Source organism: Haliotis rufescens, unplaced genomic scaffold (genome assembly GCF_023055435.1).
Source record: "Haliotis rufescens isolate VD_foot unplaced genomic scaffold, xgHalRufe1.0.p SCAF_2, whole genome shotgun sequence".
Taxonomy (NCBI): domain Eukaryota; kingdom Metazoa; phylum Mollusca; class Gastropoda; order Lepetellida; family Haliotidae; genus Haliotis; species Haliotis rufescens.
Window position 1 is genome coordinate 9,857,087 of NW_025963890.1, and position 264,458 is coordinate 10,121,544.

General features: G+C 41.9%; 6 protein-coding genes and 1 long non-coding RNA gene across 34 annotated transcripts; 3 read left to right on the forward strand and 4 right to left on the reverse strand.

The window, feature by feature from the left end:
- The first annotated feature begins 12,091 nt into the window (after positions 1-12,091).
- Positions 12,092-49,279, forward strand: LOC124136163. 11 transcript variants are annotated; one of them, XM_046502002.2, is made up of 10 exons: positions 12,092-12,195; positions 31,527-31,699; positions 38,428-38,562; positions 40,681-40,910; positions 41,371-43,304; positions 44,387-44,437; positions 46,383-46,550; positions 46,987-47,267; positions 48,096-48,281; positions 48,806-49,279. In XM_046502002.2, exons 2-10 carry the CDS (start codon positions 31,598-31,600, stop codon positions 48,887-48,889), a joined length of 3,171 nt encoding a protein of 1,056 aa, XP_046357958.2. In that variant the 5' UTR covers positions 12,092-12,195; positions 31,527-31,597; the 3' UTR covers positions 48,890-49,279. The 11 variants fall into 11 exon arrangements, with proteins under 11 accessions (XP_046357958.2, XP_046357954.2, XP_046357952.2 ...); XM_046501998.2 differs by lacking the exon at positions 12,092-12,195 and adding an exon at positions 12,202-12,407; XM_046501996.2 differs by lacking the exon at positions 12,092-12,195 and adding an exon at positions 12,202-12,365.
- Positions 49,280-78,847: 29,568 nt separating this feature from the next.
- LOC124136162 (PHD finger protein 24-like) lies at positions 78,848-91,441 on the reverse strand. 2 transcript variants are annotated; one of them, XM_046501994.2, is made up of 7 exons: positions 90,510-91,439; positions 88,534-88,716; positions 87,197-87,275; positions 86,827-87,026; positions 85,129-85,253; positions 81,506-81,571; positions 78,848-80,477 (listed from the first exon to the last, which is right to left on the reverse strand). In XM_046501994.2, exons 1-7 carry the CDS (start codon positions 90,876-90,878, stop codon positions 80,201-80,203), a joined length of 1,299 nt encoding a protein of 432 aa, XP_046357950.2. In that variant the 5' UTR covers positions 90,879-91,439; the 3' UTR covers positions 78,848-80,200. The 2 variants fall into 2 exon arrangements, with proteins under 2 accessions (XP_046357950.2, XP_046357951.2); XM_046501995.2 differs by lacking the exon at positions 81,506-81,571 and having other exon boundaries at positions 90,510-91,441.
- A 7,035-nt stretch (positions 91,442-98,476) lies between these two features.
- LOC125381869 (keratin-associated protein 10-1-like) lies at positions 98,477-99,692 on the forward strand. Its single transcript, XM_048399200.1, has 3 exons — positions 98,477-98,597; positions 99,248-99,587; positions 99,653-99,692. Exons 1-3 carry the CDS (start codon positions 98,477-98,479, stop codon positions 99,690-99,692), a joined length of 501 nt encoding a protein of 166 aa, XP_048255157.1.
- A 1,123-nt stretch (positions 99,693-100,815) lies between these two features.
- LOC124136234 (ubiquitin-like-conjugating enzyme ATG10) lies at positions 100,816-117,670 on the reverse strand. The gene is made up of 7 exons (XM_048399201.1): positions 117,595-117,670; positions 116,558-116,700; positions 113,936-114,082; positions 111,050-111,200; positions 104,449-104,546; positions 103,935-104,026; positions 100,816-101,245 (listed from the first exon to the last, which is right to left on the reverse strand). The coding sequence occupies exons 1-7, from the start codon at positions 117,668-117,670 to the stop codon at positions 101,167-101,169; spliced, it is 786 nt and encodes a 261-aa protein (XP_048255158.1). The 3' UTR covers positions 100,816-101,166.
- LOC124136158 (single-stranded DNA-binding protein 3-like) lies at positions 117,586-230,569 on the forward strand. Of its 10 annotated transcripts, none has more exons than XM_046501986.2 (18): positions 117,586-117,724; positions 118,181-118,253; positions 118,421-118,488; positions 138,951-139,035; positions 149,910-149,951; positions 172,243-172,323; positions 173,389-173,454; positions 184,900-184,977; positions 189,125-189,182; positions 212,156-212,226; positions 212,904-213,001; positions 213,823-213,886; positions 215,322-215,357; positions 217,379-217,430; positions 218,971-219,071; positions 219,585-219,651; positions 220,119-220,252; positions 228,114-230,569. In XM_046501986.2, exons 1-18 carry the CDS (start codon positions 117,669-117,671, stop codon positions 228,153-228,155), a joined length of 1,272 nt encoding a protein of 423 aa, XP_046357942.1. In that variant the 5' UTR covers positions 117,586-117,668; the 3' UTR covers positions 228,156-230,569. The 10 variants fall into 10 exon arrangements, with proteins under 10 accessions (XP_046357942.1, XP_046357944.1, XP_046357937.1 ...); XM_046501988.2 differs by having other exon boundaries at positions 220,134-220,252; XM_046501981.2 differs by lacking the exon at positions 228,114-230,569 and adding an exon at positions 220,915-226,563.
- LOC124136160 lies at positions 170,569-200,193 on the reverse strand. 8 transcript variants are annotated; one of them, XR_007222151.1, is made up of 5 exons: positions 199,115-200,193; positions 196,430-197,429; positions 195,202-195,972; positions 178,872-179,758; positions 170,569-173,742 (listed from the first exon to the last, which is right to left on the reverse strand). It is a non-coding gene; the product is annotated as an uncharacterized LOC124136160 (long non-coding RNA). The 8 variants fall into 8 exon arrangements; XR_007222154.1 differs by lacking the exon at positions 199,115-200,193 and having other exon boundaries at positions 196,453-196,498; positions 197,297-199,108; XR_007222152.1 differs by lacking the exon at positions 199,115-200,193 and having other exon boundaries at positions 196,430-196,498; positions 197,297-199,108.
- A 23,285-nt stretch (positions 230,570-253,854) lies between the features above and the next one.
- LOC124136157 (thioredoxin-2-like) lies at positions 253,855-260,795 on the reverse strand. Its single transcript, XM_046501979.2, has 5 exons — positions 260,629-260,795; positions 258,745-258,849; positions 255,984-256,046; positions 255,094-255,159; positions 253,855-254,194 (listed from the first exon to the last, which is right to left on the reverse strand). Exons 1-5 carry the CDS (start codon positions 260,659-260,661, stop codon positions 254,132-254,134), a joined length of 330 nt encoding a protein of 109 aa, XP_046357935.1. The 5' UTR covers positions 260,662-260,795; the 3' UTR covers positions 253,855-254,131.
- Between the last annotated feature and the right edge of the window lie 3,663 nt (positions 260,796-264,458).

Below are 264,458 nucleotides of genomic sequence, written 5' to 3' on the forward strand. Positions count from 1 at the left end.
CCTAAAGCATTATTTTTGTGAAGCTATGGGGTTTTAACCCTTTACCTAAGGATGCGGAAATATTGCCATTTTAACACGTTTCTCGTATATCAGATAAATGTCAGTTTAGTGTTTATCTGCAGCCCCGTGAATTGTTGCAAAGGAATTACATTCTTGTGATTATTTAAATGTTCCATGGTTACGGAATAATTATTCCAGAGGTAGGTATGTTGCTTTTTTTATCTGGTCGTGTCTGTGAGGATATGAACAGTTTCCTAGGTGACGTGGCAGAACCCTGAGAAGGTCAAGAGACAAAATACCACATGCCGCAAGATTCGCGTTCAAAGCAGGTTGATATATATATATATATTGGGAAAGGGGGAAACTAGAGCCCAGATGTATGCTCCTGCACCATTAAGATATTCTGGCTGCATGGTCGTCGACTCCGAGACGTACACCATGTCTCTGAAAATATATATATTTAATAAACACAAATAATTCCATTTATATTGAAAAGGACCTCAGTGAGATGGGAGATTAAACCTAAGGAAATCTAGACTTGCTTTATTTAGGGCTTTTGCATTACAGAAAGGGCTGGGCGGAAGGAGAAATAATATTGTTCAGGGACTGTGTGACAGACTAGTCGACTCCGACATCGTATCATAGACTCAACTGTACACACTCACGCACACGGGGATGAATATTTTAGTAGTTCATTATGTGCATAGACGGGTACTGACCGTGCCAGTATAGAATGGCTGGGGATGTCAGTATAGGGGGGTCTGGGGCGTCAGTATAGGGGTCGTGGGCGTCAGTACAGGTGCTCTGGGGCGTCAGTACAGGTGGTCTTGTGGTGTCAGTACAGGTGGTCTGGGGTGTCAGTATAGGGGGTCGGGGGTGTCAGTATAGGGGACATGGGGCGTCAGTATAGGGGACATGGGGCGTCAGTATATAGGGACATGGGGCGTCAGTATAGGGGACATGGGGTGTCAGTATAGGGGACATGGGGCGTCAGTATATAGGGACATGGGGCGTCAGTATAGGGGATCTGGGGGTGTCAGTAAAGGGGGTCTGGGGGCGTCAGTATAGGGGGTCTGGGGCGTCAGTATAGGGGATCTGGGGGTGTCAGTATAGGGGGCCTGGGGTGTCAGTATAGGGGGCCTGGGGCGTCAGTATAGGGGGTCTGGGGCGTCAGTATAGGGGATCTGGGGGTGTCAGTATAGGGGGCCTGGGGCGTCAGTATAGGGGCATGGGGCGTCAGTATAGGGGACCTGGGGGTTTCAGTACAGGTGGTCTGGGTGTGTTAACATAGAGAGCTTTGGGGATCTGTATGGAGGGTGTGCATAAAGAGGGTGATGGACGGTATGTCTCCCAGTTCTTTCCCCCAAAGAGATTAAGGTGTCCTGACCGGTGCATGGCAACCAAGCTCTTCAACCACAGAAAATATGGTGTCATCAATTAGGATCTCTCCCCAAAGAACAAAACAAGGTTTCATCAATTAGAGTGTATGACATAACACCACCCACCCCCTCGCGTCGAGGTAAAAAATGGTACATCATTTAAAGTGTCCTTGACAGTATGATGAAACCCAAGTCCGAAGCTTCCGTACGACATTAGTGTGTTTCCTCAATGGACACACCTCACACACTGGCCCCTTGGGGCGGTCGGGTAGCCCAGTGGTTAAAGCGTTCGCTCGTCACGCTGAAGACCCGGGTTCGATTCCCGACATAGGTACAATGTGTGAAGCCCATTTCTGGTGTCCCCCGCCGTAATATTTCTGGAATATTGCTAAAAGCGGCGTAAAACCATACTCACTCACTCACTCACTGCCCCCTGGCTGCAGCGAGCGCCACGAGACGTCCGAGTATCACCATGTGGCGGAAGGTTAGGACAACAGATGAGATACACAAGCTAATGGCTGGAATCCCGCGATCCCACACACTCGCTGCAACACCTCCAACCGCTCCTACTATGCTGGGGAGAAGAACGTGTACCGCATGCCAAGAGAAACAATGGCGATCTGTCTTCAATTCGGGCTAATCAGTCACTGAAACATCTGGAGGGATTAGCCAGTTGTTCCGTATACTTTGTTGCTAGGTACTTGCATCGTGGAGAAATACCCCTAAGGTTCAATGGGTGCAATGTTCCGTTGCTGATTCGTTGATAAATTTGTAGGTAGAATGCTATTGAAGATTCAGATGTCATATACCATCACATTGAAATAGCATAATATCAGACATATATAATGCATCATATATACCATATTATGTCGTACAAATAAACATTCAGAAATTCTGTAACTGTATTCGCGTCCGTCTATATACCCCGTTTACATCCACAACATTTACTCGCGTAAGTAATTTTGCACATGTGTAACTGTACATACGTGTGTATATGAATATTTACTATGCGTACTCGTGAAATTTAACTTTAGTGTGTAAATAGGGTATTTAATGGTGTAAGGCACGCATATTCATCAGTCTGTTCACGACTTTCAACATGAAAAGGTTGTTATCGAATCATGAGAAGAGAGTTAACTTACAGAAATCTTCGCATGCAGCAACATGTGTTTGATTTAATCTGTACGCAAATTTTTGACTCCCAGAAACCCAAAGACAACACCGTCCGCCCAGCTCTGGATGTCAGCATAAAAGTTGGTATTGCTGTAGACTGAATTGTGTCATTTTTAGAACACAGAACTGTTGACAATTTGTTTGTGCAAACCAACCGATATATTAATCAGATCATCCTCTGTCGTTGGCATAAACGTTCACATTACAACATATACATAAAAGGCAAAATTACATTTACATTTGCACCTGCTACAGACATGATGTAAATTTGCTCCTGGTGTAAATATACACACATGTGTAAGTGCGTTCACATGACAAGTATATTCACGTATGTATATTTCCACACGTCTGCAAATATACACACATATGTATAGAGGTGCGTGTGAACGGGGTTCGACAGTATGAATATCATAGAGTATTCGATAGATTTCACCAAAGTGGTAAACGTCTGAGACCTGCATCACTTCGGGCTTTCCTCTGACCTTAAGCTCACACGCCGTGATATAACTGGAATACTGTTCAAAGCGGCGTTAAACACACCTGACTCACTCACTAACGCATATAAGTAAGCTTGTTTATATTGTTTGAAATGTTTTCTGTTTCAAAGGCCCTCCTCCCCATCTGTTAAACTGAAATGTAGACATTTACGATGTTAGCCATTACATGCTTTCAAATCACGTTTGACCGCCTCCGTGGTCTAGTGGTAGCGCGTCCGCCCGGAGACCGGAAGGTCTGGGGTTCGATCCCCGGCCGCGTCATATCAAAAGACGTTAAAAGATGGTACTTGTTGTTACCCTGTCTGGCGCTCGGCATTAAGGGGCTAAAACAAGGACTGGTCGGCTCGGAGTCAGTATACTGTGTCTGAGAAGGATATTCATGTTAAACTGCGGCATGGTATCTCAGTGAGCTAGTACTATAAATCGGCATCAGTCCGGACTAGTACAAGCAGCCACACAAACACACACACGTACATGCACGTCGCTATATAAGTGCAATAATCTTGGACGCGACGTTAAAAACCCCATTTCACCTCACCTCACCTCACGTCTGACCTTCACGCTAACAAATTACACATCTCTTGACAATCGGCACCTTAACAAGGATTAATCCATAACGGAAGAATTAAAAGAATAATACCAGTCAAGTAAATTCAGTTGAGGAATTAAGACAAGAAGCTATACAAGAGACTAGTGATGAAGTAAGGTCTAATCCTTGTATCACAAAGAGTTGGGATACCGTTATTTCTTTGAGCAATTCCGTATTACACGAACCAAAGAATTCTAGGCAGGACACGTGGCATCAATAGCCGGTATATAAATATCTACTGTATCTACAGCCACTTCCTATGCGGGCACTAGTTGCCAACACTGTGTATAAATACACGAACTGTCTAAACCACACTCTGGTCGTGAGTGGGCGCCAAGGTGGGATACAAATACATGTAGTACATGTAGTATTAGGTTAGCGGCTGGGGTACGTCTGTAGGCACGACGGGGATGATGGTGGCACTGAGGTCAAGTCATCAAGCAGTGCCACGTACCAATGTCGCTGTATGTTACACACAAGACATGCTTCCCCATAGACTTCTGTAGTAACGTTGTGTGAATAGTTATGCATTCAACAATCATTTCATGTCCACGTGAGCATAGCTTTTATTGCAATAAAATATGGCTTGCTTCGTAAATCCCATTACTCTCTCTCCCAGTCCAGAGAGTCCCACTCGTCTAAGGCGCCGCGATTCGCTGTGCAGAGTTGCGCCCCTTGGGCACGCCAGAAACCTATGATTGTGGGTTCGAATCCCGGTTCGCCCCGATTATGTTTCTAGGTTTGTCAGCACCATACCCGTGCTCTTGGGTTTCACCGAAGTGGTAAACGTCTGAGACCTGCATCACTTCGGGCTTTACTCCCACATTAAGCTGACGTGCCGCGATATAACTTGAATACTGTTAAAAGCGGCGTCAAACCCAACTCACACACACGCTCTCTCTCTCTCTCTCTCTCTCTCTCTCTCTCTCTCTCTCTCTCTCGCTCTCTGTCTCTCTGTGTGAAATGAATAAACAATGCAGATACGGTTGAAACAGATGCAGCTTTTAAATAAAAAACTTGTGTTTTTCAATGCACTGATGTAAATCACAATTATTAGTCCGACAAGAATAAACGCAAATGTAGAGATAGATCAACATCGCTAGCGACGTATTCCAAAAACATATCAGATCAATAATGTGTTGTGGATGTGTCCAATGTTCACTGTGTTCCATGTCCTCGTAGTTTGTTTGTTGTGCGATGTCACCTTGACCACCAATCCAGTGGATCGTAACGGTATACCGTCTGACCTTGACCTTTAATGTCATAATGTATATACATGTATATACTCATATGTATTCATTTGTTGGTTTTGTTTGTTTTTGTTTGTTTGTTTGTTTGTTTGTTTGTTGTTGTTGGGTTTTTTGGGGGGTACACTGTCATCATATTTCATAATGAATCACATAAGCATAACACAAAGAATATTTATATAACCGTGTGTCTGATGGATGAACATCAATGATGACTAAGAAGGAGAATATGGCGTTCGCAGGTGTGTTGGTTATGTATTTGAAATACTGTTTAGAAATGTGGGTGAACATTTCCTCCCTCATAATGTGGTCTGGCAGGTGTCTACTTTGGCTGTAGTTGATGAGTGTATGGGCGAGCCCCGGGTTAGAATTGGTCTCCAGCAACCCGTGCTTGTCGTAAGATCGTAAGAGGCGACCAACGGGATCGGGTGGTCAGGCTCGCAGACTTGGTTGTCACCGTAGATCAACGCTCATGATGTCAATCACTGGATTGTCTGGTCCGGACTCGGTTAATTACAGACAGCCGTCATAAAGCTGTAATATTGCTGATGCGGGTGCTAAAACAAATAAACGCGATGAGGCAATTTAAAAAACATTATTTGCAGGGAACTCATACTGAAGGGTCACCTGTCTTCAAAATGCAAAAATATTTTCGACCTGTCATGTAAGTTTGCATAGAGTTTTTCCCGCCTTTGCTATTTGAGTCGGTAATATGAGTTATGTGGGAAAGCGGGCAGAATGAGAAACCAGTCTATTCGGCCTGCAAAGATGCCATATTAATCACATGTGCTACGAGTATGGATTTTGGCGTTGTGCAGACAGGCGAGAGAGAGAGAATTTCTGTATGTAAAACAGACACACAGTTGGTGTCTTATATGAAGAGAAATGTGTCTGATAGTAAGAAATTCACATTGACTTTATCAAAATTTCATGCGCAATTGACACCTCTAAATTTATTATTTATGAAAAAAAGTGAAAAGCTGTCAAGAAACAAAATGTCTATATTGATCCGACATGACCTCACCGGCTACCGTTTTATATAAAACTAACATCAGATGATCAAGGTTTATTTTTATGTTTCAAATTTTTTTTCTCAGGATAATTATTCAAGAAGTGGCGATCAGAACCTTTCTAAGTACTGAATCAGGACACTGTATGTTATAATGTTAAACCCCGGATATATCCAGGAATAGATTATATTGACAAAAATGTCATGACTGAAAAAGTGAACTGTCAGTGATAGATTTGTGCAAGTTTTGAAATGATAGGACTTACGGTGGCTAACAAGCAGTCTCAGTGATCATTACGTCTTGCTTATTGATTATGGCAATACACGAATTAACGAGCTGCTTATTCTATTATAAATAGCTCCTTCAATCTATCGCTAGGTGATGGTCTACGCACAGGCTGCACATGACTCAGGCATTTTCTCTGCAAACCTTATGAAGCGTTTAGTTTTCCTGGAGCCTATGTGACAGTCGGAAACTGTTCAGAAAAAAAACATTTCGCTTGCTTTCATAACTCACATACAATGTATCTTGTTATGGGTTGATTCCAAAACTGAAACGCGAAGGTTAACCCAGATATGGGTACGTACATAACTGAATTATGAAACCATACAAAGATTAACAAATTATATTGAAACACGCTGGAGTCAGTGCACTAACGAATATCCAGAACTTGTCACAATTGACTGTCTTGAGTGTGGCACGTGGTACGTTCTTGAATTCAGGGAACAGTGTTGGAAACAGGCAGAAAAGTCGGTGCGTCACAAGGGGTATGACCAAGGCATGACACGTGCGTCACAGGGGGTATGACCAGGGTATGACAAGTGCGTCACCATGTGTATAACCAGGGTATGACACGTGCGTCACTGGGTGTATGACTAGGGTATTACACGTGCGTCACTGGGTGTATGAGACTGTCGTGAAGTAGATGGATTATTTCTTAATTCGGCGTTAAATGGCATTTACTGTGTCTCGGGGAATTAGCTGAATACGTTCTTCCCAATATTACCAACATTGGTAGCAAGTTCCGGGTTCCGATATTCATGTTACAATATAAATCAGCCGCCGTGTGTTTGTGTGTGTGCGTGCGTGCGTGCGTGCGTGCGTGCGTGCGTGCGTGCGTGCGTGCGTGCGTGTGTGTGTGTGTGTGTGTGCGTGCGTGCGTGCGTGTGTGTGTGTGTGTGCTGGTCGAGATTCTGATGGAAGTAAGTTCCTCAAGGACACCGCCAGAGATTAGAGCAATACATAATTCAGTACACTCAGAAGGATCGCTTTCACAAGAACATTTGTTGATGAATATTTCAAACATATCATAGTGTTGCCATGGAAACGCTACAAGGCATATAACAGAACTACCTTGGTAGTAAGTCGTCAGAAATGACAATACATAAGCAGGGTTTCACTTGACGCAACGAGCTGCGTTCCTTTTGTAGAATAATCATGTTCTTTAAACTTCTAAATGCGTATATCAAAGGCTTTATTGTGAATTGACGCAAACTATTTACATTACGACTCTTAGGGGACGATATATCTTACATGTCCGTTTGGATCATTACAATAAGACAAATTGTAACTTGCATGTCACATATAACCGACCTTCCCATTCTGGTAAGAAATACTTTTGGGGGCCAGTGTCTTCGATCTAACACTGAAATCTCCATCAGTAAGAGGCGAAAGGACACTGAACATGTGCAAACAATATGAAATAACTAAAATTTTACATTGGAATTTTTCGTGACATTTTAACGAGCTGTGTCGATGGTATGTCTGCACGTTAGACATTATAAACACACAAATAGACAACATCATGTGTGTCAGTGTGTCACTGACGTAACACCCTGGCGATGCACAGCATCCATACGTGTAAATTACATGTGTCTCTTGTCTCGAGACCGATTCCGTGCAGTGATATTCCAGATTTCCCAGACATCTGATTATGAGTGAGTGAGTATGGTTTTACGCCGCTTTTGACAACATTGCAGCAGTATCACTGCGGGGGATACCAGAAAGGGGCTTCACACGTTGTAGCTATGTGGGGAATCGAACCCGAGTCTTCGGCGTGACAAGCGAACGCTTTAACCACTATGCTACCCCACTGCCTCCAATTCGGATTATGAAAATGGAAACAATTATTGGTCTGTTATTATATATATGTAACGACAGAAACACGATACGTGGCCTTGAGATTGTGAGATTTCAGATTTCGCCTGAATATCCTGTTACGTATATTTTTAAACGGCGGACAACCGCGGACCCTGTTAATCCAGAACCCACAACCCCCACAATGTTACTTCTAGAGTGCGCTATTTAGTAATGTTCCTAAACTCAGATATGTTGTTTCTTCCATTCATAAAGCTTCCATGTGTAGTAATGGGTACAGCAAAACCTCTTCTATCCAGACATTTCGTTTCTTCTGCAACTGGTCGGTTTCACGAGTTCCGGAATAACAAGGCGCAACTATGGTTTTAGATTCATTCCTGACCTGGAAGACAGTGTTCCAGATTACTCTGAATGTTCAATTACGTATTTCAACAAACGATATCATAATGCTGTCATCGATTTCAAGATTTCAACATCCAAGTAGCTCTCTAAACGCACAGCCATTTTGAGTAGATAATGCAGAAAGTCATGCGTGTGGTCGTGGCGCACATTGTGAGATGGCACATAACTGCTTCCTTGATTTGCTCAGGTTGGTTTGTTTGTTTGTTGTTTAACGCTGCATACAGCAATATTCCAGCTATATGATGGCGGTCTGTAAATAATTGAGTCTGGACTAGTGGTTGATGTCATGAGCATCGATCCACACAATTAGGACACGACCATCAACCAAGTCAGCGACCGTGACCAACCGATCCCGTTAGTCGCCTCTTACGACAATCATGGTCGCCTTTTACGGAAAGCATTAGTTGCTGAAGACCTATTCTACCGCGGATATTCCCGGGGCGATGACTACAGCTGATATAGATAACATAGGCTCATTCTGAATATTGACGGCAGCCTATGTCTTGATTATGAAGGAGCGGGGTGGTCAGGTCGTCTATGGCGCCCTATATTCGCAGTGCAGAGTTGTGTCCCTTGAGCACGCCTGAAACCTATGATCATTTGTTCGAATCCCGGTTCACGCTGATTATGCTTCTAGGTTTGTCAGCACCATACCCGTACTCGCGGATTTCACTGAAATAGTAGACCCGCATCACTTCGGGCTTTCCTCCCACATTAAGCTGACACGTCGTGATATAACTGGAATACTGTAGAAAGCGGTGTTAAACCGAACCCACTCAATCTAGATGCTTTATAAAACCATATGGTGATATTTATAGCAGTCCAAAAATAGGTATTGTCAAACGATATGGGTTTAAGTAGTGAGTTTGATGGATAGTTGTTGCTGATGTGTAGTGCCAGCAACATTTTAAATTATGACGTAGTATATCCTGTCAGGAAATGAAGGAACTGACTGCAAGCGTCAATTAAAGTTGCTAATATTATCATGTGTTGGTTTGTAAATATCGGCAAAGTATGCCTTGTAGATCATATGACATTGATATGATCCTTTGATACCAAGTTTGTCATACAGTAATAAGTTTCAATCAAGATAACGATAGGGCGTGTCGCTGCTGCCAAGAAGTCTTTGTAGTGGGATTATTAGTTTGATTTTACTCTGGTGACTGCTTACTTATGTTTGATTAACACTTCGTAGCCACAGTGCGCACACAAAAGGGCTTCAAGGACCCGAGCTGTCTGTCCTGAGAAGGCATGGGGTTAACGTCGCGTTCAATATTTTTGTTCTTACAAAGCGACGTCCATGCACGTATGCGTGTGTATAGTCCGGACTTAACTGGTTTTATAGTGCCACCCCACTGAAATATCACATGCCGCAGGCTGACAGCGATCCCCCAGACACAGTGTACTGAGTCCGACCCGGTCGGTCCTTGTTTTAGCCCCTTAGTGCCAGACAGGGTAATACGTACTATATTTTGACGTCTTTTGGTATGACGCGGATCTAACCACCGAACGTACTCTGTCCAGGAAGACACTTTTCCCACTGTACCATGGAGGCGGTTCTGTCATGACAGGCGGTGTGTTAAATTTATGTTAATACAGTTGGGAGAGTGAGTGAGTGAATGTTGGTTTACGCAACAGTATTGCAGTAAAGGGGCCACCGGCCCATTATACAATACATATTTCATTGATTTTTTCAATTCAATTGAGCGCCATACAATATTATACATTGGTCAATCAAAGTGACAATTAATTAATATTGAGTTGTTTACATCTTTTTTTCATTGACAGGAAAATATATTTCGCTAAGACATTTACAGTGTAGGCATTTTGTGATGACAGTAGTTGTTGGAATTTAAAAAGAGTTGGGTTTTGTACATAGTATTTCGGTAATAGACTTCTTATATCATTATAGAATGGGCATATCATACAAAAATGGTATTCAGTTTCGACACAAGGTACGATACACAATGGACAGAATCTTTCATTCGCACTTATACCAAGTCTACGTCCGTATTCAATCATAAGTTTATGGTTTGAACATCTAAATTTAATCAGAGCATTTCTATAAGGATGTACAATGACAAGTGATAGGTATTCTTCAAATTTAAAGACAGTCTTAACAGACTGGTACATTTTCAATTTAGAATATTTTGACAAACCCTCAAACCACATTTGGTAATCAATCTCTTTACAACGCTCTTCAAACTCTAACAAAAAGGAAGTGATACAATTAACATTTTGGTTTTTCCAAACAAATCCAAAACCGTACTTAAATAAAAGCATTTTAACATTATATGCCCAACAACTCTTGTCTAATTCAGCTAACCTATATTGAAAAGAATAAGCCTGCTGTAGAATCACATTATCTTGTTGATAAATTAATCTCAGCCAATACTTAATTATTTTGATGTACATCTTAGCTTTTAATGAACAATATCCAACTTCACCTCTAGCAACAACATTTGTACATTGATGTTTGTTTCGTAATAGCGCCATGCTGCTCTTTACCTCTTTACAGTAATCTTAGTTGTTTACATCGGAATTTTCATAGCAAGAAATACAAACTTTGCTGAAGTGTTTACTATACATGTAATAGGATTTGTTGATGTTACTAGCTGCACAAACTTAACATAAATCGTGTTTACATTGTAATATTTTGGCAATATATCTCAAATTATTACACAATCTACAAATCATACAGAAGTGAAAGACTGTTTCTATACCTGGAATGACACAAAGTGGACAAAATCTTTTATCTTTGGCAATCCCAAGTCTTCTGCCTTCTTCTATCATTAACCTCTGATTAGAACATCTAAACTTCGTGAATGCTATTCTATAAATACGAATTATTACAATTGATAAATATTCTTCAAAGATAAAGTAACTTTTTAATAACCGATACATAACAAGCTTGGAGTAAAGTGCTATTTCTGCAAACCATATTTGATTATCTATTGCAATGCATCTTTCTTTAAAAGCAGCCATAAACGAATTAATTCATCCAACATCCTGGTTTTCCCAACATACCCAAATCCATATTCATACAGTCAACACTTCACATTGTTGGCCCAACATTGTCTGCCTAGTTCTGCTGACCGATACTGAAAACAGTATTCTTGAGATAAAATACTATTTTCTTGCTGGTTTAATAATCTGATCCAATATTTAATTATCTTCGGATATTGTTTTGTTTTAAAGTCTAAGTTCTAAGTTCACCCCGAGGTACAATATTAGGTGAATTTCTACTAAGACAAAATTTGTTAATTTTTTTATCATAAACACGAACTGCATCGGGTGATGGATGAAAACCGTTTGTATATAATGCATACATCACCCATGTTCAACAATCCAGGGGTCCGGATTCACAAAGCGATCTGAAGCCTACGATACCAGTCGGCCAGTATTAACAAAGTAGACACAATTTATGGATAACAACTTCTTTAATTACTTTAAATTGTGTCGTCCTTGTCATCCTTCAACTTCTAAGTCAGGCCTATCACACAATTGGGCCAGTATTAAGTATAGAAGTTAGGACCGACTAGCGCTTTGACCGTATTTGGGAACGGGGTCGTGATCTGTTGAAATCAAAACCAAATTACCGTTCAATTCATAATCGAACATTATGCCGAACTCCGCACCCACATGTGTACCGCTAGCGCCCCCTCTCCTACTGTTGTGATATGGTGTGTGGAACGTAGGCATTCAACTCGCTCTTGTGTAGAAACCGTTTCAAGTCCGGACCTGAAACCCACCCGACTTGCGCACACCCGTAATAGCCATTGTTCTACTGAGCAACAACAGGTAATGCCGGACTTGTTAACGCTGGCTGTCACGTGACCTGCTCCCTCTCATTCCGAGTGAAATACTCAGTGTGACTGTGACCAGGTCTGTAACTATTCACCTAGTGTCACTACCACTGTTTTTCATGGAAAACCACTAAAGTCAAGTCTTGACTACCGAAACGCTAGAAGGTACGTGACCTCTCTGCCCCATGCTGTCATACAGGTGCACTGGTATGTTTATCGAGAGATCATTGTTTGCTTATACAGTTGTACAAATTTCACCTGTCCGGTTTTATGTGAAAATACACATGTCAAAAGCCGAACTATTTAACATGTCATATAAAATACATACGAACCTTTACCTGAGATTGAAATACCTGGATTGATTACTAAAGTAAATGTTAAACATGACATATGGTTATTGAGTGTGGTGTTAATGGCTTTCTTGTATACATTATACATTTTACCACAACAGTGTTGTGTTGACTGGATCTATATATATATATATATATATACTGTTGGTCGGTTGTCGTTGAACCTTGGTGTTATTGAACACAGGGTTTCATTGACCAGGGTTTGGTAGTGTTCATATTCAACTGTTATAGCCCCCCTGTTGGACAAGTGTACCCGACATATCAAATAGAGTACCCGATACCCACTGTCGGGTATTTGTTGTGACAGACGTGTAGCAACTATATCGATTGTATGGATTACATATTGGAGAGTTATCTGTAAAAGTTTAGTACCGAGTGTCAGTGAGGGAACAAAATGGTTCGGGGGTCAAACCTACCCCGGGGGGTACCGCACGCCATTATGTAAGTATTATTCGAACCCATACGCGAGGGGGGAGCGCGAATGCCCCGGATGCACATGGTTAGATGGGGTGGGGTGTAAACATGTTTTTTATTTGTGATTGCGGTTCTGAAGTAAATGTTTGAGATGGGTTTTTAATTATTTTGTTCTGTGTATTTGGATTATTTTTTTCGATTGTTTGTTGGGTGGATTTGGATGAGGAATGGGGGTGTCACCCCTTAGCATGTCATCTCTATTTTCATCATTTGTATATACTCATCGTCTAATATCTTATGATACATCACAGTAATAAAGGTTCATTTGTGCTATATTAAGGGAAATGTAATTGGAATGTTACAATAGTAATGTTGTCATATATTAGGTTAGAGTTTAGGTCTCTTGTTGAATTATATTCATGTTTAACCATAGTGATTGTTAACTTTTGATATTATGTTGCAATATGGATAGACCGCCGACTTTGTGTGCTGGCGATTAGGCGCCCCACACTGGCAGTTCGAATCCCGGAAGGGACTCACCCCAAAAATGTACGATAATCTGTACTTTACTCAGAAAGTGTTATCCCAAATATAACATTTGTTACATTTGACCACTTTCTAAATGGCATTGTGTTCATATGGATATCAGTTTACAATATGTGATATATTATAATCTTAAAGGTTATCCTTTATTATCAGAATATAGATATCCGTATTACATTAAATATTTCAATGACAACGGTCACACACGTGGTTCTATAAGAATAAGGGTATATCTGTACTTTATAGAATGAATTACAATAATATAGTGATTATTTTATGTTAAAATATTGATTCCATCTTTAATCTATCATACCACCAGACTATTTTATCATTTAATGTTTAATATAAGATCAATATTCATTAATACCAAGACATGTAAGAGTCAAGAATCAATTTTGTGATTGTATCACGAGAGATATGGAAAATGTCCTCGGACCATTAACTCATACCCGGCTAACTAACTGATAATTCTCTGACACATTAATCGGTTAATGCGATGAGTTTATTAGTGCATGACACAATAGGGCTAATTGCGACCATCTGGACGCCGGGGGACCACACAGCACTAAGAGTGCGAGTGTATATATTTTGATGACTGTATTATTGTGAGTTCGGGTATTGTTGCAGTAATTGTCTACCAACATGCGATCCGGTCTCGTTAGCCTTCAGTGACCTTCAGGAGCGAACAATCACTCTCACTGTGTCTGCGTTACGGCACGACATACGTTGAGATTTTCAATACTGTGCGATATAATCAGAATTAAAGAGCATGTGGTATCCAACAGCAACTATCGGACCCAACAACACCTCGGACATGTTGCGTTCCTATAGAAAATTAACACCTGACTCACCTGTTTAATGTCGTGAAAGGTTGGTTGGTTTGTTTGTTGTTTAACGCCGCACTCAGCAATATTTATTCCAGCTATATGACGGCGGTCTGTAAATAATCGAGTCTGGACCAGACAATTCAGTGATTAATGTCAGGAGCATCGATCCACGCAATTGGGATCGATGACATGCATCAACCAAGTCAGCGAGCCTGACCACCCGATCCCGTTAGTCGCCTTTTACGACAAGCATAGTCACCTTTTACGGCAAGCATGGGTTGCTGAAGACCTATTCTACCCCGGAATCTTCACGGGTCTGTCGTGAAAGGGTATACATACTATTACGAAATCCACCGGTGGTGATATTATGCTCAGAATTATGAAATTTGAACGTTGTGAATGGTGTTGATTAATAGTAGTCAGAACCTTCTGTTCAGTTGGCGTGTGTGAGTGCATGTTGTTATACGTCACAGTACATCCCTCATACATTGCCGGGGAAAACATGGATACTCATGTTGATGGTGACTAAAAATGAAACAAACAAGAAATGGTCATTCGACGAGGATGTAGATACGGGTATCATAGATGTGTTTTGGACCTCAGTTTGCAGTGTTTCAGCGACTGTTTTCAGCCTCGTTAATGTTTTGGTTAAATCCAGTTTTCAAGTGCATACTTTCTTGTGCCCGGCAGTTTACACCATGGCGACGTGTAAGTGAGTGAGTGAGTATGGTTTTACGCCGCTTTAAGCAATATTCCAGCATTATCACGACGGGGGACACCAGAAATGGGCTTTACACATTGTACCAATGTCGAGAATCGAACCCGGGTCTTCGGCGTGACGAGCGAACGCTTTAACCACTCGGCTACCCCACCGCCCCGCGAGGTGTAAGTTATTGAGTCTGGGTCAGTCAAACCAGTAATGGGCAGCAACACGTGTAGACATGCAAGGGCAAACATTCAGCCAAGTCATAAATAATTTGTTTGTTTATTTGTTGTTTAACGCCGCACTCACCAATATTCCTGCTATATGACGACGGTCTGTAAATAATCGAGTCTGGACAAGGCAATCTAGTGATTAATATCATGAGCATCGATCCACGCAATTGGGATACAATGACATGCATCAACCAAGTCAGCGAGCGTGACCACCCGATCCGATTAGTCGCCTCTTACGACAAACATAGTCGCCTTTTAGGATTATGAACGAATGGAATTTAACACACCAAAAGGGATACTTCTTATGTATACGATTAGTAGGAGTGATATTTGGTTAGTTTGTCATCAGAAGCGAATTCATCATTTCGTGTCGTTTTATTCAGTAACATGTTCATACAGTAAATATTGATAATTAACAATGAACGCTTCTGCTTGACGCATGGTATATTTTGTCAGTACAGGAAACATGTATCTGACGTGAAGACCAAGTGGATATTTTCCTGGTTTGTGTGACGTGTGCCTCTAATACTTTCTGCCTCAGGATGTATTTCGCAAGGCATTTCTGATTAATAGGCATGGCAATTACAAGAGTTGTTTTTTAACTTCGTCGGGAAATATTCGTTTAAGTTTAAGGGATGTAGTTTGTAGTTTACATATATCCGTCATTAAAGTCTCTACCAAATATACAGTCAAGTCTCGTTAATCCGGCATAATCATATGCAACCGACAATGTCGGATTAATGGGACTTGACTGAAAATTTATCTGATCACGAGTTGACGATTCCGATGAACAAAAAAATATGTTGTCTGTTTTGTTGCGACAACGAGGAAGTACATGCCGTTAAGCACGTACAGTGTATGGAGTTTGTAAAGTGACGCTTAATCAGTATGAACCGTTACAATAGTTCAGTTACATTTGACTCAGGCGCTCCCTTAATAACGCGATGTAAAGAGTTCTAGCGTGCCATTTGATCATACATAAAATACAATTCAGGGAAGGAGTTTCTGATATTTACTATGACTGTATGGTCATGTTTATACCGCTTTCATCATGGGCGCTAACGTCTTTGGAGACTAATTATCAATCAACCAGGTCAGCTATTAACGCCGTCGCTGGTGACATTGCCGTCGATATAATACAAGATCTGGTCTGTATGTTAATGTCTAAATTCAAGCATAACATATATGTAAAGAATTCAAGCTCTATTTGTATTATAAGCAGATGCCAGTCAGCGCCTACTTGAGAGGAGATACGAAATAAAGACTCCGGCCTATATTTATTTCCTCGGTTAAACTGCTCTAAATCAATCAGAGATCAATAGAGTGATCGCCCCTTGCTTGTGAGCGAGGCCCATTAGGCAACTTCCTTGTACCGGCACCGTCAATTTCCACGGTGACGTGCACCACACGTCAGATCAACATTAGGCAATGTGAAAACCTAAATAGGACTTTGTGTTGTCGGTCTCGACTGTAGAATATGTGGTGAATACTCTATATACAAGCCATCTCAATGAGTTTCTTGTAAAGACGTCACGACGCCAGATATATATATACTTCCAGTATATACAAAGACACCATGGGAATGACATTCACACATACAGGGGCAATGTATAAGTGTGTAATGTTTTACGCCGCTTTTAGCAATATTCCAGCGACATCACAACGGGGAACACCAGAAATGGGCTTCACACATTGTACCCATGTTGGAATCGAACCTGGGTTTTTGGCGTGACGAGCGAGCGCTTGAACAATTAGGCTACGGCAATGTATATACATGTATGGACTCTGATTAATGCCACTAATTGACATGTCGATTAATCTTTTTGAAGATATCAGTATTGTTCGATAGAACATGTATATTGTGTAGAGAGTTTGCCACAGAGTCTTGAACCCGTGAAGATCCGGGTAAGACTTGTTCTTCAGCAACCCATGCTTGTCGTAGGAGGCGTCCATGTTTGCCGTATAAGGGGAATAACGTGATCGGGTGGTCAGGCTCGCTGACTTGTCTGATGCATGTCATGGTATCCCAATTGCATGGATCAATGCTCATGATGTCAATCACTGGATTGTCTGGTCCAGACTCGATTATTTAGAGCGCTGTCATATACATGTAGTTTGAATAGTGCGGCGTTAAACACACGCAAAAACAACCCAAAATTCACAAAGACTTGACAAAAATAACCTTACTAGGGCCTGATGGGAAGGGTTTACGAAGTTACACCACTGAAGTACTGCATACTTGTTATGGAAGTGTACCGTGATAGGAGCATGACAGGGTCGACGCCACTTACAGGTGACCAGCTGCCGCAAGACTGAATTTGTGTTTGGGATTTATATAGCTGGCCACACTGGTACTTGTGTAAGAGTGTTATACAACACTGACGTAGCGTGATGTGTGTTAAAACGTCAGCGGAGGCTTAGAGAAATAACAAACTAGGTTTGATTACTTTATCGGTTATTGTAGGTACTGAAGGAGAGGCAGCTTTTGTGGAACATTTGAGAACATTGTATAGATACAACGGTCCTCTTTGTACCAAGTGGTCGAATTAATCACCATTCTGTTCCACACAAATACCCTATTAGACTTTGTCCCGTTACTAACCATCCCTTCATGGCCCCATTGACCTCTTCACCCGCGTCTTACCCAACTCAGAAGGGCGTGCCTTCCCACCCAAACCTCCCTGACCAACATGGATTCACCCAATTCCCAATGCCTTCACTGTCAGTAACTCGTTCCACATGGCCAATGAACCCTACCACCTGCCCACTCCATCGAACTGAACCGAACTGATGCCTTCACTGTCAGTAACTCGTTCCACATGGCCAATGAACCCTACCACCTACCCACTCCATCGAACTGACCCACACTGACGTCTTCACCCGTTAATAACTCACCCCACATGGCCAATCCACAAAATCGAACTGGCGCCAACCCGTCAGTAACTCGTCCCACCGATCCACCCCACCCCATCGAACTGAATCGAAGTGACCCTCACTGATGACTTTACCCGTTAGTAACTCACCCACAGGACCGATGCACCCCACCCCATCGAACTGAACCAAACTGACCCACACTGACGCTTTTTCACCTGCTTGTAACTCGATCCAACCCATCCCGACTTATTTCTACCCTATCCGCGAACCCCCGGACCAGGAAGTTAAGGTTACCTCTTACCGTTATCAACACCACCTTTACCCCGCAGTCAATATTCTACCTGTACATTACCTAATCAATGAATGCCATTGATCCTGAACCACTGTGATACACTGCGATCTGGTCCGAATTCCTCTGCGGCAGGGCAAGCGTATTACTGAGCGTGTTTGGGATATCCGTGACAGTGGATTATTGACATTTTTATATATGTGAGGAGTTTCCATATTTACACCTGACTTAACGCACAACGAGTAACAAGTTTGTGTTTAGCTCACTGTCGTGATGAATTCGATACTGTGATAGAATGTTGTGTTTCTAGGTTCTTTTTTAAACGTATTTTGTATTTTGAATTTACAGTTACACCATGATGTGTATAACCATACCGTAGTGAGTGAGTGAGTTGGGTTTAACGCCGCTTTGAACAGTATTACAGTTATATCGCGGCGTGTCAGCTTAATGTGGGAGGAAAGCCCGAAGTGATGCAGGTCTGAGACGTTTACCACTTCGGTGAAACCCACGAGCACGGGTATGGTGCTGACAAACCTAGAAGCATAATCGGGGCGAACAGGGATTCGAACCCACAATCATAGGTTTCTTGCAAGGAGCAGCCCTGAATCGTCCTCACAAATTATAAAGAAGATGTTATCCATAAATCAATTCAATCAGTTCACAAAGCCTATCAAGAAGAAAATATAAACATAGGGGCAAAAGAAACTATATCCGTCAGTCGATGTTGATTTTATCATATGTTTGATTTTCAATTGAAAATATCCTAAGATGACCCTTACTGCAGCACTCAAAGAATACCCTCTACAGGGTTTATTTTATATAATATATTTTAATTTGAAAGAGAATTCGAAGAATACACAACTGCTGATGGGTGTCTAAGACATCTTATCTTTTAACATTAATAAATGTGTGTGTATGTGTGTGTGTGTGTGTGTGTGTGTGTGTGTGTGTGTGTGTGTGTGTGTGTGTGTGTGTGTCTGTGTCTGTGTGTCTGTGTGTGTCTGTGTGTGTGTGGAGGGGGGGGGGGGGGGCATTTTTATATGATGTGGTTGTAAATTAATTTTTAGCTTAGTCTTCATTGAAACAATTTGTTTTATACAAAATTACCCAGCCAAAGATTACTTTCTTCAAACTGTTGCAGGAATGAGTGATGGTTATATGGTTATACAGGCATAATCAAATTTAACAACAATTCTTTAAAATTTCAATTACATAAAAAAAACAACCTCGGTATACGTTCGTTTGCCCCACAGTTTAGATAAAATGTGTGTAACTTTTTCTGACGAGTTCGTGCAGATAACAGATAACAATGATAACGAGACCGAACCCACGTCCCAATGATTTAATCCTGCAACAAATGATATTAGTCACAATATATTTCGGTCTCACCACGTGACCAACTATCTGTCCCATTACCGCTATGCCTGTCTGTACCCACCCCTGCGTTAAGTGGAAGCTTTAGACCTTAGCGGGATCGTCTCTAAACAACAGTGAGTAAATGACTTTAGCTAGACCTGACGTTCTTTTTGGTTTTCGGAATTTTGGGTGAAAAGCCCTTTGTGCCGTTGTACAACTTTATCGTTACGACTGTCGGTAAGTCTATGTTAAGGTATGGGAGTTACGATCACCTGGCGCAACAGCAAGGCCGTAGTTAACTTTTTTTTGACAGGGGGGGGGGGGGGGGGGGGGGGGGGCAAATAAGATTATTTATTTCTTATTCAAGTTAACTTTCACAAGGCACTGAACAGCATCCCGGGGACATAAAGTACAAATAAAATAGATATTTCAGGAACTTTACTCGTATTTTGTTCTGGATCTAGATTTGTAGCCATGTGAGTGTTGACCCTATGTTACAGGGCCTGGGGCGGTCTGGTAGCCTAGTGGTTAAAGCGTTGGCTCGTCACGCCGAAGACCCGGGTTCGATTCCCGACATGGGTACAATGTGTGAAGCCCATTTCTGGTGTCCCCCGCCGTGATATTGCTGGAATATTGCTAAAAGCGGCGTAAAACTATACTCACTCACTCACTGTTACAGGGCCTCGTTCCACAAAGCGATCTTAGCGCCACAACTGTCGTAAGTCAGTGTTAAAGAATGGGAGTTACGATCGACTTAGTGCTAAGATCGCTTTGTGGAACTGGGCCCTGATGTTTTGCAGTTTAACGTATTGTATTACACTATTAAAGAAAGAGTCTTTAGCCTTTACTGGAATATGTGCCAGGGAAACTCCCCGCTGCCTTGTGCGTTTCACTTGCCTTTAGGGGTTTCCTATTTTGCCGGAACTAACGGTACTTCTATCGCCCTTCTTTATGCTTACACAATCTTTAATCTCACCATCACGATTTCTCTCATCATAACTCATGCTTTAAAAACCCACTGTCGTATTTGCACAATGTCTTCACAACACTATCTACCAGCTGTGATTCGTGGACTCGTGACGCCATTCTGATCGGACGTATATAGTTCATTGTCGCTTTGTATCGGAGGTTTGCAAAGTGTTAGTGCCACACGTATTTGGTGGTGTGCTGTTTGTCCAGTCAGTGTATGACCAGTCACTGCATGTCCGGTACGGTTGACTGGTTGCCAGTCAGGCGATCTGCCATCGTCAGCGAAGCAGGAAGTGTTTGTTAACAACGGGTAAACAGTCCTACTCTGACGTTTGAGTGAGTGAGTATTGTTTTACGCCGTTTTAGCAATATCCGAGCAATATCACGGGGGGACCCCGGAAATGAGCTTCACATATTGTACCCATGTGGGGAATCGAACATGGATCTTCGGCGTGAAAGAACGCTTTAACCACTAGGCTACCCCACCGCCCCCGTTTGTTGAGTCTTCACTCTCGTGATAACTGTCGTCCGGAAAGAGGGTTTTCCAGATTAATGGTGTCCGGATATAGGAGGTTTAATATACTCACCGACAAAAGAAACGCGAATACCATATATGTTGGTTAATATATGATGGATTACTTATATTCAAGAGATATCAAATTGGTTTGATGCACAAACGAACATACCGGTGTGTTGTGTGAACCGACGCTCATGAACGCATCACATGTGACGTCATAGATTCATGACACGTGATGCACCATTTGTGTCGTGCAGGATTAGCGTGTAAAGTTTGGAAATCACGTGCAGCATATCGTGATAAGAATAAAGACAATCTGCGGTAACACTTGACTGATTGTTAGTTTTGTCATTAATTGGTACACATTGAAAACATCTCTTAACGTACATACTTCTCTATGGTTTCTTTTGGTGGCGAGTATATATGGATTTAACAGAATGTGTTTTTTGTGATAGTCACACAGGAAGTCACATTACTGATCACACAGGGCGAGATACATGTTGACATCAAACTAACTGATTATATCTTTCCTCCAAGTTAGCGACAGACAAAACATGTTTTGCTAGACCTCACAGATTGGGTCGTAACCCCAATATAGATGTGTATACTTGAGAATATACCCGTTACGAGGGCCTGTTATACCGTATGTTGTAATGACTATACAGTCTTGTTTACCTTTACTAAGTGCTATTTAACCCGTGAAGATCCGCGAAGTCTTCAGCAACCCATGCTTGCCGTATGAGGTAACTTCTGCTTGTCGTAAGAGGCGACTAACGGGATCGGGTTGTCAGGCTCGCTGACTTGGTTGATGCATGTCATCGTATCCTAATTGCGTGGATCAGTGATCATGATGTCAATCACTGATTTGCCTGGTCCAGACTCGATTATTTACAGACCGCTGTCATATAGCTGGACTATTGGTGAGTGCGGCGTTAAGAAACAAGCAAACTAACAAAGTGTTATTTACAATGTTGTTTATTGAATTATTATGTTAAGACAATATATCTTGAAATCAGACTTTTTTTATTTCATTGTAGCTGTATACGTTGCGAGTCATAAAGGTTCGTTCCACAAAGCGAACTTTGCGTTACGATTGTCGTAAATCTCATACTTTAACGTAATTACGGTAGTCATAGTTCTAAAGTAGGATTGTGGAACGTGTACCTGTAGCAGTATGTGCCCATTAAGTATTCTGTCGGTAGCGTCCCGTCAAATCGTGGAAGAGCGTCTTGGAGGAGACGTTAAAAGATGGCACTTGTTGTTACCCTGCCTGGCACTCGGCATTAACAGGATAAAACAAGGACTGGTTGGCTCAGAGTCAGTATGCTACATGAATGAGTAGGGTGTACATGTTAAACTATGGCAGGTATCTCAATGGGCTATAACCAACATACGTCCGGACTAGTACAAGCAGCCACATTCACACACGTCCTTGTTTAAACCCGATCTAACCTCACCTCACCTCACCTCACCTCACCCAAGTGAAATCACCCGAATAACAAACGTCCCGATTAAGGAATCATCGACATTGCTCACGTCACGTTGTATTCATGCGAGAGTTCATAGTAGTTATCATCCGGAATGTAGGGTTTTCGGATTAACGGGGCCTGGAATCGCGAGATTTTACGATATTTGGAATTTACAGGAAACATATTTATTTCTTGAATTAAGAATACATATATGTTACACAAAATTCCCCTCAGTTGGCACGCGTTTAAAAATACATCGCTCAACCAACATATGTTATTTTCATTTTGATGTCAATTCAATGCTATTTCAATCAGCAATTAGTGCGTATGTATTCCTCTCAGCTGTACATCTGGTGAGTGTCATAGCGCTGGTGCAGTTCCGATATCACGAACAGCATACAGCAGCACAGATACATCCAGTGTGTTCTCGCTGCCCTTCAGATTACACCAGCGGTGTAACGGAGGTTGTGTTTGTTCGGGCCGGGTGCCAATTAAGATTAGACCCAGATATTTGCGTCATGGGTGTTAATTCGAAAAACACTATCGGAATAGTTCCATTGCTGACGCGAGTTACCCGCTCTAAACTGCATTTCTTTAACTCTGCTTATCAATAAGGTCGAGAAGTGAAAACAGTCGGGAGATATCTCTCTTGTAAGAATCGATAGATAAGAAGGTATTTGACAGCGCTTTTCATGGCATGTCAAATGGTCCTTCCTCGTTGTTTAATTACCCAGAAGGGTTCGCTGATTTCGTTAAAGAAATTTATGTGGTATGATATCTAAATTGAATTATTACCGTAAGAATATTCATCACGGCTTAGCCTGTGTTTGAACTATGTCAATAAAGCTGATTTATCACCTTTAGCGTTATAAGAAACGTAGTATAAAAAATAGGCCTGACCTATTTCTGCAACTTACGCAATTTATCATCTTAGGATTTCTAATCATGAAATATATTGAATGCAGAGTAATAAATTCGCTTTCGCTTAAGGCTAGTGACTTCTAAGACCTGTTGCTGAAAGTTTGTAAACATGTGCTTGGTGCTTTGAATCTGTGTATACCTGTGGGTTGGAGTATTAACATGCTCGTAAAACTTATATCGGCTTGTACACAACATATGTGTAGGGAGTGGGGTAGTGTAGGGGTTAGTGCGCTCGCTCGAATCGCTCGAGACCAGGTTCGATTCCCAACACAGGTGAATGTGTGAAACCTTTAATGCTGCAGACTAATTCAGAAAATCACAGATCCATTCATTGATTCACACTAACACACGTCTCATCACGCCTTTGAACATGCCCGCTCATTCACTCACACATCCACTCATTCACTCACACATCCACTCATTCACGCTCTCACCCGTCGAACAGTTCCCCAGTCTCTCATTCATACATTCACATAACATCTCATTCACATACTCACATATTCTCTCATTTACACACTCACATATTCTCTCATTCACACACTCACATATTCTCTCATTCACACACTCACATATTCTCTCATTCACACACTCACATATTCTCTCATTCACTCACTCACATATTCTCTCATTCACACACTCACATTCTCTCATTCACACTCACATATTCTCATTCACATACTCACATATTCTCTCATTCACACACTCACATATTCTCTCATTCACATACTCACATATTCTCTCATTCACACACTCACATATTCTCTCCACGCTCACATATTCTCTCATTCACACACTCACATATTCTCTCCTTCACGCTCACATATTCTCTCATTCACACACTCACATATTCTCTCCACGCTCACATATTCTCTCATTCACACACTCACATATTCTCTCCTTCACGCTCACATATTCTCTCATTCACACACTCACATATTTTCTCATTCACCCACTCACATATTATCTCATTCACACACTCACATATTCTCTCATTCACACACTCACATATTCTCTCATTCACACTCACATATTCTCATTCACATACTCACATATTCTCTCATTCACATACTCACATATTCTCTCATTCACATACTCACATATTCTCTCATTCACATACTCACATATTCTCTCATTCACATATTCTCACATTCACACGCTCACATATTTTCTCATTCACACACTCACATATTCTCTCATTCACACACTCACATATTCTCTCATTCACCCACTCACATATTCTCTCATTCACACACTCACATATTCTCTCATTCACATACTCACATATTCTCTCATTCACACACTCACATATTCTCTCATTCACACACTCACATATTCTCTCATTCACACACTCACATATTCTCTCATTCACACACTCACATATTCTCTCATTCATACACTCACATATTCTCTCACTCACACACTCACATATTCTCTCATTCATACACTCACATATTCTCTCATTCACACACTCGCTCTCACTCCTACAACCGCATGCAATAATATACACTCACTCACTCACTCTCCCACCCACCCACTTCATTCACTAAAGTCACTCACTTTCTCACACAGCCACTCACTCACTCCCACACGTACTCACTCACTCACCTACTCGCTCACTCACTCTTTGCCGCAACCTAGTGTCCCTGAATGGTTCTATGTGAAGTCTGTTTGACTACAAACCATCACGGCACTGAAGTGATAATACTACATATGTTTACCTTTATAATGCCTCAAAGTGAAATTAACCAATGAGAGCAGAACTACTAACCCCATATGAGCCCGTATACTGTCAGTCAGAATCTAAGATGGTTGTAGCCATTTTGGATTTTCCAACACCCACACAAGCGATATTTCACATGAAATTCTGGTACAGAAAAATTCATTCGACACTGATTTGGGTTGTGTTTTTGTCATTAATTGTGACAAAACGGAGGTCACTGATTTACATATAGCAACGTCAAAGAACATAAACTTGGATTACGTCATACAAAAGAAACGTAACGCCAATGACGTCAAGTAGCAATCGAATAGATAGCAGCCCGTCGTAAGGGAAATTCGGGCTGCTATCACGTTGCAGTGACCCGCAGATTTCTGATAACATGGGGGCATTTTTATGATAAATCTATCCATTTTAGGTATATTACTTGTTTAACTGTCACATTTAACGCATTATGTATTCCATTGTAAACGTTTGTGTTTACATTAAGCTTGTTATCGGAAACATATGTACTGGTCCTGTCATTTATACCGGTTGTAAGTGTCACGATTTCATTCACGCATGACATGTGCGACAAAGATACTAGATAGTGTAAACTTTTCGGCATGATAAATACGTTATGGTGTCTTTGGTTGCCGTATACAGTGTCATATTAGATCTAGAATAGCAGAAAAATACTGGGCTTGGCTGTCGGCAAACCATGAAGATTTATCAATCGTTCATCATGACGACCGCATCCGTGGTCTAGTGGTAGAGCATCCGCCCGGAGAGCGGAAAGTCCGGGGTTCGATCCCCGACCGCGTCATACCAAAAGACGTTAAAAAATGGTAGTTGTTGTTACCCTGTCTGGCGCTCGGCATTAAGGGGCTAAAACAAGGACTGGTCGGCTCAGAGTCAGTATACTGTGTCTGAGTGGGGTATTCATGTTAAACTGCGGCATGGTATCTCAGTGAGCTAGCACTATAAATCGGCCACACAAACACACACACATACATGCACGTCGCTATATAAGTGCAATAATTTTGGACGCGACGTTAAACCCCATTTCACCTCACCTCACCGTTCATCATGACAAATAGTTTTTTAAACGCTGTACGAAGTACCGCATTTAATTCATTGAGTCCAACGAAAGTTGTGCGCTTACTTGGCGATTCACGTCGCCATTGTCCGGATCGATATTGAAAGTATCAATCATTTTGTGGAAAGAAGCGCTGACCCTGCCGAGCTAGCAGAGGGATGCGCGAGCGCTGTTGACGGGGCGAGCGTCACTGATCGATGATGGTATTGCAGCAGACGACACCTTCTGCAGACGACAGAAACTAACTGACAATGTGAAAAAAGGAAATATTTAAGAGGATTAAGTAGCAGACGACATTTATACATTTTGGGGATCTGTATGAAGCTATGCCCTGATGAAATGATCGTGGCGGTGTAGGCTATACTGGAGACATTGTTATCATACTGGACCTGGAGTCTAACAAGGTTAGTGGTAGTCACAGTCACTCGTAGCGCATCCTCCATGTAATCATGTCATTCATATGTAATATGGCATGGCCGTCATTTTGTTGATGTGATCACGGAAGGAATCTCAAGCAGCTGGGTGAAATGCAGTGCCGATCTTCATGTAGTTAGCTGTAGATCACTGTGACTTGGTTTTGTAAATAGCTTCAGGAAAATTATACCTCTAGTTCCGGTGAACGGGTTTTATGAAGCGATATCTCATTCTAACTGGTATTTGGGAATGCGTAGACGGACAGCTGGATGAACAGTTGTTACCGTGGTGCTCTCGGTGCTGGGTGTAACTAACTCGGTCTGTTGTGATACTCTCCGTGTTGGTTGTAACTCACTCGGTCTGTTGCGATGCTAACTAGGTTAGTTGTGATGCTCAACTAACTAGGTCTGTTTCGATGCTCTTGGTGTTGATTGTAACCAGCTAGGTCTGTTGTGGTGCTAACTAGGTTAGTTGTGATGCTCAACTAACTAGGTCTGTTTCGATGCTGTTAGTGTTGATTGTAACTAACTAGGTCTGTTTCGATGCTCTTGGTGTTGATTGTAACTAACTAGGTTAATTGTGATGCTAACCAGGTTTACTGTAATGCTAACTAACCAGGTTCACTGTAATGCCCACTAACCAGGTTTACTGTAATGCTGACTAACAAGGTTTACTGTAATGCTGACTAACCAGGTTTACTGTAATGCTAACTCACCAGGTTTACTGTAATGCTAACTCACCAGGTTTACTGTAATGCTAACTAACCAGGTTTACTGTAATGCTAACTCACCAGGTTTACTGTAATGCTAACTCACCAGGTTTACTGTAATGCTAACTAACCAGGTTTACTGTAATGCTAACTCACCAGGTTTACTGTCATGCTAACTCACCAGGTTTACTGTAATGCTAACTAACCAGGGTTACTGTAATGCTAACTAACCAGGTTTACTGTAATGCTGACTAACCAGGTTTACTGTAATGCTCACCAGGTTTACTGTAATGCTAACTCACCAGGTTTACTGTAATGCTTTCTAACCAGGTTTACTGTAATGTTAACCAGGTTTACTGTCATGCTAACTCACCAGGTTTACTGTAATGCTCACTAACTAGGTTTACTGAAATGCTAACTCACCAGGTTTACTGTAATGCTCACCAGGTTTACTGTAATGCTAACTCACCAGGTTTACTGTAATGCTAACTCACCAGGTTTACTGTAATGATAACCAGGTTTACTGTAATGCTAACTAACCAGGGTTGCTCTAATGCTAACTAACCAGGTTTACTGTAATGCTAACTCACCAGGTTTACTGTAATGCTAACTCACCAGGTTTACTGTCATGCTCTCTAACCAGGTTTACTGTAATGCTCTCTAACCAGGTTTACTGTCATGCTCTCTAACCAGGTTTACTGTAATGCTAACTAACCAGGTTTACTGTCATGCTAACTCACCAGGTTTACTGTAATGCTCACTAACTAGGTTTACTGTAATGCTAACTAACCAGGTTTACTGTAATGCTAACTCACCAGGTTTACTGTAATGCTCACTAACTAGGTTTACTGTAATGCTAACTAACCAGGTTTACTGTAATGCTAACTCACCAGGTTTACTGTAATGCTAACTAACCAGGTTTACTGTAATGCTCTCTAACCAGGTTTACTGTAATGCTCTCTAACCAGGTTTACTGTAATGCTAACTAACCAGGTTTACTGTAATGCTAACTAACCAGGTTTACTGTAATGCTCTCTAACCAGGGTTACTGTCATGCTCTCTAACTAGGTTTACTGTAATGCTAACTAACCAGGTTTACTGTCATGCTCTCTAACCAGGTTTACTGTAATGCTAACTAACCAGGTTTACTGTAATGTTAACCAGGTTTACTGTAATGCTAACTAACCAGGTTTACTGTAATGCTAACTCACCAGGTTTACTGTCATGCTCTCTAACCAGGTTTACTGTAATGCTAACTCACCAGGTTTACTGTTATGTTAACTAACCAGGTTTACTGTAATTCTAACTAACCAGGTTTTCTGTTATGTTAACTAACTAGGTTTACTGTTTATTTTTGTAAGTGTTATAGAACTAGGTTTACTGTAATACTTAATGACTATTTGTACTGTAACTCTTGAGATGATTAGTCTCAGCGTATCATGGGTTATGTTAATGTTCCTAGAGGCATATTTCATCTGACTGTGTTGTTGATTGTGGGGCAGTAAAGGTAACAGCATGAGGACTGTGAGTCCTGGCTGATACGAGCATACCATCGTACCCCGACAGTGTGAGTCGTTTCTTGCGTTGGTTTACCTTGCCTAGACTGGAATAGTTACAGAGCACCATATTGGAACTGAATTATTGCTGACTGCGGCTTTAAACAACATTCACTCTTTCTCTTATTGTATATGGTACGTACGTACGTCAGTGTACGCGTTAAAACACATGCTGTCAAGCGAATTAAGATGGACACTTGAGACATTTATGTGTTAGATAGTTCTTCAGACGCATACTACCTGAATACACGTTGTCCATACATGTAAATAACCCGTTAGAGTGGACGCCAACAGTCCGGCAACCTCTACTTCAAGGCGATTGCAGGCTATGTATGTACATATACAAAGGGACGTTACTCCGTGCAATACTCCGGAAACCTGTTAATCTGGACGAGTTATCCGCGAACGGTCTCGAATGAAGAGGTTCTTCTGCATACACAGGAAAGACTTTTGCATTTTACGACCTATTGTAAGTCATGTCAATGTCCATGATGGTCTGACTGAAATTCAAATACAACTATGCATTGAACGTGTCTCATTGGTGAGTTAGTTTAACGCGGCTTTGAACAGTATTTCATTAATATCACGGCCTGTCAGTTTGATGTGTGTTCCTAGGTGATACAGGTCTTCAGACGTTTGCCGCGGGTATGGTGCTGACAAACTTAGAAAGATGATCAGAGCGAACTGGGATTCGAACCCGCAAACATAGGCTCCTGGCAAGGACTTCGGCGCTGTGGACGACTGGGTCACTCTGCGTTCCCTCCTCCCTTCCTCTCCCCCCATAACACTTGTTCCAATGTATACGTGTAGGCAACGAGTGTAAGTGTGTTTATTGTTCTAGGTAGGGTACGTGGCAAGTTTAATGTATTGCTGTTTAGCAAATGCAAACAGTTGCACTCGGAGATTCAATTGCTACCATAGCAACGGAATGACTTCTGGTAAACCGGTGAGTAAGTCTGCATTGAAATAACGTCCCGTCTGTACATTGATAAGGTAATAAAGATTAAATCGACAGCCTCATGTTTTATGTTGACTATCTCTAGAACGTGAATGGCAGTATATAAACCAATACTAATGATATACAGGTGCGTGCATTGAACACAACACAGCTTTGCAATGACAGTTAAATAGGAAGACATGCAGTTATAATGGAAGTAAATGGTGGATGGTTCAAATGTTTGTCTGACTAAGGGTGCAACCGCCGTGTGATATGCAACGTGACCAATCTTACAGTCGTGTGTAATCCACACCCTAAGGCTATGAGAACTCACAACAGTACTGGGTGTGCGGTACCCCTCCTGCTAAGTGTGTGTCATGGCTGATTCGTGATTACCGTGTCGGTGTAGAGAGTTCCATCAACAGAGCAGGTGGGTAACAGCTCAGTACGAAGGAAAACGAGTTGAGCCGGGAATCACGGTACATTGCTTGATCAGAACACATATCATTTGGTATTACAATGATAATATGGTAGTTGTTTTAACGAGTTAAAAGTTCTGTCAACCCCGGGTAGAACTTGTCGCAAAGCCACTCAAAATCGCTGTAAAAAGTTACCTCCCTTGATCCACCGATCGTCTGAATTTGTCATGCACTGCTAAATAACGTCCCACTTACTGGTGACTATGATCCAACTATACTGTGTATTGAATTCTCAATTCCATACGTTCTATATCCTGTTCCGTTCCACTGTCTGCAGAGTTCGATCTGTGCCTCGCATCTTACACTGTCGAACTGACCCCAGTTGCCGCCATGCATGTTACGGTTCTGACTGACAGATGGTACGGATTGCCAAGTCATTTCACGCGTGCCAGAGTCCTATTTTCATGGGTTCGAATCTCGGGTTGATTCTACGACCTCCTTCACTCTGGGCCTTCCTCTCTCCCTAAGCTGACACGTTGCGAGACAAGACAGTACTCAGTTGTTTGCACTCTCACTTTTACATTGCAAGACCACGACTCGTAAAAACGCATGCAAATCTTGCTGAAACATTATTTTGCTGTTTGTTTTGTTTGTTTGTTTGTTTGTTTGCTTGTTTAACGCCGCAATGGGCACTAATATTCCAGCTATATGACGGCGGCCTGTAAATCATCGAGTCCGGACCAGAAAACCCAGTGATTGATATTGTGAACAAACGATCCACGCCGTCGGGGTACGATGACACGCCATCGACACGTCACCGAGCCTGACCACCCCATCGATTTGGTCGCTTCTTACGATCAGCATGGGTTGCTGGGGACCAATTGTAACCCGAAATAACCACGCGCCAAACATTTGCGCACTTTCATGCGGTGTTAAACGTAACTCACACCCTCATTCTGATACCACTCACTCTTTCCTTTGACTTACCAGAATAACATGTCAATGTGACGCCATCTGACTCTGTGTTGCAGATAACTGAGCATGCTCCTTCCCACCACGTAACGCACAGCCTGAGTGACATCACCAACTATTAGCTAGCACAATGGGAAGTGGCGCGTCCAAAGAGCCAAGTCGGCCGACAACGGTGGCGTCACAAGACGCCTCCGCCTCGTCCAGGCCGTCCACGTCATCCATGGGGGTCCAGGTCAGCACTACCATTACACCCACGTGACATTGCACCTCATTACAAGGTCGTATTGAAATTACAAGCTCACAAAAACCGAAACAGCATCGACAGATTCTATCATTTCAGCCCCCCGTCGTAGCCCACTAGGTGTACATCTGACATTGTCGGATCAGCCTTAGCCACAGGAAGAATTAAAGTTAATTTGAACTTAAAATGAGCAGGTATTTAGTAAGACACTCTCTCGATAGAAAGGCACGGTGTCAGGAATGAAATTCAGAAATATCAGTAGCTTAATGCGCCCTTAATAGAGTGATAATATCTCCAACACGTACACCACTAGAGCCATAATAATAGAAATGTGAACAAACAGAATTCAAATATGAATTTTTCTTGGATATAAGCTACATCCTAGCCTGCCCCAAAAGTATTGAGGAACCTTCAAGTTTCCAAATTTCAGGAGCTGAAAAGGACATCTGTCATGGCTGCTATGAGGGTATTGAGAGTGGCCATAGACATTTGACACGTAGCTATAACATAGGGCATTTTTGCTGTCGAACTATAGCTATATTGAAGCGCTGGCATTGGTACATGACATTATATATGAGCTTTATGTAGGCTGTCGTCATATAGCAGTAATGGACACGCGCATTATTCAATTTTTGTAAAAGTTTGGGAGAAGTTTGTGATCACAGATAAACGCAAAAATAAGTTGAAATCAATGTATCCTTAAAGCAATTTGTTTTTGTGTTATTTTGTTGATTTATACATAGCATTAACCATAAACAACCCCCACCAAGAAATTACTCCGCGTATGACAGGACTCATCTAGCGTTGATTCCTCATTCAAGCACTGTTTCGTTACCTGCGGGAATATATAGCTCCTGGGCTTTTTGATCGTTTAGGTGAAGTGTTCCTGTCTTAAACAGTTCTTTACCTGATAATTTCCTAAACCCATAAACGCGACCTTCCCACGCTCTCTCGTTACAGCGCTGACAACGCCCGCAAAGCGCTGATGACTGTTTACAACAACAGTTACAGCAACCGTCACATTGTTTATTATTGATCCTAAGATACAATTCTGTTTCCATGAATATATCCCCTTGTTTAAGACCATTCGGCTTGGGTGAAATGGTTTAGTTGTAAATTATTAAAACGACGGCCTCTTAACTTAAATAATTGCACAGGGAGCACATTATACATGCCCAGTTTAGTGCACACCTCAGCATTGGATGTCCGAAATCCAGCTCGGTAAGTTGTGTTTCTCAAAGTTTCAAACTTTGATTATAAAAAAAATCTAATGATAGATTTCGGGTAATAAATGGAGTCTCCGATAAGAATTGATGGTGTCACTTATCGCATTATTAATTTGATATCGTACCAGAAGCACAAATGTTTACCCAAGTGTATAAGTCACTCTTAGTGTGTCATGAATCGCAGTTACGCATGAAATTGATAGCTGTTTGATGTGGAGAGATTTGCAATTTACACAGCGTAATCCACAGGTTTCCACATGAGACATGGCAAATACACTGAGGCTTACTTCATAAATGAGGCATTTAGAAGATACAGATCACGTATTCCCCGATAAGCATCTTGGTCACGTACAATCATTACGGACAAAACACTGTTTATTAGAGATTGCATTAAACTTGCATTTGTTTTGAACGCGTTTAAATGTTGTTGTTTTATTTAAACATGGGGTTATTTCTCGAAAAATGATAACGGCTAGGAGACGGATAGTTATGTTAGTAACTAGACCAGATAATTCAAACAAGACAGAATCATTGATATTTGTATCTATTTGTATTTGTATTTATTAACTTGTTCAATTCCGCAGTCTCAAGGATGGCTTGAGAATAAACCTGTAGTGCCACAAAAAAAAGACCACAAAAGATAAATAAATAAATAAATAAATAAATAAATAAATAAATAAATAAATAAATAAATGTTCGACTGCTCCTTTCAAAAGAAAAACAAATTGAAAGTAAGACATGTCTGTTTAGGCAGGGACGGTAGGGTAGCCTAGAGGTTAATGCGTTCGCTTGTCATACTGAAGGCCCAGGTTCGATTCCATTACATTGTGTGACTATTACTAAAAGCGGCGTAAAACCCAACTCACTTATCCATCTTAAAGTAATTGTGCACTTAATACAATGTCGTCACCACGTAGTAGTAATCAGTTTCACCCATCACTTTATTATTCAGTCAAATCACAGGGGAAACGTCTGTACAAGTCCTGTGAGGCGCTGCAATTAGCTGTGCAGAGTTGCGTCCCTTAGGTGTGACACACACATATGATCGTGGGTTCGAATCAAATCAAAGATTATGTTTCTAGGTTTGACATCACCAAACCCGTGCTTGTGGGTTTCACAAAAGTGGTAAACGTCTAAGACCTGCATCACTTCGGGCTTTTCTCCCACATCAAGCTGACATGCCGTGATGTAACCGAAATACTGTTCAAAGCGGCGTTAAACAAAATTCACTCCGGTTAAAACTATCGTATCTCATCCCCCCACACGATAGGTTAATCATTCTGGAGTGAGTGAGTGAAAGTTTTCATCATATCGGCAACCATCATCACTCACTCACTCAATAATCGTTGTCTATTAGGTAAATTACTACTCATGTATTTCCGTCTTCTGTTGTCTTTTCGAATTGTGGAAGTGATATGGTCTCACAAGAAACAGACATAATTATCTTCCGCCACGAAGTGGGGCGGGGGATATAGGAACGGAGTTCGTCCGTCCTTCCGTCCGCTGCTTAAAGGGGACAAATTTTCTCCAAAATTGTTTAAGTCAGAGAAATTTGACATACCGACGTTACTGGTCATGATCTCAAATGAGTTCGAAAATTGGTGTGGTAAATTCATTTTTTTAAAGAGTTATAGCTTTTTAAACGTGGTGCATCGTGTTTACAATGGGGTCCATTTTTCTCAGAAACTACTGAAGTTGCATGACTGAAAGTTTGCTTGTTATCCAAGAGATGCTTGTCAAGACTGAGTTCGAAAATTGGCCCCATAAGTTATTTTTTACAGAGTTACTATGTTTACTTAGTGCATAGTGTGTGCAATGGGGACAGGTCTTCTACTGAAGATAGATTATGTAAGAGCTACTTATCAAGACTGAGTAAATTCTTTTCAAAAGAAGGGGCCTTTTGTGAGTATTAATTTCACATTTAATCATTTTATTTTTCTGATGACATAAAGCGACCCATGTGCCTCTCTCTTCCCAAGGCTTTATGGGGCTATTTATTGTTAAAATAGACTACCATTTGAACAAACAAAATTCTAATGATCCCCATGGTGGGGGATAGTGATACCGTTGTTTCCCTGTTTCCCTCACCATCCTGCTTTAGATCTATCGAGACATGATTGATGTGCCGCCCAAATTACAAATCATGAAACGAATATGGAACAAATTCACTGTAATGACCTCAATAATGAGGTATCGATTTTGATAATGTCACATCACAGACGCGGAACCGTGTTTAAACACGCATCTCACGCACGATAGCTTTTTTATGAATATAAATGAAAATTGTCATCGATTAATTTCGAACAATGCTCACATATTGTCTGAAGAATACGTATGTGAGTATTCTTAAGTAATAGGAGTGTGTGCTGCGTGCCGAAAAATAATGTCAAATTATCTTGACGTCGTACGAATACTTTCCTAAATAAATATCTAGTTTTACTTCAAAATTAAACAGTCCAAAACGCCGACGGTTCCAAATTACATTCCTGGTATCAAATACTCAATAATCACCGGAAATATGAAAACACACTATGTATAGCTTCTAAATCATAGAAGCATTGTGGCATGGTACAATGACATCTCCATCACACGTTGAAGAGGACTTTTGTCACAGTGAACAAATTGCAGTAAATATATGACGTAATCGTTTTGCTTATATTCTTCATTTGTACTTAAGGTCTTTTGTTCGTGGGATTTTTGCATTATCCCCTTGATGATCCAGTTCCAATTTCAAGTGTGGGACTAGAAGTTGTAATAAGACTGATTGTAAAACCAATGTGAGCGTTATCTGCAACCTGATTGGTTGAAAACATCATTAAATGGGATTCAAAGCCGAAATGGATACAACGTTAATTATATATTAAGTTTCATCAATATTTATCCGAACAAGTTCGATTTTGTTGTTTCTTCCAACATTTTGCTACGCCGTCGATCCAAATGAAATCTCCGGGCATCGAATACTCGCAAATCTGAAATGCAATAAACCCAATTTCACCACCTAACTGGGCCTTGTCTTTGTGTAACTACGGTAATGATAGGCAGTTAGCAACCACAGCGGATTTAAATGACTTGCTGCGACTAGTAATCGACCCATGCTTAGTCCCCTAATAACACTGGCGGTTGGTGTTAATTATTGTAATACACGTTTATCAAATAGAAATCGTTTTTCAAAGCGAAATGAGTGAAAGCCACTGTCATAATGACATTGCCAATAAACCTGTTTAAAGCCGTGTCCTGTTTCCCTAGTCAATGCCTGCTTGTGTAACTTGTTAATCTCTGCATGTTATGACTACACGTCAAACTAAGCGACTACACGTTTCTGTCCTTCAACATTATCCGACGTAGACTTAAATAGTGTTGTGAACACCAGAATCAACATGCCCCCAACGTGTCTACACAACAAATAAATATTAATCTGGGCGTTGGAAATTGACTGATGCGTGACACACCTGTGATGCGCGGCATGATGTTGATTACTGCATGTATAATATAACATATCTATTGTTTAATTTTAGTACCGCACTGTATCAAAAAGCAGTCAGATAACAACCTGGCTAAGAATTGTTCTCTGACAATCCGATTGAACAGTTTACAACCATGCACTGTTTTCACCCGGAATCGCAATAGTCCTTACAACATTAAAATACCATTAAGTTCTCTGTCACGATCCACTTAACTCTTATACAGGAGATATGAATGTTGATAGTCTCGCATCAGTCAGCCTGGGTACCGCTCCCCCAGCGTGTAGGAAAATGAATGTCCTTCAAATTCGGTACGCTTGAATGAAGAGTTGCCGATAATGAATGTTGGTAAGAATGAAGGCATTGAAGCGTGTGACAATTGATTTGTGAACGGACAAAGCCTACAAAACTGTGCCCCAAACTAATTCCGTGCGTTCTTGTTTTGACGCGTTTACGATAAGGCACACTAATCAATCGAAATTATCGATTATGGCCATTCTACCAAACAGTTCGGTTTATGGAGTCCTATCGCATAGATTTCAGACGAGGCAACATGATTAGTACGTTATTTTGTTAATTAGCTAATATTCGTTGATCGCATCAGTTGTAATCATTATATTTTCAAAGGTAGTCCTTTGATAGAGAGTCTTTAGACATTAATGTTGTGCGTGGTAATGGCACACGTATGCAACGAAATTGTTAGTCATTCAAGCAGGAAAACTTATCCTATTATTTTCTCTCGTTCGAAGCATGAGGTACGATGGGCGTTCAATACGTTTGGCAACTTCAATATAAAACCAAGTCACAGAATATCTTTTCAACTTTTATTTTTCAATATAATCTTCATTCACCTCAATACACTTATCCATTTGTCCTTCAAGCTTTTAATACCACTTGTATTGAAATCCGCAGATTGGCCCTCTAACCACGCCTCTGTGGCAGCCTTTATGTCCTCGTCACCCTGGAAGCCTCTTCCACGTAGGGCAGATTTCATTTGCCGGAACAGGAATTAGTCTCTGGGGGCTAAGTCTGGGCTGTAGGGTGGGTGATTTAACTGTTCGAACCACATTCACATATGGCGGCCTGTGCAATTCTCGACTTGTGAACCGGAGCATGTAAGGAACTTTATTACAGCGCGTTGTTCATGTTTGAGAGAATCCATGTAAACACAAATGCCCAAGTTGCAAAACTTATTGAACGCCCCTCGTATGTTTCCATCTTTTTCGACAGTAAGTACACAGTTCTAGTTTGTAGCGAAGTTAGAACGTGATGGTACTGTTACCGGTAGTACGCCCATTATTCTTCTGTTACCGGTAGATAGCCCTTGACTCTTCTGTTACCGGTAGTAAGCCCATGATTCCTCTGTTACCGGTAGTAAACCCTTGATTCTTCTGTTACCGGTAGTAAGCCCTTGACTCTATTGTTGCCGGTAGTAAGCCAATGATTCTTCTGTTACCGGTAGTGAGCACATGATTTTAGTGTTATGGCTAGTAAGCACATGTTACCGGTAGTAAACCCTTGATTCTTCTGTTACCGGTAGTAAGCACATGATCCTACTGTTGCCGGCAGTAAGCCCATGATTCTTCTGTTACCGGGCGTAAGCACATGGTTTTAGTGTTATGGTTAGTAAACACATGTTACCGGCAGTAAACCAATGATTCTTCTGTTACCGGTAGTAAGCCCATGATTCTACTGTTACCGGTGGTAAACCCTCGATTCTTCTGTTACCGGTAGTAAGCACATGATCCTACTGTTACCGGTAGTAAGCCCATGATTCTTCTGTTACCGGGTGTAAGCACATGATTTTAGTGTTATGGCTAGTAAGCACATGTTACCGGTAGTGACCACATGGTGTTAATGTTAAGCTCATTTTTCACTGGTGTAGTTTCGTTGAACTGTAGGGTCGATTTATAAATCTTGAAACTAGGCTTCTCGAGATCCTCTTTGGAATATGGCAACTCTCTGACATACAAATATGCACATGTATATCAATGAAGCTGCAGACATATATAATGCTGTATTGTTTTCACAGCCCAGCATGAATGGTCGGACCAACAGCACCATGTCGCGTAGCCAGACTCCACCCTCGGCCCGCCCACCAACAAAGTCAAAGGCCGAGGTCTTCAACGAGAAAGATTACAAACATGTCTTAGATCATGTCAACAAAGTAAGTACATATGCTGTTCCTTCTCACCTGCATGTCCTATATCATTCCACCTAGTCCCTATGGCCAGGCCAGTTCTTGTGCGATATACAATTAAACCTATTAGTCCGGAAACTGCTATCTGGACAATTACTAGTTGGAAGTCGAAAACTGTACAAAGAACATACACCTACAGGGTTGATTCGTTTATCCGGGAATTTGTTTCGACCGTAATAACGAGGTCAACAAATTAAGAGGATGCGGCGATTATTCAACTGTGAACTCATAGCTGGTCCTAGACTTAGTACTGAGCTCAAAATACCAATGCTAAATCTACGGTTAATTCTGGTTTGGAAACTAGCTACTAGGAGTACTATTGAACAAAGAAGGCTGGTATTCGCAATAAGCTGTATCATACGTCCTCCAAGACACTTCCAATCAAGTCCAAGATTGATATCTGATGCAATTCCTTGTTTTGTCTTGTAGCATATGTTCCTGTGTTTGTTCAGGTGAATACTTGACCTGCCTTTGCATGTGTTTGTGACGGATGCCACCGGTGGGGCAGGATATCTGACTGCTTTTTGATACAGTGCGGTACTAAAATTAAACAATAGATATGTTATATTATACATGCAGTAATCAACATCATGCCGCGCATACACCTAACACCATCACTATTGTGATAGTGATTCACAAACACATGCTTATAGTCGGATTCGTACAACGGGCTCTGCTTTAAACAGAGATCTCTTATGATTATGGAAAGGGCTTTATCAGTGTTTATTTACCGGGTATAACTCTTAGGTTAATTGGCAATCGGCTGTCAGTAGTACCCAAAGTGCGTTCTTCAAGTTCATGGCCTTTTCCATGAAACAACTTTAGCGGAAGAACTATTCCAAGTGTATGTTGTAGTATGGGAGTTACAGTTTTCGTACTGTGGAACAACGTTCTTGCCCCCTTGACGTTCACTGTTTGGTCAACTTGACTCTTGAAATACATCAATTCAAGACAAATAGTTCACATTCATCACTAATTACGTTTGTACCATCAGGATAATTCTGTTTATTACTTGCTCGTGAAGAGATCACCCGTTTGATAAACATACAGCTGAATTACACATTGTGTAATACCAAAACGCGTGCCGTTTTCACATTTATTACGGAATTACAGATATCTTCAATTGTTTTAAAGCTATCTTGAATTGAATTGAAGATATCTTGAATGGAATTGAAGATATCTTGAATGGAATTGAAGATATCTTAAATGCAGATAATTGTAGATATCTGCAATACAATGTAAGATATCTTCAATTGTTTTAAAGATATCTTGAAATGAATTGAAGATATCTTGAATGGAATTGAAGATATCTTGAAAAGAATTGCTGATATCTTAAACTCGATTATTGATATCAAAATATGATTTAAAGATATCCAAATGTCATGTTTTGTTATGATGTCATTAATTCAATTCTTGAAACTAAATACAGATATCAATAATTAATTATTGATATCTTCAATTGTTGCCATTATTAAAGATGTTACATTAATAAAGTTACTTAAATTAGATAACTGATATCAATAATTGATATAAAGATATCATCAAAAGTAATAATGATATCTTTAATTGGATGTTTGATATCAGTAACGGTCAGAATTAATGATATCTTGAAGTGAATTAAAGATATCTCTAATTGAATTAAAGATATCTCTAATTGAATTAAAGATATATTTAATTGAATTAAAGATATTTCTGTAATGCAATTGTGGATATGTATAACTTATTTCAAGATATCTTGAATTGAATTTAAGATATCTTGAATTTATTTCTAATATATTTATGTACTGTGGGATGGTAATTGTTTAATGATATCTTAAATACATTTAGAGACATCACAAACTAATTTGTTGATATCACCGTAACATTTTAAGATATCAGTAATTGTATTATGGATATCAGAAATGAATTTAAGATATCTTTAATTATTTTTTGATATCTTAAAAACATTATTGATATCTTTAAATAAAATACCGATATCTTTAAAACAATTGAAGATATCTGTAATTCCGTAATAAATGTGAAAACGGCTTGCCATACAATAACACCAATACTGTTAAATCTGTAACCACCCCATGTTGTTTCCAGGCACCCCAGAGGCTGCTGACCGGTACGTTCCGGGAACTGGTCCAGTACCTGACCGGTCCGGATTGGCCGGAAATAGGCAAGGTCCGAGCCATCTTCCTCTGGTTGACCTCCATAGATGTCTACAACCTCAAGATGGAAGAAGACCCGCCGAAACAGTCACCAATGGAATATTTCTCTAAGATCCAGAAGAACCAGGGCAACCACGCACATCTATTTTCTGGATTGTGTCAGTAAGTACTGTCTTTGTCTGTCTGTACAATTATAGACATCAACTGCCACTATTCTTTCATTGCTGTTGGGTAACTGTTATACGTTATTATCAGGTTTTAAATGTGTAATAACCTATGTTTGTCTAAAACGATAATGATTCACAATGTACAATCTGTGCATCATGGTACCCCGACGGCGGGTCTTGCCAACCTAGGCTTGATTCCGTCACGAATCCCGGGTTCGTCAGAGAGAATTCTTTAACCACTTAGCTACCTTACTTCATTTAATGCCGAGAAGCTTAAAGTGATATTAACATATGTTAAGGAAGGCTGCCGAACGGTGTGAATCCACTTAATATGCATCTTCCCGAGGCAAGAGAGTTAACTGACTTTAAAAGTCCAGTTTGGACTTTTATAGTCTGTTAACTCTCTTGCCACGGGTGATGCTTCTTAGGTAACTAATAGTAGTTTTTTCACCTAGAATGGCCAACATCCCGTGCATGATCATCAGTGGTATGAACAAAAGCGCCGCCTATGAAATCGGGAAAAAAGTAGACCGGAAAAGTATGGGAGCCCAGTGGAACGCTGTCTTCATTGACGACTCATGGCGATTTGTGGACGCCTTCTGGGCTTCGGCATGCGTCGTCGGCCGGAAGTCAGGGGAATGGGCACTAGTAGACTCCGACGGCAAGGTTGATGACGAGGAGGAGGATGCAGCGGAAACTGAAGGGACCACGGAACATCGGATCAACGAGTTCTACTTCCTGCCCGATCCAGACAAACTGATCTGGACGCACTACCCGGATGAGAAGCAATGGCAGCTGTTGGCTAAGCCTGTCTCTGTGAAGGAGTTTGAGGACCATTTCTATGTCCGGGAGCGGTTCCATATCCTGGACATGAAGACGTCGTCGACCAGTCAGATGAAGTGTACAATCTCAACGAAAGATGGCGAAATCAATATCCCTTTCCAACTCCCGCAAGAGCAGAGTGAACACTTCCGGTTTAAATATATGTTGTACAAGTCTCGAACTCAGATGGAAACGGAGAGCAAAATAGACGCTTTCCTTGACAGATTCGTGTTCTTTGAACACGGTAAAGACTTAGTAGATTTTTCTTTAAGATTTCCAGTGAAGGGGAGGTTTAAAATGGACGTTTACGGATTGGACGTCCGAGAAAGTGACATATTTGACCTTGTGTGTACGTACTTGATACAGTGTCCCACAGAAAAGAAGAACTGTCTCCCCCTCCCTGACTGCCCGCCGTTAGGATGGGGTCCCGTGGGGATCACAAAGAAAGCGGGTCTGTCCCCGAGCACCCACGACAGGGCTCTGATCGAGACGAAAGACGGAAAGGTGACGGTGAGGTTTAAGACAGACCAGAAGATTAAGGTACAGCTGTCTCAGAACCTGAAACATGCTGCCATCGATGACGCCACCCTCAGCAAGTATGCCTTGACCCACCAAGAGGACGGTGAGGCTGTAGTTAGTCTCAGGCTGCCCCAGAAGGGAGAATACGCCCTCAAGCTGTACGCCCAGGGTGAAGGAAAACCAGGAGAGGCTCCTAATGTTTGTAACTATCTTATCAGATGTACGGGGGTTGACGGAGGTGGACAACCATTCCCTAACTTTGCAGAAGGATTTCTAGGGAAATCGCCTATGGCTGATAAACTTGGCGTAAAGGCCTTATCCCACACTGGTGCTCAAATTGACGCTAAAGATGGGAAGGTTTCAGTTAAGTTTAATGCTAGGAATGATGTGGAGATGATATGTGAAGTGCATTCTAATGATCCAAAGGCACTGAAGAAGACAGCAGTAGCTACGAGGAATGAGAACGGGGAATGGACTTTTGATGTAGATATGCCCAAGGCCGGGGAGTATTCTCTGAACGTGTTTGCCAGACAGAAAGGCAACCCCAACCGGATATACAACGTCCACAGCTACTTGGTAGAATCAACAGGGAAACCTGGCTACAATGACGAAAAAATAGATGACGAGATTGACGGTGCCGACCTCGTCATCCCAACTGAGACAGTCGAGACGTCCGAAGACGTTGTTGTGATCCCGGTCCCCCCGGGCTGTAAGAGGGCAGTTGCGGCCGTGCACAGGCGTAATGCCAATGACCCCCCGAGCAGTGACCAGATTGAGTTCATTTCCCAGGACGATATGAACCTCGTGAAGGTCGAGTTGAAGGAATACGGCGAGTACATGCTCAACCTCTACGACATCGACGAGAACGGCGTGGTCAAGAACGTGGCCCGGTACCAGGTGAACCGGAAGCGACCTGGTGACCTCTACAACACCAACCTGAAGATGATCATGGAGACGATGAATGAGGAAGGCGGAAATACCTCCAATGGCCGAGCTCCGTCTCTCTCGCCTGAGGACACTGAGGAGGACAAGCAGAAGAGGACTGAAGGTAGGTGTCGTATCAGTTTAACCATTTTAATGTAAAAGTGTAAAACACGAACAATTTGAGGCAAATGCGGAAATAACACAAATAGATGGCGCTCCGACAGCACCACAGAGTGAAACAAGAACCAGTCTATTACTAGCAATTCAATAATTATATTAAATATTTTTCATTTGTCTCAAGACTAGATGGTCTGAATTAACGATGCATTTGTATTTGGAGATTTTATGCATTGGACAAATACTTAGATTATCACAGTGTTAATGGGAGGCACGGATGGCGCAGTCGTCTTGGGCTTTGCTGTGCAGAGTTGCGTCCCTTAGGCGTGCCAAACATTTATGATCGGGGTCGAGGTTCAGATTCACCCTGATTATGATTGTCCGCACTAATCCTGTCCCCGTGGATTTCACCAAAGTGGTACATGTATACGGCATGCATTACTTCGGGCCTTTCTCCCTTATCGAGCTGACACGCCATTATATAACTGCAATACTGTTCAAAACGGCGTTAAACAAAACTCACTCATATCGTACCACACCTCCATACAAAAGGTTAATCCACCTGCAGCAATGAGCCAATGACATTTAAATCGTATCGGCAACCGGCGTCCTTGATTAAACATACACAGGATAACGAAGGATGCCTGGCCGTTCATAGGAACAATCCACACCGTATGTATATGTGAGTGGGTGGGTAAGCTGGGTTTAACGCCGCTTTTAACAGTATTCCAGTTATATCACGGTGTGCCAGCTTAATGTGGGAGGAAAGCCCGAAGTCATGCAGGTCTCAGACGTTTACCAAATCGGTGAAACCCTCGGGCACGGGTATGGTGCTGACAAACCTAGAAACATAATCGGGGCGAACCTGGATTCGAACCAACAAGCATAGGGTTCCTTGCGTGCCCAAGGGACGCAACTCTGCACAGCGAATCGCTGCGCCTTAGACGACTGGGCCATCCGTGACCCCTATCTATATGTAACCATGTAATGCTTGTTAGTCTTTCATATGGTGAGACAGAAGGATTAAGCAGGCAATGTCATACTTTGCCCTTTTTTAATTAATTGTATTCCATACGATTTTTATACAAGGTGGCAAACGACCAGGTGTTCAAAAGGGGACAGCTCGCAAACCGAATCAAGGTAGCGCATGGCTGGATATTAACACGACCATGCATGGAAACTGTTGTAGACAGTAGTCACAGTGTCGCTTACATGTTACAGTAGAGGTGCCCATCACACCTTACCGTTTCAGCCCATTTCACATAGATGAAGACTGCTTGTCGCCTAACATTTTTATGTATCGTAACATTACCTTTAACACTTTACCAGGGCTTGCCGCCTTTCACCCATAGAACATAGAATAGCTTTGACTTGTTACAGACTGCTGAAGTATGTAACTCACACCTTTTACTATCTTTTATTAGGTAGAGTATTTTTAAACTTTTGTGTTTTGCTCTTCCCTTAAACGGGTCATTTTACAATTTTACCGGCTGTTATCAACGTGTATGATTTAGAAGCACAGAGCTAGTTTTTTTCTCATTACAGGGTCTCAAACAAGCATATTTAACACCTCTGTTTATCAAGATTTGATGTGGCCGATTTGTATTGGCTGTCTGTGATTGATTTCGAAAGCACGTGTCGATTGTACAAACGTTTTGTTTTGTTTGTTTGTGTGTTTGTTGTTGTTTAACGCCGCACTCAACAATATTCAAGCATGGCGGTCTGTACAAAAACGGGTCTGGACCACAGAATCCAGTGATTGACATTATGAGCATCGATACCTTTCTTGCATGTTACCATGGTGACGTAGTAAAGCGTGTCTCACCTCGTCCAAAGGTGTTCGAATCGTTTCCAAACATGAAAATCGTTTGTTTTCGGTGATGGAATCTGAAAGGTAAAGTGACGCAACACTGCGCAGCGGCTGCAGGGCCTTTAGACCACTGAGTCTCCCGTGTTCCCCTTGCCTAAAGAAAAGACAACACCCGTCAACAACAAAAGAATTACTCGGGCCTCTGTGTCCTCGAGCAATCTCCACAGAGGGAATGTTACTGGTAGTGCGAATCGATAGTAGCTATATTGCATGTGTGAGTGAGTTTTTACGCCCCTTTAAGCAATATTCCAGCATTATCGCGGCAGGGGGATACCAGACATGGGCTTCACACATTGTACTCAAGTGGGAAATCGAACCCGGGTCCTCGGCGTGACGAGCGAACGCTTTAACCACTAGGCTACCCGACCACCCCTACAATGCATGAATAACTTTAGTCCCAGCTCGTAGATGGTCAGCTCCTAACCAATAGCTGCATACTCTAAGCCATTTGTAGAAACTAACCGAGAAGATGACAGGGTAGATCTATGCATGTTTAACAGTAAAATGGTATTCAGATAAAGGTATTGAGAACTCTCATTCGTCTTACGAAGATATGGAGTATATGTAGTTAGATGATATTTATCAACTCCAGGAATACATGTGACACAGAAAATAAGGTGTATATTTTCTCGTACTAAAAAAAATAAATGCATGAATTATGAATGAAGAATTCAACGAAACTGATATTGGTGAAGCCACATTTTTTTAAGGTGAGCAATCGTTGTAAATATTTGAGAAGTGGTCGTGATCTGTAGTTCATTGGTAATGAATGTAGTTAGCCTGTGTACTCCCACCTAATGCCCCACCTCATGCCCCACCTCATGCCCAACCTCATGCCCCACCGCATGCCCCACCTCATGCCCCACCTCATGCCCCAACTAATGCCCCACCTCATGCCCCAACTAATGCCCCAACTAATGCCCCACCTCATGCCCCACCTCATGCCTAACCGCATGCCCCACCTCATGCCTCACCGCATGCCCCACCTCATGCCCCACCGCATGCCCCACCTCATGCCCCACCTCATGCCCCAACTAATGCCCCACCTCATGCCCCACCTCATGCCCCACCCCATGCCCCAACTAATGCCCCACCTCATGCCCCACCTAATGCCCCACCGCATGTCCGACCTAATGCCCCACCTAATACCCTACCTCATGCCCCACTTAATGCCCCACCGCATGCCCCACCTCATGCCATCTCTTTCTGTGACAGAGGAGAAGAAGCGACACGCCATGAAACAGCTGCAGCGGGCGATGGACCTGAAGGACGAGAGACAGCTGGAGGCAGCCATAGCAACCTACATGGACTGCAATCCCGCTCAGGGAGATGAGCTTCTGGCGAAGGCCAGGAGACTCCTGGAGGTCCTCAAGATCAGGGGAGGTCAGTATGTTAGACAGCGGCAACAAACTGGTGATAGGAGCGTTGTCCAGGTCTGAAGGTGAAATGAAAGTCTGCTTTGTATGATGAAATATCAAAGTGGTTTAAGACATGTGGGTTTACATTTTATTGCGCCCTTGAACAGGTCCAATCTGGAAATTGGCGCCATATAAATGTTTTTTTATTTCATTAAACAGAGGTACGACAGAAAAGATTTTACTGGCATTCTAATAGCATTGAACGTTTCTTCAATAAATTAGTATGTATTTATACAACTTACACTTCACGTACCCAGTAAGTGAATTATTTGAAAAACAGCTTAAAGTCTGATTTTTAAAACCATTAAAAGCATTGTTGATGTATTTAAAAAAGAATCAATGTAAAAAGGTACATCCACTTTCAACCCCTGATTCACACCTGGATTGATTTCCCTCAACAGAACTAATGGACGCATCCCAGAAACGCGACCTACCATCGTTAGATCGCGCCATCAAACGAGCCAAGGAGATGAACTCAGACCACATGCTTGACCTCCAGATCGCGATGGCGTCAAGGCTGCAGGAGCATCTCCAGAAGATTGAGAAGCTGCGTCACGCCGTGCTCAACATGCAGCAGACGACGGTGTCCGAGCTCCGCAACTACTCCAACCCACCAGATGGCGTCCATCAGACTCTCATGGCGACATTCCTGCTCCTCGGCCACAGCATGAAGAACCTTAAGGTGGGCAGTCATACCTGAGAGGGAGTGAGTAGGTTGAGATTTAATGCAGTTTGAAAAGTATTTCAGTCACAACAAGGTGTGGCGTGTGTCATCAGCTGTGTACTTGGCTGTAAATGTGGAATGGTACCATGTGGTATACCTATGTTACACGTGCAGGTGTGGCGTATGCCATCACTTATCTCGATGCCTATGTTACACGTGCAGGTGTGGCGTATGCTATCATTTGTCTACATGCCTATGTTACACGTGCAGGTGTGGCGTATGCCATCATTTGCCTACATACCTATGTTACACGTGCAGGTGTGGCATATGCCATCATTTGTCTACATGCCTATGTTACACGTGCAGGTGTGGCGTATGCCATCATTTTTCTACATACCAATGTTACACGTGCAGGTGTGGCGTATGCTATCATTTGTCTACATGCCTATGTTACACGTGCAGGTGTGGCATATGCCATCATTTGTCTACATGCCTATGTTACACGTGCAGGTGTGGCGTATGCCATCATTTGTCTACATACCTATGTTACACGTGCAGGTGTGGCATATGCCATCATTTGTCTACATGCCTATGTTACACGTGCAGGTGTGGCGTATGCCATCATTTGTCTACATACCAATGTTACACGTGCAGATGTGACATATGCCATCACTTGTCTACATACCTATGTTACACGTGCAGGTGTGACATATGCCATCACTTGTCTACATACCTATGTTACACGTGCAGGTGTGACATATGCCATCATTTGTCTACATGTCTATGTTACACGTGCAGGTGTGGCGTATGCCATCATTTGTCTACATGTCTATGTTACACGTGCAGGTGTGGCGTAACGTCCAGGCCTTGATGGGGAAGACTGGGAAGGAGTCGATGATGAGGAAAGTATCCAACTTCAAGCCAAAGGACATCCCCCTGTCTGTATCCCGCTCAGCTAAGAAGGTGCTTGATCCTATCTCCAAGGAACACATCAGGGACGTCAGCGCTGGAGCCGCAACCTTCTATGTCTGGGTAAGAAGGGATGAGGAGACAGGACCTTGGGATGCGGGATGCATGTGCGGGCCTCTATGTGTTTGTATGATGGTTTCGTGTGTGTGCGTGCGTGCGTGTGTGTGTCTGTGTGCGTGCGTGCGTGTGTGTGTGTGTGTGTGTGCGTGCGTGCGTGCGTGCGTGTGTATGTAACGGTGTGTTTGTGTATTTGCAGTATTGTGTATGTGTGTGATGATAATGTGTTTATGTGCGTGTGTGCGTGATGGTGTTGTGACTGTGTGCTTGTGTATGTTCGTGCATGTGTTTATGTGTGTGAGGGGGTTGTCTGTTTGTTAATCCAGGTCAACCTTGAACTATATGATGGACGTAGGGATCCTTAATCCTTTAATGATTAATTGATGCCAAAATACTCATCGAACTCCACAAAGTAACCTTTACATAATAGCGAAAGCACTTCTGTGTTAGTGAACGGTAGTCAGGACAGTCGTAGTGTCTGTTTTCTTTTATTTGTAATTCTTAATAATATTATTCAATTGTGCTTGCAGTCGAGGGGTATGATTGAAGAAGTAGAGTCGTATGGAGGCGCTGAAGCTAACGCCGCCCAGAACAAGCTTCAGTACAAGGAATAGGAAGAAAAGGAATGACCAGATGATGAGCCTAAACAGTGAGAGAGGTCATCATATCCCAGCCCTAGAGGTTGATGCGTTTTTTGACGATGTTGAAATTGACAAATTACCATAGACCATATATTCGTGAAGACATTAATATACCAAATATGTTGTATTTTGTTACAAAATCTTCATTGGTAACTTCAAACCAGTTTCGAAGCTGCACAATGATGTTTTGTCGTGGTTATCTGTAGTTTTGATACGCAATCAAGTCAAAATAACAGTTTATAAAACGAAATTATAAGATCGCGTTTCGTATTTTTGTACACGAGGTCATGGGGCCTTCCTGACAAAATTCAACCAAGTTTTTATACCGATCAGCATAACTGCGCGTGCCAACCATCCTTGTACGCGGATATCACCCCCCCCCCCCCCCCCCCCCCCCCCAACACACACACACACACACCCCACACACCCCACCCTCCAGCCCCCAGACATGACCCCTTCGACATTCCCAGTCCCATACCATTGTTGAAGTATATAGTCAGTGTCCTGAAAACGTGTATGTCATAGATAGTGAGTTGGCCTTGTTTTGACACCAGTTACATCATCCATCATTCTGCTCCAAATCTCAATAATAAAGTGCCTGTGTCTCGATCAAGATCATCCTAACACGAAAAGTCGTTTTTTGTATATCAAAGTGTCTATAGCGTCAACTTCATACGCATCCCCTATATACCACCATGCATATTTATCACAAACATACTGGTATCTGAATAAACGGCTGGGATTAGAAAATATAAGTCCGCCAATAGTACTTGTATGGCTACCATTAACATCCTGTCCACAAATCTATGGCATGGTTGTAATTGACTTCTGTTTAACGAAGTCTTATTCTAATTTAATTACTTTCTTCTCTCGTTACTTCTGTCACAAGAGCTGAACCTTCAACCCATGCACTGTCGTGTCCTCGTGAGGCTTTCTGGTATCAGTTATTGTCCGATGCAGCCGTGAATCTCACTTTGGCCAATTCCGGGTGATTAGCGCTTGTATATTATAGCTGTCTACAGGATCGCCTGTATTCTAGGGAAGAATCATACGTACAGAGGACTTGGCGCACGAATGACATTGGCGCCCATTTCATTCACTGATTAGTCTTATAGACGGTTACCCAGTTGGGGTCGACTCTTGGTTGTGCAGAAAATATCCGTCTCTTTTGGTTCGTTTCCCAGATGCTCCTATAATTTTGGCGGATTTTCATCCAACAGTTTTCCGTCATATAACGGTCATTGCGTTCCAAACGGCGCTAAACCAACTCACACGTTGTCTTAGCGGAGACGGTGTATGTTCACACTCGCTTCCTCATGCCTTCTCTCGACATTGAGGGGGCACGGGTGGCCCAGTCGTCTACGGCGCCGCTATTCGCTGTGCAGAGTTGCGTCCCTTGGCTAGCCAGAAACCTATGATTGTGGGTTCGAATCCCGGTTCGCCCCGAATATGTTTCTAGGTTTGTCAGCACCATACCCGTGCTCGTGGGTTTCACCGAAGTGGTAAACGTCTGAGATCTGCATCACTTCGGGCTTTCCTCCAACATCAAGCTGACACACCGTGTTATAACTGGAATACTGTTAAAAGCGGTATTAAACCCTACTCACTCACTCACTCACTCTCTCGACATTGCCCCTCCTTAGGTATGGGTTTACCACCACGTGACCCCCCATCAGTACCCTAGTGGAGCAAGGTGGTAGACGATTCTGTCATCCTTATTGTAATTGCATACCGCCTGACCAACGTTTGTCCCTTGTAACGCCGCCGTCCATATTATGTTGCGTGTTTCTCATCTCCATCTAGCTTCGGCGGGAGGGCTGAAGAAAATATGAAAAAATAGAAATTGAACAAAACAACGTTAGGCTGAGAACGAAACTGTCAAGTTGTCTGTTTGTAAAAGGTTCATTATCTGGTTGTGGCTGTGCTAAAATCGAAGTGCAGAGGTTGCTGTATCGGGGTGAGAGCTTTAAAGACGGAAAAGGCACATGACTTAAAAGGGTGGGAAAAGGTAGACAAACATTCAGTCCCTGAAATAAAGTTATCTTTTTAAAATATATTCTTGTACAACATATACATATATATGATACAAAATAAAATCCAAATTGAGCCCAGGGCGGGCTGTAGACGAGAAACGTGCAAAAATACCGACGGCCTAATCTGGGTACATCCTATTCAGGTATGTTAGCTGTGTACTTATACTGTTGTCAGGTAATAGTTGTGACAGGTAGATTACGTGATTCCGTCCTTTTTGTTGACCATTGTGTTTATAACTAAATATTGTTGTTTATATTTTGATGTCTGTGATTGTTCTTCATGTGGTTGTGTATCATAAGCTTTGAGAACATGTATGTGTGTAACGTCAGGGATACCTGTATGACGAATGTTGTACAGAGGAAATACCGCCTCACGCTAACGCTTGACTGGTCCCCTGTCCTGCCCTGTTTCTTCGCCTCAGCGAGCGCAACAGAGGACGGGGACCAGTCTAATGCAAACGCCTTCGCAGCGCCGCCAAGTAGCGCTCGTGCCTCGTTATTGAGAGGTACGAGTGGGGAGTGCGCCACTGTGGAGATGCTTACGTCTCAGGTTGACAGAGTTGTGTGACTTGGCCGTAGAGAGTATAGCAAACTCTTCCTTTACCAGAGTAGATCTATATTGTCGGACCAAACGTGTTGTTTCTGTTGTCCCAGAATTAAGAGATGCGATGCCGGTATTGTACCTGTGTAATAAGTACTGGTATGTGAATAGTAATCTGAATTTATTGTACATCGGATACAGGTTAGATATTCTTCATAATTCTTCGAAATTCTAGTTCCAGTATTAGACAAACGTTTCCCATGTACAGTAGTTGTGGTTTTGGTTATACTTCTGAAATTATACAATCTCATTAAAATCAGATTTTAGTTTTCGCTACCGCTAAACAAAGATCTGAGGACATCCCATTACGGGTCACGTCAGAACGACCTTTCGCGAACTTTGACCGATCAATGAAATGACTGTCAAGAAATCGACATTGGCCAATCAGAAGGCAACTTTCTCGAGCTTTACGACACTAGTTTCAAACTGGCGACTACGCTTCGAAAAATATTTTGACGTATTCTCGATTAAACATTTTAAAACTGATAAGAAGAACATTCTAGAATGGCTTATAGATGGCATAGATTGTAAGGATATAATCATAAAACCTGTAACTGTCGTTCGGAATACCCCGTGTTAAATATATCGTGGTTGAATGATTAGAAAACACATTCCGACTGTCACTTTCATGATCTAGTAAGCGACGCTGTGATTGGTTTGATGAAAGATCGTTCTGACGTGACCCCTAATGGGATGTCCTCAGATCTTTGTTTAGCGATAGCGAGAACTTAGATCTGATTTTAATGAGACTGGAAATTATACGTCCAGCAGTACATTCAGCATTAAAAGTACATGAATGATTCGTTTTGTTGATATTTACAAACTTCATTGCAGCATGTTAAATGTACATGTATATTTGCGAGACAATCTCATCATGCAGTTTTATTGTCACAATATCCTCAAAACATCGACTGAAAAGGTATTGCAGAATCACAATGTAAGTCTACGTGGTTATCTCCCTTAACACCTCGAACTCCATATACTGATGGTGATGTCGTGAGTTTATGAGTCTTCGACGAAGCCTAGGCCTGTCTGGCCTGTGAAATATACCTCTGTACTCTTCAGTGTACATCTATTTTTATAAAACTGCTTATCGTACGCGTCAAGCTGAATGTAGGATTGAATTATCTACAACGTGGTTACCACACCTATTTTTGAAACACCTATATTTACCATGAGCTGTTGCATTCGTCCCCACTCGCCCCTTTCCGTTGTCCCGGAATGTCACGAGTGGTCACGAATGACCCCTTATGACGTTTGTTCAGCCCGAATGTACAGTAATGAGAAAGGAATTAACCAGTTTGATGTAATGGCGTACCCTATCGTTCTTGCCATCGCTGGTGGTTGTGAAAATACAATGTATTTTAAATCATATCATATCATTGCGAATCATTTGAAGACAATATTTGTAAATGAAGGACTCTTTGAGAACTATATTGAAATATTGGTTTTGACGATTTAGACGTGTTCAAATGTCCCAACAATAGCATTACATATGCCTGTTTGTTTCAGTGTACATGCTTTCCATTGTTGATTTGTATAAAATATATTTATCAGAACATGTTGATTCTGTTTGGAATAAAGATCAAAGAATACCCTAACATATCATTACAGTTATTTTTTCGACAGAGCTATCTTTGATTATTGTTTAACGCAATAGTCCAGCTATGTGATGGCGGCTTGTCAATTATTCACTCTGGACCATTCTATCCAGTGCCTGATATTGTGATTAACGATCCACGCCTTCAGGGTCCGATAACACGTCCTAGACCAGTTTGGTCGCATGGTTTGCTGGGGAAAACGCTCTAACTCTAAGTGCCCATGGGGGTCGACAGATAGACATGTACGTTACACGTGAGTGTTGAACAGTAATTGAGTATTGTTTTACGCCGCTTTTAGCAATATTCCAGCAACATCACAGCGGGGAACACCAGAAAGGGCGTCAAACATTGTACCCATGTGGGGAATCGAACCCGGGTCTTCGTCGTGACGATCGAATGCTTTAACCACTAGGCTACCTCACCGCCCCGAGTGTTGAACAGTATTTCAATTATTGATAAATGTTGGAGGAAAGCCCAAAGTGAGTGGGGCCGTAGATGTGTAACACTTTGGTGACACCCATGAGCATGGATGGCGTGCTGACAGGCCAACAGTAATAATCAGGGGCCCGTTCCACAAAGCGATCTTAGTGTTACGACTGTCGTATGCCTGTGTTAAAGTATGGGAGTTACGAGCATCTTAGCGCTAAGATCGCTTAGTGGAACGGGGCCCAGGGCTAATTTGGGATTCCAACACTAGCACGTCGGATCCTGGCCCCGTTGTACAAAGCGATCTTAGCACTACGACGATCGTAACTCCCATACTTTAAAACAGACTTACGACAATCGTAGTGGCAAAATCTCTCCGTGGAACGAGGCCGGACCCCGACGCTGACACTAAGGACACAAATCTGAAAACAATACTTAGGCCTGAGGATTTTACAAAATGGACACTGGGTATGCTGGGTGTCCTGTCCTGGGCCCACATGCACAAAGCGATCTTAGAGCTACGACTATCTTATGTCCATAGTAGAATATGGGAGTTACGATTGTTGTAGCGCTAAGATCGCTTTGTGCAAGTGGACCCAGAACTGAGCTGCGGATCACCCAAAACCTGTTTGCTTCCTCCTTCTCAGAGAACGGCGGTCGGGTAGCCTAGTGGTTAAAGCGTTCGCTCGTCACGCCGAAGACCCGGGTTCGATTCCCGACATGGGTACAATGTGTGAAGCCCATTTCTGGTGGCCCCCGCCACGATATTGTTGGAATATTGCTAAAAGCGGCGAAAAACCATACTCACTCACTCACTCACTCACTCACTCAGAGAACCCAAAAATATCTAACTGTCGACCAAGTGTTTGTCTCTTTGTAGTGGCATATAGTTCCGTGGTCGACTCTTAACCTTGGCAATTTCACTCTGCGTTGTAGGTATTAGACAAAGCCACGTAGGAGATAAACCTACAGTAAACTACGGTTATAACGAACACGCTTATAACGAACTAACGGATATAACGAACTAACTTTTTAGTCCCGACTATTTGCTGTAGTTATGCTGTATATATGTTTATAACGAATTACGGTTATAACGAACTAAAATTTGTAGTCCCTTTGAGTTCGTTATAACCGTAGTTTACTGTACTCTATTTTGGAATTTGAGGTAGTCTTACTGCATATTAGATACCTCTTATTTTAATTTAGAACAGAGAGCATTGTTATATGCATCGTAATGTAGACTACACGGCCGGCACAAAAATAAGGGAACTAATGATTTGAATGTAGCTATTGTTGAGGTGTACATTTACAATACCGCGGCGTTGCATTAGAAAGCAACATCAAATCACAATGAAGTTTACAGCCTGCAAGAGCAGAAGGTGATGCACGTGACCACAGAGGCCGAAGTGTGCGTGCCTATAGGGAAACTCCTAATCACTTATGCAAATGAGCGTAGAACACGCTTAAAGGGCAATTAAAGTGAAAGTGACTGCGGTGTATTTTCGAATGTCAATAGACTATGCGAGTGAGTGAGTTTAGCTTTACACCGCTTTTAGCAATATTCCAGCAATATCCCACGGCGGTGGACACCAGAAATGGGCTTCACACATTGTACCCATGTTGGGAATCGAACCCGGGTCCGGCGTGTAAGCGAACGCTTTAGCCACGAGGCTACCCACCACCCCTTTATTGCATGAGTAACTTTAGTCCCAGCTCGTAGATGGTCAGCTCCTAACCAATAGCTGCATACTTTAAGCCATTTGTAGAAACTAACCGAGAAGATGACAGTGTAGATCTATGCATGTTTCCCTGTGCGAACACACACACACACACACACACAGACACACACACACACACACACACACACACACACACACACACACACACACACACACACACACACACACACACACACACACACACACACACACACACACAGACACACACACACACACACACACACACAAACACACACACACACACACACACACACACACACACACAGTTGATATTCGTCTGCATATATATTAAGTCATTTCCGAGGGAGAAAATCATAATAATAATATAAGTAGTTTATATATGAATGTCCAAGTGAAAGTGCTGAAATCACACGCTCCGTAATCGTCTTCCAAAACAAAACTATTTGGGGTCGTGGAATAAAGGCACCACCGCAGGAGTGCCTATCAAAGGTCTTCATTGGCGGATGTGTTTTTTTTATATATATATATATGTATTCACACACAAGGTTCTGTATAATAATGCTTTTTTGAGGTGTCTAATGGAATTAAATACCTGATTTCACCCAATTATTTGACCAATCAGAATCAAACATTCGTCAGCTCCATGGTAGAATCTCGATTAAACCTCAAGATCACCCTTTAATCTTTCAATGTTTAGAAAATAATCCGTTGAGAAAAGGATCCGTGTTTCTACGGTTTAAGTTTCAGCCAACAAGTATTATACGTCTGCCTCACTACCCTAGGTAATCAAGAGAAAAAGTAACAACGAATCATTTGAGAAAGAAGCCGCTTTCGACAGTCTTCCAGTACCCTTCAGTCACCCTGGTGGTCGGTTTGTAATGTTGGAGTGAGTTAAGTGTGACGTTACTTTCACCAGTACTGTAGTCATCTCTGCAGCCTCGCCGAACAGAGGCTTATTGCACATTGCCCGTCGTGGGGGTAACAAAGGCTTCAGTGTGACAGGCACATGAATCAGGCATAGGCTACCCCACAACCCGCTGGCTAAAGTCAGTAAAGAAGCAAAATAATAATTACAACAATAAACAGATTATTTGTGTATTTACTTTTATTAGAAAACTACTTTCGTGTAAAATGAAGACATGATACTTCATGATGTGATGACACATATTCAGAAATTGGACATAAATCATTTTCATTAAGCTCATGAATAGATCACTATTTTGTATCAAACCAATTTCTATTAAAACACAATGGATGAAAAATAACATTAATAGTGATAGAAATACAGAATGTAAACTGCCGGGCAAAAGAAAGTATGCACTTGAAAATTGGATTGGACAAAAATAATTAGCAAAGTTACAAGGTTGCAAACAGTCGCCGTAACACTGCAAACATGTTTGGGCGTAAATTATAATTCATTTCGAAATTTATTATTCAGTTAACTTCGTGTTAACATTATCTAAGATAATGAAAGATATTTAAGCATGTTTACACGGAGTCGAAACCCAGCAAAAAGGTTATCTAACTAATATGTTCATCGGACAACACACTGACAATCCGCATTCACAGTTGCCATGGTTACATAACACAAAATAAACAAACGTAATACATCATCACCTGTTTTGGTATAAAGACAATATGGCACTAATATGTCCAAACTAATGAATAGTCAATAATGGCAGATGAATGACAGGTGTATATTGCAACTCTCTACCGACAATGGCACTTAATGAGATTCATAATACAAGAATAATTTGATAAATATGCAATAAAACATGACATCCTTGGACTAATCGAACATCTTTATATCAGGATAAGCGCATTCGAGTTATACAACAGTTATAAATCAGTTGGTCATATTCAACGAACAGCGTCCTTCCCCCATCCTAAACCCGTTTACCAGTTCACTCGTCACGCTAAGCTGTTGGATGTGCTTCTCGAAGTCCGGTGATGCGACGGGCGATGAAGGCAAGAGCGAGGTGAAGGTGCTGCTTTCATTCGGTCGTTGACTGTGTCACACATTTGCTACATGTGGTCGACAACTCACTCATTGACTATCTCACACAGTTGTTTAATGCGGCCTACAACTCTCTTGTCATATGTCTCACACACTTGTTAAAGGCGGTGTACAACTCACTCGATGAGCGTCTCACACACTTGTTAAAGGCGGCCTACGACTCTCTTGTCATATGTCTCACACACTTGTTAAAGGCGGCCTACGACTCTCTTGTCATATGTCTCACACACTTGTTAAAGGCGGCCTACGACTCTCTTGTCATATGTCTCACATACTTGTTAAAGGCGGCCTACGACTCTCTTGTCATATGTCTCACACACTTGTTAAAGGCGGCCTACGACTCTCTTGTCATATGTCTCACACACTTGTTAAAGGCGGCCTACGACTCTCTTGTCATATGTCTCACACACTTGTTAAAGGCGGCCTACGACTCTCTTGTCATATGTCTCACACACTTGTTAAAGGCGGCCTACGACTCTCTTGTCATATGTCTCACACACTTGTAAAAGGCGGCCTACGGCTCTCTTGTCATATGTCTCACATACTTGTTAAAGGCGGCCTACGACTCTCTTGTCATATGTCTCACACACTTGTTAAAGGCGGCCTACGACTCTCTTGTCATATGTCTCACATACTTGTTAAAGGCGGCCTACGACTCTCTTGTCATATGTCTCACACACTTGTAAAAGGCGGCCTACGGCTCTCTTGTTATATGTCTCACACACTTGTTAAAGGCGGCCTACGACTCTCTTGTCATATGTCTCACACACTTGTTAAAGGCGGCCTACGGCTCTCTTGTCATATGCCTCACACACTTGTTAAAGGCGGCGTACAACTCAATCGATGAGCGGCTCACACTCTTGTGGGGTTGACTTGCGATGTCTGAGATACCTACACGCCTTTAGTCTGCTCCACTCCACGTCCGACACCATGTTGGACTGTCGGTCATCCAGGTCCCGGTACAGAATGCCGTGACTGAGGTCGCGGATCACCTTCCCCATCGCGACCCCAGCGGACGACCTCATCTTCCCAGCCTGGGCCCAGTTATAACCGGAGGGGACTTGACTTTGGAAGGCCATTGCCGTGTCACCAATACTTTTAGATCTATGAGTATGCATACCGTTTTGATTAAGAATCATATTCGAATGTTTAGAAATCGTTGGCAACGATACACTCCGGTGCCTGGCTGGCATGTCCACATAAAGCCTGTCCATGTTGTTGTCAGTGTCAGTGAAATCATCGAGGACCTTCCCTGACATGGCTTCAGAGTCCTCAATGAAATCCACAGAAACCTCATCGGCCCGACCCTTCAGCTCTGTCACAAAGGTGTCGGATGTTCTTCTGCTGGTGGCACTCCCAGTCCTGGGCGCCTTCACTGAAGGAAGACTCAACTCCTTGGACGGTCCTAACTCCGTCGTGTCTGAGACGACGATGTTGAAACGACCGTCTCTCAAGCGCCTGGCTTCCGAAGATGAGGAATGGTCGACTTCCCGCTCCGGTCTGTCTCGGGAATTCTTAATATGACTTGTTTCCCGCGCGCTAATGTCGTCTGCGTGGACTCTAGAGGAGTTATACCCGGCACTCTTTGTCACCCAGTTGTCAGTCAGTCTGTGGTTCTCCAAACGTCTCAGCAGCTGATCCATATCAACGCTACGCGATGAACTGCTCCGTCGTTTCTTCCTCTTTTTCATTTTCATTTCTGGAGCAAGGTGCGCTTTCGCGAACACCTTCTTTTCGTACTCTAATTCCCGAAGCCTGTACTTGAGATCACTCTCGACATGGGAAATCTCATTCTTCAATGAATTGTTTGATATATTGTTCAGTACCATCACCTGGCGATATATGGCCAACCTCCCGGCTTCTGTCGACCTGGACATTCTACAGCACTGAACGATGGGGCTACAACGTACAAGATCCTATATGATACTGTTCAAATAAAACACGAGTTGGTGCCTTCATAAACTACACGGGAATACACAGATGAAGCATGCAAATGATCAAATGTTCAATATAGGATGTCACAACTCTGATTATGCCTGGTTTCAGTGAAGACGGGTTAATTGCACTCACCAACAGCCGAGGGCAACAGACGGGAACTAACTGCCCTTACACTTACGACGTCTTATGTACTTGTTACCCATGCGGATGTCTGGCGATTGGGATTGGCGGTTACAATGGATGCATTCACAGCTTGAACTGCTCATAATTGAGTCATTTACAGATTTGGTAAGCCAGTGACAATAGCACCAATTAGTAAGACTTGTGATAGACTTTATGCTTTTATAATATCCTGAATAAAAGGGCATGCAAGTCAACGGAGTTTGTAAAGGTAGCGATTCTATCTGATGGTTCAGTGCGTGATAGCTATCTCAGTCAGGTAGACCCAACCAAAAGGTGGGGCTTGTATCATTTTACCCTGAAAAGCATTGTGATTGTCCGTTCTGACGTCAGTGACTAGAGCTAGAGCTGGTTCTGTATACTGTGGTGTAACCTGAACAGCTGATTGTGACTGGTTGGAGAGTTAACAATGAATCTCGTAGGCGGGGAAATAATATTTGTGTGCAATTTATACCATGCAATAAATACTATAAACTACATGTATGGTTGTAGGAGAGAGAGAGAGGGGGGGGGGGGGGGTAGAGGAGAGACAGACAGGGACAACAGAGAGACAGACAGACAAAAAGACACAAAGAAAGTGGAGGGATAGACACATAGAGAGAGAGCGAGAGAGGACAGAGGGGAGACAGATGGTAGAAGAAACAGTCAGAGACAAACATAAAAAGAAAGAGAGACAGACACAGAGAGAAGAGAGACAGACACAGAGAAAGGCAGAGAGACAGTCAGAGCGAGAGAGAGGGGTACAGGCAGACGAGGGAGACAGTCTAACAGATCTCACTTCTAAATTATGTCTATGTATTATTTAGATTATGGTATATGACAACAAACGATAAAAACAATTTCTTCAGCAAAACCAATGGCATGTAGTCAGCAGGCAACACGTAATTGCTTTGGTGCACATATATATATATATATATATATATATATATATATATATCTATCATATATCACATATATATATATATATATGATGGCTATAGCGGCATGATCTCATGTCAGGTCAAGTCAGAGCCAAATATCACAAAAGCATACAAATACGTTTAGAAGCTGACGACTAACAACTTGCAATTCATTAGTGGTAAATATGTGTTATTGATGCATATTGTACATATGGCTGCTACGGAACATCGCAGGACAACAGGTCTGTGGGCTACAAATTTGATAATAATGAAACAGTTACTGAATAATAAGAATATATCCAGTCAAAAATAGTCGTCAGCTTCTAAACGTATTTGTATGATTTTGTGATATTTGGCTCTGACTTGACCTGATATCATATATATATATATATGCACCAAAGCAATTACGTGTTGCCTGCTAACTACATGCCATTGGTTTTGCTGAAGAAACTGTTTTTATCGTTTGTTATCATATACCATAATCTAAATAATACATAGACATAATTTAGAAGTGAGATCTGTTTTGTTATATTTCAATTGTTTTAATATGTTATGCTGCCTTGGACCTGAGAATTGTCCGCAGTCCCCAGCTGTGAGGCCGAGGGCCACATGACCCCTTATCCATAATTGTATGTGGCAGAGGAATGTAATGTTTAGAACATAAAGTGGGAAGCCGATTTGGGTGCTGAAAGGCTGTAACTGGCGGTTTAACTGAATTAAACGTGTCCCTGACCAAAATTTAATTCGTTCCATTTATCCATACAAATATACCGACAATAAGATTTTCACACTAAGTGATAAATATTGCATGGCGATTACAAGAACCTACACAACACTAGCAGGGTTGTATCATACCATGAATATATTTAACAGTATAAGCAGTAGAATGCACGTTGTGTAACTATTTAGTCAGGATTTAGGATGTGTTATAAATGAAATGAAGTGGTCAGTGCACTAACTAAACATAATTGCAATTAATACCCCTGACATATGACGATTTAGATTACAGCACCAGTATTAGGTAACTAACACGTTCTTCGGTAGGCCTGAGTCCCAATTTATATGGAGTCACGTGGTCGACGCTCCACCCTCCCACGTATAAAGACTCCATGGGTCACGGCAACCTCCCCTCTCAATTGTTGCCGTTTATAGTTTGTGTTATCTAGGGAAATAAAGTTTGATTGCATTTGGTTTGGACAGTAATGGCAAGGAACGTGTTAAAAGTACGGTGGCCCATAAGTACGGTGGCCCTATAGGGACACAGAGTCTGTTTTTCAATATTTGGATATTTCACGTACTGTTATCGTAACCTTTTGCATATTTTGTTTTTGACAGTTTCGTTTTTGTTTTTGACATTTTCATTTTAGTTTTTCATCTTTTCGTTTTTGTTTTTGACATTTTGATTTTAGTTTTTGAAATTTTCGCTTCACTTTTCAGCGATTCAATATCTAATTTATACATGATTTATCACATATTTGTATGACAAATCATGTTATTTTGCAAAAGGTTACGATAACAGTAAGTGAAATATCAAAATATTGAAAAACAGACTCCATGTCCCTTATGGGCCACCGTATAAAAGGGATAATGTTAAACATTTTAGAAATAAAGTGTAATTCGTCTGATAAGGCGTTTCTGAGGGCACGCTGCAGTCAGCAGCATCAAGATGCCGTCGCGTGACTGACAGCATGAGCAACAATCCAAGCAATCGGGGAACATAGTCACTCATGTCGCCGAGCCTGACCATCAAATGATCTTTAGTCGTTTGTTACGACAAGCCTGACACCCCTATTTATCCAAGGTATCCCTCAAAATATGATTAGACTTCAAAAACTTCTTGTATGAAATTATGGAATACTAGAAGGGTCATTGTCGCGTTGTCGCATTGTCGCGCTTTGGTTAATTTTGACACTTCTTGCTTGTTTTTGGAAGGGCGACAATGCGACAATGTCCCTTCTAGTATTCCATATGAAATAACTTGTGAAGGGTTTTGCCAAATCTTCACTAGTTGACTTATTAGGCACGACTTTCGGTCCCGACCATGTCGGTGGTCCCACCGGTCAAACCACCACAGGAGTCCTAGGGTCCTTGTTTTCGCATATGAACCGCGTCAAAGTATACTCAACAACAAAAGTTCCTGTGACACCAATATTTAAGTGTATTTTTCAAACAAGTAAAGTTTAGTTTTCAATATTGTATATATATATTGTAATATGTATGGATTCAAGTCACAAAAACGCAACTGCTACACAAAAGCATGCATTCCATGCAAAAGTTGACGTCCACAGAAACACCATTTGGTGTTTATGGCAACGTTGGCAACAGTAGTTAGAGACCATCCTCGGAGTGGCAGGCCACGCGTAACCAATAATCGACAAGACAACTGGATTCGAATAACACACCTACGAAATCTATTCCAGCCAGCAACAGTGACTGCAAGAAGCATCCCTGGCCTTCGACGAATATCTTCACGAACCGTACGTCGTCGCCTCAGATGTGCAGGGATTGTCGCCATAAGACCCGCCAGACGTCCCATTTTGACAGGAACCCACCGTCAAGCACGTCTACAGTGGTGCAGACAGCATCTACGCTGGACGGCCATGCAGTGGGGACAAGTTCTATTCACTGACGAGTCTCGTTTTCACCTCAGCCACAGCGATGGATGGATTCGCGTGTACCGACGTCGAGGTGAACGTTACGTCAATCATTGTGTCATGGAAGAAGATTGGTTCGGGGGCGGCAGCGTTATGGTATGGGGTGGGATTACAGCAAGACAGAGGACCCGTTTGATAGTGGTAGAGGGAAATCTCAATGGACAGCGCTACCGCGACGAGATCATAGGCCCTGTTGCTCTACCGTTTTGCGTCGTCATGGCCCAGGCATTACCTTTCAACATGAGTTGCTAGACTTGTTCAGGATTCTCTTCAACAAAACATCGTGGGTGTCATCCCCTGGCCGGCTCGCTCCCCTGATCTCTCACCAATTGAGCACATGTGGGATGAGATGGATCGGCGCCTTCGACGTCAACCACGTGTTCCACAGACACTCCAGGAACTTCGAAATATGCTCCAGCAGATATTGACAGATATCCCACAGGACTTTGTGCGACGCCTGGTCCATTCCATGAGACGAAGATGTGTTGCTTGCATCGCAACCAGAGGTTGACACACACGCTATTGATTTGTAAATTAACATTTTGGCATGTTCATGGTTTTTTTTTATGAAATCACACATTTTCTGAAGTCAGTATGGCAAATTAAACCATTTGACCACTTACAGGAGACTTTTATCTGTTGCAAACCGAAATTGTTTCAGATTTGGTAAAAAACACAACTTTGCATTAAATCTTATTCAATGTCACAGGAACTTTTGTTGTTCAGTATATTATTTGTAAATTAACACATTACAATATGCACAGAAGTCATAGATACTGATGTTAGACACTGTGGTTCAGTGGTCATCAACTTCTGGTAGGATAATCCTTGTGGAGGTCAGTAATCTTCATTCTACAAGCCCCTCTTTTATTTTAGCTAAGAGCTGAGCAGCTCAAGCATATAATTCTAGCCACAGGCCACTTGCAGACCGGTTATTGACTCTTTGGCCGGGTGAATACAGGACTGAGGCCTTTGTTAGTTTTGTTACTACTTCAGGTTATTAATGAGGGAGCGAGTGACCCGGGTTTCGCGCTGAAATCCGCAATTTTCCCACAAAGTCAAATCAGGTATGACGCTACAACTCGCTGTGCAGAGTTGCATCCCTTGATTGTGGCGATCATATTGTTTGTTGTTTTGTTGTTGTTGTTGCTGGTGTTGTTTAACGTCGCATAATATTCAAGATATATGACGGCGGTCGGTAAATAATCGAGTCTGGACCAGACAATCCAGTGATTGACATCATGAGCATCGATCCACGCAATTTGGATACGATGACATGCATCAACCAACTCAGCGAGCCTGACCACCCGATCCCGTTAGTCGCCTCTTACGACAAGCATAGTCGCCTGTTACAACAAGCATCGGTTTCTGGAGACCTATTCTACCCCGGATCTTCACGGTTCTGTGGCGATCATAGGTTCGAATCCCAGATTCGATGACCTATGGTCTGCTTAGATGGTTTGTTTCTCCGTGATCGTGGGTTTCAACAAAGTGGTAAACGATTCGACATGCGTAACTTTGTGATCTTCACCAACATTGAGCTGAAATACTGGCATTAACCCAACTCACTCACTATTGCAAACTAGTGATTAATAACGTGAGCATCGATCCTTCCGCCCGGGCAGGATGGCACATTTAAACAATCTGGTTACAGTGTGGTGGTCTTTCACTGGTACTGAGGCCATCATGCCTCCCGATCCTCAAGTCGTCTCCACGTATATGTTAGTACAAGGCAAGTTGTATTTCCTTCCAATGTGTAAATGTGATGACTGATGAGTATCATAGATATCTCTCTGTCTATCCAACCCTCGTCTTTATGATGATTGGCTGCGTGACTTCTAATACCTGTTGATTGGCTGATAAGTTTGTGTGCCGCACTCGGCAATATGCCAGCCACATGACGGCGGTCTGGAAATAATTGATTCTGGACAAGACATTCAGTGATTGAGCATCGATCTACGCAATTAGGATACGCTGACGTGATGATGATGATGATGATGATGATGATGATGATACAGTTGTGTCTTGGCACAATAATTGGTCAGCTGGGAGCATTATCGCCCAAACGCTAGTTGATATACATACTTGTAATACTATTTCTCATTACTCGGTACAGAATCTAGTTTAGCTCATTGCCCAGTCGCCTTCCTGTCAAAATAAAGTCGGCACGCCACAATTGACCAGGTTCTCAACCCGAGTTAGACCTTGTTTTTACTTAAATATAATTCTATATAACGTATGCCGGAGTCATATCAGTGTACACAGCTTGTACATAGAATGCATGAACATACCTACTCATGAGCTAAAAGCTAAATATTTTATTGATTTGTCAGTCTTTGCATAAGAAATAGTCGAAAAATAAATTTCAACAAAATTTTTATGGCATCCGGCGTACAGTACTGCGGCATCAGGATTGTCACTTAACAGTGCTCGGCATCCGGCGTACAGTACTGCGGTATCAGGATTGTCACTTAACCGCGCTCGGCATCCGGCGTACAGTACTGCGGCATCAGGATTGTCACTTAACCTTGCTCGGCATCCGGCGTACAGTACTGCGGCATCAGGATTGTCACTTGACAGTACTCGGCATCCGGCGTACAGTACTGCGGTATCAGGATTGTCACTTAACCGCGCTCGGCATCCGGCGTACAGTACTGCGGCATCAGGATTGTCACTTGACAGTACTCGGCATCCGGCGTACAGTACTGCGGCACAAGGATTATCACTGAACCTCGCTCGGCATCCGGCGTACCAAAATGGTGTTGGCACCCTCTCATAATCTACTGTTATATTCCAATACCCGGTGAGGACCCCAGGAGTTGACTTACGAGCCGACTCAATGGAAGGTACAACGTATGATCTTATAATGAATAAATATGCGCGAATGAAAGCACATAAATCATAACGTCTTTGATATCTTGCGGTGACCTGAAACGTAATTATATTTATTATACAATGGGTAGGTTTCTCGGCAGGATAAAGCCAACGGATAAAAACGATATCCGTTGGGGTCATATGCGGATAGAGATGCAAATATCAAAGGTCAAGTAGGGACTACTTTCAGTGTTTATAAACAAACATGGCGTCGCCCTTGTCATTCGGCGATCGAGTCAGAATTAACCATCGGGAATCTGGATAAACTACAGGGATAATTTCTATCATTATCAAAAGAACAGTCTAATATACTGAAAATCAGTGTCTAACTGTGACGTAGCTAAGGCATTTTATAAGTTTTGGCAACTTTGGAGATATAAATTTCGAAAACTTTTTGCGAGGGCACTAGGCCTAGCCAAGCGGGATCAGTAGCCATAGCTGTGCTTGTAGACCTCTGCGGCTTGAAACCTTCTCCACAAATTAAAGGCCAAGGCTCGCTAAATACAATGTTTATTCCTAATGCAGGATATTTACCATCCCCCAACACACTCGCGTGATAACCTCTATATATACAAAAAAAACGATTCATTATTATTTATTATTTCATTCATTGCGAGACAGGTCTGTGGGGTAGCCTACGTCGCTCGTCACGCCGAACATCCGTTGTCCATTCTCCTCATAGGTACAGTGTGTGAACCCAACTCACTCACTCACCCATTGCGAGACAGATTGCGGATTGTAGCTTAATTTGCCGAGGGCTCCCGAGTTAGATGTTGCCTGTGCTCATGATGTCATGCAGCTAGGATAATCTGGATTATTTCAAGGCTGCTCGGGAAAGTCGGATCATACCCCGTGTCTGATGCTCGGCAATAAGGGACTAAAATAAGGAATATCGGCTAGGAGTCAGTGTACTGTGTCTGAGTAGACTATTCATGTTAACCTGTGGCATGGTATCTCAGTGGGTTAGCACTATCATATCGGCATTAGCCCGGACTAGTACAAGCATCCACACACACACACACACACACACGCACGCACGCACGCACGCAAGCACGCACGCACACAAACACACACGTGCATGCACATCGCTATATCAGTTCAATGATCTTAGATGCTTAAACCCTATTTCACCTCACCCGGATCATAACTTTCAGTTACAGTCTCAGAATATATAAGGGGCGGTCGGGTAGCCTAGTGACTCGGGTTCGATTCACGACATGGGTACAATGTGTGAAGCCCATTACTGGTGTCCCCCGCCGTGATATTGCTGGAATATTGCTAAAAGCGGCGTAAAACCTCACTCACTAACTCACTCACTCAGAATATAATCCTCCCTTGTAAACACTGTATGTTCATAATCTGACCAGAGTACGTCTTGTTGCCATGCATATGGTTTGTTCTGAAAACATTATTCAATATTTAATATAATGCTACACAGCGAGCCACTCAAGGTTATGAGAAGCCGATTAGCTATATCACTAATCCTAATCCATGAATAGGGAGGAGACTCTGGTGTCTCGGCCTGTCGTTGTCGCGCACCTGTTTTGTGCACTCGTATACCTGGATCTCCGGGCTGAGCTGCATAAGGTAAAGCGCCTCTGAGATGTGTCGTAGTGTTCCTAGCCCCGACACTGTATGCTGATGGACAGAACTCTACAAGACACGACACTCAGGAGTCACCCAGAGATCACTACCATCTGATTCATATGACTTGCAAATATTGAGCTGAACCTTCACGTGAACACAGACCTATTTTGTTGTATTTGAGAATCCATGGAAAGCCTGTTGAACATTGTACTCTTGATAGTCTGGAGAATAGCGTCATGTGAAAGATAGCGACTCGCCGCTCTTCTCATTTCGACAACTAAACTTACAAAAGAACATTTTGCGTACGGAAAATTGATATGTCTGTTTCAACTTTTGATCCATCCGCTCTTAAGAAGAAGAGTCGGGATGAAATGAAGCTGAACTTCCACAATACATGTTTGGAAAAAAGTCGGAAATATCGCATGTCGGAACTGACCAACTCGCAGAAGGAATTCAAACGGAAGTACTCGTGGTGCATCCCGGGAGAAAATAACTCCAGCAGACACTCTCTCTCTAATACAACTTCCCGAGGAGGGAAGTCTCGGAACACCAGTAACAGGCCTGGCGATGGAGTCAGTGACACGAGGAGTAAAAGCCGCTCTTTTTATTCACCCGTATCAGCAACAAGTTCATCAACACCAGATTCCGACGACTGTGGGCGGCCGCCGTGCACGTCTACAGAATCGACAGAATCACAGCAGGTAGTGTCGTTGTCTACAAAGACGGGTGTCGCGATAAGAGATTTCCCTGTCTTACTCGACAAAAGGACGTCCCTCCGTGATGTGGAGACTGAAGACCGGGTGAACTATCTTCAGGATTTGTGGAACAAAGTATTCCTGGCTGATTGTGACAACTTCTCTAATAGCAGACACATTGAGAGGAAGAAGAATTTGGCATCAAGGGATGTATACACAAGTTTAGTAATGAATCAATTTAAGGATCGAAGGACGGACACACGGTCGACTAAACTCCCTCTAATTGCACAGGGACTACGCGAACAGCAATCAAGACACTCTGTTACGGATATAAACATATCTAAACCCAAAGTTACGCCACAAAATCTCGCTGATTCTGACAAGGGCGAGGGGGAGGATATCTGTCCAAAAGCATCAGTAAATGAAGATGAGAGGGATGACACTGAGGAGACAATAGGACTGGGTGACTTGTTGAAAGATGAAGCTCAAGATGGCAACGAACCACAAGAGTTGCCCAAGAAAGAGCGAAAGGACACTAGGCAACAGACCACCACGTTAAACAGCGAAGTTAGAAGGAAATCTATGAACATTCAAATATTAAAGCCACCGTTTCAGAACTTCGTTGGACGAACACGCAGCCATTCAATGGATTCAACTTTCGCTGGGGTGATGTGGAGGAGCAGCATCTTCAACGTCTTGATGAATGGACAAGGAAAGAAGCGTTTCCCGAACTGTGTAATGGTTGCTGTGAACAAGGGGCGGGTCAACACCCACCAGGGCCAGAAGTGGAGGCGGGAAATGAGGAAATGTCGATATCTCCGAATCCCCGATTGTTCCCTTAGTCCTGTCAATTCAGACTCGGAACCAGAATCATGACTCCTCGTTTCGTTCAGTTGTTGTTATTGTGTATCATATGGCTTGCAATCCTTACAGCCACATAGACACGTACGTGAGTTGGCCATGAATGTTTTTCCCTCGTTGTGTTTGGAGTTGGTTGTATAGCCAGACGTTGTGTCATCATCTCCGCATGTGTGATCTGATATTGCTAGCTTAATGTAAGTAATCTCTGAAACACATTGGTCGTACATTTTTATAGCTACTATACCGTATACATAGGATGAATTACTCTCATTCTAACATTCATTCACCATATGATGCCATTTTATAGTAAGGGTACGGGGAGCAGTCATCTGAGGCGTCTCAATTCACTCTGCTGAGTTGCGTCCCTTGGGCACATCGAATCCTGGTTCGCCCCATTCATGTTTCGACGTTGGTCATCACCCTTCCCCTGTACGTGGGTTTCACTTAGGGCTTTCCTCCCACATCAAGCTGACATGCTGTGATGTAACTGGTATATTGTTGAAAGCGACGTTAAACCCAATTCACTCACTCACTATGAGGATAATCTAACTGTAAGCAGATTGGTCAATTGAAACCAAATGTTGTCACAGTGCCTCATCGTTGAGAAAAATTCAATATGACGTCATCATGTTCATGACGTTACAAATTGGTTACATTACGTCATCTGAACAATAGGGCACATTGAATAAAGTGTCTCTCGTTGGTAATTGTGATAATATAACATGTATTTAATCGGATATGTGATGAAGATGTATCACCTGCAATGCAATGTTCCCTTTAAACATGATAATCCTCTCAACGAAAGAAGAACGCACCACCGTATCTCATGGAAACAATCGCAATACAAAGGACAGCAACTGTAATTAACACTCCTTTAACCAGTATTTCAGTTTAATCGCGGCGTCTCAGCTTAAAGTGGGATGAAAGCCAAAAGAGAAACAAGTGGTACCCGTTGGCCAGTTCAGTGAAACCCATGCACGGGGATAACAGTCGGGGCTGTTCTGAGGTTCGAGCCTACCGTCTATGGATCCTTGGACGGCTAAGGGACACAACTCTGCATAGAGTATTCATATAGTTTACTTTTTCCGATCCCAACGTCAAATTGTATTTTCCTTGTTTAAATGGTCGATTCATAAGTGATGGTCCAGACGGGTTCGAATCCCAGATTGGCCCTAATTAATACCTTTGGTTTGATAGTCCCGCTCTCGTGTGTATCATGAAAGCCGTAAACGTCCGACACCTGTTTCGCTAAAGGCTTCCCTCCAACATCAACTGACACGCCATGACAAACTGTTTAAAGTGCCGTTCAACCCCAACCAAGTCACTAACTCATGGTTCAGACAGTTTTGTTTAGATTGACGGGTTTATTTTCTAAAAACAAAATTAGGATCTGTAGGATATATTTTGTGTGGCCTTTTTTGTTTAAGTTATTTTTTTCTAATAAAGATCATCGGGTTATGTTGGTGTTTTTTCTCATCATAACGTTACTCATATCGTCCTGATAATACAGGACCGCCTCCGTGGTCTAGAGGTAGAGCGTCCGCCCGTAGAGCGGACGATCCGGGGTTCGATCCCCTGTCGCGTCATACCAAAAGACGTTAAAAGCTGGTACTTGTTGTTACCCTGTCTGGCGCTCGGCATTAAGGGGCTAAAACAAGGACTGGTCGGCTCGGAGTCAGTATACTGTGTCTGAGTGGGGTATTCATGTTAAACTGCGGCATGGTATCTAAGTGAGCTAGCACTATAAATCGGCATCATTCTGGACTAGTACAAGCAGCCACACACACACATACGTACATGCACGTCGCTATATAAGTGCAATAATCTTGGACGCGACGTTAAACCCAATTTTACCTCACCTCACCTGATAATACAAATAACATCGGATGTCCCACAGCTATTATACCCTGAACACGTTAAACTGTTACTCACAATCCTGCACTTGGTTTAGCCTTAGCACGTCAACATTATGTGACAAGAACGTGCTTGAGTGTGTCTTAAGGATCTGTCGAGATTGCAATCCGAATATGGTTTTCGGCTAAGAACCACTTTATGAAAATAGAAATCAATTCCTTAATATCATAAAAAGTGTCACACTGAGCACTGTCACACTGTCGTTAATAACAAAATGTAATTGCAAAGAGGTGAAGTTAAACACACAATATGATGACGTCACGATTGATGGCGCGCATCTATGAATGAATAGCTGTGAATTTAACGATAACTTAGGCATACTTTCAGAATGTGTTAAAACATGCTGAGGCCACAGAAATGAAAGGACTGGTTCCTGGGTTAAGGCATTTAGATAAACACTCTCCAGGGACAGTTGAACATATTTCTTTACAGAGAACCTCTGTTTCCGGCATTAACTGCAAACTGACCTCCCGTACACATCCAAAGTTTAGTGAATGCATATTGCGTCATATCACGCCGCAGTATGTTCCCGTGATGGGATTCGAGCCTTCGGATCCGAGCTTCGTTTGTTTGTCTGTTTGTTGTTTAACGCCGCACTCAGCAATATTCCATCCACATGACTGTTGTCTGTTAATAATGGATAATAAAATATGGACCAGACAATCCAGTGATTGACATCATGAGCATAGATCCACGCAATTGGGATAAGATTTCATGCATCAACCAAGTCAGCGAGCCTGACCACCCGATCCCGTTAGTCGCCTCTCACGACAAGCATAGTCGCCTTTTATGGGTTGCTGAAGACCTATTCTACCTCGGATCTTCACGGGTCTCCAAATACAGTAAACTACGGTTATAACGAACACGCTTATAACGAACTGGCGGATATAACGAACTACTTTTTTGGTCCCGATAATGAGCTGTATTATGCTGTATATATGCTTATAACGAACTACGGTTATAACGAACTAAAATTAGTAGTCCCTTTGAGTTCGTTATAACCGTACTTTACTGTATAGATATAGGTCATGAAAAAGATGTTTCTTTTCATGCCAGGCCGCCAGGAATATTGTCTCCAGTACAACATGGATCTCCAAGGTGCATAAGGAACTTCCCACCCGTGTCTTAATATATACTGTTATAGTGCGCCATTTGCCCCAGTCAATTTTCCTTTGAAGAAATTGTAATATTTGATAAAATATCATTTGTTAAACATATTTGGCTTATTTTCGATTTTCTATTATTCAAATTGTTACGCAGATTAGTTTAACTTCAACAGTGCCTATCTTATGGAATTCTGGAAGGGCCATTATCTCGTGTTTGGGGCATATTTACCTCGTTTCCAAAGGTCGAGATCGCGAGAATGGCCCTTACAGTATTCCATACTCGGTGCGACTTTGATTTCAACGGTGCTGAGGTTAACAATCGGTTCCGCTGTTATTATAATTAACATAATTACATTTGATATTTTTTTCAAATATTATTATTAAGGAATACTATATCAATATTATAATTTCTTTTAAGGAATACTAGAGCAAATGGCGCACTATAACAATACTCAGGAAAATATCATTTTTCATGTAAAATTTCCTTGAATAATAGTCTTATCATCCTTTGTAAATTCCTTCACTTTAAAATCGAGGGCTCGTTCAGAGTTACTTTGAAATGGAGCTATAGTGGCGAATGGTTCCAGGATTTTTATAATTTTAGTAGAATGCATGATGTCCCTATATTTGAGTTCCAATACACTACAATTTCATATTACATTGTACATTTAGAGGAAAACTGCACAATTCAGTGCACGAGCACTGAACTATAAAATATGGTAGTGCCAGTTGGTGATGTTTGTTCCTTGGATAAGATTTTACCGGCGTTTCTTTCATTGGTCAGCTTAACAAGGGCCCGTGCACGTAACGCTCTCAGCGCTAAGAGGGAAGTAACTCCTTCACATTAACACGCTGACTCCAGTTAGTATCTGACAACTCACGGGGTGTTCAATTCCCCACATAGGGATAATACGGAACTCTTGCTCTGTATCCCCCGACGAGATATTTTTTCAATAGTGGCGAAAAACCTTACTCACTCACTTGACAGGAAAATTACTGTTTGAAGAGTTACCCGCCCTTGCCGTGAATTTGTCTTATTGTTAAGAAAATGACATCCTGAAACCAGAACATATATAAGCATATTTAAAATATTAATTATCCCACTGATACATATATAGCCTGCAACCTCGGGGTATCGCGGTACTTGTCATGTACGCTGAGCGGAACAAAATGCACTCACTAACCGTTATGATTATTCGTGTTCTCTACATCAGATATCATTCATTATATCAAACAATGCATATTTTACTGATAAAAGTTCATTATTTACATTAGTAGCTCCGAGTTTGACAAGGGAGAGAACTCCATCGTATCGCGGTACAGAGAAAAGTTGTGTATGGAGGTCCGAATTGGACAAAAAGAGGACATAATTCTACCAACCACTTAGTATGATCATGCCAGATATCAGTGATTTGTCCAGACAAGTGCAAAGACAGCACAAGTAAAATTCGAAATGTGTTATCAGCAATAGGTATTCAATGCATATTTACCGAAAAGTAAGAGAAAAATATTTTTATAAGTCAACATCAAAATATCAGAAATGATATTTTAAGATTGTTTAAAACAATTTGGATGACAATAATTTGTCACAAAATGGAAAAACGTTAAAAGTCAACAATAAATATATAAAAATCACTCCTAGTATACCCTAAGTATGTATTTATCTTTTGGTTACTAGTGAAGAACGTATTTCTAAGTTTGGAATTATGGCCCTTATGATCTTCCAATAGATTCTGGGCACAGAGCGGGAAAAAATGTACGGACTATGTAACTTCCGTTACCTCATTAGTGGCCATGAATATGCAGATGATCTAGTTCAGGTCGATAGAGAAAGTTAACTTGGGGAACTGCGGGTTATATCGTTGGCCATTGATATATGGGGGTAAGGCAATATTACAACAGATGCCAGAAATATGTATCAACGCATTAATAACTCCTTACTTACAGCAGACGGAACATTACTGATTAGCATCAATAGACAGCTGCTAAGAGGCGTGTCCCGCGTGAACTACCGGAAATCACAAATGCCGCGATACGATGAATGCCGCGGTACCATGGGGTCCGAGTATACTGGTCAAAAGAAGCTAAAGAACACCCGATTTTTTCATATTACTACAGTTGACAGAGTTACTATATAGTATTATGAAAGAAGTAAAAGAACGCACGATGACAAATTAAGTAGAGTAATGTGGATTGGTTGGTTTGTTGTTTAACGCCGCACTCAGCAATATTCCAGCTATATGACGGCGGTCTGTAAATAATCGAGACCAGACAATCCAGTGGTTGATATCCTGAGCATCGATCCACGCAATTGGGATCGATGACATGTATCAACCAAGTCAGCGAGCCTGACCACCCGATCTATGATTTGTCTGTGGTTAATTGATTGAATGTAAAGGTATTGCCAAAACTATTGTTATATGTTTTCTGTGTTAAATTATAAATATTATATATCCGTGACTTTAATATGTGTTATGCTTATATTTCACTTGACAAGTGTTTTGCGTTGTACCTCCATTTTTTTGTTGTCTCAGTATGGACAGGTTTATCTCACACCACAGGTGAAACAGGTAAGTCATGTTCACTCGTGCATTACTTTCTGAGCATCAGACCGTATCATTTCATGACTTTACTGTAGGCACAATGGGACTGCAGGCGCATTAGGAAGACACAGTCTGACAAATGGGGAGTCACCATCGCATCGGGAGGCCAGGCTCGTGGACTTGGTTGATGGCACTGGACAGTGCTGGGCCAAGCTCCACGAGAAGAAGTGGTGGTCAAGAAGATCGAACTCGGTGAAACGACCCAAACTGGTGCTGCTGAACTTCTGACTGTTCCACCAAACCACAAAAGAGTGGCTAGAGAAATGGAAACGGCCGAGCTCGACCTAAGGACCAACTTCAACAAGCAGAGTAAACTGCCATTGAGTGCCTGGATGCTGTAGGCCACCTACTTCGCCTTGGGTAGACCCGTGGTTCATGTACAACTTATGTATAGGTGAAATGGGGTTTAACGTCGCGTCCAAGATTATTGCACTTATATAGCGACGTGCATGCCTGAGTGCGTGCGTGCGTGCGTGCGTGCGTGTGATCGGACTGATGCCGATTTATAGTGCTAGCACACTGAGATACCATGCCGCAGTTTAACATGAATACCCCACTCAGACACAGTATACTGACTCCGAGCCGACCAGTCCTTGTTTAGCCCTTAATTCCGAGCGCCACAGGGTAACAACAAGTAACATCTTTTAACGTCTTTTGGTATGACGCGGCCGGGGACAACTTATGTATAGAATCCTTCATGTCCATAACACCCCCAAAATAGATACCTTTAATCTTCAACCCTGTATTTGTTGGATTATTCCATTATCATCCTGGGGTTACAGTCAGTTAGGTTGCTGTTCACTTAACCACAAATTCTTTTGTTTTAGGCTGCCTCACTAATGGGGTGTTACCATGTTAACCGCTGGTGTGTCTGATCCAGACTCCAGGTTATGTGCAGATCTGGGCCCACTTGCACAAAGCCATCTTAGCGCCAAGACTATCGTAAGCCTATGTTAAAGTAGGGGAGTTACGATCATCTTAGCGCTAAGATCGCTTTGTGTAAGTGGGCCCTGGTGTAAGTAGAGACGTATGTACACGCACATAATTTCTGGCTTATAACAGACAGGTCTGCATTAAGCCGATTTACATTTTCCAAAATCTTAATCCCACTACACATACCTGCACTTAGATGCTTGTGCGCCATACTCCAAATCTGTTGATAAGGAATGCTCTTCAGAAACAAAGATATCTGCAAAATGTCAACCCGATAAATATCAAGACCAGCGCTGTCATTTTCATATTCCCAAATCTGTACACAGTGTCATTTGTTTCGTCAGTAGGGGGACGAGGGGGTTTTGGTGGGTATGTGTCGGAGGGTGGAGTGATATAACACAGGTGCGTGTCATGTGTCAGCACGCAGGGGTAGAGACAAGTTCATATACTCCCCACCTTATCTGGGGGGGGGGGGGGGGGAGATCAATATCGTCATATGCAAGACTCCATAGGACGAAATATGATACCATCGGCCGTATTGTAGACTTAGTGCTTGAGTGACCTTGTTTTAAGTAAGTGTGCAGTCGTTGTGTGGGACACTTTAGCAGAGCAAGCCTTAGTCACTTCCCCACTCCTCGTTGATTAACGTGGTTACCCAGTGGTGGGTGATTGCGTCGGTATTTGTTCTGGGTACGTGAACAATTAATCAGGGATTATACCCCAATTCAGTAACGCATGAGACTTTCCAAGAGACCAATCCTAACTACAGCCGGCTAATGTAACCAGATCGCTATAACGCAGTATGACTGCGAATCAATCAACTCTGAAGTACGGGAACTATGGGGACCCAAAATGGCGGACCCAAAGCAGACGATATCAAATGAGCTATCTCTGGATTTAAGCCTACTTCATGATCAAGATAATGATGGATTGTGTGAGATCAGGGCGGAGCTGCGTGAGTCTACGTGCTCCTCCAGTGACCAGGATGACATGGAAGAGGTGTTGATAACCGAAACTGTACCCACAACGGCGTTAGAGTCAACCAAACTGGATTTAAGCGCCCTTTCTGGTGGGTCGAGCTCAAATAGCAGCGGACCTAGTTTGAGTCGGGATCGTCAGCCTTCCTCTCTCCCCGCCGTCAATCCCCGACCCCTAATGGCCAGCGAGGCATGGGGCAGCTCCGAGAGTGACACTAGCGACAAGAGGAGCGGGAGGATGGCTGCTCTGAGACAGAGTAAAGACGCCCTAAACTCTGGGAAACTGGACAGCGAGGAAGGTAGGTTAGCTCGGTGTAGACTCACAGATGCGTCAACAGATAAACTACCCTCTATGCCTATGAGCAGTATCTGCACCAAGCCCTTTCAAAGTCGTCCAAAGCTTCCGGAGAGAAGGTTAGCTTTCGGTTCTTCCTTTGTAAGAGATTCTAATTTTCACAGTACAAGGCTGTATGGGAAGCCGATAGGGAGACCAAAGGTAATTCCTTCTTTTCTCCGAGCTCACACAAGGGAGAGGCGACTGCAGGCATTGACTGTCCAGAAAGACAAAAAGGAGTCTACTACGGATGCCGCGGAAAATGCCCCCCAAGTTGAAAAACCAAAAGACTTTGCAACGTTACACTTGTTAGCTCGACGATCTCAGGGGCATCTAAGATACAAATATATGGCGATGTTGAATGAGTGGATTGCTGAACACGGCGTTCCTACTACATGATGTAGATGTGGATTACAACGGAACCTTAATAGTCAGGACCCCTACAGACCGGACACTTCGCATTCTGGACGATCATTGCCGGGAAACTATGTGAATACAAATGGCCATTGCTCCGAAACCAACATTTGTAAATCTGGACGATTCAAACGGTTCCGTCCTGATTAACGGGGTTATACTGTTCACAGAGACACAAGACACTGTGACACGTTGAGCAAGTGCTGTGGGATGTTCAAGGGATGTGTTGATCGGGGAGCACTGTGAGGGATATCAAAGCCTTCGTGGACTATCGTATCTCATGTGTGATCACGAATCAAAGATAAATGTGTTTAAAATTGAACCTATGGATTTCAATGGCCATATTTGTGTATTTATTCCAATATAGTAAACATACATTAATGTCACAGACATACTATACAGCTTTGGTGTTGTGCAACCACATAGTGTACAGGACCCGTGAAGATCCGGGTGGAGAGTTACCCATGCGTGCATGAACTGGCGACTATGCTTGTCGTAAGTGGCGACTAACGGGATCGGGTGGTCAGGCTCGCTGACTTGGTTGATGCATGTCATCATATCCCAATTGCGTAGATCGGTGCTCATGGTATCAATCACTGGATTGTCTGGTCCAGATTCGATTATTTACAGACCGCCGTCATATAGCCGGAATATTGCTGAGTGCGGCGTTAGACAACAAACAAACATAGTGTACAAAATGCCATGATATCTGATCCTCCAAACCACACGTATCGCTAAGTTGTGATAAAGCAGTATAAAAAATAAATGACACTTAAATTGTCTGATACCATATATAGTTTATTGTCTCAGTAAACACAGCCAGTTGTAAAAAACAATATTTATGTCAGCATATCGATCAATCTCGTACGTCCGCGAGCATATTGGAGGCAGGTTAATGACGAGCAGCAAAACGTATAATCTACGAATGACTGGCATCTGGTTAGTCCACAACAAATTATTTTTGCAATTGGATTGTTTTGTTCAAATTGAGAAACGATGTTAGTAATTTCAGTTTGAACTTCTTCAGAATACTGGGATACATGTATGTCAACGACCGAAAATAAGAAGTCTCGATTATCTGCTGAAACATATTCCATTGGGCGTAAAAGTCAAAATAGCGGTGAAAATTATATGAATGGATCAGTGAAAATCAGTGATGACACCAGGTGTTCGCGAAAAGGGTAAGCATGTCCTGCCCTACCGGTATCACCCGCCATTCACACAATTTACTCACGATACAAACGCAAGTCTATATTTCTTCATGTAATACGTGCCCCAATGTATAAATATGTAAGCTATACAGCCACCATCAGGGCTCATGTTATATTTTCTTGTTGAAAGCTAAGGCACTAATAATGGTCATTCAGTCACATAAGTACACAGTACTTAAATACTATATATAAGATAGTTACGCGATAGGTCGCAAAAAATAAGGGGGGGGGGGGGGGGGGGGGGGGGGCAAATAATTACTGGTACTAAGTATTACTTGTCCCCAACTTGTTTTTTACATGGTTCAAATAAAACTGTTTTCTAAAAAAAAAAAAATTCCCACCCCCCATCCCCCACGGCTAGCTACGGCACTGACGTACGAGCAAGACCGTAACCGAAAATGAAACTTTTACTATATGTCTGTTTAGGATTTTTTTTGTACATCTCCTCATGAAAATCAGCTTGTGTCAAGGACTTGCTCATTTTCAAATATTGGTAAATGCTTCCTGAAAACTCCCAAATCAATCTTTTTATTCAATTCATCCTTACCTGTACACTTTGTCCTTAAATAGTGAGTGAGTGAGTATGGTTTTACGCCGCTTTTAGTAACATCACGGCGGGGGACACCAGAAATGGGCTTCACACATTGTACCATTGTCGGGAATCGAACCCGGGTCTTCGGCGTGACGAGAGGTTAACGCTTTAACCACTAGGCTTCCCGACCACCCCTTGTCTTGAAATAAGTCCCACACATGAAACTGTTGGAACTAACAAAGTCTCATTTATATCAACATACGACATAACTCTCATAACAATATCTGCTCACATGTTTGCTCGATTCTACAACTGTGCTTTACCTTTAGGCTCCAAATGCCCCTTTTATCACACTCATCAATATTTTACACAGTTAAACCTTGAATAAAGGTCTTATAGGATCCGACCATTTGATATTCTGAGGGTCTGTGATATAAATTAAAAAACATTGCCCCCCCCCCCCCCCCCAAAAGGCGTTCACTTCTAAATACATATTCCAAATTTTTTTTACTCTTCTCTTCATGCGCTGAAATATATTATGATTCAAACAAAAGTATAAAAATCAATGCAAAAATACTGCGAGAACATTTTCATCATAATGACCCATAATGACCCCCAAAAACCAGTGGTGAGGCTGACTCGGTCATGCAGTCTGTGGGGATTTGGGGCTGAATATAAACTATGTGCCGCATGTCCGTATCAATGTGGTAGTCTGTATGTTGACACGGACATTATTACATCTGCAGCATCAACAAGTTAGACAAATGTACTCAATTGGTAATGTGTAAGGTAAATTGTCTACTACAAATAGTTTATTATCATAACTAGGAAATAATTTATTTATGTATCATAAATATTCTTAAACAAAGTGGGCGGTGTGGTAGCTTAGTGATGTTGCTGGAGTAGAGCTAAAAGTGGCAATACCATACCCCATCACTGAAAGTGATTCAGAAACTTAAGGAGGTTTCAACATTGTTATCATCTCCCTATGACAACATGAATAATGTCTCTGTACAGTGGTAATACAGACCACATGGCCCATGGTCTCATAGCTTTACGGTAGCGTTTTGGTGGTAACATTTACGGGTCGGCTTGTTTTGTCCACGTTGCTGTCTCGTTGCTTAAAGCAGCTTACAGGGATGTGTGTGCAATCCTCACACACTAAAGTCGTTCCAGTAGCCCCAAAACATGGGCCTATGCCAAAGACATTGGCCTCTTCTGAGCTCGAGCGTCCCCTAGAAGTCGTCCATAGGCGCTGTTGATCACGTACAGCGATCTTGACGTCACCTTGCGATTCGTTGGTTTGGTTGTTATGGTAACAGAAGAGGTGGACTTGGCTACCGTTTCCTGGGAGATCATCTCTTCGTGTGCGCACTTCTTAGCTTCTGCTACTGCCTGTCTGAAGATGTTTAGTCTCCCCGCAATTAGGAATATTGACACATCCTTGAGGAATCGTTCCCAGTTGACGGAGCTGTAACGAAGAAAGTTCAATTTACATTTACAGAATTGTACTGAATCTTAACGCTGGCAGAATATGTCACATTTCGCTGACAGAATACGCCACATAAATTCGGACATAATAAGTCACTGTTATGAAATTTGAAATTATGTTCCTGATAACTTATATGAGTGAGTTGTTTTTTTACGCTTCTTTTATAACTATTTCAGTAATATCAGGGGTTGTCACATTGTTGATGGGTCAAGGCTCAAAATGATGCACAGTCAGAACGTTTTAAGGGAGGAGGATTTATTCGAATCCTGGATCAGCGGATACTTGAAAAATAAGGGACGCCACTCTGATAGCCAAAAGCGGCGCCTCAAAGTGATCACTATAAGTGATTACTGTGTAGTGCCTCGTCAGCAATTATGTTGCTCACTGAGACGTATCTCATATGAGTATGTATAAATGTATTCGATAAGTCATGTACAAAAAATGTACATCGTGATGGCTTCATATTCCGTTTTTAAGACTCTTCGTCCTGCTATAATACAACTACCCACCACTGCACATACCTATGTCAAAATCAAGTTCATTTAGTCCCAGAAAAATAAAGTTATCAAATAAATTTCTACAAAACAAAAAGTAAAATCCAAATGGAGCCGAGAAAAATGCTTAATTTTAGGTCTAGAGCTGAGGCAATCTAGACTAGCTAAATCATTCTAGACTTGAGCTGGGTTTATTATTTAATTTATTCACCAGAGCTATATGACCCCACGTGTACGAGGTTATTGTATATAGCTGAATACATCAATTTTGAGTTCGTCTGACTCTGTATTGCGAGACATAATTAGAGTCAAAAACAGGTAGTGCTGCAAAATAACCGATGGCTAGATAGTATGGTATCAGCTTGTTTAGTATAATTGTAGCAACGTTTCGGTACAGTTGTAGTAACGAATCTGATTATCCATGCTATCTTGTCATCAGCGACATCCAACTTCTAAATGCCCGTCACAGATCTCATGGCATAATGGCATCTTCAATCTGTCTCACAAACTCACCCTGTGAGGTCGTCGTCGGCAAATATTATCTTGTCTTGTCTGTAGGTCACGTGGAATATCTGATCACTGGAAAGGAAAGTATTTCGTTTACATGCAGCTGAAACTATATATACGTTAGAGATAACTTATGTTATATCATTGTTGGTACCCCACCCGCAGACTAGCAAATGGACAAGTGTTTGCCTGTTGTTCAACGCCTCATACTACGATGCACAAGGTGACATACGGGAATTATAGATATCTATAGGGTTTGTTTGTTGTTTAACGCCGCACTCAGCAATATTGCAGCTATTTGACGGCGGTCTGTAGATAATCGAGTCTGGACCAGGCAATCCAGTGATTGACATCAAGAGCATCGATCACGATCACATGTATCAACCAAGTCAGCGAGCCTGACCACCCATTCCGTTAGTCGCCTCATACTACAAGCATGCGTTGATGAAGACCAATTCTAACCCGGATCATCACGCGGTCGGTCAATTATAAGACTGTGTTGACAATAAGTGGAATCATTTTTCGTTTTAATTTAAGCTGCTACTGAATAGCAATTTATGTTTTCCCGTAACTTTCGAGAATTACCCTTAGTTTCACCTGCGGTCCAACACAGTTGGAAACATGAAGAAACTCGGTAGAAGGTAAACACATGTATGACGTGCTATGAGACGCATGAAGCAAACACAAACACAATTGCATGTATCCAAGTGATGGTGTAGCAGGAATAAACTTTTGAAACGAATGACTTTAATTCTTAATGTTCTCTCACGAACAGACTGGAATATAAGGATGGGCGTTAATCAGTAACATACATCCGTTCATCCGAAAAGTCCGGATGAACGAGATTTCATCTTATTCAATAGTTACGTCACACAGAAATGAATGCTCAAATAATCCATGACCTATTTAACCCTGACCGATGTAACTAGCGATCAAACCTGTTCTGGGTTTTTTTCACAATACGTTCATAAAATGCGCTCGTATCAAGTGAATAGCTACACACCAATGTAATAGCAAAGTAGCTTCATTGGTTGCTAACGTAACAAGTTGGAACCTAGCATGGGGACTTGTTGGAAATGTGTTTCAAAGTAGACACAACTCCTGTATTTTACTGTAAAGGTGACGTTTCGGTATAGACCCTTATACCTTTGTCAAGCAAGGAAATATATTTCATTTTTTAAAGTGAAATGTTTTGTATATATGGAGTCTGTGTCAGTAATATATCAAACGATTGTTAAAGACATCTTGGATTCCAACATTGACATGAGACTTTAAATGCTATATATAACACAGCTACGCGATAAGTCGCAAAGAACAATGATGAAGGAAGCGTGGTTTATTTCACGATAAAACCTTGTTCTATGATCGCAACTTGCGCTCGTCACTTGATGACGTCGTGTATTGGAAGACGTTATTTTCCTCATAGATTTAGCTGGACAACTCAGTGGCCGAACGATCTCATCCCAAAATGGAAGAGATATGACAATAGGTATTGGGAGAAAAGGTACAGTATATATATTAAGTAATATGTCAAACGATTGTAGACATCTTGGATTCCAGCATTGACACACAGGAGTCCGTATCTAAAAATAGACGCCCTCATGCATATTCATGACCATCTCCACACGCGAGCCCGAAGGCTCCTGTGATTGACACGAGACATTTAGTGGTAAACAGTTTCCTTACAACACGCCTTGAAAGAAATTTTACGTACGCTTCAGTGACTATTGACATTATTAGAGATGGTTGACGTTACTGTAGTGTTGTACAAATGGTTTTCAATTACATTTATTGGTGTTTTTTTCTGTGTACCGCAGCCTTTTAGTCCAGACATCACCTTTCGCAATGTAAATATATTACACAGCCCTGTTCAATAAAGGTCGTGCAGATGATATATTGTGCGACATAGTCTGTCTTACAGACCCTGATACAAATATATATCAAATACAGCCCATGCAAGTCTATAATGTTTGGCAAGTCTAGATCACTGCAGTATCAGAAAGAAGAGAGTCACTGGGCTCCTTTTTATTATATTTTTATTAAGATTACTGAACAACTGTTGTTGTTTTTTGTACGATATGTTCATTTCAGAGACTAGATGTTATTCTATGTGCGACACTGCGATATGAGTTTCACGCTCTCACTGGAAGCTAACCTTACTTCTGCTCACAGTGGGCGTTTTGGCACCCTGTTGACGCCTCGCATCAAGATGGTCCTGTTATATCTTTGTTTGCCTTTCTTCAAGGCAGCATACGGGACTCACAATAAATATTCGAATAAGTGCTGTGCTTGTATATTTCGGAAGGTACTCTGATCTTAACCCAGACAGCGTTGTTTGGAATCAAGTTTTATTTTTTTAATATTGTTTCAAATGCCTCTCTTGATGCCTGTCTACGTTGCGTTTGTTTAACCGGCGTATATTCTAAGAGTTTTCGGTAGGTTATGATAAGGGCAGGGATAGCTTGAGAATTATAACGTAAAAACTTTGTCAACACAGCAGTAAAGTGTCAAAAGTTCCTTTTGCTATTCAAGATTCCTTTTCAATACTTGTTTAGGCGGTTCCAATGAGATAAAAAGTCTTGAGTTTGCAAGTCTGCAAGTCTGCAAGTAGGATTTATGTCAATTTGAAAGTTAGGTTCAATTCCGTGATGTAATTCATAAGCTGCACTTATAATTAATAACATTAGTTATGAAACATTCTATACACCTCAGACAAGAGCCGAGGTGATGCCCTTTGCTATATAGTAAACACGAACTATTGTTTGCGTTTTCAAAGAAACATATGTTCAAATGAGAGTAGGGTTCATTTCCGTAGTTCAACTAAAGTTTGATAAATATTACAGTGCTGAACGAGTGTCTTTTACTATTCATGATGGTTTTAATTTTTAGATTTTTCATTTCCATTTTTTTTTCAAATTTCCCATTTTGGACATCAAATGAAGGTAAAGTCAATTTTCGGAACGTAACTCATAAAAGGTTCAATAATTAACATAAAACTTTGCATACACCAGGTAACTGCTCAGTTGGTGCCTTTGGCCATACAGGATTATATAATAGATGAAGTTGTGGGGTTTACCTGGCAGATATTTCAACAGAACAAGCGGAGCTAAAATTGGAAATACTTTGTTTGTTTGTTTGTTTGTTTGTTGTGTGCCGCCCTCAGCACTATTCCAGCTATATGCAGAAATAGCAGTGTTCCTTACTATATTACACACATACCGTGGCATTTAACAGCATTCACACATTCATACAACCGCATTATCCTCCTCTTAGTAAGAGGTCACTGGTGGCCCACTTCTAAGGCGTCGCAATTCGCTGAGCAGAGTTGCGTCCCTTGGACACGCTAGAAACCTATGATTGTGGGTTCAAATCCCGGTTCGCCACGATTATTTTTCTAGGTTTGTCAGCACCATACCCGTCCTCGTGGCTTTCACTAAAGTGGTATTCCATCACTTCGGGATTTCCTCCCACATCAAGCTGACTCACCCTGATAGAACTGTAATACTGTTCAAAGCGGCCTTCAACCCAACTCACTCACTCACACTTTTGTTAGTAGACCCTACTGCAAACTAGGTTCATGAAAAGTCAGCGTTTGCGTGACAACATAAGTGAACGACCATATTACTTACAACTGTGACGTCAGACGCAGTAAATCGTCGCGAGATACGTCCCCCCGTCCAGTCTTGTCGCGTGGTTTGACCATCTGTCTGGCACACTCAATCTCGGGGTCGCTCAGGTAGCGGACCAGGGAGTTCTGGAAAACGTGAAAATACAACATATGTCTCATCATTGGGTGCACAGACCAGCGTCCTGCTCGAGAGACAGTACAAACGAACGCAACAAACGCGAAAATGATAACGAGTCACAGGTAGGGTGAATCCTACAGGTGAATTTAGAATCGTAAATTAAGAACCGATAGTACAATCATTCAAATGCGGCCATAGTTAAATTTCGGTATTGATCGGCAGTAAGAACTATAGCTCGTGGTTTAGCGCAGAGGTCAGTGTGTCCTGCCTAAAACAATGTACAAATTGCGTCCATATTGAAAATTCGACATGCAAGAAGAACGTGTGTCCCTGAATGAATGGATTTTGTTTTCATCACACTTTCAAAACATTTGTATTTCCTTCCTTCATCTAATGGCAGTAAAACCCATGTTTGATGGTGGCTAAAAATGAAACAAACAAGAAATGGTTATTAAGTGGGGATGTATTTGATACGGGTATTATAGTTGTGTTTTGGACCTTAAGTTTGCTGCGTTTCGGCGACTGTTTTCATCCTAGTAACGTTCTGATAAAGTTTGTAATTAGTTGCTCAAATCCAGTTTTCAAGGGTATACTTTCTGCACGGCTGTTAATTATAGTATAAAAGGTTAAAAAAAATAGTCCCAGTCTTTTAGTTTGATTCGCGACATAATTGTATCAGGAGCATCGAAGGGGTGCCCTCGGTGTGACGAGCGAATTCCTTAACGGCTCAACTACCCTACCACCCCCTTGTGAGTACCATGCATAATAAACAATATTAACGAACGTAAAATATATTGTTTATGAGGACAAAAATGACATATTAATTGTGCCTATTTAAACATGTACATTGATATTTACAGCATGTGTAAGCTATGGGTTACTAATACTATAGCCAAACGGTCTGCAAAGTAAACCGGTAGACGCGCTGACCAAGTACAGAGAGGGGTTTATTCTACGCCGAACACGACAAGTGCCATTTCCTGTTTGTCTCGGAAACGAGGCGGAAAACATACTAGTCTTGAAGATCCTATTAGCAGTAGATCTGTTATTATTCTGGGGTCGTGGAGGTCAACCAGCAACTATTGTTGCAGTCGAGGCAATTAAATCATGGACAAGTTTTTCGACGATTGCTCAGATAAAAGGAAAATAACCCTTTGATTCATAAACATTTAATTGTAATTTCGTTCGTTCATAAATCTGATTCACGATTAGGTCATACGCTGGTTGACGCTCGTGAATTTTGCACACTTAGCATTTTATTATGTGTGTCAATAATACGCGTTTGCTTGTTTTGTTTGTTTGTTTGTTGTTTAACGCCGCACTCAGCAATAATCCAGCTATATGACGGCGGCAATAAATAATACACGTTGTGTTACTGTTGATTTATGAATTTGAATAGAAACAGAATTATTAATTGGAAACACGCGACTCCTCGTATAATACCAATATGTCAGTACAAGGATGTAATATGTTTATGAAGTTTGACTATCACGGCTATGAATTTGTACGAACATTACATATAATTATTTCAATATTTGCGTACACGGACATATGCCAAAATAATGACAATGAATTGCGTACTTTATTTCTTCTTTCAAGCACTTTGAGAGATTCGTGATTAAGGAAGTTGCTCCAGGAGACACGGCCAGTTAACCCTTTGCTTAGTTGACTGACAACGAGCAGCTCATCCCTCAGCTCATCTGACGTCATTTCCGTTCCCAGCTGCCCTTTGTAGTGCTGCTTCCGGTAGGAGAAATATTGATCTCTGGTGAGATCTTCACCTGAATAGTGAGAAAAAGGCGGAGTTTCTGGTCATGACATTCTGTTAATTTATGGCTAATGTAAAATATTGAGCACAGTTCATCAAATATCGTTCAAGCACAAAGGGAGGGTTCTCTACTATGGGGAAAGACATGTCAGCTTTAAGTTTATACTTGAGAACAACACGCACCTGCTGTGACGTTACACTTGCGGAACATGTCGAGAAGTCCTATCATCTCTTCTTCCGTCAGCAGGTTGCTTACAGTGTCCTGTCGATAAACACGTAAAGATGGACTATACAGCGCGGGAACGTGTTATAATGAGGTGGACAATACACAGTGGGAACTTGTTATAGGGGGTGGATTGTACACAATACATGGAACGTGTTATAATGAGGTGGACAATACACAGTGGGAACTTGTTATCGTGGGGTAGATTGTACACAATGCATGGAACTTTGTATAATGAGGTGAACTGTACAAAGTGGGAACTTGTTATAGGGGGTGGATTGTTCATTGTGGGAACTTGTTATAGTGAGTATGGTTTTACGCCACTTTTAGCAATATCCCAGCAATATCACGGCGGGGGACACCAGAAATGGGCTTCACACATTGTACCCATGTGGGGAATCGAACCCGGGCCTTCGGCGTGACGAGCGAACGCTTTAACCACTAGGCTACCCCACAGCCCCGAACTTGTTACATAGTGAGTTGTATTGTTCATGGTGGGAACTTACTATAGTGAGGTGGACTGTACACAGATGGAACTTGTTATAGTGAGGTGAACTGTACACAGTGGCAACTTGTTATAGTTAGGTGGACTGTACATAGTGGGAATATGGTATAATGGTGTTGACTACTCAGTGGGAACTTGTTATAGTGAGGTGGACTGTACACAGTGGGAACTTGTTATAGTGAGGTGGACTGTACACAGTGGGAACTTGGTATAGTGAGGTGGACTGTACTCAGTGGGAACTTGGTATGGTGAGGTGGACTGTACACAGTGGGAACTTGGTATAGTGAGGTGAACTGTACACAGTGGGAACTTGGTATAGTGAGGTGGACTGTACACAGTGGGAACTTGGTATAGTGAGGTTGACTGTACACAGTGGGAACTTGGTATAGTGAGGTGGACTGTACACAGTGGGAACTTGTTATAGTGAGGTGGACTGTACACAGTGGGAACTTGGTATAGTGAGGTGGACTGTACACAGTGGGAACTTGGTATAGTGAGGTGGACTGTACACAGTGGGAACTTGGTATAGTGAGGTGGACTGTACACAGTGGGAACTTGGTATGGTGAGGTGAACTGTACACAGTGGGAACTTGGTATAGTGAGGTGAACTGTACACAGTTGAAACAGTGAGGTCAACCGAGACAAGTATTTGGGAAATATGTTTTTATTTTTCACCGAGCATTTTTGCTGGACACACTGTTTGATCATTAAACTTATTTAACCAACCGTTTTGATAAAGGATGGACGCCATGTCTAATAGTGTAAGATTTGAAATTCTGGGTTCAAACTTACACAAAGATGACAACTCCAACCGGATGCGGATTGGCTGGCATGCAGGTACCTCACAGCCTCGTTCTGGCATTGGCCGATTTTTGACAAACAACTCTCATGGTACACACGATAGCACACGGCGCATGAGTATACCTCACTTCCGGTATATACACTGCAAATGTGGCAAAGACTGTCGGGCGTCAACTGTGAAAGTTAAGAAAATAACAAATCTGTTTACAATTCACGTTTTGTATAATGTGTGAGAAGTGGACGAATAAAAGGACAAAATAAGATCGTTTATATCAATGTTTCTCGTTTTACCTAAGATCGTGAATGTGTGAATTTGATCTGTTTCAATTTCGTTTTACACAATTTAATGGGCGGATGCCCCCTATTTCATACTCTAACACAAACAAACCAGAGCCGACCACTAACACAGTCCCAATGAGGTGTAGGGACTTTGTAATTGCCTCATGGATTCTCTCATTCGTTATATTAACTGTGTATCGTTATGCAACATCTACCCTTGAAGATCGGGTTAGAGTTGATTTTCAGCAACCCAAGATCGTCGTCTAAATGGAAAAGTTGGCCAGACTCGCTGACTTGGTAGATACATGTTATCGTATCCCAATTACGAAGATCAATGTTCATGATGTCAAACACTGGAGTGCAAGATCCTTACTCGATTATTTACACGCCGCCATCATGAAGAAGGAATTGTGCGACGTTAAACAACACACGTACAAACAACCACATACAATGCAACCTCGGAGAGTGAGTGAGTGAGTTAGATTCTACGTCGCGTTTAACAGTAGTTCAGATATACAAATATCACTGGTAAGAGGGTCGATATTCTGGGGTGGGGGGTTGGGGTGGTGGCTGGGATATTGTTATAAGATTAGATAGTTTTAGATATACAGCTGCAAATCCAGATTTTTTAAAATTGAACCTATGAGCTTGAATATGTGTTTTTTTTTAAGAAAAACACCTTGAAACTGTAATTTTTGTGGCAGACATTTTCTGGGTTCTTTAAACTGTCTGAATTATACCAGAAAACTCAATAAGTTTCTGCGACAATTATTTTTTGTTCAGACTATCAAACGTCAAGACTTGATATTCACAGGCCGTCGTAACAAAGTTAGATGCGTCTTTAAAGAACAAAATATTAACAGTTTCTAACAGGAAGGAAGCAGTGTGGCAAGTAGCCCAGACAATTACATGCACCATGGTTCCTGCAGGCAGCGGATGTAACAAAGAAACCTTACTATCAAGATATTCAAACTTTATGGTATTGTGCTTTCCTCGAGACCTTTTTAGTGATTTTAGCGCGTCACGTGTGATAATGTTGCTATTCCGTAAGGTATACAATAAGGAGTGTGTCAGAGAAATTGTTTTTGTTTTTATTTTTTGCACCACAGTCAACAATATTTAAGCTATAACACGGAATCTGTAAATAATAAAGTCTGGGACACCAGTGGTTGACGGCATGAAAATCATTGGTTACTTGGGGTCTATTCTGCCCCGGATGCCCACAGAGAAGATGTACACTGAGTGTCGTCTTACGCCGCTTTTAGCAATATTCCAGCAAAGTAGCGGCGGGGGTACAAGAAATTGGCTTCACACAATGTACCCATGTGGGGAATCGAACCCGGGTCTTCGGCATGACGAGCCAACACTCTAACCACTAAGCTAATCTTTTGGACGTATAAGAAACCAATCATTACACCTTATAGAATAGGTCTTCAGCAACCCACGCTTGCCGTAAAAGGCGACTATGCTTGTCGTAAAAGGTGACTAATGGGATCGGGTGGTCAGACTCACTGACTTGGTTGATGCATGTCATCGATCCCAACTGCGTGGATCGATGTTCATGATGTTAATCACTGGATTGTCTGGACCAGACTCGATTATTTACAGACCGCCGTCATATAGGTGGAATATTGCGTTAAACAACAAACAAACAAACCCTTTAGAAATCTATAATTCCCGTGTCTCACCTTGTGCGTCGTAGTGTACGGAATGTAAATGGGTTTGATCTCATCCGTTTCCACCCTCTCTTTCCGCACTATCTTACAGAAGTCACTGAAGCGTAGAGAGGTAGAGAGGGAGCTGTTGAGGTTGCTCTTCACTGCCGGTTCCGACTTGCTTCTCTGGAATACTCGCGTCCTGTCCGTCACCTTGACGCTGCTGCTCTGCGAGTCCCAGGGGATGATGTCGTTGCTGCTGTTGTTGACGCAGCTTTTCTTGCTTTTCCCGCCCTTTTTGGAGCTCCCCTTCCCCTTTCCAGACCCGTGAGCTGATTCAGACAATGTGACTGTCTTTATCTTACTTTTGTTGGATTTCCTACGGGAAGACGCGGAACCCATGGCGCAGATTGACCACAAATCAACCTTGTCAACTGCCGACTGTTCAAAGTTAAATATGGAAAGTGTTGTACGTAAATAAACCAGTTGTGCTTTCCGGTTTCGAGTAGATGTTGGAGTAGTGTTACAGGTGGTGCTTAAACTTGATCTTCTCCCTAGAGCAGCGTTGTTGAAAATACGTACAGGTCGATGTGAAGAAGCACGTATGAATGTAGATCAACTGAATGAAGCCGATCGTTCACAGCAAATAAGTGGTCAAGTCCAAATCCCAACAACTCTCAGGAGCACACAGTAGTGTGACCATGGGAAAACAAGCCATTAACACAATCACAGTCATTTCACCTCTTTGGTGAACTTTAACACACATAGCCAGTCTGTAGAAGAGGTCGGCGCGGGGCAGTCTCCATCCCAACAAGTACCCAGCAACTCGGGTTTTGGTACTGCTAGTCGCACTACACCAACGTTGGACGTGACTGGGGCGGCGAGCTCCCCGAGATACGCTCTACAAGGCCTGTGACTGTGTGGGTTTGACGGTCGCCTTGTATCCCGTGTAAGCATCTGTCCCGGTTTCCTTCCTCTGTGGACGTCATCAGCCTCGTGCTGTAAACAATAGTCACGAGACACGTGGCATGACAATCAAGTGGATTATCTAAGTGATGGGCACTTATTAGTTATTACTAATTATATACAATTTCAAGTGATGTGGCACTTATTACAGAATTATATAATGGCACTCATTCCTCAATAAGTGTGATGTACAGAAACTGTGCAGTTTCGTTTGTTTTATTTTCCAATGAAAGAACATGAAAATACTTTTTGCGGTCAATGCAGCATTCCTTACATCTGTGATTATTGAGGCTCATATTCAGAATGAGTGTGTTCTTTTCATGAACATCATTAACCATCTACTAGAGGGAGCGGATCCCAATCACATTCCATACTATAATTCTATTTGTATGTACGAGATACACTATTTACTCAGTGAAAAATGTTTCCGTTTGATATAGTTATAGCGTAACTACACAGATCTGAAGACCGATGTCAAGACAACATATCTTCCTGTTTGTTATACTTCGTCCACTTCCCCGTTATGTACAGGCTTTCCTTGTGCTAGGGAGGTGGCCGATCTAATCGGTAACTATAACTGCAATACCCGTGTCCTGATTATGTTGAAGTGCATTGGTAACAGCCTGTGTTCTGAGACCAGGGCTACTGGATTCTGGGAGCGGTGGGGTAGCCTCGTGCATGGTTAAAGCGTTTGCTCGTCACGCCGAAGGCTTGGGTTCAATTCCCCACATGGGTATACAATGTGTGAAGCACATTTATTGTGCACCGCTACACCGGTGAAGACTCAGTGTAGAATCGGTCTTCAGCAACCCATGCTTGTCGTAAGAGGCGACTAACGGGGTCTGGCTCGGTGACTTTGTTGCATCTTCCCAAGGCAAGGGAGTTAACTGACTATACAAGTTCAGTTTCCACCCTTGCCGAACTAGGCTGGTATTATGGAGTTACATTTTGGCTGGACTAACGAGTCTTCGCATAGTTCAATCAAAAGCGTGCAACCAGATCGAAATCCGGTTCGTGAACTGTGATGCGGATTTCCGTCGATTGCAGGATTTGCAAAGCATGTGCACTGTTAACTCGTTGTCAACAGATATTTTCCAAATCTTTTCATGTTTTTAATGAAGGTGCTCACGCATTGCGCAATGTAAGACCCGTTTCATCACAACATAGATCTTGATTAGAGATCAGATCGTCTTGACTGGGCGCCACTGTTTTGTTTGAAGCAAATGCAAGTGATACGAGAGATGGAATCTGATGGTCTAAAGGAGAGGCTTAGAAGGGACATAACTCGTAATAGCCACTGGTGGCGCTACGATAGAGCTCAGGAATTCCAGCCTAGTTTGGCAAGGGTGGAAACTGGACTTTTAAAGTCAGTTAACTCTCTTGCCTCGTGAAGATGACTTGGTTGATGCATGTCATCGTATCCCAATTGCGTAGATTGATTCTCACAATGTCAATAACTAGATGGTTTGACCAAGAATCGGAAATTGGTTTCACACATTGTACCCATTCGGGGTATCGAACCCACGCTTTCAACGTGACGAGCGACCGCTTTAACCACTGGGCTACCCCACCGCCCCTAGAAGCTTGAAAGGATTCGAGTCTGATGGTATTTACGGAGGAATGTAATATTAAGCGTGACAACGCACTCAGAACGTGCATATGTATGATTTACTGCTTTGCATATACGGAATAGGTTTTTGAAAATTTGTTTTATGTCCTGGTAATTAAATACTATATGTAACTCCCACTCGAATAAGGAAGCATGTTATTATAGACTCGAATGACACAACACTTTTTGTCGGAACTATTTTCAGTCTGCCTCAATAACTCCATGATTTACAGAGTAAGCTCGTTATTAAAATTCATTAAAGTGAGTGAGTATGGATATACCATGTGTCTCAAGACATTTCGTGACTCTCCCCCCGAAATGTGAGATGATATTTCACGAGTCACATGGAATATCCCATTTATTATTTACTAAACTGAGGGCCAAAAGAAACGTTACCAACATTAACTGATTTGCCACTTTGAAACGAAGATGCCAACCTGTTCAAAAACAGTAATGAACACATCTCACGAATACAGCCTTCATGTTCTCTGTCGTTCTTTGCACGTGCTTTGCGGATTTTGGGAGATATTGGTGTTTTTCAGCAATTTTTTAAAACATTCTTTCCTTATTTATATTGCAATTTCCGTGTATAAATTACGCACGGATCTGTTCCCTATCATTGGTTGCGAGCATTAACACCAACGAACATGCCAAGACTGACCGCTGTCCAGAGGGAGAGAGCCATAGGAATGCTGCAGATAGGAGCGACACAGAGAGCGGTTGCCATTAACATGAACTGCTCCAAGATGACCATTACCAGACTGGTCGCACGTCTCCGACAGACTGGCAGAGCCGCAGACAGACCACGGAGTGGCAGAAAAAGGTCACGACCCCGCAGGATGACCGCTTTTTACGGGTACTTCATCCGAGGAACAGATTTCTTACTGTGACGTCATCAACTGCCAACAGCTTAGGACATCCGGTCAGCAGACAAACAGTGACCAGACGACTACGACATTATGGTCTCCGGGCTTATCGCCCTTTACGTGCCAGATTGACGTGGTGCAGCCAAACTCAGCGATGGAAACACAGGGAATGGCGGCGAGTGCTGTTTAGTGACGAGAGCTGGTTCCAACTCTTCAAACCTGATGGGCGGACGCGAGTTTTTCGACGACGTGGTGAACGTACGGCTCCTTGTTGTGTCCAGAAGGTGGAACCTTACGGGGGCGGAATTGTGATGGTCTGGGGCGGCATTTGCGGGGACGAGAAGACGGAACTTGTTGTCATCGAAGGCAGTCTGACAGCACAACGGTACATTGACAATATCTTACGGCCAGTGGTTCTTCCTTTCATCCAGCGTCAACAACGGACGGTGTTCCAACAAGATAACGCCACACCCCATAAAGCCCGTATTACTAGAGACTTCCTCAACGCCAACAACGTGACTGTCCTGCCGTGGCCAGCTCGATCACCAGATCTGTCACCCATAGAGCATCTCTGGGACCAGCTGGGGCGTCGTCTTCGGAAACGTCAACATCCTCCCTTCACGAGACAAGCGTTCATCGTTGCCCTCCGTGAGGAATTGAATCGGATACCTGCAGTCGATGTGAGGACGCTTGTCTACTCAGTTCGACGCCGCATTCGAAGATGCATTGCCGCTCATGGAAGTTATATCCCGATTGAACGGTCTGGGCCGCCGTCACCTTAAAGTTGTAACCAATGTTGTTGATCGAATACTGGACGAATGACCCCTTGTCAAGAAATGCCCCTGTTGGAGGTCCAGGACTTTGTTGTTAAATCAGTAAATTCGCATTTGGCTGTTCTGAATGATGAATTTCTACAATACAATTGTTATAGCTGCTTCAAATTGTGTTGGTCATATTTTATCCTAGAAATATCGTTGGTAACATTTCTTTTGGCCGTCAGTTTAGTACTGTAGGTGTAGGTGGCTATCTAACACGCAGGGACATTTCACCACCCCTTATAACTGCTACTTAAAAAAGAAGTTCCGTGTTTGCCAAATCTTAATAAATATAAACAAAAGTAACAAAATATACTCACACGCAAAAGAAACGCAAGTGTTTTTAAGCAAATAGGTAACAAACACGGAACCATCAATTGATACGAGTTTTAGCATGTATTGAAGCCTGATGGTGTTATCAATATTTTTGGTTGCATTTTGGAAGCCCCGAGTAATAACGCAACGTAAAATTACGAATCGCCGAAACGCACCATTGCAATGAAGATGTGGTTATCATGCACCCATTTCTCGCGAAATCAAAAATGCGCGAACTGTCACGAACTGTAGTGGGTATAAAACTGTGGCCGATTCGTTGACCTACCACTCCTTGGTCAACAATGCCACGCCTAACTCAATTTCAGAGAAACCAGCTATCGGACGTTTGGAAGCTGGAGAATCTGTCCAAGATGTTGCCCGTCATTTCAACGTTAAGATAACCACAATTTACCGTCTCCTGCATCGATACAATGCTACACAGACCACAGATGACCTTCCTCGGAGCGGTCGTCCTAGGGTCACCACACCTCGACAAGATCGGCAGATTACCCGTCAACACCAGTGACATCCGTTCCTAACTGCAAGTGAAAGTGCTCGACAGACCATAGGAACACATAATCGATACATTAGCCGGGACACTGTGATCCGACGTCTCCGTTCCAACAACCTCAGATGTCGCCGACCAGCACGTCGTCCTGTTCTCCAACCACGGCATCGACAAGCACAACTTCAGTGGGCACAGGGTCATCACAATTGGCGTCATCGTGAGTGGAGGCGTGTCATCTTCTCTGATGAAAGTCGCTTTTGTGTCCCCCATGCAGACGGAAGAGTCAGAATTTGGCGGCATCGAGGTGATCGTTTCGCTGACAGAAACGTTGTGATCCATGGGGTGGACCTAGCCTCGTGATATGGGCAGGGATTGGACCTAATGCGAGACTTGGACCCATGTGCTTTCTGAATGTTGGTCAAGGTCGGGGACACGGCGTCACTGCTCAGTCACTGCAAGTGATCAGACCCCACGTTATTCCATTTTTTGCACAACATCAACAACACATTTTCCAGCAGGACAACGCTCGTCCCCATGTTGCCAGAGCTACCATGGCCTTTCTGCAACAACACAACATCCGTGTTGTACCGTAGCCAGCCCTCAGCCCTAATCTGAACCCAATCGAACACTTGTGGGATGAGGTTCAAAGGCGTCTGCACAATGTGCGCCCAGTCCCTACAACTGCCGATGAACTACGCACAGCTGCTCTGGATGTGAGCAGGAGGATCCCTAGGGCCTTCACAAATCGTCTGATCCACTCAATGTACAGGAGATGTGTGGCAGTGATCAATGCTAATGGTGGTCACACCAGGTGTTGACTGACATTATGGGTATTGACCCGAAACTGTGTAAGCCCTTAACATTTGAAAAAAACAATTATGTCATCTGCCTGTCAATTTTTTGTCAATCTTGCCCTATTAGTATCTCTTGTCTTTACTGTTGAAAATAAATAACATGTATACTGCATACTCGACTGCGTGTGAGTATATATTTGAGGTAAAAAAATTGGATAACATTTTCTATAAAACAAAAAATATTCTTGAAATCTACGAGACCGTTCTTGGAATACACGATGGTCAAGCAACAAAAAAATGGCGCATTAAAAATGCGGAACGAAAAGTTTCAACTGACGTGTTAAATGAGAAATTTACAGTTTATAACGAAACATTTTCAAGAGAATAAAAAAACGATCAGAAGCGATATTAATTCCACAAATGACCATCTGTCATTATTTCTCTGTGTCAATGTGGAACTAAGGTAAAAAGAAAGTCAACAGTTTGTGTTTGTGTAACACTTACGTTAAAGGGGAGATAATTTTCAGGGAGGTAACTCTTGTATGACAATTTTCCGTGAAAGTGTTATTTTTACTGCAGTGAAACAGCAAGTGTTGTGTTCACTGCAATGAAAATATCCCTTTTTACACTGAAGTATATTATAAATAACACATTCGTCTTATTTTGTCAAATAACATGTTTAGATCTTGGATAAGAAAATACCAATATTCTCAGCAGTTAAATATTGGAATACATTAGCATATTTAACCTACATTCATTGACCTTCACATTTATGCTTGTCTGACCTACTTAGAAGTGAGATACCATATTGATAAAGATGAGTGAGTGAGTCAGTTAACTTTACCGCCGCTATACCATGGTGTCAGCTTGATGCAAGAGGACAGGCGGAAGTGGAGCGGGCCTCAGAGGTTTACCACTTGGGTAAAACCTATGAGTCAGGAATATCGCTGATAAACCTTGACATGAGAATACACCAGTTCTGATTGAAAGTTCTCTTCTAAGATGGTCACTTTTCCAAAGAGCCAAGCATGTATATTCTGTAATTTGTGAGGTGTCACTCAGATAATATCCAGATAAAAGTGTAAAAGGTTGCATTTTCAACTTCCAAGAGTAGTTCAGTTGCACCTGAAATGAACCATTTCATACCACTTTGACTGTTTATCCGTCATGTATTGCACGTGAATGGGCTACACAGCCATGTTTTGTGTAGCTTTTTTCATCATCTTCAATATTGCACTTGTCATTGTTTTAATGTGTCAATCTTTCCAGTTTCATAGGCATAAACATGTTCTTCAACTCTTAATCACATTGTCAACATACTCAGATCTATTGACCCTTGTTGGCATATGTTCATGTAAATAATTATTTTATGGTCTCTGCTCAGAGTTGTTAACGTTTTATCGAGGAGTGTGGATTTATTTGATATCAAGACACTCCGGTAAGATTTTATTAATCATCCAACATCATTCTTCCAACCTTTTCATCTTGTAAATTGTAACAAGCAGTGTTCTGTGTGTAAAAAGAACAGCTAAGCTGCTTCAGTGGTAAATATTAGTGATGTCAATTGATTGTGACATCATGTTACCAGACGATGTCACAATGGTCTGTGATGAAAACTCATTGCAGCTATATCTCCTAGGAGATACTGCTGGATCTCACCCAATATCTCCAGTGGAAGCCAGTTTTGGATGATAAATTCTCATCACACTTTGAAACAATACACAACTATTGTGGATTCCTCGTCTAAATATACTGAACAAGAAACGTTCCTTTGACATTGAATAATATTTAATGCAAAGTAATGTTTTTTACCAAATCTGAAACAATTTCAGTTTGCAACAGATAAAAGACTCCTGTAAGTGTTCAAATGGTTTAATTTGCCAAACTAACTTGCGTGAATTTCATAACAAAAACATGAACATCTTCCCTTGTGGTGATCAGCTTGTGACATAGGACAAGTCAGCTGTCTTCCTTCATGGTGTTCAGCTTTTGACATATGACAAGCCAGCTGTCTTCCTTCATGGTGTTCAACTTGTGACATAGGACAAGCCAGCTGTCTTCCCATATGGTGTTCAGCTTTTGACATAGGACAAGCCAGCTGTCTTTCCTTATGGTGTTCAACTTGTGATGCAGGACAAGCCAGCTGTCTTCCTTCATGGTGTTCAACTTGTGATGCAGGACAAGCCAGCTGTCTTCCTTCATGGTGTTCAACTTGTGACATATGACAAGCCAGCTGTCTTCCCTTATGGTGTTCAACTTGTGATGTAGGACAAGTCAGCTGTCTTCCTTCATGGTGTTCAACTTGTGACATAGGACAAGTCAGCTGTCTTCCTTCATGGTGTTCAACTTGTGATGTAGGACAAGCCAGCTGTCTTCCTTCATGCTGTTCAACTTGTGATGTAGGACAAGTCAGCTGTCTTCCTTCATGGTGTTCAACTTGTGACATAGGACAAGTCAGCTGTCTTCCTTCATGGTGTTCAACTTGTGATGTAGGACAAGCCAGCTGTCTTCCTTCATGGTGTTCAACTTGTGATGTAGGACAAGCCAGCTGTCTTTCCTTATGGTGTTCAACTTGTGATGCAGGACAAGCCAGCTGTCTTCCTTCATGGTGTTCAACTTGTGACATAGGACAAGCCAGCTGTCTTCCTTCATGGTGTTCAGCTTTTGACATAGGACAAGCCAGCTGTCTTTCCTTATGGTGTTCAACTTGTGATGCAGGACAAGCCAGCTGTCTTCCTTCATGGTGTTCAACTTGTGATGCAGGACAAGCCAGCTGTCTACCTTCATGGTGTTCAACTTGTGACATATGACAAGCCAGCTGTCTTCCCTTATGGTGTTCAACTTGTGATGTAGGACAAGCCAGCTGTCTTCCTTCATGGTGTTCAACTTGTGATGTAGGACAAGCCAGCTGTCTTCCTTCATGTTGTTCAACTTGTGATGTAGGACAAGCAAGCTGTCTTCCCTTATGGTGTTCAACTTGTGATGCAGGACAAGCCAGCTGTCTTCCTTCATGTTGTTCAACTTGTGATGTAGGACAAGCCAGCTGTCTTCCCTTATGGTGTTCAACTTGTGATGTAGGACAAGTCAGCTGTCTTCCTTCATGTTGTTCAACTTGTGATGTAGGACAAGCAAGCTGTCTTCCCTTATGGTGTTCAACTTGTGATGCAGGACAAGCCAGCTGTCTTCCTTCATGTTGTTCAACTTGTGATGTAGGACAAGCCAGCTGTCTTCCCTTATGGTGTTCAACTTGTGATGCAGGACAAGCCAGCTGTCTTCCTTCATGTTGTTCAACTTGTGATGCAGGACAAGCCAGCTGTCTTCCTTCATGTTGTTCAACTTGTGATGTAGGACAAGCCAGGTGTCTTCCTTCATGGTGTTCAACTTGTGATGTAGGACAAGCAAGCTGTCTTCCCTTATGGTGTTCAACTTGTGATGCAGGACAAGCCAGCTGTCTTCCTTCATGTTGTTCAACTTGTGATGCAGGACAAGCCAGCTGTCTTCCTTCATGTTGTTCAACTTGTGATGTAGGACAAGCCAGGTGTCTTCCTTCATGGTGTTCAACTTGTGATGTAGGACAAGCAAGCTGTCTTCCCTTATGGTGTTCAACTTGTGATGCAGGACAAGCCAGCTGTCTTCCTTCATGTTGTTCAACTTGTGATGCAGGACAAGCCAGCTGTCTTCCTTCATGTTGTTCAACTTGTGATGTAGGACAAGCCAGGTGTCTTCCTTCATGGTGTTCAACTTGTGATGTAGGACAAGCCAGCTGTCTTCCTTCATGGTGTTCAACTTGTGATCTAGGACAAGCCAGCTGTCTTCCTTCATGGTGTTCAACTTGTGATCTAGGACAAGCCAGCTGTCTTCCTTCATGGTGTTCAACTTGTGATGCAGGACAAGCCAGCTGTCTTCCTTCATGGTGTTCAACTTGTGATGTAGGACAAGCAAGCTGTCTTCCTTCATGGTGTTCAACTTGTGATCTAGGACAAGCCAGCTGTCTTCCTTCATGGTGTTCAACTTGTGATCTAGGACAAGCCAGCTGTCTTCCTTCATGGTGTTCAACTTGTGATGCAGGACAAGCCAGCTGTCTTCCTTCATGGTGTTCAACTTGTGATGCAGGACAAGTCAGCTGTCTTCCTTCATGGTGTTCAACTTGTGATCTAGGACAAGCCAGCTGTCTTCCTTCATGGTGTTCAACTTGTGATGTAGGACAAGCCAGCTGTCTTCCTTCATGGTGTTCAACTTGTGATGTAGGACAAGCCAGCTGTCTTCTTTCATGGTGTTCAACTTGTGATCTAGGACAAGCCAGCTGTCTTCCTTCATGGTGTTCAACTTGTGATGCAGGACAAGTCAGCTGTCTTCCTTCATGGTGTTCAACTTGTGATGTAGGACAAGCAAGCTGTCTTCCTTCATGGTGTTCAACTTGTGACATAGGACAAGTCAGCTGTCTTCCTTCATGGTGTTCAGCTTGTGATGTAGGACAAGCCAGCTGTCTTCCTTCATGGTGTTCAACTTGTGATGTAGGACAAGTCAGCTGTCTTCCTTCATGGTGTTCAACTTGTGACATAGGACAAGCCAGCTGTCTTCCTTCATGGTGTTCAACTTGTGACATAGGACAAGTCAGCTGTCTTCCTTCATGGTGTTCAACTTGTGATGTAGGACAAGCCAGGTGTCTTCCTTCATGGTGTTCAACTTGTGATGTAGGACAAGTCAGCTGTCTTCCTTCATGGTGTTCAACTTGTGATGTAGGACAAGCAAGCTGTCTTCCCTTATGGTGTTCAACTTGTGATGTAGGACAAGCCAGCTGTCTTCCTTCATGGTGTTCAACTTGTGACATAGGACAAGGGAATCTTCAGTCCTACTACTGGCCCAACAGCACTTAACCAGCTAAGGAGGTAATTCCTACAAATGAAAATAACAATCAAAAGTATTTTTCAATAGGGATTTTTGTTTTTGAAATAAATAAGTTGGTACTGAATAGGGATGTCACGATTCACCATCATATCATTGCATCAGTATGTTCTCAGATGATACATAAATCACCTGTATCAGTTCAAAGTTTAATCCTGCAACAATTCATATTTTAATTCTGTATCTGTTTACACATGGAACATTTAAAACAGCAATGGAATGAATATGTGGACAAAATGGATCCTACGTACAATTTAATAAACAATTTTATCCTTACTACTTTTTGTGATTTCAACATTGTACAATTAAAGTAGTTCCAAGACTTAAATTCTGTTCTTGTCTTTTTCTCGTAATCGCAAGATATTCAGAAGTTTCAAACCTCTTTTATAGTGTTTATACCCTCTGAGATATATGTATTAACACAAAATTGCAGCAAACTAAGTATCACAATATTTATCGCATCGTACTCAAAGTCTCGCGATATGTATCATATTGGTGGATAGTCGTATTGTGACATCCCTAGTACTAAATAATGTTGTGATTTATTGATAATTCCCACATTATAGCTAGATTCTTTAAATGTACTTCTGCTTGAGTTCTACACAATACATTGTTGACTGATGTATCCCCTTGTGTACCTCGAACAGCTGTCTGGGGCTGATTGGTGCCCTCGCTTATCTTGAACAGCTGTCCAGGGCTGGCTGATCCCCCAACTTACCTTGAACAGTTGTCCGGGCTGGCTGATACCCTAGTTTACTTTGAACAGGTGTATGGGTCTGGCTGATCCCCTATCTTTCCTTGAACAGCTGTCTGGGGCTGGCTGATCCCCTAGCTTACCTTGAACAGCTGTCCGGGGCTGGCTAATCCCCTAGCTTTCCTTGAACAGCTGTCCGGGGCTGGCTGATACCCTAGCTTACCTTGAACAGCTGTCCGGGGCTGGCTGTTACCCTAGCTTACCTTGAACAGCTGTCCGGGGCTGGCTGATACCCTAGCTTTCCTTGAACAGCTGTCTGGGGCTGGCTGATACCCTAACTTACCTTGAACAGCTGTCCGGGGCTGGCTGATACCCTAGTTTACTTTGAACAGCTGTCCAGGGCTGGCTGATCCCCTAGCTTTCCTTGAACAGCTGTCAAGACTGGCTGATGCCCTGGCTTTCCTTGAACAGCTGTCCAGGGCTGGCTGATACCATAGTTTACTTTGAACAGGTGTATGGGTCTGGCTGATCCCCTATCTTTCCTTGAACAGCTGTCTGGGGCTGGCTGATACCCTAGCTTACCTTGAACAGCTGTCCGGGGCTGGCTGATCCCCTAGCTTTCCTTGAACAGCTGTCTGAGGCTGGCTGATACCCTAGCTTACCTTGAACAGCTGTCTGGGGCTGGCTGATACCCTAACTTACCTTGAACAGCTGTCTGGGGCTGGCTGATACCCTAACTTACCTTGAACAGCTGTCCGGGGCTGGCTGATACCCTAGTTTACTTTGAACAGCTGTCCAGGGCTGGCTGATCCCCTAGCTTTCCTTGAACAGCTGTCCAGGGCTGGCTGATGCCCTAGCTTACCTTGAACAGCTGTCAAGACTGGCTGATGCCCTGGCTTTCCTTGAACAGCTGTTCAGAGTTGGCTGATGCCCTAGCTTTCCTTGAACAGCTGTACGGGTCTGGCAGGTCCCCATGTTTACTTTGAACAGCTGTCTAGGTCTGGCTGATCTCCTAGCTTACCTAGAACAGCAGACCAGGGCTGGCTGATCCCCCTAGTTTACCTTGAACAGCTGTCTAGGTCTGGCTGATCTCCTAGCTTACCTGAAAGAGCAGACTAGGGCTGGCTGATCCCCCAAGCTTACATGGAACAGCAATCCAGGGCTGGCTGATCCCCAAGCTTACCTTAACCGGTGTCCAGGGCTGGCTGATTCCCTAGCTTACCTTGAACAGCTGTATGGGTCTGGCAGGTCCCCTTGTTTACTTGGAACAAATGTCTAGGTCTGGCTGATCTCCTAGCTTACCTTGAACAGCTGTAAAGGGCTGGCTGATTCCCTAGTTAACTTTGAACAGCAGAGCAGGGCTGGCTGATCCCCCTAGCTTTCATTGAACAGCTGTCAAGGGCTGGCTGATGCCCTAGCTTGCCTTGAACAGCTGTATGGGTCTGGCAGATCCCCTAGTTCCTTTGAACAGCTGTCTAGGTCTGGCTGATCTCCTAGTTTACCTAGAACAGCAGACCGGAGCTGGCTGATCCCCCTAGCTTACCTGGAACAGCTGTCCGGGGCTGGCTGATCCCGTAGCTTATCCATAACAGCTGTCCAGGTCTGGCTGATTTCCTAGCTTCCCTAGAACAGCAGACCAGGGCTGGCTGATCTCCCTTGCTTACCTGGAACAGCTGTCCGGGACTGGCTGATCTCCTAGCTTCCCTAGAACAGCAGACCAGGGCTGGCTGATCTCCCTTGCTTATCTTGAACAGCTGTCTGGGGCTGGCTGATCCCGTAGCTTATCCATAACAGCTGTCCAGGTCTGGCTGATCTCCTAGCTTCCCTAGAACAGCAGACCAGGGCTGGCTGATCTCCCTTGCTTACCTGGAACAGCTGTCCGGGACTGGCTGATCCCGTATCTTATCTTGAACAGCTGTCCAGGTCTGGCTGATCTCCTAGTTTACCTTGAACAGCAGACTGGGGTAGGCTGATTACCTAACTTACCTTGAACAGCTGTGTGGATCCAGTTTACTCATGAGGTCGGCAGTATGACACGGATGGAGCTGGAAGAAGGGTCGGCCCAAGATTGGGTGTTCCTGCAGATACATCAGGCATATCATCAACACCTATTTCTAGCAAAGGATTTTTAGAACTGAAACAACTTGATTTATAACAAGTACTTGTAAAATCACAAATCTGATAATCACATAAAGCAAAATGTCAGAAGGTCAAGGCTTTGTTGAATACTATTGTTGTCAAAACCTGGTTTGGTTGTGTTTTGAATTCTGCAGCATAATTATGTTTTTCAAGCATTTTCTGTGACAATACATTTAGTTTGATAAAATCCCCGGACCCCATCAAATCTTTGCTCTCATTCTAGTTTTTTGTCTGAAAGCTTCTTGTTTATCATGCTCTATATTTACATGTATGAAGGTTATCAACTGCTGAGCATCTAATACTTCCAAATATGTTAATTTCAACATCACAAATATCTTCATTCTTAAGGACTATCATCTACCTGCTGTGTTAAGATTGTCCACCGTTCATGATGAAATCTGTCCTGGTAGTGTTGGGGGACGTTGTTCCACACAGCGTCCAGTGACAAGAGTCTCCCGTCTGAAAATCAACATAAATACTGCTCACATCATAAATGTTTGTTTAACGCTTGGGGGATCAGCCAGCCCTGGTCTGCTGTTTTAGGTAAGCTAGGAGATCAGCCAGACCTAGACATTTGTTCCAAGTAAACAAGGGGACCTGCCAGACCCGTACAGCTATTCAAGGTAAGCATGGGGATAAGCCAGCCCTGGATAGCTGTTCCATGTAAGCTTGGGGGATCAGCCAGCCCTAGTCTGCTCTTTCAGGTAAGCTAGGAGATCAGCCAGACCTAGACAGCTGTTCAAAGGAAACTTGGGGATCAGCCAGCCCCGGACAGCTGTTCAAGATAAGCAAGGGAGATCAGCCAGCCCTGGTCTGCTGTTCTAGCGAAGCTAGGAGATCAGCCAGACCTAGACAGCTGTTCAAGGTAAACTAGGGGGATCAGCCAGCCCTGGTCTGCTGTTCTAGGTAAGCTAGGAGATCAGCCAGACCTAGATAGCTGTTCAAAGTAAACAAGGGGACCTGGCAGACCCGTACAGCTGTTCAAGGAAAGCCAAACTCTACGGACTGCTCACTCAGTTTCTAGCTTCCTCTGCCCGAATGTCTCACATAAGAGTAGCATTGAATACTACTGTTCAGGGTTTACCGTTTGGAAAGTCATGACCAGTTTCGATGATCAGGTTTTGTCTTTATTTACATTTTATATGAAGGAGGGACAATTGTTTAAAATTTTCACAACTTCCATTCCACAATTGCACAGTATGTTCAATCTTGGAGAGATTCCTTGTTTGTTTGTTTGTGGTTAAGGCTACACCAATAATCCAACTTTTCTGAACCAGCCAATCTTGTTATTGACATCAAGTTCCGGGGTAGAATATGTCTTCAGCAACCCATGCTTGCCGTAAAAGGTGACTATGCTTGTAAGAGGTGACTAACGGGATCGGGTGGTCAGGTTCGCTCACTTGGTTGATGCATGTCATTGTATCCCAATTGAGTGGATCGATGCTCATGATGTAAATCACTAGATTGTCTGGTCCAGACCTGATTATTTACGAACTGCCGTCATATAGCTGGAATATTGCTGAGTGCAGTGTTAAACAACAAACAAACACAACATGTTTTCCATGTCAAAGAGAATTTGGTAAAAACTGTACCAAACTGGAAATATGATGACATACCTTCGCCTTAATTTCCTGAATTCAGTAATGCTCAACCAACACATGCACATTAAGGCAAGGTGGGTCAGCTTGTTTGTTTGTTCTTTAACGCTGCAGTCTGAAATATTCCAACTATATGATGGCGGTCTGTAAATAATCGAATCTGGACAAAATAATCCAATGGTTGACGTCATGAGCATAGGACTGTTGTGATTCACTCGTGTATTCGGTGAATCGAAGCGTATCCATTCATGAATTGAATTCATTATTCATGGCCACTAGAATCGAATATTTATGAATATGTGCATTTACATACCCTGTACCTAAAAATATCCTTAAGAACATATTATACGTATAGATTTCTTCAAAGACAAGACTCTTACAACATTAAATTTGACAGTAATGTGGTCACTGGTCATTGTCGCATTTGTCAGATACTGGTAAATGGATAAGTGCAGTATATACATGTAAATGTATGACATATTAATAATTAACAAACCATGTCCAATAATTAATGTTGTTATTCTTTCACTGAATATAACAAACAATACATCAACTGCTGACTTGTTATTGTATTTGTGACCCTATATTCGTGATACAAATCGTATTCGCCTCATAGTGTATTCATTGCAGCCCTAATGAGCATTGATCTATGCAATTGGGATATGATGACATGCATCAACCAAGTCAGTGAACCTGACTGACCCCCTGATCCTGTTAGTCGTCCTCTTATGGCAAGCATGGATTGCTGAAGACCAATTCTAACCTGCATCTTCATGGGTGGGTGAGTCAGCATATATTTTTGGCATATACAGTCAAGTCTCGTTTATCCGACACAAATGATGGAAACCGATTAAATCAGTGCTATTTAGACCCTTTAATCCGAAGTCTCGCACTCTGACGCACCTAATTTGCAACGAATTGCTGAAATCACTCATTAATCAGTCTCGTTAATCCGACACAGTGATCGGCGTACTTCGTGGTCATCTGTCCGCGAGTACACAGCCCGTTTTTTGATGCGAGACGAGTTGGCGTTAGCTGCATATTTCAATGGCTGCTGAGATAAACTTGCTTAACAATAAACAATTACTGCTTTAAATAAACAAAACAGGATTAACCATTGCCTAGATTACCTCAATCTCATTAAAATCGTGTACAAGTTCTCGATACCGCTGAGGACATCCTATTATAGGTCACATCAGAAAGACCTTTCACGAACTTTGACCAACCAATGAAATTACTAACAGGAAGTCGACATTAGCCACCAAAAAAGCAGCTTTCTTAAGCGACTTCCATTCCAGACTATGCTTTAGAAGGTAGTTTTGAAGCAGTCATACAGTCCGTAACAGTAGTTTAAACTTATGTTAAAATATGAATATTTCCAATTTCTGTTTTTTATTACAACATGTTTGAATCAGTATCTATCATGTAGTTGTCCAATTTTTTATCACTAACAGTGATACTACCTAATATTGTTAGTCACACATACTCGTTAATCCGACAAAATCATATGCCACGAACAATGTCGGATTAAAGGGACTTACAAAATTCTCAAAAATCATTTGAATTTGAATATTACTAATAATTTATTTATATCATATACTCAACCTCTTTTTTGATTAATCAATTAATGTACTTATCAAAATGATGAGAGCTCACAACTAGATTTACACACTTACAAAAACATGTAAAGACAAACAATTTTAATTACAAAATGGATATTTAAGTTCATTTATTTACAATAATCAAATATTTTCAACTATTGTAGTCTGATCAATGAGCAGGGCCACTGAAAATTGGTGACCTCACTCCAGTGGGGTTAGTTATCTAAGGGAAGTAACTCTGTCTGTCCTAATTAGAGACAGGCACTTGCTGGAGTGAGACCTGGCTTATTGGGTTTGATACCGGTCATGTTGACAATGGGAGTTTGTTCATTTGTTTAACCCTGCACTCGGCAATATAACAGCTATAATGACTGCGGTCTGTGTATATTTGAGCCTAGATCTGACAATCCAGTAGTTGACATCACGAGCATCGTTCCATGCATTTTGGATGCAATGACGTGTTTGTTTGTTGTTTAATGCCACACTCAGCAATATTCCAGCTCTATCACGGTGGTCTGTAAATAATCAAGTCTGGACCAGACAATCCAGTGATTGACATCATGAGCATCGATCCACTCAAGTGGGATACACTGACATGCATCAACCAAGTCAGCGAGCCTTACCACCCGATCCCGTTAGTCGCCTCTTACGACAAGTATAGCAAAGACGTGTAATCAATCAAGTCGCCAACAAGCCTGACCACATGATCCATTTAGCAGCCTCTTCTGACAAGCATATATAGGTGATTGGGGACCTATATTCTTACCCCAAATCCCCACAATGACAACTCTGCATCAATCGTACACAATTTCATCACGCACAATAATCGATGGTTCAATTACAGGTCAGTAATTACAGACACAATTATGAACATGCTAAACATTCTAAACGCAACGTGGAAAGAAGAATTTAAAATGTTAGTATTATTTGATAATGGCAGCTGCTTGTGTTACTTATGGCAAATTATTTTTTCCGCAAATAATTATTGGTTAAAAAACTGGACAGACAATACTAATAAATCATGTAAGTAGGAGTTTTGAAAAACAACAACTTTCAATCCATCATTTTTATCCAATTACTGCAAACTTTAGAGCATTTACACAAAAAATGGTTCTGAAAGTTGGTAAGGCCAGCCATTGAAAATAATTATGCTTCGGATTCTTTTTAGAGTGAGTGAGTGAGTGAGTGAGTGAGTGAGTGAGTGAGTGATCGGGTGAGTGAGTGATCGAGTGAGTGAGTGAGTGAGTGTGGTTTTACGCCACTTTTAGCAATATTCCAGCAATATCCTGACAGGGGACAATAATCCTTACGTGCTTACACTATATATATTAAAGTCTCCATCAAATACAGTAAAAGAACATAGAAATAGACACATGTGTTAACAGGTTGTTTCCAGAAGTCTGTGTACACTGTACCATAACATTCAAACTACATCATGCCATTAGCATTAGGGCTGAGATCGAGTGAGTGAGTGAGTTGGGTTTAACAGCACTTTGAACAGTATTTAGTCATATCATGACGTGCCAGCTTGGTGTGAAAAGAAACTTATGCACAGTATGGTGCTAACAAACCAAGCAACATAATCAGTTTGAATCCCCGATTCCAACCCACAATCACACTTTTTTGACAAGGGACGCAACTCTGCATAACAAACTGCGGTGCCCTATTCCCACTGCTGCAAGTATGCACTATTTATCCCGAAACTTTGTTCCTGATATGATACATAACACAAGACACTATTTCAGGGTAATACTTGACATGAGACTTGTAAAAATAAATTTGCTGTTTCTCAGACCTGCCCCTAAAATTGATTTAAGCTGACATGTACCAAGAGCACAAGAAATCAAGATTTCTTATCACTGTTTTTGTAAACATACTAAAACAAATTATTAAGGCGTTTAAGTAATCAAATTTGTAAAAAGAATTAGTATTGTTTTTAGTTCCAATTTAAATCTTTTCATTATTGCATTGATTATGCAGGGTGTGATGGACTAACCAAGCAATATTTTTTCATTTGTTTTAATACACTGAAAAATAATCATGCCATAACCTAAAAAAGGACTACTGTTTCCGGATTGGCTGTTATTAGTATGGATGAGCTTGTGTGGCATTATTGCACTGAACTCTGTCACCGATTTCGTATTGCTGACAACAACTTTTTGCAAGTTTTTTACAAAATAAATCTGTGAAGTTAATATTTTTGGAATATATATTTTGAATTGACTTTAATATCTTTTTGGCTTCATGGAGCTGTAAACATAAAGACTGGCATGCACCTATCAGAGCTCCAGATAAGCTTTTGGTGTTGTGGGTATTTTACCCATGCATTTTTAAATCATTGGGTATCAGTAATTCTATCTGGGTATTTAAATTTCTGTTACTCACTAGTTTTTACACATGTGGGTATTTAAGTTAAATATTTAAAAACACTATTCATCTAGTCCCTGCAAACTGGTGTCGTGTGGGTTCGAGAGCTTTATAGGACTCAAAAATACCACGATACTTCCACACGAAAGTGTGATGGCAAATGATCATGATGTAACTGTCATTGTGGAGTTTGGCAAGGTTGACAGAATGCCCGTTTATAATTTCAAAATAAGATGCTGATTTGCTAATCGGATACGAAGGGTTACTTCACAATATTTTGATGATACACACAAGTTGTTTTTTTGTAGCGTATCTGTAATGTTCGTTGCGTATTTGATATGCTTGGATTTTATTTTACTGCGTATTTCTACATTTTTGATGCCTATTTTACGCAGATACGCAGCTTATCTGGAGCTCTGCTATGCAGATTTACACTGTATGTACACTGCTTTTTACATTATACATCCATAAACACACAAAAATATTCAAGTCAATTCTTAAAAAAATCACAAATTACAACACTCCCCCTACCCTCACTACATACATGTAAACATTAATATTAGGTTGCACTTTTCAATAATAGGTTGCACTGGTGCATGTTTTCTGTTTCTAAATCGAGTCCTGCCCTATAATGAGTATTGCATGACATCGTCAGGAGTCTAACATCCATGGATGAAGTGCCACTGGCACAGTTATAATCGTAATGGAACCGTGACAATAAGTTCCAGCTGCCTGAAGGCAACACATGTAAATCACATTTGTCTTAGAATATGACTTGTGTCGATGTTTATCATATTTTAAAACCAGTCATAAATGCACTTTTGCACAAGATGACTGGACAAACAGAGGGTAAAGAATCAACAAATGATCACTTAATGTAAGTCAATAAACACTATGATTCATAAAATAAACCAGGTGATTCAGGAAATAAAACAGAAATGGACGAGTCTTAAAACCCCTGACTTTCCAAGGCTGCATTGTCAACCTCAATGGAAAGGAGAGAGGCAAGCTCTTGATATCTAGCTCATGGTGTAATGTCTCTGAATTTGTAGATTGTTCAAAACTATTCTTCTTGTTGGCATGTTTAAAACCAAAGAGCACACTAAACATGTGCCCTTGGTTTGTTGTTTTACGCCGCACTCAGCAATATTCCAGCTATATGACGGTCTATATCCCAACGGTCTGTAAATAATCGAGCCTGGACCAGACAGTCCAGTGATTGATCTCACGAGCATCGATCCACGCAACTGGGATCGATGATATGCTTCAAACAAGTCAGCGAACCTGACCACCCAATCCTGTTAGTCGCCTTTTGCGACAAGCATGGATTGCTGAAGACCTATTCTACCCTGGGTCTTTACGGGCCTGCAGTCTGACAAAATGAAGTAATGCATACCTTGTGTATATGCATTGAAGTACAGGACTGGCACCCCATAGCTGGCACTGTAGACGATGTGGTACTCAAACTGGCAGACAGAAGATGATGATGATGATGATGATGATGATGGTGATGGAGGCCCTGTTGTCAGGCACGCGACATCACTCCCCTGCAAAGGGAAACAGGGTCACTGGTTACACATCCTGCATTTGTAAAAGTGTTTGTTTGTTTGTTGTTCAGCGCCTCACAAATATTCCAGCTATATATCTGCAGTCTGTAAATAATCGAGTCTGGATCACACAATCCAGTGATTGAAATCATGAGCATCGATCTATGCAATAGGGATACGATGACATGCATCAAGAAAGTCAGTGAGCCTGACCACCCAATTCCAATCCTGATAATTACCTCTTACAACGAGGATGAGTTGTAATGGGGGTTATAATAGTGTGTGAGTTACTGCTTTGAACAGTTTGTCAGTTAAAACAACACTTGTCAGCTTAAAGTGGATGGAAACCCCTCCAAAAAACAGGTACTTGCTTTTTATCGCTTTGGTGAAGCAAGGACCAAGGATTCAAACCCATGACCACTGAATACTGACACCAAAATCAGACCTTAGTTCTCCCTACCGCTAAACAAAGATCTGAAGACATCCCATTCGGGGTCATGTCAGAACGACCAATCAGTGCGTCGCTTACCAGATTATGAAAGTGACAGTCAGAATGTGATTTCTAATCATGCAATCTCGAAAACTTTAACATGGGGTATTCCGAACGATAGTTACGGGTTTGACGACTGAATCCTTACAATCTAGACCATCTATTAGCCATTCCAGAATGTTTTTTGTTCCGGTTTCAAATTTGTAAATTGAGAATTTGTCAAAATATGTTTCGAAGCGTAGTCCCCAATTTGAAATTTGTGCCGTAAAGCTCAAGAAAGCTGCGTTCTGATTGGTCATTCCATTGGTCAGTCAAAGTTCGCGCAAGGTCGGTCTGACGTGACCCGTAATGGGATGTCCTCAGATCTTTGTTTAGCAGTAGCGAGAACTAAGATCTGATTTTAATGAGATTGCAAAGGGACAAAACTCTGCACAACAAATTTAGGCATCAACCAACTGGCCATCCAATTAGTATTAGTGTACATACTGGGACATGCAATTCAATACATTTTACAAATACAGAATACACACATTAGCCAAATAGTGATACATATCAACTGGACTAAATTACAGTGTTGCAAACTCTGGCTTGTTGTAACATGTTATAACCAGAAACTGTGACGCTGATCACTTGGATATAGATGTCATAACTTACTGTAAGGCCTGATGGACTACTATATAAGGCCAGCTTAAAAAATATTCTTGTTTCTCTTGACTTTTTTCAATACTAGGTGAGTTGGGGGTATTATTTTCCCTATTGCCTCAGTAGGTTACAAAGCAATATTTGTAAATTTGATGTGACCTCGTTTGGCCATGCCCACTGCCCTTCAAAATATGAAGAGACACAGCAAGATTTCCCTCTGAATCAGATGCACAATGAATGGCATGGCATGTGCAAAAAGTAGGAATCTGTAGCAAAATCGAAATTTGAGTTCGAAAAAAGTTGTTTTTCAAAAGTGCTCAAATATTAATAACGTTTTAAGGGTGGGGGCAATTTTAGGTGTGAATGAGTTGTATGAAACAAGTGGGTTGTATGAAACAAGAAATTAATTTTATCAAGCCTTTGTACAACTCATGGGCCTGACATACTCCCTGCTTCACTGAATTTCTTAAACATGGCTGATAGCAGCTGTTATCTCAACTTGATCTGGTATCAGCCAACAAACAAGCAAATACTTGTACCTTCAAGTACATGGCACTGTCTAGGTAGCGGACAACCAACCCCCCAACATTTAAGCTAGTGCAGTGAGTAACTTGAAAATGACTTGCAAAAAGCTAACTGGCTAAGATAACACTGTTTCAATACCTGTGGTGAATTCATTGTTTTACATCAAAGACAGTACGATATCAACTATACCATGGCTGCCTGATACTGATCAAGTCTGGACAGGACAAACTGGTGGTTGATAGCATGAGCAACGATTCCAGTCTTCAGGATATGACAAGAACTGCTGGCATGCACTTGAAAACTGGATTTGACCAAACATTACAAACATTATCAGAATGTTACTAGGCTGAAAACAGTTGCGGACACTGCAAACTTAAGGTCCAAAACACAACTGTGATACCCATATCAAATACAGCACCATAGAATAACCATATCATCTTTGTTTCATTTTTTGTCAGCATCAATCATGGGCATATACTTTCTTTTGCCTGGCATTCTACATTAGCTAGATTTCACATTTCACCATCAAAATCTGAAAAATAACTTTGGGACCTATTGTAACTCAGTAGTGTGTGTAGAACGTTTGCGTATGTTTTTGGTGTTTTGTTTGTTGTCTAATGCTGCACTCAGCAACATTGCAAAAATATGACGTCGGTCTGTAAATAATCAAGTCTGGACCAGACAATCCAGTGATTGACATCGTGAGCATTGATCTACGCAACAGAAATACGATGACATGCATCAAACAAGTCAGTTAGTCTGACAAGCCCATCCTGATGCCTCACACGACAAACATGTTGCTGAAGGCCAATTCTAACCTTGATCTTCATGAGGGCATTCGGTGTTGTGTTTGTTGATGTGGTCTTGGTATAGAGTGTGTGTGTGTGTGTGTGTGTGTGTGTGTGTGTGTGTGTGTGTGTGTGTGTGTGTGTGTGTGTGTGTGTGTGTGTGTGTGTGAGTGTGTGTGTGTGTGTGTGTGTGTGTGTGTGTGTGCATGCTAGGATGGTCACAAGGTGTGTGGGGTGGTGGTGGTGAAGGATTGGGTTGTGCCTGGAGCAAGAATGAATATCGTCTATACCTCTATATCAATCTCTTCCTCCTCTTCAGCAATAATCTGATTGGCTGTCTGACCTCCAGATTGCTTCTGATTGGTGGATGACTTAATGTTATCTGTCACAACTTCAATGTTGCATCGCTTGGTAAGATACACTTCACTTCTGTTATGCTGCAATAGACATCACTATTTAAAATGGGTTACCTGGGTATTTACATAAAACATCCTGTAAGTGTACTTGATAGAGTTTGCATGTGTGTGTGTGTGTGTGTGTGTGTGTGTGTGTGTGTGTGAGTGAGTTGGATTTAACTCCTCTTTTAACTGTATTCCAGTTATATCACGGCGTGTCAGCTTAATGTGTGAAGAAAGCCCGAAGTGATGCAGGTTTTAGACATTTACCACTTTGGTGAAACACACGAGCATGGGTATGGTGCTGACAAACCTAGAAACATAATCGGGGCCAACCGGGAATTGAACCCACAATCATAGATTTATGGTGTGCCCAAGGGACGCAACTCTGCACACCGAATCACGGCGCCTGAGACGACTGGGCCACTTGTGCCCCCAATGGGAGTGAATGAATCTTGATGATGCCGAATATTCAAGCTACATCAAGGCAGTCTGTAAATAATGAAGTCTGAACCAGGCAAATCAGAGGCTGACTGCATGAACAATGATTTGTTTGTTGTTTGTCTGGTGTTCAATGTCTAATACAACACTCAACAATATTCCAGCAATATGATAGCAGTCTGTAGATAATCAAATATGGACCAGTCAATCCCGTGATTAACATCATCAGCATCGATCTATGCATTTGGAAACAATAACATGCATCAACCAAGACTGTCAATCCGATCATGTTTGTCGCCTCTTACGACCAGCATGGGTTGATAAAGACCACACCTAACCCAGATCTTCACAGTAGCTGTCACTGTGACACGCTGTAACCATCCAATCCTCATATTGTAGGCTCTAACAACAAGCTTTGTTTGTTTGTTGTTTAAAACAGCACTCAGCAATATTTCAGCCTGTAAATAATCAAGTCTTGACAGGCAATCCAGTGATTGAACCTATGAGCAACAATCCATGAAGCCTCTTTATAAATCAACTGAGTTGCGGAGTTGGAACACCCGAACGACTAGTCGCATCTTAGGACCTCTTCTTACCGGGGTTTATTATTTGTGACAAAGCAGGTACTGCGGAGCCATCCCGCCCACGAAGATGCATAGTGGTGTGTAGATGTTTGTTTGTTGTTTAACGCCGCACTCAGCAATATTCCAGATATGACAGCGGTCTGTAAATAATCAAGTCTGGACAAGGCAATCCAGTGATAGACATCATGATCATTGATCCACGCAATTAGGATACGATGACATGCATCAACCAAGTCAGCGAGCCTGGCCACCCGATCCTGTTAGCAGCTGGTTAGTCGCCTCTTACGACAAGCATAACTGCGGTACGTTGATGTAGCAGTGTAACTATTGTTGATGTACCTACATGTATGCTGTCCAGCAGTGCAACACATCTTTCTAGGCCTGAAGTAGCCTGTTTCAAACCAAAGTCTACAGTTTATATCAACAGCCTGTTTCAACCAATATTTTATGATGCTCCTTGACAGAATCTCTCGATATGTCAATTTTCATATCTTATGCTTAAATGTCAACAAATCGGTTTAATGCAGTTTACATAACCTTTTGGCTGGTGTCTTACGAGAAGGAGAAAGATCTAGCAACAGATTCCTTAAAAGTTGAGGATTTCAGCCAGATCCAGTAAGATCGATTTGTGTTTAAAGACAACACATAGGAGTCTTGTTAATAAAATTTAAACTTTTGTGACGAATTATTAATATCAATTTTAATACATTTTTTGGACAATTTACAATTTTGGCTAATATTAAATTTCATAAAATTAATTACCCCAGAAAATTAGAAGCATTTGTTTATTGGTTGGTTGGTTTGTTGTTTAACGCCGCGCTCAGCAATATTACAGCTATATGACGGCATTTGTTTATTGACAATGGGGGGAAATCTGGTGCGGTGGTTCGTGACTAATAAAGAGAATTTCGGGAGGTTGACCTAAATAAATGACAAGGAGAGTCAAACCTAAAACTGGAAATGACCGGTCTCATAAACAAGTTCACATACATACAGACGCACCATAATTATTTTTCAACAAATAACCTATATTTTATAAAATACTCGGGTCTTGTACCTTTTTCTTCATACCATCATCTATATCTAATTTGACACAGCTGACACGGTTTGGGAGTTGATTATGCTGTGATTAAACACGCCGATGGAAGGTTGCACAAACAAACTTGTCGACTTTGGTCTCGCTTTAGAAAAACGGGATTTCCTACCATCAAGGGAGGTAACCACGGGAGGCTTATTCCGCTATAGCGCGTGGGGATCGGGCATTCAGCCAAGTTTCTAATTTTAGGCTCACGCCGAATACAGCGAAACGCGATGGGTGCCGAGTCGCGCGTGGTTCTTTCTAGCGAAAGCAGTTATGGGTGGCGAGCACAAGCGAACACACTGCGCAAATAACTTACAGGCGATGACTTCAAATCCCAAGTATCGTTATTTTTGACCGACAGTGTAAAAAATATATTTGCTTGATTAGCGAATTCAGTCCCAGAAATCGAACCTGCCGCCATTTCTGTTCTGCTTGAGCCGCCCACGTAGGAGGTGTACGGTAGCGCTGATACACAATGGCCAAAGTGTGACCTATTTTTACTGTAAGGGGGAAGAAATTCGGTGAATCACCCTCGCTTTGTCGCTCCGATCCTTCTTAATTTTATCAAATTATTTTGAACTGTACCATAACATTTAAATCCGTCAACTTCGAAGGTATTTTGCTTGTTTGCTGTGCGAATTCATGTATATTTACAAAGACAATATCCTGTTACCCCTTTATCAATAAACTCGTCCGACCCAAGACGGTTTCGAGGAGCCCCAGAAACTATTGAGCAAAATCTCGGGGAATATAGGTCAACGCTACGTCGCATTATTATTTAAATCGTTCCATTGACTATAGCAGCTAGGGGAACAGTGCCTGCACTGAGAAACAAAGCCCAACACCCGTTGTTCAGTAAACAACTAACTCTATCCCGGGTGCGTTATCTATATTGGTAAATGATTCTGGTTTGAGAACAGTGAAGTTTCAATTATTTGTTCATCTTTTAAAAAATACGTACTGATGTATGATGTGGATGTATGTTCTAAGTAATATAAGGAGAAAAAACTGTTACTTTTACTTTGTATTTTGAACATTTTTCAAAACATCGTCAGTATTAGGTGCTAAAGAACAAACAATTTTAACCGAGAAGGCCTCTTCTTAAATATCTAGATTTTATTTTCCCATTTCTAAAGACAGCGCGTGGCGCTTATTCGACCTACATCTGTATGTAACATTAAGTACAGACGGCGATTATTATTTATCTGCACAAATATTAAATTTTTATTCATGCTCACACTTTTACTTTGGCAAACTCATTCTTTTGCTCATAAACAAAGCCAACTACGCCAAAAATTTACACTGATCTGATCAAACTAGATAATTGGCAAAGAGCCAGCAGGGCTTTGTCGCCGTACCACATGATGGTAGAGCCAGACGGTTTTGAGGCACTCCAAAGCATGCTATAATTAACTATCCAATAGAGACTTGCCATTTGACAGGTCTACTTGATGTTGGCAAGGCAACGGGGTCAGTGTCGTCCTTGATGGCTTGACAGGTGCGTGACAGTTCAGCTCTCAGCATGTACGCGAAAGGGAAAGGGTCTACTGTTCCCTCGGATGCTCAAGCGAGGGAAAAGTGAGTATTCTCAAACATACAGCATCAACATGACACTTGCATATTTTTCGATACGATAGTCCCGAGTTGTTCACTCACGATTATGCCTCGTCTTTGTCTATGAACGCGCTGTTTCACCTGCCAGTGAGGGATGCCCCATTCAAACAGTGTTGGTTATAATGCTAGGCTGTTCCGCTTAGTAAACACACCCGATCGTGGCAGTGATTCAGTGTGATTTGACTGAACAGGCTGATCGCTGGACATCGATCTTTGATATGAATGAAAATAAATGTTATTGTTTGTGTGAATAAAATAAATGAAATTATTATTTGGCATACGATCGCCAGTAAAGGACTGTAAACATGTTACACGAACATGAGCACGTTGTGGGTAATGTCAACTGCAATGGCCGCCGGCTATTCGATGGCCCAATCAGTTTGTGTACACTTGTTACATTGTTTTCTCTTCTACTTCCAGGTTAGCTTTGTACGTCTACGAATATTTATTACACGTAGGGGCCCAGAAGTCAGCGCAGACATTTTTATCAGAAGTAAGTATTTTAGGTGAATCGCGTTTTCTTCGCGGAACTTCCGTTGTGATGTTCTCCGACTTCCTCGCTATACCGCATGTAAATATGGCCCATTTGGGCACTATCAACGAATGACTGTGTCTGTCTAGAACCCGATTTGTATATCAGCCCTCCTCTTTCCTCTTTTGATACAGATACGATGGGAGAAAAACATTACACTGGGCGAGCCGCCGGGGTTTCTACATTCTTGGTGGTGGTAAGTACCTCGCTGGCTACACGTGGGGTCCGGCATCACATTGTACACGTGGGGTCACGGGTGAGTGAACACGCCCACACGGGGGTATTGGTCAGATTGGCATGCCATAAACTATTGGTACATTCATTTGGTGTGTATGCCCTGTTGTTTTTAGGTACGACGTCACATGTGCAAATTGTATAGGGATTAGGTTAGGGTAGTAGACATTGCATTGGGGATTAAGACACTTCATTAAAAACACATCACCATACCAGATCAGTAAGGCTGTTCCCCTAGGCATGTCCTGTTATATCTTATGCCATTGTTGCTAGTTTGCAGTATAAATTATTTGATACTTACATACCTCTATAAAAGTAATTGTTTGGGCGACTTCAGTGATAGTTGTATTAAGTAATTAATTGGTTTACCAATTTTTATTTGTCTCAACATGCAACTAAAGACATGTGTCTTTAAGAAAATGTTATTTAGAATAAATCTTCGGTGTACGTGAAGACTTACTTCAAACAGTATCCTGGACCCCGTTACACAAAGTGATCTTAGCACTACTACTGTCGTAAGCCTATGTTAAAGTATTGGAGTTAAGATCTCCTTAGTGCTAAGATAGATTTGTGCAACGGGGCCCAGGTGGGGAGATAAAAAAAAAAGATTAGTGATCAGTTATGAATAAACCCGTCAGACATTCATGTATGTATGAATGATGATGATGAATGTTATCATTAATGTAAACAGGTGTTTTAGACAAAATGACTATTGCATAATTGGCTGGTATTATTTAAAGTAATATGTTACGGATATTACAGAGTTGTGATCCTTTAGTTGACAGAGTGGATGATATGAGAATACTGTATATTACTGCCAAATGACTTACCCCCATGTAGAACAGTGTTCACTGACTGGTGTAAATAAATGTTGTTGTGAAGTAATGCCTTTGTTTTCAGCCAGAAGCAACAGTGGGCTGTATAAAGTTAACACCTTGGATTTTCAGACTGGTGTATATTTTATATATACACCACTCAGTGTTTTGTCTTGTGGATTGTGCAATTCTGCCCTGTCATTGGCTGGTGCAAACAAATGTGGAACTGTTATGTGTTATGTGATACAGTAGGTCAACACCTGGTGCACAACACCCTATACAAGTGCTGCTTATACTTGCCAGATCCCTGTTCTGTGACAAACCACACTGCATACATCAGTTTGGATACGTTTACACATGGTCCAGTGGACATGAACATCGCCATACACTAATGCCCACAATAGACAGGTCGTCTGCATCTATCCAAGGCAGGTTGGACTCAGTTAGGCCCTGCCTGTCACTTAGTTATGTGCCTTCACTCCACATTTTCCACATTTGTTGTGGAACAATACCTTTGTTGTGATCGCTTTAAAATCCTGAACTGATCTCTGCAACCCTTTACTACAGTCATGTGCTACCTGAAGCCAAACTACCCAGACCACCTACATACCCTTGGCCACCCAGATCCACCATGTCAAACCTATGGTTATTCTCACCCACCCTGACATACCCTTGGCTGTCCATTCCCACCCAAACTACACAGTGGCCACCCCGATCCACCCTACCAACCCCTGGCCACCCAGATCCACCCTACCAACCCTTGGCCACCCAGATCCACCATGTCGAACCTTTGGTTATTCCTTCAACCCCTGACATAGCCTTGGCTGTCCATACCCACCCAAACTACACAGTGGCCACCCAGATCCACCCTACCAACCCTTGGCCACCCAGATCCACCCTACCAACCCTTGGCCACCCAGATCCACCCTACCAATCCTTGGCCACCCAGATCCCCAATGTCGAACCTTTGGTTATTCCTACACCCCCTGACATACCCTTGGCTCTCCATACACACCCAAACTACACAGTGGCCACCCAGATCCACCCTACCAACCCTTGGCCACCCAGATCCACCATGTCGAACCTTTGGTTATTCCTACACACCCTGACATACCATGGCTGTCCATACACACCCAAACTACACAGTGGCCACCCAGATCCACCCTACAAACTCTTGGCCACCCAGATCCACCATGTCGAACCTTTGGTTATTCCTTCAACCCCTGACATACCATGCCTGTCCATACCCACCCAAACTACACAGTGGCCACCCAGATCCACCCTACCAACCCTTGGCCACATAGATCCACCATGTCGAACCTTTGTTTATTCCTACACCCCCTGACATACCCTTGGCTGACCATACCCACCCAAACCATGCCGAATCCTTGGCCATCCTGCCTTTGTGTGAGGTATGGATGTCACCATACCAAGACCTGGCCTACCCGATCCACCCTAACTAGGACCCGCCTACCTGGACCCACCCTCCCAGATCAGGTCCCCCTAAACACCCCCTAAACACATGTCGACCTGCATTACCTGAGCCCCCCACAAATTCCACCCAAGCTCCCACTTCATGATCTCGTCATCATTCAAGCAAATGCTTAGAATTTTTTTTTGCCATGTCAGCAGTCTGCCTGCGTAGTGTTGATATGTCGGAACGCATCTAAGGGCTACAAGCCCCCCCTGCCATTTTCCTTACAGCTGGGGCTTGGAGGCCAGTGCTAATTTCTGTCCCTGCATGGGGTGCCCTGGATTGATTAGTGTGCAAGGGGGGTCATCCTTCTCACAAGCACTTGGGTGGGTTTTCTCCAGCCATCTATCTCTCCTGCCTCCCCCCTCACCACTCTTCCTATTCAACCTCATGAAGGCTCTCCTCTGTGCCCTCATCAGCCATTGATCTGAACTCTCCCTCTCGACCCTTCCGCCAATCCTCTTGCTCAAATAAACCAAAAAAGTAACATAAACAAACACTGCCACACTTGCACCACCCCATCCATCCATTTCACTGACCTACGTACAAACAGTTGCACAAGAACAAACAGGACCGTGTTGCAGCCCTTGCACCTCTCCCACAATCAGTATGGAGACTCAAACACAGAATCCCGTTTGGAATTTAATGAATATGTTCCCCCTGCATTGTTGTGTATGTGGATGTTGTTACCCCAGCCTAGTGTTGCATGATTGTCCTGTCCCCTAAACGTTCAGTCACTGATCCTGTCATGGTCGTTCCACCACCTGGGCAGCCCCTCTGATGGACAATGGGATGTCCCAATATTTCCATCATTCGATAGGTATTGTAACAAAAGGGTTTATTTTAGATGCTTTTGGAGACGTTTGAAGGAATTAGACAAAAAATGAATAGGCAGTAATGTCCTGAATTAAACATTTGGAAATCTGCTGGCACCAGAGAGCACCTGTGACAGGTTTTGTGTAAGAGAAGCATACCTTTGATATTTTGTCTCTGCAAGAGGTGATGCATGGATTGTCAGAGAATGGCTAGGACAGCGTCTATGTGAGCCAACTGCTGGCGTGAACTCTCAACTTGTTGTACATGTGAAATTATCAGACAAGGAAGCAGACAAAGAACGTGAATCCAGGATGTAGTTGATGAAACAGTTGCCTGGCTGTGTGGAGTTTGTTCATCACGTCGATATTCTGGAACTGACTGAATATTACCTCCATGGGTTTCTTGACAGGGCTTGATGCCTTGTTCAATTTGGACTTCGTGTGAAAATATAAGAAATGTTTACTGGTGGTCCAGGAGTGTGAAAATATAAGAAATGTTTACTGGTTGTCTGGGACTGTCTAGATCTTCTTGTTCCTAGTTGATACTACTTGTGCAGAGGGGCGGTTGGGTAGCCCAGTGGTGAAAGCGTTCGCTCGTCACGCCGAAGCCCTGGGTTCGATTCCCGACATGGGTACAATGGTGAAGCCCATGTCTGGTGTCCCCTGCCGTGATATTGCTGGAATATTGCTAAAAGCGGCGTAAAACCACACACACTCACTTGTGCAGGCCTTCATGATCTGTCCACGTTGTCATGTGGTGTGTGTGGAATCTGATGAGGGCTACAGTAATCTTTTTGGATGAAAATTCAGACCTTGAAAAAAGGATTGAATTGATACGGCCACATTCATGAATTGCTTAATTCCTGCCTATTGAATAGTAGTGGTCATGTTTTGAAATGGGGTTGAAATTGTATATTATATAATGAATATTATGTAAAAATTCACAGGACTAACCACATGAGATAGCTAACAAGGTTTATGGTTTATCTGTCAGATAATGTACTGGCGTTGGTTTGAAGTTTCAGACTTTACATCACAAGGGATTTTTTTACTTAATGATCAAATATATTCTCACTGTTTCCCTTTGACAGTGTATCTTGATACAAACCACATCAAAAACAAAATCTCAATATATTTCACATGACTTGGGTGTATCAATATGTATGGCATTACTTGGGTGTATCAGTGTTGATCACATGACTTGGGTGTATCAATATGTATGGCATTACTTGGATGTATCAATGTTGATCACATGACTTGGGTGTATCAATATGTATGGCATTACTTGGGTGTATCAATATGTATGGCATTACTTGGATGTATCAATGTTTATCACATGACTTGGGTGTATCAATATGTATCGTGATTTAGGTGTATCATCTGCATGGTAAGGAAGACTGCATACAACGATGACAATTTGCTGAGTATTTGTGACCCTTGATTAAGAACTTTATGTCAATTATCAGTCGGACGTTCCTTTAGCCTCTACATTGCAATGAATTACAGGATATTAATGTCTAGATCCTGTTCAGATTATTCTTCCAAGAGTATCATGTGAAGTGTTACTATCCGTGCTTGTAGGAAGTCTAACAGTGATGCATTTTTGTGTGCTCTATCTTATGGACTTATCTGAACAAATCCCAACAAATCCTTTTTCAATCCTGTAGTGATGGTTTCTGCAAAGTATGAACACGATAAAATTACATCCTTTTTTTTTGAAACGGAAGGAGTTTGTTATTATGAGGCAGTGGGTTGGTTAGCCAAGTAGTGATGGCATTGGCTAATAATGAAGGGTTTGTTATTATGAGGCAGTGGGTTGGTTAGCCAAGTAGTGATGGCATTGGCTAATAATGAAGGGTTTGTTATTATGAGGCAGTGGGTTGGTTAGCCAAGTAGTGATGGCATTGGCTAATAATGAAGGGTTTGTTTCCACATGGCAATGTGTGTGAAGCCCATCTGGTGAAATTCCTTGCTGTGGCTGAAGACTCAAGTTTATTTCGATGTGGTAAAGTACATTTAACATACAAGCAAGGTAAAACTATACTCACTTATTTTCCCTTGGGGGAACAGGGGTAGGAATAAGTCCTCAACAACCTCACTTACTGTACAAGGTGTCTAAATAGATCAGGTAGTCAGGCTTGGTGATTTAGTTGACTGCAAGTCATCGTAACCCTTCAGGCTGGCCGTTGCTCATGGTATTATTCCCTGGTTGTCTAGTTCAGACTACTGGCCACAGCTGCATGCTGGTATATTGCTGAGTTCAGCACAAAGAATAAACACGTTAATTTTGAAGTGATGTAATACTGCGACCATATCCTTTTTATTCACTGATTTTGTCCTTTACGTATAGTATGTAGCTCTTTGCATCATGAAGTTAACACCAGCAGGAATACCATATTTTTTCATGAATAAAACTTGTCATAAAATTAAAATGCTGTTTGAATTTTATCCATTATGAACTCTGGAATAATTTAAGTATCGTCTTTGTGGACTGTAGGCTGAGATATTATACATCTTCCTTTTTGTGGAAGAGAAGGGATGAAGACCATGACATTTGAGAGGAAACAAATCAATTACCTCAGGAGGAAAATGACAATTACAATCGATGATTGATCAACGTGAGATCTCTGACAACCAATATGAATACTGTGAGCTATTACCAGTCCCAAACATATTGACAATTTTGAAGTACTTAACTAAATGTCTGAAGCAGATCCATCTTGTATCTCAAGCTTAGATTGACATATGTTTATATAATTAATTATTCTAAAATTTGAAACAAGCTGTTAATTAATAATGCAAGGAAGCTTTTCATTGCTATGATCATATTGGGCCTACTAACCTGTCTCAATATTTACACACACCAACTCAAATTTTTAAGTGGAAACTAAATTGAAAATAAAACCTGTTGGTCAAAAGTGGTGTGACTACAAAAGATGTACTGTATTCGACGTAATAAGCGCCTAGGGCGCTCTCAAAATTAGAAAATAGGGGGCTCTTATTAGAATATTATTTTGGTGAAAATTTCGTGGTTTATGCTGACAGCCTGAAATGTTTATGTACGATAGATACATTTTTCCAGAATTTAATTGCCCATAATTAAGGGTGCATATAACACACAAGTGCGTATTATACGCAAATAAATGAGTCTTGTGTACATTGATCAATCCTAAGGGGTACTAATTTGGGATTGTTCACTAGACAATATATTAGCAAATATCGCTGTGGCGCTTATTACGGCGAATACAGTATTTGAACCCCTTGCAAACAGATACAGTTGGAAATTTTTTCTGCATTAGTAATTGTCCAGTAGGTAACAAAGAAGCAATAGGTTCTTTTTGATGACAGGTGCTTCCATGCTTTTTTGTATCGACTCATTAGTTTTCACCCAGTAAATTGCTGAGTTTACCTGAACAAGCCTGTGTTAGGTTATCAAAAGGCTAAGTGATACAGGGACAGGGAAACTACTCTTTGTACCATGGCCAGGCTACTCTGAAACCCTCCCTGCGACAGTACCGTATACAGACACAGATTAGACCATCCATTGTGAGGCTCTTCAATTATACATACTTAAATGAATCATGAAAGACTTTTTCTTGATAATAGAATTAATAAGGTGAAACAGAAAGGTTCTCAAGCACCCTGTTGAAATTTAGTCATTGTTAACTGATTTAGAGTTGGCTTTGTGAAGCTTGTTCATTTAACTGTTGCAAGTCAGGGGCCAGCAATCCTAGTCTTGTGGATCCAGTCTATTTGTTCCCAATCAATTATTGGTAGGTGGTTCTTCATGATTTGCAAGGACAATGCATGATCAAGTTTATGAGGCATTATTAAGAAGACCTCTGAAGATCCGGGTAGAATAGGTCTTCAGCAACCCATGTTTACCGCCAAAGGCGACTGCTTGTCATAAAAGGCGACTAACGGGATCGGGTGGTCAGACTCGCTGACTTGGTTGATGCATGCCATTGATCCCAATTGCCTGGATCGATGCTCATGATGTCAATCACTGGATTGTCTGGTCCAGACTCTTTTATGTACAGACCGCTGTCATATAGCTGTAATATTGCTGAGTGCGGCGTTACACAACAAACATTAAGACATATTTCATGGGTAATTCATCTGTATATGTGTAATATTATGTAGTGTATTGTAGTATAGGGCTTGTTTTATATAACAGCTTTATGAAAAGTTTATTGTATATGACAAGAAAAACTTTATTGCGTTTAGCAGTGGAGGATGTTTATGGGAGGCGTGCAAGTAGAAGGTACATAAAAGAAGATCTAAGTATTGACAGAAATGGTATAGTTTGCACAATGAACTGAAGTGTTGTTATTATTAGTTGCTCAAAGAATTGTATTGGCTAAATGGTGTACAGTTATGCTTTGGCCGCAAAACATCATGGTCATTGATGAAACATTGATGTTGCGTGTGTATCAGAGCCAATGACATGGCATTGTCAGCTGTCATAGATCTGGTCCCCATCAATAAGTCATACCATGCAACATTGGCGCTATGACTCTGAGCTGCTTTCAATAAAGCTAGCCATGTGCAGTAAGTGGTTAACACAGTAGAAAATACTGGGAGGAGTGTTCATGACATGAAATTTGATTTTGTTTCGAGTAGAACCGTGTTTATATGAGTCTCTAGTTAGTCTGTTTTGTGTTGGTAATTGAAAATGTTGAAGGTTGGAACTCATGAAAATTAACCATTTTGGAGTCGTTCTTTATGAAAAATATATCTATGGTTGTAAAATTGCGAAAATAGTGATATGTGGTTGTTTATTATGTGTGAGACAAGTTATCATGATATTTTTTTTTTTTTTTTCTCAAAATGATTCAAAATGGTTTCACCTGAATGTTATCTATTATAATGAATGACGCTTTACAAAATAAACGGACCTAATAGTTTAATAGGATATGTATGCATTAGGTGGTCAGTTTGATCAGATTTGATGCACTGATGAGCATGTCTCTAACTGAATTACCAGTAGCAGTCCTGAGAGTCATCTTGGCAAGACTTGTCTCGTCCTCTCCGTTTACCTAGACTGGTGATAGTTGTTGTGCTATGATCATTTCACGGAAAGGGGGCCAGAGCGGTATTAGCCTGGAGGGAACCTTGTTAATTCCAAGTTGAATTTCAAATTGTTCATGACCGCTAGAGGTAGAAAGTTGTCATTTGTGTACTCACAGGAGGTATTAGATAGAGGTTCATGAAATGGGGAGTTTTAGTCTATAGACAAAGTGGAAGTAAACAAAATTGGTGTCAAACTTAAGAAATTGCATATTTGTGTTGCATTTTGCGGAAATAATAGTTTGTGTTATGTTTTCCTAAAGCAGTGCATTAGTTAATGGGCTTTAAGAAGGCTTTAGCAACCATATTCTCAATAGAACTCTGTTAAACAGTTGAATACAAATTAGAACATAAGTAGCCTTTCAACTTGAGTAAGCTGGAGGTTGTAATGTCGGCTGTAACAGTTCATCTTCAGAATGAGACAATATCCCCCATGAAACATTTGCAACCAGGTGGTACATCACCATATTGACCAGCTACTCCAAGTCACGCAGTACAACTAGGTTCTACATTGTTGCTTCATCATGCATGATCCTAGATGATGTGTAGCAATCAATCTCAGACAGCAACATTTGTGAACACTGGAGACAGTCGTGTATCTTGTATAACAATGTGTTACGCTGTATGCATAGCCTGAGTTTGCCCATTGTACCTCAGCAAACAAAGACTGGTCCTGACCACAAAAGTCAGCCTGTCCTTGTTGGTTGTGGCCGGACGGATAGAGGGGGAGGGGTGTCGGGGTGGGAGTTGTGTCCAGCTGAGTCCAGCTGCTGTCCTCCTCCCACCTGCTGCCTGCCCCTTGTACAGGGGACAGCTCACCTGGCTCCAGATCAGTGTGCTGTGGTGGTCCCTCCCTGAGTCGTCCGTGTTCACTGACCTGCGACAGGCTTTGTTCCCAGCCATGTTGTGGCTAGAGCAGATGGTTGGGATGGTTGGGTCCACATGTTCAGTGAGACCATGCTTGTGCTCCAGCACCAGCCAGTCAACTTCCATTACTTAAATCACATGTTTACTGAAATATTGTTCACTTTACACATTCCCTCATCAGCAAGCAGTTGTCATGGATACACCTCACGGTTGTTTTAGTGTGGAATAAATCCTTCAGCATTTCTCAGACTGAAATATTTGTTGGAAAGTTATATTTGTATGTGATTATTCGCAACAATATGTTCAATAAAGATATCCCCTGATTTGGTTGGTTACTCCTAACAATGTTTTCATAATTACTTAAGGTTAGTGAAAAATCTGAGACAATTTGGAAAATAAAGATTGTAATTGCTTCAGCTGTTAATTTTTTTTTAGATATTTGGGAAAGTTATTTTGTCATTGTTTTCAATTCTTGAAGCTAGGATGTTGTAACATTAAAAAAGGCTTTGTACACAGCAGGAGGATATGATAGGAGGTTTATCAGAGGCCACAACATGCACAGACTTGCACAGATCCTATCGCTCTATCCGTTTTATATTTCTAATGAATATATGATATGGCGTAAACATGGTTGTGGTGGTACAAGGGTTATGACGATCCATCACATTCAATGCATTGTGATAGTTGTTTCCAGTGAATGATGCTAAATGCTGCCTTTTGTACCCATATGACAAATGTAAGTTTTTGAATTTGGTATGTAGGAATGTAGTGGTCGATTGGTAAAAAATTGAATGAAACTGCACAAATGGGCATTAAGTTTTATTAAGTCTGGTGTCGATTATCATTCATCATTGTCATTAAGATTTAAGATCCTGTACTAGTCTTTGTAATTCTCAATAAGAATTATGGTAATGTATATGTGAGATATCACTGTTGCACAATGATATTCTAGAAGATTAAGTCACATACATCTGTGTAGCTGCGAGATAAAGGTTTGGATATAGATCATATCGCATGGTTCATCGCACCAGCATCAACTATTGGGCTTTTAGGAAATCCAACAGTCGTTTGCTTATGAAAATAGGATGTTTGACATTTTTACATAATTTCTGGCTACTCCTTTCATGCTGTGAAATATATGCAAGAGAGCTATTCACAACCCTATTCACAAAACCAATTCACATTCAATTGTTTGAAAAAGGCAACGTTACGACGTATCTCTTGCAGTCATAACCAATAATTGGTCTTTCCCTGAAACTTTATTTCAGTACAGTTATGGGAATTTTGGAAATTATAAGAGAGTTAGAGAAACAATTGGCCATTCCATGGAATAAGTTATGATATGTGTTCTCCTGAAGCAAAAGTTGGTATTATGAGACTATATGGAATAAATTGTTTAGTTGCTCATTTTTTTCAGTGGGCATGACAAATCAGAATTAGCACAAGCAAACAATGTTAAGAGTAACCGTTAAGTAAGAGATATTACGGAAGAGTTATATTCCTACCAATCTATTTATACTACTCATACAGAACACCCGATTCTTTCATATTGCTAATATTAGTTAATCTGCCATACCTTGACAGATTGACTATAGTAATAGGAAAGAATCAGGAGTTCTTTAACTTCTTTTGAGCAGTATATCATGCATGGCGGAACATGTTATTATTATTGCCGTTCAAGTTGCTATGTCTACAACCCAAAATGGTTATATGTCCGAGACGTGTAGAAATATAGAAGATATTGGTACACGGCAACAGCCAGAGAGATAGTACTTCTGGCAACTCGGAAGGGCTCAATTATTCATGTTAACCATGGCTAGGAGGAGCCTCGTAACACAGATCAGGTTACAGTATCTCAAATTAGAAGTGGTCTTGGAGGATGGCATTTAAAATATATATAAACATGGAATAATTTGGCCATCACAGAAGTCTTGTTTTCAAGCCATGGAGCATGAACAAGCTGTGTCGGTTTATACCATCTGGATTGACATCTGTGCAATTACACGAATACATTCCATCGCAGGGATCCCATGGTTATGGTCCACTGTATTTAATAAAGTATATGTCATATCGATCAAGAGGTGATGGGGTGCTCATTAGCCACTTACCTTTTGTATCGCACCACGAGAGTCTAATGAAGCAAAGAGGTGTAAAAACCACATCATTTTCTTATATAAGTAACTCCATGCTTGTAGGATAAGCCCATTTCTGGTGTCCCTTGTTGTAATGTTGCTGGAATATTGCCGACAGTGGTGTAAAACCTCACTCACTCACTCGATCACTTACTCGATCACTCTGATGATTGAAATGTAGCAGCGATTTTAACATAAGATTTAACAAACTCACTCAGGATAGACACTATATCACACACCCCCACATAGGAGAACATCAGGTGTTGTTCTGGCTAGTAAGGCAGGACTTCTAAACAATTGTCGGTGATTGAAAAGATAAATTAAGAAGCTTGATAAGTCAGTTCATTTCATGCTTTCCGTGTGCAAATGCATAAAGGTCAGTTACCTCAAATCGGGGCAAAAAATGTGAAATGACCCCAAATCAGATGTTTTTTTTATATCATTTTTTTCAAATTGTTTTTAATTTGCATGTTCCTGCAGGTAAAAACAGGTTCTTATATAACCATCCATATGTACTCTTTATTTGACTGGATAAACCTGAATATCAGACCCTTAAAGCTTATTATGTAATTCCCCGTTTCTTTGTCCAAACAGTACCGTCATAGCTGGAATATTGCTGAGTTAAACAACAACCAGACCAATTTTTTGTTTTTTTGATGCATCTAGACAGTGTTCATAGATATGACCAAGATCCTTCTCTGACCGTGATGCCATGATTCATGTAACAGAATCCGACCTTTGGTGGTGCACAGTATTTCACAATCTGCCAATGAGAGTGATGAGGTTGAGTTACAAGTATGTATAAGGAAGATGCTGGGTGCCTGGAAGAGTGGCAATTCTGTGGTAATTATCGGCTACATCTTCACCAGCAGCTCAAATGTCACGCAAGGAGAAATAGGTCATTTTGAAAAGTTTAATGAGATGCTGTGGTGGTCGTATACACTGTGCATGCTATCAAATGTCATAGCAAGATATGGCCAAGGCACACGATATACCATTTTCTTGAAAATATGGATGTCTGACCATTACCACAATTTACATAAGTCCAAGAAGGTTAAATTGTTATCAGAATTTATAGAATTTAATTTTTCTTTTCAGTAAGTATGAGGCGTTTCTTTTTTCTCTATTTATCAGGTTTTCTGTTTGCGTACTGTAGCCAGTTAAGACCAAGACAAACCTGGCCTGTTTGTGTTATGAAATTTGTGAAATCTCAAATGCAAGATGCAAAGCTGGTTTTATTTGGTTGAACCTTGAACTGACTTCAGTAGTACCTGATACTTGACTCCATGTTATTTGTCAGACTGAAAGGATGGTGTACATTAAGATTGTTGTGTCAGCATTATTTACTTTAAAATCTCGGAGTGCAACCGAGCAATGCAGCTATTGGTTGCAATATTCGCTTCCATCAGGGGCGGTTGGTTAGCCAAATGGTTAAAGTGTTCGCTTGTCGTGCCCAATGCCCGGGTGAAAGCCCATTCTAATGTTCCCCTGCTGAAATATTGCTAAAGAGGCGTAAAACCATACTCACTTTGATAAGGATGGTTCTGGGTTTGATATTGATCTGAATATTATATATGTTAATTGGAGCTTTGCATCGATCATTTATCAATTGTAATTGGTTTGGTTGTCGTCATGACATAATTACGTTACACAACTTTGTGGTACTGACTGAGGTTTGGCATTTGTTCATTTAGGCAACTTCATGCTGATTGGAAGAGGCAAGCCCAGTTTACTGAGATGATGTACCGATCAAATAAAGTAGTATAAACATACACTTTCTGATGAAACCTGCTTGATTATGACTGTTGGATTTATCCATTTTATATAGCAACGGACCAATTGTTTGAATCGCTGAAGAATTACTCGACATAACGTATAGTATATACAGGTCACCCTTACTGTCGGTGTCTGATATTACTACCTGCCACTGGCTTGTAACTTTTCTGTCGGGCTGCTTGAAATTTTCCTCCATTCCGACAGTCTGGATGACAATATTAAGACGACTTATGTGTTCAATTTTGTCATAACTTCTTGTTGATTCTCAAGTAGTAGTTTGAATTATTTCAACTGAATCAAGATGCGATTTGTCTCTTATTTTTCGTGATTTTCAATATTTATGATGTCTGAATGCAGGCAAGTCACTTTTTAAGATGGACAGGCAACATTTATGGGTCACCTGCTTGACTGTCTTGTTGGGTTCAAAATTATTTCAAACACTGTTTACTTCCATATGTATTAAAGTGGAGAAGAATAAGCTTCATTATTATATTGATTCCTTGATTGAAAAAGTTTTTGCCAAACATCTTTGGTGCAGAAAGAACTAATTGGAAACATGAAAAACAGCCTAAAAATGTGTTGTTTTAAAATGTTGTTTTATATAACAGTTATATTCTTACTCTGGGAAAAGAGATGCTGAACATATTAGTCATTGGTTGATTGGTAACATGTTATAGGTCCTGAAACACCAAGACCTGAATTGACTTGGTTTAGAGGATAATGTTAGATTCAAATCAATGTCCTAGAAAAGTGTTCCTTTTGTTGGTCTGTTGCTTGGTGTAGTTTGATCTTTTGGTCCTAAGTTTATGATTTTAATTTCAAGCAAAAACTGAAGTTATGCCAAATATCTGTTTCTATTTTTTCATAAATTAATTTAGGACAATGTAAATGGTCATAACTCAGATAAGGACTAATTCAGAATTGTTTTACTTTTAGTTTTGATTAAATGTTTGGAGACCAGATCAGTTTACTTGTTTTTTTGAAAGGATCAAACTGTAATATATTTTGCAGAATTATCGAACAAGCTATAAGATAATAATTGATTTAGTTTTTTAAATGTGTGTGGTTGAATGAATAATATACAGAGGTCATGAGATTGAGACCCATGGTTGTAGTAATCTGGAGCCAGTATCTAAGAAGTGAACATTGTATCTTCAGAACTTAAGCGACCCGTGAAGATTCCGGGGTAGAATAGGTCTTTAGCAACCCATGCTTGCCGTAAATGGTGACTATGCTTGTCGTGAAAGGCGACTTACGGGATCGGGTGGTCAGGCTCACTGACTTGGTTGATGCATGTCATCGATACCAATTGCGTGGATCGATGCTCATGATATTAATCACTGGATTGTCTGGTCCAGACTTGATTATTTACAGACCGCCGTCATATAGCTGTAATATTGCTGAGTGAGGCGTTAAACAACAAACCAACCAACCAAATCAGTACTTAAGCATGTACAAACATCAGTAGTAGGTAATATCACTTTGTGGAACCGTCCCCAGGCCTGGTGACAATGCACTTGTCGTGAACACATGTTGAGACTGTCACACTGCCCTGAGTGAATGATGGTGATTGCCATCAAGAAGCACTTCCTGGTGCAAAACATGGGATCTGTGTGCTACGTGAGACATCATGGTGATCAGAATCACCAGTTTATCGTGTAGCCAGTTTATATCTGGTATTTGTTGTAAAGATTTATCAGATCAACTCAGAGTTGTCATGATAAAAGGATATTGATTCCAATTATGATTCGTGAGGCAAGAGGTGATAACACTATCCATGGTTAATCCTGTGTTGGTGGGTAAACTTGTCAAGCATCCTACCTTGCTTTTAGGAATTGATTTGTGATTCTAAGGATTGATATTTCCGGATATTTCTTGATTTTTGCCTTTTTGTTTAAGGATATTCTTCTTTATCAATGCTAAGTGTTGAAGATTCTTTGCTACATTTCCGAATACAATCTGACAGTAGCCTATGATTTTAGATCTTAAGTATTCTTGCACGGCAGATCCTTGGTGTGTATGTTAGAGTGATCAGAATATATTATAGAGTAGAACGAAAGTGTGTAACGGACACAACAATACTCTGCGTTAGCTTCCATCTGTGTTCCGCCATCATGGTTTGAAAACGATGTTTCTTTTTTAAGGGTATGTTCTTGGCACCAGATTATTATTTGCAACATATATGCTATTACACAAGAACGTTTTTCCAACATGCTGTAGGGCAAGGCTCTTTTTGAATAAAGAGGTTTACAGATTTTTCCAACCCCCCAAAATGGAAAAAATCATAAAAGCGCTAAATTGTTCAATGCTGAAACTTGCAGGGGAGGGAGCCACAATGTGTTTGGCCGGTCATGTAGTTGTCATGTCCGGTCGTGTAGGGAGGGAAGGAGCCACACTTGGTTGTCTGGCTGGTCACATAGGGGAGGGCGCCACACTTGGTTGTCTGGCGTGTCATGTAGGGAAGGGAGGGAGCCACACTTGGTTGTCTGGCGTGTCATGTAGGGAAGGGAGGGAGCCACACTTGGTTGTCTGGCGTGTCATGTAGGGAAGAGAGGGAGCCACACTTGGTTGTCTGGCCGGTCATGTTGGGAAGGGAGGGAGCCACACTTGGTTGTCTGGCCAGTCATGTAGGGAAGGGAGGGAGCCACACTTGGTTGTCTGGCCAGTCATGTAGGGAAGAGAGGGAGCCACACTTGGTTGTCTGGCCGGTCATGTTGGGAAGGGAGGAAGGGAGGGAGCCACACTTGGTTGTCTGGCCATTCATGTAGGGAAGGGATGGAGCCACACTTGGTTGTCTGGCCAGTCATGTAGGGAAGGGAGAAAGGGAGGGAGCCACACTTGGTTGTCTGGCCAGTCATGTAGGGAAGGGACGGAGCCACACTTGGTTGTCTGGCCGGTCATGTAGGGAAGGGAGGGAGCTACACTTGGTTGTCTGGCCAGTCATGTAGGGAAGGGAGAGAGCCACACTTGGTTGGCTGTCCAGTCATGTAGGGAAGGGAGAAAGGGAGGGAGCCACACTTGGTTGTCTGGCCAGTCATGTAGGGAAGGGAGGGAGCCACACTTGGTTGTCTGGCCGGTCATGTAGGGAAGGGAGAGAGCCACACTTGGTTGGCTGTCCAGTCATGTAGGGAAGGGAGGGAGCTACACTTGGTTGTCTGGCCAGTCATGTAGGGAAGGGAGGGAGCCACACAAGGTTGTCTGTCCGGTCATTTAAGGGAGGGAAGGAGCTACACTTGGTTGGCTGTCCAGTCATGTAGGGAAGGGAGGGAGCCACACAAGGTTGTCTGTCCGGTCATTTAAGGGAGGGAAGGAGCTACACTTGGTTGGCTGTCCAGTCATGTAGGGAAGGGAGGGAGCTACACTTGGTTGTCTGGCCAGTCATGTAGGGAAGGGAGGGAGCCACACAAGGTTGTCTGTCCGGTCATTTAAGGGAGGGAAGGAGCCACACTTGGTTGTCTGGCCAGTCATGTAGGGAAGGGAGGGAGCCACACTTGGTTGTCTGGCCAGTCATGTAGGGAAGGGACGGAGCCACACTTGGTTGTCTGGCGTGTCATGTAGGGAAGGGAGGGAGCCACACTTGGTTGTCTGGCCGGTCATGTAGGGAAGGGAGGGCGCCACACTTGGTTGTCTGGCCAGTCATGTTGGGAAGGGAGGGAGCCACACTTGGTTGTCTGGCATGTCATGTAGGGAAGGGAGGGAGCCACACTTGGTTGTCTGGCATGTCATGTAGGGAAGGGAGGGCACCACACTTGGTTGTCTGGCGTGTCATGTAGGGAAGGGAGGGAGCCACACTTGGTTGTCTGGCCAGTCATGTTGGGAAGGGAGGGAGCCACACTTGGTTGTCTGGCATGTCATGTAGGGAAGGGAGGGCACCACACTTGGTTGTCTGGCGTGTCATGTAGGGAAGGGAGGGAGCCACACTTGGTTGGCTGTCCAGTCATGTAGGGAAGGGAGGGAGCCACACTTGGTTGTCTGGCGTGTCATGTAGGGAAGGGAGGGAGCCACACAAGGTTGGCTGTCCAGTCATGTAGGGAAGGGAGGGAGGGAGCCACACTTGGGTGTCTGGCCGATCGTGTAGGGAAGGGAGAGAGCCACACTTGGTTGTCTGGCGTGTCATGTAGGGAAGGGAGGGAGCCACACAAGGTTGTCTGTCCAGTCATGTAGGGAAGGGAGGGAGCCACACTTGGTTGTCTGGCGTGTCATGTAGGGAAGGGAGGGAGCCACACTTGGTTGTCTGGCGTGTCATGTAGGGAAGGGAGGGAGCCACACTTGGTTGTCTGGCCAGTCATGTAGGGAAGGGAGGGAGCCACACTTGGTTGTCTGGCCAGTCATGTAGGGAAGGGAGGGAGCCACACTTGGTTGTCTGGCGTGTCATGTAGGGAAGGGAGGGAGCCACACTTGGTTGTCTGGTGTGTCATGTAGGGAAGGGAGAGAGCCACACTTGGTTGTCTGTCCAGTCGTGTAGGGAAGGGAGGGAGCCACACTTGGTTGTCTGGCCAGTCATGTAGGGAAGGGAGGGAGCCACACTTGGTTGTCTGGCGTGTCATGTAGGGAAGGGAGGGAGCCACACTTGGTTGTCTGGCGTGTCATGTAGGGAAGGGAGGGAGCCACACAAGGTTGTCTGTCCAGTCATGTAGGGAAGGGAGGGAGCCACACTTGGTTGTCTGGCCAGTCATGTAGGGAAGGGAGGGAGCCACACTTGGTTGTCTGGCGTGTCATGTAGGGAAGGGAGGGAGCCACACTTGGTTGTCTGGCCAGTCATGTAGGGAAGGGAGGGAGCCACACTTGGTTGTCTGGCCAGTCATGTAGGGAAGGGAGGGAGCCACACTTGGTTGTCTGGCGTGTCATGTAGGGAAGGGAGGGAGCCACACTTGGTTGTCTGGCCAGTCATGTAGGGAAGGGAGGGAGCCACACTTGGTTGTCTGGCCAGTCATGTAGGGAAGGGAGGGAGCCACACTTGGTTGTCTGGCCGGTCATGTAGGGAAGGGAGGGAGCCACACTTGGTTGGCTGTCCAGTCATGTAGGGAAGGGAGAGAGCCACACTTGGTTGGCTGTCCAGTCATGTAGGGAAGGGAGAGAGCCACACTTGGTTGTCTGGCCAGTCATGTAGGGAAGGGAGGGAGGGAGCCACACTTGGTTGTCTGGCCAGTCATGTAGGGAAGGGAGAGAGCCACACTTGGTTGGCTGTCCAGTCATGTAGGGAAGGGAGGGAGGGAGCCACACTTGGTTGTCTGGCCGGTCATGTAATAAGGGAGGGAGCCACACTTGGTTGTCTGGCCGGTCGTGTAGGGAAGGGAGGGAGGGAGCCACACTTGGTTGTCTGGCCGGTCATGTAATAAGGGAGGGAGCCACACTTGGTTGGCTGTCCAGTCATGTAGGGAAGGGAGAGAGCCACACTTGGTTGTCTGGCCAGTCATGTAGGGAAGGGAGGGAGGGAGCCACACTTGGTTGTCTGGCCGGTCATGTAATAAGGGAGGGAGCCACACTTGGTTGTCTGGCCGGTCGTGTAGGGGAGTAGCTGTGTCGGGAGCCAAGTAGAGCAGTGGAATCCACATGAAGCTTGCCAGATCAATATGATGACAATTGGTAATCCAGATTGTTCTCAAGCAGCAACCAGACCTGGGTCCTCAACTGAAACTTTTGACTTCTCTCAAATTGTTTATGGTAAAAAATATTTCACCACACGATGTACAATATTGCATTTTCTCATTATGTTGAGGTTTAATTTGCTTCCATCACCCAGAAGTGATGTGGGGCTGGAGGTTTGCACGAACAGATTTCAGTGTCCATAGCTCATTCTTATGGCTAAAATGGAGGGTTGCACAATCTGCAATGCCTGCTTCAGCAAAGCAGTTCATCATTGTTGGCAACCTTCTTTAGGTTGTGGGCTTCCTTTCTCTCCGCTATTTTCTTTTTCTTCGTCTTTCCATGCCAACAGGAAACATGGTTGATCAGCCACAAAAATGTTGACAATAGTACACTTTTTAAGTATTTGGAAAAGGATGTCCTGTTGGCTTAGGTAAGAAAATCAAGAGATGTTGAACCGATCAGATCCTTTGGTCAGTTGAACCCTGACATCATTTCATGAAACATTTTGTGTATTAGCCATCTCAATAGGCATGTTTTATATACTGCTGTGATATTACTGGTAAACTAAGGTTATCACGAACTCGAAGGGACCACTATTTTTAGTTGGTCACAACCGTAGTTCGTTGTAAGCATATATACAGCATTTATACAACAAATGGTCGGGACTAAAAATAAGTTTGTTATATCGGTCAGTTTGTTATAAGCGTGTTCGTTTTAAACGTAGTTGACTGTATTTGAATATTGACTGGCTAACTTTGACACTCATCAGACAAACATATCTTTGGGTTTCCATAAAGGGGATATTTCTTTAACCATCCGCAAAATTCTCTGAGATCATGCGATAGTGAAGAAACTTTGTTCTGTTGTTGAAAATAAAACATTTTCATCAACAGTTACCAGGCAATAATATACTACTTGTACTCTGCTGCTTTCTGGAAACAGTAATATACACAAGAAAATACAGTAAGCTGTTCTCAAACATCTCGACTGAAAATTTTGCACATACAATATATACTCCATATTGGTACAGAGCACCAGATAACCTGCATATTTGGATAAATCACTGTTACCCATTTAATTTTGAGTTCCTTGATTACAAATATGCATGTAAAAATTATAAAAACCCAATGGCATAACAACACTCAAAGTATCCTTTTCAGTGTTATTTACAGATCCTTATATACAGATCGAATGCAGGCATCACATGAACAAACTCTACTGCAGTGAATATGTATAAAAATGGTGCTTTTTCTCACTCAATGTTAGACATGTAAACTGTTGTGAGTTTATGTGACGCGTTTCACGCTTAAATAGCGCAGGAATGGATATAAAAAAGAATTCACCTAACCTGAAACAGCATGTTTTGAAGAATAATTTAAAACGAATGTCATCTTATTGGTGTAAAAGTACCCAATAGACTGGATCCAAGACAGTAAAAAAGAAAATCTACCAATACCCAATGTGAATGATAACTTGGGATTTAAATGCTCAATACCTTACAAGATTGTCTGGAGCCTTGTTGGTATATGCTTAGTGTTGTATATATTGAATATGGCCAGGCTTATATGTTTGAATATTGCCTGGTGTTGTATATGTTGAATATTGTTTGGTGTTGTATATGTTGAATGTTGCCTGATGTTGTATATGTTGAATATTGTCTGGTGTTGTATATGTTGAATGTTGCCTGGTGTTGTGTGTGTTGAATATTGTCTGGTGTTGTTAGAGTGTAATATTGCTTGCATGCTGTGCTTTGTCTTGAGCCAGGTGACAGATTGTGCTAGATTGAAATATGTTGATTGTTTGCTTTACTGAGCTGCCATTGGTGAGATGTTTGATTGACATATTTGAGTTCTCATGTACTCACTGCCATGTTGTTTATGTTTCAGTGTGTTTTGGGATCTATATTGTGCCGCGCCAGAGAGGAGAGAAACATGTGATCATTCTAGTGAAGCTAAAGCATTTCATGATTATGTGAGTATTGCCCCTTTTTGGGGGGTTGATATGATATCTGCAGCAAGCTTATGCTATCAAATTAACCACGTATGTGGCCTCCCTAGTTGTCGAACAAACCATGACCTAAGCTGTTGGTAGACCGTGGCCTCCTTCGACATTGACAGATGTGGCCTCCTTAGCTGCTGGGCAGACCTTGGCTTCCCTAGCTGTTGGGCAGACCATGGCCTCACTAGCTGCTGGGCAGACCATAGCCTCACTAGCTGTTGGGCAGACCATAGCCTCACTTGCTGCTGGGCAGACCATGGCCTCACTAGCTGTTGGGCAGACCATAGCCTCACTAGCTGCTGGGCAGACCATAGCCTCACTAGCTGTTGGGCAGACCATGGCTTCCTTAGCTGCTGGGCAGACCATGGCCTCACTAGCTGTTGGGCAGACCATGGCTTCCCTAGCTGTTGGGCAGACCATGGCCTCACTAGCTGCTGGGCAGACCTTGGCCTCCCTAGCTGCTGGGCAGACCTTGGCCTCACTAGCTGTTGGGCAGACCATAGCCTCCCTAGCTGTTGGGCAGACCTTGGCTTCCCTAGCTGTTGGGCAGACCTTGGCTTCCCTAGCTGTTGGGCAGACCATGGCCTCCTAGCTGTTGGGCAGACCTTGGCTTCCCTAGCTGTTGGGCAGACCATGGCCTCCCTAGCTGTTGGGCAGACCTTGGCCTCCCTAGCTGTTGGGCAGACCATGGCCTCCCTAGCTGTTGGGCAGACCTTGGCCTCACTAGCTGTTGGGCAGACCTTGGCTTCCCTAGCTGTTGGGCAGACCTTGGCTTCCCTAGCTGTTGGGCAGACCTTGGCCTCACTAGCTGTTGGGCAGACCATGGCCTCACTAGCTGCTGGGCAGACCATGGCCTCCCTAGCTGTTGGGCAGACCATGGCCTCACTAGCTGTTGGGCAGACCATGGCCTCACTAGCTGTTGGGCAGACCATGGCCTCACTAGCTGTTGGGCTAACCATGGCCTCACTAGCTGTTGGGCAGACCATGGCCTCACTAGCTGTTGGGCAGACCATGGCCTCACTAGCTGTTGGGAGGACCATGGCCTCACTAGCTGCTGGGCAGACCTTGGCCTCACTAGCTGTTGGGCAGACCTTGGCTTCCCTAGCTGTTTGGCAGACCATGGCCTCACTAGCTGCTGGGCAGACCTTGGCCTCACTAGCTGTTGGGCAGACCTTGGCTTCCCTAGCTGTTTGGCAGACCATGGCCTCACTAGCTGTTGGGCAGACCTTGGCTTCCCTAGCTGTTTGGCAGACCATGGCCTCACTAGCTGTTGGGCAGACCTTGGCTTCCCTAGCTGTTGGGCAGACCAAGGCCTCACTAGCTGTTGGGCAGACCATGGCCTCACTAGCTGCTGGACAGACCATGGCCTCACTAGCTGTTGGGCAGACCTTGGCTTCCCTAGCTGTTGGGCAGACCTTGGCTTCCCTAGCTGTTGGGCAGACCTTGGCCTCACTAGCTGTTGGGCAGACCATGGCCTCACTAGCTGCTGGGCAGACCATGGCCTCCCTAGCTGTTGGGCAGACCATGGCCTCACTAGCTGTTGGGCAGACCATGGCCTCACTAGCTGTTGGGCAGACCATGACCTCACTAGCTGTTGGGAGGACCATGGCCTCCCTAGCTGCTGGGCAGACCTTGGCCTCACTAGCTGTTGGGCAGACCTTGGCTTTCCTAGCTGTTGGGCAGACCATGGCCTCACTAGCTGCTGGGCAGACCTTGGCTTCCCTAGCTGTTTGGCAGACCATGGCCTCACTAGCTGTTGGGCAGACCTTGGCTTCCCTAGCTGTTGGGCAGACCATGGCCTCACTAGCTGCTGGGCAGACCTTGGCCTCACTAGCTGTTGGGCAGACCTTGGCTTCCCTAGCTGTTTGGCAGACCATGGCCTCACTAGCTGTTGGGCAGACCTTGGCTTCCCTAGCTGTTTGGCAGACCATGGCCTCACTAGCTGTTGGGCAGACCTTGGCTTCCCTAGCTGTTGGGCAGACCAAGGCCTCACTAGCTGTTGGGCAGACCATGGCCTCACTAGCTGCTGGGCAGACCTTGGCCTCACTAGCTGTTGGGCAGACCTTGGCTTCCCTAGCTGTTGGGCAGACCTTGGCTTCCCTAGCTGTTGGGCAGACCATGGCCTCACTAGCTGCTGGGCAGACCATGGCCTCCCTAGCTGTTGGGCAGACCATGGCCTCACTAGCTGTTGGGCAGACCATAGCCTCACTAGCTGTTGGGCAGACCATGACCTCACTAGCTGTTGGGAAGACCATGACCTCACTAGCTGTTGGGAGGACCATGGCCTCACTAGCTGCTGGGCAGACCTTGGCCTCACTAGCTGTTGGGCAGACCTTGGCTTCCCTAGCTGTTTGGCAGACCATGGCCTCACTAGCTGTTGGGCAGACCTTGGCTTCCCTAGCTGTTGGGCAGACCATGGCCTCACTAGCTGTTGGGCAGACCTTGGCTTCCCTAGCTGTTGGGCAGACCATGGCCTCACTAGCTGTTGGGCAGACCATGGCCTCACTAGCTGCTGGGCAGACCTTGGCCTCACTAGCTGTTGGGCAGACCTTGGCTTCCCTAGCTGCTGGGCAGACCTTGGCTTCCCTAGCTGTTGGGCAGACCATAGCCTCCCTAGCTGCTGGGCAGACCATGGCCTCACTAGCTGCTGGGCAGACCATGGCCTCACTAACTGTGTTGGGCAGACCATGGCTTCCCTAGCTGCTGGGCAGACCTTGGCCTCCCTAGCTGCTGGGCAGACCTTGGCTTCCCTAGCTGTTGGGCAGACCATAGCCTCCCTAGCTGCTGGGCAGACCATGGCCTCACTAGCTGTTGGGCAGACCATGTCCTCACTAGCTGTTGGGCAGACCTTGGCTTCCCTAGCTGTTGGGCAGACCATAGCCTCCCTAGCTGCTGGGCAGACCATGGCTTCCCTAGCTGCTGGGCAGACCATGGCTTCCCTAGCTGCTGGGCAGACCATGGCCTCACTAGCTGTTGGGCAGACCTTGGCTTCACTAGCCGTTGGGCAGACCATGGCCTCCCTAGCTGCTGGGCAGACCATGGCTTCCCTAGCTGTTGGGCAGACCATGGCCTCACTAGCTGCTGGGCAGACCTTGGCTTCTCTAGCTGTTAGGAAGACCATGGCCTCCCTAGCTGTTGGGCAGACCATGGCCTCCCTAGCTGTTGGGCAGACCATAGCCACTCCAGCTGCTGGGCAGACCGTGGCAGGCTGACAGTGGCCTCTTTCATATGAAGGGACCATGGCTTCCCTGGATGTAGACAGACTAGGGCCTTCCAAGCTGTTGCACAGGCCATGGCCTCCCTCGACATGGGAAAAATTGTGGCCTCCCTAGACATGGGACAGACTGTGGCCTCCCTAGACATGAGAAAAACTGTCGCCCCCCTTGACACGGGACAGGGTGTGGCCTCCCGGGACACAGACAGACTGTGGCCTCCCTAGACATGGGAAAAACTGTCGCCCCCCTTGACACGGGACAGGGTGTGGCCTCCCTAGACATGGGACAGACTGTGGCCTCCCTAGACATGGGACAGACTGTGGCCTCCCTAGACATGGGACAGACTGTGGCCACCCTAGACATGGGACAGACTGTGGCCTCCCTAGACATGGGACAGACTGTGGCCTCCTTAGACTTGGGACAGACTGTGGCCACCCTAGACATGGGACAGACTGTGGCCTCCCTAGACATGGGACAGACTGTGGCCTCCCTAGACACGGGACAGACTGTGGCCTCCCTAGACACGGGACAGACTGTGACCTCCCTAGACTGGGATGTCTGTGGCCTCCCTAGACACAGCACATACTGTGACCTCCCTAGACTGGGATGTCTGTGGCCTCCCTAGACTTTGGACAGACTGTGGCCTCCCTTGCTGTCAGACAGACTGTAGACATGTGACAGGTCAGGTTACAGGCTTGAACTAATTTCTGCAAGTAAGATTTATTATGTCTAGTATATAATAAAACATTCATTATCATGACTCGGGTAGGAATATACTTTCGAAGTTGACTAGTCCACACACATAAATACAACATTCTACTTGCGCTGTGTGACAAGTTTCTGGCACACTGCACGAATTCATATTGATGAATACCTTAGAAATTATTGTTAGAAATTTTGAATGAAGCTTAGGAAGGTCAAATTTTGTTTTTGTTTTCTGAAAATACAAGAACAGTGATATTACCGATGTTACTGAACTTGGTTGTCCTTCACCTGTAGCAGGTAGCAGCCATCTGGTTTGATTGCTGCTGTTGATAATCACTACAGCAGTGGTTTAAAAATGCTGAACATCTATGTCAGACGCAGGTGAAACAGCTGGGGTGGCTCAAGTATGAGAGAATGTCTGGCGATGTGCTCCTGTCACACAGATCATTCAGAAATATTCTAGACATTATTGCCCTGGCTTATCTACTGTGTACTTAAAAGTATGAATCTCTTAAATATCAGGAGTTGGAAATGCTTATTCATTGTAAAGTGGTGTAAGGCCATATTGTTGTCTCAATCCCATTGGAAATACCATAGTTGTTGGTTATTGGCACCAGGTAAACAATTTGATAGAAATAAGTATTAACATTTTATTGAATATTTTAACATGAGTTGATTAAGTTTCTAATCTAATGGCTTGTGAACATGCTACGCAAAGCTCCTAGTATTTAGAGGAACAAGCACAATCTCGATGGAGACAAGCAGATGGCTTAGACACCTACCTATCCTTCAAGGGACAACTGCAGTTATCTGGAAAGGACACCTGCCTATTCTGGGAGGGGCTCATGCAGATATCATACTGGACACCTGCAGATTTTTCAGGGACATGTGTAGGTCCCCATTGAGATTCTTGCAGATTGTTGAAGGACACTTGCTGATCATTCTTGCAAAGGACACTTGCAAATGCTGCTTCACATACCAGCTGACATCACTACTTTAATCATCTGATCACGCTGCAAAGGCGGACTGCATGTCTTGATATGTAGTGCACCTGCAGATTCTGCTTGGAAGGGCACCTGCAGTTCCTGTCGTAAGAGCACCTGCAGATCATGTGAGGAAGGGCACCTGCAGATCATGTGAGGAAGGGCACCTGCAGTTCCTGTCATAAGAGCACCTGAAGATTCTGCTAGGAAGGGCACCTGCATATCTTGTCATGAGCACCTGCAGATCATGTGAGGAAGGGCACCTGCAGTTCCTGTCATGAAAAGCACATGCAGATCCTGTCATAAAGGACACCTGTGATCCTCTTGCAGGGGGCACCTGCAGAGAGAGTGGAACTGGTTATTGTATACATTACCCGCTGATTGTGTAGCACCAGCATGTAGGATGTCTCTGGTATTGATTATTTAAGGCCTATGACAGGGAAAAAAATCACCTACCTACCAGTGATATCTCACACTTGCGTGCTCGAGTCTTGTTCAGGAAGTAGGAGATGAAATACATTCTGTGAGATACTTAAGGAAGATGTTGGTACCTATTTATTTTGGTCAGAGGACAGACCTCAGAAAATTGATGCACAGCATAATGGTCCATGCATTAATTTATTTAAAAGAATGTATTTGCTTCTGTAAATAAGGTTCACGGGTCATGTCTAATAGGTGATGACTATCAAATTGTCTTTCTTATAATGTTTCAGTATCTAATTACAGCATTGTAATTAGTGTAAGTAAATTACATTTTCAGCTATTATGTTATTTAAGAGTTTTTTACCATAGAGTTTCAATTTTTAATTCAGTATCTCCCATATGTCACCCCCTAGGTCTAAATCAGATCAATAGAAAATATTTTTGTAAACCAAAGCTCACTGACAAACAGAACTTGACAATCTTGTGAACTGAACTTGATACCAACTGGTTCAGGTGATCACTGAACCAACTTGACCAGAGTAGATCTAGACTTACGTGTGTCCTTGGACAGACAGTCAGTCACGCAAGTCTGTCACAAGATCGATATTGTCATCCTTAATGATGGTGATAACATTAATCAGATAGATGAGTCCACGTCACAAACGTCAAACGATGGTGCCACCTACACCAAGTGGTGGTTCATAAGGTGAGGTCAGCAAATGCAAGATTGCATGTTTGAAGAGCTCAGTATTTATCAGGGTCTTGAGATGTGATCAGTAATGTAATTATGATGAGGTATGATTGCTTGCTTGGGACAGACTGATAATTCCTACTGACCACCATGACTAGGTATGATTGCTTGCTTGGGACAGACTGATTATTCCTTTTGACCACCATGACTAGGGAGGATTGCTTGCTTGGGACAGACAGATAATTCCTACTGACCACCATGACGAGGGATGATTGCTTGCTTGGGACAGACAGATAATTCCTTTTGACCACCATGACTAGGGATGATTGCTTGCTTGGGACAGACAGATAATACCAACTGACCCCCATGACTAGGGAGGACAGACTCGCTCCCACAGGCTGTGCATTTGTATGTCATATGGAACAAGACACCAAACCATGATTTGGGGTCCTTCAGACCATAACTAGGGATGATTTTGACTTGGGACAGATTGATAGTGTCTGGTTAGGGTAGACTTCCATGCCCAAGTCTTGACAGACCATGGCTAGTGCAGAGTTAACCTTGGTGGGTCAGACCGCATGAATCCAATGGACCATGACCAGGAATGAATTGAGCTTGGGGCAGACTCAACTCCCAACAGACCATGACCAGGGAGGACTTTTGGAACAAGACCAATGGACCACAGACCGTGGCTGTTGGTCACACAGAGAAGTGGATCTACAGGACTTAAGGCAGTAGTTGTAGGGCCAGGAAATACGGTATGTCGTCCACCGCCATGTCCTCACTGTACATCCTTAGGACAAGAGCAGGAAATAATCAACTGTGGTCATTACTGTCCAGTGACACATGCATGACAGCGAGGTCGTCTGGCCCAGCGGTCAGTCATGCAGGCTGTGGTATTTAGTCCTGATGGATGGTAAACTGAGAGGTGGGCTGGCCTTGAGGTCAACCTCACACCCACAGACAGCCCAGGTGGGAATTCTCGTTAACAGGTCCCCAATGTAAACATGACTAGTGTGTACTACACAATATGTACCAAGGTCATTGTTATGCCCTGTGTCTGTGCATGTCTTGACATATGTAAGGGGAAATTGCTGGTTTTCATTGTTACCTGATCCTCTGCTGAACAAAGATGGAGATTACGATTATTATCCGTACACAGATTTGTTACCTGAGGTATCAGCTGTGTGCTAATTAGAAGATAACTGATAAGGCTTGTTGAGCCTAATTTTGTGTAGCGGCCGTGAAATTTCTGAGTCCCGTGATGGGATTCGAACCACGGACCTTCTGACCGAGGTCGGACACCTTGTCCATGTGACCAAAGAGGTTAACCGCGTCAGCAAGCTGACAAGGTAAGGATGTCATCTGTTGGACGACTCCACGTCCTGCTACATTCGTGTAGTGTGCCATTCATTAGATGCAGAAAACTCAAACACAGAAGGTCATGTTCTGGATATGTTGACCGCATCCATTGTGTAGTGGATGGGGCATCTGCTCGGAGATCGAAAGGTCTGTGGTTCAATCACTGCTGGCTGTGTCATAGCAAAAGACAAGCTTGGCGCTTGCATTAAGGGGATAAAACCAGGACTGGTCAGCTTGAAGTCAGCATGATGTATCTGAGTGGGGTATCCATGTTAAACTGTGGTATGGTATCTCTGAGCACTGCCTGCCTGTTGGGAATGATAACTGGAATGCGAACAGATCCAATGGACGGGGAACAAACAAAGCCGCATTTTGAGCAGATAGTACCAGGATACCTGCAGTATATAAATATATAATATACTTACATTAAACCCCATTTCACCTCACCTGGTTTTGTAAGTACAGGGAAGTTGTGATATTATTGTACATTTGTTGCATTTCAACTGGAAGACCCACTATCTATATCAGTAGTAATGTAAATAGTTTTAGAATTATGATAAGATAAAGATATTACAGGCAAATCTTTTTCCTATAGTTTCTGATTGTAATTTTGAATTTTAATAATGCCTATGTGGACTGACTAGTCATCTTGACTTAACTCCTAATCCAACACTGTCCCAGCATATTTGCTTTTGTGGTCGTATTGTCGCAAGACATGCAGCCAGAAATCAGCCAGAAATCGGGGACAAGGATGCAGGGATAGAACCATCTGTGGTCTTGAAGCTGTTTTGTGATATTTTTATGCATCAAGTGTAACTATGTTCATTATGGATTGTGCCTTGACTATTCACCACCAAGCCACCTTAATATGGGTTAGAGGTATTTTTTAGGCCAATAAAATATTCAAAGTTTTAACTGTTGTATAACAAAATAAGAATACAGGATATAAATTTGAAAATATTTGTCAAGATTAGATAGTTTTGTTTTCCTTTTGTTACTTTAAATGTTTCCCCAAACTAAAAAAACATAATGTTCATTTGAACTATCCCTTTGTTACTGCAGAATTAAGTGTGGTGTGTCCTAAAAAGATAGTATTGGTCTAGTAATGTTATATAACTTGGCCAGCTGCAACTATCTAACCAGTGGTTCTAAGTATTCCATGCAGCACTTGTGAAGTCCCTCTGTGCTAGCTGTCCTGCTATCTCCCTCCTTCCTCTGTGGTATTACCATACAGTGTAGATGGCCTCTCAACCAGCTTCATTGATCTGGACTGAATCATCGGACAGCTTGGTCATTACTACATTGCCTTTGTTGCAAGCTGGTCAGCTCCGAGGAGAGGATCACTCCTCCGTATCCCATGCTCACACAACTCTTTCCTATTTTCCTGGAGATAATTGTGAATTTAAGAATTAAATATTTATATTATACTTAAATATCTGAGGTATCATTAAATATACATCTATTTTTATTAAACAATAATATCAAAATGATATGTGTATGAAACAGAGTACTTATGAAAAGTGGTGTGCATGTTATTATATTAATGCTGTATTTGTATCATTGATTGACACTATCATATATAATATAAAATTGCATTACCAGATGTATATATTTATGATTGGGGTATTCTGAATACAAATTCATTATGAAATCTGCAAATGTAATAAAATGGGGTGTGATAAAAATTCATGAATTGTGAATATTGAGAGTATGCGAAATTGTGACTTGTATTGAGTGAAAAGTGTTGGTGCAGGCTGGGTGCTTGGGCACCTCAATACATCATGTTGCTACTGCAATGTTGGAGGCGAGGGGTGTGTGCCATGAAGACTCCCACCCAACAAGCCACTTGCTGTCTTTCTCATGTAAATCCCATCCTGTCATAGCTGCACATGTGAAGCCAGAATACTCCAATCAATGTTGGTATCCCAAATACAGAGATGTGTTGATTCATAAATTTTCAATAAGCATTTGGATGGTTAGGAGCTATCCTGCCACCCCCTTGGTAATGAAGTGGACTGATCCAGGGCTGATGACTTGTTTTCTTCTGGAGACCAGTGTGTAGGGCCAGATACAGATCAGTAGTTGCTATGGCAACCGAACAATGTTGAGGTATTCCAAGGACTGATCTGGTGAAATTTTAAAAATCTCTAGAAATAACCAAAACTAACCACAGACCAAGAAATTGATTGTCAGTATTTTCGAGAGACAAGTTAAGTGGTCTGTTTTTCACACCCTATTATCAACCAGTCCAATATGAGTTGGGTGTTTACTGTTTTGATATAATTCTCTATAATGAATTCATTAATAATCCAAATTAAGAGTGTAGTACATTTGTTCTGTTGTATTCTCTGCATTGATATTACTGAAAGATTAATAAGACCATGTGAACTAATGGAGTAGATAATAGAAGATGATAATGGATAATATCACGCCTTTCTTTTGCAATAAAATATTCACAAAGAAAATATCAAATTGAAATGGAAGGACAAAAAGTTTATACAATCATGGATTATCTCAATTATATATTTAAGAACTGACTTCAGTATTTTTTCCTCTTGATCGGTGTGACTACTGTGTAAATCTGAATGAAAGAATTACAATGAAGTGTGCACACCAGGTTTTATGTTTATACCTCCAATAAACGCTAAAACATTTTGAGTAATTTCTTTTGAATAAATATGTCAACAATAATTTCATCAGGGACTGCTTATTTAATCATTGATATAAAAAAAACCTGTGTGGACCAATATGAAATCTGTGACATCATTCAGTGCAATAATGCATCACAAGCCCCACCCATTCTATTATCGACCAATCAGGAAATGGTATCTGTTAGTGGGTGTGGCTTAATCTTTTTGGAGTTTATGGAAACATAAACCCACAAAATATTGCTTGGTTGGCCAATCAAATCACAAGGAATCCCTTGCAGTACATTTATTGTCATATGTGCAAGACTATCCATTTAGTTGACCTATAATAAAAGGCAATTATTATTTTCTTGATTCAGCAATTGTGGGAATATTCCTCTTCTGTTTCATTTTTTAGGTTCATTTTCCAGTCAGTCTTGACTCGCCTCCATTGCCTTGGGGAGGATTTTTCAGCTTCGTATTAAATTTAGCAATTTCATGTTAGTTTAATTTTAGAGGTTGAATTCATTGTAACATATGAAGTATTGTGATACCAGTTGGACATTTGTTCGCCTATTTACTGTTGACTGTGATATTTTATGACATTTTAGTGATTTTTGATGCCACTTTTGTTTGCATATGGAGAGACTATGGATATTTTTCACGGCAAAAAGATTGCTGAGGTGGTGTTACGGAGAAAATTACTCCACTCATCACCTAAATAAAACAGGATTTTCTTTCAACCTTTTTAGATGGATTTTTGCAGCTTTGTAAATGCAAGACTTGTTTTAATTTTATTTTTCTATGTAATTCACTAATTATTCTGTTTCTATCTTTGCAGGGTTTTGTAAATTCAGGGTACAGTGTAAATGGTATAGCGCCGGTGAGTACAATTTAATTTTGTTACTTTTCTTGCAAAACATGACATTACATTTTAAACAGAACTGTTACATGTACACAGTCACATGAAGGTCCTTGGAAACACGGGGTTCATCGTACCACCTTGTATCAACTTGGGATGTCATGATACAACCATCCCCAGACGGATATCACAGTACTTAATTTGCAACACTTTTGCATGAATTTTTATATTTCATGGAGCATAAACATGAAGGCTGGGATGGATCCACATTTACTCCCCGGGTACTCGACCTACTATTACCTGCTGTAGGTCTCAAGAAAAGGGTATAAAACGCCTGATTGTTTTATATGTGGAACACTTCCCAATCTGGTGATGCATACACTGAAGTTCTTGATTCAAACACATGAATGTCAGAAGGAATGCATGTATAGTAAAGAAAAGTGAACATTAGTGACTAGTAGTGCCACCATGGAGTTAGTGATTTCTTTACATTAAGCACTATATCAAGTTACTAAATATGGGTCCGAGTAGTCCTGTGGGTATCCGGGTCCTCCTCAGTACCCACCTGATCTGAGTACCCAAGTATCCCGTCCCAGGCATAATAAACACTATTAAAAGGCTTGAAACTTCCTGAAAATCTGGAATCATATTCCAAAATGAAAATGTCTCATCGCAATCAATACTTTATTTCAGATAAAACCTGAGTGTCAGCATCAGTTAGAAAAAAGACTAAAATAGATTTTAGGTCTTAAAACTATGTAGATTGTAAAATGTAGATATAGCATAAATTAATAATGATAATATTGATCATTAAAATGTAGGTAGGACCCATTTTGCCAACAAATTCATTCCACTGCTGTTTTAAATGTTCCATGTGTGAAACTTCATGGAATTAAAATGTGAATTGATATGGGAATAACATATGAATTGATGCAGGTAAGTGTGTATCGCGTATCGTATGGTTATTGATTGAAGTGTGAAGAGTAACGAGGTGGCATCATGGTTAGTGTGTTGGCAAGCTGTCCATAACATAACAACTCAGTTGCCCGACTTAACACGTTTTGCCATCATTTACTGTGATTCGACCTGTGCCATAACATCATGAATCCTTTCCATGTTAAATGGCAAAGCAAGCGGCCCATTGGTTAAGGTACCACACCTCGCTTTGCAGAGTTGTGTCCCTTATCTGTTGGTCACGGGTTCAAATCCCATATTCTCCCCTCTTTTGCTCCATGGGTTTCGGATCGTGTGGATTTCACCATAGTGGCAAACATCTATGACCCACGACCAACATTACTTGTGATGTGATATGACTGAAATACTGTTCAACATGTTCCTCTCACTCACTGTTTCTGTCAATAAGACTTTTAAACCCGCATTTCAGGTAATTACACACCTGAAAGCTCTGGCAAGTTCACTGTATGTTTGATCCTGTGTTCTCTGAGTTGACTCTACACAAGAAAAAGTCCTCTATTTCTGTTGCATTAGGCAGTGAAAAATGGAGATTGGCCACGATGGCTAATTGATTTGTTGGTCATCAGTATCACGGCCCATGCTCTTCTTATTAACCGCTGGTGTGTCAGGTCCAGATTCAGCTGCCTTCAAGCCATTGAAATACAGTAGACTACGGTTATAACGAACACACTTATAACGAACTGACGGATAAAACGAACTTACTTTTTGGTCCCGACTACTTGCTGTAGTCATGCTGTATATGTACTTATAACGAACTACGGTTATAACGAACTAAAATTAGTAGTCCCTTTGAGTTTGTTATTACCGTAGTTTACTGTATAGCTATAATACTGAATCTCGTGGTATTGAGAAGGGTTCTGCCTGTGTGGCTTGTAGCTTGAGAATAGATCACCATGGATAGATACTCTGTTGGTTGAAGGTTCTCACGGGATGGTTCGTTGGTTGAAGGTTCTCACGGGATGGTTCGTTGGTTGAAGGTTCTCACGGAATGGTTCGTTGGTTGAAGGTTCTCACAGGATGGTTTGTTGGTTGAAGGTTCTCATAGGATGGTTTGTTGGTTGAAGGTTCTCACGGGATGGTTTGTTGGTTGAAGGTTCTCATAGGATGGTTTGTTGGTTGAAGGTTCTCACGGGATGGTTTGTTGGTTGAAGGTTCTCACGGGATGGTTCGTTGGTTGAAGGTTCTCACGGGATGGTTTGTTGGTTGAAGGTTCTCATAGGATGGTTTGTTGGTTGAAGGTTCTCACGGGATGGTTTGTTGGTTGAAGGTTCTCACGGGATGGTTCGTTGGTTGAAGGTTCTCACGGGATGGTTTGTTGGTTGAAGGTTCTCACGGGATGGTTTGTTGGTTGAAGGTTGTCACGGGATGGTTTGTTGGTTGAGGAAGATTTCCATGCCCAGCTTGCTACTTGAGAAGGGTTGTCCTAGCTACCTCTTAGTGTTCTACAGTATTGTATTGCACGGTGTCCTCCTTTTATGTCTAACAAACTTTTCCACACTGGAGCATCTTCTGTTAGTCTGTCATGCTCTCGCTTGCCTTCATTCTGGTCTTCATTCAGGGGCGGTCGGGTAACCTAGTGGTTAAAGAGAACGTTCTACATGCCGAAGTCCTGGGTTTGATTCCCCCCATGGGTACAATGTGTGGAGCCCATTTCTGGTTTCCCCTGGCGTAATATTGCTGGAATATTGCTAAAAGCGGCATAAAACCATACTCACTCACTGGTCTTCATTCAAGTGTTGCTGGCTGTGCCACTTCATATTACTACCTCCCTCCATGGAGAATTTTCTCTCATGAACTGCCTCTTGGTAGTCAACTCTTAGTGCCAATATCGCCCACCACCAACTAGTAGTGCTGGTCTTAAAGCTTCATCAGTTTTCTTCTAGCCACCTCTGTCTTTGTGAATTGTTTAGAAAATCATTATGATTAGGTACTCCCAACTGATCGATCATCGAAGCTCAAGTCAAACTAGATCACTCATAACAAAAACAAACACAAATGCTCACTTCAGCACTTTTAAAAAGGAAACTGGCCTCACTCTTTCTCACTGAAGTAAGTTTTGTTTCCTGAGATGCTTAATGTACTACTATGTCAGGCTGAGAAGGCAAAGTCATTTGTGTTCGATTATGGAAAATTGTGTTCGATTGCTTTGTCGTTTGGATCTTCGATTATTTCAATTAATTGGAACACTACTAACGATCTCTTTGTTCTTGTTCTGCTGGTCTTGAAGTGTCCATCGTCTAGTTCATCCTTCCCGAAGTTGTAGTGTTGCTGGTCTCTCCAATGGAGAAGCTGTCTGTAGGGGCCCATCTAGGTCTTGTTCTGCTGGGTGTAGTGGCTGCTGACAGACACTTAAAGATGCCTAGTCTTGCTCTCCACCGTCCTTCACTCTACTTAGTCAGATAGGCAACATGATACACCTACAGCAAAAGCTGAGGATTTGTTTGTTTTCATATTGTCTTCTAAACATGTTTGAGTCAGAAGTTAAAAGTGAGTATTATTTCTGATTATCGTACCGGATAAAGAGCAGTTGTGTCTTGTTATACAGTGATTTTTGGTATAGAACCACAGTTGTAAATTTCCTTTTGTGTTGGTAATTAGTAGATTGCTAACTGCAGTAGAAACATTAGATATAGATGTCAGTTATTAAACATAAATCTTCAGTGGCATTAAAATCCAGTTATCTTCCAAATTTTGGTTTTTGATGTCGGGCATGTTTTGGGGGCTTGAATGTTAGACCGTAAATTGATCGCCTTTGTATTTTCACAAGTCGTGCTTTGTATTTTCCCATGTCGTGGGACAAGGCCGATACTCCGTGTCTTGTCCTTGCTGTCCCACCTGAGGTGCAGCCGGTGACCATAAACAACCCTTATGTGACCTGCATTATTATCACACTGAGGTCATTGAGGGGGGAGGGGGAAAGGCAATATGTCAATTTATTCTGTCAAATTTAAAAAACCCTTGAAAGTGCATATTTATTTATCCTTACTGTTGTACTAAAGCATTATGTCATGTATCTGCTATATATAGCAGGTATCTTTGTGTTGCAAGGCTGTGGAGAGGCCCAAAGGTCATATGTATAGAGAGACAGAGAAGTCAGCTTGTTTACACTCCCCTGCCAGCACAATACAGCACCCCCTCGTTATACCAGCACTACAGGGAAACATTCAACCAGGGATTAAATCCTGTATCATCACAGCAATTCTGTGGTCCCCCTTATGAACATATTTCGGTAGAATATGTGCAAGTTGTTGTTGCTTTTGGAGAGAGTTTGTAGGTTTACTGTTGTCAAGTGGTTATACCGGGGTCAGCTGGCATTCCTTAGCAAGACCAAATCATGCTGTTTGGCCTGGGAGGTGAAATTTTAATTTTGTTTGAGGAAATTTTTTATCTTAGTTTTAAACAGGAAGTATGTCATTATGGCCACAGACGGACCTTGAGTTAACATCAGACTTTCACTGGCCACAGTTTCATACGAAATTGAACCAGCCTCTTTGGCAGGAAATTTTAGATGTCCCAATACCAGTGAAAATGAAAACTGTGAAGTGATGTATGTTGTCTTGTCCAGTTTATTTGCTGAGGACAGACTTTTTATTGGAATAAATTGGTGAAATGGTATGCTGAATTGGTTCAAGGATAGAGTAAGCAGGCTCTTTGCTATATACAATATCAGGAAAAGGTTTTGATTGGTTGAAGGAAATCATATATTAAAGAATTCTTCAGACTGATTTTCCTTTGGGAACATATCCTTTCAGATTTAAAGAATGACTTGGGTTAAAATATTTCAATTAATCAAATAAAACATTATGGGATTGATATTCCAGTAGAATGTCGATGTTTTATCGGGAAACATTTTTACTGGATTGTGGTTATAATTATAACCACAAGATTTCTTTAAAGGACTGAATTTCCAGAGGGAATATAATGTCTTGATATGTTGTGATTTTTGTGGTGAAAGTTGCTTTCCGGTTGTTATTGATCTGAGATTATTTGCTGTAGATTGTTGTGTGTCATCGCACACTGACTGACACGAGACAGGAGGCGGGTGGTGGGTCCGAGTTGTGTGTGAACAGCCATGCCCCACCGACTCCTCAACTGTCCTATGTACAGTCGTAGCCACATGATCGCTGACTCCATGTTCAGTTGCCATGGCAATAAGGTAACTAGATGACAAATTTGTATGCATAATAGAGGAAGATTCAGCACTGACGACTTGGGTGCATCCCACACTATGAACAGCAAACCCACACTTGGGACATTCCATTGATCAAAAACCATGTAAACAGAAACAGTCGAATCCATGCCTGCACTGCTGTCCTCCGCATTAGCGTTTCCAGGAAAGGTAGTAATAAAGGCTAGATTACTTACACCAGTTCCTCAGCCACATCTGAGATTTGAAAGTTGAATTTGTTGAAAATTTGTGAGTTGTTATTGTGATTTTTGATTGTGATGGTCCCCCAGCTTGAGCCGTGGACCGCCCCGTGATCACATGGCAGCCCAAGAAATCAATAGTTGAGCTGGTTGAGGCAAGGCTGTGGCTTCAATGTGCAGGTGGCTGGCTCGCTGGCCAACACTGGGGCTCTACACCACTAACCCCTTTACAATAACGGTTAATGGGGCCCACTACCACTACCCCAGGTGGTCCAGGGAACTTTGTGTGTGGCTTTCTTTACTTTCATTTTGTGAAATGAATTTGAGATGGGTCTAGTTGGTGTTTTGATGATATGAGGTGATGACAAGCGATATGTGATGGACCCAGTCCCCATTAAATAAGTCTGGTCAGAACCATGAATAAGGGTCTTAGAGAATTTTCCACTGTTTCATCAGATAAAGTACGCTATTTGTGGCGATGTTAAGGTGTAGGTAAGTTAGGTCATCCTGAATATATTTTAATCCTGTATTTTCATTAAAGCTAGTAATGTCAGTTTATAAGCGAGTAAAAACTTTTTGGAAATGATTTGTGATCTCTTGTTGTAAACAAGAAACATGAAGGGTCATGCTGTGATGTTATGGACACAAGGTAACATCACAGACAGGGGTCACACTGCTTCCTTTATACAGTTTGAGGCTCTGTATCTCCATCAAGATTTATAAACAGGCAAACAGTGTGAGGCTCTGAACCTGTGCGCATGAGTCCTAGATGAGCATCAGTGAAGCTCGGACTCCCTCATCTGCTGTCCTCTGGCTGTACCCTATTAGTGATATTTAAAAAGTATGCTGGTGAGGTTCTAAACCAGATCCCTGTAAGTACTTTGATAGTGGGGCTCGAAATTGGATTCTTACAAACATGGTACCATTGAGGCTCTCAACCAGACCCTACAGATGGCACTATTGAGGCTCTCTACCGAAACCCTCAGATTCAAATATGGTACCATTGAGGCTCTCAACCAGACCCTACAGATGGCACTATTGAGGCTCTCTACCATAACCCTCAGATACCAACATGGTACCATTGAGGGTCTCAACCAGATCATTCAGTTGGCACTATTGAGGCTCTCTACCGAAACCCTCAGAATCAAACATGGCACCATTGAGGCGCTTAACCAGATCCTACAGATGGCACTATTGAGGCTCTCTACCAATTCCTCAGATACAAACATGGTACCATTGATACTCTCAACCAGAACACTACAAATGGCACCATTGAGGCTCTCAATGAGATGCCTCATATGAACAATTCTGTTTGAATTCTGGTTGCGACTATGTCCTCAGCTTCCTATGCTTGTTGTTAAAGGTGACTAAATGGATCTTGAGGTCAGGCTCGGTGACTTGGTTGATCATTACCCTGTGACATGGGATGTTGTACATCATGTCAATGGTTTGGTCTAGACCCGATTGTTTACAAGCCTCATTCACATGGCTGTGATATGGCTCTCAACCAGAAGTCTCATTTTCAAACATGGCACCAGCTATAATGGCACTTGTTCCTTCACATCCATGAGACAATAATAGGACTTTCAACCAGCTCCCTGATACATACATGACCTCGGTGAAAACCGACCAGATCCATCATACACACCCACACATGACACCAGTGAGGGCCTATACCTGATCCCTCATACTTTTCACCAGTGAGGCTCTCAGAAGGACCCCTTAATTATGTGGTACCAATAACACTTCATTGTCCTTCATGCATCCACAATTATACATGAGGGTGTCAGAGGTTAAAGCAATGACATGGCAGGTTTTTGTGGGTCACATGTTTGTTGTACATGATTCAATTGAAGTTTAAACCTAAGCTCTTTACGATAAAAAGGAGTATTACTGCTTTCTTTGTGTCTTTGTAGGCCAAAGTGTATCTGTTGTCGCATAGAAAACCGCACTGCGATATGGCAGCACAACAATTCATGAATTGCATAGTACATGATCCCATGTCAATACAATATTGAGTGTCGCACATAAACACTCCCTTTGGTAGCCTCCAGTATAAAATATTGCCAGTATTGATTGTGTGCCTACCTAGTCTCGGAGTAGCACAGGACAGGCAGTAGGCAGCTCTGTGTTCACTGTAAGCAACACCGAGGGATGAGAGCTGCGGACTGCCACCCACCCTGCCTGTCATTGACTTACACCAGTACCAGATCAAGCGGCAGGCCCACTTGTCAGCCTATTGGTACCTCAATATGGAGGGTTTGCCTCTCGGGGTCAGCTGATCGACAACCCAGTAGGAGTCACCGTGACACACTTCGTATCCTCCTCAGGGGCACTCTAAACACAAGTCTTTAATTATTCACTAATGAGATGGGTTGATAAAGTTGATTAAGAAGGACCACATGTCACCTCCCCTTCCCCATCCCAACTTTCTTCTGCAATATTCCGGTTAAACAATGTTGTATATGACAAACACATAAATTATGGATTTCCTATTGGTTTCTTTTTTTGTTCTTTATAACCAGATGATGTGAATGAAAAAGTTACGTTTGTGAGAGTTGGATTTAAATTAATGTCGTCAGATAAGTCCTCACTACTTTAGATATAATTTATCTGACTGTTTCAGTAATGTGAAAGTAGAGCTCATAAGAATCTTACTGAGATGTTACGTTCCCTATAAATTTGCTACATGTGTGTTCAAAGTGGAGGTATTATGGAGTCTGTTTACTGCTTAGGGTAATTATTGTGCCATGTTTACCTAGCTGCCCTTAATGGAAGGTCACTGCATTTTGAGATTGACCTTTGGGAATATTGACCAATCAGAGAGCAGTTGATTGTTTGGTGTGAGATGCATTACAGGGGTCATGACCCCACTCAGGGTCATATCCAACCTGCAGTGTGGAGGAGGGGGAGTGATGTATCAGAGAGAAAGGGTGGACTTCAGCCATTGTTGGGAACAGCATGGTGATAGGTTTCAGAGGGTGGCTGCTGCTCTGTCTTCATTTTCACGCCCTACTTTGTGTCGTTGGTTATATGATTAGGATGTTAGGGGAGTCTAATAGATGCCTTGTCATTGGGGAGAGGTGATGAGGTTGACAATGGTGGTGGGATTCAGAGTTAATTCTATTTGAAGAATATCATGTGACATCATACTTGTTGTTAGATTTATTTCTACTGTTTATTAAGTCTTTTTATCTAAATAATGAAAAGCACAACCAGTTTCACTGAACTTTGAAAGAAAGCTTGTTCTTTATATAAATATTGTCATTTGAAAATTCATCTCAAATTATGAGCTGGAAGAGACTCTAGATATAGTACGGATACATACATGACCAGCAATAGTGTGAAGGCACTTTTTGGGGTTGTGCTGAAGCAAGCGACGAAATTGGCAATTTTGTATTACTTGGGGTTAATTCTTTGTTTGACAAGGGAAAGCAGGATTAACCCAGGTACTTCACAGGAGATGGGTATGGGTCGATAATGGCCAGTTCACCTGACCAGGAAAACCTGGGTTAATCTTTCTGCAGTGGCTACCGTTCAGCACTGGGGTAATCACACCGATGCTTACTTTCATGAACTTTTAAATAAGTTTGGTTGAATAAGGGAAACTTTTGATATTTCCCGTGTCCCTAGTCGTGACTCACTCACTCACTCACTCACTCACTCATTGTCGGGGTGAAATAAGATGTATTGTGGTGCAATGGACACCATTTTATGATTCAGTAAAATAAGACCTTAAGTTAAGTGATACCTTTGACATTGTTCTGAGATTACAAAATGTGGGTTGTAGTGTGATGCGCTTTCCTGTTATCTTTATTTTCTATTGGTATTATCTATTCATGTTTTGTTTTGGGGGACACTTGTTCAAATGTGACGCAAAGCATACAGGTATGTTAACCAATTAAACCTCAACACTCTCTCCTCAAATCCACAGGTGAGAAATCAGAGATGGTGTGAATCATGTGTTGAATGACGGGTATCAACAAGATACCTCGAGCGATATAGACACCTGCAGTTACCTCCCCTGAGCCACAGCTAAGTGGCTGCTACTATCAAATATTTAGCTGCAAGTGTAATTCCAAGCCGACACACTGCTTCTTAAGTTTCTCAAACCCTTGACATTTAAAATATAAGCTGGAATGCCTTGGGTTTGTGCTTGTGGAAGTCCAGGAAGGAGGGAGGCAGTATTGATTGGGGAGGCAGAGGTGGTATGAGGGGATAGGGGAGGGGGAGGGGGATAATAGGTATGGGGTTACAGGCTGGGGGGAGGGGGTCAGAGGAGGGGAGGGTTTTGACTAGGGGATATCATATCTTGATGATTAGTGGTTTCAAATGAGTTGTCATAATCAGATGATTTTGGTTTGTGATGTAACTTTAGAAGAACACAGAACCCATTGTATTTGAAAGCAACTTTGTGTGAAATGTGATAAAATGATTTCATTGTTTGAGAAAAATGAGAAATGGGTATCTAATCTGTGGCGTAAAGGTTGGCTATAGGGAAGGCATGTGATAAGGTTAGTGTGCAGGAGTTACTTCCCTTTTGCACTGAAACCATTGGATACTGATACCTGCCTGTAAAACTGCTAGGTTCAGATGAAACCTGTGAAATCCTGAGTACATATCATAGTGTGAACTAAACATTGATATCAGATGCTGTAAAGGTATTCGTGAAAGTAACTCACAATTGAGGTGGATTAGCAGTGTGTGATGAGTGGTTCACTTTGCAATGAGGTTCATTGTCTGAGAATGATACCACATGATAAAGACTGTCATATCTAAAGACCAAATATATTTAACAATGGGAAGTTTCATTGTTTTATTAATTGAAATAGATTTTTTTCTTCTTTAGAGTTGTTTGTTGTTGAAATATGTTGATCTGCATGTGTTGTGGTATTCCGACAATGGGGATTTCCAGGTAGAAAAGTTCTTTGGTCGTCCTTCCAGCATGGATTGTTGCTCATGTTATCAACCACTGATGTGACTCAAATATGGGGCGGTGGGGTAGCCAAGCGGTTTTAGTGTTTGCTTGCCCTGCCAATGGCGGGGGTTAGATTCCTCACATGGGTACAATGTGCAAAGCCCATTTCTGGTGTGTTCTGCCTTGATATTGCTGAAATATGCTAAAAGTGGCATAAAACCTTACTCACTCACTCAGACATCACACTAACTTACTCATTAAGAACAGCAGGGATGGAAAGTGATGATTCAGCTTTTCTTACTATGGACAATATCATCCTGTTAAATGATGTATGGGGAGTGATGTATAGGGAGTGTCAGGTTAACTGCTCAAGTGGAAGTTAGGAGGCAAGGCATCGTTGTCCAGGGCAGCTGTGTGGGAAGCTGCTTCAAAATACTATAATTCCTTCCCTTCTCATCGAAAGTGTACTGAATCTATGTATGAATGATACAACTTGTACAATGCATTTTGGTCCATTCACTGGCATTGTCTGTACTTTTATTCTTTGTCATAACTGCAGGATACTTTGGTATGTTTCAGAATTGTTCATGTTTTGGGGATATGAATTTGGGTTACCTTGTAAAACTGAAGGTGGTGAGTTTGTGGTGTTTATGGGATAAGATGCTGTCATGTGTTTGGCAGACTGCCTTGTGTATTAAAGATGTCGCGGTGAGAGTCCTATCTACATTCAGCGCCCTGGGCTTGTACAGGCAGCAGGGAGGTTGCACCACTCCTTTCTCCAGGCAACTGGGTTAACTCTTTATGTGCTTTTGTCCTGTTTTGTTGTGTGGTCAGTATAAATACATCCACTGTTCTCCTGATTTTAAGTATGATGTTGACAAAAAGTCATTACTTAATATATTTTGCTAAAGTGAATTTATTAATTGAATGAACTAAGATAATTTTATGTTTTGTAGAGAAATTTAAGTAAATCTTTAAAAAGTGGTTTTACCTCCTTATCTCTGATGTTTATGTTGAGGAAATAAATATGTCCATTTCATGACACCCATATCTTGACTGATAAGGTAACAGCCATCCCCCCTTGTTTGCAGGGTTAACATGAAATGTTTTTTAAAAACATAATTTTGACATTAAGAATGTCCATCAAGTGTTATGCATACTCAAAGAAAAATCAGAGAAATTGAAGATTAGTTAAGCCTTGCAGCTTGCTGTGAATATAATATTAAGTGGCACATGATGCTGTAGTATGTTGTCATGCACAATACCACAGTGGTAATACAGTGTTACACTTTGTGATGTGGTATGAATGGCCTGTCATTGATTGCTAGTATCCATTTGTCGATCAGACCATCAGTGTAGACATCACACATCAGTGTGGAACAGGACAACTTATTGACAAATGTTGGAATGAAACGAACCTAGACAACCAGTCCTTGCATAAAGCAGAGTGATAAGGGCTACAGAATCGGTGTTATCGATGACAAATTAAACTAAATCATCTATACTGTGGATTAAATCTACAAGAAAATTGAAGTCAAATATTCTTGGATTTATTCAACCTTAAAAACTATGTTGGTAGTTTATAATGAGACTTAGTCAGCCTGTCCTATTTTGGGTCCTCATACTGAGGCGATACACGTGGGTGTCCATTGTCCATATTTACGCTGAATCATTATTTTACTGTGAAAATGATTTGGGGGATGCTATGAACTCTTTTTTGACTCCATTTGACATCTGAAATTTATCAATACTTTTTGCTAGGGACAGCTTATGTTTTGGTGGTTAATTAAGCCAATGGCCTTGATAATTTGTGTGTGTTATTGTGATATAGGTTTACTGTTTTTGTCTGATTCTGAGTGGTGTAGAGCCACCTTGCTCAGAGCTTGCTTCAAGCTTTTGAGGCTCCCTAGGCCCTCTCTTGCATACGGCATTGATTTTGAGATGCTCTGCCTATCTTTGCTCGGTAGCTTTGTAGGTGGTTTAGATAACAAAGACTCCTTTATATTTATTTTGGTTAAACTTTTCATTTGAAATAGTTTCAATTGTCTTACTTTTAAAAGGGAAATAGTTCCAATTGTTTTGGGCGACCTGTTATCCTGTTTTTGATCCTAATCTTGTGTCATTGATAAAATTACATATCATCAGTAGATTATCAATCCTTATCATTATGTATTTTTTTTGCTTTGACATACGATGTACTTGGTGTTTTTCAAGTGTTTTGATTGCATTAGATGACTCCTTCATCAGATTTGATTGCTGATATGAGCAGATATGATAATTGAAATTAATATACGAAAATTGTCCTTGTTCGGAGGTATAGCATATTCATCAGATTGTTCATATCCAATGTATCAATTACAAAAGATTAGCTTCAGTTTCCTCAGATTGTATCATTATGTCTATCAATATTGAGTTTCAGAATGAATATTAAGTTATAATTTGATTGAGTACCTGTGCTTGTTTCGACAAATAGTTGACTTTGTGTATGTTCAAACATGCAATCTCTGATATAAAACCCAGTCAGTCGAGCATCACATACAGTATTGATTTCCATTGTTGTGAAAAGTGTAGCTGCGCATTCTGGTGGCTCCCTGTGGACCCTCACTTATTGTGCTCTCTGGCCTTCCTGCTATTGCCTGACTTGGAACAAGCAAGCCCTAGTATGGATGCCTCAGATTCCTGGCCTTGGTTACTGCTACTACATTAACTTATTGTATACTATATTCAACTTTAATTTTTTTTATAATTAACACTCTTTGCTCCCATAAATGTTGTTCTCTAAAGCAGGAAAGCCCCTTTTGCCATGATGACCACTGGTGTGGAACCAACTGCACAAAGACCCTCACTATTAGGCAGCCAATCTGATTGGCTGCTGCTGACCTCTGAGACAATGACCTCTGTTGAATGCCAACACAACTCTGGTGTGGCCAACACTCAAACTTTGAGCAGTTTTACAGCACAAGGATTGCCACTAGCTTGTCAGAGGGTGGTATAGTGAGGGGGTAGGGGAGAGGTGTGGTATACTGAGGGGCTGGATGTTTGGGAAACACCTAGATGAGCCCCAGGCTGTTAGCTGCATACCTCAATGTCTCCACCATCTTCCAAGTGTGTATACAGTCATATGTATACCTGTCTCTTCCCCCACCCACCTGCCTGGCATGGGCCTCATTATGTAATTAGCCAGGCTGTAATGACAAGGGTATATCCACTAGTATATCCGTCTGTACTGGAATGTACATAGGTTTTTCATGGTATGTGTAAGCAATACAAAATTATATCACTGGAGGTCAGTATGTGTTCTGGTCACACATTTGAGGTCATCATTATGTAAAATTGTGAATAAAAAGTATCCAGATCTGAATTAAAAAAACACTGCAGGGGTGTACATGTTATTTTTACATATTTCAGATGATGTTCTATTTGCCTGAATATCATCTCCAGTGTTAAATAACACACAAGACACTATGGTATATCATGTACTTACTCAGATGTCAGGGGGCACGGAAGGCGCCGCGATTCGCTGTGCAGAGTTACATCCCTTGGGCACGCCAGTAACCTATGATTGTGGGTTCCAATCCCGGTTCGCCCCGACTATGTTTCTGGGTTTGTCAGCACCATACCTGTGCTTGTGGGTTTCGCCGAAGTAGTAAACGTCTAAGACCTGCATCACTTCGGGATTTCCTCCCACATTAAGCTGACACGCCGTGATATAACTGGAATACTGTTAAAAGCGGCGTTAAACCCAACTCACTCACTCACTACTCAGTTGTCAGATGAGAAGCAAGAGTGAAAGAAGTGTTCAAAATCATGGTGGGTCCCTGAGGTTACTGCTGGTATGGGGGTTCGAATCTGTGTTCGCTTCGATTTGCTTCTAGGTTTACTCAGCACCATACCCGAGCTCTACGGTCTCACCAAAGTGGTAAATGTGCACCACTGAAATCTTTCCTCTCACAGTAAGGTGACACGCTGTGATATTATGTGAATACAGTTTTAAGTGGCGTTAACCTAACCCAACTCACTCGCACACTCACTCAAACACCATTATCAAAGAATTGTAATGTTGACTTCAACTTTAAAGCTATTCACACAGAAACCACTAGTATGATATGTGAAAAATTCAATCCAAAGACCCAAAATAAGTCGCAGTTATTTTGAAAATTACGATAGTAGTTTGTCCTGGGAGGTCTGGATAGTTAAGTCATGTCTTTGCAGTTATTGAAGGGTCCTTTCTATTATCTCCAAGGACCATGCAGAACTACCCCAAAACATCTGATTTCTGGTGAAGTTTGAGTACATGAGCAGATTGTGATGGCTGCCGAGCCGTGGGGTGATGGAGTTGTGCATGTAGAACACACAAGTGGTTGTGTAATGAACTGTTACCTGCAGGAGGTTGACTAGGCACTGTTGGAAGAAACTTGTAAACATTATTTTCTAGACAAACAAACCTCGGTGACCGGGCACTGATATGTCAAGCGTTGGAGGAGGGACGACTCTTGTGCCCATAGATCCTGTGAGGTAGAAATTAAGAACTAAAGTAATGGGGCCCTTGTCAAAAGTTAGACTTTATGTCAAGGGCCTCAAATTCTCAAATAGTGAGCTGCAGATCTCAAGCACCCTGCACCCTGCACCCTGCACCCCTTTTTGATGAACACTGGTCTTATACTAAATAAGTTTGAACAGGTTTCTTCCAGAAGGGGCCCTTGATAAGCACAGTATCTGTGTTAGTGGATTTATCCAACATCAATGTTGAAGAACCTCTTATCACTTTGGGCTTTCCTTCCACGTCATGTAGACGTGTTGTTTTATGACTGAAGTACAGTTCAAGGCTGTTTGGAAGCCAACCCAGTCAATCATGCATGTATGCTGACCTATCCGTACTGGCCCCAACTATTATGCAACTCATAGATTGCATTTGTAGGTAATGTCTTTGAGCAGATCTAAAGTGTGAAGTTTGAGGGATGAAACGTACACTAAGGAGCAAAATTGATGTACCATATTCACTGTATTATGTGCACATGCTCCAATAGGCACCCCTGACAAACTTCTGGACTAGTGTATCAGCAGTCTTTGTAAGCGCCCAATGCAAAGACTGAGTATTAGCATGACTTGTGTGTATGTTGTAGATATTGTACTGAAAACACATCAGTGTAGAAGGGGTATGTAATGGCTGAGTAACTGTTATTGAAAACATTTTTGTTTGATCAATGTTGGACGAAGTTTATTCTCTACCACTCAATCTCTGAGAACAAACTTTACTCGTGTATGGTTTCAATAAGCACCCCACCCACCCCTGTAAATGCCTGGGGTGCTTTTTACTGCAAATATGGTAATTGTTAATCATCAAGATGGTGTATGAATGAGCAGGTTTTAAGAATCAAAATAACCTCAATTAGTCACAAATTTGTCACCTTGCTCTGTTGCACATGGGTCATTCCCAAAGAAAAGAACAACCTGCATTGCTGGATTTGTTTGATCTTGTACAATACAAAATAATTCACACAGCTAGATTTTTCTCTCACTGTGTACAAAAATAAAACACCCAACACAGCTAGATGTCTTTCGCCTCCTATTAACACATTCACACAAAATGTACACAGATGTATTCTCTCACTGAGTACAAAAAATAATTTTTCTAAAACATGAAAAATTCAAAGTCAGCAATTGTAATGTCATGATATACATGGGTATTCTTGCAGTGAACGTAGGTGAGGGAGAGCAGATGAATACAATTCTTCATTTGTGTTTTGGGGGCGGTCGGGTAGCTTGGTGGTTAAAGCCTTCGCTTGTTACACGGAACACGGGTTTCGATTCCCAACATAGGTACAGTGTGTGAAGCCCATTTCTGGTGTCCCCCGCCATGATATTGCTGGATTATTGCTAAAAGCGGCGTAAAGCCAGTGTAAAACCATACTCGCTCACTCTGTTCTGGCTTATGTCCATTTGTTTCAAGCAACACATATATATCTAGTATATCCTGCAGTATTGATTGAATTTTTGCATCACTTGTTGACAGTAGCTTGACTCACTAATGCTCCCCTATATGGATTAAACAGGTGAAGGTGCTGAACCTTATTAGTGTACAGCACCAAGTCATGCATGGCTTCATATAGGTCAGCTATTGGTGTTGATGGAGTTCTGTCACAGTGGGTGAACATAGAATGTGCAACAAAAAGCATACCATACACAGGATTGCCTTCGTCAAAAACAATAAAACTTTCAAGGTTGAGAGGGTTTGCGAAGCTTTTTTCTGGTCCACCCAGCCATAGTTGAGTATGTATGAGGGTGATGAAATTCCTTGTACCACCCTGTCATTTTTGAGAGGAGCATTGGAGAGGGAAAATTGTTTGTACCATACAAGGTTGAGGGGTGTCTAACAGAGGTGATATTGCTTGTACCACCCAGTCATAGTTGAGTGGTTCATTAGGGAGGTGATATTGCTTGTACCATCCAGTCATAGTTGAGAGGTTCATTAGGGAGGTGATATTGCTTGTACCACCCAGTCATTGTTGAGAGGTTCATTAGGGAGGTGATATTGCTTGTACCACCCAGTCATTTTTGAGAGGATGGTTTAAGGGAGGGAATTTTGCATGTTCCGTACAGGGTTGAGTGCCCAAGAGAGGGGTGTAGCATGTACAACACAGCATTTAGGGGTTTAAGGGAGGGGATATTGCTACCACACAGTGTTAAGTGGAAATGGGGTTACTATGTGTACAGACTCAAGCATCATTATAATTATGTTAGAATATTGGAAGAGAAAACTAAATTTCTGTTTTTGGGTCAGGGGCCTATCAGTATATTAGTATTGTTTGTTTTTTTGTTTTAGATAGAAATTGCCTTCCACAAACTAATGATTGTTTTCAATGGCCTTGTTTTTATTGGGTAATTTAGGGCAGTCTTTTGTGTATGTGTAAACTCGATTCTGTGGAGTAAGCTCAGAATTAAGGGTGTAGAACAGATGGCCCAGCGATCTGGAGACAGCACAATTTGCTTTGCAGAGTTGTCACTTGACCGTTCCAGGATCTGCCATTCATGGGTTTGAATCCATGATTTAGCCTGACGATGGTGCCTGGTTTATAGGTTTTACCGAAGTGGTATCCACATTAAGCTGACATGCTCACTCACTCACTCGTACATACTCAAAACAGTGATCTGTTAACACTTGGCTTTGTTTGTATGTATTGTGAATACACTGAATACACTGACATTGCTTGACATTGACCTGTTCTTGACATGGTTAGTTTTAATTACATACCAGTTGTTTATGGGCGACAAATACACCTGTTGAATGTTACCAAAGTTGTTCGCCTGTGAGTGGGTGATAAGGGTATTAGTTCCCTCCAAAGTATTACATTTCATAGGTCACAGGTTCATGCCTATGACTTGTACGTTTTTGTAGTATGAACCATGTAACACGTTATTTTGGCTCACTGATTTTGTGTCCAACAAGTTTGTGTGACAATATCCCTGTTTTCCTGTAGTGTAAGACTCTAAAGCTTTGTTTTACTTCCTCCCCTGCTGGAGAGTGTCCAGTGTGCCTACTGTGGGATGGAGCTAGTTACTATAGCGACCTAATGGCTGCGAACACTGCCTCATAGCTTGAGCTGACTTGTCTATTTATAGATTAGGGGGTTTCCAAACACAGCTACAGTGAAGGGAATCCTTGTGTTGGGCCATGCAAAGTCTTTTCATGGTATCTTCTTGGGGAGTTCGTGTTTACTAGTGAATACAAACACATGTTAGTTAATGAAGTACAACATATGGCTATATTCTGCAGGGTTTGATGCAAAAATTGATTTCCATTGTTTCTGAAGTAGTGTTCTTTTGTCTCTGTTGTGGAAGGATTCATTCAAGGCAGCTGGTGTCATGGCAGCTCATGGCAGGATTTGAAAAGGAATTTAACACTGTACATTCATGGTTTTTCCTGCTTGCGGATGTATATCGTTAAGCTTTTTAAATTGTTTATTTTGTTTTTCAATTTGTTAAATAAATTCATACCGAAATATATCAATGCTTGAATGATAATTGGGCTTGAGGAGAATCAAAATTAATTTGGACTTTAAAAAAGTGTTTTGAATTAAATACTTGTATGATTCATTGTTTTTCCGATATTGGAATTATTTGTTTGTTTAACACAGTGTATGACTAAAGTTATCGGGGAATGAAGCGTCTTGACACCAGTAGCCCCGCCCACTCTGCTTAGTCCACCTACATAGACCATCATCTTACCATGTCAGCTTAGAACCAAAACATTGCTTGTTTCCATGGCAACAATTATGTCATTGTATCAGATAACAGTTGCTAGCATCCACCAATTAGAGAGCAGCCTGAGAGTGATAGAGGTCATTTTAAGTCAGTATCAACCGGCAAGGCATTGATTTACCATTTGTTGGTTGTCGTCTCCCTATCATGGAGAAGATGGCAGTATTCAGTGTCAGGTGTCTCCCACAAGTTGACAAAGAAATCACTTCCATGGAAACTTATTGATTTTCCTGAAATTTATTGATAATTCATTTGGATTGATCTGGTAGCAGTGTAAGTGTGGACCTATTGGAGTTCAACAGCTGTCACTGAAAGGGTGCCGAGTGAGAATATTATTTTGTTGTTGTCACTGGATAAAGAATCGTTCATCGAGTCATTCTATGAGAACTCTAGATACTGTACACTGATGAGGCTCATTCCTAGGACAAATGAATTATTTATCTTTAGATGGGAACCCCTTTTTTAAATAACAATTTGTTTGGTAATATTGCTTGACATAATGACTAGATGTTTTGTGCAAGCTGTAGTGTTAATACAGATAGTTTGAATTTTTTTCACATTGCATTTAACTATTAATTCTGAATTTATCAACTTGGGAAAAAATGGGAACGTTTGTTTGGCTTGACTTTTGAAAAAAATAAGATGTTGGGTTAAGGAAGGGATTTATTTTTGTATTATTGATGACATAGTAAAATTCTGTGTCTTACATTCATAGTAAAATTTCATGTGAAATACCCCCAGTTTCATGCAAAAAGTCCAGGGTGCATTGCTTCTTGAATATTACCGATGCTCATGATATTAATCACTGGATCGTCTGGTTCATACTCGATTATTTACAGACCGCCCTCATATAGCTGGAATATTGCTGAGTGTGCGTTAAACAACAAACAAACAAAACCTACTTAAAAAAATAATACATCATTTGTTTTGGAGTCAAAGTTTCAATCCATGAAGTTTTAAATTTGCAATATTCAAGCCATGAGAGAAGTGGTTGTATAACCTGCCCTAGTAATGCCACAGGGTAGGTGGGGAAGTTTATATTTTCAGAAAGTTGATGAATTTCTGCTTTAAGGTATAACCAAGTCATTGCTTGTGTTGAATATTTCGGAACTGAATTCTGTCACTGCCTGGTGTTGTGTGTCACTTCCTGGTGTCCTGTGGCAGGAATCTAGCTCATTGGTTGTTTGTAGTCTGTACAGATACAGTGTTTGAATTTTAGGCATGTCTTTGGGGCATGCTCATCCTATAGTGTTTGGATCTGAGGACCCCATAACTGTTATTCAGAGGATCTTGACTTGCATGCTTGAGACTGATACAGGAAGTTTGTTGTGTTCAGTAAAACAGTGGAGCTGGTATACGAGATACATATCCTGTACGTTGAGTTCAGAATTGCCACTTGTGTTGTTACTTGTCAGGAAGTGACCCCACATCTCCTGGTGAGAGCTCCAGCAGTCATCAGCTGCTGTTAGGGAAGTAGAGCTGACCAGTCAACACATTGTCTGTTTGTCTTCAATACTTGTTTATTGCATCTGTTCAGTCGTTTTTTCTTCACCAAGTTTGTCGACTTGCATATTGTTAAAGTTCAGCTTTTTTAGCTTATTTGATCATTTCTTTGATTGAAATCCTATTGTTGTAGATTGACGTGTGCAACTTTGATTGCATCTGTTCATGTTTCTCTATGGACATTGTACCCGTTGGTTTTCTGAGCTTTCTGTGATTGATAACGATTGACAGTAGTTCACTTTTGCAAGTCCTGGGGGTAGTGTGATGTCACTTGTCATCATTGTGCCCCAAGTGTCCATGAGTCAATAAGGAAAAAGAAAAAACCCAACAATGTCATAGTATGTGTTTCATTTCTTTTATTTTATTTTATCCAATGACATAGACTTACCTTGAACAATGATAAAGGCTTACCTTGAACAATGATATAGGCTTACCTTGAACAATGACATAGGCTTAACTTGATCAATGACATAGGCTTACCTTGAACAATGATATAGGCTTACCTTGAACAATGACATAGACTTACCTTGAACAATGATAAAGGCTTACCTTGAACAATGACATAGGCTTCCCTTGAACAATTTGAAAGAGTTGATGTAAATTACAAGACAAGTGCAGTAGATTCATTTTATTGTTCAAAATAAACCTCAAGTTTATTCTATTGATCAGCAAGGCAAGATTTAACTTCTACACAATAGGTTCAGCTTTCATTGTTTACCTTTGATGACTTTCTGCATGCATGTGGTACATCCATTACTTGTAGAACATCATTTTCTGAATTTCTCGAGGTGCGATCTGCCAAACCGATGCAAACGCCTAACAATTTATTAAAAGAAGACTTCTCTTTATTTGCTTAACAACACTGCTTGATTTACATGTTTTTCATTAAATAGAAAGTTCAAAACCTTTTCACAAATTAACTAAAATGGGAATTAATTAGATAAAAAAAAAAAAAAAATTGATTAAAATAGGACTCTATTGGTAATTGGTTTACTGATTCTGTTTGTGTTAAGATAGATTTTGGACATGAAGATGTGAAAATAATATGTAATGCAAACTTTCATGTGTTCAAGACATAATTACACATACAATATGTTAAACGGCATGGCTCTTATGATCACTTGGCAACAACAAAAATAAATCTGAACTTTTTCTTCTCTTCTCACTCCCTCTCCTCCCCTCAAAAATACCTGGATTTTTCACACAAATCTGTAAAAAAGGGAGAAAGATCATGCCTCAGTGAGTTATAACTGAAAGTTATGGTATGATTCTTTATGCAAACATATTCCTCAGGAATTGATACAGTGAAATGATATTGTATTTGCTGAATATCAAATACTTCTATATTAGTCAAGAAACACAAGACCGAAGATTAACAAACTAAACATGTTGTATTCATCTGAATATTTTTGAACATGTCTTGAACTTTTACGACTAAGTTTCCAAATGAGTGCACTAACATCCATGACCACTCACAAAGTTTATCTGGAAAAGTCATGGCAAATAATGCATGCTTTGACCTGTTAACAAGTTCAGAATACAAAATACATTAACGTGTTGCCAACCTCTAGCTACAAGCTGGTGTTTACCAGCACGTTGTGCTATTCTCCCAAGCACGACTTGCCTCTGATAACAATTCATGGAAGATTTCTCAACACCACTTGTGGGTTATAACAATGCTAATAACAATGACACTAATTATCACTGTCACAGTAATAATTATGATAATGATAATTATGTTGATGATAGGAACATTTAATGTCATAATCTTCACACGATCAACCACTGCCACTAGGAAGGTTTTTCTTTCTTTTCGAGCTAGCTCCATTCTCACTATTTTCATCAGCAATTTCTGAATATCTGATACCTCTTTATATTTTTGATTATCTGGGATCTGTATTAATAAATATCAATTACTTCATAGTATAGACACTCTTTGACTATGCTGGGTCAAAATGGGTCCCTAGTACCGAAGTTTGTGTTTTGAACCTATTATGAAACACTTACTACCTGTAACCAGGATTAGGACATAACCTCAGGGTCCCATTTCACAAAGTGATCGCAACCCTAAGACAGTCGTAACTCGTAGACTTACGACAGTGATGGCAGTATGACTGCCCTGCTTTGATGGCTCCAGACTTGATTAGCAGTCCACCATCTTGTGGAATATTGCTGACTGGCATAAAACAACATGCAATTCATATTCTTACTAATACATAAATTATGTTTCTGAATGTATTTTCTGCTGATTGTGAGTGACTCTGCTAATGGTGCATGTTTTTGTTCCAGAATGCAGCGCCCAGTCCGCTCAGTCAGATGCCCCCACAAGATGGCATGCCTGGCGGTCCCATGCCACCTAGTTTTTTTCCTGTAAGTAAATCACAGACAAACTTATCACAAGACTTCCTTTGGGTATACCCTTCTGTAACAATTAGGCTAGTCAGTGTGATACATTTATAGATCAAAGTTTATCATTCTATTTTATCTACTTATACCTCTCTCTAGTTGAGTAGTTCATAGATTGCGATGTTTCAGGCATCCAAGACGCTGTACTGAATAGGGTTTCGTAGCATGGGGTATCTTACCTACAAGGGAGGAGGCACATTCAGTAATAACAAGATCAGATCTTGACAAGGAACAATCTGTAATGTGTGTTTCTCTATGGTTAATCGGGGCGGTCGGGTAGCCTAGTGGTTAAAGCGTTCGCTCGTCACGCCGAAGACCCGGGTTCGATTCCCGACATGGGTACAATGTGTGAAGCCCATTTCTGGTGTCCCCCGCCGTGATATTGCTGGAATATTGCTAAAAGTGGCGTAAAACCATACTCACTCACTCACTCTATGGTTAATCAGTAGATTGAGTGTGATGTAATATACATGTGTTAATTATTTGAATAGTGGATAGAGATATATGATTATATCTAGGAATGAGTGAGGAAGATATTAGTTTAATCTAGGAATAAATAATAAACAAAATTATTGAAGTCTAGGGCAGATGGATATGTAAACTATTGTGTTCAATCTAGCACTTGAATGCTTGTTCCCTGCAGTCACTCAGTGTTAGGATTGTGAGTTCATTAGCGAACGGCAGTTGTTGTAGATCCAGGTTTTGTTGTGATTGTAAGAGTTGTTCGTCTGTGAAGTGATAGAGCGTGGGGTCCACGTCGTAAAGAACTGCATGAGCACAGCGTCAGCATCACCGCGTGCATGCTTCCCCGCCAGGTATTCCCTCACAGCGGATTCAGTTCCTCTTCCAGCCTTTTCAAATAGTTTTGGTAGTTGGGTATTAAGTTGGAAAATTCTTTGAATGAATATTACAATTGTGAGGTAGCAAGTTGAAAATTCACATGCTGACTTGCGTGTGGAACTACACCGGATTATTTGCACATTGCTGACAATGTCTCCCACTGGCCATCGGCCTCTTTCACGTTGACAGCCTCCCGCGTCCCAGCCGTCCCCCCATTCACAGCCTCCTCACAATCCCATGCTGGGACAAAACCAAGTGAGTACCCTACCTACCTACCTACCTACCTACCTACCAACCTGGCCTCAGTCAGTCACACATAGCAACGTACACTTACTTTGTCACTGCCACTCGCTGCTGTTGGCCTTCGTTGGTGGGACGAGACTCGCTTGATCGGTGGCAAGACATCAGCCCCTCCCGCTAGTGTGGCACCGGTCTTGTCGGGGATCGCCTGTCTGTGTGTCATTCAGTTTTAGTTTTCTCTCTGCTTCTAGATTGTCTTGTAGGAAGTTTCCTATTGAGTAAGAAGTTACCTCCCTTGGAAATCTGAAAAAGTATGCAAAATATTTTTTTCCCAGTTTTTTTTTATTTCAATATTTATGTACATATCATTCCCAGGTCTATACAAAGCATTCTCAGAAAAATATCTTGGCACATTTTCACAAAGATGAATATATATTTTTCATTCAGGTGTATGTTTGAAATGTAACTTTAAGTAACAAACAAATGACCTGTGTAAAATTAAAATCAAATCTTTAGATTTGAACTTGTCCCAATCTCCTACAATGCGTAGTTGACTTCCCCCACTCTGTGATTATATTCTACAGTCAAGGGGAGGTAACTCTAATCTGTTCTCATGGGATAGTGTAGTATTTAACACATGATGTAACATGGCCATACCCTTCACAGGCTTCATACATTTGACTACTCCTCCAAGATTGGTTTCTCAGGAATTGAATGACAAGTAAGGAGACAGGCGATGATTTTCAAAAAAGTTATTTTCCCCCAAAAATGAGGAGGCAGAGGGGTTTTGGATGGGAGGGGGCTTGTCGCTGAACCCATCAGTCCACACCCACATCCATATTCACATCCACACCCAGAAACAAATCAAAACGAAGACTACTTCCAAACTTCAATCCCCACAACAACTATTGCAAGTCTAGCGCGCTGACTGTAGAAAGTAACAATACTTAGTTATCGTGTGAATGACCAAGGGAGGTAAATGTGTTCATCTTATTTTTAATTTTGTTCTGTAGACTAGACAATTTTGTATCTCTAACCCGTTTTGATGCCATGCTCATAGTTGATGTTGTGATACTGGCCTGGCTGTCAGTCTTTTAGCTATGGAATGGGCGTTGCTGTCCTTGTAGCCTACAGCTTTGTTTATGTTTCTAACGCAAATATGTCCTGTTGATTAACATCTAGTTCTGTGTTGTGCCGATAGGGCATCCCAAGATGCATCACTGTGTCTGTATCACGTTAGATAGTTTGATGAATGTTTATGATGCCGCATAGCTGATTCTGATTTCAACGGACATGAACTGTGATTGGGTACATTTTGTCTTCAGCCATACAAATTTATGAAGTCGTTGTGTGTATGACACTGTTCTGTGTTATGTTAATATAATCAATTAATGCTTAACATTCGTCTTTAACATGTCTTTGTAAGATACACCCTCAAGACGTTTCTTAGCAAGAGGTTAATAGCACTCATCCTTTGTAAGACAGATTAATTGGGGGCTGCTATAGTCAGTGAGCTCGATAGCAGATCCTTGATCTGGGTTTGTTCCTCACAATGTTTGAATCCAAATATCGGTTTCCTCATGCCACTATGTATCAGTTTTTCTTAAAGAGGTGGGGCGGTCGGGTAGCCTAGTGGTTAAAGCCTTCGCTCGTCACGCAGAAGACCCGGGATCGATTCCCGACATGGGTACAATGTGTGGAGCCCATTTCTGGTGTCCCCCGCCGTGATATTGCTGGAATATTGCTAAAAGCGGCGTAAAACCATACTCACTCACTCTTAAAGAGGTTCTCCATATCATCCCAATTGCTGAACAGGATCTCCCTTCTCGATGTTAAAAGTGCTAAAAATCTCTGAGGTGCTCCACATTCTCAAGGTTGATAAAAGGGGTGCTCAATACGTCAGCTTCTCCTTACCAACCTCCGGTAGAGCGAGCAGTGGGCTGTTGGTTCAGAAATCCTTATCTTTAACCCATATGTTTAACGCGTGTACCCTGTACCTTATAACTCAGTATTTGTGACACTGGATATGGCAATCAAGTGTACACTTCACTGCATTGCTGGTTACTGAAGCCCAACTTGTTGGCGTCTTATGGAGATTTTATGAATGCTTCAGTGTGTAACGACTTTACATTATTTCCGATCACAAATTATATTTACACACGTATACTCAACTCATACTTGAATATGAAGTAAGGATCCTCGGAATAAAATCCAATAGTTTACATTTTGACTATCTTTATTGACAGTTTGATTTTAGTGGAAAGGTTGTGACACTGGTGTAGACTGTACAGCAGTCAAAGGGAGACAACTCTTCATATCTTGTTCACCCTGTGACCACCTGCATTGCTTGTTACATGGATTGCACCAGTATCAAAACTAAATAAAAATTCAAAAGTCTAAAAACATTTTACAATGGGGAGAAAATAAAGATTTCTTCAATCTTGTGTTGTGTGTTGTATTGATCTGTTGGGGAAAAAGATCATGAAATATTTTCCTGTTGCATCAGCTCTTTCAAGAAATGTTCGACAATTTTCTCTGCTTTGTTACCAAACAATTCCTGATTGACATATAAGTAATATATTCATATATGATTGTGTTTAAGTGAAAACTTTAAAGAATAACTGGGCCAGAGTGTTGATATTGAAATGCAAACCAACATCATTATCAAATCTCATTAAGGGGAGGCAACTCCTTCAGGGTTGGCTGTGGACAGGATGAGTTGCCTCCCTTTGACCAAATTATTTTTGCTACAATTTGTGCATCTGTGAGATTTGGCAACAAAATAGTGTACCAAAATACCATGAAGTTTATTTTAATTTTCATCCAGTGAATAGTTAGTAATATGTGTTAGTAATGTTGGTTAATGTCTGTCTTTCAAGGTGGTGTAATGTTATACAATTCTTCTCACAATTTTTGGTAGGATGGTCACAATAATAGTTATCAATAATCATGCTAAAGGTTCAGTGAGCAAAAATGGAAATAATTTGTCTATCTCTTTTATTCAAATATGGCAAAATGTAAATCCCTTTCGTTGGAATTTGGTAAAATTTATGTCACTTTTTCAGAGTGAATTGATTTCTTATGTTATTCAGGGCACAGATTATGTTCGGAGTTATGGAATGTTTACTCTCATGTCATCATTCACATTGGGTATTTATGGATTTCTTTGGGTATTCAATGGATTTTTACTCAATTTGGTCGAATCTATTGAGTATTCATAAACTAAGAATAACCAATTTTTTAAATACTTTTGCTTAAAATGCTGTTTCAGGTGACAATTGGTGCATTATTCACAAATGCAAAATTCACGTATGTGTGATTCCTGCAATCATTTAGCAAATAAAGATAATGTCAAGAAATGAATGCAAGCAACCTGAAAGTGCTGTGTTGAGTACTAATGTTGTAATACCATTGCGTTTTTGGCATTTTTCATGAGTATTTTGTACGCAAACACCTCTTGTTTAACTTGTTTAACTCAGATACTCAGATCACCTTCTGGAACTCTGGGTTATTTTGAAGGAATTTTATAATATTAAAATCAGTAAATATTTGTTTTTATTAGGTATTATATAGGATGTTGTAATTTCTCTGCCTATCCTAACTGCCTTCCCACATATTTTAATGATTTTATACATTAATTTTTCACTTTGCAGTTCAGCTGTTATGTTTAATACCAGAACTTTTTTTAGTCGTCATCCACTGATAAGAACCTGATATCACATCTTGCGTCTCTTGGCCTACCCTGCAAGCATACTGGATCAATAATTTGTCTTCCAGTTTCAAAAGATTGGTCGCAGTTTCATTTATTCTTTGAAATACTATCCATAAAAACACGGATTCATTTAGGATTTCTACAGATGGACATTCTTTGTAGAAGAAACTGATATTTTCATTTAGAGCAATCATGAAACGAAACTTTTTTCTATTGGTAATATTTTGTAGCTTTGAATTGCAAATATCTTCCTTTTTGTCCATTTTGGAGCCGAACAAATTAGTTTTGAATATCAGAAGTGATGTTTCTTTTTGTGGTGCAATGGCTGAAATACTTCATGATTACATTTGGAAGATGGGGAAATATTGATCACTATCTTTCTATTACAGATAGTCGTCTACATAGATGATTACATGTGCTACATGATTTTGGCAGATATTGAAACATGCACATTACTCTTGTGAAATAGCAATGATGATCAGGTTTGGACAGGTTTGGGTTTTTTTAACCAAAGGAAATCTTGTCAGTTTTTATTGTGGATCCCAACATGCATTCACAATTGCAAATCTGAAAAAAGACAGGAACCAGATATCTTTTCTGATTAATTTTAAAGAAGGGAAGTGAAGATTTAAATTTAGTAATTCATTTATTTTAAACAAACAGTTCTGAAAGAAAATTTGATGAAATCTAATCCGCTATCCTTGTATATCAGTATTGCTGGGCAAAGTTGAACAGGATGCAACTAAATGATACTGATGTTTTCTAGCAGAGGTAGAAGGCAAAAACTTCTATCCTGGACAGTTACAACGGTTGGTCAGGCTTGCTGACTTGGTTGATGTATGTCATTGATCCCAATTGCATGAGTTGATGCTCATGATATTAATCACTGGATTGTCTGGTCCAGACTCGATTATTTACAGACCGCCATCATATAGCTGGAATATTGCTGAGTGCGTCGGCATTAAACAACAAACCAACCAACTACAACATAAGGACACCCCTAAAATTCCCCAGGATACCTAAGGCCTTGTAATTTTTTAGGTGCTTTATGTGACAAAACAACTAAAAAAAACCCTCTGAAATTAGAAAAAAATATTTAAGAAAATGACTTTACTTTGTTTTTCAAATAGGTGAAACAAAAAACCCAAAAGGATTTTATCACTGTTTGTAAGAAATAGTGAATAATACATATAAAATGCTTTCTTCTACTATACTACTCAAAAGAAGTTAAGGATCACCTGATTCTTTCATATTACTATAGTTAATCTCTCATGTCATAACAGATTAACTTTACCATTATGAAAGAATCGGGTGATCCTTAACTTCTTTTGAGTAGTATAATAAGGGAAATGAGAGGAACTGACTTGTGCTAGTGCACGTATGCAGCCCTGGTAGATGTTTCGTTGCTTGCATTAAACCAAAGGCACCGTTTGCCTGACTACCTACCCTTGTAATTTCAACCATATTGATTTCCACCAATATTCTGAAAGACCTATAGCAGGGTAAAATAGACAGGCAAAGTGACTATTTTATCTTTATGTTTAGAAATCTCTTCCTAAATATGTCATGACAGCCTTTAAGTAGCATGAACTTCTTCTCTGGCACTGCTCTCCGAGTCCTTGTAGAATGTTAAAACTCCATCAACGTAATAAGTGTAGCCAGTGAATCGTTAAATGGAATGTACAGTTGCTGGAAGCACATAAGTAAAGTGGGAACCTACCTGACAGCGGCAGCAGCGGGAGGCTTGTGTAATCCATTATCCTCCATCACAGGGCACACAACACAAACACGTCCCCCATAATGAGAAAACATTGCCATGAAGTCTTGGAGCTGAAGCTGTTCTGTCACCTAGGCACTGATGGTTATTCCCTGCATTCACTTGCCTATCCATCGAGATCCCCATCCCTATCCATTGAGGTCACATCCCTATCCATTGAGATCACATCCTTATCCATCGAGATCACATCCTAATCCAGCGAGATCCCCATCCTTATCATCGAGATCGCATCCGTACACATCGAGATCGCATCCTTATTCATAGAGATTGCATCCTTCTATTTTTGAGATCTCCATCCTTATCCATTGACATGACAATGAGATCACTAGTTCACCTGAACTGTCTAAGCTGGGAGCTGCAACAGCTCTTTCACCGATGCTATCCCCTGAAGTGCACATACCCGTCACCTGCACATAACCGTCACCTCATCACAGTGTAGTTCGCCCCTTGATCACCTGAATTGTGTAAGCTGGGCGCTGCAACAGCTCTTGCATCAAGGCTATCCCACGACGTGCCCATACTGCACTGGGGAGATGGTTGTTATCGGTTCATCACAGTTTGTTCCTCCACCCTGATTGACGTGCAAGTTTATCTGATGCTGATTGCAGGCTGTGGAATCGCTGCACTTCATTCTTACATCAGCTGAACAGTTTTCCAGATCTCGGCACCAGTGAACACTGATTGAAATCCATTTCCAGCAGACCCTGAACCCTTTGAAACCAGGTTCCTGTTAGTGATGTACTTCTGTTCACATTACCTGGCCCAGTTGAACCATAAAATTGTAGAGCAATTTGTTGTAGGCTGAGACATCTTGACAGTGCAGTAGTTATCTGAAAGATAAATGATTGCTTTTAACTGGATTGAAAGATACAGAAACCGAGAGAAAAACATTCTCATTAACACTGTTTGTTTGCCTACAATTTCCAACCCTGTCAAGATGGGATATGTAATAGATTGGCGTTCTTCTGATTTGGCTCGCACTTCCTAAAGAAATTCACCCGTTCGTCTTCAAGATTAAGCTTCTGAAAAAGAAACACTAGTTACAGTTTGAGTATTATTTTTACCCTGGTAGATTGAAAGCTGTCATGGCAGCTACCAGTGGAGCTACCAGCATGGGCTTGGAATTCTCATTGCCGTCTGCTCTATCCTCTCATCTTGTATCGTTGTATCTTTCAGGGTCTTTCTGTAATGTTCTGAAAGTCAATAAATGAGTAACAGAAGCAAGGAAATAAAAGAATGTACACTCTCCTTCTTGGCACCCTCTCTGATCTGCGGACTTGAGACACCCCTGGTAACTAACATGTCTCGTGAAAGACGTCTGCCCTCTGATCTCATCGCTCCACAAACTGAAAATGGCAATAATTTGTTTCTGCCTGGGCCAGATCTGGGCCACGATTTATTGTTCTCTATTTATATGTCAAATTGGTGGACTTGTGTTTCCTTAGGGAAGGCCCCACCATAATAAATCTCTTCATTTATACACTTGAGTGCTTTCAATATTCTCTCAAATGAATGAGTGGCCCTCCACATGAGGTGGCGTAGGTTGAGCCCACCACAGATTACAATTCAGGACATCATAATGAAATCTAATATCCAACTGCTACAGTAACGTGTACATTCTCCCACTCAATTACACCTACAGTCCACTGAAATGGAACTTCGCCCAGAACTTATCCAATATCTTTTAGGCAGACTTGGAACATTTAATATAGCCAGGCAATTGATTTGATTGGTCAAAAGTGATATGACATCATTTTTTCCTGACCTTCACAGTTGACCTTAATTGCCACACTGTAAGCTTTGATCAGTCTGTTCTTTGTCTGAGACATTAAAGATTTTTATTCTTCAAAAATTGGAAATGTCCATAAGCTGTTTCTAGTAAAATCACTGGATGTGTATCTCCACTTGTCAAAATAATTAGTTTCATTTAAATAGTTTCAGAAGCCAACTAGTCCTTCCAATATGTCATAGGGGGCACAGGAGGCCCAGTCGTCTAAGGCGCCGCGATTCGAAATGCAGAGTTGCGTTCCTTGGGCACGCCATAAACCTATGATTGTGGGTTCCAATCCTGGTTTAGCCTGATTGTTTCTAGGTTTGTCAGCCCCATACCCGTGCTCGTGGGTTTCACCGAAGTGGTAAACGTCTGAGACCTGCATCACTTCAGGCTTTCCTCCCACATTAAGCTGACACGCCGCGATATTACTGTAATACTGTCATAAACAACTCACTCACTCACTCCAATCTATCATTACTTTGATGCAATCTGACTGGTGGGAGTGTCCAACTCATGTTCTTTTCCCGAAGAGAGCAAAAATGCAGGACATCATGAGTTATAATGAACCACAGTGAGAGGAATAAGTTTGTGTTGACAATGTGACAGCCTGACTGTCGGTTTGAGTAACACGACAGAAGCACTTGACATGCGCCATGTGTCTCCTGTCGAAGTTGCGAGGCAGCCATTATGCACCCAGCACAGATAGTCCCAGATACCGCAAACAGTCACACTACCTGTCTTGTACTTCCTGTCCAACTGGATGGGGATAACGAGGTTTAGATTGATAAATCTTATCAAAATCTTATCCATCAAGCTATACGACCAGCTGGCGTGACATTGATGGCCACATGTGAAAGTCATGCACGCCATACAAAGCGCACAAATATCGGGAATATTGTGGGAGAAAACGGCATCTGTAAATAACTCTATTTAATGGAGAAGTATGCATTACACATCCTTTTGAGATACTGGTGTATTTATAAGGATTTGACAAAGTCATTCAATATGTAATGGTTTCTGCTTGTGTGTGTGGATGTAATTGAACGTACATGTTATTATGTCCTTAGCATGTTAAGTCCTTAAGTCCTTAACTCATGAACTGTACTGCTGGACCCCTAATTTCATTACAGGCTCATTTGTCATGAAGCTGATATTTTCTGGATGTCGCAAGTATTGGCAGGAACATGAGTACATGACTCCTATAAATTGTAATTAATTGTTATAATGGCTAGATATTTCCATGTGTGTATCGCTGATGGATCTGGACGTTTTTGTTAATGATGTGGATCTAACATTAATTTGCCTGAATAATCACGAACATCTAACAAACTATTATTCCCTAATTATTTCTGGTATGATATTATGTTGCCCACATAGACTTCTACAAATTACTTCATGAATACTTATAATAGCAGCACGAATTGGCACGAGTTTTATGTGGAACCCATCAATCAGATCAAGCTGAAACTTTGTAGCGGAACTACTTAGCGGTTGCTGTTTTGTAATGAAATGATTTGTGCAAGGATAGCTACATTTGCAGACCCTATGGCAGACATTTATCAGAACAAGCACCTGCTGCGGTAGCTCAGTCAATGAAATAATTTGAGGACACAGTTAAAGAATTGCCTCATCGAGTCATTGTCTGAAGTGAGTTTGTGACAGTTCTGCTGACATTTTCAAGCAAATAGGTTTCAGGCTTCGGTTGGGCAGCTTCAAGCAAATTATAGAGTGGGATTGTATACATAATTCATTATAAAAAAGAAACAAGTTTCTTGCAAGTCATTGGGTGGTCGGGTCGCCTTGTGGTTAAAGCGTCTTCTCGTTATGCCGAGAAATGGTTCGATTCCTGACATGGGTACAATGTGTAAAGCCCATTTCTGGCATCCCCCGCCGTGATATTGCTGGAATATTGCTAAAACTGGCGTTAAACCATACTCACTCACTCTTGCATCATGAGATCTTGACATTATAAAAATAATCTTGGTTACACGTACAACGTTAAAAGTAATGGTTGTTTCATGTGACTGAAGGTGTCCATCAAGAATACCTCACTCCCCCAGCTTATATCTTTTGTCCAACCCAGCATGTTCCTAATATGTACCACTAATCATAAAGAAACTCCTACTCCCACACCCATTCATCACCTAGGGTAGCCTAGCGTTCGCTCGTCATGCCAAAGACCCGGGTTCAATTCCCCACATGGGTACAATGTGTGAAGCCCATTTCTGGTGTCCCCTTGCCGTATTATATTGCTAAAAGCGGCGTAAAACCATACTCACTCATTCCCTAGCCACCCAAACATCCACCCTAACCACACAGCCCCACCCCCAGCCCCACCCCCAGCCTTTCTAAACCCAACACTCTCCCAACAACACCCTCTTACCATCCCATTGTAATATAAGATTTCTTCCTTCTCAGACACCTTCCCATGATGGCGCATCTGTTTAATATCCCCTGTCCGGGATATACCTACCATACACACACCAGTGATGGAGCTGTGCGATATACAAACTTTGATCAATGAGCTTAATTATGTAGAAACCGAATCACATCGTTTTACTTTATGAGGCCATTGGGGAATGGTAATATATCATGATCAGCCTAGGCTTTTAAAAAGGATCAACCCATATTTTAAAAAGCTAACAAACTAATCTATTTGCATGAAGCCTGTTTTACTTGAACAGAATGACTTACGAGATTGAAGTTGAGTGCTCTTTTAGCAGCAGAGAGGCATGACGTCAAGACATCCACGTGGTGGAAGGTTAAATGGAGTTCAAGTAGCAGATACTTGCTTGATTATCTTCACTTAAATCTGAAATGATGTATTCTTACAACTTGTCTGCTATCCAAAGAATTTCATCTGATAAGCCACATTGCAAATTGAAGAGTTGTACGCCATAAACACAGCAGGTTGAAGGATATTCACATAGATCTAAGTATATTGCCTCGAGCTATACAGACCCTTACCAATACATCACCAGATATTGACATCACTCTTGTTTTGTGAAAATTCAATTTTCTACAAGATTAAACGAGTCTTGACTGCCTCGTACAGGTTCCTCTGATTTAATTTTCTCATGTATATTAAAAGGCATTCAGAAGAGGCTTTGTGAAATAAATCTTCTTCAGTTTTGTTATGCATGGGCAGATACTAGCGTTTCTAATCTTCAAACAAAAGATTTACATTGAGCTTTTCATTTGCCAACAGATCTTTGCTCTAACTTGTCCGAGTAACTTGACTTGAATTTTCATTAAAGATTTGAATGGACCAGTCATTATGGCATTCCTGCTCTGAGTTGCATCCCTTAGTCGTGACAGGATCTGCTGATCTTGGGTTCATTATGATCCTTGGTTTTCCATCACCTGTACCTATGCTTCTGGGTTTGATTGAAGTGTGAAAAGCCCTATCTGCTACACTTCTTGCGTTCCGCCAAGGCTGCGATATGAATACAATGTTAAAGCAGTGTAAATCTCAACTCGCTTACAAATGATGTGTGGTTCTAGAATCTACGCACTTGACATGTCAAACACACCAGTGATTGCCAAGTTCAGGGAATTCGGATGGGTGTGGCATGGTATTTCCCAATAAAGGCGTATCTCCTTTGTACCTTGGGGAGTTTTTATGCATAAAAGGGAGTTGCTGGTCTACACTCTGACATTATTAACTGTACTAGAGACTTTGATAATCACCAAGATCAGATGCCTGACGTTATATCAATACCAGTGAGAACACAATAAGCCCTTGTTATGCTACTACTATCAGAATCAGGATGTCAGTAAAACACCATTGCAATTAATCTGAGACAGTTGATTGATTGCCAGATCAAACATGAAATTATGTTGGGGGAGCATTCAGAAAATCAAGTACATGCAAACGTTTGCTCAATAATCTTGGTGGTGAATGCTTGATTTTATAATCTTAGAAAGTGGAAGCAATTAGTGGTAGGGGTTTTTGGTCGAATTATTTGTCATTTTTGTTAAGGCTTCAGCTTTCAGTACTCAAGGTGTATTTTTTTTTGACCTGGAGTAAGTGATCTTGAGTTTTTGCCATCTGTGTTGTGATCTGTATTATGTCGTCTGTCCCTATGTCACCTGTGTAACTGTTGGTGTGGCATGTCGCCTGTGTTATTGATGGCCCCTAGTCTGTTGTGCTGAGAGAGTGTTTCCCATGATAACATGTGTTTTGTCTGTTTTCAGCCCTATATGTCCCCACGCTATCCAGGCGGACCCCGAGGTCCTGGGGTCCGGATGCCTAACCAAGTTGAGTTTAACACAGTAAGTACATCTTCCACAAACTTCCACATACCTCTGGATAATGAGTAATTTTAGTAGGCGGCCAGTTATGTGCCAGTTAAGCGGGGTGTATGGTGTACAAAACATTACAGAAGGGAAATATCAGCTGATAACAACACACTGGAGCTGACTACATGTAACACAATGTGTGCATCATGTCTGTAAACAGCAATGAAGTAACACAATAGTTCAACATTGTGTTGTGTGCATGGATATATTGAGAAATAACATGACATGGAGAATATTTCAAAATGACAAAAATACTTGTGAACCTGCAGTTAATGAAAAAAGAAAAATTTGGATAATAGATATGGAATCATGAGAATATCTACCTGTATCCAAACTCAGTCATCTGATTCAGTAAAACAAGACACATTGGCCATAGATGCAGACCAAATGCACATGTACCAAAATCTGTTTGGATGACCATATATTGTGGTGCAGCATATCTTGATTCCCGGAATAGTTCAGTGAATTGTTGTAGCCCTATTGATGTTTCCACACACCTGAACATCGCACTTAATTGGTAGATGAGAGGTTGGTGCACTTGCTTATTACAGTGAGTCACTGCACACACCCCACATATGAAAGATCAGGGTTAGAATAGGTCTTCAGCAACCCATACTTGCCGTAAGAGGCGACTAACGGGATTGGGTGGTCAGATGACTTGGTTGATGCATGTCATCGTATCCCAATTGTGTGGATCGATGCTCATGATGTCAATCACTGGATTGTCTGGTCCAGACTTGATTATTTACAGACCGCCGTCATGTAGCTGGAATACTGCTGAGTGCGGTGTTAAACAACAAACAAACAACATAAGGACAAGTGCTGAAGCATTGTTGTTCGGTTTTGATTTAGAGAAACATCCTTGACTTACGTCTTATACAGATCACAAAGACAAATCATGTCATAGTTGTAACATGTTTTCACTAATATTTCACTAAGAGGAACAAGTAAGGCAGTGTTTATCCCCTGCTTAAAACCAATGGCAGAACTACACAAACCATTGTTTCTTGAATCGCATTCTAGAGACGGTATTAGATGATCATGACATTAGTATGGATGACACCATTATTCTGGTGCATGGTCAAGCACATCGATGTTTCTTGTTGTCTGGAAATGTCAAAGTAATATAATTCTAATAAAATTTAATGACCATCCCCTCCTTTCATATTACTATAGTTAAATGTCTTGTAATATGGTAATACAAAAAGGTGGTCTTTTTTTATAAGTTGTATATTAATAACAAGGTTACTATCCCTTATATTGACAAGGTGTAGAATAACTTTCCCAGTGGGTAATAATGACAACGACTGCTTCCATTTGATGTCAGGATATTTAGATTATGTTGTGGAATACATGCGTATACATGCGTATACAAAGCAACTCACACAGTAATAATCCCCAAAGACCCTCTCCAAACAAGTCCATAGTTTAAGGTCATTGACTCATACAGTTCAATCTTAAGCATGACGATATTGAACTCATCAGCAACAGTGAATTGACCATTGAGCCAATTATGATGATGAATAAGTATAACTGGCAAGCCATTACATTGTCTGGAGTACCCTGTATCACTGGTATACATAGTTACACACACAGGTATCAATAAAGAAAACTATTACCTTGTCCACCATAGCCTCATGTCAGGAGTCCGTCCCGAGATGGGGTCCTCGGAGTCATGACTAGCTGTTGTAACGTCACCGCGATAGCTTGGGTAATCGTCACTGGCCTGCTATAGCTGATCCGGAGGGAGTCATAGCTCGGCAGTCAAACATCAGCTCTACTTCTCTGTTGCCGAGATAAAAGGGAAACTGTCTTGATCACAAAGCCTGTGATGTGAAAACATTTCCCTAAGTGGAGTTGTTTGAGTGGCATGTGTGGAGGGGGAGCACTACTGTGCTGTCTGCTTGTTGCTCGGCCACTTCCCATTGCACAAAGTAATACCAATGTCATCCTGTAACTAGATCCCACCAAAAGTAATTGGATTTTTTAGCCCCAGAGCAGGCTGTGTTACTGAAACCCCCCTGACAATGACAACACTTTGCAATTCAGTAAACTGGGTTATCCAACTTGCAGACATCTTTACTGAACGAGAAACATGGACATCCATTGCCGTTAACCGATTAGGCATCAAGTCAACCTTTATGGCATCGAGTTGATCGAGTTTCGGTGGACAGACCCGAGTCAATCCTTCCGGTATTCCTGTATGCATTTCGGCAAGCTGTGTAGGGTTAAGCTCTGCCCCAAATACAATGCGATCTCACAGGGAAGAATTAATTACTTTGTAATTATTCCGACCACATTAGGAGTCTATTAAGTTGGTAAGTTCCTCCAGTCTAAACAGTTGCCATGGGTACTGCAGCTGCTGAGCTGTAATTACGAGAGCTCCTCGTCAAGGTAATTAAGGAACTAACGAGAATGAAATAACTGCACAAAAAGAGCGTGAGTAAAAAATCAAAGACAGATTGTATGTGATTAGATTAGCACAGACTGGCACAGTACAGTCTGTCCCAGACTCCGCACAGCCTCATACATCAAAGTACGGCTACCAAATGAAATAAGTCTGTTTTCAAATTCATCGTTAATCAAATGAGATAAAATTGAATTCCGCATGCATGGTGTGTCTGAGGCGATCCCATCTCGCTCTGTGATCTTTGATTTATAATCCGTGCCTCTTCCATCCAGGGAAGAAATCCCAACTATTAAAGTGTATTCACAAGAAAAGCCTCCGGTCCATGTTTGTTTCACTATTCCTTGCATAAGGAGATCTCGTCTCTTCTTACTCCTGCAACAATCAATCTGCTCGCTCTGTTGCCACCGAACCTCATTAAAACTGTAAAACATACTTCCTAGTACTAGTAGTCTTCTTCTAATCACCATCACTATGAACAGCCAATCAGATTACCTTTTCATGAGCCAATCAGAGCTGGCGTAATAAATCTATTGTATATTCTGCCAGTCAGAGAGAGTCTTAGCAACAGCTGTTGGTTTGACAACAACTGATGAGAAAAGCTACACTTCAAAGAAGGATATTCATCATACAAAATGAAAGTAGTGCATTCCCATCAATAAACTTTATAATGTCCAATGATTTCAGCCAAACCCAATATCTCGCGGGAGCAATGTTTAAGATAGAAATGGATTTCCTTCTGGACAAATTAGATTTCTCGTTATTTGCAGACAGACTATTGCACTGATGTAATGGGGCGTTATTAGCGTTATTTGATACCGCCGAACATACAATAAATATTTGATGATGAATAAAAACTAGATTGGGGAAGAAAGCAGTGTGAGAGAAGAAGTTCCATGATCGCTGCCTGTTCTGGTTTGGATTGACCTCATGAGTTTCCCCCTTTTCCAAATTGAAATACTTTTGATGAATGCATGCTGACAGTTGTAAAACACAAAACCCCACCAGAACGTTTAAATTACAAATTTAGTGTAAAGCTTCAGTTAAGTTGTTTGTAAAGTAACACCAAAGAGGCTGTTTGCTTTGACACAGAAGGATCAAATGAAATATGCATACATTTCAAGACCAAATCAATAGTTAAAACCAGACAACCAGTGACATGAAGCTTGGCTTGAGGGATTGTATCAAATTAATATTACTCTATACAGTATTAATTGTCAGCGTTAATACTGATTTCTGGAAGGAAAATGGATTTTGAAATGCTTCAGCAACTTAATCAAGCTCACACTGGTGACTTCAGCTCCTACATGAAGTACACACCGTCGACATTTCAGCACCTTGATGAAGTACACACGAGAGCCTTCAGCACCTAGATGAAACACATTGTGGTGGCTTTAGCACCTTGATGAAGTACACATTTGAGACTTCAGCCTCTAGATGAAACACTATGGTGACTTCAGCACCTAGATAAAGCACACTGGAGACTTCAGCACCTTGATAAAGTATATTGTAAAGTAAATGTTCATAGTATAAGAAGCCCTATCTCACTGTCAGAAATTTGATTTCATTAGGACAGCAGAACATTTAACTGTATGCACAATGCCCAAAGTTTGAATACTGACCCAATCTGCCTAATATGAACATTTGTTACCAAGGGCCAAATTATCATTATGATTGACATATGAAAACTGTACATATGAAATCTCTTTGCAGCCTCCCGGCAGTGCTGCAGGACAGATGCCTATGCCCAACAGCATGGAACCAAGGCCGGGTAAGTCCAAACTCCTCACATCTCTCTGGTGTTATGCACACAGTAATGAATACTACAGCGACACGAACCATCTGTATTCCCCTCGTGTCACACAGGTTGGAGCACTAGTGTGATTAATTGGCAAACATTTGAGCTATAAGAAATGTTCCCATAGTGATCCATCTCTGGCAGAGTGGGTGAATTATTCACATATTTGATAACATGGGAAATTGGATATAGTGATGGGCCCAAACACTGACATTGATGGTTGTCCATGTTTCCTGTCCAACAATGGAGAGAGTGAAGTGAGCTCCGATGAAACAATGGACAATGTTGAGTGTTACTGATGGCCAACATTACGAACATCGGAACGGACTTGACATGGTTCTAGCTGTCACATCTGATTTGAGGATCGATAATTGAAAATTGGTTTGGTTTATGCCTAATTGATGCAATGAATAAACATGTGCTGAAGTGAAAATTGTCAAAATATGGGACATTGTTTTACTTGAATCTTTCACTTGATATGGTTATGATCCGTTTGTCAACTGATCAGTTTTCAATTAGCAATCATGAGGACACAACTGAGTGTACACAGAATATTGATGGAGCGACACTTCAATGGTAGCTAGGTTGTGTTGTGCTAGAGGCAGACAGCTGACAACACAACTAGAAGATCGTCAGATCTGAAGGGTAGAGTTGCGATGCCTGGCAGTAAAACAATGAAATGCAGAGTATGGGACACACCCAATCAGGGGGGAGTAGTGACGATAGATGGCAGGCTTTGATGTGGAGTACAGTTGATATGACACAGGCTTTGATGTGGAGTACAGTTGATATGACACAGGCAGTGATGTAGAGTAGGAACCATGGATGCGAGCTAAGGAGAGGGGGAGTGAGGTGACGCACCAATTCAAGGGGACTTGTGATAATAGATGACACAACCATGGAGAGGGGGAGTATGGTAACACAGCCATTGGGAGGGCTGTGGTGTTTGTAGCAAAAGATGACAGTCATGAAAAGGGGCGTATTTACTAGATCCTTATAGGGTAACATCCTTGACCGAATCCACTGATGAGATAACAGCCATGTGTACTGCTATTCTTGTAAATTACCCTTCTTTAGCATCCCTCTGTTGCCTCATCCAGGTATTTCTAGGTACAAGAACATACATGCCTCATTCATAAAACCATTACAGTGAATTCTATTAAGTTTGAGTAGCTTCTCATTTCCCGTTCCAACTCCATGTGGCAGCCATATTGTTTCTCCCAAATGGAGGGTTGGGTACATATCTGCAGACTGCCATGCAGCAGTTCTGGAACTACTTTTAACAACACCCCCTTCTTCAACCACTGGCCGTATTGTACACTAACACATATAATGTATCTCCAGGTCTGTGATGGAATGATCAGCTGCGCACACAGGTCATTGGGTTTATAAAATGTCTCTTAGTTGTCTTCTTACACATTGAAATAGACTGATGTCTGTTCTACTTCTGTTTGCTAAATTTAATTTACGCTGAAATGTGGTGCTTCAAATTGAACTGTGTAGACTATATCTTCTTTTAAACATGCAATAAATTACATTCACAGTTCTGGTAGGGATCGAAGACCCCCGGGCCCATGACGTTAATGTTCCCTAGGAGAAAGCACTGTAACTTCCTCTCTTGCCATTAGACAGCAGCCCACAGATCTGCCCTTATCAAAAGCTTTTGTTGTCTCGTCACTGGGGTATCACAGAGTCTTAATCCATTTGATCATGTCATTTATTTGATAATAGCATAACCAAACACGTAATAAACAGCAGTCATTGGCCCTTGGCTTGGATCGATTCAGACCGAAATGGCTTTCGCTGTGACCAGTCCAACCACAAACATGAAAACTGAATAAGTCATATTGTGGTTTGTTTTTTTGTCATCCTTTGTAAATTGGAAGAAGATCAATGAATACATTAAATAGGAATAGTAGTTTATGCAAACACTGAAAGAGGATTCTGACACTTATTTGAACAAAAGTATTTATGGACAGACGAAAGATACTTCAGTATGGGTTAGAAGCTCTTTCCTACATGGGTTGAAGACTCCCTCTGTAAGGTCTTCCAAACTTTGTCCCAAACATGGGCTGGCGGCTTCTCCTTATATGGGCTTAATACTCCCCCTTGCATAGGCTGGAGTCTTCCCATTACATTGACTGGAGACTGAAAGGTTGTAGACTCCGGCAGTACAAAAGTCTCCAGCGATTAGGCCACTAGCATGGAGGACTAATTGAGGCTGCCATTATTACTGCCACAGCTTCTTTTGGTGGCTGGAAGTGCGATACACTTTGCTGGCTTTTATGAGGAAGTACTTTTACTTATCTCTTATCTTCCTTTTGAGCATTCCAGACTTATTTCCAAATGCCTGGTAATAGCATTCTTCTCCAGTGACATGTTACCTGGTGCGAGGAGCTTGCTGTAGGCTCTCAACACCATCTTTCACACTGCAGGTCAATGCTTTAAACCTCATTCTAAGATATCTGTAGACTGAAACTCCGTGTCACTACCCAGCTGTTCAATATATCTCCAGATTTAGAGTTTGCACCTGGGTATGAAATTAATCTAAGACCATCCTGAACTGAACGTTCTGGCTCTATCTTGACAACTGATTCATCACAAAGAGAAGATAGCCTAGTCTCCACAGTCTCAGCATATGCAGTAATCTGGTTAAGCAGCCCTTCCAGATATTGCCAGCTGAGGATCTCAGAGGATTTGGTCTGACTGCAGGTCACTTGTGTGATAGTTGGGTCTGTTAACAGAGAAGTGCAAGACACTTTGGGGCTATGGGCTGTGAAGTGCAAGACACTTTGGGGCTATGGGCTGTGAAGTGCAAGACACGTTGGGGCTATGGGCTGTGAAGTGCAAGACACGTTGGGGCTATGGGCTGTGAAGTGCAAGACACGTTGGGGCTATGGGCTGTGAAGTGCAAGACACGTTGGGGCTATGGGCTGTGAAGTGCAAGACACGTTGGGGCTATGGGCTGTGAAGTGCAAGACACGTTGGGGCTATGGGCTGTGAAGTGCAAGACACGTTGGGGCTATGGGCTGTGAAGTGCAAGACACTTTGGGGCTATGGGCTGTGAAGTGCAAGACACGTTGGGGCTATGGGCTGTGAAGTGCAAGACACGTTGGGGCTATGGGCTGTGAAGTGCAAGACACGTTGGGGCTATGGGCTGTGAAGTGCAAGACACTTTGGGGCTATGGGCTGTGAAGTGCAAGACACTTTGGGGCTATGGGCTGTGAAGTGCAAGACACTTTAGGGCTATGGGCTGTGAAGTGCAAGACACTTTAGGGCTATGGGCTGTGAAGGGCATGACACTTTGGGGCTATGGGCTGTGAAGGGCAAGACACTTTAGGGCTATGGGCTGTGAAGTGCAAGACACTTTGGGGCTATGGGCTGTGAAGTGCAAGACACTTTGGGGCTATGGGCTGTGAAGTGCAAGACACTTTGGGGCTATGGGCTGTGAAGTGCAAGACACTTTGGGGCTATGGGCTGTGAAGGGCTTGACACATTGGGGCTATGGGCTGTGAAGGGCAAGACACGTTGGGGCTATGGGCTGTGAAGGGCAAGACACGTTGGGGCTATGGGCTGTGAAGTGCAAGACACTTTGGGGCTATGGGCTGTGAAGTGCAAGACACGTTGGGGCTATGGGCTGTGAAGTGCAAGACACTTTGGGGCTATGGGCTGTGAAGTGCAAGACACTTTGGCGCTATGGGCTGTGAAGTGCAAGACACTTTGGGGCTATGGGCTGTGAAGGGCATGACACGTTGGGGCTATGGGCTGTGAAGGGCAAGACACTTTGGGGCTATGGGCTGTGAAGTGCAAGACACTTTGGGGCTATGGGCTGTGAAGTGCAAGACACGTTGGGGCTATGGGCTGTGAAGTGTATGTCAAATTCTGGCTATGGGCAGTGAAGACAAGACAAGTTGGGTCTATGGGCTGTGTGTGGTTGTGCCAGTTGGGTCTATGGGCTGTGTGTGGTTGTGCCTCACCACCACAGGACTGACATGCCACTCGGGGCACAGGAATCTATTCATGGCATTGTGTCACTTGCATGCCATTTCTTAGGCCTGCATTACAGATTGATCCAAATATGAAAACACTTTTCTTGGAGGCTTTTTCCTCTGAGGTTCAACTAAATGATGGTACTCTCAGCACGTCATGTGTAAACTGACAGGCTATTTTACCTAAGTACATAGAGAAGTGTTTAAGTAGCTGTGCTGTGTAGATAGATGGGACGCAGTTGAGTAGGCATCAAGGCCTGTCGGATATGATGTAGGAGAACCATCAGGAAACTTGCTTCCACCATTGTAACCCTGCTGACTCCACTACAGCTCTGCCCATCAAGGATCATTGGTATGTCTGTCATCACAACATACATGGATGATACATGGCCAACAAATATCACCTTAAGAAACGGTGGTCACAAACAAGTGCAGGTACTCTTGAGCTTTCTGTACCTACCGGACAAGATCAACATTGCTACAGATAACTCATTATGCACTGAAATGAGTAGAACCAAAGGTGTACATTGGCAGGAGACTTTTTTCTATCTCACATTGGACCGAGACCCCCCTTTTGTCTGATGGAGTCCCTGTTCCTACATTGGACAGAGGCTCAGTAAGAAGGCATAAGACTCCTTGTATTGGATATAGTCTCTGTTCCTACATTGCTCAGTAGGAAGGCATGAGACTCCTTGTATTGGATATAGTCTCTGTTCCTACATTGGACAGAGGCTCAGTAAGAAGGCATGAGACTCCTTGTATTGGATATAGTCCCTGTTCCTACATTGGACAGAGGCTCAGTAGGAAGGCATGAGACTCCTTGTATTGGATGGAGTCTTTGTTCCTACATTGCTCAGTAAGAAGGCATGAGACTCCTTGTATTGGATATAGTCCCTGTTCCTACATTGGACAGAGGCTCAGTAGGAAGGCATGAGACTCCTTGTATTGGATATAGTCTCTGTTCCTACATTGCTCAGTAAGAAGGCATGAGACTCCTGGCAGTGGATGGAGTCTCTGTTCCTACATTGCTCAGTAAGAAGGCATGAGACTCCTGGCAGTGGATGGAGTCTCTGTTCCTACATTGCTCAGTAAGAAGGCATGAGACTCCTGGCAGTGGATGGAGTCTCTGTTCCTACATTGCTCAGTAAGAAGGCATGAGACTCCTGGCATTGGATGGAGTCTCTGTTCCTACATTGCTCAGTATAAGGCATGAGACTCCTGGCAGTGGATGGAGTCTCTGTTCCTACATTGCTCAGTAAGAAGGCATGAGACTCCTGGCAGTGGATGGAGTACCTGTTCCTACATAGGCAGGTGTCTCACTTCCTTGGAAGGGAGGAAATGTTAAAGTAAAGGAACCAAGAGTGATAGTGTTCTTCCTAGCTGACACCCACAACACAACTGACTTTGGTTAAACACTGGAATATGGCAAGTCGAGGTTAGAACATTCATTCTTGTGGGGAGGGGCTCACAAATAAATCATTAAGAGAGGACAGTAAACTCGGGTCTGGCCAAGAGGTGGGGTAAAGTGTGTTTGACATCATGCATCTGAGAGCCATTGGACATAATACAGATTCCAGCCATACATTAAACTAACGAGAAGTGATGTTTTGGCATAGTTAGCGATGGGTACATGGGAAGTAGCTGGCCACATCTTTCTCCGTGTGGACAACAGTTAGTACCGGATCTAGTTGTCAGCATTACCTAATGCCAAGTTACTGGTTATAGGGTAAGATAAATCGGCCCACAAGTAGACTGGGAAATCTGTTGAGCTTTGGCTAATGCACCTGTATCATCCATGGTATCAGCTCTCCTGTCAGTACCTGAGATACTGTATGGTAAACTACCTGTGTGTGGAATGTTAGCTGTTGTGATGACCTGTTGGAAGGGCAATCAGATCAGCGTCATCCTAACCTGTTCATGTTCATCGGTGATATATGTAATACAAGTCAATCATATTCTTTGTCCCATGTTTTATCAAATCAAGATGTTAAAAAGATATTTACCTTAAAAGGAAGATGGTTTCTTGCACAGCAGTGGGTTCTCTTTGCTCAATATCCAATACTGGTATATATCCATCATTGCTACACATGGCTGAGTCCATAGCTGATAAAGGAAAATCACCAAATCACCATCACTGACACATGGACACATGGACACATGGTGCAATCCTTGTGATGCTTGTAAATCTCCATACTCGGATACTTTTTTTCCTTTGAAACAAGTAATCCATGTTCACGTCTTGGTCATCACCAATTCCACCTTCACTTCACTCGAAACAGGTATCGACTGTCCCCCAAGTGACGGCCACACCAGCCTCCCCCGGTACACTGCACATCCCCAAGTACACTCCACACCTCCCAGACGCCAGTACCCTCCACATCCCCCCGACTCCACTACACTCAACTGACTCCCGTTGAATGTCCAGGATGATGGGTTTACCACTCCCACATGTCAGCGTGTCTGCAGCCCATATCATGCCATGTAATTTTATCAACTGATGACAATTCCACTGTTTGTGGTGAAGCACCCTGCCTTTTCCTAGTCCTGTGGGATAACTTGATTTGCCTTTGATCTGCTGCTGATTGTGCCTTAAGAAAGCTCCTCACACACACAGAGGATCAAACAAACACATCTCTGTCCAGGTTCTGGCGTGTGTATCACCCAATGTCTTAGTAGCTCTCGCACACACAAGTGATTGAGAAATACATCCGTCTTGCCAGGCAGTGGCAAGTGCAGCACCCCACGCTCCATATCATGACGGCCATATTTAGCACCTGAAATTAATTCCCTCATTTATGACAGGGTCGTGTTTGGTATAGTTGATTACAGAAGATCTCTTGTTGCCTTCCTGCCACTTATCTGAGGTATCCAATATTCTATACCAATAAGGCTGCCTTGATTATTTTGACTAGGTCGTGTTAGAATAGACCATCTCGTTGTGAGATGTTGAATAGTGGACAGTGAGCTGGGTATAAGATAGATCACCTTGTGTGACCACGAGCTTGTGTGAAATTGAGTAATTAGTGCTTGCATGCATGGGCAGAATGGAGGCAGATTATACTGTAGACTGCTATCGATCAATCGGTATCTTCTACCTCCTAATGAACACAACAAGAGAGACATTTGTGCTGTGATACTAATACTATCCTAGACTGACTGACATATCATTTACGTGCTATCATTAAATGAGCCCAATCCCCTATCAGCAATTACAGCAATCAGTTACAGTACCTGTCGTAATCTGGATATCCCACCTTATATTCTCTGACCCAATCAGATGGCCGTGTATCCAGGCTGATTCTGTCCAACGGTGTACAGGGAAATAAATTGAACGCATCAGGCCTATGTCTGTTAACTCGTTTCCATTTTTTTTTCGTTCTTTAGCCCCTAGTGTCGAGAGTTGTTTAGCTGCCAGGCATGCCCAGTTAAGTGGTAAATGGAAACTGATTAATATCAATATTATTCTTTGGCATATGTCGGCTATACTGTTTGGTGGTAGCCAGAAGTGCCATGTAGCCTTGTTTTCCATTCTGTGTCAGGCTACAGATGACAGGGTAATGATATAATTACAGAAACACTGGGATGATGAATCACCCTCCTGATGATCCACTAGTGTATTGAAACTAAGGGAGGAAATGCCATGATTGTTGGTCACTGGTTAAACGGGATATATTACTTAGCTAGAGAAGGCAATATGTGGAATAGTTATGATATCCATATGCCCAGTAACAAAGAGTGGCAATTGAAAGCTTTTTGTGCCACATACTGGGGTCGTGGTGAGGTTAGTCTGTCATTACTGCATAGCAAATAGAAAACAGTTTACTCAGTAAATATTCCCGGGAAATTGCATTGCAAAAACTCTATTATCACAAATGTAAAATGATGTTAGGAAATGTGGCCGGTACGCTCGTCTGTCAGCAGTTGTACATGAAAGGAAGGGGAGTAGATTACACCCATTATTTTATCAAGGGCAGAATTGCTCTACAAATTGAGTAGATGTCACAAGGTAATTATGGCTAATAATGCTCTTCCAGCTGTTGTATATACTAATGTTACACAATGTTAACGTGACAATCAAACAAGTCTGTCTATACTTACCACACAGCAGCCATGTAATGGTGTACCACTTCATCATAGATGGGGCCTTATATTCCATTAGTGGTCTTCAAGTCTGTATAATTACTCCATTGGGCAGATTGTGATCACATTACAAGGCCTCACCAGTTAGTGTCTGCAACACAAGATGGATGTGTGTACACTCACCTAGATGGATGTATATACAGTGTTATACCTCAGTCACTAGCCAACGCTCTCCTGGCAGATACGAGTTTGTATTCCCTCCTAGCTAGATACAAGTGTGCATTTCCCTTTTGATAGAGACAAGCCTATTCCTCGTGAGATAAAAGCGTGTTTTCCTGTGTGAGCCAGCCACACAATGGCCGTGTATTACATTCCCTGAAGTAAATGCAGTGCCTGGATCATCTCTAAGTGCCTGTGTTGGCTTCACCAGTCACGTTTAGTTTATATTGTCACCCTATCATGTCTCCCCTGGCTGAGGCATGCTGAGATCTTTGCCTGTCTGACTCCAGCACAGCCTGATTTATAATACCAAGCATGCAACCAAATCATGTTTGTAGGTTTGATTTATCTGTGGGACCGGGCTAATCTGTCCAGTGTTTACACCTCGCTAAGCAAGAATCGCTCAGGGGTTTTGTGCAGTGTGATTAGGTTCACCAGCTGGAAAAAAATCCTGTCAGATTTGAAGGAAACAAATTACATGAAGCATTGTATTGTTTGACTTGTGTCACCCATATGAAAGACCCCTGAAGGGGAGGTAACTCCAATTATTAGCTTTGCATGATCCTCCATTATCCTGTCTGTCACAGCCATCTGAAACCGATCTTGACAATGTCACATGATCATGCATAAGATGTTGCACAAACACTTGAATTAATAGAATCACAATTTTTATTTGCTATGGGTATTAGGCAAAGGACACTCGTGATTGGACAAAAGAAAAGATTTCAAGTTGGGATTGAATGGAGTGTTTCAATTTACAGTGTGAAGTTTTGAGTGACAAAGATTGGACATATGACTCTAAATTAATTTAACTAGAACGCATTGGTGGGTATGAGTAGGGATGTGAGGATGGGATATGTTCTCCCTTCAGAGTCACATGAGTTTTCTCGATTGTCCGAAGATGGTTGTGTCATGGAGGTGAGCTGAACTTGCCCACTATCAAATAATTGGTTCACAACGCCTTGATGGCTTCCATTTTTACCTGCAGCCGGTAAAAGGAAATAAAAGCAACACACCCTGCCTGACAACACACACTGTTGGCATGAAGCAAGAATATCAAAACAGTTGGGTAAGAACTGTGTCTTTTACAAAGATGCAACTTCTTAGCGTACTGGTGGTGTGATCGGTGGTATGGGAGCTGTGTTAAGCTAGCTCTGGCACCGAAAACAGCCTCTCTGTCTCTCCCACAATTACCTCCAGTCCATGATAAACATCGGATCTGAGAATTGGTAAATGTCTCCCGCTGACCATTAATGTAGCACTGATTGATTCATCAAGGTACATATGTCGTTGTGGACGTGCGACTGATTGATTTGGCAAAGTACATGTGTTGTTGTGGAGGTGCACTCGCAGCTGGGTAATAATTACCGTCTGCTTTTTCTACGCTGGTGATTACCGCGTCTATGTTTGAAGTACAATCACCGTCCCAGCCCCTCCTCTTCCATCTTACTACTGCCCCGCCCTGTTCCATATCCGCCTTTGCCAGGCAGCTTGGATTATGCCTTAAACAATAGACACCTACATGTGGTAATGATGATTATTTTTGGGGCAGTCTGCTGCTCATGTCTGCCTTGTGGTTCATCTTAAAGATTATTTCTAATTTCAGCTAGAACATACCTTCATGTGATTTGATGAAACACAGTCTTGACAGTTGATCTTTGTTGCGCTGTTCATCGACAGCCCTGGTTCAATCCGGCAGTTTTCATGTTAAGATATTTGGGGAGCCACGTAGCCCTGGTTTGTCATGTCTAGATGTTGGAAAATCTTTTGATCTGGACTTGAATTACTTCTGAAGGCTATGAGATCGTACAGGAACACTCTCAACAGATCAAGTAGCCCACAATAGACCATTAACATTCAACATTGGCAAGATAAACATTTTGTTGTACGACAATTCAGAAGGGCTGTAAATGCATTAATGTGTTCTCAGCCACTATGGGTTGCTGGGTTAAACAGTGCAGTGATATTTCATGTTTAACATTCAAGAGCACTTCACAGATAGAAAAATACCTATTCATAAACCTGAAAGCAGAAAATTAAAGTAGAAACTTGTCATGTTCAATAAATGGACTGTTTTGTAGCACTTGAAGCAATGCCTCCTCATATGAGGACAGAATGTGTCTTTTTCCTGGCTGTAGAGAAATCAATTCTCTTCATTTTTTCCCATGATCCTTTTCATGAATACCCTAAATGGATACAGCTTGGTTTAAGACTAAACAATACTGTAAACTTGGGTAGTATAATGTCTGGTGACTAGTTCAGTCAGACCTGTATTGATCAAGTTTGCGTAAATCAGTTTCATTATACGCACCCTGCCATCGACAAAGTCACAACAAAGTGAAGGCTATTTCAGTGAACATGTCTGTTTGACGATCTATTCACTGTAACTAAGCAACACTGTAAGAAATCAAGGAAAATGTTTTGATCATGGTGCTTTACTTCACATCTCGGAAAACACATTTATAGATTTTCAAATTTACCTGAAACAATTCAAGTGGGGTCAGTTTGTAAGCGTAGCTTATGCTGTTAAGTCGGCTGTAAGGCTGTATAGCTGTTATTACGCAATACATATCATCTGTACAGAAGAAATGACTGAGGTGTCCTCATGGCCAAGTCTAGTACTTGCTACCTCCTAAAATTGTCTAGTGATAGAGCGTCCGCCCGGAGAGCGGAATGTCCGGGGTTCGATCCCCGGCCACGTCATACCAAAATATGTTAAATGGTAGTTGTTGTTACCCTGTCTGGTACTCGGCATTAAGGGGCTAAAACAAGGACTGAGCTGCTCGGAGTGTCTGAGTGGGGTATTCATGTTAAACTGGGGCATGGTATCGCAGTGGGCTAGCACTATAAAATCGGCATTAGTCTTGACTAGTACAAGCAGCCACATACACAGTGCATGCCCGATGCTATATAAGTGCAATAATGTTCGACGCGACCTTAAACCCCATTTCACCTCACCTCACTTCTAGGACAAGCATCTACAACATACCTCATAGTCTTGGAGTGGGCAGGGGGACGTCCTTTCTGACCTGTAGTTCCAATGTCTCCTTATACTCCAGCATAACACCCCTGAAGTTTCCAGCCTCCTGTCCTGCCTCCTGTCCTGCTTTGTCCGTTTGTTCCATCAAAGAGCCAATTGTACAAATGTACATAAGCTCTGCCTGCTGCAAGTGCCCCTCATAGGTCTGCCCTGCCCAGCTCATAGTTTTAACTTCTAGCTAATTCCTCCCACTGAAAGTATCGAGAGATCACTTTGCTTATAGCCAGTTGTCCACCAGCATAACCTCTGGTCTTAAGGTGGCCAATCGCTACAACCTGCTCTCTGTCCTCTGCCCTTGAATGTGACCGACCATAATCCCGGAGTTATCCTTAACAGTGTTGTTTAATCTCTCCCTACCCCTGAGAGGACCAGTCCGAACAGTACTTGATACAACTGAAGACAGCTTTAATACTGACGCCTCTGACAAACGCTTTCAAATTTATCTGCTAATGCATGGAGTAATGGAGCAGTTTGAGAATGTATAGAGATGTCTTACCCTTTTATCTGGTAATGTTATAAATCTTTTATGGATTCCTTGCTAAGCGATAGGCATGCTCGAGGGATAGAGTCCCTTGCTCAGCCCTGAGACAGCCAGGCTTTTCATCACATTTTAGACCAGTCTTACTTTGAAGAAGGCCTTTGAAATATAACTCTGGTAGAAGTAATTTCCCTATGAAGTATTATTCAGGAGTGTTAGATTCTGTTTGAAGAGAAAAAGGGCTTCTTTCCTGGCAAGTGGAGGCACAAATTAAAGAAAGCTTGATTCATTCTATTATCAGCAGGAAAACATTCGCATAGAACAAACACTTATTAGATTCCATGTGATTGATGGCCCCCAAGCACGTCCATATTGGGAAATTAACGTGTAGGGGAAAGAGACGCTGATTTCTATTGCCTTACTGCATGTCGCAGCATAATTATGCCAGCAAGGACAGCAAATCAGCCTTGTTGTCAAACATGGGATTTGCTCGTATATTTAAACACAAAAGACAATTTTAGGATTTATTTTGCGTTTTGGGCTGTGGCCCACTGATAAGATATGATTATGTCAAACGGGTTTCGTCAAAATGGCCTTAGGAAAGGGAACGACTGACAATGAGTTGGTTACATCAATTGATGTGAAGGCTTGATGGCTTAAACAGGCAAGCAAACTCAACTTTGAGAAGCAATTATCAGAGTTTCTTTTATAAACATAATCCGACGTGGATGTATTTTGTTTCAATCAGAAATTGTGCTGTATTTCCTGAAGCAGAAATTTCAATAAGGTTTAATTTTGGCTGCACTGTAGGGAGAATTAACATAAGCAAGTTGCCAGTAGTCTTTGAAGTACCATCACAAAGATAATTTCTTTCATGGTTGTGATTAGCTTCCGCAGTTGAGAACCAGTGCACTTAAAAGCTTTTCTTTTATCAATATTTTTGCATTTCCTCTTGCATGTGAAGTTGTAATTTCCTCTGAAGCCTCATAATTTTCCTGATTTTATCAATTCCAAATCTAATTGGATTTTCTAGAAGGGTAGCGACATGTTTATCCCATGAAACAAGTTACGGTAATGTCTCTGTGCAAGCAGAACCATCAAAGAGAGAACAGAGAACTATTGCAGTAAACTCAATATGTTATTATATGCTTTATGTTACTGTCTATCATTACCCTACACGGTGGAGCTCCCTGTGTGTGTTGTCTGTCTACCTATCTTAACACACACTGCTGTGGAGTTTCTCTAAACTCCATTTGTGAAACAGAACACTGCTGTGGAGTTTCTGTAAACCCTATGGGGAAAACAAGGCATTGAATTTCACATGCACAGTGTGAAGTCATACCCAAGTAATGGTAACTTGATTGTTGGTTCAAGGACAACATTTCTGTTAAGGGAAATAAGAAACTAATATGTTTGAATCTGAAGTGTATTTTAAATATTTTTTGTAGCAGAACATGGAGGAAAAAATCTCATGCGTTTGAATTGTGATCTTGATATATTTTATCGGAGCTTTTTCTATCATTGCACGAACGGTAAATCTACAGCCAGGATGTGAGAGGCCCTCACCACCTGCTGTTAAGCTGACACATCTGATAGCTGGTGATTTGGTATTGTTAGATGATGCTTAATGGAAGAAGATATGGCAGCTATGTTGACCAATTGGGCTTCATCTCCGGTGTAATCGGAAATAGTCATGAAAATCACCATTGACATCCTACCCAGTCCTTTCAATACAGGCCAAGAAAGACAGTTATTGACCCCAGTATCAATTAAAAACAGAACCGATTCCCTGTGCCAGTAAATGCTTCTAATGGATGTGAGAAACTAAGCATCGGACATATGTCTGTGTGGATTTACTGAATAGGTTTAAATACGATGCTGCGGCACATACGAATACACACACACATGCACATACCTGTAAACAAACATGCACTGGGGGCCGCTCAGTATCTTTGCGCAACACGTGTTGGTGCCACCGATCACTTTGTGGTTTAGTGGAACAAAGAGAACCAGTCCAGAATGCATCCATGTTTATCCTAGGTATAGAATGCCTTGCTATAGAGTGATGCCCATCTCAGCACATGGCTTTGTAGTGTTTCTTCACAATAGAACATAAAACATGCAGGCTTTGATGGTTGTGAAGCTGAGCTTCTTGCACATGCCTGTGATCACAGAAGACTGGATCTTCTTGCACTGACTTCCTACATTCTCGACATTGTTCACAACAACTGCCTCACCACAGGGCTGCTATTGCACAGATAAGTAGTTTCAAGGATGATAGCTTCCACAGGACACTTCTCCAATATTTTTACCTTCTTATCACCAAATCTGCAGAAATATTGCTAACTTTCTTCTGTGTAAGGTTCCATCGCTCCTCTTGACAAGGACATACTTAATTTCCGATGCTGCAGAAAATGCTATCAGCTTCAATAGCTTTAAAGTATGGGAGAAGATAGCCGTCTGACTGCCTGGTGCAGTGTTGAGACAGTATGGTATATAACTTGCTCATCCAGCCTCTGTACCAGATGCTCCAACGTTGACAAATCCCCACTTAAACATTTCTACTCTCTCATATCTCTGGAGTTTTTATTGATTAATAAATTGCATTCTTTGATGTAGTGGATAGACTGTCATTTCAGAACAGAATCTGAAATGGGAAATGCAGCTCAGCTTTTAAATATGCCTCCTGTTCATTACATCAAGTTGAGCACTGTAATGACTCTCATCTAATCTCAGACTCCACAAAATCTGCCCTTGAAGGATGGTTAGATTTATTATCAGCTGCTTACTTAGCAAGCTCTCTACAGTCCCTAACACACTCCACTAAATGCCTTGGCAGTCGTCAATACAAAAACCCAGATGGAAAGTTTCAGCTGTGTATGTCCTTTCATTTGATCACATCATCTGCCCTTTTGAACAAAGCTGGATTCCTTGCTTATCACCTCAAACACGACTTTCATTTTAAAGCAGGATATTAACTTTTTCATGCCTCAACCTAAGGCCTCTTTCTATTAACTTGGGCAGCTTCAAACAGAGCTTTCATCAAGGCCTCCTAACATGCCAGGCGACTGAGGGAATGAATCTGGTGTATTACACTGCAGCACAAGCTCCCACTCACATACACGTCCTTCCAGGATGCTTACCTTGAAAGACTACTTGTTGTGAAACTGCCTGCAAAGAAAATCGTTTTTTCAGACTCTCCAATCATGGCTGACAATAGTCTATAGTGGGTCCCCCAGTGGTGCAAATACTGGTATTCAAACCTTTAGAAACCTAATAACGGCAGGTGATGAATGTCCTAAATAACTGTTGATGGAGTGGATGAATGTGTCACGACTTGATTGAGTCTTTCACTAGAAACCTTTTAACAGCATTCATGTTGGTTACATCATTGTCCACGTATCGGCACTGATATGATTGGTGTTGCCCCTAAATGAGGCTTCTCTGACTGGCCTTGTCCATGTTTTGCTGGGATGTCACCATCTTGTCCACTATTTTCTGTCATTTACTTGGCTATTTGGTTCCGTCAGACACCCAGACCTCATGAAACCTTTGCGAAATGTCACATCAAATCAGTAATGTCAGTCACCCACACGACACTGAAGCTCCATTGTAGAACTACATATTCAATTCCACACCTATATCAGAATACACAGAATATCTATACACTGAATCACAGTGGAAGAACTCCCCCTTTAACTGCATCACTCTGTGTAACTCTCCAACACACAGCATTATCAGCTTAGCATCAGTCACCAATAGAGACCCACTGAGACCTCTCGGTACCCTCACCCATCAGGCGCTGTTGTCTGCATGTTACAATCTATACACTGAATCACAGTGGAAGAACTCCCCTTTAACTGCTTCAAGCTTGTTCAGCCTAACTCCCCAACACAACACTATCACCCCCACACAATCTTGTCCCTTGCCACCCCTCGCTCCTCCTCGACACATATCTCCACCTACCTTTCCCCACTGTCCTTGTGCATCGTCTCAGTTCACAGTCAGGTGTCCTTGTGTGTTCTCTCAGATCCATCTTGTGCTCCCTTCCAGGCCTTTGTAGTATCACTGATCACATTTCAGACCAAATTAAATTAGTGTTTCTGAAGAAGACAGTTGAGGACCACAGCAGCTGAGGTCATTACCACACCGGGCCAAGTCTGATACACTGTGTATGCATAATGATGCGCTCAGGAAATTACTTTCTTTCAAGCTCCCTCGGTCTGTGAGACAGGTGACTGTGCCAGTCATAATCACGATGGCAGGGTTTTTCTGGTTCGTGTAGTGTCCATGCTGAGCGACATGACACCAGCTGAAGTAATTATGGCAGCGAGTATCTCTTTGATAACATTAACTCCATCATACAATGTTTCTCATCCACTTTGATCCCACAATCGACTCGTTCCTTCTTGAGCAGACGGACTCGACTAGCATGCACGCATGTACAAGCTCCCCCGTCTTTTGCAGCACCGTTTACCTCTACCAGCTCACCACTGTAACACAACTGCACTTCTTTACACCAAAGAAATTTAAACACCATTAGGAAGGCCTGTGATGTTTTTGATGTGTGTTTGAAAACTAATGAGTTGTCTACAGGGAAAAGATGTGCGTTTGATTGGAGAAAAGATCTTGAGGAAGGGAAGTAATGGTTGGATGTGTCGAGAATGATGTATTACAGTGAGATGATCACTGAAGCCTGCTCATCTCATGTGTATCCAGTAGGGCCAGGATAGGATCACACACACTCTGCTCAACTGGGTCAAATAAACCAAGGAAGTTCCAGCTAATGAAATGTTGAAGGCAAATTGCATTGCAGCCATGTAGAAGAATTCAGTTGAAGTTTGATGTTTATAGACATGTTTTTGATCCCACAGAGGTCAACATCTGTCCTTGTTTCAAATATTGAAACAAAACAGTCGCCAGTAATATTTGGGTTGTTGGATGGACTTGAAGTATTAGATTATTCTGAAGAAATGGTAATAACTTGCCTGTCGTAATGAGGTTGAATCAAATCCTTGAGTTGTGTGTGTACCGTCATAGCAACATTATCCATTTGTAATCAGTAACATCACATACCACACTATCCATGTGTGATAAGTAACATATACCACACTATCCATGTGATAAGTAACATATACCACACTATCCATGTGTGATAAGTAACATCATATACCACACTATCCATATATGGTAAGTAACATACACCACACTATCCATGTATGATAGGTAACATCACATACCACACCAGTAACATCACACAACCACACTATCCATGTGTGACCAGTAACATCATGTACCACAGTATCCAAGTGTGATAAGTAACATCATGTACCTCACTATCCGTGCTGGTTGGCAAACATCGTTGTACACTGCACCATCCATGTGTGATAAGGAACGGCAGAGCTGACTGCTGCTGGAGAAAACACATCATGTGAATGCTAACAAATACACCGCCAGTGTTAATTTCCTGGCCTTTCAGCCCGACCCACGTTTATCAATAAAGCATTGCACATCACAGCAACCAATTGGCGGCCTGTCCAGGAGCCATCCAGCTTCCCATTAATGCAGTTCTCTCGTATTAGACCTGTCAATTTCATGCTTGCTGACACTCCAAAGAAATTGTTAGTAAAGACTTTCTTAAGAATGTGAAGATGTCCTTTGAACTAAGTGTGAAGTTTGGTGTAGAGATTCTATCACTGCCAGCCATGTGCAGTGTACATGTAGTAGATTTGCACACATCTCTATGTGGGTATTTCTCATTGCCGATGCCAGACGTTCTACAATTGTGTTGTTGTCAAATACTGCCTTTGAAATCATAAGGAAAACCTCCTGCTAAAAGCTATCATATTAAATGGCCCGAAGTCATTGATATTTAAACACGAGCTTGCTGGTGTTTGAAGACCTGAATGTCTTGTAGGCCCACAATATTAGCACTTGACTATGAATGACTGGAGCTAGGGGTATCCAGTCCAAGGTAAGGTTTTGCTGTTGTCTTGATAATGCTGGTACAGGCAATGGATTCCAACAAAAACATGTCGCTCACGTCACAGAGAGTATAGTGTTAGTAAGTACTCTGGCAGTTTGCATAGAGTGCAGCATACACACTGCAAAATTGATTAATGATTGGAGAGGATTTCTTCAGAACAGTTGCAAGGAGAATAGCTTTTGTGAAGGCAGGAGCAGCCTTATTGGAGATTTACTTGCAACAAACAGTGACTATTATGGCATTCATCATACACAATATGTCTTATTTAAAACAGCTGCCACATTTTAATAGAAGACAAATTTACATTTGATTAAATGGTTCAATCCAAGAGCAGAATAAACACAGGCAATTAAATGTTTGATTTATTAGCCTGTCGGAGAGATGGCAGTATTGTATACTTGTTTAGGTGTAAATGGATGCCCTGTTATCAAAGCTGTTTGCAATATATGAATAATGCTGAAATCCTGCTATATCTTTTCTTATTTTCACATTGGATGACTGTTTCTCATAAAGAGCCAGGCTCTGCCTGCTGTCCATTGTTAGACAGTGATTTTATGAAAACCATATGATCTCACACTGCTATTTAATAACTGTTCTGGTAACAAATTGAGCCTTGCCGATCTGTCCCGAAGGCCCTCAAGTACCTGGTGTTATTAGAAGCCTGCCAGATTGATAACTCTCAGCTTTTCAACAATTACTTGGTGTCCTGTAATGAAACTAGGTTTACCTCTCACGATGACATATCACGGCTGGAGCGCCAGTGACGAGGGAAAACTCCCATAGCTTGTTGTGACAAACGCCAGCCTCATGCTTGAATTAATCTGTTCTGTAATAGTGCTCATTATTCACAAGTTAAAAGCAATTACAATTTTCACAGTGCATTTGATAATATTGAGTAACTTGATACAATGTGACATGAAGTTGCACGTAAAATGATATTTTTTTAAGCTAATAACTATTGTTATTTTGCAAATTGGAAGGGAACATATTATTTAATTATGCCCGGGAAGGCATGTGACAATGTAATGAGATTGCAAGTGATGGAAATGCCTGGAATAGACAATTTTCTTCTGAATGAATTCAGAATGTATTGTTCATAGTAAATTTGCATTTGAAAGTTGAAACTGAGTAATTATTAACAACTGGTCTCCATGCCATGACTTGAGATTTATTGGTTCTGACTGCAGCTTTTTCACCTTGTATGAAAAGTGTTGTCTCGTGCAGGAATAATTATTTGTTTCTGAACTCTGATGTATTGCATGGTATATGTCATGTCAGCCCCTAGGATGGTTGAGTAGCCCAGTGGTTAAAGCTTTTGCTCGTCACACCGAAGACCCAGGTTCAGTTCTGATGGGTAAAATGTGTGAAGCCCATTTCTGGTGACCCTGTCATATTTCTGGAATATTGCTAAAAGCGCCATAAAACCATACTCACTCTCTCGCTCAAGTAAAGCCTAGTAAATAATTTGTAGTAATAAACCTATTGCAGTTAATAGTAATTGATGTTTTTGTTCATTATTGTTGGAAACCTGAAAACTGTTCAGCCCCTGGATTCTCCCACCACAAGGAAAAAGATGCACAACCAGAAGCATTGCATCCCTAATGAATTATTTCTGATAAAATGGCATATGGCTGTATTTTCAACCGTGTGTGGATTGCAGATAGAACTAACTGATTTAAATGGTCTCTTGATGTTTGTCTTGAGTTGACTGATTTCGGAGAGTATATGGATGAAATTCATTGAGTTAGATGTGCATTTCGTTCATACAGCAGGGTATGATTAAATATACATTCAATTTGTGCAACAGAGCCAACATTGGAAGAGTAGAATACAGCCTTCTTACAAACCTTTCACCACGACCGACTTGTCCATGCAGCTCAGTTCCATAACCAATGCCGAATGTAATCCCATTTCCACTCAAGATAGGAAATTATTCGTACATCCCATTTCTTGTTGGTAATTGCCTGTTGCCACTTTGTCCTGTGGTTTTGTTAAGTCCTGTTCTATTGGTGTGCATGTCTCCCATACATCATGAGTTGAAGCAACAGCAGGAAATTGAACATAGATTTCCAATCTTGTGTAATGGCACTTGCGGTCATGGTGGTAGCAGATTCAGCACCAGACCTGGACGCTTGGGACCATGTGCTTGACAACTGCTGTAGGACAGGGAGTGAAGATTAAACAAGCCTTCCACCCAGATCTGCCTCTATAGAATGGAGAAATAGGAACCAGGTGGACATGAAGGTTCTTGTAGATTCCTGCCACTTCTCACATGCTGCGACGCTATGTGGAAGGCTTAAGACTTCCATGTGTATTTGGCATACTGATTCACGTTCTCACCTCAAGAGTGAATCCATTCTGACGTGAAATAACGTACTTGCAAGCTATATGCTTGCCTGTTGTGTGTTAGGTGTTGCCACAGGCTGAACAAACAGATCTATGTGAACTACACGACTTGTCTGCTCAGCCGGAGCAGACACCAGCAGCTGGCTAATGTCGCCTAACGGACACTTCCATGACCATGTGTATCCAGAGCCTCAGTGTCTAATTAGACAAGTGTATTCTCACCTGCTCTAGTCTCTGTAAGCTGGGGAGAGACCAGGGTAAGGTCATGTCTTCCTCCCCTGATCTGTCAACCAGTACTTGGTCAGTTATCGATGGTCACCGTAGACAAGAGGAATTGGTTATTTGTTTAATTGTCCCAGGAGGCAGGTAGGATGTGGTCTTCCCTCCTGACCTCTCCCAGAACGACCCAGTGGTAGTCATTCATTTCTGTGCAATGCTGCAGCACTCCTGTACAACACTGTGGCACTACCGGTCTGCTGTATAACACTGTGGCACTCCCAGCCTGCTGTACGATGCTGTGGCACTCCCAGCCTGCTGTACAACACTGTGGCACTCCCAGCCTGCTGTATAACACTGTGGCACTCCCAGCCTGCTGTACGACGCTGTGGCACTCCCAGCCTGCTGTACGGCGCTGTGGCACTCCCAGCCTGCTGTACGACGCTGTGGCACTCCCAGCCTGCTGTACGACGCTGTGGCACTCCCAGCCTGCTGTAGGACACTGTGGCACTCCCAGCCTGCTGTAGGACACTGTGGCTCTCCCAGCCTGCTGTACGACACTGGCACTCCCAGCCACCTGTACAATACCATGATACACAATCAGCCCCTTGTAACACTGTGACACTCACAGTATGGTTGCTTCCCTCTTGTCTAAAAATCTTACTGGCCTACCACAGCTGACCCTGACCTCCCTGTCTGGCAGATTCACACTTTGCTGACCATTTTGATACAGCCCTGGAGAACCAAGTTGACAAGGTGACACCTGTGTCCATTAACAGCAAGTCACTAAAAATTGTCATTTTGTCCAACCCCTCCCCAAACTTTATCACATGCTTTTACTTTTCTTTGAATATTTTTTGGGAATTCCTGACTTCAAAAGATGACAAAGGACCAAGCTTTGGCTGTGAGCCATTTAGCTGATACATGGCCATCACAGCCATAGTGTCGTGTGTGCGTGCGTGTTCCTGTGGGTGCACCTCAACATATCCTCTGGCTGGCATGACACACAGGTGCTCATCACAGGCCCACATGTCCTCATCTGCATGCTGCTCTGTGAACTCAGCCTGGGTGAGAATTAGAGCAGTGATGCAACTGGGTGCAGGCCAAGTTAGGGTAATCCTGCACATAGATTACCCATGATTACTGACTGCCCTCTAGTTACCTCTAATGGAGGCATACCATAGTGCCAGCAGTTTACTGGGTGACTCCAGCTTTGTTGATGCACCCACCATAAGCCTGTCTACACATGGTGGAAGTGCTTCATGAGGATCCGGACATGGCCTTAGTAATGATTGCAGTGTATGAAGCAGGTAGGGTGAGGGCGATACATGAGCCTCAGAATGCCAGCTGAGTGTATGTGCAACAGGTTACACCTTGCAGCTCAGAGATGTTGAATTGTTTGATGTCGGCTAACCCCACCTGTCCTCCACAGATTCTACTGTAGCCCGGGAAGTAGACATTTATGCTCAAATGTCAACATGGAAGGTAATTGGTTTGTTGTAGATTAGAGGATGGCAATCACCCAGACGGGTCCTTCAATAAACATGGCAGATCACTGTCTCATGTATCCGGCGACGGACCCCACGGTTGTTGAGGATCTGATTCAAGGATGGGTTTTTTTTATTAATTTTTCCCTGAAGAATATTTTATGGAGCTGATGTGTACAGATGAAAGTCAGATCAATGCTGGTGTCTGTATATTTCCACTGAGATGGCTCTTATACAAATGGTGGTCACATGTTGCCAGCCTTAGCCCATCATTAAGGAAGTCTTCAGGTTTTAATAGGATTTCGACATGTCATTTTCGGCTTGTTTGCCTCTTAATGGACTGGCTGCATTGTAGGGAGTTCTTCCTTCCATCTGACGGAATGCAAACAGAAAAGAAAGGTGAACTGTTGCGTTTATCCCTGAAGATTAGAAAGCACTATGTAGCAAGAGCAATTTCATGGTGAGTGTGATGTGGAGATGATGGTTCAGACAGTGTTCGTTACCAGGCTGCCATCGACTCCACTCATGCCATTGCTCTGTCTACCTATTTTAGTTTATTGAGATTTGGTGGGCTCCGTCCTCAGCACTGTTATGTGAAAACAGTTGTGTTTTAGAGCATACATGCTAATAGACCAACTGTTTCTGCTTATTGACTCTTGCAGCTGTAGTTAAAGGCCTGCAGATGGGTAAAATTGGCTGCTATTTTAGAACACTATCCAGCTGTTGGATTAAAAAAATAAAAAAATAGCAACTTGCACATTAACATGACTCATGATAATGATTTCTTGAAATTAATCATTTTATAGCTTAGGATTTCCAATTACCACTAGTTAATGTATAATGTTGCACAGGTGTGAAGAATGAATGTTGATGAGATTGGGCAATGCTTTTTACCCCATACACAACCATGTCAAGTCAGTTTCCTTTAGGACAGCTGATCGTGAAGATGTTACTTGTTATTTGTCTGTCATGTAATTGGATTAAATACACACCATGGAATGTAATTATTTTGATTTTGGCCTTGTGACAAAAGGTGGAAAAGACATTAACTCTGTGAACCTGCTTGGGATGTTTCAAGGGAGATAACTCTATGTTTGTATTGCAGGACACCCGGGCATGGGCCCAATGCAGAGGATGAGTCACCCAGGGGGCAGGATGCCCGGTCCAATGAACCCAGTAAGTTACATCTTCATGTTACAAGAAGGGGCGGTCGGGTAGCCAAATGGTTAAAGTGTTCGCTTGTCACGCCGATGACACGGGTTCGACTCCTGACATCGGTACAATGTGTGAAGCCCATTTCTGGTGTCCCCCACCATGATATTGCTGGAATATTGCTGAAAGTGGCGTAAAACCATATTCACTCGATCGATCACTCACCCACCCACCCACCCACCCACCCACCCACCCACCCACCCACTCACTCACTCACTCACTCACTCACTCACTCACTCACTCACTCACTCACTCACTCACTCACTCACTCACTCACTCACTCGCGTTATAAGAGAGTGTGGTCTTAGTGGAAAAAGTGTCTGATCAATCATCTATCAAGTCAGCGAGCCTGACCACCCGATCCGGTTAGTCGCCTCTTGCGACAAGCATAGTCTCTTTTTACGGCAAGCATGGGTTGCTGAAGAATTTTTCTATGCCGGACCCTCAATTGTTGATGGCGGATATGGTTAAGGAAAGGAGCAGCACATGTCCCCAGTGTCTGTCCACTAACTAAAACTGGTATTTGATGGGTACAGTGAGATGGATATGTATGACAAGGCACAGATCTTACATTGAATGTTTTTTTAGTAATGGTGAATGAATAGTAAAGTTTGGTAACAGAAATGTGTTTTTTGTTGCAGGTTTACGACTCATTACCAAGTTATGGTGGCATGAGGGGTCCACCGCCTAACTCAAGTATGGGGCCAGGAGGCCCTGCAGGAATGCCACCAATGTCGATGTGAGTAGTTGTGCCCTTCTCACAGTTCTTACCTTCTCCATAGGGGCCAGTGGCCTTCAGCACTGTAGCTTCTTCAGCAGAGTGCATCCATTTGGCCGGCACAGGATTTGCAGATCAAGGGTTTGAAATACTAGATTCTGCCCAATTTTGATCTTGGCTCTGTTGGTCAATAAGGTGACATGTCCATGACCTGCATCAGTCTAAGCTGTCCAGCCACATTAAGCGGAAGTAGCCTTATGTAATTGAAATTCAGTAATGTGGCGCAAATGGTGGTGTAAGTTATAGCTTCCTTAGGGCTTCTCTCAAGAAAACCTGGCAGGTCATTATACTTTGAATAATGTTAGGTGTGGTACAAATCCCAATTCACTCACTTAAAAACCTGGACTAATTTGAGACATTAAGAAAAGTAAATTATGACGTTTTTATTCAGTGTTCCAGTAGCGGGCATGAGATGATTCCATGGCTAATGTATGAACATGTTGTTTCAGGCCAGGGGGTCCCGATTCCATGGCTAATGTACGAACATGTTGTTTCAGGCCAGGGGATCCCGATTCCATGGCTAATGTACGAACATGTTGTTTCAGGCCAGGGGGTCCCGATTCCATAGCTAATGTACGAACATGTTGTTTCAGGCCAGGGGGTCCCGATTCCATGGCTAATGTATGAACATGTTGTTTCAGGCCAGGGTATCCCGACATGGCTAATGTACGAACATGTTGTTTCAGGCCAGGTGGTCCCGATTCCATGGCTAATGTACGAACATGTTGTTTCAGGCCAGGGGGTCCCGATTCCATGGCTAATGTACGAACATGTTGTTTCAGGCCAGGGGGTCCCGGTGGACCAGGGGGACAGGGGAACAGACCGTGGCCACCTACATCATCATCAGTAAGTACAACCTCATCGTGGGTGACGACACAACCTCACACCTGACAGATGTTCTGAAACTAGGCTCAGTACCTCTTGTTTTTCTAACAGTGAAATGTCTTTTCATGTCCCTGTGAACAAATTAATTTTTTACTTGTGGTATCATCTGTCTATATACAGTCATACCTCATTTGTGTCAAACTTGGATGTTTTGAATTCTGATTGTCTCAAACTCGCCTTTCGGTCCCTGCGAAATACTTCCAATGTATATATGAATATATCATCATTTATTCTTGGAGCTGTTGAACTGGATTTGTTGAATTCTCGGTTGTCTCAAACTCATTTCAGAGTCTCAAGTATCCAAATTAAGCATAAAATTCCCATGATGATGACTCTAACCGTTAATAATAGAAAATAACAGCCCACACCCACACTCTCCAAACTTTCAACTCGTTTCTCACACAATCAACTGACCTCACTGTGATTAATGCAATTACGTCAAAGGCAGGGAGCTTTCTGACAACATGCCGACATCCAATCAAGCCTAATAAGCAAGCATACCTTACATCAATGGTCCAAGCTGATTTCGGTGTACACAATGGCAGCAAGTTACTGGAGTGTTCTCACGTGACTGCCGATGACACGTAAAAACTGAGAAATGAGTAAAACAGAGTAGGTTATGTTAGTGAATCTTTTATTCAAGATGCGACTTACAATGACATCAATCCAGATGGGGACAGTGAGAATTTATGATATGCCTGAGTTGCCACCCCTTTACCACCAGTAGCCTGAGCACTGAACTTTACGTGCCCTGAAATCTATTGTTGTGTCCTGACCTGGTAATAAGCTCTCATAACATATGTTTGGTTTTAAAAAACTCACTTTGTTGGTTGTCTCGAACCCCGGATAACTCAGACTTTTTTCCAGGTCCCCATGAGTTTGACACAACGAAGTTCAACTGTATACAAAACAAGTTAAAAACACCCGCAGTTGGAGGCTGTGTGTTGCAGTATACACCAGCCCTAACACATTAGCTATAGTCACATAAAAAATATATCGGTTGTCCTTAACTTCGTTTGAGTATGTTTTCTCATATGGGATTCCAGGGCAGGACATGTCTCAGTGACAAACTGCTTGACATAAATGTCACCGGTAAAGGATTGGATGGCCACAATGTCTGAGAAGGCCAACTCTTGTGCGTCATCTTGCCCTAGTTACTCATGCTATCATCCACTTGTTTGTGGTCCACACCATGTGGTGTGGTAGCACTGTGGTTGAAATAATTGCTCCTTGCACTGACTCAGGTTTGATTCCCTACATGGGTACAGTGTGTAAAGTCCATATCTGGAGCCACCCCCTGTGAAATAGCTGCAAAAGCTGAATGTAGCTATGACAACATATGCCCCAGTGTGTTTACCTAATGTGCCTGATAATGATACAATGTTACTGTTTTCAGTTAAACTACTCGTCAGCATCTCCAGGAAGTTATAATGTAAGTATAGATTCCAGAAAGTGTCAACTCAAATTAAATTGTATTGATCCATAAACAACAAAATTGGAAAGTGAAGCCATCTTGACTGTTGCCACAGCAGTGTGTAGAGAGGATTTTCTTGTACTGTGTGCCTACATCAGTGTTTTCATGAGTGTATTTACAACCTGCCTCCCCATCCTCCCTCTACAGCAGCAACATCGTCTACCGTCGCATCCTGTACTAACTCTAGTCTGTTTGACAGAGGATTTGATTATGAATTTGTGAATTGCTTTTGAGATAAGATAATGGAAGTAGGCATTCATGAACCTAGTCATCTGTTAAACGTTTCACAATGATTGATTTTATGGAGTCCTAAATACCAATTTGACCAAGACCATGCCCGAAAGAATATATCTCACAAAGATTTTGACATCATTTGAGCATTCCAGAGGATGTTAAACAGGTTATTTCAGGAATAGAGTTAACTAAAAATACCCTAAGATGTAATTCCATTAGTCATTGCAATACTTTTAAGACCAGTTATTTGTGCTGAAATGTTTTCTAGGAGCATGTTTTTAAGAGCTTACCTTTTTCTACCTGCATTCCAGGGTTATGTCATCATACACCTATTGGGTTACCCTACTATCAATCTTCCATGGAGAGAACATGTCCCAGTTTTTGTGGGACTTCTTGGCATTAATTTCCTGCTCCAAGCTCAATCCTACACATCATTTTTTGTAAACAAAAGATATGTTTGTTTAACATTCGGAGAAAGGAGATGACAAATGTTTTTGTGAAGAATTTGACTTGAAATGAGATGTGGAAGATAAGATGTGTTCTCAAGCAAAGATTCAGTGGCGGTAGGAAGATAGCTCACGGGCCTCTGCCCCTGTCATCACTGATACATCACATGCGTTGAAACTTCAAACGACTTGAAAAGATTTCCTCCATGGATGTATTGCTTGAATAGTATTTTGTTAATAGTCATATTGTAAGTTAGATTACTGGTTTTTAAATGGGACTTTAACTCAAGAACTGGTAACAAGCAGGATGAAAGTTGCATCTGTGATATTTAAGCGCCAGGTTTATGGCAGATTATTAGTGAGTTATAAGTGGGTAAGCTGTAACATGATGTGACAGTGTCAGGCATTAAAAATGGGTAAACTGACATGGTGTGACAGTGTAGGACATTAAAAGTGGGTAAACTGACTTGGTGTGAAAGTGTAGGACATTAAAAATGGGTAAGCTCTAAGATGGTGGAACAGTGTCCGACATTAATAGTGGTAAACTGTAACATGGTTGGACTGTGTCTTACATTAATAGTGGGTCTTACATTAATAGTGGGTAAACTGTAACATGGTGGAACAGTGTCTGACATTATTAGTGGTAAACTGTAACATGGTGGGACAGTGTCTGACATTAAAAGTGGGTAAACTGTAACATGGTGGGACAGTGTCTGACATTAAAAGTGGGTAAACTGTAACATGGTGGGACAGTGTCCGACATTAATAGTGGGTAAACTGTAACATGGTGGGACTGTGTCTTACATTAATAGTGGGTAAACTGTAACATGGTGGGACAGTGTCTGACATTAATAGTGGGTAAACTGTAACATGGTGGGACTGTGTCCGACATTAATAGTGGGTAAACTGTAACATGGTGGGACTGTGTCCGACATTAATAGTGGGTAAACTGTAACATGGTGGGACTGTGTCCGACATTAATAGTGGGTAAACTGTAACATGGTGGGACTGTGTCCGACATTAATAGTGGGTAAACTGTAACATGGTGGGACAGTGTCTGACGTTAATAGTGGGTAAACTGTAACATGGTGGGACTGTGTCCGACATTAATAGTGGGTAAACTGTAACATGGTGGAACAGTGTCTGACATAAATAGTGGTAAACTGTAAAGTGGAATAACAGTTCAGACCACAAACACCCAACATTAATGTGAGACTATGACAGGTTGTCAGCAGGTGATCTTGCTCTGCCAGATGTTCCTGGTATTCTGTGTGTCTGTATGTGTGTTTGTGTTTCCAGGGTCCCCCAGTAACAGGTCCCCCAGGTACACCCATCATGCCCAGTCCACAAGGTGAGTAGCAACTCTCTCTCTCAGTAGTCAGTAGCCACTCTCTCTCTCACACAGCAGTCAGTAGCAACTCTCTCTCACACAGCAGTCAGTAGCAACTCTCTCTCACACAGCAGTCAGTAGCAACTCTCTCTCTCACAGCAGTCAGTAGCAACTCTCTCTCACACAGCAGTCAGTAGCAACTCTCTCTCACACAGCAGTCAGTAGCAACTCTCTCTCACACAGCAGTCAGTAGCAACTCTCTCTCACACAGCAGTCAGTAGCAACTCTCTCTCACACAGCAGTCAGTAGCAACTCTCTCTCACACAGCAGTCAGTAGCAACTCTCTCTCACACAGCAGTTAGTAGCAACTCTCTCTCACACAGCAGTCAGTAGCAACTCTCTCTCTCAGCAGTCAGTAGCAACTCTCTCTCTCAGTAGTCAGTAGCAACTCTCTCTCTCTCTCTCAGTAGTCAGTAGCAACTCTCTCTCACACAGCAGTCAGTAGCAACTCTCTCTCACACAGCAGTCAGTAGCAACTCTCTCTCACACAGCAGTCAGTAGCAACTCTCTCTCACACAGCAGTCAGTAGCAACTCTCTCTCACACAGCAGTCAGTAGCAACTCTCTCTCTCAGCAGTCAGTAGCAACTCTCTCTCACACAGCAGTCAGTAGCAACTCTCTCTCTCTCAGCAGTCAGTAGCAACTCTCTCTCACACAGCAGTCAGTAGCAACTCTCTCTCTCAGCAGTCAGTAGCAACTCTCTCTCCGCAGTCAGTAGCAACTCTCTCTCTCTCTCAGCAGTCACACTTGCACCTATATCCAGTCAGTTGCAACTCTGTTAAACCTATTTCCAGCCTACTGCCCTCAACCTTGACATCTTTTTCAGTAGATCTTACTGTTACGTATGGACTTTTAGTACCTAGGCTCACAAAACCAAAAGACCTTTTCGCGGTCTTCGGACGAGTGGCTGAAGTCACAGGCTATTTTTCTGATTTCCAATCTCAGATATTTGTTTCCTTGCTTCACTTTGACAACTTTGACACAGCTATATCTGTCCTTTTGGGAAATTAACATTTGGAAGTTTAAAGAAATAATTTCCCTAAGATTTAGTCAATTTATTTATTTTGCTGATTAGTCAGAAACAAGTCCTACATATCTCGAGTAGCTACATCATTAAGATGAGACAGTTACATTTGTATATATTCTTATTTACAAAAAAAGTTAAAGAACACCCAGTTTTTTTCATCATATGACTATAGATAATCTACCATGGCTGGTGGGTATTGCAACAGCTTTCAAATTGTGGATGTTATATAACTTGTTTTGAGTAGTATATTATATCCTGAACCCAAAACGTTAGGGATCATGAATATTTTTGGAGAAACTTTTATGAAATTGTTTGCTCAGTCTTCACTAAAAATATATAATCCCCCAAATATTCATGATTCCTAATTTTTGGGTTCAGTGATTTTGTAGACATGTTGTGTTTGTCGTTTTGAATGTGTATGAAGAACAGATTATATGTGAGGCATTGCATGCTGATTGCAATGTCTTATATAAAGACCTCCCACATATGCTTTCAGCGCCAGAAGCAGGTAACTCAGACGGAATGTACAGTATGATGAAACCAGGTGGTCCGGGCGGCATGCCGGGGATGCCAGGGGTGAGTAGCGCGACCGGGATCCCGGAGGGGATACACACTTTACTACCAAGCTATATATAGGCTATAAATCCTACATAGAGGTATATGATGGTATAACATTTCGAGTACTGCTGGATGTTACATTAGATGGGTGTTTGAGAATATAGTTTTGTTAGTGGTCACGTTCAGTCTGGTTAAGGGGAGATAATTCACACCTTTCTAAACAAGATCTGTTCCTAACTACACCTTTGAATGAGGTGACTGGTGAATACGCGATAAGAGGATTCTTTATGTCTTACTTGACAAGATGAAGATATGATACAAAAATACAGATAAACAGGTCTGTCTTTCTAGAAACAATTTGTGGCCATGTTAGCTTTTGGGTGGTGGGGTAGCCTAGTGGTTAAAAGTATATGCTTGTCACACCGCAGGCCCGGGTTTAATTCCCCACAGGGGTCGATGTGTTATACTCATTTTTTGTGTCCCCCGCTCACTCACTTTATGTTTTACTCCTGTGTTGTATTCGTGTTTCAGTTTCCAATGGGACCTGATGGGTCTATGGGACCGATGGGACCAGGGGAAATGCCTCCAGTAATGAATGGTAAGTCACCAGATCCTAGGGCCTAACAGGGACAGTACATTATTATGATCTCGCCTAAATATTGTTGCCATTTCTTTGTCTAACCCCTTTGTCCCCCTATGTTAGCAGTGTGGTGTGACAGCACCAGGTTACGTCAGGTAAGGCGCTAGTAGTCGCATGTTTCTGCAGATGGAAATACATGATTTCTTGCCAGGCTATTCAGTCTGGGATCTGTGGCTTCACTCCTGCTTCTGTTTTTCAGCAGTTTATTTTGGCTTTAGTACAAATAATAATAGAAATAACACCTTGGAAACTTGCATACTTTGTTCCAGATGCAACCTGCATTCACCAGTTTTCAATTTCATGTCCTCAGAATCATGTTTCTTCTCTTTTTTTCAGCCTCCGCTTTATGTGATTCAGTATGATGTATAATGATGTGACTGTGAACTGCCTCCATCTGAATGGTCACATTGCATGTTATTTTGTAGGTATGTCTGTTCCAGGGGATATGGATGGTATGAAGAACTCACCTGCCAACGGCCCAGGAACACCAAGAGATGATATGCCACCTGTTAGCGCAGCAGACATTGGGGGATATGGTCTGGCTGGGTACCAAGACAATGTAAGTCAGCTGTCATTGTGAGCACGTGTATATGTATGTCCTGGCTCGCTCGCTCCTTCGCTCCCCTATTCTGAGAGCTGGCACCGGGGTCCGTCCGTCCGTTCGTCCATCCGCCTTGCTGCCTGTATGCCAACCTGAGCTGGCCAGAGTTACTCCCTCGCTTCTGGCTAGAGCAGCTACTTTTCTCACTCTCTCTCTCAGACACGGTGTTGGGGCATTGCATGTTTCTTCTGATCGCCTGGTGCTTTCTTTAAAAACTTTCTTTTTTGTTTCTTTTCATTTCTAATTAGAGCATCTGCCTGTTGATTGATTGATCTGTTCATACTCAGTATTGCTCCCCTCTCAAACAATCTTGATGATGGAATTTGGTAACAAGACTGTCTCAGTGGTAAGCCAACAGTCGCTCCCTTGCCACCTGCCTGCCAACAGACCAGCTGACTGGCTGCCTCCAGATGGCGCTGACTGTCACTACTTGCTCTGTCTGACCTGCTCATTGGCCGGTGATCAGTATGAGTGACCAGGCCTATCATCGCATGTGACTCATCGCTGCCCACTCGGGGAGCTGCCTCATCGTAAGCCCTATCATACATCATTAACAATCATTACAGCATGTGCCCTAGTACGTCGCCTATCTCAATGTTTTGATGTTTACGATTTTTCAGGAGCAAAACGAATCTGCCGCTATCCTAAAGATTAAAGAATCTATGCAGGAGGAGGCAAAACGCTTTGAAAAAGACGCCGACCAACCAGAATATTTCATGCAATAAAACCTAAATTATTCTATTATTTATATGTTAGTACATTGGACGCGATTGAAGTCTTCTACAGGTGGTAGTGCCAGTGATAGAATGGCCTGGATGTTCACTATGACTGCAGGATTAGGGAACTTGACGACCTTGACCTTCTTTATTTGCGTACATTAGCCCTGGCTCCCGGCTTTCTCTGCTCTCTAGACACGCATGTTCATAATCTCTAGGAAAAGCTCCAGCAGCCGACTCCAGCCTCCGAAGAGTTCAGTTTCATTTCTGTTGTAGACTAGTCAACTAGTTTCTTCAGTTGTCCCTAATCTGCAAGACTACTCAAGTTTTCTTGACATTGTGTTGCTTGTAGACGTGGTCTGCTCTGCCATGTCTCCCTCATCCAGGTCATATTGAACAGCCAGGCTTGAACATTGAGACATCAGGATTGTTTGATGATGAAGAAATAGTCTTCAAGCCAATACAGCTGGCCAGTAGTAGTAAAGTAGCTCATCTTTGCTTCCACTTAACATTAACAGTACTGTACTGTGTCCTGCCCTCAATTGCATGTCTTGTCTCCGTCAAACTGACCTGTTATTAAATGAGGGTCCTCACCTGTCTCAGGCAACCATACGACCGTCCGTCCGTCCGTCCGACCCGGCAGCCGAGCTGCAGCCACGCTGTTGACAATACTGAATTTCCAACTCTGTAGACTTGCTGCCTTAGCATTGCAACCCTTGTGCCACTGTGCCCCACTAAACTACTAAACCAGGGAGGGGGCGGGGCGGGGCATCATCATTGAGTCATGTGCGACACACATTTATGTATTTCTATGTTCTATATGTACACATATATTCATATATTATTGGAGTTGTCTTCCCATGTTGCTAGCATTGTCTTCTGATAAATTGCCAAAATACCGAGCGTTTTTGTACATAGCAAGATCATCCTGTTATTATGCAAAAGTCACAAGGGCTAGAGTGAGCAGCAACCTCAGTATGCAGATCACAAGATGCTGCTGTGCGGGAGATGTTATCTGCGGTTAATGTAGTGTTTGACAAGAAGTCATGGTTGAAGCAGTATCATTGGGGCTACAGAGGCACAAGGATTGCGTGTAGCATAACTATATACACCATAACTTAGCTCTGTTTAATCCCTTCTACTTTGTCACTGGTGTCCTTCCGAAACGCTTACAGCCTATCTCTCTGCCCCGAGTGCTATGTAATCTCCTTAATGATGATTGTGATGAATCTCTTTGGTTGCAATCTCAAAACCATTATTTTTGGGACCAATTGGTGAGGAAACTCTACTGTCTTCATCAGCCGTGCAAGCCAAGTGTGGGCCCTCCAACATATATTCGCCAGATCTGTAGATGTTGACAGTCGAGATAACATGTAGCATTTGGCTTCAAGATTATTTCCGAGTTCAGTGCTCCACAAGCTTGTTTTTTCTCTGGTGCACATGTACTCCACCGTGGAAGCAGGGGTGAATGAGTGATCGAGCGAGGAGTGCAGAATATCTGACTTGTTATATATTTATATCTGCGAGCTGATCCCGGCCGACATCTGTCACTCGGTGAGCTGACAACCCTCTCTGTCTGTCTGCCACCAACTTACAGATGTCCGATAGGTTTCAGCTGGCATCTTGTTATACTCTGACTGCACATGGTCGTTTCTGATGTAGTCGGATAATGTGGCTTTTTGTATATTTTGATACTGGGCTGCCCCGTGTTCCAGCTTCTTCCCGGGGCACTTTCTGTCCCTCTGTTTCTAATGTTGATGTGAGTGTTTTTATTTATGTGTTTGTGCGATCGATATCCTCATGCAAATCCATAATCCGCCTCTAGGAAGTAGGTATCACAGCGTGGACGCAGCCCATGAGTAATGTATGTGAATCTGTGGAGGGAGCTCTGCAGGGTTATATTGTTTTGTTTGTAGTCCTTGCCCACAAGTACTCATAGCAGCATTTTATAAATCTCTAGTTCTGTATTGTTTTCCTCCAGCTGTGTAGCTGTCTTGGGCAGTACGCCATAAGCAGAATTTGAGTTTTTCACTCTATGTTTGGCGAGCATGAGACAGCTGTAGTGTTTGTGTGCTCCGCCTGCGACAACGCTAGTCACCTAGTACCTTATCAGTTTCTATACTGCCAGTGCTCACACTAATATTGTCGTAGGAACATATATTTTTTCACAAATTTGTCAAAAAAACCTGCTCTTGATCAAAATGATAAAAATACTGAAACATGTCCATATTTTGATATAGACTGTCATGTACATAACTTTATCTTGACCATATCATAAAAGATATTTGGTAGACTTAACACTGTACTCCATCAATCTTCGAAAACGTTTTATTCTGACATCTTCCGTAAATAACGAGTTTCATTGCAATGGAAGTATGTTAGTACGGTGTGGCAGTAGCAGTGTTTGGATTGTTTCCTTTCTTTTAGTTCTCATTATTAACATGTAGTAAACTTGTTGTAGTTTGTTTGACGCAAACTTTTTAATCACTTAATGTTCGCTCCACATCTAAGAAAATCTCTTGAAACGAATACGAGCCGTCTGTCATTTAATGTTTTCAGGAAATTTCTTTGCAACGTTGTAGTGGAACTTTTAACACTTTTGCTTTAAGTTTTGTTTGTAACGTGTATTTGGCTTCTAATGGAGCGTTTAGTGCAAATGTTTTAAATGAGCGCAAATACCTCTTCTCTTTACTTGTAATGGACAAATTGCACTTTCGGTTGTTTTTCAGGACAGCCTCGCGTGCTTTTAGCAAGCCGAATGAAAGCTGGTAAGGGTGGAGATAGGGACAAACATTCAGAAAGGGGAAAGGAAAGATAATTTAAGAGGCAATCCAACCTTGTGACAATGTGTATCCGTAGTCACTTCTCCATAGTCGGTTGCTAGGTGACCAAGATGAGTGTCACTGAGACCTGCTTCTCGATTCAAACTGGGATTCCGATTGGTTAGAAGACATGATGATACAGAACAGTCGGAAGATGGTGATAGCTGTCGCCTTCCCAGCATTCCCCAGGAAGGAGAGCAGAGTTACTCCCCTTGGTGGACTGGGATATACCCAGAGAATAACTGTCTTGTCAATTTCTTATATCAAATATGCATATGATAAGTTAAATTTGTGATAGAATTTGTGGGGACTTTCTTTTGGCATTTAATTGGGGAGTGATTTGAAATTGTAAACTTTGTGTGAAGATCTGATTCTGCTACTGTCGTGGGTGGGGGTTCCACAATGTGAGGGAATGGGATCTCATTCACAAACCACTTGTTTTGCTGGGGGCAAAACCACATCAAGACAATTCATTGTTAATTCTACTTCCCCACTGAAATCTACTACCCCACAGCTAGGCGACCAGTCCTGCATATATATATTGATGTAGATGGTTCCTTGTGAATGGGGTGGGCATAAGGTGGTCTGATGGTAGGGGTGGGGTGGGTCGGGTGGTGGGGAGGTCATTACTGCCCGGCGATGTCGACGCCAGTGCCGTCGTATCCATCGTGTACATTGAAGAATGATCTGATCGTGTAAAGTTACCTGTAATTATATTTATTTATCTTCATGTTGGTGGAGTACAGTTGTTAAATAACTTGCAAGCATTTTGCCATGTATATGGTAAAAACCAAATTTGAATGCCTCTTTTTTGCAATACTGTACGATATGTGATGTGACAGTTTGTTACGTTCACGTAGTTGTAGCCTGTTGATTGCTCACAATATGCCGCCGCCATACATCGTAATGGGAGTATGCGTAACTTGTACGTACGTACGCATGCTCTCGCCGGCTGGTGTATTGAGACAGTAGATGTGGTACAAATGGATAGCCCTAGTTATTGTAAACACCTCCTCGTCATTGCGCTGTCAGGCATCACCAGGGCTCAGAGGCTGGTCCAGTCCCCCCCCCTCCATATGGCCCTGAGATTCCATATCATATCAATGTGCCCGAAGAGAACCGTAACATGTATTTTATGACATCATCCTCATGAATCACCCACTCACTACAATGACCTACCTACCTTTGTAAATATTTCATCTCAACCTGATGTTTGATAATGTGGCTCAAAGGCACTCTCAATTCCAACATGGCATATCATATGTGTTCAAGTCAGTATTGAATACTTATTCCATAACCCAACCATCTAGAATACTTCGGACCATAATCTTCTTCACATATTTTGGCATATATTACCTATGCTGTTGTTGTCCATATCATTAAGTGCTTACTACATTTCAAATTCATAGACATCGCATGATATTGAAGAGAATAAATATGTATTTTTCATACTCATTCAATATACGTAGTATGGATTACCAATTGGCCAAATAGCTCACTTCGATATTAATTCGTAGCATAGCTCACCTGAACTTACAGTTGTAGAGTTTTTTCGGAATCGTCAGATGATCATCTTGATTGAGACTAGTGCTAGGTAACAGGGATAGTGTGGCAGGGCCCAGGGAGATGTCCTCGCTCATGATCAGTCATTGTATACATTGTTACTCATGTTTTCATGCAAACAAACATCTGGTTGTATAGTTGTTCCCATTATAAGGCGAGGCCATCTTTCTGGTCGTGTCACTGGAAAGGAGGGAAGTTACTCTCAAGGAAATTAGTCCTCGTATTGTTCTGAAGTGCAGACTCCTGTTAAAATTGACATTTACAAACATCGAAGTAAGAATTGTAAGTATTCAAGCTTCAGATCTGCATTTGAGAACACTGTGAGAAGTAGGACCTATGTTGTGTTTCAGAACACTATGAGAAGTAGGACCTATGTTGTCTTTGCTCAGTTTGCCTTGCTTGCCAACAATATCAGGATATTTATAGATACAAGAAAGACTTTTCAAATCCCAGAAAGACTGACCAGCCTTTGAGATCTTTCGTGGATATCTTTGACTTGCTGATGTTCATCTACCTCACACTATCACTAGAAGGTCTGGTTAGTGCTCTTGCCACAAAAAAACCTTGTAAAGAAACACACTCAATGATGCAACCGACAAGGTGTGAGTGGTGGGAGTTGTCTGCCCTTGTCACTCAATCATCTCATCTCCATTTGTAAATTAACCAAAGGCAAGTCGTGTCTAGAGGTGTGGCTCAACCCAATTGTCTTACAGCGTAATGGCTGATGGGGTGTATCGCCTTGCTTTGTATAATAGCAGCGTTATTAAATGCGACAGGTTTATTTCCCAGCGTAATGTTGTACAGCCGTGTGGATCTAAAGACAGTTGTTAAAAGTCGGCTATGTATCATATGCTGCTCCATATTTTATTTGGTTGGGAGGGTGGTTACAACCAGCTGTACAGCAGGCGTTAAAGCGGCCCAACAGTGTAACAATCAAAATTTATGGCAATATTGTAATATATCTCAGTCATTTTATATTCTATTCATTTCATGTGTGGAGATGGTCTCCTCATCTTCTAAGTTATTGTGTCCTTCTCCGTTGTGTAGCGACCTAGATTTGTCATCTTTAGTTTGAGACATTTCCAATGTGTGTCTTGTGCAGCATCTTGTAGACTCACTCATCAGAGGGCTCTAATAAAATATGTCAAACTGTTGGATCCCCCACGAATCCATGTGTCTGTTCTCTTGTCCTTCTATGATAACTAGAACCCATCAGGACTCTGGAGATTTCCCACCGTTGTCATAAGATGACTGAAAGGGGGATCACACGGCCACAAAGGCTGCTGAGTATGGACCATACTTTAGTCGGTGACCTTGGAAGACCAAACCAAGTCCATTGTGACCTTGACCTACTCTTGTATGGCCATGTGAAAGTAGAGGAGGATGGTCTAGTGCCAAAATGACTGGAACAGTGTCTAGACCAAGTTTCTGGTTGGCATAGGTCACTGCCTACTCTGTCAACCACTGGCTTGCTTGCCTGATGTAGCTGCAGTTTTGCTGGACATGGTGTAAAACCAGTTGATTCACTCACTTCTCGCCAAAATGCCCCATTTACTGTAGTGTTAGGTAGCAGGAACCCCAGTTGGTTTTCTTGTCATTGTACACATGCTGTAACCATCACCATGGAAACCTTGTTAATATTGTTAGTCCATTTCTCAAAATTGGTAGAAAGGTACAATTGGCGTACATAGTAAGGCAAGCTATTTTGTTTATTTGCCCAAATCAAAAGACAACATTTTGACAAATCCTTTGAAGGTTGAATCTGTTTCTGAAACTTAATCCATACTTCTTGACATTCATTCCAAGGAGCTTGGGGTGTAAGCTTCTGATGAATTGAAGATACATTAATCTAAAGTCTAATTATTGTTTAAAAAGAGTAGCTATTACCCTTGAAGGTCGTGGTATGTCGAAAGTACTGTAATACCCTACTACAAGGTTCAGGACTGCTAGATGAACAAGGTTGCACTGTGATATACTACCCATTGACAGATACCTACATTCACATTGTCACATGTTTACAATAAAAGTATGTGTTGAATAAATAACATTATTATATTGCTCTTCTTTCCAACATGTTGGGACATACAGATTGTTGTGAGATAGGCCATTACAAATTATTGGATGTCTTGTCTTCCTGACCCGTGAAGACCCGGGTTAGAATAGGTCTTCAGCAACCCATTATTGCTGTAAAAGGAACTATGCTTGCTATAAGAGGCGATTTACGGGATCGGGTGGTCAGGCTGGCTGACTTGGTTGATGCATATCATCGTATCCCAATTGCGTTGATAGATGCTCATGCTGTCAATCACTAGATTATCTGGTCCTTACTCGATTATTTACAGACTGCCGTCATATAGCTGGAATATTGCTAAGTGTGGCGTTAAACAACAAACAAACAAACAATCTTGTCTTCCTGTAAGACTAGCTTTACGGGAGGCCATTGTTCGTCATTTGAACTTGTCTCCCAGATGACCTTGGCCCCACTCCACAAGGAGATCTTAGCGCTACGATTGTCGTAAGTGGTGTATGTTATAAGTATGGAAGTTACGACCATCTTAGTGCTGAAATAGTTTTGTTGAATCGGGGCCTGTCATTTGATGAACTTCATTGTTAAAATGCTGTAGTTGTTTTAGTGTTGCCCCTAGGATGTAGCTAGTGCTTCACCAAGGAAGTATGGATGAACTATAACTTAATGAAAGATTAATTTTCTGCCAACAGATTGATTCTAATGCAAGGCTGAACCGGAAAATACACCATTAATGTTATAGAACCTGGAACTGAGTCTCCAAAATTGTCGCCTCCAAGGATGAACCCTTAATCTCAAGGCTCTTCAAGGAGTGCTGCTGTAGCCCAGTGTTGGCTCGTCATGACCAAGACCAGGGTTGAATTCCCTTCATGACTACAGTACATGATGTCCATTCTTGGTGTCCACTGCTGTTTTATGGCTGGAATATTGCTATTAGAGGCATAAAGGCATACCGATTCTCTTCCTCTCTCGAGACATGCAGAGAAGACTGGTTTCCATGATCAGGTGGTGATTGAAGTTTCTGCAGTGTTCAACAACATATACATACAAAGTACTTCAGATGCATCTGACAATGCAATACATCCTTTCAAAGCAACCAGCCCTCTCCGATTTAAGGGATTTATAATTTTCTGTAGAACATGAATGAAATTGAGAATATGATCAGTAAGATCTTTGTCAAATTCCATGGTTAGTTTATCTTGAAAATGCTGAACAATGAATTATTGTGGAGGTAGCTCATTATTATTATTCTCAAAGATGTTTTCGGAGAAAATTGAATTCTTCAAGCATATCCTCACTCAGCATTAAGGGAATAAAACAAGGACTGGCTGGGCGTCGTATACTGTGTTTGAGTGGGGTGTCCATGTTAAACTGCAGCATGGTATCTCTAGGCTAGCGCTATAAAACTGTTATTAGTCCAGACCAGTACAAGCAGCCACACTCACACATGCTTGTCGCTGTATAAGTGCAATATTCTTGGAACGTGACCTTCAACTCCATTTCACCTCTCTTCACATACTCTAAGCAGGTTTAATCTCCTCTGAACCAACGTTCCATGTCACTGTTGTCTCTTTGTCAAAGGACAAGGCGTGATGAGGACCCTTTGGCCCACAGGATCTATAGATTTGAAGAAATTAGTAGAAATTGTTAAAGAAGTTGTTCAATATGTTCATATGAATGAGAGCTAGACATTGTTCATTTCATCACATGCATGTTTTGTACTAACAACACTAAATGTAAATTTTAATCTAAAATGTGTGGTTTAAGAGGTTTTCAGGAAGCTTTTTTTTTCAAAACGTGAGAAAATCTTTAGTCCATGGTTTTCTTCCATGTAGATAAAGACAATGAAAACGTGTGGTAATAAAATTTTGGGGCCATGGACTTGCTCATGCTCAGATTTTCTCCAGAAGGAACAAAAATCTGCCTTTTTCACACAGTTTTGTCATTCTTGTGTACTTGAACATGAAAATGTACAAGTTGAAACTGTAAGAAAAAAGAAGCTAGTTGTCAATCATTTGAACATGTGTGATGATTTTCACACTATCATGGGACAGTGGGTAGCCAACTGGTTCAATTGTTGGCTTGTCATCCCGAAGGGGTGGGTTCGATTCTACTCATTCATACCATCAATACCAAATTTTCTGTAACTTAACAATTTGACTGATGCAGTGGGCCAGACAGGAGGGCTCTTATCCAACAGCATCCTTTGCATGACTTTAACAAATCCATGGAAAGGATTACCAGTATGAAACTGACAGGTCACATGGATGATCCCAGAAATACAGGTCTCAATACTGGACTTTCAGAAATGGGCAATCTCTGCTCCCATACTGATTTATCACTTTGTGTTATACCAAAGCATTCATCAAGTATCTTTACAATCCATGCAGATGGTATAAGAAAAATAAATAAAATTTACATTTTTAGCTTAACCTGACCTGGTCGGTGTGATTTTATGTCTGACAATCAAACATTAACCCACTTGGGGTTTTTTCAACTGAAAACACAATATCACTATCCATATCATGAGCACACGATATATTATTGTTTGTGCCTAGGTACAAGTAGTTTTCATTTCAGTGACAACAATTCTCAGATACAATTTTCGATTTTTCTTAATTCAAGTTTTGTTCTTTTCAATACCAATTGGCCATCAGGTCAGTGAACAGAAATAGGTCAATGTCTAGTTTTTCCCCACATGCAACAGCACTTGAAAGCCTCCTAATATTTCATACAACCCTATACATACCACGCAAAAGAAGTTAAGGACCTCATGATTCTTTCATATTTTTATGGCATGATGGATTGACTTGTAATATGAAAGAATTGGGTGATCCTTAACTTCTTTTGAGATGTATGTCTTGGGATTATTATTAACATGATTGGATGACTTTGGAAGTCTCTGACAGTAGCATTTAACAACTTATTTCCACAATTAGTTGAGATTTCCTGAAAGGGTATTCCCTACCCTCCCACACAGGACCTCTGTATATGTTCACTTATGTAAATGTAAAATTATTATTTGTTGAAAAATTAAATTGTTTTTAACAGATTACTGTCTGCAATTTATGAAAGCATCAGCACTTGGATATTTCGCAGCTTCAATCATTGACATCAACCTTTTTATGAATAAATGATTTTAAGTGCATCTTGTTTATTGTAATGTTTTCATACTTGTATAATAAAAATATTATTGGTCCTCTAAATTGTAAATGATATGGAAATGAAAGCAGAGTAAAACGAGGCAACAGAATTGTTGAGAACTAGATAGTGTATGTATTGAGTTATGCTCTCCCACACATTTAAACACTGCCAATACAAGGGTTGACTAGTTACTGTTTAAAGCTTCACTCGTCATGCAAACGTTCCAGGTGGTTTAACTATGTAGGCACAATGGGTAAGGCCAATATCTGGTGTGCTCTCTTCAATAGACACCCTTCCGAAACACCTCGTTTGTTTGTTTGTTGTTTAACGCAGCATTGAGCAATATTCCAGCTATATGACGGCTCGGGTAGCCTAGTGGTTAAAGCGTTCGCTCGTCACGCCGAAGACCCGGGTTCGATTCCCGACATGGGTACAATGTGTGAAGCCCATTTCTGGTGTCCCCCCGCCGTGATATTGCTGGAATATTGCTAAAAGCGGCGTAAAACCAAACTCACTCACTCACTATATGACGGCGGTCTGTAAATAGTCTGAACCAGACAATACAGTGATTGATATCATGAGCATCGATACACGCAATTGGGATCGATGACATGCATCAATCAAGTCGGCGAGCCTGACCACCCGATCCCGTTAGTCGCCTCTTAGGACAAGCATTGTCACCTGGAAACACCTCAATACTTGGTAATGCAATTGATTGTCATAACCAGTAGTGTGTTTCAACTGTGCTCAATATTTTTTACAGCAGGGGAAAATATTTTAATAGTCTCTAATGTAGAGTGAAATATAAAAAAAATAGTAAGACGACCTCTGTACAGTATGGCTTATTATACACTAATGTATAAACGATTAGCACAACACCTATATGCGCTAAAATAAAGTATAATTATGAACTATTTAATGCACCCGTGTGCTAAAATATAGTAGTGAATGTAGTTAGTTTCACTGCAGTGAGAGTACTTGCATTATTGTGATTAAATGCATAGATAATATTGTTGAGGCTACTTTCCCCAACAGTCACTTCAATGTTTATCCCAAAAACTCTGAGATTATTATTTAGCATTTCTGGCCAAGTGGGGTTATAATTTTTTGTTTTTTTCGTTTAACGCCGCACTCAATATTCCAGCTATATGACCGCGGTCTGTAAATAATCGTGTCTGGACCACACAATCCAGTGATTGATATCGTGAGCATCGATCTACGCTATTGGGACACGATAACATGCATCAACCAAGTCAGAGAGCCTGACCACCCGATCCCGTCAGTTGCCTCTTATGACAAGCATTGCCACCTTTACAGCAAGCACGGTTGCTGAAGACCTATTCTAACCCGGATCTTTACGGGTAGTGGAAATATTAAAGTAAATTTAGGGTAAGGTTGAAAGCATGAGAAATTAAAGAGAACCTTAAATCAGAATAGTAGTTGCGATTAATGAAAGATGTACTTCCTCTTCCTCATCTGAACAGAAGAGTGAGTGAGTGAGAATGGTTTTACGCCGCTTTTAGTAATATTCCAGCAATATCACTGCGGGGGACACCAGAAATGGGCTTCACACTGAACAGAAGAGGGGCGGTGGGGTAGCCTTGTGTTTAAAACGTCACGTCACATGGAAGACACGGATTCGAAGCCCACGGGTTGCGAAGCCCATGTCTGCTGTCCCCCGATGTGAAATTGCTGGAATATTGTAACACCATACTCACTGACTCACTCCTCATCAGAACAGTTAGGGGTGACCCAGCCGTCTTAAGGCGCCGCAATTCGCTGTTCAGAGTTGCGTCCCTTGGGCATGCCAGAAACCTATGACTGTGGGTGTGAATCGCGGTTCGCGACGATTATCTTTCTAGGTGTGTCAGCACCATGCCCTTGCTTGTGGGTTTCACTAAAGTGCTAACGTCTAAGACCTGCAACACATCGGGTTTTCTCCCACAGCAAGACGACCGCCTCCGTGGTCTTGTGGTAGAGCGTCCGCCCGAAGAGCGGAAGGACGTTAAAAGACGTTATATTTGTTTGTTTGTTGTTTAACGCCGCACTCAGCAATATAGGATGGTACTTGTTGTTACCCTGTCTGGCGCTCGACATAAAGGGGCAAAAACAAGGACTGGTCGGCTCGAAGTCAGTATACTGTGTGTGGGGTTTTCATGTTAAACTGCGGCATGGTATCTCAGTGAGCTGACACTATAAATCGGCATTAGTTCGGACAAGTACAAGCAGCCACACACACACGCACACGTGCATGCACGTCGCTATATAAGTGCAATAATCTTGGACGCGACGTTAAACCCAATTTCATCTCCACTCTCACAGCAAGCTGACACGCCGTGACATAACTGGAATACTGTTCAAAGCGGCGTTAAACCCATCTCACCGTTTTCGTGAGTTGGTCGTGAAACGCGATTTCAAGAGGAAGTGTTCCTCATCTCTGTTTGTTTGTTTGTTGTTTTACGCCGCACTCAGCAATATTCCATCTATATGACGGCGGTCTGTAAATAATCGAGTCTGGAACAGACAATCCAGTGATTGACACCATAAGCATCGATCCACGCAATTGGGATACGATGACATGCATCAACCAAGTCAGCGAGCCTGACCACCCGATCCCGTTAGTCGCCTCTTACAACAAACACGATCGCCTTTTACAGCAAGCATGGGTTCTGAAGACCTATTCTACCCCGGATCTTCACGGGTTTTTATTTATAGGCACATACATAGATGGGTGGTACAAAACAACATGCATCCACTTCTAGGAACACGTCAGCATGATTTGCCTTTCTCTGCTAGGTTCATTTCTCGTTACTCTAGTTTTTATATTTACGAAGGTAACCATATTTACGAAGGTAACTCGATCCCACTAGTCGCCTCTTATGACAAGCATAGTCGCCTGTTCCGTATCTCCAGACCACTGTGATGGGACCTAATACTTATTATCCATACATGTGCCGAAATGTCTAATGTAGTTGTAGGACATATAAGTGCTTGTATGTATATTTTCATTCATTTGACGAGTATTGTTCCAAATACCACATGTGCACATGATCAGAAGCAATCGACATACATTTTACATCTCTAAAGTGTCTTGGTGAACTGGGAAACATCACTCAAAGGTAAATGCAACGTCTGCAGTAAATTCAAAACAACATATTACCACACTGCATGGATCAGACATATTTGATTAGCAGGCCGCTGAAATGGGCATGCAAGTTATTGTTGGAAATTTGACAGCTGCTGATTTATCTAATAACTACCACACAAATATATTGACATCAACACGGTGCCCATATTAGAAATATCATTTTTTGTAATAATTCAGCCATTTCTGCATGTTATTATTCTGAAAGTTGATGTGCACCTAGTCTGTCTTACAGACCCTGATACATTTATATCAACTACAGCCCATGCAAGTCTATAATGTTTGGCAAGTCTAGATTACTGCAGTATCTGAAAATGAAGAGAATCACTGGGCTCCCTTTTTATTAGATTTTTATTAAGATAACTGAACAACTGTTTTTTTCTGTACGATATGTTCATTTCAGAGACTATATGTTAGTCTAATGTGCACCAAGTACATGGTTTTCGGAGTACCATGTAATACGCCTTTTGGCATATTTTAAAAGCTTTTGCTCAAGTTATGACGTTTCATTTTCACGTACCCACTTTTTTCTAGTAACTGCATTTTCGACATCACCTCAAAGAGATTTATCCCTGCTATAGTGTCACTAAAAATGTTCTCACAGAATGCTCGATCCGCGTTCAAACATAGCGTCCATCTTATGAAGCAGATATGACAAGATTCGAGAACGGCAAATATTGCAAATATTGATTCACATTATCAGCTTGGGTAGTATGGTTTTAAGACAACATGTCTCGTTGAGCACATCGCCAGTATATAAAGGCGAGCTGCTGTGCCCCTAGCACCTTGGTTAAATCTGTAATTTGTCCTTGCTACGCCTGCATCCTCCCTATCACGTCTCGATCCCGAGATGGCGTGTGTGGGTATTTTCAGGGCGCTTCCAAAACAAACGACCATTTCACGGTTCCTGTTAGTGAACGCGTGGTCAACCGTTCTGACATGATGGAAAGTTGTGAGTGTTGACAAATGCATTCAGAGAGGTTGCAGGGTTCAGAGACCTGTATCTAGTTAGTTGTTTCGTATGCCCGCCATCTTTTTTTTCGTAACTCCGTACTGCTGTGTTCGATCTGAAATCCTCATTCAAAGTTTAATTTCGATGAAAAGAAACCCGTTTACGTACGAAGCATGGCAGAAACGTTTTAAGCCTAACTACGAAAAGTGTATATTAAGTACTCCATCAACAATGTGCATGTATTAAGTACAATGTGTCGGGCATGATGGCAAATGTAGTGGCTGATGCTCCTTCCTTTGGGGGGGGGGGGGGGGGGGGGGGGGGGCGGTCGGGTAGCCTAGTGGTTAAAGCGTTCGCTCGTCACGCCGATGACCCGGGTTCGATTCCCGACATGGGTACAATGTGTGAAGCCCATTTCTGGTGTCCCCCGCCGTGATATTGCTGGAATATTGCTAAAAGCGGCGTAAAACCATACTCACTCACTCACTCCTTCCTTTGGCACTGTTAATACTGCAACGCGTACGTTGACGGGGAATTAGCCCTTGGGGGAATCAAGGACAACATCGGCATCACTGTCCCGGAACGTTTAATGTACAACAATAAACAACAAATACACAATGATCGGAATACCTACTCGGACAACTACAAAAATCGATGAGCGGACCTTCCAGCTCAGACAAACATGAGGTGAGCGGAGTTCCAGCTCAACCTCTGGGCATTTCCTGTGAGCGGCACATCCTGCTCTCTGTCGTCCGTACACTAGCACTCGGAATACCAAGGTGACTAACAGTGTACATATATAGCAATGGACAACAATGGATAGACCTAGAGACAATATACGTCGCCCTGGACATGAAACTTGTGGGCGTGATTATCGTCACAGCCCAGGGGATAATCGAGCTAAAAGGCTTTAGGCTAAATGTCAGTAATTAATCAGTGACATAGTTGCACAGCTCGTTCACGATGACAGACAGTCAATTTAGGATTGACTTTGTATTTTTTTCGGTTCATTGTGGTATGAATCGAAAAACCGATATGCAAACTGTATGAATCCGCGAGGCAGTCAGACTGTCACGAGCCGGAACAAATATGTCCGGGAGAAGGCGGCTGTTTGAAACGACATGGTCAGTTACCGCCAGATTCAAGCATTAGTTTCCTAAGAACGGGAAATGATGTAACGTGTGGTCTTAAGCAATGTCTCGAGTTCGATGAGATTTAACCGTTTTCTAAATAGCTGTTTATATCATGTTATTATCTAGCAGTGAACAATATCACACTGAGATGATCATGTGAATTAGAAATAAGAATATTTAGGGCGTCAAAGACAAGGTATTTTGGATGGTCATCATGGCACAATTCTATCAAAATTTATCCCAAACTATTTATAAGTGACTATTCTTGGGGTCTTACACTCCTGTAGGATAATAAGGAAGTTGTTTTAGTATGTTAATAAATTCTATGCCAGACCCAGGCGACCCGTGAAGATTCCGAGGTAGAATAGGTCTTCAGCAACCCATGCTTGCCGTAAAAGGCGACTATGCTTGTCGTAAAAGGCGACTAACGGGATCGGGTGGTCAGACTCGCTGACTTGGTTGATGCATGTCATCGGTCCCAATTGCGTGGATCGATGCTCATAATATCAATCACTGGATTGTCTGTTCCAGTCTCGATTATTTACAGACCGCCGTCATATAGCTGGAATATTGCTGAGTGCGGCGTTAAACAACAAACAAACAAACATACCAACCAGGCCCAGGCACTGTTTCGTAGGAAGCGTTCGTAAAATATGTTGTCAAGTGCCGCCTACCTAGTCATTAATATTATGCCATTTTGCCAAATATGAATAATCAGAGTACGCCAAATGAATAACATTCATCCGTAAATGAGAAGATAGCTATTCACTTCAGCTCTAAAAAATATATCATTTATTTTGTATTTGTTTGTTTCATGTGAAATAAAGGCATATTGTTTTTTAAGTTAGTATTATACATCACTTCAAATTTTAAAATATCATTTACTCAAAAACTTGTAAAAGTGGAGATAGGACATATTGGTTCTCAGGCGACGATTATGTAACGTCGTAGTGTAACGTCGATCTTAAGGTGAGGTGGGGTGAAATTGGGTTTAACGTCGCGTCCAAGATTATTGCACTTATATAGCGACGTGCATGCACGTGTATGTGTGTGTGTAGCTGCTTGTACTAGTCGGACTGATGCCGATTTATAGTGCTAGCTCACTGAGATACCATGCCGCAGTTTAACATGAATACCCCACTCAGACACAGTATACTGACTCCGAGCCGACCAGTCCTTGTTTTAGCCCCTTAATGCCGAGCGCCAGACAGGGTAACAACAAGTACAATCTTTTAACGTCTTTTTGTATGACGCGGCCCGGGATCGAACCCAGGACCTTCCGCTCTCCGGGCGGACGCTCGATCTTAAGATACCCGGGTGGAAAATGCAAATAGTTTTAGCAAAGAATATCGGTGTAATTAATTGCCTTCCGGTACCTTTTATCCTTTTCGCGTGTTCTTCTTCGTAATTGTGTCACTCAACGTTTCAAAGGTGTGTATAACTAATTTGTTTAAACTAAACTGTCTTCAGTTCACATGCAAGACAAGTGTATTTAAACCTGTTTCCACAATTTCTCATCTCATTCCGTGATCTACTCAATATGTATATTCCAAAAAACAGCCATTTTCCTTTAATTATAAAGAAAACTATCTCCATTTGTCCAGTTGTATAATATATCGAGCAGCCAGCATGTGCCCACAGCAAGTCTATATAGATAAGCTCTGAACAGTGTATGGAACAATAAAGGACTCGCTTGTGTGCCCTGTCGGCTACGTGAACTCAATAATGCCGAGTCATTGATAACAACAGGATGCATTACGTTACACGTAGAACAGCACTTCCGTCATGCCTCTCGCATAGAACATTCAGAGCTGATATAGTATTCACAAATCGGCTTTTGTATTGTATCTCCGTGTCTGGAATAAGTTAAATGATTTCGTGAAATATATCACTTCTGTTCAAATATTTTCGCGTTCTGCACACAGGAGCAATGTCAGCATTACTGGTCTCGCGTGGATACAGCGTAACCCCGTTAATCCGAACGGTACCTGCCAATCAAATAGTCTTTATTTATTTTTTGATTACCTAATCACGGATCGGAGTGACGTCCCTTTCTTTAGGCGAATTAAATCAATAGCCCGGGTTATGGGTTTTCGTATTTTCAGGGTTTCACTGTAAATGGAAACACACACACACACACACACACAAAGAAAAAAGAAAAGTAAAAGAATGCCGCGTCATGGAGCAGGGTTATTGGTGTTCGGACAGGTTGGCTTCACATACATATATGGGAAGCTAACCTTAGGTTGTGTATATATACACACACACAATATTCCATGTCATTCTGTGCATGTGTCCGACTGTTTTCCAAAGCATAAGTTGTGATCACGCCATATTACAGAAAGACAATGATCCACTGGCTATGGGGCCTATTTGTAGTGGAGGTGTAGACTTTAGTGGGTAATAACAGGGTATTCATTAACTGCCAAGTCGATGTACATCACAACAGAGTGAGCAAACAAACGACAATGGCCCTCTTGAAGGGAATACCGGTAATCTGTGTACATACGGGCAACTCACACAGGAGAGGTCACACATGGCCGTGTCTAGCAGGGTCTGGAGATTAAACACGGAGTACACGCGACAGTGGTGGGACCACCTCCAATCAACAGTCATATATCACCTCCTTTTAGCCCACATTGTATTCACGTGAATATAGGTGATATATACATAGTTATCATTCTGTGGTATTACACTGGTTTATTTACAGGATTTTGTTTGTTTTGTTTGCTTGTTGTTTAACGCCGCACTCAGCAGTATTCCAGCTATATGACGGCGATCTGTAAATAATCGAGTCTGGACCAGACAATCCAATGATTGACATCCTGAGCATCGATCAACGCAATTGGGATGCGATTACATGCGTCAACCAAGTCTGCGAGCCTGACCACCCGATCCGTTAGTCGCCTCTTACAACAAACACGATCGCCTTTTACAGCAAGCATGGGTTCTGAAGACCTATTCTACCCCGGATCTTCACGGGTTTTATTTATAGGCACATACATAGATTGGTGGTACAAAACAACATGCATCCACTTCTAGGAACACGTCAGCATGATGTGCCTTTCTCTGCTAGGTTCATTTCTCGTAACTCTAGTTTTTATATTTACAAAGGTAACCATAACACCTGTTCAAATCAGTATTCCCAGGAACGCCAGTTCCACATGTTCAGCCGTCTGCATAATACAGACAGATAATTTATTTGCATCAAGGCATGTTTATACATGAACTATATGTTGGTCATGCACATTATACGCTTATGTGTGTCAACAACATCATAAAATTAAGTATGCACGTCAATTGTGTGTGTGCTACCCATTGTGCAATACTTCATCGTAATAGACAATGCTGTTGCGATTGGGAACGCGACCGAAACGGATACACTGAAAAGGCAGAATCGATAAAGCTACAGGATTACTAGCCGACCCATTAAAGCGAAGCGGAATGATATGGATTTAGCATGTCATGTGTACACTAGAGTCCCAGCAGCTAAGCGGAACTATACGCGCATTACATCAAAGTCAAATGCGGTGATATTGTCAGGTTTACAGCAATGGCCCGTGCCAACTCAATGAAACCAACACAGAGGCTTGAGTCTATAATACCATTATAATTGGAACGGTATACTTGCCACCACCACTACCACTACCGTTACCCATTACTATTACTGTTACTACTACTACTACTACTACTACTACTACTACTACTGGGGGCACGGGATGGCCCAGTCGTTTAAGGCGCCGCGATTCGCTGTGCAGAGTTGCGTCCCTTGGACACGCCAGAAACCCCTGGTTGTGGGTTCGAATCCCGGTTCGCCCCAATTATGTTCCTAGGTTTGTCAGCACCATACCCGTGCTCGTGGGTTTCACCGAAGTGGTAAACGTCTGAGACCTGCATCACTTCGGGCTTTCCTCACACATTAAGCTGTCACGCCGTGATATAACTGGAAAACTGTTAAAAGCGGCGTTAAACCCAACTCACTCACTCACTACTACTACTACTACCAATCACTGGATTGTCTGGTCCAGACTTTATTATTTACAGACCGCCGCCATATAGCTGGAATATTGCTGAGTGCGGCGTTAAACAACAAACAAACAAACAAACAAACAAACTACTACTTCTTCTAACACATAAGTATACTCTGACATTTTGAAAAACAATGGATCTTTTTTGCGTTATGAAACCTCAACATGTCAAACATATGTTGCTTTCTATATCCCACGTTTTACAGTTGTAAGTAGTCACGTGATACACCCCACATCCGGTTCAGCTATTCCCAACACCTTGTAATTTCCCGTGTGGTAGAACGATTTATAAAGAAAGGCTATATCCTCTATTTCCCGCACCTCAGCAAATGTTGTCACTATCGTGTGGAATTTTCCATGTGTATTATGAATATTCATGTACACGTATGCCAGAAGCCGTAGGTCACAGTGAATAATTCATTATGTATTAACCAGCTATCGGATACACACATATAGGTACCTGTGTCATTATCCATAACCGTGGCGTGTGTGGCGGTTTGAAGAGGCACAAGCTGTCCGGGGGAAAACTGCCAGGTCTAATACAATCAGCGACATAACTCAATGGTTTTACAAATGCAATGAAGTCTCGCACGTAATTGATAGTTAAGAAACGCGATACATTATATACACGTCTGTCATATGTCCATATGTCACGGATGAGAGGGTATCGTAAGTCCATATCATTCAAAGAATATTTATATCTACTACGCTTTTGAAAAGTAGCATATTTGTCATTTTAATTGTGGCTAAAATGATGTACAATCGCCAGCGACTGAAGGGATGATGTAAACCCTTATGGGGTCCATGCAGGTAGCAAAGGTGCTTTAAGTCCCCATGGTCCCTCGATCAGTTGCTCGCGATCTATAGCCCGTTTTTATAATGTATTGTTATGTATAGTGCCGTTGATTTTATGATTACATACTAGTTTTATACACATTTCTGTGATAAGTCTAGTTATTTTACTGTCCTTCATTGTGTATTTGTTTAATGCCGAACTAAGCAATATTACAGCTTTATCACGGTGGGCTAACCGAGTCTTGACCAGACAAAAATAATAATAATAATAAGTGCATTTATAATGCGCCATATTCCATTCACCAAGTGGATGCTCATAGCGCTACACTATAATAAGTCTATTACTACCCCGGTCAATGGATCAGTGAGCACTCGATTTTCATTCTCAGCTCCCTGGGGAGTATACATACAAACCAGTGATTGATATTATGCGACACGCCATACGCCGTTGGGGTACGATGCCCCGAAATCAACCAAGTCACCGAGCCTGACCACCTATCAGGCCTCCTCTACCTTGTTTGCATGCAACTTATTACTTTCCTTTTTTTCAATAGTCCGACTCGTATAACAATTAAGATACGACCTCCTTACTGTGACGCGTGATTTATGTTTTCTGAAACGTGAGAGGGTGAAATGGGTTTAACGCCACTTTGACCAATACTTCATTTATATGTAACTATGTGCCAGCGTTAACGTACCCTCAACAGCCAACCCTACAGCTAGTGGTTCAGTACGGTACATCATTGCCCATTGTACATATAGATCCAAGTTTGTCATAACTGTTCATATATATACATGGATATCCGTGTTTCATAACTGTACATCTATAAGCCCCAGTGTTTCATCTCTGTACAGGGGGGGCACGGGTGGCCCAGTCGTCTAAGGCGCCGCGATTCGCTGTGCCGAGTTGCGTCCCTTGGGTACGCCAGAAACCTATCATTGTGGGTTCGAATCCCGGTTCGCCCCGATTATGTTTCTAGGTTTGTCAGCACCATACCCGTGCTCGTGGGTTTCACCGAAGTGGTAAACGTCTGGGACCTGCATCACTTCGGGCTTTCCTCCAACATTAAGCTGTCACGCCGCGATATAACTGGAATACTGTTAAAAGCGGCGTTAAACCCAACTCACTCACTCACTCATCTCTGTACAGCGACATCTTCCCAAGGCAATTATTTAAAGCCCATATCAAAGCCTAGTTTCCACCCTTGTCATTTCTTCGCTCGATTGTGGTGCCATCTACACGAGTTGTGTCCCTTGTGATGGAAACACGATATCCAATGAAATCGCTGTTCTTATTGCGAATGGCTTCACAAACATGACTACCATCTTGACAGACGGCCAGGTCGAAATGATTTGAAGTTTGAACCCTGACAGACAAACAAAATGGCAGATTTACCACAGTCAAGATACTTTTTCCAGCCGCATTTCGCTCTCACAATAAGAGAGGCATACATTCTACAAGAATCAAATAACACTACACGTCGCTGTAACATGAAACGCTCATCCGTGGTCGTCTTAAATAGCACTGTACCTCGGTCACTGCCACAAGCGTCCAGTCGCTCGAATTAAAAAACAATGAAGTATGCACTCAAATATAGAAATGAGTTGATTGAAAACTTCGAGCCACTTCGAAAATATTTGTCTTAGCCATATTTATTGGAATAATTACTGGAATAGCTTATTTATTGGAATATTTTCAGCAAGAATTGGAATAATATCAGCAAATTCGACAGGCAATGGCTGTGGCCATAGCAGCCCCCACGTTTTCGGAACCCGGTTGTAGATTTTGTTAAACGTTCTCTGATTGGGCTATCGATATGTTTTGGCACTGGGAAGTAGGCTTGGAATTGGGTGAAAACTGGACTTTAATATTGGCAAGTGGACACGCATGTCCCAGTGTTTTATATTTCCGATCTGTAAGTGCTATATGCAGGTATACTTCTCAGCATGCCATGATAACAAGCGTCACCAGAGACAATAAAATACATTTATTTTATGGTCCCTGGTCCCACACAGGGTTAAGTGTGACAGCAGTAGTCAATGTACAGCTATATGCCCTAGTATGTCAGGAATGTACAGATCCGTGTGTTCGATCACACGAGGATTGGGACGTCAGTGTTTCTGTCGTATTGGAGCATAATGACCCATCCGACAGATAAGGAGCAAGACGTTTTGGTCAAGGTCCTTCAAGGGGCTTTTGACGCTGATATTATCAAGAGTCAACTGTTTACACAGCTCAAACATTCGGCAACACAATTTAACCATGTGACTTCCGTCACTCTACAAGCTGTCCTATCCCCGACAGAAGGCATCTCTTCATCCTTGACATATTGGAGATTTGACGTTAAATATTTACTTACTAACTCACTGGAGATGCCACCAAATTGTTTGAAATTACGTGTGTGCTTGATAAATGCAATTGTATTGCTTAATTATGCAGTTTCAAGGCATAGACTCGTCAACCGAAAGGATAGACTGAGGTTAACTTCTCATATACAGTATCGAGTGATATAGGTACACAATACTTCAAGACGTCCAGTTCAGTATCAAGTGAAATAGGTACACACACTACTTCAAGGCGTCCAGTTCAGTATCAAGTGAAATAGGTACACATTACTTCAAGACATTCAGTTCAGTATCAAGTGAAATAGGTACACGTTACTTCAAGGCGTCCAGTTCAGTATCAAATGAAATAGGTACACATTAATTAAAGGCGTCCAGTTCAGTATCAAGTGACATAGGTACACATTACTTCAAGGCGTCCAGTTCAGTATCAAGTGAAATAGGTACACACATTACTTCAAGGCGTCCAGTTCAGTATCAAGTGAAATAGGTACACATTACTTCAAGGCGTCCAGTTCAGTATCAAATGAAATAGGTACACATTACTTCAAGGCGTCCAGTTCAGTATCAAGTGAAATAGTGGAACAAGGTTTGTGGAACAATATTTGCAGTGCTGCGGTGTCTTCAAAACTTTGTGGAACACGGTTGCAGTTCTGCTGTGTCTTGAAATATTTGTGTAACAATGTTTGCAGTGCATCAGTGCCTTGAAGCTTCGTGGGACAAGGTTTGCAGTGCGTTAGTACCTTGAAAGCTTTGAGGAACAAGGATTGCAGTACATCAGTGCCTTAAAAGCTTTGTGACGCGGTCTGCAGTTCTCCAATCACTGACATCGCAGTGCTCTTAGGCTTTGTGGAACAAGGTCTACGACAATATTTCATCACACTCTCCGACATCCACTAATTACGTTTATACTTCGTACATTGATCCTGACAGAAACAACCCTTTCAAACTGTGGACTGTGGCCTCATTGTTATTTATACAATCCAGAAGGTAAACACTACGTGTTGATGTTAGGGATCTTCCATCAGACTGAAGTCAGGCAACAGAGAAGCAATGCAATAACTGCTATGTCAAGATATTAAATTCAGCTGTAGAGGCAAATTAGAGAAACTGTTTGCCACGCGACTTCCATTACCGGTTACAAGGCCGCAATGATAATAGTGTGGAAATACAAGTAAGTACGCTGATTCAGTGGGTAAAACATCAAGCTCAAATTTGTCACGTTTACTCGCAATGACCCACAGCCATACTTTTAGTATGTCATTTTATTGTTAAAGTATTCTTAGTGTGGGTACGTCAAATAAATTAACCATTCTGGCATATATTTGCGAAGATCAATATTTCATTTAATTTGGCATCCATTTGGGGATTTTGTATGGAGATTAAATGTTTTCAGCTACAGATTCAAAACCAGATATTATTTTCAACTGTCTAAAGCATATTATGTCATCCAACATTTTCTGAGACAATTTATTTTTTAGAAAAAAATCCCAACCGCCTTGCCCCCTCCCCTCCAGAATATCAAATAGTCGGCCCCTTAGCTTTCAATTGTTATTATTAAAAACGCTAACTTTCTTTTTGGTCACTTTTGTTATATAGTTCTTAATTTTATATAGAGAGAGCGAACAAACAATTTACTATTTATATTTTATTTAAAAAATGAAACAGCTGAAAAAGATTCTCAAAATATTAAATTAAATTAATAATCTTTAAGTTATACATCGAAGAAAATGAGATTCTATTTATCATCCAAAATCTTTCTTCCAACTTTTTCAGTTTGTAAACAGTAAGAAACAGTGTCTTTAGTGTTAACAGCGAACCATAGCAATTTGTTTTCAACATGTAATGGAATTTGGTATATGTGAAGTTACTACTAACTTATACATGCTTCAAGAGATTGCCTCTATCCACAGCTCCAGATGTGTTGCTATACTGTGTCTGAGTGGGGTATTCATGTTAAACTGCGGCATTGTATCTCAGTGGGCTAGCACTAGAAACCGGCATCAGTCCGGACAATTACAAGCACACGCACGCACGCACGCACGCACGCTCACACACGCTATATAAGTGCATTTCACCTCACCAGACATGTTGCGTAACACAATTAAACGAAATCACCATATCCCAATTAATTTTGAGTCATCCGTGTATTTACGCACGAAACAAAATCGATAATCCAATCGTAGAACAACACTGTTACAGCTTGCATACACGCATTTTTTCACAAATATGTTTTACTGACTAAAACGTATACATGAACTCTGCTGCAGTCACATACACAGCTGTGCAACATCTCGCTTATTGTCACGTAGACACGTATAACAGTTATGATGCGATGCGACACGAGGCCACTTGGTGCAGCACACGCTAATTTACAAAACTCAACAGAATGGTCCCAAGGAAGTAAACATACATTCGAAAACCAAAGAAGATTACCAATACACAATGTGAATGATGCCATGTGATTAAATAGCAATGGCTCAAAATATTCTATGCAGCCTGTCTACTGTTTCACACGAGTTTAATGTGTCAGCGTTTAATTTTGTTGGACGAGTATCGCGTGAGTGCTGCATTCATGCTATGCAATGCGTCAACATTTTCCCTTTGAATGGCCATATTTTCCAGGGGCGTTTTATAAATGCAGCCAGTCTTGTCCCCATGTTTACTTCTGGGCTTTTAAATGTGGCCCCGATACCACATGGATGACTTTCTTTTTGGAGCTTTTATTGATGGCTTTGGAGTGGTGAGTGGGATTGAATCACGGGTGGCCCAGTCGTCTAAAGCGCCGCAATCCGCTGGGTAGAGTTGCGTCCCTTTGACACACAAGAAATCTATGATCGCGGGTCCGAATCAAGGTTCGCCGAGATTATCTTTGTAGGTTCGTCAGCACCATATACCCATGCTGATGGGTTTCGCCAAATTGGTAAGCTTTTGATAGCTTCATCACTTGGGACTTTCCTCCCACACTAAGCTGACACACCCTGATATAACTGGAATATTGTTCAAAGCGGTGTCAAACCCAACTCACTAACTCTTGCAGTTGTAGTCATAATCAAGGCAAATCTCAATAACAAACCCACGGTAATAAGATTGTGGATTTGATAAGGTGTGCAACTCATAACGATTTATTACGATCATAAAAAACATGCCCTATTTCCTGTGTAATAAAAGTTGGAAACTTAGATATGATTTGTGTTAGGGTGTAAGTTACGAACATTATAACTATCAGAGCACTAAAGGTTAAAAAAGCAGACTCCTTCAGCATTAGTATCTACTCCATCTCACAAGAGGATGGGTACAGATGAAGATGTCAACGTTACACCAGACGATTAATATGTCTAAAATCCACGGGTGGATGTCCACCACACCCTTCCCCAGTCACCCTCAGGTAATTCAATAGGCGAGGGTAAAACTTTGAATGTTGTAGGCAGTAGACTGATGGAGGATTTTGATATTTTGGACCCTTCCCCTTTGAAAATGCTGGATCCGCCCTTGCTTACGTGGGTGGGTACAGATTAACTGTCACCATATATCACGGCTTTGGTCGGTGACGCTATATTAGATAACAACTCGTAGCAAGGCAGGGACAGTTCAAGCTGACCCATGTGATCACGCGGCGCCGTGTCCTGTTGGGCTCATGACATTCTTCAGTATAGTATTGTAGCTTCTCAATGAAGGCCGGGAATGTGTGTCACATCGATCGTCAAAACTCGGCATTTTCCGTACCAGCAGGAACATTCGGCTTGTCTCGGAATGACAGCAGTGGTTATAACGCTATACTACACTATAACACTTGACTACTTCGTGCCATTCCGGGACAGGCCTAAAGGAGTGTTGTTTGAAGTTACGGAAAGATGCGAGTGGTGAATGTAACCCATGGCAATGCCGAGGTCGGGTCAAGCTTGACTTATTATAGACTTGTTGATACATCATAGGACGAGCTAATGAACACCGCGCCCCGATATATGGTCTCTGGTTAGGACGATTCGGGGATTCGAATCCAAGGTCATTTTTCTGGTGGCTTATTCTAGGAGCTGTCTTAGCGATAAGATTTTCGTAAAGGCGTCTTGGTCAAAACTACCACAGCAAAATCTTTTTACGAAGCTGTCCTAGCGCTAAGATTGTCGTAAAGGCGTCTTAGCAAAAAATAATCTTAGCTAAATCTATTAACGAAACTGTCTTAGCGCTAGGTTATCTTAAAACGTTTACGACCAAACTTAAGACAGGCTAGGAGCCTGATGATGACAACAACAGACGCCGTGTTAAAAAAAAGATTGGTGTGTCACCAGACGATGCTGTAAACAGACCTGAGCACTAGACGCTCCTACCATGGATGACTACAGGCTCTCGACTCTGTTATTTCTATGGAGTAGAGAGTCACGCGGACAAACATTTACACATTGCGAATTTGAAAAGATTTGTAACATTAACGAGGGCACCTTTCCACGAACGGAACTTAGCTGCGTAGACGATCGAAACTTTCATAGTTTAGTGAGTGAGTGAGTGAGTATAGTTTTACGCCGCTTTTAGCAATATTCCAGCAATATCACGGCGGGGGACACCAGAAATGGGCTTCACACATTGTACCCATGTCGGGAATCGAACCCTGGTCTTCGGCGTGACGAGCGAACGCTTTAACCACTAGGCTACCCGACCGCCCTTCATAGTTTAGCATAGATTTACAATAGTTGTCGCGCGAAGATCGTCTTGTTGAGCGGGGCCCTGGACTTATTCATGAAGCTGTCTTATATATTTATTAGAGCTACGATTGTCGAACTCTTGAACTCTTTGTAATCATCGTGTGTCTATATACACTGTGCGGGTCGCTCCGCGGGTATGGTATACGAGGAATTTCTTTTGAGAACATGTTGAAGGGGGTTACACGAATCATTGGAGCCCTGAACAAGGATAATAAATATACGCACCGCCTGATTTTCACACCAAAAGATTTCTGACCCTTTCAGGATCATGTGTCGACAGTGAAAAGTAACGCGATCATGGTTGAACGACAGATTAATATTTAAAAACATTTACATATGTACATTTATATGATAAATCGCGGCTTCGGTGAGTCAGCACTTTCCGGAGCAAAGTGGTTCTTGAAAATCGCTACATCACCTCTCTTGGCGACATTGTATGGAAGGGTATTAGTGCCATAGTAGATTTAAGTATTATCTACGTAGATGTAAGTATCATCTACCTAGATGTAAGTATTATCTACCTAGATGTAAGTATTATCTATGTAGATGTAAGTATCTTCTACGTAGATGTAAGTATCATCTATGTAGATGTAAGTATTATCTACCTAGATGATACCATTGTTTAGACACTAATACGCTTCCATAACATAAAAAATTCGGGACAGAAATCACTTAGCGTTGGACGAAGTCTGTTTTTTTCGAAACAAGCCCTTCAATAAAATATACCACTCAAAAAGATTTAGGATCATCCGATTCTTTCATATTACCATAGTAATAGTAAACTATAATAAAATGCAATAAACGGGTTGGCCTTAGCGTTTCTAGAGTATATAACCTGTACTTGTATGTAATGTAGAAAACACTGTTAAGTAATTGGCATTAAATCCTAGAATGCTTCAATTTCGTTGTAATTTAACAACGCATGACATTGTCGTATCGCCAGTACACCACGTGTTTAAATTCTCATCAGACAAGCATCAACAATACAATCGGTAACTATTTACGAGGTTGCTGGGGGTCTGTTTTATTCCGGAATACTCACAGCTTTAACGCACTGTAAGCTACAACAATATGTTGAGTTCTCGAATTATCGGTAGCTCGAGACAAGCGGAGATCAATGGCCAACATTAGCAAATATATCGCGATGGTTGCATCGTTTAAAGGGAACTATAAATAGTACTAAATTAGTAGTGATATATCAACACGTAATGACCACCACGTTGAATAAATGAAATATCGACATGGTTCAGACGCGAAAGCTGTATAAATAACCTAACATTTTCATATGTGGTGTTTTTCTCGTTAAAACAAAGAAAACAACTCTACATTCTTGAAGAAAATAATCTTTTTGTACGTGTAGAAGCACTGTTAACTGACGAAGACTCATAAGCTTCCCAATTGTTTCACCAGTGGTTTTACGCTCCTTGTAGCACTATTCAAGCAATATCACGGCGGGGGACACCACAAATAGGTTTCACATTGTACCTATGAGGGAATGCGAACCCGGGCCGTCGGGATGACGGGCGAACGCTTAAACCACTGGGCTTCTTTTAATGTTATGCGCTGTGTTCGGTATAAAAACGAAAGCAAGAGGAACAGATTTGACTTTGTAAAAAGGACTAATCGCTGTATTTTACACACGTAGAGACTTAGAATTGCAATGTTCTCGGCAATGTTCTGTCTAAAAACGGGCGGTGAGGTAGCCTTGTGGCTAAAGTTGGTTGGTTTGTTGTTTAACGCCGCACTCAGCATTATTCCAACTTTATGACGGCGGGTGTGGTTAAACTTCCCGGATACAGTGTAACAAAGTCCATGCATTTGTGGTATCCCCCGCCGTGACATATATTACTGGAATTATACCAAAGGCAGCGTAAAACCAAACTCACTCACCTTCTGTAAACATTTATCATTTTTTATCTAATTTGCAATGAACAAAAAACGAAAGGACACGGGCGTTTCATGTCCGGACCTATAAACACAACGCCAGTATGCACTGTGTCCTGATGTAGGAAAGCCAACCTGACATATACATATGTGTCTAAATGGTGTCCGGCACGTGCCTACTGCAACAGGATCTTACACGACAAAACACCGTCTGTTCGAAAAACAGGTATGTCCGTTCCGGGTTAGCAGGGAGGGCCTTATATCCAACCACGTATCACTTGTGTGACGTCACGTCGCTCGGTAGACGCACAGTCATGCAACGCCACACAAGCAGGAACAAACGTGAGGTCCTTTACAACTAGTCCACATTATATACTAATCAAAAGAATTTAAAGAAAACCCGTTTGTTTCATGACAATCACGCTTTATCCATCTGACAAGTTTTGTATCCGGATCTTCACGGTTTTCTTCAAATCTATTGGGTCAAAATGGATCATTGTCAAAAGGGTCACAGACGCATTGGTCAAAACGGCCACAAAAATGTTAAAAGGGCTACCGATCCCTATAGCCTTGTTTGTTTTGTTTACTTGTTGTTTCACGCCGCACTCTGCAATATTCCAACTATATGGCGGCGGTCTGAAAATAATCGAGTCTGCAGCAGATGATCCAGTAATACGATGACATACATCAACCATGTCAGCGAGCCTGACCACCCGATCCCGTTAGTCGCCTCTTACGACAAGCATATACTATTATAGAGCGAATGTAAATTACCTGGTATTTTTTTTCAAGTATGATTTTATGATTTTTAATCACTCCTTCATACCAGTAGGTAATAGAATTTCATTGGGCCAATCATTTTCTCTACCATTTTGGCGGCCATCTTGAATGTCAAAATGGCCGCCATTTTGTATTTGATTTGTATTGAATAGTCGTAATATCCAAATAATATGGCCATATATGAACTGGATTCTTAATATTATTTCAGACGGTTGATTCTCAGGAATGCCAACTAAACATGATATGTCATAGTAGTTGTCTCAGATGACACATTACCAACAATTTTAGGGAATTTAAGAAAATAGAACAGAAAGAATAGACTGACATACAGAAAGTACTACAACCATTAATTCTGTAATTTATCGGATCTAAAATATATCATTCTGATTATTTCAGTTTCAATAAAAAGACTGTAAACAGCAATTGAAACTGGATTTCATTGTATTTTGTATATTGCAGAATTCTATAAGACGTTAAAAGTTAACATACCTAGTCCTATTGGCTGAAAGAGCATCCGAGAAAACTGGGGGCTGAATCATATTTCAACAATGCATCTCAATTTCGATTGCGATCCCCCGAACAACCAGATGAGTAGGAAATTGACATTATACAACATACTTACTCTTGACTAGGTCCATATGCGAAAAAGGCGATCTGACCGGGGTGCCGAAGAGGTCGAGTCCAAGGGTCCTTGTTTTCGCATATTGACCTCGTCAAGACTAATCATTCGTTTTGTGATACCAAAATTCTGTTTACAGTCCATGAAGCCTTTAAACCTACCTCTGTTTCACTATGTACAGTAATCTAGCTGGGAGCCGTTAAATGTTAGTACTAGGCGCCATCTTGTTTTCTAGCAGACGAGTCAATATTCATCACGTAACAGGTCAATACCGATCATGTGACGAGTCAATATTCGAAAATCAGTGTCAGTCACGTGAGTGATCAGCGTAAATAACTAAAAAATCATAAACGTAAGATGAGTCACGTAACTTATGCAAACGTCCGCTTATGACACATAAGATGCAGTTTCTTACCTCTGACAAGCCATTCTACACTGTTGTCTGCACGCTTGGATGTTTACATCACGTGACGGTCATGTGGTCAAATATAGTCCCCGCTCACAATGGTCACGAGTCACCCCAGACGCCTATTTTCACCCAAAAAGCCGATCGTGTTCAGATAGCATTGAAATGTATCGTTTCGTCACGTAACCAATGGAATTGCAAGATTCTTAAAAGAGGTATAAGTGCGTACGATTATGAAAATATTAGTGACCTGAGTCAACCGACGTTTCCACATTTCTGGCAGCCAGGGTTGACTGGAGTCAACCACAGAGTTAACCAAGGCTAACTGAAGGCAGTATCAGAAATATAACGCATAAAATGCAACCTTAGATTTTACTCATTGCTGCCCGGAGAGTGAGAAACTCAACAACCCTGTGCTACAACACACAGGTGAGGTGAGGTGAGGTGAGGTGAGGTGAAATGGGGTTTAACGTCGCGTCCAAGATTATTGCACTTATGTAGCGACGTGCATGCACGTGTATGTGTGTGTTGCTGTTTGTACTAGTCCGGACTGATGCCGATTTATAGTGCTAGCACACTGAGATACCATGCCGCAGTTTAACATCAATACCCTAGACACAGTATACTGACTCCGAGCCGACCAGTCCTTGTTTTAGACCCATAATGCCGAGCTCCAGACAGGGTAACAACAGGTACCATCTTTTAACGTCTTTTGGTATGACGCGGGCAGGGATCGAACACCGGATCTTGCGCTCTACCACTAGACCACGGTGGCGGTCGTGTACAACACCCAACTATGGGACGTTAACAAGTGCTTCATTTCTTTATAAAGCTTGAATGCAAAAGGACAAGAAGTTCAAAGTAACGCGCAGAACATCAAACCACATGCAAATTCATCATCAAAATTGCATTATTAATTCTAAAGTATTTATATCAACAATAGAAAGGTAAATATCCATGACGCATTTTAGAATAAACATACCTAGTTAATTATATTCATTAACATCCTTTTATCAATGCCTGAAGTTTCTTTACCGATGACGTCACTTGAAGGCTGCTCATCAGAGTACCGCAGCCCATGAGTGAGTGAGTTGGGTTGAACACCGCTTTTAACAGTATTCCAGTTATATCACGGCGTGTCAGCTTAATGTGGGAGGAAAGCCCGAAGTGATGCCGGTGTCAGACGTTTAACACTTCGTTGAAACCCTCGAACACGGGTATGGTGCTGACAAACCTAGAAACATAATCGGGGCGAACCACGGATTCGAACCCACAATGTAGGTTTCAGGCGTACCCAAGGGACTGAACTCTGCATTTCGCATCGCGGTGCCTTAGACGACTGTGCCACCCGTGCCCCCAATATTCATTAGAAATCTCTGCCAATAGCAGAGTCGACTGCACCCATCTGAATATACCATAAGCATGTGTCCATGAATCACTATCAAACAGAGACGATACCAGGCGCTCACGAAAAGGAGAGAGCACCCTGCCCCACCGGCGGCACTCGTCACAAACACATGCGAAGGCAAGTCAATAGCCAACCCGAAAAAAACACGGGCCAAACCCCCCTGCCCATGGGTTCAGTTGGTATGTGCAACCTAGGTCAACCCACGTATAACTTGGGTTATACCTTGGTCAACACGGGTTCACCTGGTCGTACAGGGTTTTTTAATCGAACGCAAGCAATGTAAACTGCCTAGAGTCTGGTTCCCTGGGTAGGCTGCGTTGCACTCATAGTAATGCTGAAATGCCTAATACACCAAACCTATTGCCAATTTCTTATCGCCATCACCCTTTGAGGAACGGCATCTAAACGGTTTTATCTTAATCCATAATATTATGATGATTTTGTCCAACAGACCATTACAAAACCGTGAAGATCCGGAATCAAAAGTTGACAGATGGATAAAGCGTGATTGTATATTCCCGCAAAATGATATTTTAAACATGGCTGCAAGTGGCATGCAACATTTAAAATCAGATGTGAATCCTGAGAATTCTTTCTTCAGTCACCACCTGCACTCTGCGATCATCCTTCATGCTATAAGCAGGGATTCTAGTTTTCCTGCCATAAGGCTGTCCGTATCATTTCTGTTTCCCATCTCCCGCCCGCCCTGAATTTACATTCCAACGTGATTTATTTGTTTGTTTGTTGTTTAACGCCGCACTCAGCAATATTCCAGCTATATGACTGCGGTCTGTAAATAACCAAGTTTGGGCTAGACAATCCACTGATTGATATCAAGAACAATGAACCAAGTTGTCCAGGTAGGTTGACATGAAATCAACATCTGATCAGGCGATTGGGTGTAGCGACTTGTGAGATTTTGTTGTTGTTGTTGTTTAACACTGCACTCAGCAATATTCCAGTTATATGACGGCGCATGGTAAATAATCGAGTCTGACATCATGAGCATCGATCCAGGCAATTGGGATAAAAAGACCAAGTCAGCGAGTCCGACAACCCGTTAGTCGCCATGACTATATAAAAAACATAAATCTCCTTAATAAATATGACAAAGATTTATTTTCAAACTACAATGTTCAGATGAAGCATCGATAACTCTTATGGTAAACCTGGTTCATAGAAGGAAAATGTAAACACTCTTAACTTGCACAGTGATAATTTGGTGTGAGAAATAAGTGACGGATCCAGGCCAATGTCAGCACTGATGATATGAGGATTTCATTCACCAAAAAAGGTGCTGTTCCAACACATATTGTCCCCCGTGTAATGTGTCCTTCCAAAAGTAGAAATGTGAATACACATAGCCAGTCAGCTTAGAGCAGTGCAGTAATTGTCTCCCTTAACTTTGCCTCATTTGCTCCTACCACATCACCAACCTGAAACAAAAGAAGCATATTCTTGCAAAAAATCGTTCTACTATGTTCAAGGTTTGCTTGTTGTTTAATGCCACACAAAGCAAGCTCCTAGTTTTTCAGCATATTCCAGGGCCCACTTGCACAAAGCGATCTTAGCGCTAAGATGATCTTAACTCCCATACTTTAGCATAGGCTTACAATAGTCTTAGCGCTAAGATCGCTTTGTGAAAGTGGGTCCTGTGCTCCAGATAATTTTCTGAGCCACTGAGTACTTACTCAACCATACTCATTCACATTTGTCTCATGCAGGATTAGCGTGTCAATCATGGACAGCATATCATGATAAGAATAAAGACACTCTGTGGTAACACTTGACTGACTGTTAGTTTTGTCATTAACTGGTACACACTGAAAACATCTATTCTTAACTTACATACTTCTCTATGTGTCTATAGTTCGTGTTTCTTTTGGCAGTGTATATAATTTCTCCTCCGATCCAATCTTTTGTGTATTTTATAACAATTAGTAGACAGTTTTTTTTATAAATTATTTCTGCATACAATGCGGTTATATGTGACTTGTACTTTGTAGTGAACCTCAAGCTAGTTGGTGTTTCTACAAGTTGTAATACACAACTCAAAACCCTGACTTTCATGTTAAGAGCCCAGGAGCTATATATCCAAATACCTTTAATACACACTTGGCTTAACAAAATTGTAACTGAACCAAGATTGTTTATCATGTTTCTATTAGTTTCTATGTGGAACTGCATTATCAATTCATAATTTTGTTGTTGATTAGCAAATTCTTTGACAATCAGTAAATGTCCAAACGCTTGAGTGACACATCACTAACACAAACTCAAAATTCAATTACATGAACATAATAAGCATTTCCATGCATTCACACATATTACTCACCTTATTACCGTCTTTAAATATAAAAAATGTAGGCATGGCAGATATACCCATTTTCTCAGCTATTTCCTGAAAATAAAGACATTGGATCAGCCTTCCATCATGAGTAAATCAAGAAGTAAATGAGTCACATGGCCTTCGTGCCTCTTTCAACTGCATTAGTTTTGTTTCACAGCCTGTCACTGGAGGGCCCAAAGTAATCAGCAGGTCTTCGATAATTACCACTTTGGTGAAACCCACGACGACCAGAACGGTGCTGACAAAACTAGAAACACAATTAGGGCGAACCAGGATTCAAACCCACAATTATAGATTTCAGGCACATTTAAGGGAGGGAAATCTGCACGGCAAACTGCAATGCCTTGAACGACTATGCCAGTATATTGAGATAATTAAGGCTATTTTAAAAACAAATAGAATGAAATCAAATCATAATTCATTCCTTGGAATGGAAGCGCTTTACCATTCGGTTACATTTAATAGTTTTGAGCCCTCTCACATCAGCAGCAATCAGAAGTGCAGTCCAATGTTATGACTTATTTCAACCACCCGCGAAGATCTGGGGTAGAATAGGTCTTCAGCAACCAATACTTGCCGTAAAAGACAACTATGCCTGTCGTAAGAGGCGACTAACGGGATTGGGTGGTCAGGCTCGCTGACTTGGTTGATGCATGTCATCGATCCCCATTGCGGGGATCCATGCCCATGATATTAATCACTGGATTGTCTGGTCCAGACTCGATTGTTTACAGGCCACTGTCATATAGCTGGAATATTGCTGAGTGCGGCGTTAGACAATAAACCAACCAACAAACTTATTTCAACAAACGTTCACTGATCACTTGAAGATCAGGGTTTGTGTGTCATGTATAGACGTGACATAATGTACTTACCGCACAATCATCTACATCCACTTTCAGCACCACCAACTTATCTTTCCATTCTTCCTCCATTGCCTGAAAGTTTATATAACCAAATTAGAAACAAAGCTCTCCATGTCATTGAGAGTCCTTTACAAATTATCATTATGCCTTACATCACAGTCTGCAATACAAGCATTATCACCATGGCTACCTCGAAGGATGAGCAAGAAGTCTTAGTGGTTAATGGTCACTGCCACAGTATGATGATTCACAACTAGTCATTCAACAATACTAGGGCAAGCACCAGGTAACATGATCAGAGTACCTGTTCTAACGACCTGTGAAGATCCGGGGTAGAAACGGTCTTCAGCAACCCATGCTTGCCGTAAAAGGGGACTATGCTTGTCGCAAGAGACGACTAACGGGATTGGGTGGTCAGGCTCACCGACTTGGTTGATGCATGTCATCGATCTCAATTGCGTGGATCTCATGATGTCAATCACTGGATTGTCTGATTCAGACTTGATTTTACAGACCGCTGTCATATAGCTGGAATACTGCTGAGTGCGGCGTTAAACAACGAACAAAAAAACAAAACAAAAAACACAACCTGTTCTTACATCTTCCCTAGCCAAGGGAGTTAATGGACTACAAAAGTCGAGTTTCCAACCTTGCCAAACTAGGCTGGAATTTTGGACTTGGAGCTCAATCGTAGCTATTATGAGTTACGGTAAACTACATTTATGACGAACAGACAGATATAATGAACTGGGTTTTTTGGTCCCAGACATTTCCTCTATATATATGCTTATAACAAGCTAAAATTAATGGTCCCTTTGAGTTCCTTAACCGTAGTTTACAGCGTGTTCCTTCTATGTCCCTCCCATTAACCAATCATGATTCCACTTCTCATATAACTTGTGTTTACTCCAGATAAAATAGCGGTGCCCAGTTAAGAAATTCCGATCAAGTTAATCAAAGAAAATTTTAAGATTCCCTGACTCACAGACACCCAGTGCATAAGGATTGTAGAACAACATTTGCGCACACTGATTAAGAGCAAGAAAAGATTTGGAAAATATCTGTTGATGCCCAGTTGATGATAAACATGCTTTGTAAATCTTGCAATTGTCCAAAATCTGCATGGCAGTCAAAATGCCCATGTTATTTATGAACAAAGTGTTGATTTCATTATGCGACTTTGATTGGACTATACCAAAATATAACCAAGAAATTCCAGCATAGTTTGGTGAGGGTAGAAACTGAACTTTTATACAATCACACAACCACAGAGCATTATAAACATGTTTGAAACGCCAAGTGTCGCAACAGTCTTCCCATTAAAAAACATGAAATCGGTCAAAGCGCCCGATGTGATCAAAGTAGACAACTGTTCAAACATGTTAAAACATTTTGAATTTTAAGCATACAAAAAAAGATGAGACCTACAGTCTTTGATCTTATAACATGTATAACAAAGAAAAAATATGTATGCCAAAAATGGGAAGATGAATGTACCGAAGCCTGTAAGTGAGTGAGTGAGTTTGGTTTTACGCCGCTTTTAGCAATATTCCAGCAACATCACGACAGGGGACACCAGAAATGGGCTTCACACATTGTACCCATGTCGGGATTCGAACCCGGGTCTTCGGCGTGACAAGTGAACGCTTTAACCACTAGGCTACCCGACCACCCCCTGAAGCCTGTGAACTTGCAGTTGTTTATAAGCTACAGTACTGCTTCAAAGCTGCTGTTTGAACAAACATTGATGCATTCACAACAGACTGATGAGTTTTAGGAGTTCACATGAACAACAGTTATGCTTCTGATAAACAGTAATGTTGAAGTGTAAATGTACTTGTCAATGCTTAAATAGAGTAATATTAAAACATATGTCGTATGAGTAAACAAACATTGTCTGAGATCATGTCTTGTTTTAATTTTCAAGTACAGCATGCAGTGCAGAGCTACAGATAAACAGCGTATTTTCGTAAAATACCCCCCAAAAATATTCAAAACCAATTACTTTCATTTAACTTGCGTACAGAAATGCATGCATTAAACATGTTAAATGAAAAAGTCAAATGTATGAAAACAGCACACGTAAATACCCAATGAAGCTTTTTCAACATGTGTACAAGGGAGCTAATTTCTGAAACACAATTACGAGCTAAGTTACTTTCCGAGTCAAGCCTATATATTTAGGACAGTTATATACATCCAGATCATTGTTTCATTTTTTTTAAATCTTAAAATGTTCACTAATTTTGGGAAAAACCCAATAGTTTGATGAACAGATGAGTGAAAACATATTGGTTACCCAATGAAAACTGTAATTACCCAATTAAAATAGAAACCCTAGAGTAAAAACTCAATTGCTCAAAGTTATGTGGAGCTCTGCAGTGTCGCCAGCTTATTTGTTGTGCGGTCAGTTGTGAACTGCATCCTGAAATAGTGCAGGGAGAAAACCCCCGAAATGCTACCCTACAGTATAATGAACAGTCCATAGTCAAGATTCGGTTCAACTGGAAGTGAACTCGTACTTTGTGGCAGTTGTATATGTTAGAGTAAAGATAAAGCTTCAGTCAACTTCAGTGTATGAATGATCTAAACGTTTGATACATGTATCTAAACAGTTTATGCAAAGGCTGCAGTAAAACAAGTCCCAATCAGATATTTTGTACCCAATTCTTTGAGACCTACAGTGGGTACCCGGATAGGGTCGGGTACCCGGGTAGTAAATCTGGACTAGTCACAGCCCTTGTCCTTTAGCAGTGCAGGACTGACTCACTTTTAGTTTAGGAGCAATCATCTTGCATGGACCACACCATGTGGCATGGAAGTCAACCACCACGACCTTGCCTGGGTATTTGGACAGCTCCACATCGAAATCAGCCTGAAACACAACAATGACAGCATGTTTAAGTGTCTTTTATCATGGCTGTATCATGTGCATGGACACATGGTGCCTGCTGCCAGTGAACACTAAAATGGGGAGTGTGTGTGAGAGTGTTTGTTGTTTAACACAGCTAGGGCTGGGACGGGTAACTCGGGTACCTGGGTCGGGTGGGTACTGAGTAGGTCCCGGGTACCCTCAGGACTACCCGAACCTGTGGTTAGTCACGTGATACATTGTCTAATGACTAAAATTATCTGGAACTCTATGGTTACACTACAAATCATTAATGTTCGCTTTTTTTTCTGACTATGCACCCATTCCCTCCGATTTTTCATATGGTTGAATAAACATATACCTTAAGTCAACTTCAGTTCATGCATGACCAGATTGTAAATACATGTATCTAAATACGTTTTGCCAGGGCTATGCTAAAAAAGTTACCAATCGGACATTTTGAGACATCTCCTGAGACCTAACAGTGGGTACCCGGGTAGGGTCGGGTAATAGGGGGGCTGGTACCCAGGTAGTAAATTTGGACTCGTCCCAGCCCTAAACACAACGCTCAGAACTATTCTAGGTATATGATGGTGGCCCGTAAATCACTAAGTCTGTGATAGACATTCCAGTGATTGATATTAAGAACAACGAACAATGCTGTCCAGGTGGGTTGACATGAAATAAACAAGTCGGACAATCTGATCAGGCGATTGGGTGTAGCGACTTGTGAGATTGTTTGTTTGTTGTTTAACGTCGCACTCAGCAATATTCCAGCTATATGACGGCAGTCTGTAAACAATCGAGTCTGGACCAGACAATCCAGTGATTAATATCAGGAGCATCAATCCACTCAATTAGGATACAATGACATGCCTCAACCTAGTCAGCGAGCCTGACCACCTGATCCCGTTAGTCACCTCTTATGACAAGCATAGTCACCTTTTACGGCAAGCATGGGTTGCTGAAGACCTTGTGAGATTGAGTGTCATGTTGTGGATTATTACTCCTGCTTTAGTTAGGTCATCCAGTCATTACCCACAGGACACACACACACATACACATCTATATAGACACACATACACACATTAGAAAACTGCTGACAGCTGTTGGAAAAAGCTGATACAGTCCTAACAACCCCAACCCTAGACTAACATGTAGTCTCTGAAATCGTATATTACACACTATCCTTCTTGACTCTAAAAATAAAAATAAAATTCCCTATGCTGATTGTGGAATAGAGCTAGCTTGAGCTGGCTAGACTTGCTTTTGTATGCATTTCTAGATTATGTTTTTTTCATAAAATAAATATATTCCACGGTCATGGTGCAGGACTACCCCAACCCCAATAATACATGACCAGTCCCATCGGTAGAAACTAACAGGTTTGAACTACTAGTCCTTACTAGTAGTGAATCCTCGTCGCAGAAAAGTGAACACGACACATATCAAAGTTTGCTTGAAAACGTGACCTAACCTCAATGACAATGCATTTTTACCACAGATATAGGCCTACCGGTCATTAACATATCTAGGGATCAGCCAAATGTAGTCATTACACATAGATTATACATGCTTTGGACCAGTTACTATTAACACCGAGATAATTATAATAATTAAAAATTGAATCTGAAACCTACAGTGTCGAAATCCACCGGTATAACATTGATCAACCCCACCTGTCTCGGCCAAAAGGTGTGGGCAATTTCAGGTCAAAACACTGCCATTAGACATCGATGAAACGCCGATTTATAACAGATTAGAAGTTTTCAATCGCCTTACCTTAGATGTATCGGCTTCTAGTTCTTTCACCATTTTCAGTGTGACTAGGTTCCTGTAGAAAATAACAACGTACAGTTTTTCTCGATCCCGTGAACAACGTTCTCGCAACTTATCAACACGCACCGCGCCAAAAGGATGTTCACCAACAAGTGAGACCAGCGCCGTCTGGTGGTCAGATTCGTGAACTCCTAACATCAACGTTAGACTTGCTCAGGGCTGCGCATTGACGCGGATGAACATTTCCGCTAACCTGTTTTCTGGGAATACGGTTTACAGGATGTTTTCGCCCTTCACCGGTCAGGTTGTGATATGATAGCATTATGGTGAACCCGTGAAGATCCGGGTGAGAAGCGGTCTTCAATAACCCTTGCTTGCCGTAAAAAGCGACTAACGGTATCGAGTGATCAGGCTCGCTGACTTGGTTGATGCATGTCATTGATCCCAATTATGTAGATCGATGCTCATGATGTCAATCACTGGATTGTCTGGTCCAGACTAAATTGTTTACAGACCGCCGTCATATTGCTGAGTGCGGCAGTAAAGAACAAACATCATCACCAGTGAGCGGCAAGAGTGTAGCTCGAGAATAGCATCTATAGCGTCATGTAGACAACAAGACAGTAATTCCGTGGTCTGGTAGTAGAGCGTCCGCCCGGAGAGCGGAAGGTCCGGGATTCTATCACCGGCAGCGTCATACCAAAGGACGTACTTGTTGTTGCCCTGTCTGGCGCTCGGCATTAAGGGACTAAAACAAGGACTGGTCGGCTCGGAGTCAGTATGCTGTGTCTGAGTAGGGTATTGATGTTAAACTGCGGCATGGTATCTCAGTGTTCTATCAATATAAATCGGTATCAGTCCGGACTAGTACAAGCAGCCACACACACGCACGCACGTACGCACGCACGCACGCACGCACGCACGCACGCACGCACGCACACACACACACGTGCATGCACGTCGCTATATAAGTACAATAATCTTGGACGCGCACACCTCCCCATCATCGTAGCTCGAGAATAACACAGAGTCATTATGGATGACGAGATCGTATTTTATTATGATAGTGAGAGGCAAGTATTTCGAGAATTACATATTGCTATGTTGGATGACAAGACCGTAGCTCGAGATATCATTGCATGTGTCATGGTGAAGAGTGGTCAGACAGTAGCTCGACAAAACCTCAAAATGTTAATAAAAAAGATATTGTGAAGCGCTAGTAAAATATAAGAAATATATCTGTGGACATCACGCCATACTGCATCAAACACTTATCGCCTTTAACAAAATAAGATCTGAAAAACATTTGCCTCATAATAATTGATTATGTATTTGTAAAAATTCATAGTTTAATTTTTCAATTTTATTGTTATATCTACGAGTCCACTGTGAAATTTGTCTACGAGTTGGGAGTGGCTACGAATTCTCCATGGCAACGAATTAGTTTGATGACTAATTCGCCTACATCCCCTTTTCTAACAGTTGTGCTTTGTCACATTTAGTCTCTGAAATAATTTAACTAAACATTAAAGAGAGAAAAATAATATAATAATATTTTCCTTTTCAACCAAAGAATCCGTATTATCCAAACTTTCAAAAAACGTGCGAGGAATTTTTCTGATATTTATCACCCAAAACTGGCTCCCACTAGAGATATCGCTTGGATGAGATCAAGCGATATCTACACTGTAGATATCGCTGCAATGAAATTGCATCACAATACTTTGCAGACCATTGTGACGTCACTGGTTACCATGACGCCACAATCAAATGACATCACTAATGGCCCTGCTACTGAAGCTGTTAGCAGTACTTTTTACACCGAAGACACTGCTAATTACTGTCTACAAACTGAAAAACTTGGAAGAATGATGTTGGATGATAAACAAAATCACACCCTCGTGTCTTGTGACATCAAATATATCAACACTTGTTGATAAAAGTGGCAAAAATGCTCGATAGCCTCGGAACGTTTCCACTTTTATCAACGCGTGTTGATATATTTGATATCAAAAGACACTAGGGTGAGATTCTCTCTTTCTCAGCGTCCTTTGTGTGCTGGTAAGCGATAGTGTTCAATAAACCGCTGCATTGGCCTCATCACGTAACGCGCAATGATCCCTGTGATTTGTTTCAATGTCGCGGACGTATCTTCTTCACAATCTAGGTACGAAGTACGTATTTAACGTTAACCGCTATATTGTGTTAATCGTTGGCGTCGCCATACTATGTGCGTTTGTTTATAAACACCACCTCAACTCGTGCAGCTTTCTAGGTGCGTCATCATATGACGTCATCAGTTGGGGGCTTGCGTTGATCTACGCGTCATAACGGTGATTTACCTCACTTCTCGCGTCACCTCCAGACTCGCTTGTCGTGCAAAACTATTGCACAGCGGAAACCCGATAATCCAGCCTGCTATAAACATGATAAAGTAGGTGGAATGCATGCGCTCACTATGCTTACCTCGTCTGCTGGTTCACAGCAGAGAGGTGACTGTGTGATTGTATGCTAGCTCTCGCTGCTGCGGCTTCTCACTCTTGAATAGCCACCCACTACCCAAGAATATATCTTCTTTTCTATTTTCATAGCATTAGTCCAGCAATAATTAACGTTTACATTAGGAATATAGGATGAAAATAATTAACAACAGTGGATGCTCATCTCCTTAACTTACGGCCAAAAGAAACTTTACCCCTTTAAACATGAACTAGCAAAAAAATCAAAAACATAAGTTATAACTAAATCAATGCAAAACACAGCAATGTTCTGTGCAAAAAAGTGATACAAGTCCCGTGTTGCTGTAACTAACCTGATGCAACGTTACAGACAGACCGGGCAGACATCAGATATGTCAAGAACAAGCAGACCCAGTGTAACTACGCCCAATGAAGACCGGTACTTACGTACTTTGCATCTCCGGAATCGATACTGACAGTGACGTCATCAGCGACGAATGCCTTGGGGCATATGGTTAGTCGACAGACAGTGGCCAGGCAACTCAGGGTTCAAGAACTTATCAGCGACGTGACTGGCATAGGGCCGTCTTTACCGATGAAAGCCGGTTCTGTCTGTTCAGAGCTGATGGTCAGCGTGTTTACCACCGAAGGGGAGAACGAACGGCACCATGTTGTGTTCAGGAAGTCTTGCTGTATGATGGAGAGGGTGTTATGGTGTTGGGATGAATTTTGAGCAGGAGAGAACACTACTGGGTATCATTAACGTAAATGTGACATCTTAGTGGATAACATTCTTCGTCCGATTATATACAGCTGCCACGTGGTGTCCTTTGTCAGAATGGCAACACCAGACCCCATACAGCCCGAATCGTACAAAACTTCCTTGCAGAACGTGTTGCCGTGGCCTGCACGCTCCCCAGACATGTCCCCCATAGAACACCTCTGGGATGTCATGTATCGCCGTGTTCGACCACATCCTCCAGCAACCCGAAAGGAACTGATCCAGAATGGCGATCATCCAAGGTGCAGATCAGGGTATATATGGAGTGGGAAGTCCTGCACCATGACTGTAGAATATGTACAGTTTTGATTCAAGGTCATATAGGAAGTCTAAATAGTTCAACTTGGCAGGTTTAGTTATTCTGTATTCCAATAGCTATTGGGAAGAGATTTTTACTGAAAGATTGCATATTTTTGTCGGGAAAAACATTGTGTCATGATGGTGAGTGTCAAGAGCGTATCTCGAGAATAGCGATGTGTCATGGTGGTGAGTGGCAAGAGCGTATCTCGAGAATAGCGATGTGTCATGATGGTGAGTGGCAAGAGCGTATCTCGAGAATAGCGATGTGTCATGATGGTGAGTGGTAAGAGCGT

Coding starts and splice junctions, on each gene's coding strand:
- LOC124136234 (XM_048399201.1), bottom strand. CDS start 117,670: ATGCTGAGAGCTGAACTGTCACGCACCTGTCAAGCCATCAAGGACGAC. Junction 116,701..117,594: donor CGTTGCCTTGCCAACATCAA/GTAGACCTGTCA, acceptor GATAAAATTAAG/AAGGATCGGAGCGACAAAGC. Junction 111,201..113,935: donor AGGAAGAGATTGATATAGAG/GTATAGACGATA, acceptor TTCCCTTTGCAG/GGGAGTGATGTCGCGTGCCT.
- LOC125381869 (XM_048399200.1), top strand. CDS start 98,477: ATGCAGGACAAGCCAGCTGTCTTCCTTCATGGTGTTCAACTTGTGATG. Junction 98,598..99,247: donor GCCAGCTGTCTTCCCTTATG/GTGTTCAACTTG, acceptor CTTGTGATGTAG/GACAAGCCAGCTGTCTTCCT. Junction 99,588..99,652: donor GCCAGCTGTCTTCCCTTATG/GTGTTCAACTTG, acceptor CTTGTGATGCAG/GACAAGCCAGCTGTCTTCCT.
- LOC124136157 (XM_046501979.2), bottom strand. CDS start 260,661: ATGGTGAAAGAACTAGAAGCCGATACATCTAAG. Junction 258,850..260,628: donor TAGAAGCCGATACATCTAAG/GTAAGGCGATTG, acceptor GTTGTGTTTCAG/GCTGATTTCGATGTGGAGCT. Junction 255,160..255,983: donor TGGATGTAGATGATTGTGCG/GTAAGTACATTA, acceptor CTTTATTTTCAG/GAAATAGCTGAGAAAATGGG.
- LOC124136158 (XM_046501981.2), top strand. CDS start 117,669: ATGTACGCGAAAGGGAAAGGGTCTACTGTTCCCTCGGATGCTCAAGCG. Junction 189,183..212,155: donor CAGCATGGAACCAAGGCCGG/GTAAGTCCAAAC, acceptor TTTGTATTGCAG/GACACCCGGGCATGGGCCCA. Junction 213,887..215,321: donor GGCCACCTACATCATCATCA/GTAAGTACAACC, acceptor TACTGTTTTCAG/TTAAACTACTCGTCAGCATC.
- LOC124136163 (XM_046502002.2), top strand. CDS start 31,598: ATGGGAAGTGGCGCGTCCAAAGAGCCAAGTCGGCCGACAACGGTGGCG. Junction 31,700..38,427: donor CGTCATCCATGGGGGTCCAG/GTCAGCACTACC, acceptor TTGTTTTCACAG/CCCAGCATGAATGGTCGGAC. Junction 48,282..48,805: donor CCGCAACCTTCTATGTCTGG/GTAAGAAGGGAT, acceptor TTGTGCTTGCAG/TCGAGGGGTATGATTGAAGA.
- LOC124136162 (XM_046501994.2), bottom strand. CDS start 90,878: ATGGGTTCCGCGTCTTCCCGTAGGAAATCCAACAAAAGTAAGATAAAG. Junction 87,276..88,533: donor GTTGGAGTTGTCATCTTTGT/GTAAGTTTGAAC, acceptor GTTTATCGACAG/GACACTGTAAGCAACCTGCT. Junction 81,572..85,128: donor CTGCGTCTGACGTCACAGTT/GTAAGTAATATG, acceptor TTTCCTTTCCAG/TGATCAGATATTCCACGTGA.